At 34.8% G+C, this 258,683-nt stretch overlaps 6 protein-coding genes across 8 annotated transcripts; 2 read left to right on the plus strand and 4 right to left on the minus strand.

Annotated features, from left to right (window-relative positions):
• Positions 1-15,412: 15,412 nt before the first annotated feature.
• LOC128679843 (alpha-crystallin B chain-like) lies at positions 15,413-16,448 on the minus strand. Its single transcript, XM_053762311.2, has one exon. The coding sequence runs from the start codon at positions 16,372-16,374 to the stop codon at positions 15,544-15,546; it is 831 nt and encodes a 276-aa protein (XP_053618286.1). The 5' UTR covers positions 16,375-16,448; the 3' UTR covers positions 15,413-15,543.
• A 17,381-nt stretch (positions 16,449-33,829) lies between these two features.
• Positions 33,830-36,191, minus strand: LOC128680676 (uncharacterized). Its single transcript, XM_053763975.1, has one exon. The coding sequence runs from the start codon at positions 35,851-35,853 to the stop codon at positions 34,771-34,773; it is 1,083 nt and encodes a 360-aa protein (XP_053619950.1). The 5' UTR covers positions 35,854-36,191; the 3' UTR covers positions 33,830-34,770.
• Positions 36,192-57,802: 21,611 nt separating this feature from the next.
• On the plus strand, positions 57,803-66,057 carry LOC128679501 (uncharacterized). 3 transcript variants are annotated; one of them, XM_053761794.1, is made up of 6 exons: positions 57,803-57,955; positions 60,256-60,377; positions 60,638-60,727; positions 64,216-64,288; positions 64,627-64,737; positions 65,848-66,057. In XM_053761794.1, the coding sequence occupies exons 1-6, from the start codon at positions 57,934-57,936 to the stop codon at positions 66,012-66,014; spliced, it is 585 nt and encodes a 194-aa protein (XP_053617769.1). In that variant the 5' UTR covers positions 57,803-57,933; the 3' UTR covers positions 66,015-66,057. The 3 variants fall into 3 exon arrangements, with proteins under 3 accessions (XP_053617769.1, XP_053617776.1, XP_064292837.1); XM_064436767.1 differs by having other exon boundaries at positions 57,808-57,965; XM_053761801.1 differs by lacking the exon at positions 64,216-64,288 and having other exon boundaries at positions 65,848-65,986.
• Positions 66,058-115,386: 49,329 nt separating this feature from the next.
• On the minus strand, positions 115,387-225,327 carry LOC128675963 (uncharacterized protein). Its single transcript, XM_053755823.1, has 12 exons — positions 225,104-225,327; positions 179,611-180,408; positions 171,367-171,550; positions 162,363-162,486; positions 149,425-149,568; positions 147,769-147,969; positions 146,444-146,622; positions 141,190-141,404; positions 137,193-137,331; positions 128,650-128,755; positions 123,062-123,205; positions 115,387-122,897 (listed from the first exon to the last, which is right to left on the minus strand). Exons 1-12 carry the CDS (start codon positions 225,294-225,296, stop codon positions 122,280-122,282), a joined length of 3,045 nt encoding a protein of 1,014 aa, XP_053611798.1. The 5' UTR covers positions 225,297-225,327; the 3' UTR covers positions 115,387-122,279.
• A 15,803-nt stretch (positions 225,328-241,130) lies between these two features.
• LOC128680700 (cytochrome c oxidase subunit 5A, mitochondrial-like) lies at positions 241,131-242,244 on the minus strand. The gene is made up of 2 exons (XM_053764024.2): positions 242,046-242,244; positions 241,131-241,549 (listed from the first exon to the last, which is right to left on the minus strand). Exons 1-2 carry the CDS (start codon positions 242,180-242,182, stop codon positions 241,228-241,230), a joined length of 459 nt encoding a protein of 152 aa, XP_053619999.1. The 5' UTR covers positions 242,183-242,244; the 3' UTR covers positions 241,131-241,227.
• A 3,218-nt stretch (positions 242,245-245,462) lies between these two features.
• On the plus strand, positions 245,463-246,258 carry LOC128679836 (alpha-crystallin A chain-like). Its single transcript, XM_053762297.2, has one exon. It carries the CDS (start codon positions 245,515-245,517, stop codon positions 246,190-246,192), a length of 678 nt encoding a protein of 225 aa, XP_053618272.1. The 5' UTR covers positions 245,463-245,514; the 3' UTR covers positions 246,193-246,258.
• The last annotated feature ends 12,425 nt before the right edge of the window (positions 246,259-258,683 follow it).

Here is a 258,683-nt window from a genome sequence, read left to right on the forward strand (position 1 = left end):
ACTGGATGGAATTGGTGTGGTTTTCAGAGAGCGGTGGTGGTAATGGTCTAGCTCAAAATCTGGTATGGGCGGTATACGTTTCATCGCGATACGTTGCTCAGAAGCCCAGATATTGACAATAATAATATGCAACAAAATGAGAGGGATTTAACTTAGGTTTTTTTTTTGTTTATAAGGAAAATTAATGACGGCGAAGCAGGGTGCTAAACACAGTAACATAATAAAAACACAATTTTGATTATATAAATAATGCATTATCGCACCTCTGGCTAACGACGGAGGATTCATCCTCATACCTTGGAGCCCGAAGTGTCGCCTTTAAAGACCTTTAAAGCCACTTTGGCTTTAAAGGTTCTCCCAGGTTCTCTGAGATCGTGGACTGAGCCCTGCTAAGTATGGTTTTTCTTAGAGACATGGGAGTTCAAAAGGTCTTCAGAAGATTCATTCAGAGCCGGCAACCTATGTGTGACACCTCTGGTGCACTGCAATAGTGCACAGTCTGCGATGACCCTTACCAGTATGTCTGTTTCATTGCTTAGTAGTATATAATGCTTATAGTAAATGTAGTAGAATCCTAATTATAAATGCGAAAGCTTGTGAGGATACTTATGTGTGAATGTTTGTTACTCTTTTACGTAAAATCTACAGGATGGATTGCTGTGAAATTTGGTACACGGGTGGAATATATCCTGGAATAACACATAGGGTATTTTTTATCCGAAATTCCTAGGGAACCGTAGACCCGGGGAGCCTAGTAATTTGTATTTAGAAGTTAATTTGAGTTAATTTAATATGATGACTCGGTTAAAATTTTGACTTTACTTTTTGGATAAATTTAAGTAGTTAAAATATACATACATAGGCAGATATCCAGGCACACATCAAAATAGATTTTGATCCTTTTCAAGTACACAGATTGGAATTTGAAATTAAAACCGTTGGCTTCATAAGAGAAGATGGTCCTGTTCTATTTATCAAAATATCGACGCATTCCCGTCACTAATAAAACCATACCGTGCCTCGTAAATGCGATCTGCTCATTATTTCCGAATTTAACGATGATTGCTCATATGTACACCAAACTATTATCGTTATTAGTTGGAGAAATTAATAGCTGTAGCGGAATTATAAGGACATTTTGTTCAGGTTGCCTAGGTTTACAGACAGGTTTACTAGGACAAAACATTTTGTCGCAACAATAAAATATTATCCATATTCTTATGTAGAAGTAGAACTAAATTGTAACCAGAATTAACTTTTAACTACATATACGAACCTTATATATTCCTGTTGAGTAAGTCCCTTTAAATAAATGAATAATATTATATTATTCAGACTTGATTATGGTGACACGTGATTTGTCATATCCCGAATGTGTTAAGTATGACATTATAATAATAATATAATAATACTAGTTATTTCTTTTAGGTAAAAACCCATACATTTGTACATTTACATATGTAAAATAAATACAATGAATTATCTAAATGAAATAAAGTAAAAATAAAGCCACAAAGCGTATTTTCAGTCTTACAATGATCATTTTTTGTTAGGTTCCCGATGTGCTGTGATCCAATACCGCATCATCGGGCATGTCAAGTCTTTACAAATTACTTTAAGAATGCTATTACTAGCGTCACGCAATCTGTCCCAGAAGGAAGATATACGTGACCTTATAATAGCAAAGAAATTATAGGTATTTCAGATTTTCGTACTGCAAGCAATAACATTTATTAGCGAATTTGCGTTTTTTAAACAAATATTATCATTCTAACTTAAGCCTGTCGATTTTCTATACAAACACGCTCTCTAATAACAAATAAAAACTGCTTTAAGATCAGTCAAAGTCATAAACAAGTTGAACACTTTCGCGCCACTTATCACTTCATTATCACTTCAGGATGTCACCGTATTACCGACAACTACAACCCATTTCTTATTTAGCCGTTGACGTGAGCTGTCAAAATATATTTAAATTCTTCCATATTTGAACATTCGATAAAATATTTAAAAACCGAAAATTATCGACAATACTTCACAAAAACAGCACAACATTACTTGAATATCATTTGTGTTTGAAAATGAATTTTCGATGTTTGTTTTATTTTTTTGTGACGCTATTTTTGGTGGAAGCCGCTGATAGTAATGTGATGAAAACGGAGGAGTCTCGTGGCAAAGGAAAATATGCTCTATTGAGTAAGTGTTTGACTTTTTAAATTCATGTTTCAACTAACTTATCCTGCGGATATATCCACGGTAAAATCATGTAAACAAATATGTATATTTTTTCCAAATATAGGTAGAATTTTAAATACCTCTCTCCAAATGTCCTAGAAGTATCATGGGAGAATGCTGAAATATGGGATTTTTTAAGTAAACCCTAGCTTTAGTGAAATAAAATAGGTAGTAGATCCCTAGAGAACCCTGGTCTGGTGAAGAAGACTATAGACAACGCTCAGATGAGAGAGTATCCTTTAGAGACAAAGACAAAGATTATTTATTAGCAATTAATTAGAATTTTTAACTTTTGTTGCATGTTAACGCCTGCGGAAAACAACAGGCAAAGGCAAATGTAAAACATGAACTGTAAAATCTGATAAGGCGTTGATAGGAAAATCGTACTCCAAGCATTTTCCATATCCAACTCCATACTAATAATAAATGCAAAAGTGATTTGTCCTTTTACGTTATATCTGAGCACTGAATTAAGGTGATTTTTGATGTGGAGATTGTTTGAAAGCCTGGAGACTGACTTCAGTTACTTTTTGTCGCGAGTGGAGCCGCAGGCAACAGTATTAAAAACTTTCGTATGCTGTATAAATTAATAACTATCTCATGACAAAACTTAATGACTTACTTCAGCTACTTTTTGTCGCGAGTGGAGCCGCAGGCAACAGTATTAAAAACTTTCGTATGCTGTATAAATTAATTACTATCTCATGACTAAACTTAATGACTGACTTCAGCTACTTTTTGTCGCGAGTGGAGCCGCAGGCAACAGTATTAAAAACTTTCGTATGCTGTGTAAATTAATTACTATCTCATGACAAAACTTAATGACTGACTTCAGTTACTTTTTGTCGCGAGTGGAGCCGCAGGCAACTGTATTAAAACCTTTCGTATGCTGTGTAAATTAATTACTATCTCATGACAAAACTTAATGACTGACTTCAGCTACTTTTTGTCGCGAGTGGAGCCGCAGGCAACAGTATTAAAAACTTTCGTACGCTGTGTAAATTAATTACTATCTCATGACAAAACTTAATGACTGACTTCAGCTACTTTTTGTCGCGAGTGGAGCCGCAGGCAACTGTATTAAAACCTTTCGTATGCTGTGTAAATTAATTACTATCTCATGACAAAACTTAATGACTGACTTCAGCTACTTTTTGTCGCGAGTGGAACTGCAGGCAACTGTATTAAAACCTTTCGTATGCTGTGTAAATTAATTACTATCTCATGACAAAACTTAATGACTGACTTCAGCTACTTTTTGTCGCGAGTGGAGCCGCAGGCAACTGTATTAAAACCTTTCGTATGCTGTGTAAATTAATTACTATCTCATGACAAAACTTAATCTACACGCTAAACACTTTTAGAGACGTAAACTAGAAATATGAAGAGTATAATGACGTACATTTCTTTTAAAAGATGCTATATTAAAAAGTGGGATTTTTCAAAACTGCACTAAGCTAACATGGGCTGCTGTAGCTGTATTAAATAAATTCCGTAGCGGTCGTAGAATCTCAAATTAAAATTCTAACTGTGAAAAGTTATTATTCTCTATTTGCATAGCTAAAGTCCGGGGGATGAGAAAAATATTAAGACTAGGAATCGTAACATAGACGTCAATTCTTGTCCTGAAGATCCTGGACTAACATGGCTAGTTTGCATCCAGCAGGATTTCAATCAAAGTCATTCAGTTTCAGGAGTTAGAACTAAGAGCCGTGACCCATTATGAGTAATGACTCAGTCGTGCTACGTTACGATGACGGAGCACGTTGTGTTCCGTTGTTTTTGGCTCTGATGTGCGTTGACGTACGTCGAAACTTCGTACAATTTCTACGTTGTTCTGCGTTGATTCGTCGACGGACGTCAACGTCAAGCGCAATGGAGCAATGGGCATGTGTCTGTTTGCCAACTGGGTATTGAGTGCGCATACTTCGTTCTTCTCTATTTTGTGAACCAAATTCAATATTTTGTACTTTAAGTATTGAGTAGTGGTTTGGAGTTCAGAGAAATGGATTCTCTGAACTCCAAACCACTACTCAATAGGATAAAAAACTCTAATAATTGATTGATTTCAAGCTTCAACTGTTATTATGACACTCGACAATATTAAATGTTTTCGCTTATATTCGGCCATTTGTGTGCGATCAATCTATTTGCAAATAATAAATGTCTATGAGCGAACATTGAACCAGATTTCCGTCTAAGGTTTCCATTGAAAGAAATTGATCGTAAAAGATAAGAAATTCCCAGATTATCAGGCACCTTATCAGGTTTTCATTCGAGAGATGTACTTTAGCATTGCACTTTTTTGCAGCTTTTTCCATCGTAATATGAGACCGTATATCGACTAGGATAATAATCTTTATATTAAATATATTTCTTTTATCTATAACTAGATGTCGCCCGGGACATCGCTCCCGTGGGAATTTTGAGATAAATATAGCCTATAGCAATCTTGGGTAATGTACCTTTATAATGGTGAAAGAATTTTTGAAATCTGTTCGGTAGTTTCAGAGATTACCCGCCTCAAACATACAGACTCAAAAACTCTTACCTCTTTACAATAATAGTGTACCTATATAATAAGTAATTAACTCAGTAAATACTTAATTACATCAGACTTCGCGATGATTTTGATATACATTTATATTATACAGGCATTGTATTGATTGTCCGTATATTTTATAGTAATAAAATATTACATATTTGAATTTGTCAATTGATAATATTTGTGCATAAAATATGAACTTTGTTGCAGCAAATCTAGCAATAGTGCTGACAACGAAAGTGGGCCTTCTCAAGCTTGTCCTAGGCATAGCTCTCGTGATAGCCAGTGTAAAAGTTATAGTGGTATTGGCATGGGCCCTGGCTATCGCTAAACACGTCCCACACGCATGGCCCACTTGGCCCGTATACAAAAATGATTTCGGCCATCACTATCATGAGAAAATTCCGCCGCCGTTCCCTAGTACAAGTTTTGTGGATTGGATGTCCGGTTTTCTTAAGTTCTGATGTAAGTAGGTTCTTTGTCATCTATATATATATATATGTATTACTATCTAGTAAAAGTAGGCTTCGCTCCCGTGGGAATTTTGAGATAAAATATAAAGCCTAAAGCAATCTTGGACAATGTACCTTTCTAATGATGAAAGATTTTTTGAAATCGGTTCAGTAGTTTCGGAGATTACCCGCATCAAACATACAAAATCATAAACGCTTACCTCTTTATAATAATAGTATGGATACGTAATATATATGTATGTAATATTATGTATTGTAATAGAAAATACGGGCCATTCACGTGTAATTATCGATGAAGATATCGATTCACGTACGTAGAATCGACATTTCGACGTCTTTGTCAGATAACTTTCGGGACGTGTGTGACATAATCTCCAGATTGTGACCATTGGCAGTCATATAGTAGAGACTACTACGCATGCTTAATTTTCAAAAGAGTATTCATTAGTTATAGAGATAAATAATGAGTACGCTTTCGAAAATTAAGCAAGTTATCCTTTTTAAAACTTTGTCATACTTCCTTTAGTTTTTCGTCAGTTTTTCCTCGAAGGATATGGTAGCAGTGGTGATACTTTTGTATGTTGAAAAACTGATTGTTATAATATTATTGTGTGGATTTTCTTACAAAGCTTGAAATGTCACTAGATAAGAAAATTAGTCGTTACTGGCGGCGGGTGAATTGATTTTAGATAGGCGTTGGTGTGATAGAGGCACGATATCGGATATTTATAATTTATAATAGATGTTTTGTAAGTTGTTTTAGTTTGTAGAATAGTTATCAGCCCCGGATCTACATTTTTTTCGAACTTGAACAAAAACTTAACAATTAGAGGGGGAACAGTTTTTCTCAAACACTCAGAGTGTTTGAGAAAAACTGTTTAAACTGCCAAATGTGTATTCAGAATGTGTTTAAAAATTAACTGGGCGTATGAAAATACAAAAGTTTGCATTTCAAACATAATATTTCGATTACATGATAAAAACCTACGAGATTGTAGGAAAATTAGTTTGACATTTCGAATTGCAGTCTCAAGGATTTGGCGCCCCCACGAAAGTGCCCCAGGTGGCTGAGAGTTCTAGGACAGTTATAGTAATTTTTTAATCAGTTAATAATTTAGTTATTAAAATCGTTTTTCCTAATGTAAAATCACAAAAAAATATTTGGAGAACTGCTTGTTTCACCGACGTATGAGAAAACCAATGGGAGAGACCTATATTCAGTAATGATTATCTTACTAATATCGGACTAATAAGATTTTTAACCACATTTTTCCATTGTCCACAGTACACTTCTTCTACGTAGTGGCAACGAAAGTGTTCATCTTGAAGATAATCTATGGCATCCTCTTCTATATATTGCTCACAAAAGGCTGGCATCTTGTTCTTTGGTTCGTCCACTACTTAAAGGAGAAAAAACACGAAGAATTTATTGAAGAACCTGATTATTATCATGGTCATGAACACGAATACCACGGACACTATGGATCGGACAATTTTGAACAACCTTACGGGTATAGTAAATCGGGATACGGGTCGGAATATGGACCTTACAGGAAAAAGTTTTACGACTCCGACGGATCTTATTCTGTGAAAAATTAGAAATTGTAGTTTTTGTAAGAAGGTATTTGTTTATATTTATTTTAAAATTAAAATTTGTACAATGATAATCTCCTCTGTCTAGGATTTATTGGAATAAAACCGCGTGTTTCTGTGAAAAATCAAGAAACAACATTAAAAGATCCTATTCCAAAGATTGTTTAACTAATTTGTAACAATAATATATAATCTAACAAAAATAAATTCAGATTCTCCTTCATGACATGTATACTCGTATCTGACAGTGTCAGTACAATTTTTAAATTAAAGAAAATCTTATAACCATAAAGGTTTTCTTTACATATGTAAATTAAGAAATTACTTAAAACTTATTTGCAATGTTTTATAATTATTTGTTTAATTTAAATTGAATTTAATTCACAATTTGTGTGCAATAATGCACACAAATTGTGAACTTCAAGGGACGGCACACGTTGGATCTCGTTTTCAATTTTACTCGCTAAGAAGGAAAAAAATATACAAATAAGAACGACTATGTTTAGATTTCAGCGATTTGTAAAAGTAAGTATATATTTACTGCTCATTCGAAAGCGAAGCGACAGGGAATTCTTCATATAGACCGTGGTAAATTCACGTGAATCTGCAGGCAGAAGCTAGTTAGTATGTTCATTAATAATTTTATCGCCACCATAACTTACTGGTGCAATATGATACCGATATAATTATGTCTTGAACAGACTCGTATATGGCAAATTAAATCAGTCGTAGCAGTATGTTATGAGCATGACAAATAGTATTGTAATGTTTGATAGAAGTTATTGGTTCGTATGAGTCGTAACTTATATGTCATATCGGGAATCGTGTAATATTATGTCATTTATGATATTGAGGCTCATAATATATTACAATGTACCTAAAATAAAATTATGTGTAGTATTGTTTCGCATACTTTTTGAACATGAAATTCTCTGTCTGACCTTCGATGGTTTGTCCCAAAGGCAGACTAATAAATAATGATATGTAGTTGTATGTTGTATGTACAATAAAGGTACAATTTTTTTTGTCCCACTGCTGGACAAAGGTCTCCCCCATCCCTGGCCATTTCTCTTTATCTTGCGCAACGTCCGATCAGTTCTTTCTGAATACCCTCAGATCGTCGATCCATCTTGTTCGTGGTCTTCCTCTGTTTCTGTAGCCGCCATGTGGATGCCATTTGGTAGCTACGAACGCCCAGCGGTCAAGCGGTGGTGCATTCGGCAAAAATTAAAGGTATAGAGGTAAAAAAAATACAGGCTGCTTTCCAAATAACTACATCTCTTGACTACATAAGTAGGTATTATAAAACATAGCCGCTCTCCGCCTCCGTCTGTCTGTTTTGAAGTTTTTTTTTCTTTTAAACCACGCAACGCAATGATTTGTACTTTGTTTTGTGCTGCAATTTTCACTGTTATTCAGACAATCTATCCCCGAAGGTTTATATTATACTAGCTTTTGCCTACAACTTCGTATGTTACTAAAAATCCGTTTCCCGTGGGAATTTCAGGTAATCCCTTCTTAGTGCTCCCCTAAAATGACCTAGGAACCTACAAACCAAATTTCAGCTTTCTACGCTCAGTAGTTTCGGCTGTACGTTGTCTGTCAGTCAGTAACGAGTTTTATATATATAGATAAAACGTTCAACATAACGTTTTGAAACGGTGATAGTCCAGTGGTTAATATCGTCCGCCTGTGATTGAAAGGTCTCAGTTTCGAATCCTACTGGTACCACATGAGTTTGTATACCAATCTAACTCATGTTTAGTAATTCTCATATACCACTGCTTCCGGTGAAGGAAAAATATCGTGAGGAAGCCTGCACTCTAGTTGATAATTCATCACCTAGTGTGTGAAATGGAGAAGGCAATGGCAAACCACTGCATTAATATTGTCAAGAGAATCGTGTGTGTTTCATTCCACTTATTGACCAAGACCCTCAGCCATGAGGAATACGACTGTAAGTTAATACAGTAATATTAAATCTAAAGAATTTTTGTTCATAAGTATGACTAATTTAACCTTCAGAAAGTCGATTCTATTTCTATTTGAACAAAGAATTTGTTTAAACAACTGCCTGATAAGTTTTTGTAATGCAAATTGAATAAAATTTCTGCGTATTGCAATAACATCATAAGTATTATATTTCCAATATTGTTGATAACATATTTCTTTCAAAATTAAAAAGTTAGTTTGTTTCATTATTATAACAGGTACCCACGGTATTTATAAATGTTTTTATGTAATAATAATAATAATAAAATAAAAATGTTTATTGGGTAAACATTAACTTTATATATGAATAAGTTGTGGGAACCTTTTAAGCAAAGTGTGCTTGTGGCAGGAAGCTCTGCTCTTTCATAGCTAGTTATAAGAATATTTACCTAACAAACTATAACTTTCTAATCAAATGTGTGTCTTCTAAAATAAGGAAAAAAACTGATTTCCCAGACTGGGAATTGAGGTTGGATCGATTTTTTTCTTCTTTGGCACTTGTATTTCAAAATTTTCATTCGAGTCATTTACGAAAATACGAATTCTACTAATTTGCGATAGTTTTTGAGGATGTATGTATGTTTGTTACACTTTCACACAAAATCTACTGGACAGATTGTTATGAAACTTTAAAATTTGGTACACGGGTAGAATATAACCTGGAATAACACATAGGGTACTTTTTATCCCGAAATTCCAACGGGAGCGAAGCCCCCGGGGCGCACCTAGTAATAAAATATGTGATGGCTAAACTCCTAAACGCTTAGATTAGGATAGGTCTCAGTCCCGGTCTCGATTGATTACTGTTGAGGACCGTAGATAAACTATCATAAAATATGCACAGGGTATGGAGATAAAACATCACTTGTTTATTTCTAATATAATAAATACATTAAATCATTACAACAATTGTACCATCTCAGAAATAACAACCAACTGTCATGACAACATTTTTCTCTTTTTAGTTGTCATGTTCTAGAGATTAAAACTGTTTACTATAATAATTACATCTAGATGTAACCTGCTTATGTTCGGCTGGGTTTAGTCTATCATTTCGGCTAGACCTAATTCTCTGGCAGCCGGTAACATTATTTTTATTTTATTTATTCGGAACAACAAACAGCTACAAAACAAACTGTAGACATAAACAATATTACATTAAAAGTTTAAACAGTAATGTAGCCCACAACGCTATTCACATAGTATTATAATTAAGTTAACGACATCTTAAAACAAACTCAAAACAGAAACATGTAATATAACTAGTATTCTCATGGTAGACAGGCATAAACAACAATAAGAACAAAGAAAATGAAACTACATTCAGTCTTGGAAACAAAGAAATTATATAAATCTGGATATTACGAATTTAAGCTGGCCAGTAACATTTTTTAAATTTTACTAAAATGCATGCAAAAATATCAATATTACTATTACTTCTCATTATAAGTATTCGTTGGTTACACCTGACGACCTCGGTGGCGCTGTGGTAAAGCGCTTGCCTCTGAACTGAGAGGTCTGAACTCGACCCCCGGTCGGGTCATGATGGAAAATGATCTTTTTCTGATTGGCCCGGGTCTTAGATGTTTATCTAAACATGTATTTGTTATAAAATAGTGTATCGTTGAGTTAGTATCCCATAGGTAACACAAGTCTCGAACTTACTTTGGGGCTAGCGATCAATCTGTGTGATTTGTCCTAATACTTATTTATTTATTTATCTAGGTATATCTTGCTTATCTTTGGTTAGACCTACGTTTACCTTTTATCACGCGATAAAAGGTAAATGGTAATGTATGTGTAATGGTAATATAATGTAAAAGGTAAATGGTAAACGCGATAAAACGCCTAGGCTGGCAACCGGGAAAACTTAAATGAGAGAACAATATAGGGTTTGAGAAAGATAATATATCAGAATTATAGATTCAAAATTTACTTGACAGATTCTTGTAGTTAACCATCTAGCTATTATAGCCTGCTAATGTTCGGCTAGACTTAAGTTTAGCCTTTATCATACCGACTGGGCCTAGGCAGGCAACCGGGAAAACTTACATGAGAGACTCACTTCAGAGATTTTTCTAGTTATCAAAAAGAAACATTTGAAATATAATTGTCCACAATAATATAACAAAAGATGGTATTATCATTTAGAATCACGTCTCGTCTATAAACAACATTGTTATCCCGGTGTTGCTTACTTTTATTGCGGTGGGCGTGTCTTGAGAGGATAGGCAAGATCAGTCTATTGGCCCCTCGAGGGGTTTCCTCGATAGGATTGACGGCTTATTCTTCATAGTCGTATACCTCATGGCTGAGGGTTGTGGTCGTTATGTGGAATTAAATACACACAACGACTTTCTTGGCGCTATTAATGGAGTGACTTTGCCTTCTCCATTTCACACACAAGCGGATACCAACCAGGGTGCTTACTTTCCTTGACAACGTCTAGTCGACATTAATTAAAATAAGTTATTTTTATTTCTTTAAGCCTTCCTCAGGAAGAGGAAAACAAAGTCCTCTGTTGCGTCTGTCTGTATGTTCGCGATGAACTCAAAAACGACTGCATGGATTTTCATGTGGTTTTCACCAATAAATAGTGTGATTCCTGAGGAAGGTTTAGGCGTATGATTTATTATATTTTACCCGAGCGAAGCCGGGACGGGCCGCTAGTAAACTACATAACTAATTAATCAAATTCTATTTGCAAAATAAATGTGTACGAAAGTTATACGAAAATGTTATGTTAACTTGATTTATAGAAATTTCTTGCTTTGTATTATATATAGGTATGGTGAACAAATTCAAATTCAAAATTCTTTATTCAATTTAGGATGATATACATCACTTATTGACGTCAAAAAATTATTTAAACTAAGTCTACTGCCGGCTTCCAAAGCGCAGGTGAAGAAGAAGCGGCGCAACAAACTTCACCGCAGCCTTTTTCTCCAATGATGTCAAAAACAAAATTAGGAGGACGAATTTACATCAGTATTAAAAATGACAAAATTTTAATGAATAAATAAAAAATAAAAAAGTTGTATTTCCAATAAAATTATTGAAAATTGTCACACACAATATATATATATATATATATATATAAATAAAAAGCTAAATGTACAAAACGTACGCAATAATGTCATAAATCAATTACATATGCTATGAGGATACTGCACCATGCTTGGGCCAAACATTATTGTCGTTCACCTTCTGTTTCATGATATCTGTTTATTTAATCTGTGCTTTTATTGCGGGAAGCTGGCACACCAAATGATGACTGCTTGTTCACAATTTGCTTTACGACTCAATCCAGTATTTCTTTTTATGTCTCCTTTTATTACCCTTAATAAGTTGCATCTTAACAGTTTGCGTTTCATTAAAATCTACATTACATTGTCTCGTAATTGATTGCCATTTGCCATTTAAAGACAATATTGATATTTTTGTAATGGCAATATTATTGCGTATGCGTTCTACTTAATAATATTATAAATGCGAAAGTCTGTTAGTTTACCTGTCTGTTTGTTTGCTTTAACGGCTAACTGCTGTACCGATTTTGATGAAATTTGGTATGCACGTAGTTAAAGAACTCCGTTCAAACATAGGCTTCTTTGGGGTGAAACTTTGTATGAAATTCATGTCTGTTCCGCTTTCGTAGGTAAATTAACGCGGGGGAAGTCGCAGGTAAATCGACAATTTAAAAAAAAAGTCATTCATTTTCATCAACTCGGAAAAAGATCGGTTTTATTTCGAATCCTCTTCTAAGAAAGAAAAGAATTATAAATCGTGAAAATAACATTTTAGGTCGTTATATAAGGTACAGGGTTACTGGTATCAAACGCAAAACCTCCTAAAGACCATTTGGGTACATCAAAACAAGCAACTTTTATTCTACGACTTGTCGTGATTCGTAGCTGTTTTCTTCATATAACAAAAATCAATCTGATTTGCGACATGTTAACTCTATGTAATAGCCAAGAAACACGAGACAGTAGCATTATACTTTACTATATTACTTTAAAAAGATTTTTATTTTGTAATTATTACGTTTAGACAAAAGTCGTAGAACAAAAGATGTTAGTCTCTATGTACCTTATTCGCCTTAGGAAGGTTATGCATTAGATAACAGTAAACTTGTAAATAGTACGTAATCGTGTACAGATTCTTTTTTCATATACCCATGTCTAATGGATCTCCACTTGCTTCTGTTGAAGGGAAACATCGTGAGGAAACATGCTCTCTAGTAGATTAGTGTTTGAAATAAATAATGCATTCGCAAACCACACTACACATTGCTGAGAAAGATTTTGTGTGCGTTTTATTTCACACTGAAGTGTGGTAGGCCATGAAAAATCCTTTTACAGACCGTACAGCCTTTTTTTTAGGGTCCGTACTCGTTACGTAAAAAGGAACCCTAGTAACATGCTTCAGCTGTTCGTCGTTCTGTCAGAAAGCTGGAGTGAGCGACTATAATAAAGAATCCCCTGTTGCGTTAGTCTGTCTCTACCCGACAAACTCAAAAACTATACCCGATTAATTATCTGTTTTCACCAATAGATAGTGGTGATCCTTAGGAAGATTTAAGTATTTAATTTATTATGGTTTTATTCGAGCGAAGCCGCTGGTATTGCATATTTAGCAAGTTCACAAGGGAATCAAAACCAATACTTCAAAACCAATTGATCTATAATCATGAAATTTGGCAAGAAGTAAGAGCTTATGAATACAATGGAAAGGGTACACTAGTCCAACTCGCACTTGACCATTTCTTGCTTTAACTACCTAGTGAATATATATGCCGTGCGAATACAATGCGTGTCCAGTTGGGAAATAAGATAAACTTGAATTACGATTCAAGTTTATCTTGTTAACAAAATCAAAATCGATATCAATTCATTTTCTGTTTTTATCTTTCATATTCACATAAAGTTAACTAATTTCGAGTTGTAGACATGAAAATCAATCGGACAAACACTGTTATTCGACACTGGAATTCTGTGAACACAAGGTATCGAGAACTACGTTCATTGTTTACTGTCTTCCATGAACTGAAATGTTTGGTCTGTCATTCGAAACTCTGATAGGTACATATATTTCAAGTTTCCAAGAATCTTTTTAAGCCCCAGACAAAAACACCCTGTCCAGGTTTTATGTTTAGTACACTGGCCACTGATAAAAGAATAAATTACAATGTGTTCTTAGTTTAAATATTTATTCTGCCGATTGTGTTTAACATGTAAAAATACAGTTTATATTTTTCGAAGTATATACAGTTATTCTAATTAGCACTATTTACGCTAGTTTTAAATTTATTTTAAATTTATTATTTCTAGTTGATCACCATAAAATACAATGAAGAACAAACAAATTTTAGTTACTACTGAACATTGTTTTCCCTATTTTAACTAAAAGTCCGATCAGGTGATCCAAAAATTTTATGGGAGACCAATAAAATGTTATCATTTTTATAGTTTTGTCATGTCTGTCCGTATGTCATCGGCTATGTTGAGTAGTGATGGTCCCTTCCTGCTATTTGTAAAAATCTACACTGGAGGTCCCGGGTTCGAGCTCCGGTCAGATCGAGATGGAAAATGATATTTTCCAGATTAACTCGGGTTTTGGATGTTTATTTCTATATGTATATGTTATAAATATAGGATCGTTGAGTCAGCATGGATCTATCATTCTTGTACATTGTTCTGTTCAGGTTTTAAGGGTGAAAGAGGCATTGTAATTACAGGGTTCTGTGGTAAAAAATCCTAGACTATAAAGTAGGCAAAACGCGTGTGACACCTCTAGTGTTGCAGCCGTTGATAGGCTGTGGTGACCACTTTCAATCAGTTGAAAGAAATATTCCAATAACCCAAGTCACGAACTTGCTATGGGGCCAACTCAATTTGTGTAATTTTATTTACCGAAATCGGAATTCCTTAATTTACCTGTATCATTAGTGATAACACTCATTACGAGTATGTCTGTTCATTGTGCCTTTGTTACCAACATTTAGTTATTCAGTCACTTATCTATATACAATACAATAGCTTAGTATGAAAATGTTGTTTGTACTTTTGCGGACAATGGTTAGCACAGGAATTTATGATCAAGGAAATATTTTACTTCAATAGTTAATCCATACTTCCATACCAATATTATAAATGCGAAAGTCTGTCTGTTCCGCTTTCACGGCTAAACCACTGGACCGATTTTCATAAAATTTGGTACACATATAGTTCCAATATAGCCTAATTTTTTCAAAGGTCAACCCAAATGGGGGTTGAAACTTTGTATGAAATTATGTCTGTACCGCTTTCGCAGAAATATATACACGGTCAAAGCTAGTATTTTTATTTATTGTATCCGGTGAAGGAAAACATCGTGAGGAAACCTGCACACTGGTTGATTATTATTAACTTGAAGAAGAAGAAGGGAATGGCAAACCACTCCATTAATAATGCCAAGATAGTTGTTGTGTGTGTTTCATTCCACGTAATGACCACGAGGACGACGATATGACTACGAAGAAAACGGCTCTAAATAATAAATTAAAATTTCAATATTCGAAATTAAACAAAAAAAAAATACTAATAAATAATAAATTTATTCATAAAAACATCTTAAACTATTGGCACACTAGTCGACAAAGTCGTTCGTATCACTTATAGCTTAAAGCTTCGAATCAGTCTTTCGCACACTCAAAACAAATTTCCCTTATTCAACAGCCTCTGTGTCAATCACATCATCCAGGTCATTGCCCTCTCCGTTTTTCGTGACTTCGTTTTCTCTGACAACTTTCGTTGTTGACTTTAGCTCTTTCTTCCTTATTTTGCCAACATGAGTCGTCGATTCAATCAACTGCCAAAGTGGCGATTCAGTTTTCACCGCATCTTTTTTGTCCACTTGTTTCACTTTCTTCGTAATATTGTCTTTTTTATCTTTTTGTACGTTTTCTGTGGATTCTTCACTAGATTCCGAGGTGTTTATGAAAGAAACCTTGTCTGTTGTATTGTCCTCTGCAGCTTCCGTGGGCTTTTCAGTTGTTATAGGAAGTCGTACTTCAATAGGGACATCTCTTTCTGGTGGCGGGGGTGGTAGCTTATGTTTTGGCGCAAACACTGATAGGATGCCCCTCTCGTTCAGAACAGCAGTCACTTCCTCAGGCTTGCTCCCGGCAGGTAACGCAAACCGTTGCATGAAATGATTGGTAAGTATTGGCCTCTGAGCGTAAATCTCCTTGTGTTTACCTTCGACCAAAATATACTGGTTTTTCACTTTTACTTTCAGTTCGTCCGGTTTGAATTTCCTCACGTTCAGATTGACTTCGTATTTTTTGTCGTCTGATTGGATTTGGAGGAGTTCCAAGCCTTCGTCAGCTTCCGCTGCTGCTCTTACTAGTTGACTGAACGGCCACAGATAATGGTAGGCTAGAGTATGAGTCAAACCTCGATCTAATGCACTCAGCAATTGTTCTTCAAATCTCTGTCCTGTATCTTTGCTGTAAACGGTGCTTGCTATCACTAGAAGTATCGCGTATTTGAGCATTTTTGCGTTTTGTTTTGTCTCGTTCACTTTCGTGTTTCGCGTTTGGTTTCTGGTATCTTATGCTGGTGGCGACGGTCCGCTGCCAGTTTTATAGGCTTGCAAAGCGCGGGGTACCGGTTCGAGAATGTACGCCAGTTTCATTGATGATTACTGCGTCAGAAGTGCTCAACTATTTGTTAGTCTGGTCTTCATAATCATTAACAATTAAATCGTAGATTTTGCAGGTATTTGTATATTTAACATTGGATGTATGCATAATATTTATAAAATCCTCAATAAAGGAAATTACTTCTTTAACGTAAAACTGGTCATATAATACGTGATAACTGACACCGTCGCGAGAAAGTGAGAGTATTTACAATAATTATGTTTTTACTCAATATCAGAATGCTCAGGCAAAGCTTGGTAAGGTATATTGGAGCACGGGCGTTTAACCATGTGCTTCAACATTAATTAAATAGAAATCGTGTTATCAATTCATAACAAGTTGTAAAAACTTCCGGACAATTTTGCAAGTGTTTAATATGGCGGCTTTCTGTAACGTTAGGTATGTGTACTTTGGCAAATCTAATTGAGTGAATTGTTTAAAAATATCTTTTGAAATTAAAATCAAATCAGAATTTAGGCCTTCACAGGCACTTTTACACGTCATATTCTAAATTAAATGATAATTACCAAAGCTACAAACTACTAGCATTTGTTGTTATTATTATGTTATTATTTTGAATTTTGGAAAAGATTTAAGAAATATGAGAAATCGGATTAATAAATCAACTAGAAATTCTAATTCTAATGACGATTGTTTTTGTAATTTATGCGTTCGAATTAAAATCAAACGCTATGAATACCTTTACGACTTCATTCATAATTAAAAAGAGCAACAAAATCAGTGAATTTCAATATAATTCCAATATTAATATGTGAAAAAAAAGTAAATGATTGAAACTGAATAATCATAATAATATTGTAGAAAATGTTCCTTTCTCCTGCACACGGTGTCGATGTGTGAGTGTGTCTGTGTGTACCGTTAGCATCGGCAGTGTGGGTCAACGGACACGTTTCATTTCACTTGAGTGTTTTACAACATAATACGACTCATTTTAAAAGAAATTTCATATCTTAAGTGTAATTTTATGTTTGTATTGGGTTATTTTTAGAAAATGTCAAAGGTGTTTAGCTTTTCATTAGTAAAAGTAATTTTAGAACGACTTAACGACTGGATTTTGCATTGATTAAATAATAAATAAATATATTAGGACAAATCACACAGATTGAGCTAGCCTCAAAGTAAGTTCCAGTCTTATCTTATGGGATACTAACTCAACGATACTATATTTATAACAAATACATATATAGATAAACATCCAAGACCCGGGCCATCAGAAAAAGATCATTTTCCATCATGCCCCGACAGGAGATCAAACCCGGGACCTCTCGGTGCACTGGCAAACACTTTACCACTGCGTCACCGAGGTCGTCAAATTCTGGATCGATTTCTGGATATTATGTTATTTACGGTTTAAATGTTTAGCATGTTTAATTAACTATTATTATTTATCAATCGAGTTTCTGATAGAAATTCTATTCTGAAGAATGTATTGCCAGTTCGTATTTTAGTATCTTTACTTTTATTCCTACGTGAAATGAAATACATTTCTTGAAATTAAAATATAATCATGTGTTTTCTCTAAAAACCGAAAACTTACTTTTGTTATTTAGCAGTTTTGTTTTGTGGCAGTTCAATAACATTAATTTTATAGTTAGCAATAAATTTTGCTTTCCTGCTACTACGTATAATACATTTTAAAAAGTGACTTGGTACATTAGAATTTTCCGGCAAAGGAAAATATATCGACGATACACACATCATTTGTAATTTGTACAAATCTATCCCTGTGATGTTTTATATCATCTATCTAAAGTAATATTTAATAAATGTGAAAGTGTTTTTATATGTTTTTCTTTTGTATATCAAAATGGAATAGCGGTGATTTTTCGTTTGGGGATAGTTGTCTGCTTTTTGCCGCGATCGGAACCGCCGGCAACTGATAATTATAGGTAGGTTTAATAGGAAAAAATATAAAAGAAATTAGTCTTAATTCCATTAAATATTGAGACACGGAATGACAAAGACGTAAAAATAAAATTATGCGAACGCTACCAGCGTTGCATATTACCCAATGGCGTTATACTATAACGGCATATGTACATAATATTTAATATACAAAATTGTACCTTGACACAAGCTATTACATCACATAATCAATTGTCACGAGCGCTTCTAGGAGATTTATGTTCCATTACTACGATTAGTCTTTTGTAGTAAGAGGATGTCAACGGAATTTCAGCTTTATAATGACGTACATATGTTGTATATTTGCTTGAAAGGTTATATGTAGATAAAGTCGTTTTCTAGAAAGTTCTATACGTTTCTAAGGCCGTAAAACAGTAAACAAACCGTACGCAACAGGTAGCCGGGCTAGCAGGGGACTTTAATTTATAGGGAGATGTGGGGTAAAATGGAAATATTGCAGAGTAGATACAAAGCGCTCAGTTTTATAGATACTAGCTTACCTCTCATTGAAGTTTTGGGATGAAATATATTTATTATATATTGTCTATGATATGTGGCAAGGCACGTAGATATCTTGATTAGAATAAACGTCAGTCTGTTTCAAGCCACGATTCGTTTCACTTGTCCTGTGTCACGATATGCAATAATATTCGCCGTGTATATTAACTTTATTATTACCAGTCTAATAGGAATTCCTGAAATGTTCGCATTTATATATCTAGTAATACAATGTATGTAAAAGTACAACACGGCAGCTGGATGGGTCGACGATGTAAAGGAAATTGCTGGCAATAACTGAATAAGGATGGCCCAGGACAGAGATGGTTGGTGTAGACGGAAGGAGGCCTGTGCTCAGCAGTGGGTCACGGAGGGCTGCAGAAGATGATGTATACACATGCCTAGAGATAAATATTTATGTTTTGTTGTTTGTTTACAAAAGATTATCTATTATACTAGTTGTTGTTGCTCGCCGCGAATTTGGACCTCGCGAACACAATAGATTTTTACTAAATTGTGAATATTTCAAATACGGCTTAACTGATTTTATTGCCCCACGAACTTAATAATTCTATTGACAGTGATTCAGATCAATGGTTCGAAAGTTATCGCGTTATAAATATACATATATATATATATATACAAAAAATGGATTTTTGCCCCAAGTCGCAAACACCAAAATTTGCATATTTGTGTGTTCCAAGTCACGTCATGAGCACCGTAAGGATTTTAATGAATCAATAAAACAATTGACTAATAAATGGATCAATGAAGTGTCACCTTTACCCGTCACTCCCCAGTGGGTTTAGAAGGGGAAAAAATTGGATGATTGCCGATTTAATCATACTGGTACTTATTGGAGCATGTGGTACAGAAATAGACACACACCTATTGAAACCATGAGAAAAAAGTCTTGAAAGGTCGAATGTTCTATTATTAATTTGGGGAAAAAAAATACTTGTTTCGATTGGATGATCTAATAGATTTTTCAAAATTTCTCGAAACTTCAACGCACCATATCGGAAAATAGGGTAACACAGTCAAGCAAGCAAAGCCGCGGCCATAATCTAGTAGCAGTTAATTAAGCAGTTAATTCCAAGATTTTTTCCACGGTTAGCACTCCGCTTAGTTAACTTGATTTTTAGTTTTAATAGTCGTTACCCGGGCTTCACAGCGTAGCAGTCTCGAATGAAACTGGAGACATGTGAAGATCTTTCTTTTTGAATATGTTATTGCTAGCATTAGTGTCAGATGTTATTTAAGGAATCTGACATTTGAAGATGAAAAAAAGAGAGAGAATCAATGGCTTCTACCTGACATTTATCACCCTCACAGTTAACTTTACTTTTCTAGCTGTTGCCCGCGCTTTCATCCGCGGCAAAAATAGCCAAAGTCAGCTATGTCACTCTCCAAATATCTAAACACCAAAAATTACCTCAATCTATTCTAGCAAATCATTTAGCTGAAAGTCTTCGTCTTTCAGCTAAATGATTTGCATATGTCAGGAATAAAAAGGGCTTATTACAAGCTTCTATAACTTGCAATGATTATACAGAGTACATGTTACGACTCATTTTGAAGCAGATATCTTGACCCGATTGTGCAGAAATTTTGTATGTACTGTACACGTTAAGTTTGAATTACAATGTATAATTGTAATATGCATGACCTGTTTGTTGGCGCATCCAGTATCGGCTCCCATCGAGGGAAATCACAAGTTGCATTTGTCACGTGTTGAATGGAACAAGATTTCTCTAACGACAATAAAAGCTTGTGCAATAATGAAATTTTTTGTAAAAAATCTTGTTTATAGATTTCTTTGGAATCGAACTTTGCAGTGCATTCATTTTTATAAATGCACATTTATTTCAAGTGACTTTAGACTTCCACTGTACTTTCTATCGGATTTTAAACGTTTTCACGAGACGGGAATGAAGAAAAATATTGAGGTCCGTACAGTCGTGGCCAAAAGTTTAAAAGATTTGAGTTATATTTACGTCCGTGCGATATATTTTGAACTAGGTATCAACAAGAGCGAATTTCAATGTATACAGATATATAAATATAAATAAAATAAATTTGTCTCATAATGCAGATAAGAACAATATTTTATCGAACGCTGATTAAAACATTTTCATACCAATTTCTCATACAGAATTTATCTTATTATACATCTCGTATGTATGATGTATGTATGATCATGAAGACGAAAAATTCTTCCTGTGTCACATTGGTGTAAACTATTATATGAAGTGTCTGTAAAGCTTTATAATGCATACAGACATGCAAAAACATTCTTACACATCAAAATTATATTAATTTAAACTAAAAACCGCCCTAAACCATAATGCCATAATTAAAAACTAAAAGGTGCCCTTTAGGCAAAGTGTCAATCTCACAGGCAGCATTCCCGCGCTGATCAATATCACATTTAATTTATTGAATAAATGTAAAAACTTTTGCTCTCGCCTGTACACTTGTAGTGTGAATCACAGGAGAAAGTAAATATTGCTCGAGCAATCGTCTGCAGCCGATGTTCGAGATATTATAAGGAAAATACCGAGAAAAAAGGTCTTATTAACAGGTGAGATTTATGTAGGGTTTTTTTTTTAAAAGAAGAAGCTGTATCAAAAGGTTGTTGACAGTGCGCAACTGGATCATCCTAATTCTAATTAAGTAAGTTTGTTTCAACCAATCTTCTTGAAATTTTGCAGTTTGGTGTATGGAGGTTTCATCCCGGAAAATTAACGCGGACGAAGGCGCTGGCAACATCTAGTAACAAATAAAAGGAAATTGATTATTTGGTAATGCCATCGTATGGCGTTGGAAATAATTGAGGCGGCAATTCTTGTTCCGCATACAATAATAATATTGGTCAGTAATTTCAATATATGCACGTAAGCAAAATAATTATTTGGTCAACAATATTTGTTAAGCAGAGTTAAGCAGCATAATGAAATCACATGACATGGGTACCTTTCATGCCGGAAAATAACTGTTCCCGTGGGAAATTTATGCCGTCGAAACCGCGGGTAACAATCTAGTAAAATATTATATCGGCGGATATGTTAACAAGCAATAAGGGAATCGATTATAAAATAGTGAATCTGTGTACAATCCACAACATGCTATGTCAAACTATATTTGAATTAATCCAAAAAGCCACTCAAAAATCAATATTTCGGAAATTTTATTATGTTTTATGTTATGTAAATATTAAGAAATAATTATCTAATATTTATATTGTTTACGCATGCGTACGCGCACCGCTACCCATTCGATCTACACTCACTTGTATCCTAAATGCATAAAAAATACTTTTTCCGTCAATAAATAATGTTTTTGACCTAAAAATATTTTTATTAAAATAAGCAAAGACTTCGAAAACAGCTAAAGGTTGTCTGTATTTTGTGAATAAATTTCAAAAAAATCACCTTGAGAAAAATCCAATGACCTTGAATATATTTACTAGACTGAACAAACATCTACGCGTCGAACATCGCTGAGTTAGGGTTAAAAATACATAAACAACGATTACGATTCCTGACCCGCTTGAACCATATCCTGGAATTTATCACGTTTGCCCGCGGCCCTGACCGCCAATATATCATCCTTTGTTTCCGAAATTGACGGTTTTCGCTTTTTCCGCGGAAAATTTTAACAACGACCATTTTGACCTGCACTAAACAGATTGAAAATGAAAAAAGAATATTTTTTGTTATGATATTTTTATTCATTTAGTTTTATCTATCTGTCAAGAACCTCATAGTCATAGTTTTCCTTCATAGTCGTATTCCTCATGGCTGAGGGTCGTGGTTATTACGTGGAATGAAACACACACAATAAGTTTCTTGGCATTATTAATGGAGTGGTTTGCCATTGCCTTCTCCATTTCACACACAAGTTAAGAAGAATCAACCAGTGTGTAGGTTTCCTCACGATGTTTTCCTTCACCGGAAGCAAGTGGTGGCCGATGAAAACTACTATACATGAGTCAGATTGGTATACAAACTCATGTGGCACGAGTGGGATTCGAACCTGGGACCTTTCGATCCACAGACGGGCGTCTTAACCATTACACCACCACCGCTTCGAACCTAACCTGTCAAGAACCTAAAAAGTATTAGTATATAAATGTTAGAAAATTATAAACAAAAATTCTATTGATATTGCAAAGAAAATTTCGTTTATTTAGTGCCATATAAAGCTGTGTATTGCTGTGTAAGCGAAGGAATAGGAACAGCTTTGTAAGCTATGAGCTAACAAAGCTGTTTCTATCCTTTAGTCGTCTTGTACGAAATACAACCCACCCGCCAGATGCTAACCCTTCTTGGGAATGCTGTTGTTGCCTATCAGCCGCTTAGGCTGTGTGTCCTTTAGTCGCCTCGTACAATATCCACGGTAGGATATGGGGTGGGTCGGATCCACACGCCACGTGTCATGTTCATTACCTACGTTTTAATAAACTAGTATACCTATTAATACATTTGTTTTGCCCCGGGAGTCAAAATCGTGTCATTTAGCTATATATATATGTACTAGTGGTTTCGCTCCCGTGGGAATCTTGAAATAAAATATAGCCTCAATCTTTGATAATGTAGCTTTCTAACGATAAAATAATTTTTGACATCGGTTCGGTAGTTTTAGAGATTACCCGCCTAATACAAACAAACTCACAAACCATCATCATATTATAATAACAGTACAGATAACAAACAATACAATCAATTTAACCAAATCAATAATTGTAATACGGCTATTTAATTATTCTAATATCGATCTAATAGAATGGTCTAGTAATTTGAAACAATATTAGTCGTTTCTGACCACATGTGGTTAGTGGATTGAGAAAGGTCTATAATAACGTGTTTGTGGTGAGATTTAGCTCAAGGTTTTTAGAAATATGTGTTGAAAAGAGAACTCGTTGGGTTACCTACGTGTCTAAATTATTCAAGATCATTGAACTTCTTTTGATTTTGTATGTGTATAGTCTTCCTTCTTTTTTTTTCCTTCATAGCGAGTGTACGTATGAGTATCTACAAGCTTAAAAATGTAAGACATAATATAAGACAACATACTTTACTATGGCATAATGATTTTTAAGCATAACGTATAATTGGTTTACGCATAATAATTTGAACCATAACTAACCTAACCCAACCTTATGGCACAATTACGCCACATTGACGACCTCGATGGCGAAGTGGTAAAATGCTTGCCTCTGAACCGAGAGGTCCCGGGTTCGATCCCCGGTCGGGTCATGATGGAAAATGATCTTTTTCTGATTGGCCCGGGTCTTGGATGTTTATCTATATATGTATTTGTTATAAAATATAATATTGTTGAGTTAGTATCCCATAACACAAGTCTCGAACTTACTTTGGGGCCAGCTCAATCTGTGTGATTCGTTCATACATTATACATACATTTACCGGTATACCAATAATCAATTATGCCATAGATCTATTATGCCAAAATCGTTATGCCAAAGAACAATAGGACAAAATAGGTTATGCGATAATAAGTGGCCTCTGTACGTATTTATAAGAGTAGCCGACCAATTATTCAGAATAGTTCTGGATAAAATAAAATTTAAGGAACTGATATTGCCAACATTTAGTAATGAGTAGACATCTAAAGGAGAAGAATTAGTGGCCGCAATGCATCATGATATTTAGGTTTGCCGCTATATGGTGGCAAAAGTGATAATAGTTTTGATGTCCTCCACGACGTGTCCGTCGAAGTTGACTCCTTGTCAACTCCTGGCATGAGCACGGATTTGACTCGGAAATAAATAAATGAATTAGGACAAATCACACAGATTGAGCTAGCCCCAAAGTAAGTTCGTGATTTGTGTTATGGGATACTAACTCAACGATACTGTATTTTATAACAAATACATATATAGATAAACATCCAAGACCCGGACCAATCAGAAAATAGGTCATTTTCCATCATGACCCGACCGAGGATCGAACCCAGGACTTCTCGGTTCAGAGGAAAGCACTTTTACCACTGAGCCAAAAAGAGAAACTTGATCTAGAACTGCGCTGTGTAACGTATTAAATTTTCTAAGTGTTCTCTTATTTAAAAAAATGTTGTTAACTTATTTTTTAAAATTATCTGACTCGCATTTGACATGTTTGTTCTTTCGCCTTTCTTGCTCAGCCTTTAAATTGATCGTATTGTTGATATTAAGTAAAACACTCGCTAGTTTTTACGTTCCATGCAATTTGCCTTAATTATTTCAGAAACTATCAGATAAATTTACGTGTTTCCTCACGATGTTTTCCTCTCAATTTCCGTATGTAAAATGGTAGTCACTTTAAAGTTTTATATACAAATTTAGATATGTATTTTGTTCACACGATAACTGGAGTTCAAAGAATATTCATACATATTTTAGAAATGAATCGAATATATGTATATTTCTCGGAAAATCTCTAGGCAAGTGGTTTTTCTCAAACATTTAATTTCCGGCAACCGTACGGAATGTAAAAATAAACCTTTTAATTCTGAGACAGAATTTGGAATGGATTTTCATTCAATGGGACTTTTTTTTTTTCAATTTGGAGCATTTGCGATCCAAAATTAAATGTAAGAATTAATTAAAATGGGAGTACCTACTCGAAATAGAAGTGTAATATTTTCAGGTTCAATGAATGACTTTGTACACTTAATATATCCGTTAATCAATTTTATTCAGGCGGTCGATAAACACACTTATATATATATTGTTAGCGATGTATTTTCCGCTGGCTTTGCAAAATTAAAGTTTTTTTTCGTAATTAAATCGGCTAATACTGTTCTGTGGCAAAAGACTACAAATTGGTCTACAAAATGTCTACAAAATGGTGTTGAAAACACCGGTTACGGTGATCGCTTTACATCAGGTTTGAGCCGAAAATGAAGCTGAAAAAATTCATTTAATTTTAACAGCTGCTGGGTCGGTTCCACAAGTCGTAGATCGCGTTGAATAGGGACTTTTAGATTTTTTATTTATACGTACGTACTTAACTATCATCTTTCTCAAGTCATATTGCTTGTTGACAATAAATAAAATTTTAAAATGAACTTTATTGCATGCAATTAGCGGATATTGTACCGTATACTTGACTTTAAGAATAAGGTTCATTTTAGCAGTATAGTGACTAGATTCATAGACCATTATTACAGTATTATATTAATTTGTTTGAAATAACTATTAAAAAGAAAACTTAAAGACGACGGCGAATTTATCCCATGAAAATGTCTTGGTAATAGAAAGAAGAAACACGTAAAACAGAGGGTAGAGTGGGCTGTGCAGACAGTATATTTCCGTATACTACATAAGTCACTAAACAGCTTGGACCTCAACCATATTTCTTATATAACGGAGCACCTTGTCGCACGAGTCAAGGCCAGACAAGCTGCCCCTCGGATCGTATGTCTTAGCAATTGAGAGCAGTTTGTAAAGGTCGCGGCCAGAGATTTATTTTTGACTAGATACTGCACTCGGACATGTCTACTTTTATAAAATCGCTAATTACTACATCGACGATGGACAGTAATAAATGTATTCAAGTTCTACAATTCGCCAAGCCACGTAATCAATTCGTTTATCGAATGTGTGGAAGTTCCAATTTGTCGGAAGAGAGGCAGTAGAAAAGTAAGGGGGACTTATAGGTTAAATAAAAAAGGTGAGACATTTAGTTTTCGACTATATTGTGTAGGTAAATGCGTAATCTATCCTAATGGTCGCAGCTATATTGTGGCTCCAAATGACCCTTGATTAAATATGATCCGCGCCGTGAAATATAATTAAAGGTTTGACCTATAAAATATATTGGAGATCCATTGTTTTGATGCAGCTAATCAGCTAAGGGTACCTAGGATTGATATTTTAGAGTTGAACTTCTTTTTCGTTAAGAAACACAGTTCTGTGCTTTGTTTCTACATATTTAACTCGCCAAATATGTTTATATAAGTTGAAAAAATTGGGTCAATTACAAAATAAGTACTTATGTTTCATTCTATATATGGCCATGATTCCCCACCACATTGTGGATTGGCGGGTTCATAAAACTCATACAACTTCAAAAAACATGTTTTATCTGAGTGTATTATTAAAGAACAATTTATCCGTTAACAACATTTATCAATAAATAAAATCTTGAGGTAAGTATAATATCCATTAATAAAATCTTGATGTGCCTTTTAAATAAATTAAAACTTAAAATTTTCACATTGATTTTAAATTTCTATTTTGTACTGCGAGCAAAGCCACGGGCAACCATTGGAACTATGGGACATTCCCACTTCTAATTGGCAAAATATGCTTTATACTTTGTTATTTTACGTTTTAAGGAATCAACCATCTATCTGTCAAGAAATTCTCACAACTAGATGCGGTCCATACTAGACCGTCGCGCTAATATCTCGAATGTTCTGAGCATGTCTCCAAATAGAGGTCATAAAAAATAACATCCTGCAATTTGTACGAGTGTCTATGCATTTAGAGCTATCGATACATGTATATTACTTTCTATTGTAATACTTAATAGTATAATAGTTTGTGAATATTAATATTTCGATATGAATGCATGATATACGTATAACAATACACAGATTACCGTCTGTCTCCGACTGTATATAGAAGATTTTAAAGTCTGTATTACCCAGTCATATGTTCTACGAAGTACGGATCCCTAAAAATTTACTGTGTATCCTAAGAGTAATTACTCCGCTATCCGTCCATCTGTCTGTCACCAGACTGTATCCTATGAAACGTAGTATTTAGACAGTTTAAAAATGTTAACAAATAATGCATTTCTGTTGCTGCTGCTATAGCAAATAAATACTAAAATACATGGTAAAGTATTTACTTTTGAACGTGATTGTCTTGCCGTACGGAACTCTTAGTGCGCGAGTCGGACTTGCACTTGGCCGATATGTCATTTGGGAGATTATTTGTGTTCAATTTCAATTTATTCGTACCAAAGCTACATGATATTGTAATGGGGCCGTAAAAATTAAAAATACATCGGTAATTTTTTGGAAAATAAATATCAACAATTTTTTTGTCGGCTTCAAGTGCAGATATGAGAGAAAAATGAATTTATTTTTTGCGTTTCGTCATGTTTTTGTCCCAATCAGTCGTTTGTATCGTTAGGGTGCTCGTGCCGGGAACAGTGGACGTATGTTTTTTGTTATTGACGTGCGACATGCATTGATGTGCTCGTTTCAATTGATTTTTGTTTGTTTTATTTCAAACTAGCGGCCCGACCCGGATCCTCACGTGCTCTATAAACCTTTGGAAATAAATTGTCTGAATAACAATGAAAACTGGATTCAAATTCGATGCGTAGTTTAAAAGAAAAAATCTTGGAAACCGACAGATGCGCAGGACCTTTCTTTTGACGTGACAACGTCTTAAATTAGGTTGCGGCTGGGAGTCACTTATGAAAAAGTGTAACGCCCGGTAACGTTACGATGAGTCACCGAACGAGAGAGAGGCCCGCCGAATGCCTTGCGTCTCTCTCCCACTCAACTATGATCGGTCTGCCGCGCGCGTAAAAAGACGTTGTCACGTAAAATCTTCGCCCGTAAAACCGACTTTACAGGCAACCATTTTTTTACTATGTAATGATGATACCCACAGTACATTTACACATAACACAAATTAGTACAATAAATATACAATGCCAATAATAAAAGATAAAAGACATACACAAACAGATATTATATATCGATTAAATATATATTTAAAAATCAGGAAACATAAATAAATTTTCTTTGTCAAATTATTTTTTTTTCTCAAACCAATAAACTCATTAGTGAAATACTAAAATAGTAATTACTTAACTTAATTCGGGTAGCAGCTACCTGCATGCGGGGACCAGTAATATGCCTCTACCGCTCGTCTTGGCTCGGCTCCAAATTGAACCAATTTCTAAGCCGCCATTTTGTTTTTATTTTTGATCCACGTGCATTCATAAATTTTGGCGGCAATTTTAACATTCGCAAGATTTTGCTTGCATTTAAAATAGAAAGTAACAATTCACCTCTTCATCTCTTCCCGAGTGTTATTACAAAAACGGATGTGAGATTTTATTTGATGTCGCCTAAAGGCACCTGACATGACTTTTACGAACACCACCTTATACCAAGTAGTTGCATATTAAAGTTTATGGTGGAAGTGCAGACACAACATCTCTAGTCTATCATGAATGAGGATTTCTGTCTCGTGCACTGGAACTTCCAAGGACGGTTACCTGCTGAAGACCTGCGCCTCACGTCGCTGACACAAACTGGGATTTAGTATTAAGTTATATTTTATTATATGTATAAAGAAATAAATATAACTACATTTATTCGTATACTTTGTCGTGATTTCAGTGTTGCTCTCATACAAAAAGTTGTTCAGTATCATGGGCGACCTATATTTTGTTAATTGACGTCCTTGGGGAAAAGGCTGCGGCGAAATTTGTTGCGCCGCTTCTTCACCTGCGCTTTGGAAGCCGGCAGTAGACTTAGTTTAAGTAATTTTTTTGACGTCAATATCAAGTGATGTATATAATCCTAAATTGAATAAATAATTTTAAATTTGAATTCGAATTTGAAATTTGAATTTGAACTGAGTATATATAAACAAAATAATGCCATTGTAATTCTATAAAAAATCAAACTGTGTGACCACTCGTGCTTCGCTTTTACAACACATTGTAGTGGCACTTTACAACAGTTTACAACACACTGATCTACTTAATTTGGGATGGCGAACCATAGCGCAAAACAGAGGTCTCGCGCGCTCTCTCATTACTTAGTCGAAAATACTGCCATAGACAAAATAATGGCAATGTACTTATATAATGGATGACTTTTTCAACTTTGTATAATTTGAGACTATCTAACAAGCGTGTAAATCAAGGATTGCGAATCAGTGGCGTGTGACTGTGGTCATTCCCGACAGATGGGGGGCCTGAGATTCTCGTAACTGATCTTAATTGCTTCCTGCAACGTTACCGGCGTTCGCCCATATCCGATCGACTGTTGGACATCGGCTGGAAAGTGGATTCTGCTTAAAATATCGACTAAAACAGGGTATACACATTTTGAAAGCAGATACGGATAATGAAACCAAGTGAATATTAAATGAATTCGATGTTAAAAAAATATTGGTCAAAATTGTTGGTCTCTCTTTCAAAACTCTAACCATCTCATCAGCTAGAAAATAGCCGAGAATTTCCAAACAGCTGAACGCACATTTTTCAAACATTGTCTGAAAAAACTATAAAAATCTCGGTTCAAATGTTGGGCTGCATGCCACGGATAAACTTGTAGTCCTCCGTGTCGGTCTGTTTGTAAGCTTTCTTCTTTTAACTACGCCACGGATTTTGGTATGTTATTTTTACCATTTATTCACGAAGGTTTAAACATACATCAATGAGCACGTGCGAAGCCTGGCCAGGCTAGTGTACAATTAAAAATAAATACGCTTTATTTGTTCCACTTTCGAATTAAACACTCACTGGTTTTAAAACCAAATAAAGGAAAATAAAACCATTTGAATTTGGAATTAAAGTAGGTAATTTTGGTATTCGTAAAAACGCGCGATCAGCAGCGCGGACAACCTTTTGAAATGGATGGGGGTGGGTCGCGGCGGTCTTTCTGTGAAAAATGTTATCAAGTTGGGACTCGCCCGCAAATATCAATCAAACCCTCATCGAATCTAGCGCATGGCGCAAGTCACAAAATGATGGCTTTTAAAAAACGCTGCGCGATGTTAAAGGTAACTTTTGTGTCAATCGGACGTAGTAGTCATATCTAAAAAAATTAGAAGGAAAACCAAATCATTTAAAAATCAAATAATTTATTCAGAAATGAAGCCTTCACACTTTTTCACGTCAGATTCTAAACTAGCTATTGCCCGCGGCTTCGCCCGTGTCAATTTTCATAGCAAAATCTCAGTTTGTATAATGATAATAATAAATAATAAAAACTTTATTTATCTCAGCACAATTTTACAATTTGTTCTTAAAATTAGGAAATTGGTAAACATCAGAATATGTGAGAGAAAGGTGTCTGAAGTAGGTTTCTTGTGAAACCTGTAATACGGATCACTACGAATCACACAATAGCAAGTATGTGCCAAGTCATATGAATCATAATAAAAAGATAAGAAAAGATTTACATGACAAACTCAGTATTGGAAGAATGTGTGTGTGTGTGTAGAAAAATCTGTGGCATAAGTTTCATGTTGTGAGTAATTAAAAATATATATTTCAAAGTTTACAGTTCGATTAATAAATAAATCGAAATTGAGGAAGAAAACATCTAGTAATAATATTTAGTAAAAATTGTATAAACAGAGAGAGAGAGCGTAAGAGAAGTAAGAGCATGGGAGGTGAGAAAAACTAGTAGGTCATTTAGACATGGGGTTCATTCTAAAGGCGGAAGGAGCTTTTCAGTGTTATAATTTAGTGTTTTTAAATGTTTGGTTACAATACGCTTACAGCTATATTTTAATAATGGATAAATAGTAAAAGTTCTGTTAAGTTGGTTGTATAAGAAGGGTCCAAGATAAGGACTGTATTCTACGTTAAAATTTCGAATAACTGGTGGCATGGTACAGTCAACAGCACTTCAAGCTATCCAAAATCATTGTGAATTAGCCACTAAATCTATTGCATGTAGGGTAACTTGAAATGCAGTTGGCTGTACGAAACCTCTCGGTCAGTGGATCCGACTCGCACTTGTTTGGTTGTTGTAATAAACTACGGAACCCTACACAGTGCGTGTCCCGACACGCACTTGGCCGGTTATTCTGTTTGATATGGTATATACTTGATGATATGATTGTTATTTGTCTTTTACCCTTTCGACCGCTACAGCCCTTAACTCGGCGACATAAAAAATTTCTCTCGCAGGGCGCTCAATTGCCAAATCATTCCAATTATCACGACGCCCACGTTTTTTTTATTAAAGCTTGCATTTCAATTCGTATTCATATATTTAAATACTTTGTGGGCCCAAGTGTGTGCTATTTACTTTTCAGAATTCATATAAGAGATATATGGAAATAAAGGCAAGAATTTTGTATTATATGCAAAATTTCGTCCTCCTAATTTTTAATATATATATAAGACCTATATTTGTTAATTGACGTCCTTGGAGAAAAGGCTGCGGTGAAGTTTGTTGCGCCGCTTCTTCTTCACTTGCGCTTTGGAAGCCGGCAGTAGACTTAGTTTAAGTAATTTTTTTGACGTCAATAAGTGATGTATATCATCCTAAATTGAATAAAGAATTTTGAATTTGAATTTGAATTTGATACATGTATATTCCCGCGGCTGCAGCTGAGACAAGATGTGGTGCGTTTGTCATACAAACGTTTCATCTTGATTTATGGTTTCTAATTTTCTATCTAAAATTAGTATTTGAAATATCATTCCCGCGCGTAATGTAATAAAGATCATTAATTTCCACTTAACAAGTCCTACTTTCAATTTGACCCTCAGTAAGTGAGGCTAACTCGCAATATGCGACAGAAAATTTCCATTTTTACTTCGAGCAAACCCTACCCGAGATGTTGGAAATAGCAACATTTTAGTATAGTCTATGACGTCTGTCTTTGCTTGTGTTTCCCGCGTGCTCTCTCTCTCCCCCTCTTTTTCTGGACGAACACACGCATTTCATCACCTCTGGAGCTTTTATTACATCAGCCCTATTAAATACAGTCCTAATAATATTTTCATAACACTAGGTTTACAAACTAGCACTGTAAAGGAAAAAAAAAACATAATTATCCTTCATATTTTACTGCGTATCATATAGTATAATACAACAATTATATATATTCTTTAATTTTATATTGCATTTCAGTTTTAATGATGCAAAATTTTACTCAGTTTTAATTCATCAGTTTCTGCCATCATAGAATTACATTTTATAAGTAACTCTTGACGTAAAACATGAACTTAACTCTTCTGACCTGATTCTGGGCATTACAGCCGAGAACATGCAAGGACGACGATTTAATTTGAAAATAAACTTGATTTTGAAAATGAAGAGGATCATTCGTTAATTGGAAAATATCGGGTGGATTCTTACCTGTTGCCAATAAGGGTCTGTTTCCACTAATCCTGGTATCTCTGAACTTGTCTACTAATGTACGGGCATCGGCCACCGCCTGCTTCTGATGAAGGAAAACGTTGTGAGGAAAACTGCACATTAACTGATTAATTTATTAGAGTGTATACGACAGTCACTAATTGCCAGTAAAAATGATATACCTTTAGGCGTTTCTAGCGAATTTATTATTTATTAATCGATAAGTACAGTGGATGGTAATGACAATATGAGGAAAGAGAGGCCTAAAAAGGGACGGATGGATTGCGTCAGAGAAGAAATGAAGATGTCGGGTGTGGTTGCAAGTACAATTATTGTAGTAGTGTCTGTTATAAAGATTAGGAATTATGAAAAGGATAAGCATTATGACCATAGAAAAAGGGTTGAGGTAAGGCATGTTTACCTCATCCTATTTTCATGTGTTATGGAAAAAAAATATTAAACCAAGTAAGAGATGCGACTGTCAAGAATGAGATCCCGTAACAAATGAATGTGTTATTTATTTTTATCTCTAGTGCACACTAGGCCTTACGGATTGTGGGACGGCGCGCACCTTTCAAGCTGACGTTTCCAATTACCGCGGTGGGCCTGTTCGATTAGCGAACACTTTCAGATTACAGCTCTTTCATGCAGAATAAAGAAATCATGGATGTGGCACTTCTTGACGTCCTCTGTTGCGTTGTGCTCACCGCAACTGTCCATTTTTATGGAGATCCTGTATTTGGGAGGAATCTAAGAAGAGGCATTGGCGCAGTTAATAAAATAAAAAAATGTACACATTTAAGTAAACATGTAATCACAGATATTTGTCTTTAGTTCTATTGTTCAAATTTAAAAGCTATGCAATTGCATATACATACACACACAGTGCCCTTTAAGAGCTGTGCTCTTGTCGGTGGAGTATACGCCACGCCTCTCTATCCTCGGCTTTGCTTTTAAGGTCTCGATACGACACGACGCCTGCCTTCTCTTTCAGTTGGCTTGCGTGTTCTTCCTCGGTCTCCCAGGAAATGTATTTCCTTTCACCTTTTCTTCAAAAATAGTTTTAAATAAGTCGTGTCGTGTCGTTTCAATCATTCTTCTCCTTCTATTTTTTTATTTCTGTCAGCAGTCTACTTTTTTCATTTACATTTTGTACTTCCGTCGTTGCTTTTTCTCTCTGTTAAACTCAACGAGAATTTAAATAAAAAAACGAAAAAAAAAAACGTTTCGCTAAATATATCTTATAACGTAACTATTGAAAGGGTACTGCCTCGAGGCTCTCAGATTATAAACAGTCTGGTTCATAGATTATTAAATTTCAAATTCGTTGAGTAGTTTCAGAGTAAAGTTGCTATGTAGGTGGGATAGACAGATGCACAAGTGATTTTTTAAGGGTTCCGTTATTTCCTCTTTAGATATTAAATCATAAAAATTGTAATAGAAACCTCGCGATTTGAGAAAAAGTTTGTTAATAAAAACGAAAAGAACATAACTATCCGTTATCTTCTGCATTTAGAAACACGTTATCAATATTTACAATGTAATAAATAAAAATGATTACATTATATGACAAAATAAAGACAACGAAACATGTGAAAATGATACCAAGTTGACAAAACGTCTAACTAGTATAAAATGTTATGTTCATAGTGTTAACGGGAGATCTATCTTATCCAAGGCACAATACAGGTAGAATTATGGAAAGAATATCGTCAATAGAAGTATGAGTTGTGTTTTCATACTATAGTATCGCTATTTAAATCTTCAGTTTTCAACTCTTCCCCCATCGCAGCCCAATAAGAGGGAGGAGGATTATGACTTGAAGGTCCTTGACTTGCCTGATTGGCATTTAGACCTATTTCTTGTACAGTATCTATACCTACCTCAGTTTCTTGAATGACATCACATATTTCTACAGGTATTTCAAGTACAACATTCGTATGGGGAAAAGGTAATTCAGCAATTATTTGGACTAAGTAATTCCTGGTCACAATATTTGAATGACCCAGTGAAAATTTGTCTATAGGCACATTGATATTGAGATCAAAATGTTTCTCTTCTTCGCTTTTTATTGAGCCAGTCTTCGTCTCCGTACTGTCCACAGCGCGATGTATCTTAATTTCCCTTCCACACGAAGTTGTAAATGTGTAAATTTCTGTTAATTTTGTTTCAACTCCTTTTACAGTAACATTTGTAGTATCATTGCGCACGTCATATTCAAGGTCGATAGTTCCACCTGGTGATACTACAGATTTCTTAATATTAGCTTTAATATTGACAATGCTGTTTTTGCTTGGAATTAATTGGAAAATTTTCTTTTGCTCCCCGTATATAACTGGCTGAGTTAACAGGGTCGGTTTTATTTGGGATTTCACCGTCAACTCTCTTTTGAATCGCTTGGCAAACTGTAAAAACCCTGGTTTTTCAAACTTGATTCTTACGTAGTATATAATATTGCATCTCACTCTGAATCTTGTGTTAGTGCCATAATAACACAAAGAAGAAGGTAATTTATCAGGAAGTTTAAAATGAAATTTCTTTTCATGTGTGCCAATTTCATGTGGAGTTTTCTTTTCGTTTTTAGTAACAATATCTTCATCAATGTAAGTTTCCCTGCGTGTGAATGAGTAGTTATCGTAACTAGCGTTATCTCTCTGATCGTGCACAATTAAAGTTCCGTGTCCTTTTAGAGAGACGGTTATCTTATCAAAAACGGTTACTTCATCGACTGTATACTGGATGATCCCAGATACAGTACCGCTAGCTGAATATATACCATCTGATAGTTTGGACAAATTTATTTGGCACTTTATTCCCATGTCGATTCTAATATGAATCTCTGATTTTTTTTATATGTACCTACTTTTAGCTCTTATTGTCGTCACAACGAATTTTCAATTGTCCTTGTTAAACTTTTGCTCGGATTCTTACAAAGACATCACTTCAAAATACAAAGCAAGTGTCTCTGAAGAAGCGAACTGGTTTGATCTGATTTTCATATTGTATATTAACGAATACAATTGATGCGTTATGGCGTCCACATTAATACAGTATCTGCACCTTCATTTTCTTTTGCACTTTTATTTTGAATTAAGTAGAAATAAATTATTTTAAAAGAAAATTAACAACAACTAAAAGCTTTCGAAATGTCACAACAACTTTGACATTTTTCGATGTAAATATTTTTTTTGTTCAGAAATATTAAAACTATTTTTGATGAAAAGCAATTTCTTTTATCGTCGTTTTGACAAAACCGAAAAATAAACCAAATGAAAATATTTATTTATTTTAATAATTTTTTTATTGAAAAGTATTGTAACAAAATATTTATTGATAATATTCCTTTTAAGGTACGTTTACCGAAACGATTTCAAAAATTCTTTCACCATTAGAAAAGTACATTATCCAAGATTGCTATAGGCTATATTTTATCTCAAAATTCCCACGAGAGCGAAGCCCCAGAGAATATCTAGTCTCATATATAGCTGTAGATTAAGCCTGGTAAACCACACATAACCACACGGTGAGGGACAAAAAAGGTATAAGGATTCTACGCCCTTTCTTCTCGTGTAATTCTTACCTGCCTTCATACAAACACACATACAAGAAAGAAAAACCTCTTTTTATGTATGAGATAAACGAACGACTTGACAAAGTCTATGCTTTCCTTTGTCCACAGAAATCAAGGACAGAAATTAAATAAAACATCTCTTCAACGATTTTTCTTACATAATGATATTTCTCTTATTTTGTATAGTAAACATATACGCTGTTATATCTCAAGCAATGGTATGGCTTTGTGGCTAAGTATTGCGGTTAGTCGCAGCTGCTACCGTCGATGCAGTCGTGTCAGTCTATTGCGGTCGTCAGAAGACGGCACTTGTTAGGATAGCGGTCTAATATTGATTAGAATCTCCGAGCGAAGCTGTTTATGTATTAAATGTTTACTGGAAATGTCGGAATTGAAGATAATTGTTTATACAATTATTAGTTTATAGTGGTTATTGTATGTAAATAAAGCTGGATATTTGATAGATTCATTGGGTTCTTGTATCAGGACCAAAGATAAAAGAAATATGATCAGACTATAAGTAAATTTTTTTATATGTCAACTGGTTGATAATTGCATGGACTTAGTAGGATAGCGGTCTAATATTGATTAGAATCTCCGAGCGAAGCTGTTTATGTATTAAATGTTTACTGGAAATGTCGGAATTGAAGATAATTGTTTATACAATTATTAGTTTATAGTGGTTATTGTATGTAAATAAAGCTGGATATTTGATAGATTCATTGGGTTCTTGTATCAGGACCAAAGATAAAAGAAATATGATCAGACTATAAGTAAATTTTTTTATATGTCAACTGGTTGATAATTGCATGGACTTAGTAGGTACGTTGTACGTAGTACTTACTAATTCCATGGGTAATTGTTTGTCAACGTCTCGCGCGCGTCTTAATTCGAATGCGGACCGTAAAAATATCGTGATCTTTATTGGGGGCTCATTCCTTTGATTCGATACCATAATAAGTAACATTTTAGTTATAGAAACCGATACGTGTTTTTCTTTCTGCACATATTTACTGCGAGTTAACATAATGAAAAATATATACATAGTTGAAAAAATAATTAGGAAGTTGACATAGAGCTGATACGATTTATTCTTTTTTTTGCTACGCTTTATTTTTCTTGGGGCTTCAAATACGTGACATCATTCATCCACGGATTTTCATGCGGTTTTCACCAATAGATAGAGTGATTCCTGAGGAAGGTTTAGGGATATAATTTATTATAGTTTACCCTAGTGAAGCCGGGACGGGCCGCTAGTAAATTCATAAAAAGACAGGCTAACTTGAGTGAGAAGCGAAAACTATATATATTCAACATTAACTTATTATTAGGTTTATCTGAGTAGACGGATCTACTTTATGCGAAGTCGGTACAGCATCTAAACTTCGTAGGAACTCATCGCTGCTTTTGTAGTCTTATACTTAATAAATAGGTCGTATTCGATGATCAAGCGCATCGTACGTTCTCACTATCATACATAAATTATAGTTTATCATGTTTTTTGAACAATATCATTTCTTGTTTCCTATCAAAACTGTTTGTCATTTCTATCACGGGATAGAGTACTTATCCCATTTCTTGACAGGTATAAAGCGCAAACGATACACTCGTAAAACGAGGAATTCGTTACAGTGTACGCTGGCTTCTTGACTTGGTGCAAATTTGTACGGTCGTAACCGGTCCTAGCCGGTAGTAACCGGTTATTGTCGAATTTTACGGCATAGGTGAGCTGCACTGCGAACTGTTACAATGTAATTAATATAAATTATTGGTCTACTTGTATGTTTCGGGCTGTTTGTTTGATCTGTTAGTAACTAACTAGTTTGTAATAATAAATATATAAGGACAAATCACACAGATTGATCTAGCCCCAAAGTAAGTTCGAGACTTGTGTTATGGGATACTAATTCAACGATACTATATTTTATAACAAATACATATAGATCAACATCCAAGACCTGGGCCAATTAAAATTAAAAATAGTTATTTAAAAGTTAAGTGTATATATACATAACACATATACAGGATTACTGGTATCAAAGGCAAGCTCCAATTGGGGCTAGCTCCAAAGTAAGTTCGAGACTTGTGTTATGGGATACTAACTCAACGTTACTATATTCTGTATAATATACATATATAGATAAACATCCAATGCCCAGGCCAATCAGAAAAATATCATTTTCCATCCATGACCCAACCGGGGATCGAACCCGGGACCTCTCGGTTCAGAGGCAAGCATTTTACCACTGGGGTCGTCAAAAGTTAAAGTAAGTAAAGTTAGTTGTGCTGTTTGATCCAACCATCGGATCTTTGAAGCGGTGAATCTAGACCAATGGTTAAGACGACGTTTGTTAACTGAAGGATCCAGATTCAAATCCTATTCGTGTTAAATGAGTTTCTATACCATTTCATGATGGTATACAAACTCACGTGGCCATTATGTAGACTGTTATACACACAATGAATTCCTGAGCATTAATAATAATAAATTTTATTTCAAGTAATCATATAACTCAGATTCATATAATTAAGTTAGTAAAATACTTAGTTAATTAACATTAGTAAAATAAATCGATTGTTATGTCATAACCGCGTCAATCCGTTAGATAACCCGTCACAGCAACGATTTACATAAGCGCTGTCCAGTCTGCTCGTGAATATGCTCAGGATGCTTAATAATGGAGTGGTTTGGCGTTGCCTTCTAGATTTTACTTTAGTTGGTAAATCATCATCTATATAATACATGCTTTCCTACACCGATAGCTATAGGTGGTCCATTAGATTAATTTACAAATTCACGAATAGGATTCGAATTTGGGAACTTTCGGTTCACAGGCGGACATTTTTACCATTTCAACTGGTAATAGAAGCACAAATAGAAATACATATAAAATTTCTTAAACTAGAAATATTAAAAAGAGGTGGAAGTATAAACACTTCCAATTTAGAACCCAGGAACCACTAACACTGCCAATAAAACTTAGAAACTAGCTGGTGAAATAAACCGGCTGCTGTTGCCGGTTTTGGCCGATCCATACCGGTTTTATCCCGATTAATCCGGTCACAGGGACTTTAGCACCAAAAATATGGAATGCACAAATATTCCGCCGGTTGCTTACCATGTTATTTTTGGTTCCCTATTTTTATGCATACAATTTTATGTCATAATTTAACATGGCATACTTTTATTTATCATAATAATAGTCACGCACAGTATTAATTTGCCATAATGTTTTAGGCACTATTTTTTACGCATACCTACCATAAGCATAACAATTTTTGAGCATAATATTCTAAAGAATATTGGCGGCTTATGGGTGGCCCAAGGACCACCCCGCACCCTAGTCTACTGCTACACTATAGCTTTATGCAAATCAAAATTATGGTAAAATACATTAGCCTAAATTATGCTTATTGAAACAAGTATGTCAAAATATTATTCTGTTGAAAAATATAAGCCTAACTGGTTACGCTAAATTAAATTTAAGCGAAAAAAAGGGATCCCTTATAAAACCGTGTGCCTAACGTCACGATTTCGACCCTCTACAACGGAATGATATTGTTGCCTATCAGCTGACAAGGCTATATGTGTATCCCTTTATCGCCTCGTAAAATATCCAGGGAAGCATATAGATTGGTCCTATCCTAGGGCACAGCCTTACGACAAATTCAACTCTCTCATTTATTTAAATTTGTCAGTTTATTGTGCAAAATAAATTTGATAAATACAACATCTCATAATCACGTTATCTTGTTTTATTTAGTGTCCCCACTTCCAATAGCAGGTGAGAGTATCAAAACAGTTATGTTATGATGTGAACATAAATAAATAAACAGCGAGGGAGACCGAACCCGGTTGGTAAACCACCACTGCGTTGGCTTGGTGGCATTGTATAGGTTGGAATGCGATGGATGAGACTGTCACAGTAGCGTAGGAAGGGATGCGTAAAAGAGAGTCTACAACTAGCAGTTTGGTGTAAGCTGAAGACGACTACGAATTATGAGTAAAGTGTCCATTCTATCTTCTTACATGAATTATCCCATTATTTGGGATCCCTCATAAGTCAAAGCCAGGACGTCTCTGTCCTGGATTGTCTTAGTTCCAGTAAAGCCCGTTCAAATTTTTTGGTGCCGGTTGTCAATCACGTAACTGGTGGTCATCCTCTGCCCATTCCGCTTCAGAAATGCCCGCGCGTTCTATAATATTTTTATTTTGACTATTGGCACGTCTGGCTGGCACTTCGCTAATCTTGTGGCTTTAAACTCGGCACTTTTTCACTTCATTGTTAAAGACTTTTACAGAAGTAGTAGCTCCGGGACAGAAGTCTCGAAGCTTTCCAATTTGAGCTTTGAATTTTGGAAGCCGGTCGCAGTTGATTAAAGGGATGTCCTCAACATGTTTTTGGGATGCAACTTTTGTTCGTTTAATGAAATGTGGAATCGTAGATGATTTTAATTAAAGTTGGAATTTTGTAATTACTGCGAGACTGTTGAACCGGACCTCTCTCATTTTCGCATTTGAAGGTCGCAGCCAGCGCAAAAACGAAACCTTACAACGTTGACTATTCAGCTCTGACTTTACGACTGGCCTCCGGCCTGACGTCAACCTTCTCTAGGAATGTCTACATGTAATAAATTTTGAAATTTTTCCAAAATGTCTTTCCGCGCTTTTATTTTGTGGGAATTTTTGGAAATGAACTGGGACAACATTGGTCATAAACCTGTCTACATAGACAGATAACATTATTTATTTGCATCACAAAAGACACACACACACACACACACTATACCAAAAATAAAAGACAGAAATTAGGATATCTTCGTTTCTCTCACCTGAGCGTATTCTCGGTTGCTTGGTTTCTTCCTCAGTCGTTGAGCGTCAGATCCCAGGGTCTGCTTTCTTACTTTTTCGTCTACACTTCGTACGGATCTTAGTATTATTTTCTGTGATGTAAATAGTGTACCGATTTTGTGTGCTCATGCTAAATAGGAAATATTATAATCCTATCCAAAATCATTAGCCAATTCAAGCGGAACCGTTGCAGTCGAGCTAAGTACTGCCAGGGGAGTCCTCTGGACATTAAAAGTTTGTAATGATCCTCTGGCGATCGCGTATTGGCCCCAAGAGGCTAGGAGATTAATTAGGTACAATAATTTGCTCGTGTGTTTTTATTATCGTTCAATTAACACGTTAATATTCTTCATAATTTATGTTCGGAATTTTAGCGCGATTGATTAATTTTATTTTCGCGTTTTGATGAAAATGTAATGAAAATTATTTTATATCCATACTAATATAATAAAGATGTAAGCGTTTGTGAGTTTGTATGTTTGAGACGGGTAATCTCCTAAGCTGCCAAACCGATTTCAAAAATTATTTCACCATTAGAAAGCTACATTATCCAAGATTGGTATGTACGCTATATTTTATCTCAAAATTCCGACGGGAGCGAAGACATGGCCAACATCTAGTTATAAGAATATACGATGAAAGTTACATTAAACTGAGAACCAAGAACCGTTACTCAAACTGGTGAGAGTTTACTATTTTAATGCCGACAACAAATGTTTCACACCAATAAAAACTTAGAAAGAATAATAGCTATCTTTCCCGTTTTATGTCGCAAGCGGCTGGCTCGAAATGTATGCATTCGGCGGCTACAGCTCCTCCCAAGGGATGAAATGGCCTCTTCCGACCACAAGGCCGACGGTGGGGCCATGAAATTGGCATCACGATTCGCAAAATATACCCTTTTCATTTGCTCTTAAACATCTGGGTCACCTGTGATTTATAGGCGAAGGTGTCGAAATGTAAGATGATTTAATATTTTGTTTTTTACTCGAACGTGTTTGGATTTCATAAAAACTCTCTTGCTCATCTGAGCGTTCTTCAGATTCCTATTGAGCACCGGAGCCCAGGGTATACCTGTTACCAAATTATTTGGCTGTAGTTTTACAAACGGCTTCCTTTCTGACAACCACTTTCGGGAATGCTAGCGTTACATATCAGCTGTTCCTTAGTGGTCCCGTACGACATCCATAGGAAGATAAGTTTGTTTGTTTATTACCTCTTCACGATTTGTATGCAAAACTGATTTTCATACACGTAGTTGAAGTAAGGAAAAGGACATAGGGTAATTTTAATGAATATAAAAGATCGCAACAAATTAAGAGTGGCCTCCTTTCTTTTTAATCGATTAAAACTGTACCAAATTTCTTTTAAAATGACATACAAAATTCTATACATACATTCCCTGTATTTTTTTGCATTTGTTATTTTGTGTGTTTCGCCTTTTTCATAGCCTAACACTTTAACGTCTGAATCCGGCAAAGATGCTCGGGTTTATTTAGTGTGAAAACATATATTAGTGTCGAAAGCAGAAGGTCAGCCGGCGATTGTCCGTAATGACCGGCAAATCTTCAAACGACGCACTTATGACCGGGGAAAGCCGCTTAGCTCCGTGAAAAAAAGGAAGGAAGGAAAGGAGGTGAATCTTCAGCCAAGAAGGTATTATGATCTTAGTTTTTATAGGATAGCATGGACATAATATTTACAATTTCAGGAGATAAATGAAAGCTACAACGAAAGAGCTACAGATTGTGTTTTATAAACTTAATTGGTCATGATTTGTGACCGGGCACCTGCCTGATCAACCTTTATAGGGAACACTGTCGTTGCCTATTATAGCTGTCGTTATCTTTAGTTGCTCCTACAACATACCTGGACTTATTCTAAGGCGGAAGCCATACGCCTCAATGCCTTTTTTCATCTAAATATCATATTATATATATATGATAATTCGATGAAAAAAGGCATTGATACCCAACACAGCAAATGAGATTTTACGGGTCAATGATTATTTTATTTTTGCCTAAAACGATTGACGTTCACTTTGAATGGCAGAAAATTATCAGATTAAATTGATGTTGCCCGGGGCTTCGCTCCCGTGGGAATTTTGAGATAATATAATAGCCTATAGCAATCTTGGATAATGTACTTTTCTTATGGTGAAAAAATGTTTGAAATTGGTTCGGTAGTTTCGGTGATTACCCGCCTCAAAAATACAAACTCACAAACACTTACCTCTTTATAATAATATAGTATAGATTGTGCATCATTGTTATAAATAAATTGTATTTAAATTTATGGCACAGTTTATTTGTTTGTCCGTCTTTCACGTCAAAACTTTGCAACGGATTGAGGTGATTTCTGTCGTGGGATTACTCTCAATTCGAGAGTTAGTGAGTGTCACAGGCTACTTTAACAGCAACAAATCCTACAAATATTATAAATGCGAAAGTTTATCTATATGCCTACGTATTTGATATAAAACATAGTACGGTTGTTAAAACACAGTGTTTTTGTCGAGTTAGTATCCCATAACACAAGTCTCGAACTTACTTTGGGGCTAGCTCAATCTGTGTGATTTGTCTATTCATATATATTTATTATTATTTATTATCTGTAAACAAACAACCGAATGGCTAAGCTAAACTGCATAAAATTCCATGGCTCCATTGAATGGCAGTAATTAAATTGCTGTTTACCCGTTCATTCGTGAAATTAAATTTATTTATTTTCAGACAACAAAGATTAAAATAAATCAAATCATAATTAAGTCAAAACAAATAAAATTTATTATTTTATTTAACTGTAACTGTAACGAGGCTATGTCTGCACATAGGAGATATTAAAGAGAAAAATAATTATAGTTTGTTTTGTTTTTAAGGGACTAATAGGAGGCAAAACAAATTGTTTTTAAAATTTTTGCTTGTCTATCTGTATATTTGTTCGCATATCACGCATAAACTACTGGATATAATTTGATATTTTGAATTTTCACAGCTGTACGTATAGCTGTATGAAAATAGCACCAATTTTCATCGCACCACCGCATCCCTAGAATATCCCCTATCCCCTAGGATAGCCTAACTTAAAACGGGTATAAGGTTTAATCGCGATACCTAGCTTTGAACACGAGATATCGACAAATAGAAGTTATGAGCGCGCGCTGCGTGAAATTATATTCGAATCTTGTGTTCTTTTTATATCTCACGCCCTGATTTCTTTGGACGAAGGGAAAATTATTTTAAATGTAAAAAAACAAGCCATGTAGCTTGCACACTTGCTTGAATATAGTGTCACTGTATCTATGTGTGAGAGAAGTTATCATATCGATGTCATAGAACGTTGTACATGCCAGATATTTGCATATTTTTATCTCCACTTTTGCATATTTTTTTTGTAATTCGCACAAATATTCTGGTTATTATACGGTCTGATTAATTTAACTTAAATTACGCTTTTATTCCAATAAAAAAAAAATCAGCCAGCCAGTAGTATGTGAACAAATATAACATTTAAAAAAACGTTTCTTTGTTTTTTTTTTGTTTTTTTTTAAAGACTGTGGTAACCTTTTCAAAAGGAGATGGGCTAAGTTCATTCGAGTGATTTTAAAATTTCAGTTTAATTAACAGTAATATTCTGCTAATGGTTTAATTTGGTAAGTGATATATACGAATGCATTTAGTAAATTAATCCATTTGGTAATGACGCATGAATCAGAATAGTTAAAAGCCGGTATTGCCCGTTAGTACTAAATAAATGCAAAATCAAAAAATTTTTTTTTTCAATTTCTGAAATCTTGTTTGACCGAAATAAAAACAAACAATCGTCTATGAAAAAGTTTGAAAAGTAATAAACATTTTTATTCGAAATTGAAATACAAATCGCGCCAAAGCGAAAGCTGAAAGTTATTTACACAAAAATGAGACGGACATTAGAAATAAACGCGGCATATTATGTGAGTAACTTCTTCCAAATATTGTTTTGTAAACTTGGCGCATTCGCACCAGGAAACTTCATTATGGAAGTTCTGGGGCCCGATACTCACGCAATAGAACTTTTTCAGTGTGTTCGTTCGTTAAGTTGTCCCTTCTACTGAAAAGTTAGAACGTTCTATAGAACTCGTATTCTGGTGCACCATATAGAACATTCACCAATCGCACTATCAGTCGGGCACGGCATAGACAATATATTAAGTTTCGTATTCGGCGTTTTTAAAAACGCCCTGGCAAAAAGTTTACTTGTGTCTAATTATATTTTTTCGAGGTAAAATTTTAAACAAAGAACACCTCTTTTAATTTATTTTTCATTAAAATACAACGGATCATTGTCATTCTTGTTATCACCTTATAGAATAGCAGTATAGATCAAATGGTTTTCACTGAGTTTTTGCACTTGTAAATTATCTTGTTTATTTATTTTTTTTATTTTTTGTCATGTTTGGTAATACTCGTAGTTATGGATCAATACAGCAAAAAATATGCAAGTGCGGAACAGAAGCTCCGTCTTATACATCTTGTGGAAGGTCCTTATTTAAGTGAAAATGCTTCATGAACTCCGCGTTGCTTAATTCGAAAGGATTGGTATTGGTAAGCAATGGTATTCACTACCCTTCGTCGGGGCGGTTCTGCACTCTCTGCTTCTAACTCATCCACCAAATTGACGAAGAAGTCTACAATGAATTCTTCCTCAGTCATTTTCACACAGTACAAATTAAGAAAACAGTCTCAAACTTTGTTTACAATACAATTTATGTATACGAAGACTCCACTTCGACTGGTCCGTATCACTCGTTGCGTTCGAGTGAATTACGATCAGTTTGATCGATCAGATCAGTTTGATGAATCACTTTGATTGTGAAGTTCTGAGAAAGCACAAACTGTGTCAAACGTTCGAAATAATTTCGATCTTCGAACTTTTCTACGAATGTGTGAAATTTATTCTATTGCTCGAGAATCAGGCCCCTGGAAGGTTCGATGTGACTGCCCAGTTGTGAGGTGAATTGCTAAGACCGTTAAGAATTGACATTTTGATAATAAAAGGTTTTGTTGTTGCTTTCGGCGTGTGGTTTCCGCCCTAGAATAGGACCACCCGATGTCCCGTGGAATTCCACATAAAATGTTGAAAGAATCTTCGATTTTTACACATCTACAGTAGATGCTCGTCGTCGTGCATATATTGTGTAGCTGGACTCTGTGTCGCACATCCCACATCAGATGTTCCTTGATTTTCAATTTTTATACCTCAATTGAAATTGCTTTTCAATCTGAATCACTTTTCCTGAGGCGTTGTGCTATAAGTGAAAATAAGTTTGTTTGTTTGTTACCTCTTCACGCTCTATCTACTCAAGAAATCTTAATTTTGAAATTTTGCATACATGTGATACAAATAAAACACAGATAACCTCACAAAAGGATTTGAAGTTTGTCGCACACTTTGACTTAAACATCGATGAAACTCACTAAGAATCCCCGGAGGGAGTCTATAGGACACGCGTCATACACAAATTGCTTCAGTATAACTTCGACCACGTGACATACATCAAAGTTACGACTTTCTTATCAAAATACTTGTAAAACAATGGTTATAGGAATTGCGAGCGTTCAGAATTCCAGAACGTTCTCCCTTTAGACGGCGCCGTTTTAGGCCGGTAGACAGCGGTACATATATATTACGCATTGACCGAATGCAATGCGACGCGTTTGCATGCATGGAGCATTTAGCATGGAGTTCTGGCTAGCTATGTTACTGGGACGTATGTGTTTCATTCCTATACACACTCTATCCCCTTTATTATTAAAAACGTTATTCTCTGATTACCCTCGGAATAGTTATTCTATGTTTTGTCTCGTTCTTTCAATGTCAAATGCTGAAAAAAGAGAGAAGGACAAAACAAAGATATACTACTCCAAGCCTAATCAGAGAATTAAATGTTTAAATAAGGCAGTATGAGAGCTTAGGTGAATAACGTGATATTATTATTTATGCGATAAAAGATTTTCTTATAAAGTATTTGTAAGTGTTATGAGTAGGTACTTAGGGTCATCTAGCAAGTGATAGATGATCATTCAACAGATATATCGAATTTCCATACACAGAAGGACATAGGGCGAATTCACGATCACTAGCATACGCCACTAAGCGGTACGGATCCACGTACAAAACTTCACCTCATCATAGTATTCTTCGAATGCAATTAGCTTTGGCCGATTTAAAAAACTCATGGAAGTTACCTAGATCTTTCTTTATTAGAAAAAGAAATATGAAAGATAAATACGTTACATTTACGACTGAAGCTATATACATAAATACAATTTAGTTCGAGGATTTTGTTTCGTATATTTTGTTTGGTAAATGTGTCCAATAGAAAACAATAATACATAATAATGTAATAAATAATAAAATTTAAACTTTAACTTTAACTTTTGTATTAATTTTATTTGTTATGTATGTTGTGGTTACCTTTAATAGGTTTGCATGCTAGGTTTGGTTCCTCAGAATGTTTAATATAATGTTTACATGTAACCTGTTCAAGAACGAAATTGAGCTTCACCGTTCGATACCTAGTTTAAATTGATGATTATTATATAAAAAAAAACACTTCACAGTGTTTTTTTTAATTACTTACCGCCCTAGGGTTTTACTAGCTACATTATTAAACTAGAGCGCCAATTGGTCACCTACAAGCCCCATTTGGGGGTAATAACGACCTACTTACCGAATATGTGAGATGTGAAAATAATTTTAAACTTTTTATACCAATACATAAAAGCATAGAAAGCCATGAGACCAGTCAATCAAGAAAAAAATAAAGTATAATCTGGTGGCAATTAAATCTCAAACAAACTCAGATGGAAAATGACTACAGTAATAAACATAACAGTTAAATATGAGGCGGTTTAACACGTCTTCTTAACAAGTTTTGAAGTTGAATAAAATTTAACGACCACCCGACAAGCTCAGCCAACACTCACTGATGTGGAGTTCAACAAATACAGCATACGATTTGTTGGATAAACGCATTATAATAGATCATAATAATTTCAGTCTATTTGCGTGTCATTCTTTAACATTGTATGTATTATATATTTCGGTTTTAATTATCTGGTTTTAGAGATTCGGCTATGATTTTGGCTATTGAAGCGGTGGTGGTGTAATGGTTATTAAGCCTGTGGATTGAAAGGTCAGGTTCGAATCTTACTCGTGCCACGTGAGTTTGTATACCAATCTGATTCATGTATAGTAAGTTTTACCTGTGAAGGAAAACATCGTGAGGAAACCTGCACACTGATTGGTTATTAACTTGTGTGTGAAATAGAGAAGGCAATGGTAAGTGCCAAGAAATGTGGGTGTTTTATTCCACGTAATGATCACGATCCTCAGCCATGAGGAAATACGACTATGAAGAGATGATTTTCAAACCAAATGCCTGTTCAACGTCAACCCTTGAGAATGCTAAAGTTTAGGCCCTTAGTCGCCTCGTATATGGAGAAACTACATTCCTCCGTATGGGAGTATGGCATATGTTAAAAAATCTTTTTTATTTGACTGTCAATCGCGCTACCCGTGTGTCCCAATGATACTTTCTTATATCACAATCTAATGGCTGCAATATTGTAGATTTTGGCTCGTGGCATCTCAACTTGAACTTTTATTTAGAGAGATTATTGGCTCCAAGTTTCAAACATCAGACTTATGGCAATATGTGATCATTTCTGTAATTGGATAACTTCGAATCCCATTAAACGTTATGATTGACAATGATTACTATTACGGTACATTAAAATTTTGGCCCGAGTCGGTTCTGGATCTACCCTTTTTAAAATATGTTTTATGCTTTGCAAAATGTATGAAAAATATATGGTAATAATTACGAAAAAGGAGTTTTGTGTTATTTTTGGCAAACTATTTAAAAAACTCTATGATATATGTATGTTAAAAATAAAACATTGTTTTGATTCTATTGTTCCTAGTTTTGATTTGTTATTTTGTTATACAAGTTTTGATTGGCTTACGATTGGGCCAATGGGAGGACAGGGTCCCCCTCCATTTGAAATGCGTAATAATATAAAACGGAGTACCTCGAGAGAGTGAAGTTCAAACATTTAAAAAGGGTAACGCCTGAGTTTTAGTCGAATTTTCTCAGTCAAAATCTACGTTTCAATCCGTATTAAAATAAATATTTTAAATACAAGGTTCACACCGGCGTTATTGCGATTATCTATCATTTGTAATTGAATCGTGACAAATCGAAAATAGTGAATATTCAAAACAAAATATATGACTATTTATGCATTAAATATAAATTTATTTCATGTCGTTCGCTAACCTCAGCTCTGTTGGCTTCGTCCTTTGTCATATTATATGCAAAAGGTTGACGGATCACGGACAATGGGTTATGATAAGGGCTATCACACGGTGCTGTGAGCAAAGGGACGGGGTTTTATTTTATGTACGTTGATTCAGAGTTCCTTGGTGAAGGGTCTTTATAATATTAGATAACAAAAGATTCCGTACGTTTCACTCATTTTATTTTATTTATAGAAGATTATCGGCTAAACAGATAATGTAACAATAAAAATAGCAACTATTAGACAAATATTCACTTATAGAAACTACTCAAACAATAATAAAACCGTTAAAGAAATACTAGACTAAGACAGACACTAAAACAAATTTAAAGAAGAACAACCAACGAATTTATATCTCTACGACCATGTCTGAGAAAAACTTATCTGTAATTAATGTCTTTGAAGCCGTCAACTTTTTGCCTAAAATATCCATGTAGACTTCACGTGATAGCTAATTATAATAATTATAATTAGTGCGGAGCAGCACCAACATTCTGGTGAACACGGTGGCGGCTAGATTGGACGTGGACAGTGCTATTATGAAACACTGGACTCGCGTTCATCTAGCCAAAGACACTACACCGACAAAAAACTTTAATGTAGATTTACTAATATAGTTATAAGTTTCTCTGTTACTAACACTTTATGGGCTATGCCTGCAATAAATGATTTTATTTTTTATTTCATTTATTTTTATTTATAAATACTACATGTCCATATAAATTAAAGAATTTTGTCAAACTCATTCGTCACGTCTCAATCTTGCCGACAAACTGCATAACATTTTGGTTAAGTATATTCAAATTCAAATTCAAATCATTTATTCAGAAATTAGACCTTCACAGGCACTTTTTCTCGTCAATATTTATAGTTATTTCTCATAAGCTACAAACTACTGGCATTTCGGAACGACCACTGCTGAGAAGAAATGCCGAAAGAAACTCATTTGAACAGTGTTGGTCCCTATCATGCCAGATCGGCTTACCATTATTGTTTCTTACAATGTTTTTTTTTTCTTTCTAATAATATATAAAAGTACATAATGTATATAATATATAATAATCTTTAGGTATTGAGAAATAAATGCATTCATGTATCGAGTTTGCTTTTTATCGATTAGTTTAACTTCCTATTGTACCTTCCTCGTAACGTTAGGGTCATGAAACAAATAGGTAATCTCTTTGCGTCAATCGTGGCAATATTAAATGGAAATTATAGTGAGGGTTTCCTCGTGAAGTTTTCACTGGAAGCAAGTGGTGGGATGATAGACGAAAACTAATATGAACGAGTCAGATTGTTACACATACTCTTGTGGTGCGAGTTGGAATCGAACCTGGGACCTCTCCAACACTTACCAGTTGTCCTGTTTGATTCTTGCAGTTCAATCCATATAATAAATGCGAAAGTCTGTTTGTTCTGCTTTCACGGCTAAACCGCTGAATCGATTTTGATGAAATTTGTTAAAGAGCCCTATTCAAACATACAACTTTTTTAAATCAATGCCCAAAATTACTATAATGGGGTGAAAGTTTGTACGAAAATCATGTTTGTTTTCGCTTTCGCAAAGAAAATCACGCGAGCGAGGCCGCGGGAAAAAGCTAGTTCTATATAAAATATCTTGCTATTAGCTTCCGATCTATTACAAAAGACCTCAAAACTAAGAAAAGCTATTAAAACTGTGAGTGCAAAAAAATGTTACATAAATGGATACAAACAAACTCACACAGGCTTTTAGATGTGGATTACTTATAATATTTATTATTACAGTTAAAATTGAACTTTGTGTGGAAAGTCACAGAGTTGAAAGTCCAGTGTTGTGTATCGGTAGTTCTTAGTAATGACCTATTTCGGTAAATGTCTACAATCGCTATATAGGCGGTTAGGGAGAACTGGGTAATATGCTATATTAACTAATTTTATTTAGTGAATTTAGAGTGGTAAAGTTAGTACCATTTTATTAAGAGTTGACGTGACGTATATTAGTGCAATTTATTTTTTCGCTCATCTTTGGTTACATATGTTGCTGTGACGCCCAAATCCCAGGGTTCGCGTACGAAATAAACATTGCATTTTGAAGATGTGGCTATAAGTTTACAACCGGCCGCCTGCCTGACGTCAAGCTTCATTGGGAATACGCAGTTTTTTTTTTTTTTTTCTTTATCCGTTACGGAGTATACAGAGCTCGAAGCCCACGCTTAGCTGTATGGTGGAATTGAGATTAGTTAACAATAGTTTGCCAGTCCATAGACTATGAGAAGAACCTCAAGTTTCTAGCCCTTGATCGACTTTTACAGTCTGCGCGGGAGGAGAAGCAACTAGTGCATTCTATATTTTCTTCTGCATGGGAGAACTTCGTGGCGTAGTGGTCACTACGCTCGCCTGCTAACTGGATGGTCTGGTTTCGATTCCTTTGGGTTATATATTCTATAATCTGTACCTGTGATCACAAATATTTGTCTGCGGTTCTGGGTATGTTGTACTCTTTACTGTGTTTGTGTCCATCGGACCCGCAGCCAAACGGACAATATTCACCACACGCAGCGTGTGTCTTAGTGCGGTGAGCATTGTCCGTTTAGGGATTTAAGGTTAATGCTTATATTATTTTAATAATGCCTATAGTGTTACGCAAAAGGAAGGACCTAGTATCTGAGATACAGGCTCGGCCTAGTTTAGGTACTAGTATGTTGGACTATGATAACGTACTGGATCTATTTATATCGTACGTAAAGTTCAGCTACTTATCGTAAAATTGTTCCTATATGGCACGTGAAAACCAGATTGTAATGTGAATTGCACGCAGCAATATTATACATTAGTCTGATTTGTAACATTTGGATATGTAAATAAAATAAATAAATAAAATACAATTATGAACCTTGTCTCATATTTATTATGGTATTTGCAAATCATGATCGCATAGTGCAGCGTTCCACCGCTCAGCTATGACGCCAGGTTAGTACGGATACCTACCATAGGTCAATTACAAAAGCGATCACGAAGCTTTCAGCATCTGCGTTACTGTTCCATATATTGCATTAGTGCGCAGGCGAGGATACGATTAATTTAATTTCCTGGACACAGTGCTGCAGCCATGTTGGAAATAACTTTAGTGCTAATATACAACAGAATGTCAGACGCCATTTATTACAACTGCAGGGAGCGAAGTGCGGGTCAGCATCTCACTTCACACCATCGAATCGATTCGTAACGAGTCACAGCGAACCAATCACATTACGCCATTGTGACGCAACGACAACCACACGGCAATGTCATTGGTTCGCTGCGTATCACTTCGAATCGATTCGATGGTGTGAAGTGAAATGTTAACCCGCACTAATTCCTCTGTTTTATTCATGTTTTACCATAATTTGATGTGTAAAATCCATTTAGCAGTGTTGGTTACGTTTTTAAATGTATTTTGTTATTATTTTTTCATAATAGTTTCTTTAACCCTAGAAGCCTAATAAAAAGTAGGCGTAACAAAATTCAATTCAATTCGATTCGATTCGATTCGATTCGATTCGATTCGATTCGATTTGATTCGATTCGACTCGATTCGATTCGGTTCGTTTATTTCGTTATTAAAATATACTTATCTATTGATGTCGTCAGTAATCTATACTATTAATATAAAGAGGTAATCGTCTGTGAGTTGGGGCGGGTAATCTCCGAAACTACCGAACCGATTTCAAAAATTATTTCAACATGAGAATGGTACATCATCCAAGATTGCTATAGGCTATATTTTATCTCGAAATTCCCACGGGAGCGAAGCGCCGGGAAGCATCTAGTAATATAATTTAAAAAATTGAACTAAGGCGTGGAGATACGAGTACTAAGGCCGGATGGACGTACAAAGATATTCCATGTTCCGTAATGAACCTTCTTCTTCATAGTCATATTCCTAATGGCTGAGGATCGTGGTCATTACGAGGAATGAACACACACACAACAACTTTCTTGGCATTATTAATGGAGTGGTTAATAATAATAATCAACCAGTGTGCAGGATTCCTCACGATGTTTTCCTTCACCGGAAGCTAGTTGAACAATCGGCTGATTGTCAAAAATACACGTGAGGTCCAACAGAAATATAAACTTCAGAATTGTGACAACCGTGTAATGATCAAAAAGTTAAGCCAAAAAAACTTCACATATTTCAAAACACTATATAATTTCTTGAGCGACACACGATAGCGCGTTCTAAAACTAAATATCGCCATCTAGTGACATAAATATTCAATTTTAATATTGGAGATTAAACACAAGTGGTGATCTATGAAAACGACATGAGTCAGATTGGTATACAAACTCATGTGACACTAGTAGGATTCGAACTTCGGACCTTTCAATCCACAGGGCGTCTTAACCTTTACACCACCACCGCTTCAGTATAAACCGTATTCCGTATGTACCGTAATGAACCTAATGGGCTATAAATAATCCATCAGGTTTTCCTGAAGGTTGACTGGTAGAGAATGCTTTTAAGCAATACGTCCGCCCTTTGTACCATAGTGTGAAATAAACCAAAATAAGATTAGACGACCTCGCTGGCGCAGTGGTAAAGTGCTTGCCTCTGAACCGAGAGGTCCCGGGTTCGATCCCCGGTCGTGTCATGATGGAAAATGATCTTTTTCTGATTGGCCCGGGTCTTGGATGTTTGTCTATATATGTATTTGTTATTAAATATAGTATCGTTGCGTTAGTATCCTATAACACAAATCTCGAACTTACTTTGGTGCTAGCTCAATCTGTGCGATTTAATTACGTACTAATATATTTATTTCATCTTATAGCAAACTAGCTGCGCCCAGAGGCTTCGCTGGCGAGGCTTCATGGTTATTCCAGGTTATATTCTACCCGTCTGGCAAATTTCATAACGATCCGTCGGGTAGATTTCGCGTGAAAGAGTAACAAACATCCATATACTCATACATCACCACAAAACTTTCGCATTGATAATATTAGTAAGATACTCTGTAGGTGCACGGTAATACAAATGCGTATCGAACTTGCGCTACGGTAATAACGGCGAATTAGCAATGAATGTGGTTAGTTTTGTGTGTCGTCGACTGTACCTCGTGATATTGCTGTGTGCTATATCGTTACGACCCGGGTTTTCTTCATACCCGCATTTGACGAGAGTTAAATTTCTCATTTTAAATTTAATTTCATGATAACGTAATGGAGAGTCCGTGCGGGTTTTTTTTATGTTTGACTCAATTTTATGTACTATTAGCTCAAGCCCGCAGTTCCGCTCGCGGTAGACTATGTTATCTGTTCCAAATTTCATCAAAGTTGGCCCAATGGTTTAGCCGTGAAAGTGAGATAGACAGATAGATTGACTTTCACTCAATTTCTTATATTAGTATGGATATTTTGCTCGCTGCTCGCGATTTTGTCAGTGGGGTTTTATGACTTCAAAACGAACTGTAAAATTTTATTCATAACAAGCTGCCCGTCCCGGCTTCGCTCGGTAAAAACATAGTAAATTATACACCTAAAGCATCTTTACGAATCACTCTATGTATTGCTGAAAACCACATAAAAACCCGTGCGGTAATTTTTGAGTTTATCACGATCAGACAGACAGACGCGGCAGAGGAATTAGTTTTATAATACGTGAGGAAGGAAATGTGTAAGAATAGCCTACTCTTTAAAAATTTAAGGTGATTTTAAAATTGTCCTGTTATTATTCTCTTTGTTTTGTCACGAAAAAGATATGGTACATTTACGGTGCCAACATATAGACAGACATACATATATTAAGCTTGACTTCTGTCTGCTATACTTAATTTACTGGCTTGAAATAAAAAACTCCTTTTAAATAATATCCCATTGAGTGCCATAAAGTTAACAAGCAAAACAGAATGTCGGCGCTAGTCCAAATGGTAATATAAGGCCACAACGGATGTCGTGAGCATACTAAGCTTTAATTTATCACCACTATGGTGTGGGGTGACCACGCTTAACTGAATTGTTTAGGATATTTTTTTGTTACCTACTCCTGAAAATGTTACTATGTAGGTTCCATGCGATATTGAATAGTGGCGAAATGTTTTTTTTTCTTAATTTAAAATTTACATTATTTAGTTTAAGTACATATTTTCATAACTTAGTTGATATATAATTGTTTACCCACCTACGTACGATTAGTACGAATACTTGCCAAGCGTTGAGGTGAATTATTGTTGTAGTAGCTTTTATATCAAACATAACTTGCAATAAAATCAGGCAATGAACGTCGAGGTTTCTATTACTGTATGAATCTGCAAAAATAGTTAAGTACCGTTAGTAGTCAGTTTTATTTTGAAACAAATGAATAGCAAAATCTATCTAGATTTATATCCTATTCATCTTGGACTGAGACAAAAGGTAAACAAAAAAGAAACGAGAAATTAACAAGCCAAACATTTAAGTAATCGACGTGACTCCATAAAACAACAACAACAAAAAAATTAACATTAACAGAAAGTAAGAACAAAATTAAAAAAGGAATAACGAGAAATAATAATTTTTTGTTCAAGGTTTGTTTACCTTTTGTCTCAGTCGAAGATGAATAGGGTATAGTTGTTTTACCTCTGTAACTATGAAGTTAGCCAGTAGCGCGCACTTATTAGCGGTTACTAACTTCCGTGCATATAAAATTACTCCCATATATATCGCTGAAAATGAGTTAAAAGCACAGATGTTTATCACTAAATTCTATCCGAGTCTATCATTAAAGAAATCATTTAAAGTATAATAATATTTATCAGTTAATAAAGACTTGAGGTGCTTTTTAAATAGATTTAAATTTAAGCTTTTATATTGATTTGGAATTTTGTTGTAAATTTTCGGTGCCATACATACTATGCTTTTACCGAGTAAAGCAGTTTTTGATGGGTGCATGCATAATCGATAGATATCTCGATGATTCCTCAATACAACATCAGCTAGACGAGGGACAATACATATCAATTATTTTTAATAGGACAAGGTTTAATAATATGGAGCACCCATAAACCACATGCATGAACAGAGTGATAAGTATAGAGCAAGCGAGTGAGATTCGGCAAGTGGAAATCCCAAATATCTACCTACTCCCGTGAGAAACTGACTTGATATTTTGTATGTTTATGATTAATGAGGCCTTAATTACGAATATTAATCAAGAATTATTGGCTGTAATTGTCATATTGCTCATATCGGGCGCAGTAGCGTGTGCCAATTTCGTGAATTTATTAGGCAATCAACGTTTTTATTGCCGAGATTTTAATGAGCGCATATATTTTGCTCAGCATACTCTTTATTATACTATGGGTGTGATATCTCTCTCTCGCGTGTATCAGGTTGTATTCTGGACTATGATGCCGCAAAGCCAAAAGCGTAAAAATAAACTTTATGTACCTATATTTTTTTTTACAGACAATATGTTTATCGATTCAACAAAATTCCCAATATTTTCCTAAATCATGGCCACCCGTGTCCACATTACGGCTCAGCGCGGACATGATAAAATTTAGTGTAGCTTTATTCATATTTATGTTGTAGACAGATTTCGCATTTCTGTTAGCACAAACTGTGAGAGATTACGTGTTGAGGCGGTTAATGTAAATTGCACTTTCAATATACATTTATTTCAACTTCGAGAACACACAAATAACACAACGTTTTAATACTGTAAACTCATGTTTGTGTCAAGTTATCGTTGTCTTCTCAAATAAATAAAGCTCGTACATAGGTTTAGCTTTTTCTTTTCCATTTTATATACTACTAATAATTTCTATATTATAGGACTCCCAGAATAAAGATATTACAGCAAAATTGGAATACAAAAGAAAAAGGATTTGTATAAAAATATAACAGCTAACAATGTTAACTAAAGGTCAGAACACGCAGTTTATATAAGATATGAGCACAACAAAACATACGCGGCAAGATGAAAAGTTTATAAATAACTCTAATACTTTTTGTACATGTGACCACAAAACTCTTTGGTAACATTTAAAAAAAAAGAAAACAGTTGACAAGAAAATCCAGCTGACTTAGCTGTCGATCAGATAAAAATAGGAAAAAACAGTTTTATTTTCTATGTTTTAAGTTTTGTTTTTGTGTTCAAAAATGGACGGTTCGAGGAGAAGCATAAGAAATGCCTCTTGTATTACGGCATAGTAAGTGATAGTATGTAATTATGTTATAGTTTATTTTTTGTTAATGTTAGAACACGATGCCTTCTTTATATATATCATATAAGGAAAGGTAGAAGGAAGAAGGGGCCTAACAAGACTCAGAGTTAGAGCAGGCAAATGAACGAACGAAGTCTCTCGACGACCCCCCTGTCCTCTGCGGCCGAAGGGTGGCTGCCTCTGTATCGGGCGCAATGTGTGGGTGTCACCTGCCTATCACCTCTTGCGCCCGTACAGAGGCAGACTTGGGTGCCCTGTGGCACCCAGGATTTTGTTGTGTGTGTCCTATGTGTGTTGTGACCGCTGGTCACTTCAGGACCAGGGGGGGCGTCGCGGTGAAATGCCTAGCGAACCCGTGACGTCCCCCATAACGGCAGCGTGAAAACGCCCCAGGGGTTTAGTGGGCAGGCTAGGCCGACTAGCGGCCCAGGAGTCCCACACTCAGTGCGTAACAAGCATTCCCCTGGGTAAACAAAAAAAAAAAAGCAAATAAACGAAAAAGTGGGCGTTGTGTCTTATCAAGACGTGTAGCAATCGGCTATGGAGACAGCATTGGAAGAAACTCCGTCGACAAGACGATTTACATGATGGTGAATATTTGGTCGTATTCTGGTTATATATGGTTTGGTCGTATGCTGACCACCAAACTTCAATTCGAAGAACCCGATGATGATGGTCATATGTTTTTTATTTCATTAATTGACGTTACATTCCTGTATTCTAAAGAAGCTGGTCGTTATAACATGGTATGAAACAAATTTCTTGCATTATGAGGTTTGATATTCTCGTCCATTCTCAAGCATATTTAGTGGATAGTTTTAATCGTTATGTCCTCATTTATCTCATGGCAAAGTGTTGTAGCTATTTTTATTTTTCCCCTTTTCACACACTAAGCGACAAATTATTAACTAAGTATCCGCAGTTTCCGCACGATGTTTTCCTTTACAAGAAGCAATGTGTCTCTGTTTATCAGACCATGGCACGCGCATATCATCCTGACGAAAATAACAAAATGGAACCGGTATTTTCAAGCATTTCAAAAATGTTCTTTTGACGGTGTAAAAGCTTCCATTTACCTTTACCCTCTGCCACTGACCTGGCCTCACTATACTACGTGACCCTTGCCATATTTTTGTATAAAGAAATAGTGTTCTTTCTTGTTACATATAAATTTTCTAGTGTAATAAACTAGTGACTTGACTTCTTGGCAAATGAAATACTGATTTGGGTAGTTGCAAAAATGTAACAAAAAATGAATTTATTACCCAACACGTGTTCAAGACATAAACAAAATGGCGCGAGACCTGTTTTCTGTTGGCCCCTTACCGCTTTTACGAGGGACAGTTATAACTTTATATTCTAGATAAGAGAGAAAACTATATTTCGCGAAATATGATAGCGCATTATTTTAGATTACTAAAGAATGTACATATTTTTTGTACTGGAAGAAAGAAGATTTCACGTGTGATTTTTGTTGGCGTTTTTGTCGATCCTAAAAGCGAATCCTTCAAGTTTTGAAATAATTATATATATATATATATATATATATATATATATATATATATATATATATATATATATATATATATATATATATATATATATAATTATTTTAAGAGGATTATTAAGGAGGATCCTATTCAAATATGTTTTTTTTCTAATATAACATTTCATTTCTAAAATCTTTCTAAACAAAGCCTAAAGCTGAGCTGAAATTTTGTAATACGTTTAGCTTGGATGACAATGCATTTCGATGTTCATCACTGGTACATCCAGGATCGACTGCTAATGAGGGACTGCATGTGGTACAGTGTGGACATGATTTTTTTTTGTCACTACTTAAATTCAATAAGATCTCTTTACGGACAATAAAAACTTGTGTCAAAAATAAATAAATAAATAAATAAATATATTAGGACAAATCACACAGATTGAGCTAGCCCCAAAGTAAGTTCGAGACTTGTGTTATGGCATACTAACTCAACGATACCATACTTTATAAATAGATACATATATAAATAAACATCCAAGACCCAGGCCAAACAGAAAAATATCATTTTCATCATGACCCGACCGGATCGAACCCGGGACCTCTCGGTTCAGTGGTAAGAACTTTACCACTGCGCCACCGAGGTCGTCAAATTTATTTTATTTTATTTCAAATCACTTTAAAACCATGGATTTAATAAGTACTTGGTCGGAGTACCTACTCATTCCATGTTTCAAACAAAAATGACTTTTGTTTTGATTTGAACAAAATGCATTTTTGTTTAATTTTTGTCCAGGGCGTCGCAGACGTGGCAGTCTTATGAGTGCGCTCATGTGCTCCACACAGATGGTTAATGACGTCACCAGCAACATGTACTCCGACCATTACCATTGGCAGAAGAACATACTAGGTCACAACGTAAGTACATATTTCTTTTGAAATTGACATCAAACTGTCCTTTGCCAGCTTTTGCCCGCGGCTTCGCCTGCGTGAATTTCCCCATGGGACCATTAATTATTCCGAGATGAAACATACCGAACAAAATTTCAAGAAGATTGGTTGAGTAGATCGAGCGTGGAATAAGGTAACAAACAAACAAATAAACAAATTTACTTTCGCATTTATAATATTAGTAAGGATTTTCAGGTTACGAATGATTTAATTATTATCATTTTCAGTACAATGTGTCACACGATCTTCCGAGCACGGAGACTGCCAGTCTTGCACAATTATTCCGGTCATGGTTGGGAACGCATGAAGAAGCACAAGTAAGTGGATCTTCACCATCGGCCACTTTAAGGACCTAATGCTGGGGTACCGGCCTCCCTTTTGGTAGATAAGGCACCAGGCATGTATAAGACCTGTATTTGTTAATTGACATCCTTGGAGAAAAGGCTGCGGTGAAGTTTGTTGCGCCGCTTCTTCTTCACCTGCGATTTGGAAGCCGGCAGTAGACTTAGTTTAAGTAATTTTTTTACGTCAATAAGTGATGTATATCATCCTAAATTGAATATAGAATTTTGAATTTGAATTTGAGGCGGGATCATTAATAAAAATTGGCCCAGGCGTTTGAGCGTGAAGAACTGTTACTGTAAACTTTTGGGATATATAGCGGGAAGTGGGATGTATTTTTATAAGAAAAGCTAAAGTTAAATTCCGATATAGATTGCGAAACCGCGAATAACGGCTAAAGTAATAAAAATTGTATCAAAAAAATAATACAGAAATGTCTTTTCAATTTGCGGCAAGCTGGACTATTGTCGGTTAGACGCAAGCAATTCCCTACATCTATTGAAAGTGAGTTTGAAACACATGCTTCATATATTTTCTTGACGAATTGACAGTTATGGTAAATCCCATTATTTGCCATCAATACGCAATCAAAAAAAATTGGACATATTGATTATGACAGCTTTCATAAAATAAAAATAAAATCAATTTTTCGGTGTCTTTAAAAAGTCGAGATATAGGTTATTATTCTTATTAAAAAAATGGCGAGAATTTATGATTATAATTTTCCAGGCAAAGGAAATCTTCAAGTAAATCCGATGGTATTTTCCTGACAGCCCAGGCGAGGGACATGTCCGAAATTATTAAATTTCCCCAAACAAATAAGTACTTTCACGTAGAAAAATTGTAAACGCATTTGGAATATTTTATGAGGCCCCCGCGGTACGAATTTACGGTTATAATTTGTTGTTTTGTTATTTCAGTTAGTTGGTATATAATATAAACACACAGTATACAATTAATTCACATAATCAGAAGGGAAAATCAAGAAATAGCATGCGTATTACCATTTTAAATAGTTGTAAAATTTAGTGATATTATATTTAACCAGCTTAATTTAATAGTTAACTATCTGGACATGCCTCTTACGCCTAATCTTAGGAGGAAGGAGTATACCAAAGAATTTAATATGGTAGCTTGATTACGTCATGTTGATATGCGCCCTAATCTATCCGACAAATACGGATGCCAAAAACCGTACAAAGCGGAGAAGAAAAAGCGGAAAAACCGATCCAAGTGCCCCGACGCTCTACCGCAAATGAGAGTAAATTATATATATATATATATATATAAGGAATTGTAAATATGAGTATATTTATTAAGAAATGCCTTCATAACTACTGGCCGTTTTATACAATACTAGCTTTTGCCCGCGGCTTCGCCCGCGTGAATTTCTTAGTAAAATCTCGGTCATTCTTTCAGAAAAATTATGAATAGTATGTTTACCAATTTTCAGCTTCTTATCTTGAATTTTTTAATTAAATTCCTTACAATCTTTCACCATTTTGAAGGGGTTGAGGGTTAATTTTCAGAAAAATCTGAAACATGTATTCATTAATTTGTTATAAACAACCAAAATCCAAATTTTCAAGTCACTAACTTCAACGGAGTAGAAATTTCATATAAAAGTTTTTCACCCCATTCAGTGTAGAATTACCAAAAATCCTCTCTTAGCGCTCACCTACACTCTCCAGGGAATCTACATGCCAAATTTCAGCTTCCTTACGCTCAGTAGTTTCGGCTGTATGTTGCCTGTCAGTCAGAGAGTCACTCAGTAAGGGAAGAGTTTTATGTATATTGATAAATTCAATTTCTTCTCCACAATCTAAACATAATACAGACTTAAGGTAGTTACAAGGTATAACATTATTTTAAGATTGTGATTGGTGATTGAACTAGCTGAGCATGTATATCAGAACACCAGGCTCTCCACACGAGGTGTACACAGTATTAACATATACTAATTTGATATTCTAACATTGGAATTATTTTCCCATTACAAAACAGTAATTTACAAAGAGGAAAAAGAATTATTTAGTAGCTATATCGGGGAACCTCTTTATTAGGAGAATTATTCAAGAAAATCTACCTTTATAAAATGTGCTCGATATAAAATCAGAATTAAGACTGCACGTGCGTTTACGGAGTTTTCTAATATGAAAATCTTTGAATATATTTTACGTTGATTATTTCCACTGCTTCAGGATTTAGCCACTGGTACAATGTCCCTTGACTAATGACATAGGTGTGACAATACTTCCAACAACAAAAGGTTATCTATTGTACTCCTATGGGTGAAGAAAGGCGATATTTTCCTTATTATATCATTATTTCGTAACAATATGGCTATATTTTCCATGTTTTCTTACGACACAAAAATATATTCTTATAACCAGGTTAAGAAGATGTGTTTTTTATTGTACCAAAAATATATATTTTTTGTTTTTAAATATCTCTCTGGTCTTCATACTATAAATCGTATTAAAAAATAATAATTTATATCCTGAATGTGAAAATGTATTTATTTTTCTTTTTGCCTTTTCTTATTTCACGTCAAAACGAAGATATAAATTAATGTGTTTTTTTTTTTTGTGTGAAGACAGTTTGAAGGGTGAAAAGTGACATGGTGTATTTTTTGCCGCGGATGGAGCCGAGAACAACAGTTATCATAATGCAACAAATAAATTTGTCTACGAGGGCTACAAAACTCGTAGCACTGTCTACGGCGTAGCAGTATCGCTACGAGTCTGCATTATTGGCGAATCAATAACTTTAAGAGGTTTCTGTTGTAGTCCCAATTAACTTTTAGATGGAGTGATGAATACTTCTTGCAGGTTAATGAGCCCATATAATGTGCTGAAAAATTATATAATATTTTATGTTTTAAATATTATTTTAAATTACGCTCATGACACCACGTGTGTGTCAAGATATATCTTGACGTTGACGTCATGTCAATACGTCAACAACACGACTATGAAGAAGCATTACACGTGTACGTATACGTACACGTGTAATGCTTCTTCATAGTCGTATTCCTTTGATGCATGTCGTGTTTACCTATAAGTATTTGTTACATTTAGTAAACTGCTTTGTGTAAAAATCTAAAATTAAGTATAGATGTAAACAAATGTTGGTAAACCTTAATAAATAAATAAAATAAAAATTCCTCATGGCTGAGGGTCGTGGTCATTACGTGGATTTAAACACACACAACAACTCTCTTGGCATTAGTAATGGAGTGGTTTGCCATTGCCTTCTCCATTTCACACACAAGTTAATAATCAACCAGTGTGCAGGTTTCCTCACGATATTTCCTTCAGCGGAAGCAAGTGGTGGTCGATGAAAACTACAATATATGTCAGTCAGATTGGTATACAAACTCATGTGGCACGAGTATGATTCGAACCTGGGACCTTTCGATCCACAGGCGTGTAATACAGCTGCACATTATTTAAATTTTTAGGCAAAAGAAAAAGATGGCGTCGTTTCGTATCAAGAAGTGAAGGAATTAGATATGGAGAGAGAGCAAATCGAAGGTACTCCAACGACAAGAGCCTCGCTCTCAAAAGACATGATAAATAAATAAATATAAATAAATATATTAGGACAAATCACACAGACTGAGCTAGCCCCAAAGTAATATCGAGACTTGTGTTATGGGATACTAACTCACCGATAGTATATTTGATAACAAATACATATATAGATAAACATCCAAGACCCGGGTCAATTAGAAAAAGATCATTTTCCATCATGACCCGACCGGGGATCGAACCTGGGACGTCTCGGTTCAGTGGCAAGAACTTTGCCACTGCGCCACCGAGGTCGTCGAATGATGATGATGATTTAAATTTAAATTTGAATTTAATTTCAGGTGATGCTTGGAAGCGTGTTGGTCGTGATCGCTTTGTGGTGGCTGGTGCGAGCGGTGCTGTCTTTGGTTATCCATCTTGTTTGCCCGTTGCTGGTCGTATTGCTCGCTGTGGTACGTACAATGACACTCCCGTGGGGCTAGTGCGGGTTTGCATTTCAAGCGAACCAATCACATTGAGCTATTGTGACGCAACGACAACCACACTGCAACTGCTGATTGGTTCGCTGCGTCTCACTTGGAATCGATTCGATGGTAAGAAGTGAAATGCAAACCCGTACTTCGCACACTGTTTATATATAGATATATTTAGCACAGCCAACCGATCTATTTACTTAGTTGCTACAGTCGAATTTCGTCTCGTCGAAGGGAGATCATATATATGTATATATATATATATATATATATATATATATATATATATATATATTATAGGTTATAGATACACAGTCAACATTAGAAAATTAAAATACAAAATCATCCAACACGTTTGCAATAAATTACCATAAAGTTTAAATTATAATGGCATGATGTCAAATTAATAAATTGTTATATCGATAGTATAATTTAATTGCTGTCGATCAGTAAATAGTAATTTGTCATCAAGCTACAAACTACTGGCACTTCGGAACGATCATTGCTGAGAAGAAATACCGAAAGAAACTAATTTGAACAGTGTTGGTCCCTATCATGCAAGAAGGGCTTACCGTTATTGCTATTATTATTATTACCAATATTGTTTACTATTATTGTTTCTTTCAATTATTTTTTTTAATAATGTATCAAAGTACATCATGTATATAGTCAAAAAGTATATCAAAACAGGTTATTAATGTAAATATTATGTGGGATTGGGGAATTGTCAAACAATTGAATTCTTGAAATCATGCATTTTCACCACAGAAATCGATTAGGTACAGCTTGTTTTTCGCAAATCTTAATTGCAACATATTAGCTTAAAATCTCCTCGTCGCCATACGTCTTCTCTCTCGCTCTAACATTCGTCCTCTCACTCTCAGCGTTCGAATACACATATTAAACTCTTTTTTTCTTTCATCATACATTCGGATACATACCATTCCCACAATTATATGTACATAGGTATATGGATAATGTTAGAAAAAGAGATGATTTACTGAAAAAGGCATCCATAAATTTTCTATTTTTTATTTACATTTACAATGATCTCATTTCAAATGATCCTCATAATTTCTTTTACACCAGGTCTGTGTGCCCCAACTCCGTGGCCCACTGCTGGGGCAAAATTACCCAGTGTTGGCCAACCTTCTCCACAACATTCTTATCAAGCTTGCGGAGAACATCAAGTCGTAAATTGGAATCGTGAATATATATTTTTTTATTTTGTATGTTTATTATTTATATCATACTAGCGGCCTCTCGCGGCTTTGCTCAGTAAAATGTTTAAAAAATTAAGTCTGAAGGTTTTGTCTGTCTCTGTGCCAAATTTCATAAAAATCGGCCCAGAGTTTATTTATTACAAACAAAAATACAAATATTTTTTCTTCATAATATTATTATGGAAGAAAGAAAAGAAAAAAAATCAAATTAAACAGATATACGAATATGTGAACCTCTCCTAGTGAATTTTAGTTTTTATAATACAAAATTTGGCGCGCGCGAATTTGCCACGTGTAAATTTATATTCTATTTTTTTCTAAAACGTTACTATGTCCTTCCCAGTACTTCGAACTCGTGTAACGTATATAAAGAATAAGTCGGTCGTGCCTTATTTCCTATTTTAGTGTAATAGAGGAAAACATTATCCGTTTTAAGTATGCAGCTGAGCGACTGTAGTATTTCTTGTTTATGTAACTCGAGCACAGCTTAAAGTGTCAGATTTTTTGGTCTTCCGCCAATAAATTTGTTACTGTCCCCAATTACTTGTACTATACTCATACTATATGGCTGGTAAGTGGCTATTCCGCTTTCACGGCTAAACCGCTGGACCGATTTGGATGAAATTTTGTATGCATGTAGTTAAAGACCCCCGTTCAAACATAGGCTACTTATATTTTTAAAAATCAATACTCAAATGACTATAATGTGGGGTTGAAATACACGCCCGCGTATATATAACAAAATGTTTAGCTACGCTGTTTTTATTAATACTATAGTCACTCAGTATCTTTATAAAGTCAAAATTTAGTAATGAGTATTTCTAAAGTTCTGTGATTTCACGTCAAAATTTTAAACTGGAAGGTTGCCTTGTGCTGGACTGTTGCGACGACGTAAGAAACTTTTTCAAACAATATTGGTTCTGTGTAAATTTTTTTTTCAGTTGTATCAAAAGTTGCATAAAGTACGAGGTACATAAATGTACCTTTTCACGCTCGTAAACACAATGTAGGCCGAACAAATACTCGGATCGTAAACGTAACAGGAAAATGAAACTAGGAGTTTCGTGCACCTTTACAATCGACCGGTTATGGCCGCCAATCGTAAAATGGACAGGGTTGCCACAGATATAGTTTCTGAAATACATTTTCTGACGTTTTTATTGATGAAACAATGTAGTGCCATTGTTTTGTTATGTACATTACAAAATAATTTAGAGTAATGTAATTTAATGTAACATGTAATTATTGAATTGTTAGTATAAATTTGTAGAATAGAAGAATTGGGTTTTTTTTTAATTTATCTAACAAATAAACTTGTATAAAGTATGATATTACTTGTTGTATGATATTTGTTAGACAAATTAAAAAAAGAAACCCAACTTTCAGTATTCATATCGCTACAACTTTGAACGGTTTTACATGGTGAAACAAACCCTAATGATTTCTGAGTTTTAATTATATGTCAAGGTTAAAAAAATAACAAAGCCTTTATTCTCCCAAAAAACATTTTAAAACATACAACAATATTTTACTTTTTAATTTCTGGAAGTCGCCTCAGAGGTGTCTTCCTCCAGTTTCTATCCGCCATCCAGTCTGCGCCACACCTTTTCTAAAATACATCACTCGATCGTGTCCTTGCTTTGTCAAGGTCAAGCCGAGAAAAATTGTTAATATCACATATAAAATAGAAATGGGTTTGTAACACGTTTGATATTTTGTAGTTCGACGTTTCGTTGTAGGTAGGCACTTCGAAGATATTTTACAAAACGGTGCCAGAGCAGGATTGAATCTCGAAATTGCTCGGAAGCGACGTCCATCGAGTAATTAATCCCCTACAATTGGGCCGTGGCGTTTGTAATTTTCGACTCCTGTTATTAAGTCAGAATACCCCTTTTATTCCGCTAAATGACTCGGCCGTGTGCAAGGACTACTAAAGCCTGGACAGAGTAATAAAAATAAAAAATAATAAATAAATATGTTTATTGGGTATCTATGAATTACAATGGTTGTGCATGTTGCTGGAGCCTCCTTTTAAGCAAAAATATGCTTGTGCCAGGAGACTCCGCTCCTTCCTTCCTATGTTATTTAATTTAATTCTAGATACAAATCACAATAATTTCATTAAATTATACAATTATGTTAACACAATAGAAAATAATTTTAAATTTAAACGAGTCTTTTTGCGGACCCTGCTTCCTCGGTTGCTACTACCAGAGTGCTAGAATATAACGTGAAAAAGTGTCTGTGAAGACCTAATTTCTGAATAAACGATTTTGATTTTGAGTGCAATCCAGAACGCTTCGTATATGTAAAAAAAATGTTGCTTTTATTTTATTTTCGCTGCTTTTATTTATATTACATTATTAAAACATAAACAAGAATCATCGATCGACGATGATTCTAAATTATCTGATTTCCAATCATTTGTTAACAAATTGCCCGTGGCCATTTTGATGTAAGTTTGTAATAATGTCGCTGCTTGTACGCCGTAAATTTAGGAAATAGATTGAAATTAAATATTGTACTGGAATATTAATGAAATTATCTCGTTAGCAGTACTTTTATATGAAATATTTATTTTACCAAATTTCTATAACTCTCAGACACTGCTTATTTATTTCCAAATAAGCAACAAAATTACAGAGTATAGAATTTTGAGCAGAAAAAATACTGTCTAATCAATTTGCGATAGATGTCTACATCCCATTTATATTAATTTCGGGTGAAAATGTTGTTATGCCTTTCAAAAGATCTTTTTGTGGAGTTGAAACGCTGTTAAGAACTTTCAGTTAAAAATAGCGAGTTTTGATGGGAATAATACAGTTGTTTTAATTGATTCGGTCCGAATAATAGTCGATTTCTTTTTGGCGGTCCTAACCATAAAGAAAAAAGGAAATTGTTATAAAATCAATCGATACTTTTTCGACATCGACTTCAAACGGGAAGAGATTTAGAATTTAAAAGGAATTGTTATTCAAAAGGAAGAAAGAAATGAAATACGATTTTGAGGAATCTGGCCAAACACGAATCAATCCAAGTGCGTTATTCATATTCCATATTAACATATTCCATATTAACTAAATGATTGATATGGATGATAATATGTTGATTGGAGTATGTATGTTGGAGGTTGGTGCGACCAATAGGGATGCTGACGACCGAGCGAAGTGGAGACGAAAAAGTAGGCAACGAACCCTGGACTCCGACGCTCAATAACTGCGGAAGAAACGCACAGACGACAGATATATTGACGACCTCGGTGGCGCAGTGGTAAAGTTCTTGCCACTGAACCGAGAGGTCCCGGGTTCGGTGCCCGGTCGGGTCATGATGGAAAATGGTCTTTTTCTGATTGGCCTTGGATTGATATGTATTTATTATAAAATATAGTATCGTTGAGTTAGTATCCCATAACACAAGTCTCGAACTTTGGGGCTAGCTTAATCTGTGTGATTTGTCCTAATATATTTATATTTCTATCTCGATCTAGAATATGCTACCATTGAGCGCACTTTTCAATATACATATTTATTTTGATATATGAATTATCAAGGTTTCATCATCATTTAAAGCATCAAAATTCCTCGGCTGAACTTGATATTAAAATTATGTATTTTTTCGGAATATTATCAAAGCTTTTCTTGTGGCGCTGCTAGAATAATTATTCTTAATATACACAAAGTATCTTGCAATACCAAATAGGATTTTAGTAGAAAGAATACATAATAGTTTTCTATAATATAATGTGGGTAACCACTAGTAACCAGTTAACTAAATGGTTTTTGGTGGCCACCGTTTTCGATTTAGTCAATCGTGACTACCTGACTACATTATGTAAACTTTAAAACTTTTAAATAAAATTTTATATCTAAAGTGACTATTATAAAATAAAATAAAATTATTATTATTATTGAGTATATAAAAAAGAAATAAAAGAGATAAAAATATAATATATATAGTATATGTAATATATAATTTCGCTAGTATGCGGGTACACAGTGCCTTAAGTAGAAATACATTTTTCACAGAACAATTGTATTGGCCCTATCGAGTTTTGAATTCTCTTTCTGTAAGTTGTTTTCCCACGGTAAAGTATTGTTGGCAATGATTGAATAGTGTTTTGATAAAGTATTTTAGGCACTTTCTATGAATTTGTGGCAATTTTGGATCTTTTCATTTATTAGTAGCTTTTGTCCGCGGCTTCGCGCGCATTTATTTCGTGCGTCCGCTCATAACTTATTAATATTAATATCTCAGGATCTAAGAAAAATATCGATTAATCGTAATCATTGTAGACATTTGTAGATCTGTAATTTCATAATATATTTGATACTAGCAGCCCGTCCCGGCTTCGCTCGCATAAAATCATAATAAAAAATATACCTAAACCTTAGAAATCACACAATCTTAAAAAAAAACGCATTAAACTCAGTTGCATGGCTTTATATATCCAAGCATACATAGTGACAGACAGATAGCGGGAAGCGACTTTGTTTTACTATGTAGTGATTAAATATAAATACATACGATCGCTTTGATATTTAATTTATTTTTTGTTTCTAAATAACTTGCATGCGACAGCCCTACTATAATGTATCACGTAGTGATATGATGTTGACAGATGGCCCAAATGTGACATCGAATCTATTTCTGATGATATAAACTTATGTTTTCTAGCAAGCGCTCTTGACTAGGTATACCAGCCTTATTGGACTTAATTACCATGCTTGCAACTTTGTTTGTCGTGGGGCTTAGAGGGGAGAGGGACATCGTCCGCGTAATGACCAAATCAAATTAAAATTCAAAATTCTTTATTCAATTTAGGATGATATACATCACTTATTGACGTCAAAAAATTTCAAATTCAAATTCAAAATTCTTTATTCAATTTAGGATGATATACATCACTTATTGACGTCAAAAAATTTCAAATTCAAATTCAAAATTCTTTATTCAATTTAGGATGATATACATCACTTATTGACGTCAAAAAATTTCAAATTCAAATTCAAAATTCTTTATTCAATTTAGGATGATATACATCATTTATTGACGTCAAAAAATTTCAAATTCAAATTCAAAATTCTTTATTCAATTTAGGATGATATACATCACTTATTGACGTCAAAAAATTTCAAATTCAAATTCAAAATTCTTTATTCAATTTAGGATGATATACATCACTTATTGACGTCAAAAAATTTCAAATTCAAATTCAAAATTCTTTATTCAATTTAGGATGATATACATCACTTATTGACGTCAAAAAAATTACTTAAACTAAGTCTACTGCCGGCTTCCAAAGCGCAGGTGAAGAAGAAGCGGCGCAACAAACTTCACCGCAGCCTTTTCTCCAAGGACGTCAATTAACAAATATAGGTCTTATACATATATTAAAAATTAGGAGGACGAATTTACATCATTATTAAAAATGTCAAAATTTAAATGAATAAATAAAAAAGTGTATTTCCATTAAAAATATTGAAAATTGTCACACAAAAAATAAAAGCTAAATGTACAACGTACGTAATAATGCGATAAATCAGTTACATATGTTATGAGGATACTGCACCATGCTTGGGCCAGACATTATTGTCGTTCACATAATCATCAGACTTGTAATATGCCTTTTTACAAAGTACTTCTTTTATATAATTTCATTTTTTTTCTATCCGGCTAATATCTAATTATGGTATTAAATATAAATAGGACAGGACAATAAAAACTTTGAAATGGATGTACTTAAAGCACCAGCATAGTTAGCACCTAGGTGCCTTAACTTCACCACTCAAAAACTAGATGTTTATGCTTTTTTTTTATCTAGCAAGGTGTTTTGTAAGTGACCATTTATAGTGATCATGTACTCTCGGATTTGCTTTTATCTACAGTTTCCGACTCACAAAGTCTTGTTTAGTGTTTATAAGTCATTACGCTTACTTTGCAAACAGAAGTGCATCGCGTTTTCGGAGTATCGAAATATACCTACTTACACAAAATCGTCGTCTAAAATTGTATAGATTTTATTAAGTAAAAAGCTAGCTCTTTAAAACACACCTTATTTTTACCTTTTAATTACGTTAAAGTCAGTAAATAGACATTCTCATAAAATTTTATATTTGTGAATTAATTTAGTAATATAAACTCAGACTGGAAGGAAACAAATACTTACATAAAAGTAACGACATTGTAATTGGTATGATGTTATCGAATGAAACGGAATATTCCTAATCAAAGACGTGTATTCATTCAGTCGTAAACTGGCCATAACCATTTTTTGAGCGGGTGAAAACCATCGAATTCACAATTGATATCCAATTTGACAATTGCTAGAATATTCTGTTAAAAAGAGAGAATTGTAGCAGTGTGTAGCATCCTTTGTAACAAATGCATCCATAATTGAATCGTGACGCTTGCTAGGTACTTCAGAATAGAACCGAGCTATTGTGCGAAAAGGACATTTAGCCTGTAGCGGCTTTTAGAAACTGAAGTTATAACAAAATGGATAATCAGCGGGTCCAATAAAGAACTTGTGTCATGGGGTATTAAAGGCTTCGGGGTTTAAAGTAGCTATAAGCAGTGATAGCTCTGTTTTGGATAAGTCGTAGTAAAATAAAATGGCGTCACTTGGTTTCTTTTTAAACATATGCCAACTTGTTCAATTTTCGCATTTACATAATGGCTATGAGTTTATGTCTGTCGAAATATGAAATGTAATTTCGTTACAAATTAAATCATACAATCCATAGGCATTAATATTGGGAAAGCGGAAATCTGTCTTTCTGTATATCACAATTTTAAGGCTTAACCGTTAAGCTGATTTTAATGAAATTTTGGAGACATATAGAGTTAATAACATAATCGATCGCGGATTGAGCGACGAGCAATAGCTAAGAATAAATAAAAATTATTTTATAAAACTAATGAATATAAAAAAAACAATATACTTACCTATATACATTTCTGCCATTGTGTAATGTAACAAAAAATTCACGAAACGATCCAACCCACATTTTCGAGCAAAAAATCGAGTTCTATGCAAAAAGTATGATGTTTAGGGCAAAAGGCACATAATAAAGTATGAGTGAACTCTGTGTTGATGGAGGGCCCTTGAGTAAGTGCCCTTGTCCTTCTGGAACGTGAAAAAGTCCGTGGCGTGTGACGTGTCCATAATATTGTTTGCGGAAAACATACGGACCGCGTTATGCAGAACAACGAATCAAAATAAAATCATTTATTCAGAAATTAGAGATTCACAGGCATTTTTTCACATCAAATTTTATATTTAATACTTATATAATTTGATATTAAAAAAAAAATTAAAGCTACAAATTACTGGCATTTCGGAACGACCAGGTACTCTCTTTCTTCTTCGCGTGTTCCCAGTTTCATTCGGGGCTGTGATGTCACGTTGACTGAGGTCGGCTAGGTGGAGCGTAAAAACAAAAGTTTTTGTGCCAATATAGCTATCAGCTATCAAGGTTTTTTTATCCTTTAGACGTTTCCATTTAATAGCTACTAGATGCGTTTTGACGAAATTGAGCGCAGGAGCTAAATATACCTCAAATGCACTAAGTATTCTTATCCCAAGTAGAAATTATGTAATTAAAATAGAAGTTGACTGGTAGAGAATGCCATAGTTTTCGGAAGTTTGTACAAATAAATAAAATTTGAAAGACTTAAATAAATAAATAAAATTTGAAAGACTTAAAAGGAAAGAGTTAAAACCGAGAGCTCCGGTACCGTTCTTATGGCATCATCGAATATTTTATTTAAAATTTGCAAAAAATTTCGTTTTTTTTAAAATGTTCTTTACTTTTGACTAGTACTAAATAATTGTTTTTTTTTTTTACACTACCAAACTTATTATAATAGTTTTATTACAATAATGCCTGTTTGGTAGTTTTTTTTTAATCTATATAATGAGGCATTCCTCCATTCCCGGACATTTGAAAAATTTGTCATAAAAATAAATTGTTTAGCTTTTGCATTTTTATATACTAAATGTACTAAATGTCAGTCGTAAATAGTGATTTCGTGCTCTGTTTTACAAACTTTTATCATAATATTTTATGACCACACATATCGCAACATAGTCCATAATTTATGAGCGAAAAAATATATAATGGCCGGTGGCTATATAAAAGATTTTGTGGTTCTTAAAACAAATTAGTATTTATGTTTGTGCAGTGTTGCGTAATACCATCCACTAAGGAATTTTGTCGACTAAACAAATATAAGCAATCGTGTTTGTTATCCAGTGTTTTATATTATAGCATGATAAAACATCTCTACATAGTATAAAACAAAGTCGCTTCCCGCTGTGTCCGTCCATCCTTATGTGTACTTAGATCTTTGAATCTGCGCAACGGTTTTTGATGCGGGATTTTTTGGTAGATAGAGTGATTTAAGAGGAAGGTTTAAGTGTATAAGATGGTTTATCCGAGCTAAGCTGAGACGAGCCGTTTGTTTTTAACCCCCGACGCAAAAAGAGGGGTGTTATTGTATTAACGTGTCTGTCTGTGTATCTGTGTATCTGTCTGTGGCATCGTAGCTCCCAAACGGATGAACTGATTTTCGTTTAGTTTCTTTTGTGCCACAGATAATTTTATCCCGGGTGTTCTTAGCCATGTTTCATGAAAATCGGTTCAGCCGTTGAAAAGTTGTAGCGAAATGAATATTGAAAGTCGGGGGGTTTTTTTAATTTGTCTAACAAACTTGTTTGTTTATTTACACGTTTTTAGCATATTTATGAAAATCTGGCTGGTAATACAAAATACATTCGAATATTTTACATCTCATAGTGGACACGAGCTTAACTCAGAAATATAAATATTAACACGTCCCATAAGATGCTCAGGAAGGACGTTATATTTACGACTGTATAAGATAGCGTTTTTTAATATTCCCAAGCGTTATTGTTTTATTTACCGCTTAATATACTTCGTGATTTGACATTTTCTACCTTCTTGTTTCTGACTTCGCCCACATGTTTTTATAGGAAACGAACCATTTGTTTCATTACTTATTTAAGGGTATTTCCCTTATTTCATACACACAACATATTATACAATAAAAAATGAAATAAAAAAATTAATTTAAAAAAATATTACATCTTTGTAAATAAAAGTTGGATTTTTTTTAAAAGATATGGGTCGCTTTTTTTATTCCTCTGTACGTAAAAAAAAATTAAAGACGCTCGTTTTTTTTGTCATATTGTTCATTAAATATACAGAACAAACTATAAACAAAAAGTCAACGTGCCCAGGTGGAACCACGAACGCAATGCTAGTGGGAATATTAGACCGGTGGGGTATTATTGGTGGGAACACGAGTCAAAAATCCCCAAAACACTGGCAGCGTTACCTCGCTGTATTGCGAGATTTACACACTGAGCAAAAAAGCTGACAGCTCTCGAATCCCCATGAGAATTTTTTCACTATTTTATACGCTGTCCTGGTCAACTGTGCCATGTAAAAAAATATTTTTATCTTAACTGTACCACGGGCGAAAATAGAACGAGCGACGTGCGCGCACATCGTTCGATATCATGAAATAATGCAAGTATTCACTTGCTAATGATAAACATGAAATCTTATTATCAGCACCGCACAGTCGCCGAACAGTTTGCCAAACTTTGGCGGATTCGATACATTGCCGACTTTTCATTGCAGTAAAAGCATACTAATACTATACTAATAACTACGCATCGTCATGTCTGAGTTCGGAGACAGAGTGGAGCTGGTATGTAGTTACAGTGCGAATTTGCAGCCACATATTCAGGACAAAATATTCACAAACATCCTGGCAGGATATAAAAAAAAAAACATTTATAAAAAAAAATAAATTAAATTACTCGACCGGAGAAAATCTTAAGAGTTCATTCAAGTTCATCCATTTCTAAAATCAACATTCACATCAACGCGTAAAAACTCTTTCACATAACCCAAACGTAGAATGTTTTCAATTTTTCGCTTTGTAAAAGTTATATCGAGTTTAATCCGGTTTCTGATAGAGCTCTTATTTGTAAAGAGGTGGCAATGTTTTTAAATTTACAAAACAACATAAAATTTAAATGAATCAGAATTTAAATTATTTTAACTGTTTTAAAGATAAGCGTCGTAAAAATATTAGGTGTTTCAATAGTTGTCAATTTTTAAAATCGTTTACATTTTGTCTTGTGATCTAATAAATTCAAGATTTAATTATTTCAAAGTTATTCAATAGTTATTAACTATATACTATTTTAATTACGTACAGACCTTTTATAATTTAACTAGCTGCATCCCTCGATGTTAACCGCGGTTTATTATTCGTTGTAATTATTAAAAAATATACGTTTAAATTTTATACACTGTAGCGCTGATTAAAAAGTGCCATTAACTATCAGACTTTTTACCGAATCATACGGGAATCGCGTATTTTTGGTATAAAAACCCTATGTGTTTATCATCCAATTGTAAAATTTGTTATTGAAAAAAAAAATTAAATTGGCCCAGCCGTTTGAGCGTGACAAAATAATAAGCATACTCACAAACTCTCCGGTATATAAGTAGCCGAATAACATATCCTGCTTGCTATGTCCATAATATACTTTACCTCAATCTGTCAAAAAAATAAAATGAAGACACTTCTGTGCAATTGATTTCAATGTTGAAAAACTTTGTAGCGTTGTTTCGGAGGAGAAAATTAAAACGCTTATCGGGTCATTATGAAAATTTCTGTTACTTGAAGTCAATTTTTATTCTCAGCACTCGGCATTTGGCTCTGAACTTTATATATCGAGATCTTGCACGTTTTAAAAATGGCAATTGCAAATGGCAATTTTTTTGCTAAGATATTACACAATCGTGACGTCACTTTAGAGTACTTAATATGGAGCGTTTGGACGAGTTCAAAAATGTGTGATTTTATTTTGCTCACATCTTTCAAAGCAATTGTCATTATCACAGTATTTTTTCAGTGGTGTTTTTTCCAATAATATAAGGGCATTCGAACAGTAAAGTGAGCGAAATTTAAATGTCTAGTTAAATGTAAACTACCTTAAAATGTACTGTAAACATTCTAAAACGTAGAATTTGTTCGATAAAAAACTTTGCCTCGACAACCGCACTTATTTCGGTAAACTAAACTGTGTCTCGTATTCAAAACACAACTGTATGACTTAAACTTTAAGGTTGACTTTTGGTGATCGTGATTTAAACAGGCTATTAACACCTTTATGCCTTATTGCTTAAAGGCTCTTTTAGCACGAAACCGCCCAGTGGTTTCATAGTTAGCTTTAATGTGGTCAACGATATTTTTTATTGAATTTTTGAAACGCAACGATGAAAGCTTTGAAAGTGAAAGGATTTCTTCAGAGACTGTTATCACTGGACCATTAGAGTCGAATAGTAAAAGTTAAAAACCTATCTTGTAATTTCAGTTTGTAACGGTACTTACATAGTTAGTTTTACGCAATAATTTTATTACCACCAAATCCTTTTCGATTGTTTTAATTGCTAACACTGCGGTCAAGTTCTCGTCGTCGCAATATCTGATATGACTTAAGACTACCGCGTTTATTAGCAAGTAATCGCATATATACTAGTGAACTTAAACTGTCAACCAGTGTACAGATTTCCTCACGAAATTTTCCATCACTGAAAGCAAGTGTTGGTCTATGAAAACTACTATCTAACATGAGACTGGTTTACAAACTCATGTGGCACGAGTATAATTCGAACCTGAAACCTTCCGATCATAGGTGGACAGTTTTAACCACTTGACCATTACGCCCGCACCAAATTGCTTGCAGAATGGTAAACCTCGTATACATCATCATCATCTGCAGCCCTCTGTGACCCACTGCTGGGCACAGGCCTCCTTCCGTCTACGCCAACCATCTCTGTCCTGGGCCATCCTTATTCAGTTGTTGCCAGCAATTTCCTTTACATCGTCGACCGATCTAATTTTTATGTAAGCAAACACCGCAGCCCATGACACCGGCAACCCGATACAGGTCACCGGGTGCGTTGCCGAATTTTGTGAAAATTTATCGTCCTTAACCCTCGAAAGTCCTTCTGTAAATCCTTAAACATCTTCATTTCAAAGCAACATTAACGCTTTATGACTTGAGAATGTCATTTGAGCCCCAAAAGATGTCCTCATTGTGCGTTTTTATTTATGGCCACCGAGATTACAACCGAAGTTGTGTGTTTGCAGGGATTTTCGTCTAAATTTGCTCCCCTTTTTACGCATATTAAATCTGTTTCAGCTTTTTGCGTTGTGCGCTGTTAGATCCTTTTGTAACTTACACTTTGATATTAATGCTTCAGACTGTTTCAGTCAAGTGAAAGTTCATAGACGTGTGTAAAATACAAAATAAAAAATCAACTTTGCAGTAGGACCATAGATAGAATAATAATATATAAAAAGTATGACCAATATAATAGGTCACATTTGGACATCCTATACTTATCTAGAACTGTAAAAAAAAATATTCTTATGTCTATTTCTTTATTATTAATCATTTTAATGGTATAAAGCTTTTGTAGTTCTGATTGTGGAACAAAAAATATTGTGTGCCCTCCTCCGTGTTACAAGGTTACATTGATGAATTATTACGGATTAATTCAGTCCAGAGTCCAGGGACCGCTTTCCTACTTTTTCTTCCCCATTTCGTCTTTCGTCTTTACCATCCTTAGCAGTGAGATCATTAGTGCGACGAAGTTTTAACTTTACTTATTAGCTTATCGACGTGTCCCGCTTTTGGAGACCATCCTTTTAAAGACTAAAACTATAATAAAATTATATAATAGAAAATTATTATAAAATAGAATAGAATCTTTATTGTGAAACTTATATACACATGCACGAACATACACAAAACATACGAAAACCTTAGGTACTAGGTGTGTGCGCGCATCACAATAGGCAACGGCTCAGTGTTACGCTAAGGAAAAATGACCAGCACTGATTTTCAGCCATTATCCAGTGCGGGTGGCGCCACGCCATTCATTTAATAACGACGTGTCGTAAAACATTGTCAAATAGTTAAAATGAGATTTCCTTCTTAATTTGTCAGTCCCATTGAAAATTTAGGTCCTCATTTCGTAAGTTCAGCGGCACGCAGTATCTGACGGGCCGTGTTGTGTGCCAAACTCAATTTAACTTGCAAGGAGACGCCGAAATAATCGGATTGTTCATCTTTGATCTCGCGAGACGGTTTCACGGCGTAATTTGCCCTATTTTTTTTTTGTTTTCTATTGTGATATTTTTGAAATGTTGCGCGAAAATTATCTTTATGTTTTATGAAGCAAAGGCTGTTAAAGTTCAAATTCAAAGTGAGGATGATATACATCACTTATTGACGTCAAAAATTTACATAAAGTCTACTGCTAACTTCCAAAGCGCGGGTGAAGCACCGACGCAACAGACTTTCCTGCAACCTTTTTTCCAATCGCACAATTTCGAATCCTATGTGGCACATGAGTTTATGTACTAATCTGACTCATGTATAGTAGTTTTCGTAAACCATCATTTACTCCCAGTGAAGGAAAACATTGCGAGAAAATATTCGCCTGATCAAATACAGGGTGGCTTTCTTCACGCGCGACTCAGCTTCTAACTTTACTATCTTAATCAAAACCCAAAAGCATTAATGGTTGATGGTTTATAATAAGCCCAACATTGGGTCTTAATGGCATACATTGTTGTTTTTTATTGCTGTTAATTTTCATGGGCAATAAAAATTGTATTGTATTTATGGGAAACACATTATTACCGCGGAGGAGTCACACGCAACAGTTAGAATGGGTTGCACCAGTCAACATAGACGTTAACTTTAACCTGTGCAGAAACGTACGCCATTTTGTTTATACAACGTTAATGACAAAGATGACTGGTGCAACTCAACCTTTAATGTAATTAAACTAATGTATATTGATCAAACAGCTTTGGTTGCCGATCATAGTTAGCTACTGTTTGATTAATCGCGGTTTGTGCTGCCAGCGTTCTTGTTAATAAAGTGTTAATTAGTAACAAGATATATGTATTTGGTATAATATGGAAGCCAAGTCGATTAATTAACCTTATGTGTAACTGAGCTATTATTTTAAGCTTTTTGCTGGTTTAGCATTGAAAGGAGACATGGAACGTGCCAGTGGCTTCTTCTACCAGCACACATTGTTAAATTCAATTACAAGAATAGGATAAATATATATTTAAATATATTAGGTCCAATCACACAGATTGAGCTATCCCCAAAATAAGTTCGAGACTTGTGTTATGGGATACTAACTCAACGATACTATATTTTATAACAAATACATATATAGATAAAAATTCAAGACCCGGGCCAATCAGAAAAATATCATTTTCCATCATGACCCGATAGGGGATCGAACCCGGGACCTCTCGGTTCAGTGGCAAGAACTTTAGGAAGTCGTCAATATATAAATAATAAATAAATAAAATAAAATAAATTTGTTTCAGGCATTGGTCATATAATGTTAGTAATAATACTACAATATATTTAATACTATGTTAGTAACAGACAGACGAAAGAATATAGATTATCCGGAACCAAGGTGGGTCGATGGCAAAAAAAATGTTGCGGGTTGAAACCGGTTTCGTAAGGCACAAGATAGAGAGTTGAACTTCATTAGAGAAGCCCATTCTCAACAGTGGGACAGAGAAGGCGGACAATGACGATACAATATTTGCTTCTCTGGCAAGCAGAAACCGTGTTTATCGCCGCCAACTTATGCAGCAGGCTGTTGGAGCTGCTTCTCGCTCAATCAATCAAAGATGGTTCCTGTTAATGGCTTAAAAGCTGATAAACTGGAGTTTCTTCACATCATAATATTATCTAAATACTACCATGCTACATCTGATCTTTGAGATTCGCTACTAGAGGCTCTGTCTACCCCGCCATGTGCTTCAAACGTTTAAGTATCATATATCATAAGTGTAAAGGTTGGCCTATATTTCTGTTTTAGACAAATATCTTCTCAAAACATTATCTATTCATAAACAAATCTATTTTAGTCCCATAATCGTCCACGCAGCCGTTTTGGATTTTCCCTTAGAACATTAGTCGTGTTAACATTATTCATTAAGATTTATCCACCTCTTATTCTAGTAAATGATAGCAGTAATTTTGGATACAGAGCGACGGTTCTTTTTCTCAGAGGTCAACCCACCGACGGCTCAAATATAAATCCTTGCTCGATTGATAAAGAAAACAGCTTTTATTGTGCCCGAGCACTTATTTCGAGAATTTCAGGAGAGCTAGATATAAAAATATTATTTATTCGTTAGATTAAAAAATATTACACATTTATTCCCTCCCAATCCGTGGTTCAACTATTATGTCCTACTGGTAGTACCACGGGAGCATTTTACCTATGGTGCAATTCCCAAAATACAGTGGCCGTTATTCCGTATTAAAGTAATAATTTTCTTGAAATCTTGTAACTCAATTTTGAAGTAGATGTCTTTAACCGATTGACTTGAAATTTCTTAAGTACGTTTAGCGCTCAACCTCAACGGTGATTGATTTTTTTTTTAGTGGTTTTGTTTTTATTTTTGTCACGTGTTTAATGCAATTCGTGTCTGACGACAATAAAGCTTGTGTCAAAAATTATATTTCTGTGAAAACTTTTAAGATCCATGCTCTTGTTAAAAACTAGTTTTGCGATATCTAAGAAGCCTTATCTCCTCATCTTCTGTGTTCTGTGCTTTATGCGTCAAGCCAAATTGATCAAATTAAGGGAGAATGAAGAAAAAAAAAGTGGTCTACGGCCCCAGTAATAAGTTTCATTAGTCAGTATTTCTATTCACTGTGGGATTCGGTTCGTGGGATATAAATTATGCCATCAGAAATAACACGATGATTTCTAGAAATCATATAATTGCATTTGTTGTCAATAATGTCCAATCTATGTTTTGACGCGATGCATTTGGTCACGCTAATCTACCACGTGTATATTTTGTGTCGATTCCAATTTAATATGAATTTTCAACAAATTACCATGTACAAATTTTATGTTTTCAACTCAAAATCAAATCATTTATTCAGAAATTAGGCCTTCACAGGCACTTTTTCACGTCATATTCTAAATTAAATGATGTTTACCAAAGCTAACTACTAGCATTTCGGAACAACCACTGCTGGGAAGAAATGCCGAAAGAAACTCATTCAAACACTGTTGGCTATTATACCAGAAGGGCTTACCATTTTTTAAATATAAATGTATGTATAATTTTTTATCAGTAATATAACAATGTAAGTACACAATAAAGTACATGGTCAAAAGGTATACTGAAACATATTATGATTGTGATCAAGTTCTGATGAAAAGGAAAATATGTTTCTTTTCATCAGAACTTGCCAATCTAAAATATGCTTTATCACTATCGCACTTTATAATAAATAATAGATAAATTTACGTCTAAAGCTAAAGGACTAATGCAGAAGAGGTGGCGTAATGTTTACTGAAATATATTATGGATAATTTTCATGTTAGTTTTCATGTTAGATTTTAGAAAGTTTGTCAAATATCGTACTAGCAAATGTGAGCCTAAACTAATATTGGCTGCCTTTATTAAGCCAAGGCTCTGGTATCATACTTAGCGAGTTCTCAGCCCCTCAGGCCAAATGTATGTTTGAACCCGGCTGTCCTTTTGAAGTTGTAATGAAGCCTATAAGAACAGAGTTTGGAATATTAAAAACAATATAGAAGTGACAATGGTGCGATGTTTCGTGGCCTGACATAACTAGCATAGTTTAAAATTCAATATTCATTCCCCGTCAAAATGTGTTATCACTACGACACACATAGGTATATGTTATATGTTTTTTTTTATTCTTCTTTTGTTTTGTTTTTCTTTTATATCAGTCATAATGTAATTAAACGTGTGTATTTTTTTGATAGCAATATATAAATAATATACCAAAAACACACGATCGAATTAAATTTGCGTTCGAATTTTACACCACATCTTTATCGAAAAACATGAAGACCAGGGAAGGAAATTATTATAATTACGGAAATGAAAACAACTTGTTATTCTTTCACCTGAAAATGAGAATAATCTCTAGTTTATAGCCCTCTCCCTTGATTCACTTTTATCATCTGAGCAGCTTCGTTTTATTTTATTTTTTTCGCTTCCAGATCAGCCATGTGGGGATTTGAATTTGATTTCAAACATATATTACTGTAATGTATGTTTGTATAAATGCTATGCCAGTCTAGAAATGTTCACTTAAAACTGTATTGTATAAAATATTGTATAACACTGTTATACAGTTCTATTGACTTTATAATTCCAAATTCTTTGCTTACAAGTTAATATTTAAGTTACCGAGTCAATCATAAGTTTTGATATTGTGTACCATCATTAGAATATTTATCTGAACGGTTTAGGCATGCGCCTCATTATATACGTATAGTGATTGTGGGCTCAAATTTCACGGGAATTTTTTTTCCACAATGTTTTCATGTATATTTATACTTTATTGCAGTACTTAAACAGTTAAGAATAGGTGGACTTAATACCATAAGACATTCTCTCAATTTCTGTATACAATTTCTTTTATTTTCGCTTAATATGAGCATTATTAAAATTTGAATTTCACTAATTGATCCTGTATACTTAGTTAGATTTAGTAGCACGGTGTGTACTAATTGGCCTTCGTCCAGTTTGAAATAATTTTTGTAATGTAATCCGTGGCACCACTTTTTGGAACCTTCGAACATAAAATCGCACTAGACCTACTTTTTTTTTAATTTTTATCTCACTTATATCGCGTTTGTGTAAAATAGAATCAAACTAATTCTGAAAATAATATGCGGAATTTATGATGTGTGGGAGTTGTGAGGATATTTGTTACTTACGCAAAAGACACTGAATCTTCTTGGCGTGTCGATGTTGTTCCAAAAATATATTTAAATTGTCCCTTCTTCTGCGTCGAGTCGACCGTTCTAATTGCAACTTTCAACATGTGTAATTTTTTTCAGAATAAAATTATCCCAGAAATTTATTATGCCCTTCTAAAGGTGGATTCCCGTTGCCCCAATCGTTTGAAATTAATAATTCAAATTACTTCCCGTTGTCCCCATACGAAATCCCGTTAAAGGGGAAACTACTTTTTGAAGTAGACGGATCCGCGTGCAACAGCTAGTAAATAATAATTATAACGTCTTATCTCAGTTTGGTTATGTAAATAGATCTATATTAGGCTAGAAACCGCATGTTGTTTAGTTCAAATTTAATTAAAGAGAAAAAGTAGTACGGGAAAACCGAATAAAACGAAAAAAATATCTTTTATAATAAATAAATGAAAGTTCGGAAGAATATAATTCGTTCGACACAACTTTATTAAGATAAAGGTAAAAGAAAAGCTGACATCACGCTGAGAACATTTAAATTCGCCATTCCCTTGATTGATCTGCGTGTGAAATAGCTGGCGCATTCTATGTTTTTATATCTCTTCAAAGAAATAGGTATATTTTTGAAGTGAAAAATTCTTTAGCGGCGTTGTGCACTTTTTGTGATGGGTAAAAAATGACAAACTCGCGTCAGGACACGTGACCAAATTCGTAAGACGTCAAAAATGCACCACGTTAATATTCAAGGTTTCACTTCTGCCGGCACTCCCGGAGTGTAACTCGTTCTCTCAGCTGATTTTTTTTTATATTTTAGGAGAATTATATACTCATTCGTCAATATAATTGTATAATATTGCTGTTGCGGTATCTGGCCAGCTATTAATCTGCGGTTATCTCACCAAACAAACGGATTAATTGAAATTCGATACACAGCAAGCTCACAATAGGCACATGTACCTACATAACTACTAACTTCGGAATCTGTATTGAAACTATTAAATTTATGTTGTTGATAGTAACAACCCCACGTTTTGTTTCGATTTTGGGTTTATGTTCATTGATAATAGTTTAGTAACTTCGATTTGCACACAAACAGTAATATAATATTTTAGAATTACTTATTTGTATAATAGATATACCTACGCATTTGGGTGTACTTGTACACTATGGGTAGAACACGTTAGCATATTTTTTGTCTCAAGATTCTCAGGCAGCGGAGATTCGAGCCGCAAACATGTGGTTGTTATGTAAAGTTAATGTTACACTACAATAAAAATCAATAATAGAAATGTCATTATCATAAAAAGAGCTCGGATAATCTTGGCGGCGAATCTTGAATATTTCCCTTCTAATGCCTACAACTGTCAAAAGAATTATAAAAGCAGACTTATAAAATAAAATCTTTTTGAGATTTCCGCTCGATTCGCAGTGATCTAAAAATAAATGTTTCGCAAAAGAATCTTCAACGAAATTACTTTTGGCACATTAAAACGAAGTTCCGCTAATTATTTTTCTTGAGCGATCCCTAATTTTGGTTCCGTGGAATCTAGGGATTCAGTCGGTAACATAATATATGTTACCGAATAATAAATTAAAATTATTCATATATAGAAAAAACATCCAAGACCCGGGCCTATCAGAAAAATATCATTTTCCATCATGACCCGACCGGGGATCGAACCCGGGACCTCCAGTGCAGCAGATGGCATGATGATAATCATTAGGCCAAGGAGGTCGTCAAGATTGACCATTGCCATGGAAGTACAGATTAATAGATTAAGGACTAGGTATGTATTATACAGTAGGATATTTTGGATGAGTCTTCCGTTCTGACAGTAAGTTTAGAAACCTTTTATCTATCGCATTATAGCGTAATATCTGAGATCAAAGTGAACAATCCGATTATTGCGACGTCTGTGCAAGTTAAATTGAGTTGATCACACGAGTCTGTTTGTGACGCGAGTTAGCAAACTTGTGCAAAGCATTGTGCTTAAGGCGATTGTAAACATTGATGAAAAACAGGGTATCATCAAATAATTTTGGTCTGCCTATTTTTCCTTTGTTGTATTATCGGTGGTGACAGATTTTATTCAAGTTTTAACGCATGTTTTATTAATTTTGCGACTATATAACGCTTGTAGCAAACCAACTAAAAACACTCGATCAATATCAAATATATCAAATATATCTATTACACAAATTGTTCAATTTAAATGCGGGTGTCCTCACGATGTTATATAGATTTAAAATTATTTTTTAAATAACAATAATCTAAATATTAATTTTCGATATGTTGTTCACTGCACAAATAACCAATGGTGTGCGCAAATGGTAAACGTAAATTTAAATTTTGCGTGGTCAAATAATGAATAATCCACTCAAATTCAAATTCAAATTCAAAATTCTTTATTCAATTTAGGATGATACTCGTATACATCACTTATTGACGTCAAAAAAATTACTTAAACTAAGTCTACTGCCGGCTTCCAAAGCGCAGGTGAAGAAGAAGCGGCGCAACGAACTTCACCGCAGCCTTTTCTCCAAGGACGCAAGGACGTCAATTAACAAATATAGGTCTTATATAATATATATTAAAAATTAGGAGGACGAATTTACATTTATTTATTAAAAATGTCAAAATTTGAATAAAAAAATAAATAAAATATGTATTTCGTATAGTATAGTATATATATATATATATATATATAAGCTAAATGTACAAAACGTACGTAATAATGTCATAAATCAATTACATATCTTATGAGGATACTGCACCATGCTTGGGCCAGACGTTAGATGACACTTTCATGCCACATCATCTCGCAGCAAAAATCAACACCATTTTCGTTTAATCTATTTGGTTTTTCTGGACCTATCGAACGAGGAGCTTTTATCGCGTGTATCTAGTTTCTATCATACTATTTTTCTATTGAACAATGTCAATATGGCGGTATCATCAAAGTCCAATCCATCAAAACGTCGGTAGCGTTACATGGACGCGATAACTGATTGTCAAAGGATTTTGATAGTTATTCCCTAGGGATCCCTCGCATCCCATCTCCCAGCTTATTTGTGTCAAAGATCTCCTTTTACATATGAATAAGGTTACTTAGCGCTCAAATTTGGTGTCTTATATCGTCTAAAGTCTTTTCTGTTATTATGATTTCATTATCACCATTTATGATGTATTGAAATGCATTTTTTACATTTTTGTTTTTTATACAATATATAAATATATTAGGACAAATCACACAGATTGAGCTAGCCCCAAAGTAAGTTCGAGACTTGTGTTATGGGATACTAACACAACGATACTATATTTTATAACAAATACATATATAGATAAACATCCAAGACCCGGGCCAATCAGGAAAAGATCATTTTCCATCATGACCCGACCGGGGATCGAACCCGGGACCTCTCGGTTCAGTGGAAAGAACTTTACTGCACTTTACTGTACTTACACTGCGCCACCGAGGTCGTAATTCCCTACAATATACTTGAGATAAGATATACGAGAATTCAGAGCTGAAAAAATTAAAAATTAAAGAAGCACTATTACTTCCATGAATTACTATATACCAATCACTACATAGTATAAAACAAAGTCGCTTTCCGCTGTCTGTCCCTATGTATGCTTAGATCTTTAAAATTATGCAATGAATTTTGATGCGAATTTTTTAAATAGAGTGATTAGAGAGGAAGATTTTGGTGTGTCAATTAATATGTTTTAAATCGAGCGAAGTCGGGACGAGCCGCTACTATAGCATAAATTATGACTATATAAGTATACAGCTAACATCTACCAAAATAGCACAAGAAACTCCGTTCAAACCGGAGCGTCAATCTCAAATCAAATCTGTAGACCACTAATATTTTTTTCATTTCAGCATAAATTAAAGTAATAGATACACAAAGCATATTTGTTATTATAGATACATATAAGTATCAAGCCGATTTAGTATATTTTAAACAGTATATTATTATAAATTTTTGCTAACAATTGAGATAAAAGTAGGAGTTCCTCAAGGCTCTGCACTAAGCCCGTTATTCGTTATTATACACTTTTTATAAATTTATATACGAGTTCTAACACATAAATACCGTGCAAATTCAAGCAATTTGAAACTAAAATCCAGCCACGTAGCGCAATCGGCAGTGGCCATAAAAGTTGACTTCCGAAATAAATTGTACGACACGGACATAAAAATACTTTCATTGTCAACACTCCACATTGCATTTGACAATATGGCGGTATTTGGAACATGCTTTGATATACAATGGTAAATTATTAAAGCTAAATAATAAGCTAATAAAAATATTTTTTTACTATTTTATTTATTCTTCTGGAAGCGAGTGATGGTGGTCGAGTGGTTATAAGATAGATTTTAGCTCAAAAAAAGATTTAAATTTTCACCCTACTTTTGCGTTTTGAGTTTGTATATAATATCGCGCTTCCTTATCACTTTTGTTGTCGGATTCTGCATAATGATTGAATGATTCAAATTCAAATTCAAATTCAAATTCAATTCATTTATTCAGAAATTAGACCTTCACAGGCACTTTTTCTCGTCAATATTTATAGTTATTTCTCACAAGCTACAAACTACTAGCTGGATTCATTATGTGTATATAATAATAGCATCTTTACATGCCATCAGTGTTGTTATAATATTTAATGAGGGTGATAAAATAATAAAACAGTTGTTGTCTAGCACTCACGGCGTTTCATTCAACATAACATGGTGATAGCGGTAATCAATAAATACGCTTAATTACTGGAAGCAAACTGTAGGAAAGTTATTAAAAAACGTATTTGGTGCTTGTGCAAGTATAAACAATAATCATTACCTTGCGTACACACATGTAATTATCTGCGGCATGTCAGATGTTGCTTCGTGAAATAAGAATGTTTTTTTAACTAGGATATCGAGATCATTTATCAAAAAGGCAAAATGTTTATGACAGGATTCCACGATTGTTATTTTACACATGTGCTGGCGTAGCTTCCGTTTTGATCCATGTTTGCGGTGAGTAGTTACACACAAACACAACGCAAATATTAGCAAAAATGTTTGAACAGAAAGAATTTGAATGCCCGTGGTTATTGTTTTTTTGATGATTTGTTTATGTTGCACATGACAGCTGCTGTTATAACAGTTACCTGCATGTTTGCCCGCCCTGAGACATTTTTGTCAATTTTAAGTATCTAATCATGCGGACTATAGACACAACACTATTTCGGGTGTGATAGAGACTCGTGGGAAAAGCTATAAAGTTGGGCTAAATTTATTGATATATATATATATATATATATTACAAAAAAAGATTTTACTCAACAATACTATTTTATGTAATTATTATAGAATATTCGATACCCAGATTAATCTGAAAAAATATCATTTTCCATGTAGACCTGACCGGGATCGAACCTGAGACATCTCGGGTATCATTCCGGCGTGATGACTACAGAGCTCGTCCTCTTGATTCGTCTGTACGCCCCGGGCCGAAGCCAAATCATTTCTCTTGATTGTAGCTAAATTGTAATAAATTCTTCCAGCTAACTTTAACAATATGGACAATTGAAACTTCACAATTTGTAATCTAATATCAATTAAAATAAAGATAGAGTTATTCATATTCCGAGGGCAAGTTTAATAACTTTCCAATGAGTTTGAAATAGTCAAAGGCCTGTCGCAACTTATCAGGCCCTTCTTGGAAGTTTGGACAAATCATCTTGGAATATTAATGGGATTATCTATATAGCTCATTCTGTCTGTTGGGATTATCAAAAATGTGCTGTAATTTTTGTATCATTACGAATTTGTTTACGGAAAGTTATTAAATTGGCATATTTTTAATTTTGACTTCATAGCATTGATAGTCATGGATGCATCCGGGAATACTCGAGAATTTTAATGTCTGTCTCTCAGCTGACTCAGAGGAAGACAGTAGTAGGATAGTAGAAGATAATATTACTCGCTGGAGTACAGTGGTAGGTAATATATAATTATATGAACAAACAAATGCTCCTGAGTACCACTCAGATAAGGGAGAGTTCGAGATCGTAATCTAATAAGCTCGAATTACCTAAACAGTTATTTCAATAAATTGCGGATTAAAAAACTAAATTGAGAAACAATAATGGCAAAACCCTTCTGGCATGATAGGGACCAACACTGTTTAAATGAGTTTTTATCGGTATTTCTTCTCAGCAGTAGCTGTTCGAAAAATGATTATACAATATAAAAATTTTACGTGAAAATATGCCTGTAAAGGTTTAATTTCTGGATAAATGATTTGATTTGTTAACATAAAAAGGGAAATTAAAATGGTAGCCGTAATGGTAATCGTTACGACTTCATCACAATTTCGGTAAACGAGTATTGTATGTTTATTGTTCGTTTTTACGGGAATAGTTAATTTGGGGAAGCTGTTAAAAAGAATGCTGTTTCTAACGACCGAATTCGCCTGTTTTTACAAGTTTTTTTACTAGATTTGCTATTAAAAATAATTGAACAAATTTATTTTTCATGTTAAGTGTCCAATTTCGATTATATTGAGAATCTTGATAATTTATCTATACTATGATTATAAAGAGGTAGTAAGCGTTTATGATGTTTGTATGTTTGAGGCGGGTAATCTCCGAAACTACAGAACCGATTTCAAAAATTATTTCACCTTTAGAAAGGTACATTATCCAAGATTGCTATGGACTAAAATTTATCTCAAAATTCCCACGGGAGCGAAGCCCCGGGCAACATCTATAATCTAATATTTTGAGAAACTGATGCAAATAAAGGTTCCATTTCTGTGATTACCAGTGCGTTCGTTATGTCAAAAGTTATGCGCTTATTAATTCTGTTATACTATATTTCATGCAAATCGATCCAGTGTAGGTATTTTACGTGGTATGTTCGGATAGATCTAGACGACAAAAATTTTCAAAACTGTGAATTCATCATTTGTAAAAAACTAACAATATTCCTTTCAGTGGGATGGCATAAATAAGATATTTTTTAATCATTTTCAAAAATATATTATATACAGAGTAGATCTTTTTAGCCTTAGTTAGCCATTTTATTGTATTTATAACATGACTAGCGACCCATTCCGGCTTTGCTCTGGTTAAAACAAAATAAATTGAACACTTGAACTTTCCTCAGTAATCACACCATCTTTTGGTGAAAACCGTATGAAAATCCGTGCTGTAGTTTTTGAGTTTATCGCGAATAGACAAATATGATTTTTTTTTCATAAAATCTAAGGACAAGGATAAAAGTTATTTCTGCGGTTACTTCACTCTTAATCTGTCTAGTCCAACGAATTTGCTCAATATATAAAAAAAAATCTATAAAGATCGGCCCTTCAATCTATCATAACCCTTTGAGTATAGTGACTGGCAGATCGCCCAGAACGGTGGGTATATTAAATTTGCAAAAATGTCACGTCCGGAAGAAGAGGCGGTGACGCAGCCACTCTGTGCATGAAAGGATCGGGCCTTACTGGCAAGATACTTACTTGATCCTAAATATCTGATTTTCATCTTGAAACTGCAGTCTCATATTGTGAATTTCAAAATGCCAAAGACAAGACACAAAGACACACACACAAGACACAAAGACATTGTATATAGTGTTAACGGTATAACACATAACTTTCCAAAGGCGCATAAGGTACATAAACACCAACATCTGTTGTTCTACGACTTTTGTCTAAACGTAATAAATACAAAAAATTTCCTTTTTTTTAGTTTTAATGTCATTTCTATAAAACGTTAACTCTATGTTCGATTCCGATACATGACGCTACTGTACTGTCTCATATTGCTCGGCTATTATATAAAGTTAATATGTGTAGAATCGCAAATTAAATGATTTTTTTTTATAAAAAAAAAAAAACTACGAATCACGAAAATTCGTAGTATAAAAGTTGCTTGTTTTGATGTACCCGAGTAGTCTTTAGGAGGTTATGCGTTTGATACCAATAACCCTATGTATAGTAAGAAATATTTTGTTTAATGTGTACGTACTCTTGCCGCTAAATAGTGCTTGCCTTGTCTTCTGTTTGAAGGGTGAAAGAGACAGTGTGATTACAGGGTACCGTGGCAAAAGGTTATAGACTAAGTAGGCAACGCGCGTGTGTCACTTGGTACATGATGCAGGCGTCCACAGGCTGGTGGAAGATTGTATCCCTATTTGGCTGCTTCACTACATAGTATAAAACGAATTAGCTTCCTATATATCTGTCCCTTTGTATGTTTAGATTCTTGAAAGTACGCAACGGAGTTTATTGCGGAATTGTTTTAATAGTGTGATTTATTATGGTTAACCCCAACGTATTAGGTCTGTACCAGTCTTGTGTTAAATCAAAACCAAAATTTGGCATTCGTTATAGAAAACATCACATCCTCGTGTCAACCAAGTTGAAGCAATTAATTTAATCAATTAGATTGCCGCGACACATGCCAATTCAACAAGTGGCTAAATTCAACGAGCTTTGATCATGGTACATAGTTGAGGAATTGAGGGTCAACACAATTTGGTCACTTCTCCTTTATTGGTTTAAAAAGTTTTGGTCGAATTTGGCGTGTGATTGACTGGTGTCGAAAGAGATAGCTATAGATCACAAATGTAGTGATAAACGGTATTTCGTGTTCATATAGATGTTTTCTATAAAATGCTGTGGAATTTTAGACCTCCGAATACCTGATCAAGCGCTCAGTAAAGTATAAAAATTATTATTTCTCTCTCATATTATTAACAACGCGGTTGTTACGCTCTGAAGCCCTCATCAACCTAAAATATAAACCTCGAATGAACATTCCATTGTGATTATACGAGTGGCAGTTTGCCTGAGAACTCTCTTTGGGTATGCTCTTGTATCAGCTGTCAAGGCTTTTTATCTTTTAGTAGTCTTGCGTGGAATCCACGGGTGTATATTTATGGAGTGGTAAGGCAAGCGCGGCTGGAGAGCGAATTTAAAACAACATTAAATATTTTAAAGCGCTTGTAGCTAGATATATATTTATGTAGTTCTGTAGTCAGGTATATATAGTTTTATAAGTAGGTTGATGAACATGAAACTAGGAAAGAAATGCTATTATTGTTTTGGTTATCGCTTTATGAATACCTAATAATTTATAAAATTTATGAAGGATTTTAACTAATATTTTTTCTACAAAATGACTCAACGAGAGTGTTTTTCTTAAAAACAGTCAAGCAACACGAAACTTTACATAAAATTAAGCTTAATCATTTCAAAGATTATGTTAACTTAAGCCATTTGGGACACAATTTATAAATTCATAATTAAAATTCGAACGAGTTTTCGATAAAAGGCTTTTGAACTTCCGAAAGCTACATCGATTTCTCAGTTTGTTATTTATTTTAGTATCGGGAAATCATAAATTATGCATGTTTTAATAATGAAATCAAGTTCTATAAGGATTATATTTTAGTCCCAAGTTGAAAAACTTATTAAAGTGTGTGAAGAATTATGGTTAAAAGGAATTACGATATTTCTCTCTCTCTCTCTCTATCTCTCTCTCTTTCTTTCTTTAATAAATATTAATTTTATTTAGGGTGAGTTGCACAAGTCGACTTTTGAACCTACGCGTACCTACGCGTCGCCGACGTATTGATAAAATGGCGTACTTTGTGTTTTTATGCGCACGTTAAAGTTAACCGTAGTTTTGTACCGTAAAACCCATCCCTAATGATCAACTCATTTATTGATCATCAAATCGGTATTTAAGGTGGAATCGCATCCACGCGTACGTTCGATTTCCACTCGAGTCTCAAGATTTTTCATCTCATTTTGAAAATTTTCAAATTATTGTCAGTTTAGTTCTAGTAAGTTGAAAAATAATATGAAAGACTTTGAATATTGTCTTAGTATAATTAGCTCGTTTAGTTAGAGATTGCTTGAACAGTACCTACTTTGAGAGCGACTTACCAACCTTTAGTGCAAATGAAGTCAAAGTGAAGGGAAAGTAGCAAGAAATTACATAAAACTAAGAACTGACTTTAGCACTTAGTTAAGGTTTTATAGAAAAAGTTTGAAAGATTCGCAACTATTTTCAATGTTTTAGAATTTATTAAGTTCCCGGTTCAAGCGGTGGTGGTGTAATGGTTAAGACCTGTAAACCGAAAGGTACTTTACCTACTCTATATGAGTTTGTATTCCAATCTGATTCATATAGAGTAGTTTTCATCGATCCGGCGAAGGAAAACATCGCGCAAATCAATGATTGAAAATCAACCAGATTGCATTCTGGTTCATTTTCAACTTGTGTGTGAAACGAAGAAAGTGTGTTTCATTCCACGTAATGGCAAGCAATGAGGAATACGACTATGAAGAAGAAAGAAGTTAAAAAAAAATAAGTATTAACTTTTAACCTAAAATTTATTGATTCAAGATTTATTTTTGCTTTATTACCATTTCTCATATCCATGCAAAGAGCATGAAAAATTTTTCTCCCCGTTTTCCATATCCGTGTAAAACTGACCAAAAAAAGTTGCAAAAGGCCATAAAATATAACTCATAATATTTCTCATCCCATTATATTCCACGCCGCTGGTCGTTGCGAGTCTAATTTATCAAAACTTTTTTCATTGTCTGTTTATAAAATAATATACAATTGATTTCGGGATCGCATCGGATTTTATAAACAAAACTCATAAGTACCACACTTTTTTCACATACCTTATTATGTTATCTCAGTATAGTCATAGTCATTTATGACATCATAAAAAGCCGAGATTATTATCTTTATTATGATAAAGATAATAATCTCGGCTTTTTAAGACTTTCGTTAATTTTCTAGATAAAATGAGATCCCATCACTAAAAGACATTAAAATCCCTATATACCAGAGCCATCTCAGTCCTCTGCCGCGTCTGTCTGTTCGCTATAAACTCAAAACTGCTGGGCAGATGTTTGTATGGTTTTTACCAATACGTAGTGTGATTTCTAAGGAAGGGTTGGGTATTCAAAATTCTTTATTCAATTTAGGATGATATACATTGATATACTTCAAAAAAATTACTTAAACTAAGTCTACTGCCGGCTTTTAAAGACATATAATATATCCCAAAATGTCGGTTGTATCTAGGCCTAGGTTGTATTTACTTTAACAAAAATCTAATAGACTCACGGCACAAACAATAATTATAATGAAACGAAGGGTTTCTTTCAGGGATGATGTGTTTGATGGTCACACAATAGAAATTATATTTTTTTTTCGTCACAACATGCATCGTTGCGATTTCATTCGACTTTGTGTGTCGGTTCAATAAGTTTTCGCACCAATGCACCACGCTGAAATGTTGTCGTTTCAAGTGCTTGCTTTAGCGTCTTTCGACATCCCGGACTGTCTCCTGGACTATGCCATTACAGGTATTCAAGTATAAATTGTGGCTAGTCACACGAGACAGTGTATGTAGGTTCACACATACAACACAAATAAAAAGCTGATTGGATTTATATCCGTTAGTGAGCTAAAAAGCGTTAGAATTCTGGCCGATAGAACAATGCATCAAAACTATACCATTGTGTGTACACAATCATAACTTAGTGTACAAGGACAGTCGAATCGGTACACGTGTGAAACACATGTTTGCAGAGTCTAAGTGGCTCTTTGTGCCTAATTCGGAGCTACTCATATTATTGTGTATGCCCTGAGATAGTTGTTCTGTAAAAAACTTTCACGCGTTCCTGACGTTGTAAAAATGAATATGTCTCTGATGGTATGATGTTAATGTTATATTATAGTATTAGCGGCTGGTCTGGGCTTCGCTCGGGTAAAACTATAATTAAAAAATATATATTTAAATTTTCATCTAATAAAATCGGTCAAGTAGTTTTCGAGTTAATTAATTGCAAACAAAAATATAAATCTTTTCTCTTTAAAATATTAGTATGGATTACAATGAGAGTATTATGGCCGCGTCCGCAGAATAGATACTCTGAATTCAGTGTCAAGAATGATAGTACTAAAGTAGGTATGGATAGCAAAACATATTAATCCAGCGTCTTAGGTGAGTGAAAAATGCTTCCAGGCAGTGCGATTCAGTGGCGCAGTGTGTTAGTATTTTTTGTGTTTATTTATGGCATATTATATCGATATCGGTACTAATTCTGCCGTATTCGATTGGAATATTCCTTATGACCTGTCCTTATGGCACCTGTGTCACAAGTAAATGGCATTCAGGTGTTTCACAAACGAAACCTATTAATATTTTCTTCATCTTCACTATCACTATTAATATAAAACAAAGTAGGTAACTTCCCACTGTCTATCCTTATATTATATGCATAGATATTTAAAACTATGCAACGGATTTTGATGTTAGTTTTTTTTTATATATAGTTTAATTCCATAAGTTTTAGGTGTATAAAAGCAAGAGAAGTCGGGTCGGGTGGCCAATTAACCATGGTGACTAATTGTGACCATCTTTTCACTATGTTTTTTATTTTATGTATTTTCTGAAAATTCTTTAACAACTACTACAAACCAATACTAAAAAGTATTAGTTAAATACTTACTGTTCCTAGCAGCTACACTCGCGGAAGCTATATCTATTCCAAATTTCATAAAAATCGGCCCAGTAGTTTAGCTTTGAAAGCGTCTGTCTCTCTGTTATACTAACAGAATTTCGCATTTAAAATATTAGTTTGAATATCAACAAATTCATGCTGGTTAAATGCAATACGCACAACACGTTGCACCGCGTCGTGCTGCATCTCTCTTACCTAGGACGATGGGTAGTACCACAATCTAAACTACACGTGCAACTACCTAACAGAATTACGTTTACTTACTACTTGTATGTCGTTAAGCTATTGCGGGTAGTTGCTAACTATCTCCAAGTTTGGGAGCCTCTGGCTTGCGGTATCTCTGACTTTAGGGCTTGTGCCATTTATAATATCTTAATCCATTCATGTTGTAGTTAGATAAGCGATGCGGTTTCATATGTCAAGTAACCAGGGCCTGGAATATCTCGGATTGGTCGAGCCACGCATTTGTTACATATTGAATTTGCTTCTGAACATTATGTGCCGTTTCGTTATTAGTACTAGCTGCCCACCGCCGCTTCGATCGGGTAAAATTATCATAAAAAAGTACCCTGTGTGACTCCTTAAGGTTTTGTCTGTCTCTGTGTCAAATATTATCGAAATCGGTCTAGTGGTTTTTGAATATATTTAATACAAACAAAAAACAAAAATATAAATCTTTTCTCTTTGTAATATTAGTATCCAAGTTCATGCATATGGATATGTATCACACCAGATCGTAGTTAATCTGAAATATTTCACTGCTTTATTTAACAATGCTAAAAGTTGCAGCTTAACAGCTAATATGTTACAACATCATTCCCAAAGAGGCTTTATATCAAGCAAAAAACAAAATCAAAATCAAATCATTTATTCAGAAATTAGGCCTTCACAGGCACTTTTTCACGTCATATTCTAAATTGAATAATGTTTACCAAAGCTACAAACTACTAGCATTTCGGAACGACCACTGCTGAGAAGAAATGCCGAAAGAAACTCATTCAAACAGTGTTGGTCCATTTTAAATATAAATTTATGTATAATTTTTTATCAGTAATATGACAATGTAAGTACATAATAAAGTACATGGTCAAAAGGTATACTGAAACATATTATGATTGTGATATATATATATATATATATATATATATATATATATATATATATATATATATATATATAATATAACTGGTCAGCTACCGCAGTTCCCCCCGGCAGCACCCGTTCACGAGTTGACGCGTGAGTCAGCCATCGCGAAGCTCAACCACAATAGAGGGAACCTCCCGACCCGATCCACGACGCCGCCACCGGTTTGACCATTTGAGTGCGCATGACATACTCGATCTCCATAATCTAACATAATAGATACCTATGTTACTTTCAGACACTTGAAGATCACAAATCACGTATATGTTTTACAAGTAAATGTCAAAATATATGTAATAAACATGTCAAGAAAATATATAAATAATAATAAAAAGTAAGATCAAGTGTGACAGGTAGAAGTTTTAGGAAGGGTCCAAGTTTTTTTTATCATTTAAATAGTCGCTAATTGTGTAATAAGCATTAGACATCAAAGCATTTTTAATATATGATTTAAGTTTTGGCATTGGCGAATTAATAGCCTCTACAGGGAGTTTATTGAACAATTTTACACTTTGACCCACATAAGTCGGAATCTGTTCATACAAAGTTTATGCCTATTACGAGTGTTTACAGTGTTAACACCGGTCGCCTAAACCTGCAATGTTTTAAATTTGGTTTATCAAGTGAAAAGGCTGTGGGGCATCGCATAGAATAAACTCGGGAACACGTTAAGATGAAAGATAATCTATATTTAATATGCAGTGGCAAAATTCCCACGAGCTCCAAGCCACCATTTTGGATTTATAACCAACTTGTGCACATTCGGAGCTCATATCTAGTCGTTTGGATGGTAATAAAGATGCATCGGCCATCAAAAGCGCAATAAACGCAAATTACCCAGACGAGACCCGTAAATCGGCTAATGTTCTATTTCATATATAGATTCCGTTGATAGATGTTAGACATTAATACTGTTAATGTAACATATCTCTATCTCTTTCTAATGCTCCCGATTCTAGTATCTAAGTACTTCACGGAGTACCTAATTTAAATTCACGATATAAAATCAAATAATTTAATGTCCCGATTATAGTCTAATCTGTAACGCCGAAACCTCCAAGTTCGCTTAAAAATACAATTGTACTATGATACGACTAGCCGTCTGCGAGACGTCAACCCTCATTGAGAATGCTGTTGCTACCTATCTTACCTTCAAGGCTTTAGAAACGTTTGGCAACAACCGCAGATCGAAATGTCCTTACACAAACATATATTAGGACAAATCACACAGATTGAGTTAGCCCCAAGGTAAGTTCGAGACTTGTGTTACGGGATACTAACTCAACGATACAATATTTTATAATCAATACATATAGATAAACATCCAAGACCCGGGCCAATCAGAAAAAGATCATTTTTCATCATGACCCGACCGGGGATCGAACCCGGGACCTCTTGGTTCAGTGGCAAGAACTTTACCACTGCGCCACCGAGGTCGTCAATCGCAAGAAAGCAACAGAAAAAACTAATAACTTTGCTGTTACTTGCATTACAAAAAGGATGAGCCGTCCCAAGTCATACACTTATGGAGTTATTATTTACTTATTCAGCGACTAGCGTGTCCCAGTACATAATAAATTATAGTATATAATATACATAACTTTAAACCTTCCTCCGAAATGACGCCATCTATAAAAAATACCGCATCAAAATCAGTTGCGTGCATACATAGGGATAGTCAGAAAGCGGGAAGCGACTGTGTTTTCTACTGTGTTCAGGTGAAATTAGGTGAAATTTAGAGGCGGTGGTGGTGTAATGGTTAAGACGCCCCCGCCTGTGGAACGAAAGGTCTCAGGTTCGTATCCTACTCGTGCCATATGAGTTTGTATACCAATCTGACTCATTTATAGTAGTTTTCATAGACCACCACTTGCTTCCGGTGAAGGAAAACATCGCGAGGAAACCTGCACACTGGTGGACAGTTTAGTTCACTAGTGTACCTGCTAGACAGCTGACTAAACTCCTTTCGGCGACTCGGCGTTGCCTTTAGGCGACTTGAATCAGATCTGACACCAGTGTTAGCAATAACACACTCGATGTGATGATAACTACTCAATTTATAAAGTGCAGGTAAAGAAGAAGATTGGAAATTATGAAACACTTAATTTTATTAACCGGGGCCCTTAATTCCATGGGAATTGAGAGATGTGCCCTTGGAATGATAACTTTGTTAATCATATTTCAAGGCCCGTTTTCTCAAGAATACTTAGAGATATCAAGTTGAAATTTTCTACGTATTATAAAGTAGAAAGTCCTGTATTTTTCTACGTATTATAAAGTAAACCACCATGCTTTTCTTTTTATTTTTTTTTTACCGTACTTGAGACCTTCTGTTCATGAGCTTTGTCGCTTATAAATTGGACCACACAAAAAAGTCTTCCTTTCATTATACCTACTATAAGAGCAATGCATAATTTACCAATCTGTTTTCGCTGTATGGAACCTTCAAAAAGATCTTGACGTCTATCTCCTGTTCTTTGTTGTCTATCCAAGCCTAGTCACTAGTTGGGCTATTGTAAACTATTTTATCTCTAAGTCGAAGGAAAATCGAAGCGCTTTAAATTTGTAAGTATTCTCTTAATACATTCTACTAAGTTTAAAATCTGTAATAATTACTGGAGTTCAAATTTTTTATCACCATATAAATGTCTCCATAACTGGAATATTGGTATACAAACGATTTGGCATGGGTAAGATACGAACCTGGGACCTTTCGATCGCAGCCGTCTAAAACACAACTCCAAAAGCACTTAAAAAAGGATTAACAATATATAAAAATAAACTGGAACAACAAAATTGAGGTTTCATGCATCTTACTCGTTAAATAAAATGCATAATTACTGCAAAACCACTTATAAAGGTAAGTTACTCTAAGTGGAGTACTGTGTAACCAAATGAGGCCGTGTCGCTATGCGAATAAAACACGAATGCCTGCATGTGTTTTTAATATCGCAATCATTCTTCACAATTTTAATTCCAACTTTATAATTAACCGTCGTTTAGCAATTAGTGCGATAAATTTAGTAGCAGCTGGCATGCTTTTCTATTAGGGATTTCTTGTATTAATTACATATAATGTTTACGAAGTAAATCTGGTGTGTTACTGCAAAGTCGAAACAGGAATGTCGAAATTCGTATGAGAACGAATAGGTATCACCGTCATTGGCTGTATGATATAATGCCAACGGCGACATTCCATTATCGCACCTCTTGCCACCGACAGGAGATTCATCCTCACGCTCTGTGTAGCACAACTCCACACTGGCTCCGAACACAGACACATGCCGACGGGAATGCGTGAACATTGCGTAGTTAGTACGAGTGCTTTTATTTACCGCAATGAAAAACTAGCAACGTATACCGCTAGAGTTTGACAAACTGTTCGACGACAGTTCTGCGTACACTGAGGTAGTGACTAAGGGCAACAGCCGCGAATGAAAGCTGGAACCATGGAATTAGTAGGTACTGATGTACGAAGTACTTACTAAATCCATGACTGGAACACGCTCAGATGAGAGAAAGAGAGACTAGATTTTATTTCGATGTAGGTTCTAATTTTAAAAATGATTTGAAGAATAACATAGATCCACATAAAAGCAACAGAAAACAGAAACTTCAAATCAATCCATATTTTACAAACATAAAAACTGTTTTAGAAGGTCGCTCCTTCCTAACCTAATTCGATAAACCGAAGAAACCCAAAATCAATCACAAGGGTCCAAATGCTCACTGGTGAAAACCTAAGAAAAAGCCTTCGAGCAAAAAGGATGTATGTACAGTCAACCACAAAAATCAAATTACACTTCATGTATCGCTATGCAACAGGTAATATGTAGCGGTAATTTTGAAAAGGTTTATGTGCGGTTAACTGTACCTATTACTTAAAAATAACACACGATCCGAGCTTATTATTAGAGAAAGGATACCTATACTGCGCCATGTTTTATTCAAGGCATCTGATTGGACTTTTACTAATAACGCCTTTTAATGGCAATAGACAGATACTAATCAAAATTTGTAGTTTAAATGATCTTACCATATCCGTAGGCATATAAAAAATATAGAAGCAACATAGAAAACACGGAAACAAAATAGAACTGGCAGAATTATCCCATGAACATTTCTTCCAATGAAACAGTTCCATGCCTTGGAACAGAATTGTACTATCATATTTTCATATTCTTCTCCATTACTGGGGGTAGGTCGTCTGCTTCGCAAGCCCTTCTCTGTCAATCGCCAAGAGAAACAGCTCTTTAAGACTATATTATTTTTATTTCCTTACCTTTCATCAGCACTCGATCACAATCATAATGTGTTTCAGTATACCTTTTGACCATGTACTTTATTGTGTACTTACATTGTTATATTACTGATAAAAAAAATATATAAATTTATATTTGAAAAATGGTAAGCCATAGCATAATAGGGACCAACACTGTTTGAATGAGTTTCTTTCGGCATTTCTTCTCAGCAGTGGTCGTTCCGAAACGCTAGTAGTTTGTAGCTTTGATAAATATCATTTAATTTAGAATATGACCTGAAAAAGGCCTAATTTCTGAATAAATGATTTGATTTTGAACCGAGAGTTCCTGGGTTGGATCCCCGGTCGGATCACGATGGAAAATTATATTTTTCTGATTGATCCGGGTCTTGGATGTTTATCTATATATGTGTTTGTTATAAAATATAGTATCGTTGAGTTAGTATCCCATAACACAAGTCTCGAACATACTTTGGGGCTAGCTCAATCTGTGTGATTAGTCCTAATAATGTAATATATATTTCCCAATACTGAGACATCAAGAATGAGTTCGCCCCGTGTATCTTCATTACTTCATACTAAGATTTTTGATACATATGTAAAGTACATATCGTATTCCGATACGATAGAATATCAGAATATTTTTATAGTAAAATGCTTTGTGCTAACGAAGCTTTGTCAACGTGATTCGTGATCGAAAATCGAATTATTTTAGTGGTCCGGTGAATTACTAGTTCTATGGTATGTCAGTTAAATGCTTTTATTAATGGCTGTTTAATAGAATATTGAGATTTGGAAGACTTAACATAAGACCGGACTAAATGGGACATTTGACGGCTCGTAATGATATTAAAAAAATAATTGACTGAAAATCTATGAGCCGATTACAGTTTCAACACTTACATACATGATTTTCGTCCCATTGGGTAATGAAAGCTTACAAACAAACGTATATTCACAAAGACAGTAAATTATTTGGTAGGAATGGGTACAAATAATAAATCAAAGGAGAATCTCCCTAGTGGGTGATTCTTTGATCTCGAAAAATTTCCAAACGCTGTTTGCATTGTTCACGTTCAGCTCCAATTCGCTTTGCTGGATTATTTTTAAAATGCCTGTGTGTGTATACGTCATTTTTGGCAGCCATGTTTGATTTTATAACGTTAGAAATATGTAAATAATTTAACATAGCTTTTTTAACCTTTGGAGGTAAAGTTTAGTCATTCATTGACCAAACTTTACCTTGGACCGTCATCCCGTACGCGTCGCATGCGACAGACGTGTCCCATAATTTGGAAATAATTAGTTTTTTTTTGCGCTTTCGAAGTGCTTTGGAAATATCACAATGATATTTTTTCGCGTTTGTGATATAGGTGATATAGGCACACTGTATATTATTCTCTAACTCTCATCACAGCGTTTTCCCGACTTCTTCCTCAGTCGTTGAGCGTCGGAGCCCAAGTCCGCTTTCTTATTTTTTCTTTACTATTTAACACGCATATCATCCTTGACGACATCAAGCCATACTTCCTGGGTTAGCCTATTCTACCAGGACTAGGCGGGGGAACGATATAGCCAGACATTTTTTTGTTATATTAAGTCACGTGCTTTGGCTCTATCTTTATTATTCGCAGATACATTTATTAATAAATAAATAAATATATTACGACAAATCACACAGATTGAGCTACCTCCAAATTAAGTTCGAGACTTGTGTTATGGGATACTAACTCAACGATACAATATTCTATAACAAATACATATTATATATAGATAAACATCCAAGACCCGGGCCAATCAGAAAAATATTATTTTCCATCAGGAAGGGCAAGCACTTTACCACTGCGCCACCGAGGTGTCAGAATTATATTATTATAACATTATTTGTGAACAGAAATTTACAGCCCCGCCTACTTTTGCCAACCGTATATTATATACCAGGCTGACACGCGTAAACAAGAGCACAAACTCGACTAAAATTTTTTAAGTTTAAAAAATTCTAATAAAGTTAAGTTTAAACAAAGACCTTTTCTCCTCAACTTCACTTCCGCCTCTAATATAAAAAAATCACTTAGGGTGAGTTGCACTAGTCGAGTTTGACGATAATTTAAACCTACGCGACGCCGTAGTTTAGATAACATTCCATTTTTTCTGCTGACGCTTCCCACTCTCAGGGTGAGTTGCATCAGTCAACTACGGGCCGTCACCGCCGTCGTTTAGGCAAAATGACGTACTTTACGTTTTGCCCAGGTTAAAGTTAACGTAAAAGTTGAATGGTGCAACCCACTCTTAATCAAATAACACAATAACTTTATTAATAATATACCTTTCCATTATTTCCAATTCCGTTTGACATCTGACATCGTTGTTTCAGAGAATTAGAACCGAAGTCGCCACTCGCTGAGATTTTAATTTCCGATCTTCAATGAGTTCCGACAAAAGGTGACTGATAGATGGAAATTAGTTGCTCTCATTGCTTGTAGCACCAGCTCGGCTCAGCTTTCTATCTCAATTTCTCGTAATTTCGACGTCGGTGTACATAAACATGGTAAACTTAATAGTAAAGAATTAGTAAACCTACCAAATATTGATATTGAATGTGAAAGTTTGTTGTTACCTCTTCACGCTATATCTACTCAACCAATCTGTTTGAAATTTTGCATATTATTTAGTTTAACATTATATAGTTTAAAGTAAGGAGAAGTAAATTTTTAAAAAAATCCCGTGTGAAAATCTCGCGGGCGAAGCCGCGGGCAAAAGCTAGTCATTAAAATTACGTAATTTATTAAATCACTTATAGTTTTAGATACTATTACTTTTCGTTTATACAACAAGTTCCTTCCGAGCTATGGTTAAATAAAGTTTTAGTTTTACTTTTTTACGGACTAGTTTTTGCCCGGGTCTTCGCCCAGTTCGCGCAATTAGTATTATATAATATTCACTCGTTAGATTGTAAATCTATGACAGGTATATTATCAACAAAACTCCAAGGAAAAATGAAGAAACAACAAAGTATTTTGACCCGCAAAGTGTCCTACAAAAATGACCCGCGCAATCTTTATTTGTTGTTATTTGTGGGACAAGAGTGTATTGTTTATTTTCTAAGGACAGTAAGCATTATTTTCAACATGAGCCGCTGTGGTTCCCTTGAGACTCATTATAAAGGGCTTATTGGGCATCGCCTGTGGTTTAATTTAGAAGTTGAAGCGATAATTTGCTTCAGGCCGAAGCGGCGAATCTTGTTTAATTTTTATTAACCGTTTTGGGTGAACTCGGGTGAGTGATTACCAGCGTTGGCTACGGCCGCCCATCATTGACTGTATAATAAATTTTATTACTATTATAAATTTTATTATTTAACGAAGATACACGAATTTTTAAGTAATGCGTAGATAGAGTAGTGTTAAATTTTATATTGTTTTGGTGTAAAAACGATTCCTTCCTCGAAGGAATTTAAGAAACTATAGTCATACGGCAGCAGTCGATGGTAAAAACGCTGATTTGACATAAGCAGAGTCAAATTCAAATTCAATTTTAAAACTCTTTATCCAATATAAAAAATTACTTAAACTGAGTCTACTGCCGACTTCCAAAGCGCAGGTGAAGAAGAAGCGGCGTAACAAACTTCGTCAATTAACGAATTTAGGTCTTATACATATAGATATTAAAAATTAAGAGAACGAATTCACATCATTATTAAAAAAATCAAAATCTAAATAAAAAATACAAAATTGATAATATTTTCAATAAAATTATTAAAAAATTGTCAAAATGAAATTATATATTATAATAATATATATAAAAGTAAATGTATAAAACATACGTAATCATGTCTTAAATCAATTACATATGTTATGAGGATAGTGCACCATGCTTGGGCCAAACATTCTTGTCATTTAGTGTCATATTCGTGTCAGTAAAGTTTAATGCTCTTTATTAAAAACTAGAAGCTTGTCCTTGCTTCGTTCGGGTAAAATATAATTACATTTAAAGGAAGGGTTACTGGTATCTAACGCATAACCTTCCAAAGGCGCATAAAGTACATAGAGACTAACATCTTTTGTTCTACGACTTTTGTCTAAACGTAATAAATACAAAAACAAAATTTTTTTTCAAGTTTAATATATTCGTTTCTATAAAATGTTAACTCTATGTTCGATTCCGCTACATAACACTTTATGTAGCGGAATCGAATATAGAATATAGAATAAACACGAGACAGTACAGTAGTGACTGTACACTGTCTCGTGTTGCTCGGCTATTACATAAGAATTAAAATGTGTAGAATCGCAAATTAGATTGTATTTTTTTATGAAAAAAAAAAACTACGAATCACGAAAAGTCGTAGAATAAAAGTGGCTTGTTTTGATGAACCCTAGTCTTTAGGTACAGTAACCCTGTATATACATATATTATATAGGGAATGTGTGTCTTATAAGTATTCTATACCAGTCCATGTATCGCCTATGCCTTGGCCCTATAAAGCTGAAATATCACGATCGATACACGGGGCCTGAGACCCTTATCGTGGTCTGTAAACGTCTGCTTGTGCCAATCGACGTAAATCTATGTCTTTACCCAACATATATATATAATATCTATATCTGTCTAAGATAGTGGCTGATCTGTTGTACGTATTGCAAGATGAACCGAAGCTTGAATATTTTTTGTATTATAAAATTTTGAAAAAATATTTGCATGTGTTTGTAAGTAGTGTTATGTTTACGATATTAAAACATATTACAATTTCTTTAAATATATTGTAACTTCGTTAAAAAATATTACAACAATTTATTTTAATAATAATCAATATTTATTTATTTTATTTCATTTCATTTCATTTCAGGGTGGGTTTGTATGGTTGTTTGCTCAGTAGTATACAAAATAATAAAATCTCGATTTCCCATACTAAGAATATACAAAACGCACGAAAGCTGAGTAGAATTCGCAAACCCATACAGATAATTTATTCAAACTAAAAGTTTATTCTTTTATTTAATCACATTTACACCGGTTTATAGTCTGTAAATGTGAATAAATCAATATTTGTTTTCCTACCAGCTGTTTCATCCATCACACAAGGATAAAAAGCCATGGAATTAGTGGGTCGAAGTACTTAATAAATCCATGTAAAAAGCGCAATAATAAGGAAAACTGCCAGCTTAAACGTCAGATTTCAAACAATCCCACATCTTTTCTTGGTTATCCAAAATACACATTAACCTCCATAAATATTTAATGTAACAGTCACAAATCGGGGACTCTGCCTCCATAAATTACTTCCAAGCTACGGGCAACAGTCCTACTGAAAATTAGGTTTTTTTGAAATGGCCCACGGTCAATTAATGTAAGATATACGGCATTTTTTTATATTTTGTGTCATCGGGATTGAGGTCAAATGTATTCAAATTTTTATTTAAAAAAAATCCATCTCTCTCTCATCTTCGCGTAGGTATTCTCATCTCGGAATTTGATGACCCAAATCCTAGGCTCCACGTAAAAAAAAAACCTTTAAATTTGAATATTTGACTATATTTTTTCAGCCAGCCACCTGTGTTCAACCATTTCTGGGAATTCTTTTGTTGCCATTTCACTCCAGCTAGTGCCATTTCACTCCAATTGAAATTAGAAAATACTCTTCTTTTCTCATCTATCTCCTTCCCTCATCTGAGCGTATGTCTCCCTATTTCCTTAGCCATATTTTCCTCGTGAAGCACAAGTAATATTCCAAAGTATCCAAACATATGATTAGCGAAAAAGAAATACCGCAACAATTGTTGGTCAATTTTATAGGCTCTGAAACTGAAGAAGTTCTTAATAAAAAGGCGAATTTCGGACATTTTAGTGGTCCAATTTGTGGTCACAATGGTTTCAAAAGCAGGCCGTTCAGTAAATGATATGGATAATGGGTTTACTTGACGGATGTCGGGAATGAAGTCCAACAGGTAAACCTTACCCGACGCTGAATGATGAGGGTAATGTTCACATCGGAAAATCTACATTAATGTGTCCGAGTGTGATAATCTATATTAATTCAATTAATGTGAATTCCAATTTCAATCATTTTGTGTTAATAATTTATTAACATGTGAATGTGCAAATATTGGAATAACGACCTGTTCAACCTATCAATATAGGCATTAATAATTTTTTTATCCAAACTTTTTTTTTTTTTTACAAATGGATAACATATAAATTTGACAACCTCGGTGGCGCAGTGGTTAGGTTCTTGCCACTGAACCGAGAGGTCCCGGGTTCGATCCCCGGTCGGGTCATGATGGAAAATGATCTTTTTCTGATTGGCCCGGGTCTTGGATGTTTATTTATATATGTATTTATTATAAAATATAGTATCGTTGAGTTAGTATCCCATAACACAAGTCTCGAACTTACTTTGGGACTAGCTCAATCTGTGTGATTTGTCCCAATATATTTATTTATTTATTTATTTATTTAAATGCATTTTCTCTCATTATTATTCTTCTCTCATTATCTCATATCAATACACTCATCAAAATACCAACGTTTCTTTTCAATTTTCAGCAAAAAAATATTGTTTGAATGTCTTTGTTATCTTGCACGATTCCATAAAAAATGGCCGCGTACAGCTGTGTACGATGTTTGTTCGCGCAGTTCGACAAAAGTTTGCCTGACGGATCACCGGCTTTTTTCCGGATAACGGATCCGGATAGACGGACGCATAAACAAGCAGCGTAAGTTAATAACAAAGCAAAACGTCAGAATATGTCCGCCACAGCTTAGTTGCTGAATAAGGCGATAAATTGTAACTGCAAAATAATGTCTACTTTATGTAAATGTTTCCTGTTCCCTACGAGATTGTTTATCAACTAAATCTTTGTTTTTTGTCATCAATATTCATTCTGCTAATTGCCTATTAACTTTGTAGACTTTTGGAACTCCGTTTTGTTGTTTACGTCATAAGCGGTAGCGGGTTAAATAATGTTATTTTTGCGAGAGGGGCCGCAAACAGGTGACCTGTCTTGGGCTTCCTGGAGGATGGTTCAACAGACTGCAAATTCAGGTGGGCCAGTGCAAGAATAGTCTAAACCGATAGAGTCTAATTCACAATTCATTAAACTCACGCGAATGTGGCGCTTCGCCTCAATCAACTATATATTCTGTTTTACCCGCTGTGTTCTAGTTCTTGCACTCGGAATAATTTATTGTTAGCGACGTGCTCGTCTTTATGCAAATAAGTCTTATCACTTGGACCACAAAGTCTTCATGATCCCCAGCGCCTGACAATGACCCAGTCATCCCTCACAAAGTTTTATGATAAAAAAGGCTCTTTCTTCGTTTAATTGTTTTTGTTCCTTTTAATTGCAAACAACGCTACAGAGATACATTTTGGAAATTATTTTGTTACATTTCTGTAGAGACCAGAGTTAGACCTTGATACAGAGGTGGTCTGTATGAGTACCTACCTCACTTTCATATTTGCCGCGAAATAGCAATGATGGAATTGTTGTGTTTCGGTTTGAAGTGTGAGAGATCCCTCTCTCACACTTCAAACCGAAACACAACAACACCAAAACCACAGTGGCCTGAAATTACACTGTGGCAAAACATTCAAAAGTTCCTAGGATGCAAAGTAAGCAACGCGCGTGTGACAGGCCTGGTATTTAAGGCTGTGGTGCCCATTTATCTACTGGTATGCCTATTTGTCTATGTAGTTGATAGTAAAAATAAAAAAATAAGAAAATAAAATGGGTTAATTAGAAGACATCAATTCGCCTGCATGGAAAAACTTCGAGATTGCGTCATTTTTGACGAAACTACACGCCTAACAACGCGAACAAAAATAATATATCAGAAAATTCATGAGCCACATCTTATCGAGTATTTTATTGTTATCTCTCTCTCATCTGCGCGTTTTCCGGTTATTTCCACAGCCGTTGAGCGTCGGTGCCCAGAGTCCTCGAGACGAGTATTTGTCGTTGTTAAAATTGTACCAAAACCGCTGGTGAAGAAGATATATTTTAAGGTCCGACATATAAAGTGGCGACAATTTTATACCACTATTGATAATATTAAATAATTACGCGGACTAAGTAGCGAGGTAAGAACTGTTATCGAGAATTTGCAAGACTTCGTGCTAATTCGTCATGTACATCGCAAAAACCAGTCGCGACAACACTTCATGACAAGTGTGGGATAAGCATGGCTAATATTATAAATGCGAAAGATAGATTGTTACCTCGTTATGTTTTCTTTAAATTTTTCATACAAATAGTTGAGTAGTTTGGTATACTATGTCTACTTTTAATCTGGAAAAACATTGTTTGGAATCCATGGGAATTAGATACAAGCGAGCAGCATACAAGTTTAAAATAAAAAAAAACTAAGTAAACTAATTTTTGAATAGAAAAGAATGCTGAAAGCATATTTCAGGAACATTTCAGCTCTCGTAGTGTTTCTCGTGTTTTTGTTCAAACAAATATAATAAGCTCAAGTTCAAAGCGAGAGAAAGCTTATTGATTTAGATTTTTATTCGGTTTTTAACCTTTTTAATTTTCCTGTGTCGCTTTAAAACGCCTAACGTAAAGCTTTAAAACGGTCTTATGTGTCATAATTAGTACAAATCATGGAAATATGAATAATATTGTTTGGTTTCATAAATTTTATATATTTTCTTATAACATTCATAAGACAGCAGCGACTCCGTCACGGGGTCAAATGTATACATAACACACACACTTTTAAATATTTTTAAAATCAATGATTTTTTTGAAAAATCTGTATAAATTATGCGGAAATCGACAAACTATTCTCTGATCTACAAAACTTTCGAAAAACACAGGTAATATTCCTATATCTACAGATTACAGGGAAACCTATAAGATGTCTACAGAAATTGCGATATTTGTGCTAGATACAATTGTTATGGTTTGTTGTGTTGGGTGGTGTTGAAGCGGTGGTAGTGTAATGGTTAAGACGCCTGCCTGTGTATCAAAAAATCCCAGGTTCAAATCCTACTCGTGCCACATGAGTTTGTATACCAATCTGACTCATGTATAGGAGTTTTGCTTCCGGTGAAGGAAAACATTGTGAGGAAACCTGCACACTGGTTAATTATTATTAACTTGTGTGTGAAATGGAGAAGGCAATGGCAAACCACTCCGTTAATAATGCCAAGAAAGTTGTTGTGTGTGTTTCATTCCACGTAATGACCACGACCCTCAGCCATGAGGAATACGACTATGAAGAGAAGACAGTTGTTACCATAGATAAAATAAATATATTGTTACGGTAATGGATTTTGGTAACAAATTTGCCGTCCTGTTTTTATTAATCTATTTATTTTGAAATTCTAAAAAAAATTATTTGGGATCTTCTTAATATGCCCTTTTGATTAATATGCCACACCTTTGCGAATCTTTATAAAAACAAACAAGTTGAAAAAAAAACCAAAACATTTTTTAAGAGTTATTTTTGTTATCTTTTGGTTTAAATATGTGTTTAACATAAACCAAAAGACGAACAAAATCTCAATTTTAACTCGGTTGAGTAGTAAGTAGTAACGTGCGGAACCCTAAAAATATTATATCCATCGATGGTACATAAACTATTAATAGGAAAGTAAAATATCCGAAGAAATATTCCTCAGAAACTATATTATTATTAATACTTTGCAAGAACGATACAAATATTCTATGAATAATTCCCCCATTCGTTTACCTTTCAAACTGGCTCACACTGGCACAGTATTATAAGAAGTAATACGTATATTGGTCATGTATTTTATAGATATACTAGATGTTGCCCGGGGCTTTGCTAACGTGGAAATTTTGATATAAAATAGCAACCTATAGCAATCTTAGATAATGTACCTTTCTAATAGTGAAAGAATTTTGGAAATCGGTTCGGTAGTTTCGGATATTACCCGCCTCAAACATACAAACTCACAAAGTCAAAAACTCACAAACGCTTACCTCTTTATAATAATAGTATAGATATACTCGTAGAATGGCTTCGTTCAGCAAAACCGTAATCCCACTAATATTATAAAGGTGAAAGTTTATGAGTGTGTTTGGTCAGTTCACGGTCAAACGGCTGGACAAATTTTTATGAAATTTGGTGTAGCTGATATCTTATCCCGAAAGTACGCGATTCTCATAGGACTTTTAGATTAAAAGTCTAAAGTATTTTTGTAGATGGCGCAACTTTGCCTAAAGACGTATGTATTTTTTTTAAACAATTACGCGTGTAGCCTTTTCTCTTGTCTCTATATCTATTTAAAAAACTCGCATCACAATTGCGTTGCGCAGTTTTGGATAATAGTAGTACCTACTTATTATCGAATAATGATCTATATGTATACATATACAAATACAAATACATATTTGTCGTATATGTTTTTGACGACCTCGGTGGCGCAGTGGCAAAGTTCTTGCCACTGAACCGAGAGGTCCCGGGTTCGATCCCCGGTCGGGTAATGATGGAAAATGATATTTTTCTGATTGGCCCCGGGTCTTGGATGTTTATCTATATATGTATGTATATAAATATATCTATTTTACCAAGATATATATATATATATATATATATATATATATATATATATTTTATTACAATTTTCTGATCTTGTCAACTACCACCCTATTTAACCTATTGGAGAAAAAGTTTTCATAAATACCTAAAAAGTCTCTTACGACAGTGAAAATATAATTCAATTCTGCTTGCCACTCTCCTCGACCAACGTGAACTTACAATATCCCATTTACCTGAAATAGTGTATCATATCGCGGTGAGTTTTTTGTTTATTGTGAACTCTAGTGGCAAAATGATAAAACTCAATTCGGAATAACTAAAGAAATATATGAGATAAGATTTTGTACATCAGTACGCAGAATTTCATAAGGATATTGTCGACAAACTCCGATTTTTTTCAATAATATCAGGATGTATATAATGTCGATGTATATAAATTACTTTACCAAAGCCAACTGAATGAGAAGGCAGGCATTGTGTCGTATCGAGACCTTAAAAGCAAAGCCGAGGATAGAGAGGCGTGACAAGAGCATAGCTCTTAAATAATAAGAATGATAACTAATTAGTATTTAGAAACTGAAACTTGAAAATGTAATCAAAAGTAAATTTCCTTAAGAAAATAAGGTGAAAATAATAAATTTCGACATTCGTGTCTCTATAGAAGACCACTTACGCTGTGTTGCGCTGCTCTGTTCCCTTAATGTCTCACGTGTTTCGTCCCATATTCAAAATAGATCGAGCACGTAATTCCAATACCTAAGTTAGAGACACATCTCGGCCACGTAAGTAATATAAGCAAGAGTCTGTTTTGCAAACAGCTCAAAATACTAACAAAAAAGTGTATAATATTACCTATAACAACAAGTTTTTTCAAATTCATATTTAATCATAACTTTAATTGGTTCTTTATGAAGATTACAAATAGGGTTTAGATCTTAAATTTATTTAAGCTATAATAAGTTTTAAAAAGAATCCTGTTTACAGTAAAGTACAAAATTCTTAAATACTGTTTAAAGTATTTAAGAATTTAGTTTCTATGACAACAACGATACTATATTTTATAAGAAATACATATATAGATAAACATCCAAGACCCGGGCCAATCAGAAAAAGATAATTTTCCATCATGACCCGCCCGGGAATGCTTATTTACATGGGCTAAAAAAACACGATGGATTTTGAAAATAATCGATTTTGTTTTTAGTCCACTTTTTATAGGTATATTTTATCGCAAATTTTTATAGATTCACAAATGTATAGGATCAATTTAATGCATATATTTTTATTCGAATTAAATATTCAGGCTGGATGGAATCAAAAGACCAATGTGGCACAAAACACGAACATAAACACTGCGTTGTCTACCTCTCTTAATTTACGCATTTTAATTTCCATTCCCTTATAAAAGCATCTACAGACTACCTCCTCAAATTATTCACCAACAACCCAACCTAATATGAGCTTTATCTACTGTACGTAAAGTTCAAATTTAATTACATTTGAGTATGTATATGTTAAGACACGAATTTTATTCTGTTTGATGTTATGCTTGAGACCTCTCAAATACAACGTACGAATTTTGTGAAATAGCTAGATTAGTGATAAAAATTTAAGATAATAGATAAAAATTTGTGACTATGATGTTAGCAACAAAACAAATAAGAAAGAGAGGTAGATAATGCTTACTACTCGTTCGTATTAAATCTACAAGGTTCGTATTAAAAAATAGGATTTGAGCGCTCAGCTACGAGTATGTTACATGTAGCTGAGCGCTCAAATCCTATTTTTCTATATCATAATATCAGTCAAGCTAGTGCTTCTCCGAGAGAAACAGAGAGAATGGATTTTTATGTTCAAATCCACATTTTTACGTTGGTATTTCAAGTGAAACGTGAGTCGAAAGGTCCCAAGTTCAAATCCCACTCATGATATGATTTTACATATCAATCTGACTCATGTATGTGATATCTCATCGACCACCGCTTGCTTCCGGTGATAGAAAACATCGTTAGGAAACTTAGCTCACTTGTTGACATTTTATCATCTATTGTATGAAATAGACAAGGTAATTAATAGTGCCAAAAAGGTTGTTGTGTGTTTCATTCCACGTTTCATGCCATTGCCACGAGGAATACGACTATGAAAAGAAGATTTGTGCTAGACTTGACAATATCATTGTTTTGACATTAATATAATTTTGAGTCCTTTTTGGGAAACATATTGCCTTGATGTGACAGCAAAATAAACGCATCGCTGGTCTTCATAATTTACGCGGAAGTCCATATTTTCGCTCATTAAACTTGGTGTTTGATATAACTACGAGAGGTAAAATATTATTTTATAATTTAATATTAAATTAAATGTAAATTCTGTATCCTATCCCGCTTTACCGGGTAGACAGAGCCAAGAATTGAGAAAATCGAAGGCCTAACCTTAAGTATTGTAAAATCATTGACGCGTGTCTTACGTAGTTGTAAACTTCGGCAATCTTCGTGATTACAACCCACCTGCCCTCACCACCAAACCATTGCAAATTGAATCTGCCAATCAACATGTAACACTGTGTGGTAATATTTAATTCTAGCAACACCAATTAAACTAATTTACAAACTAGAATAATTGCTAAATCAAAATCAAATCATTTATTCAGAAATCAGGCCTTCACAGGCACTTTTTCACGTCATATTCTAAATTAAATGATGTTTACCAAAGCTACAAACTACTAGCTAGCAAGCTATTATTGGCATATATCTTTTATAATTATACGTTCGGATGACTAACATTAACTTTTTAAAGTCAATTACTAATCTTGAATGTACGATTTCATACATTGAAAGTTAACGTACTCCATTAAATTTTTTGTTAAAAATATGTATAGTCCTTCACCTATAGACAGATGCGCTGGATAACTTTATTTATTATATATAACATGCCCAGCCTGTTTGCCTGTTCGACTAAAATACATTCCTCTTAGGCTTGTAGGATAACAAGAAAAAATCCAATATGCTTTTATGTTATCTACAAAGGAGATAAAAGGAAAAACGGTGCTTTATTTAACTTGTTTATTAGATAGTCAACATCAGCGTCGAGGACATACATACACAAGCACGCAGTAGAAACCAGGTAATAGCTTAATATCTATATTATTGCAACTTATATGTGGAAATACAAGAAATGACGGATTGTGGACCCGCTAAGGGCGGAGCAATATGAACACTTGTCCTATTCGTTGAGTTTCTTTATGAAGCTGTTTAAGAACCAGCCGTATTTTCACAATATGCTCAGTGCAGGATAATAATAAAAATATTGAGAAATAGGTTATTACAAAAAGACATATTGTATAGCTTGTATTGTTGTCAGTTAGTACATTATATTATGTTAGAACAATATGTTCTTATATCTGTGGTTGGATCTTATATTGTATTCAATGCGTGAAAAAGAATTAATTCCATATAACGAAACTGTTGAGGTGTTCCCTCGGGATTTTTCCCTTTTGTGGATGCACCATCAGATCAAGCTTATTATAATAATGCATTGTCATCCAAACTAAATGAGAGTACAAATTTTTAGCTCAGTCGGTTGGATATAGCAGCTTCAAAACCGAATTATAAGATTCTACCCAAACATATTTTTTTCAATAAGTTTTTTTTTTTTTTTAATCACACAGATTGAGCTAGCCCCAAAGTAAGTTCGAGACTTGTGTTATGGGATACTGACTCAACGATACTATATTTTATAATAAATACATATATAGATAAACATCCAAGACCCGGGCCAATCAGAAAAAGATCACTTTCCATCATGACCCGACCGGGACCGGTATCGAACCCGGGACCTCTCGGTTCAGTGGCAAGAATCTTACCACTGCGCCACCGAGGTCGTCAAATGGTATTGCAAGTTAAATGAAAGCTTGTAAAAGGCAGTGAGTCTTATGGCTTTGGTTTCGGCACTATAATTTAGTTTCGGTCATAATAATTCAGCTGAAACAGCCCATAATAAATAATTTAATTTATGCATTAATAGTTGTTTGAGGTGAAATTAAAAAAATGTATTTTTTATTTGAAAAAAAAAGGAAAATATCCGAGAGCCAAAAATTCGGCTTCGGTTTCAGCCGAAACTCACGTTTTCATAGTTTCGGTCGGCTATAGGTATGACAAAAACGACAATTTTTTTCCGGCACAAATAGAGCAAGTTCTATTTCGTCACGAAAACCTGCTGTTAAAAATTGGTACATATATTAAAGCCATCATATATATAGTGAGACTAACTAATTGAGAAACCTTTTGTACGGCAGCTCAGAAGGGAAGTCTGAGCTGCCACACGCTATGCTGTGCAGAGCGAACTACGGCTAGATCTCAAACAATAATATTTTAAACAATGATGTTAACATTTTATTAATTATTTTATTAATAATATTGTATAAAATGATTATCTTTTTGTTTGTCAAAAAATTGTACAACACAATTTTGGTGGAGTCTCAACCAAAGAGTTCTTTTGCGTTTCATCCATCATTTATCGTACTTCCATGATAAATTTCAAGCATTACGAGTATATCTCATTATAATATACAAAATACGTTATATTACAATGTTTATGTATATCAACAATATTTTTAAAGAGTAGATATTTACAAATTATTATAAATAACTACATTTTTATTTAGTTAAAAATTATTTTACATGTATTTTATACTGGATTTTAACATTAATATTATGTAATGACATTTCAGTATATCATTTTGATATAAAGCGTTATGTTTTATTTAGGAAGACTGAAGAATTCACAGGAAATATGTACAAAAATTGCGGAAGCTATAAAAAAAATTATTATTTGATAACAATTGTGATGGAGATCAAAAAAGTGAGTATAATTATACAAATGTTGGTATATTAATTGCATGTCGCGGTATTTGGGGCGAAATTGCATCGAATTTGTGTAAACAGATTTGTGTGGTTGACTGTACCTACTGCTGAATTGTTGCCGTCCTCTTGTAAAGTGATTGAATCATATTATCAAAGAATTTCCCCATAGATATTACATTCTTCAAGAATGCAATTTTTATAAAAGAAAACTATATAGCTAGTTAATCAGGTTCACTCAATCTGTGAACAATTCGCCAAACTTTAACGAATTCGGTATACATTGCTGACTTTCCATTGCGGTAAATAAGAGCACTTGTATCCGCGTAGGTATCAGAGTTTAACAATAGTGTGAATCAGGCATAAGATAGTTTACGCGGGCCGAGGGAAACAGTATTCCTTAATCAGTAAATGATTCAGTTTCATACCGTTTTGAGGGTCTCATATCTCCGTTGCGCTATGTTGCGTCGAGGCAGAGTGTTGCCGCTCCATCAGTTTGACAAGTTCGCCCCGGGTGTTCTTATTTCACATTTTACTATAGGAACATAAATAAATACATATATTTATTGCTACATAAGATAAAGCAAAATATTTAATTACTTAATATTTTACAATTTGATACTAATTTTTATTTACAAAAATATATTCACTAAATGTCTTTCATTATTGCTAAATATATTACAATATAGATATACTTACTCTTAAATTATGTATTACCTATATATGTATTCAATTTCTTAATTTATTTTGTATGTAATATAATATATTAAAAAAATTATAAAAAGTAAAATCATTTACATGAACAACTTTTTTTATAACCTATAAGTTCTTGTAATAAACAAAAGCCCGTCCCGTTCATATTTTTTTTGCTAAAGGAAACAATTTATTTCTACAAAAATTAATAATATACCTAGTGAATAATAAATAGTTATATACATAAATCTGAATTAGTTTCAAAATTACTATATATAATATTAGCAAATAATTTATTAAAATGCCACGCATTAGACAGATTTTCAAAAAATCGGACTAATCACAATCATAATTTTTCGAGGACGGCAAGTTTAGGAAATGTCAAGAAATATAAATTATTTTTTAATAATCCTCATTTGTCTCAACTTTGTCCCAATTTTTGAGTCGTATATACAGAATATTGGGTAGAATTACGTAGTGTTTCAGTGCTTTTATTCATCTAAGTATTGTTTATTTACGCTTTTTTAACGAAAAAAGTAATTTCGCGATTGATCGACGCCATATTTTCTCAAGTACATGAGCTGTCATTTTTATTTTGACGTTTCGCTTGTCGCATTCCACCATTGATCAAAAAAAAAAAAGAAAAGAAAATCAATCGGTTAAATTAAAAAATCGTCACATCAATGAACTTCACAAAGATTATTTACGCATAAAGGAATGAAGTTTTAAAATTTCATTGGCAACATATCATTAATCAGGTCTATTTTTTCTGAGAAGTTTACTTAATGCAGCGAAATTAATAACACCAAGTTCAATATTGTATCAGAGTATAAATTTTCGAAACTATCCCCAGCAAGATGAAAAGATGAAAGAAATTTAACGGAGTACTGTCTGGCATTCCTGATAACTCAACTTTATACATGTCAAAGGAATTCTTTACAAGTTCGAAGATATTACTGCTTCGTAAAGTGGAATTATGGATTTATACTCATTATATAGGAGAGTCAAGGATGAAAACTTAGCATATTGTTTATATCAAAGGATATAATATTAAAATATGCTTAAATGCATTTGAATAAGTTTCAAGAAGTTACAATTTGACTTTTATTTACAGCTAGTGCCACGCCCCGGCTTTGTACTCGTACAAACCATAATAGACTTCAATCTTCCTAAGAAATCAGACTATCTGTTGGTGAAAACCGTAGAAAAATCCGTTCGGTAGTTTTTGTGTTTATCGCATTCACACAGACAGATGCGACACGGGTGCTATTTTATTCTATTATAATATTATAAATACGAAAGTTGGTGATGATGTGTGTATTTGTATAATTATGTGTAAGTTTTTTACTCTTTCACGTAAAATCTACTGAAGGGATTATTATGAAAAGTATATGGGTAGAATATATAATAGACGACCTCGGTGGCGAAGTGGTAAAGTGCTTCCCTCTGAACCGAGAGGTCCCGGGTTCGATCCCCGGTCGGGTCATGATGGAAAATGATCTTTTTCTGATTGGCCCGGGTCTTGGATGTTTATCTATATATGTATTTGTTATAAAATATAGTATCGTTGAGTTAGTATCCCGTAACACAAGTCTCGAACTTACTTTGGGGCTAGCTCAATCTGTGTGATTTGTCCTAATATATTTATTTATTTATTATTTATTATTAATATAACCTGGAAAAACACAAAGGGTACTTTTTATCCCGGAGGGATAAAACAGTTTTCAGGACTTTCGGGATTGGGGAAATTATTGAAATGTTATCACTTTAGACTAGAAAAAGAAATAAGACCATCTATAAAATACCGGCAAACAGTTTGGCTTTGCGTTTTCGACGTAAGTACATTGCAGGTTTTCCCTTGCGACAAACAAAAGAAGTTAAACGAACTACGCAATCGGATTTTCGAGCGATCCAATGATAGACGCTCTATATTGTTCCTGGCTCTCCTTAGCAATTCAACGCGGTAATGCATGCTAGCATTATGGGGACCTTCGGGCCGGGTTCGGCTCGGAGGGGTCTCATTGATTAATTAACTTTTTGACGAAGCATGTTGCAGATTTCTTCATGTTAACATTTTGACGAAGCTTCTTGCTGTTTTAACTGTTATATATTTTGACGAAGCTTGTGCCAGATACTTTTCTGTATAGGTACGTTTTGACGAAGCATGTAGCAACTAATTATGTAATTATTTATACAAATAAAGGGTTGAGTACGCAATACACGTTGACTCGTTACGCAATAGTGTGTAATGTAAATTTGCCTATAATTTTAGATAACCCAGATACACGAGTACTTAAAGTATGAAGAATGTGGCACCAAATATTGGGACAAATGAGGAATTAATTGTGTTTAACTCAAGTCTTCCAAGACATTAAGAGTGAGTTGTATCAGTCAACTTTGACGCTAACTTTATCCTGCACACCACCGTCGTTTAGATAAAATGGCATATTTTACGTTTTATCGCGCAAGTTAACGTCAAAGTTGACTGGTTCAACGTACCCAAATCTTCATAATATAAAATATTATATTACATGAAGCTACAACTAGCTAAAGCACAAAAAATTAAACTAAAATAATTGTAAGTAATTTTAGTCCATAAGCCTGCCGTATTGTCACACACCACACACAAAGGAAATGCGAAACAGCACTAAAACATAAATGAAATTCTGGCACAAACTCATTAAAAGTAAAGCAGTGCCACAGTACGTACCAATCTACGTCGTCTCACAAGTTGTAACAATAGACATGGCACGCTCCTTCCTCAGTATAACCAACGTAACTTGTTAAACTGTGATGCTATTCACACTGGCACTAGCGACCTATATTTAGTCTCAGTATCATTGTCATAGCCAACAAGAAGGAAGTAATCTGATATGCATTTTCAAAACTATGACCGTATTCAGGTGGAAAGTCAACGCATACATCAACTCACATGTTTGAAAACTAGATATTGCTGAAAGTTCTGTCTTGAGAAATATGAAATATCTAGTCAAAATGTAATTTTCTATAGCAATATACGAGTAGTTCTGGATGTGATAATTGGGATTCTGATGGAGTGCCACTTTCAGAATACAACACAATTATGATTGATTTGATCATTATTGTGCATTAGAGAGGGCGTTTTCGAGTCGCGGGAATTCCGGAGAACGACGATTTTTCCCCAGTGTTTTTACTATCTCATTTTGACGTGTTCTCGGTTGTATTGGTGGCTGTGATGCTGCAAATCCAAAAAGGTCCACACAAACAATGAATTTTAAAGATTTGGCCGTGGTTTTACAACCGGCCGTATGACTGACGTGAATCCTCTTTGGGAATGCTATCGTGGCCTATCAGCAGCCAAGACTATGCGTGTCTCAGTTACCGCATATGAAGTTAAAATTTCTTTCTTAGTGATACCCGACAAGGAACTACAAAATAACTATGACAATTGAAAATGTGATGACTAAAGTTTATCAAGCAATTTATGAAAAGTATTAAGACTGACAGACCAACCAGCTTTCCACCTAAATCCGTCCTATTTACACTTACCTAATATTTTAATCTATGCATCACAGTAAAGACTAGCATATTAATATACAATATGAACTTAATTTGGCTTCCCACGATACACAATATCGCGGACGGACGCGGCCAACCAACCAACGATGTACCGAAGGATCTCGTCTGTCAGCAGAGAAACGTTTTTAGCAGTGCACCACATCCATAGCAAGTCGGCAACTTCTTTCTTACACTTTCACTTTTAACATTTTAATGATGATAGATACACGCATCATCTCGGATCATAGGAAGAGCTATGTCTGCGCCGTGTGGTCGTAGGTCATCGGCCATGCGCGGAATTACGCACCGTGAGTAGCCACCTAGAGGTATCTTATGAGAAAAGATTTTAACTTGACTTGTCTGTCGTCACGATTAGAAGGTCAAGTAGTAGTATGTACATTATGCGCGCGTATTCTACTTATAATAATGATTTTTTTATAGAATTCGTATTGCATTTAGAGTATAATACTTCATGATTTAACATTGAAATTGTTATATACATTTTGTTCCGGACGAACGAAATCGCTTATATTTTTAAATAGGTGGATAAAAACTTTGAATAATATATTTGAATAAAAACTATGGATATCGCTTAATTTGAATAACAAGATATTCATATATTACGATTTTATTCATATATTCGAATGATGTGCGCACAGACACTCCTGGAACTAAAAGTTTATAGCTTTCGTAAATATTATTTAATTTAGAATATGACGTGGAAAAGCCTCTGTAGGCCTAATTTCTAAATATCTAAAGTCATAAATCTAGTTTCAAATAAAAATGAAACCAAGCTATCCTTACATTACAATATACATATTCTACAGGGAACATAAGTACAGTCTTTGAAATAAACAGAGTATTAAACAGTGACTTCTTCAGTGAAACGACTTTTATCATCTAAGTTAATTATAATAGCATGTGTTCTCGCGTGTCCTGATCTGACCCCTCTAACAGTCTCCGTACTACCCGTACTAGATTTAGATTCACTGGTCTTTTCACTTTTATTATTAAAACCGTTTTGACTAGCAACGTCTGGTGGCCTAATATCACTACAATTAGCTTCACCTGATATTTTAAAAACACCGTTTTGTTTTTCTTCAGTGTCTTCTCCATCAGTTCTACGTTTTGGAGAATCGGTTGTGACAGTAACATCAGTTTGACTCTGTTCTGCGTTGCTGACTTCAACGCTTTTACTTGGACTGAATGTTTTATGTCTGTACGCTGGTGGAGCTTCGAAAGGTAGGTCTCTTCCACTACTGCTTGATTCCTCGGCTGGTGTTACCGTGCACATGAGGCGGTCAGCAACAGCACTGAATACAGTATTCAGTTTGAGTGGAGCCGAGTCTGACACTGCTGGTTTGCGGTCGTGGATAGCAGCCGCGTCCTGCATTGACGTGATGCGCCGTGCTACTATTGTGTACGTACCGCATCTTTCGCGTAACTTCTCCAATTGGTTGCAGATTTTTCTGAACTCCTCCTGTAAAAAGAATAATTGTTAAAGATGACACTGGAAGTAATTAAGACAATTAGAGCAGCAAATCTGTTGATTGTTGGAGCACGTAAGAACAAATTTAGATCACCAACATCAACTTATCACGGCAAGAATAATGAAAAATTGTAATGATATACGTAAGTACATACCTCTAATTCTCTCTCGCTCATATTATCACAGAATCTAGCGCTTCTGTTCGTGGTCATGGTGTAGGTGGACTCTGCAGGCCTGGATCTGAACTTGCCAGTCTTCTCACGGTCATCCTTGCCATGCCCTTTGTACACCATATATGCCTGATAGACAAAACTAGATTAATAAATATGTCTTATTTACGAGACGTGTAATTAGGAGCAAAGTGATTCTAAGGAATAAAAACCATTTCGTGTTTGGATGAGCGCGTACGTGTAATTATTATGTTGCGTCAGAATTTCGCGTTGGTAAATAACAACTTTGCCCTCATATACAAAGCTTTTGGGAAATTGTAATGCTAGTGAATAATGGTGAAAAAGTTGCTTAACAATATTTGAATACAAAGCTGAAATTCGCCTACGCGGAATTTCAACTCGACGTAAATATTACACCTTTGCGAACGACCACTGCGGTATTGTATTGATAAATATTAATTTAGAATGGCAAAACGGTTAGCTACGTAAATAGACAATACGCGCTTGACATCCATGGCGTTCCAAGCATATTCAGTGATTGCCTTTCAATAGGCTTTATTTCTAGTTTTAATGTGTTTCGATCTTGAAGAAATGTTAAAATACAGGTACCAGTTCAGTTACCTAAATGATCGCAATAGAAATAAATTTTGACGAATGGTACAAGAATTCTTATTCCTTCATTTTAATATCTAAAAATAGCGTTTTCCAATATTTCCGTTAAAAATAAATCCTTTATGAATAAAACAAATCAGGCGTATACATATTATTAGAGTATTCTGAAATCGACGATGCTCATAAAAATACTGCCCTGTTTGTGATTATGGAAGTTGAAAGTAACAGAGTCTTTGATCACAGGACACAAAAACGTGAGGCTATAAATAATATGAACATATGTAATATAAAAATTATATAATATAAATTTTTACTTACGTTTTGGACTAGTTACAGTATTTTGTACAATAGCTTATACGCTTTATTTAAAATTACGAAATACATGCTACTTTAATGTATATAGCGTGTACATGACTTATTTTTATTTGTTTAATGTGGAATTTTTCTCAATCTTTTCAATGATGTATCTACAATTTGTGATTGGGACAATGTTTTCAATCCTTTAATATGATAAAAAGAATGCCATAATCCTTTAATATGATAAAAAGAAGTCTATTCTGTCATGTCTACTCTGTATGAGCAGGATAAACTCAAAAATAACAGGACGGATTTTCGTATGGCTTTCGCCAATAGACAAGGTCCTGAATAAGGTTTAGGTTTGTATAATTTATTATGGTTTTCCCCGAACGTAGCCGGAACGGGCTGCTATTTATGAAATTTTAACTGACACATAATTATTATGAATTAATTATTAATAAACTTAATCCGCAGACTCTCAGACAGATCCCTAAGCGGATCTTGGCCTCCAAAATTTGGCGCCTGAGTAAATAAATAATTACAAATAAAATAATTGCGGTAGCATTTAAAATCAAGTCGCCCCTTAATTCCGAACGATATGAAACTATTCAAATATTGATTTGTATATTTAATTCATGCTAAACTACTCTTGAAACGGTATAATATTTAATAATTCAAAAGCAGCGGCTTTGAATCTCTAAACCGCAACGGCTGGCAGTTATTTCTGTTCACGATGTCTGACGGTGAAGTGGCTTTATTTATTCACTTGATGTTGCCCGGAGTTTCGCTCCCTTGGGAATTTTGAGATAAAATATAGCCTATAGCAATCTTGGATAAAGTAGCTTACTAATGGTGAAAGAATTTTTGAAATCGGATCGGTAATTTCGGAGATTACCCTCAAACATGAAAACTCACAAACGCTTATCTCTTTATAATAATAATACAGATTTAATGCACAAAACTAACTACAATCAAATAATGAGTAAATAATATGCATAATATAATACCGTTCTCAATTATAATCCATAAGATGTGTGTATAAAGCTTCTTAACCATAAGATATTAATATACTAGGTAGCGCTAATCATGAAAATATTATAGCTAATGGTAACTAGGTTCTTATTATTAGAGATATAAAGTTAATAACAAAGGTATATAAATTGGATTCTCTCACTATCGATTCGATTCGCAGTGAGACACCGCTTCTTTCGTTTTGAGTGTACTAACACACTAACACTTTAAATCTATCACCAACTTTAGCAATAACACACTCGATATGAATGAATAAATTACTAACAGATAAGTGTCCGACTTTTTTTTTTCTTGTTAGGACAAATCACACAGATTGAGCTAGCCCCAAAGTAAGTTCTAGACTTGTGATAGGGAAACTAACTCAACTAAAATATATTTTATAACATATACATATATAGATAAACATCCAAGACCCCAGGCCAATCAGAAAAAGATCATTTTCCATCATGACCCGACCTCTCGGTTCAGAGGCAAGCACTTTACCACTGCTCATCTGTCAAATAATCAAATCGCCTTAAGGCATTTGAAAATAAAAGCCATGTCAGACACAGCTAACCGAACACATAGCGGTGTGGTTGTCGTCACGTCAGTGTCATGCAAAATCACACTTCACTCTCTGACCAAACATTTACAATCAACTTAGATACAGATTGCGACCTAGTAGCTCAAGTTTCCACAATAATATACAGGGTTACTGGTATCTAACGCATAACCTTCCAAGGACACATAGAGACTAACATCTTTTGTTCTACGACTTTTGTATAAACGTAATAAATACATGTTCCTTTTTTAGTTTTAATTTCGTTTCTATAACGTTAACTCTATGTTCGATTCCGATACATGACACTAGTGTACTGTCTCGTATTGCTTGGCTATTACATAGAGTTAAAATGTGTAGAATCGCAAATTAGATTGTATTAACCTGTTTTGATATACCTTTTGACTAATGTACATTATGTACTTTTATATATTATTAGGGAAAAAAAACATTGTAAGAAACAATAATGGTAAGCCGATCTGGCATGATAGGTTATATATACCAACACTGTTCAAATGAGTTCGAATGAGCTCTTTCGGCATTTCTTCTCAGCAGTGGTCATTCCGAAATGCCAGTAGTTTGTAGCTTGTGAGAAATAACTATAAATATAAAAATTGACGAGAAAAAGTGCCTGTGAAGGTCTAATTTCTGAATAAATGATTTGAATTTGAATATGAAAAAATAAATCTACGAATTACGAAAAGTCGTAGAATAAAATGTTGATTATTTTCATATATTCAAGTACTCTTTAGGAGGTTTTGCCTTTGATACCAGTAATCCTGTATATGTGTTATGTATATATACACTTAACTTTTAAATAACCTTTTTTTAATTTTAATTGGCCCAGGTCTTGGATGTTGATCTATATGTATTTGTTATAAAATATAGTAACGTTAAGTTAGTATCCCATAACACAAGTCTCGAACTTACTTTGGGGCTAGCTCAGTCTGTGTGATTTGTCCTAATATATTTATTATATAAATATTTATTTATCTTAAAAAAATATATAGTTTATTTCTAACGCTGATAACGAGTTTCAAGGCGTCACAGCTCCAAATGCAACAGAAAACACGCGGACTAGATAAAGAAACCTTCTTTATTTATGTTCTACTTAGCCTCTTATACTCGAATACTGGTACTCGAAACAAGATTTGGGCCATGTCAGCTCTCCACAGCCAACATTCTTAGATAGCTGCCCATTTCCTATGTGCTGCGCGCTTGCCATATTAGCTTCATCCCATTAGGCTCAGTTCCAACGATCTGTCGTACTCGTAAAAGGTTATTCATATACTTCTTCTTCATAGTCGTATTCCTCATGGCTGAGGGTCGCGGTCATTACGTGAAATGAAACACACACAACAACTTTCTTGTGCATTATTAATGGAGTGGTTTGCCATTGCCTTCTCCACTTCACACACAAGTTGATAATCAGCAAGTGTGCAGGTTTCCTCACGATGATCACCGGAAGCAAATGGTGGGCGATGAAATCTACTATACATGAGTTAACTGGTATACAAACTCATGTGACACGAGTAGGATTCGAACCTGGGACCTTTCGATCCACAAGCGGGCGTCTGTGCACGTTAACCATTACACCACCATCGCTTCATATACTTAGATATATAGGTACAATTTGATATAATCTGCATGCATATTTTGCCACTTTAGAAGGGTCCTATATTAAGAGACTTTGATAGAAAGATAATTCTCCTCTAATAAAATACTTTCAACCGATTAAGTTGGAATGTTGGAAGTTGCAATGATATAATTTATGCATGATCTGATGGTGCATCTAAGATCGGCTCCAGATGAGGGAACTCCTCGGCACTGCACGTACATTTTTTGTCATGCAACACAAGACATCCTACGATAATAAAAGCTTCTGTGAAACATGACAAGTTCGCTTTTGTAACTTGAAAATAAATTTTGATTTACGTCAAAATTTTAAACTTCACCTCTATAGGGCTATAAGGATCACATTTTTTAGTACGCTATAACGTTGGGTTTAATACGCCCGTTGTTTGCCCAGTTTCTGCCCAAACAGTCACGCGAACCCATCCTTCAGATGGGTTTTCGCCTGACCTTTCGGGCATAAACTGGACGTAATCCCATCTGTGCTCTGGTAAATTTTATCGCGGAGTCAGCTAAGTAACATCTATGTGCGAGTAAAATTTTTCAGTGCTAACACAAATTGTGATGTTTCTAATATCAAATTGTGAGGTTATAACTATTAATTTATCGTCTTGTACGTAAACACTAAACTATAATGTGTTGCTTTCAGGGCCGTGATGCCGCGACGCCCAGGATCAGCGTAAGTCTTAAATTTTTAAGACTTGGACAGCCTGCGCCCTGCCTGACGTCAAACCTCGTTTGGAATGCAATTGTTGTCTATGAGATGCTAATGATACAGTGTCCCTTAATCGCCTTATACGACATCCAGGGGAGGATATGGAGTGGTCCTATTCTAAAACCATAAGCCACAAATTACGCGTCATTATTTGCCACGTTGCAACAATGACTCGCATTTTCGAATAAATATGGCTAAATTCAATCGCTGATTAAAAGCTGACGTTGTAATGATTGTACATACAATGTTAAAATTAATCGCAATAATATTGTAAATGTGAAAGTTTGTGAGTGTGTATGTTACGGTTATGGTTGAGTATGAAGGACTTTGACCAATTTTTATGAAATTTGAGTGAGGTTGTTGATACTTGGATTAACACACGGGGCACTTTTTATCGCGAATGTACGCGATTCCCGCAGGATTCGGTTAAAAAGTCTGATAGACAATGGTGCTTGTAGATGGCGCTATTGTGCATAGAAACGTAATTATTTTTTTCATAATTAAAACGGGTAACACTGCATTGTATTTAGTAACATATGTGTCTTCAAGGAAAGACAGGAATTCACAAAAGTAAAGTGAAACGTTTTACCCTGCCGTAAATCTTTTACATTTAAATGGATTTGTTCCCACAAGTTCTATTGAGCAAATTAATATAAAAAGTAGAACAACTGGGAACAGATAAATAATAGCAATATTTCGAAAAATAACCGCATATATAAGCATATAATTTAGGAAGAATATTCTTACCTTACTTCCAAAAATAAAACAGAGTAGCAACGTGACTGTTAGCTGCGTGTGACAGAAGAATATTATATACAGCAGGTCAGGATTTGCTGGGGACTGGAGGAACAACCTGCAACAAACATTGTTTTTAACAGAGTGCCCTTTTTATACTACTGAGCAAGCAAACAGGCATACGGCCCACTGGGGAAAACCATGGCAGGTGTGCTCATTCTACAATCTCACAGTACGCGGTCGGAAGTTCTGTTCTGTAAGCTACTCAAAATAGCCATTTTCTGACCACAGTTAAAAAGTTTTTTCCTATTGTACCAAGTACCAAGGAAAAGTGAGTATTATATACTCACTTTTCCTCTTTTTTTGCTTTGTATCTTTATTTGTTTGATTGATATTAAGTTATTTATATATTATAGTCCGTAGCTCCAACCACACTAAGTAAGGGCTGATAATCAACGGACATTTTTGCTTAGCTTAAAACTGAGTTAAGTATAGTAGTTTTCACAGACCACCACTTGATTCCGGTGAAGGGAAAACATCGTCGCCTCGTACGACGACGTGGTCCTATTCTAAGGCGGGACCACACGCTTATACCATATACTTATTCTATGATTTTTCTTTAGTTCCCTGACCAGCTTGAAAGTGGTAAATAAAGAGTCAAAAATAAAGAAGCCTATCTCACAAAATGAACACAAGTAACAAAGCAAAACAAACAAATGGAAGCCGTGGCCTGCTCGTAAACATCGTACTGAATAAACATGTAAGTATCGCAATCTGCGGCGATGTGCCGCCGCCATTTTGCTTGCTCGGGACGAGATTCGGAATTGGACACATAGATGTATGGTGTCAGTGCCCAGATTCATAGTAAACTAGCGGCCCATCCCAGCTTTGATGGGGTAAAAGTACATAATAACTGTAACCTTCCTCAGGAATCACTATTGGAAACCGCATGAAAATCCGTGCAGTTGTCTTTGAATTTATCGCGAACAGCGGACGCGGCAGAGGAGTTCCTAAGGATTCGTCAATATTCAGCATAGTTGCCAATTTTTTGTTTTGATAACTATTAGAAGGCTCTTATATCATTAGAAACACCAGTGAAAAAAATACTGTGACAATGACAATACTTTTAAAGATATGACAAAAATAAAATCACACATTTTTGGACTCGTCCAAACGCTCCATACCAAATGACACGAACAAGTGACGTCACAACGTGCGAAAATGTTCGCGAAGAAAGATATGTTTGTTCGACAGCTAAATTAAATATTACGTTTAAGGTGATGATTTCTTAATAAAAGTTGTTAAAAAATTTTTGTTATTTATGATGGTTAAATTTATTTTTATAATTTCATACTTTTTGAAAATGGCCTATAAAACCAACTTTAAATCTTCGTATTTAGATCCAGCTGCGTTGTTACAGTCTATGAATTATAATAATGATCCTAAATATATCTATTTTATCTAAATTATACATATTTTTTACAATTATCTGATCTTGGCAACTACCCTATTATTACATAACGCTGCTTAGAGTTGTTATACGTTTGACTATAAAGAAGGCAATGTGCAATAGACCGAAGCTAAAATTGTAATTGTCACACGAAACACGAAAATATGATTAGTAGTGCTCGGAGGAGCTAATGTCGAAGTGGTTATCGCGCTCGACCTGTGATTAGTAGCGGTTAAGACAGTTATCAGATATCACAATGGCCGTTCATTGGATAAGTGACTAAAAATATATTATATCGAGCGTCTCTGTGCTTTGGAAGGCCGGTTAAGCCGTTGGTTCTTGTTAAAACCCTCCAAAAGGTACTCAATGGGCCTGCGTGGTGATTCCATGGTCCACACTTTAACCTTGTGACCCAGAAGGCTTGTTTCAATAGCTGTTGATGAAGATTGATGAGGGTTTTAACAGGCCAAAGGCACGCAACGATTAACACATTTCTAATATCGTGAATAATTTTCATATTAAAATAAATCTTTTTCTTATAAATATTTATCAGCTTACAAATATATAAATTTTCGTATTTTTAACACCGTTGAAGTAAAACTTCACGGCGTACTGTGAAGTGAAACTTCATGATGTTTTACTTCACCGTAAGCACTTGGTGGTCTATGAAAACTATAGCCGGTTGACTGTAAGAGAACCCTACATGGGAAAATCCAGCGTTGTACAAGAATCATTCTCTTATTCACATATTTGCAATAAAGTTATTAGAAATATATATATATATATATATATATTATAATCAGCACTCTGATCACAATCATAACCTCTTTTGATATACCTTTTGACTATGTACATTATGTACTTTTATATATTATTAGAAAGAAAAAAAAAAAACATTGTAAGAAACAATAATGGTAAGCCGATCTGGCATGATAGGGACCAACACTGTTCAAATGAGTTTCTTTCGGCATTTCTTCTCAGCAGTGGTCGTTCCGAAATGCCAGTAGTTTCTAGCTTGTGAGAAATAACTATAAATTTAAAGATTGACGAGAAAAAGTGCCTGTGAAGGTCTAATTTCTGAATAAATGATTTGAATTTGAATTTGAATTTGAAACTATATTGAGTTAGATTGGTATACAAACTCATGTAGCACAAGTGTATTTTTGGAAGGTTGATTACAGTTGGAAAGTTGAGTTAAACAACTGAACCGACTATTTGTAAGCCGAGTTTAGTCGGTATGTCCAAATTGAAATGTTTTAGTTCGGCAAAGCTCAGTCACTTGTATGAATTAGCGGGTTCCGAGTGTTTGCGGTTTCCATTCTGTTACTGTTCAGTGTTACGCTGTATTTAACTGTAAGTAGAATTATTGAAGTGAAAACTTCTTTAGCGTCGTTGTGCACTTTTGTGATCGGTAAAAAATGTTAAATTCGCGTCAGGACACGTGACCTGATCGAAAATTCCTAAGACATCAAAAATGCACATCCATACTAATATTATAAGGAAAAAAAGATTTGTATTTTTGTTTGTAATGAATAAAACATAGATAAAATATTTATCTATGTAATAAACTGAACAACTACTATCGGACGACCTCGGTGGCGCAGTGGTAAGGTTCTTGTCACTGAACCGAGAGGTCCTGGGTTCGATCCCCGGTCGGGTCATGATAGAAAATGATCTTTTTCTGATTGGCCCGAGTCTTGGATGTTTATCTATATATGTATTTGTTATAAAATATAGTATCGTTGAGTTTGTATCCCATAACACAAGTCTCGAACTTACTTTGGGTCTAGCTCAATCTGTGTGATTTGTCCTGATATATTTATTTATTTATATTTATTTATTTACTATGCCAATTTTGATGAAATTTGGCACAGAGATAGAAGAAACCTTCAGGAGTAACATAGGCTATTATTGTGCTTTTACCCGAGGTTGATATTGAAGTTTTCACTTCTGCCATGCAACCCGTGCAACGCGTGCAACCCATGCAACCCGTGCAACCCGTGCAACCCGTGCAACCCGTGCAACCCGTGCAACCCGTGCAACCCGTTTTTTTAAACGGCTATTTACATTAAGTTTTCTGATTAAACGGCTATTTTATTTTCTTTGATTTTTTATTGCAAACTGTTCTGTTTTCGACAAAGGAATACCGAAGACTATGTTAATCTTGATCTCATATTAACGCTCTTTGTGAAAACAAAGGGGTTTCGTCCCCACTCACCAAAAATAATGAAACGTAGGTCAATTGAAGGGGGGGTTGCACCGTCAACTTTAACGTGCGCAAAAAAAGCAGAGAACGCAATTTTGCCTAAACGTCAGCGGCACGCAGGTTACAATCAACGTCAAATTTGACGGTGCAACTCACCCTTATACATCTTGGCAATCATATGATTTTCAGTTGATAATACATATATTATGAACTGATTATGACAATGCCATCTCATTTATTTGTTCATTTTTTGACGACCTCGGTGGCACAGTGGTAAAGTGCTTGCCTCTGAACCGATAGGTCCCGGGTTCGATCCCCGGTCAGGTCATGATGGAAAATGATCTTTTTCTGATTGACCCGGGTCTTGGATGTTTATCTATAAAAAAAATATGTATTTGTTATATAATATAGTAACGTTGAGTTAGTATCCCATAACACAAGTCTCGAACTTACTCAATCTGTGTGATTTGTCCTAATATATATTTATTTATTTATTTATTAGTGTTTACTGGACTAATAGCGTTTCCAATTATTTTGCGTGCGCACAAATTTTTTATCACACTGGACGGCACCAAAATTTCTGGCAATTACTGGCTAGGTTGTCTCAAAATCTGTATACAACATTTTTTTCTCTATTCTCTGTGGAAAGAACGCTCTTGATTCTTAATTTTCATAATTTTTTCAACATTACCGCCGTCGTACATTTGAGCTATATGGAGCGCAATATGCTAGGTTGTAACTCATTTAGACCCAATTAGAAACAACCGAACTGCGTTCCAAAACTCGAACTGTAGACGTAGGCGCCAAGTCGGCCAAGCTAAAGTGGGATTGGGCTGGATATTTTGCCGTATGCTGCTAGAGAGATGGCCCTTATTGGCTATCATATATGTACCAGAAGGGCGTATGCGCAGAGGGAAACCGCGAAAGAGATGGCGGGACGATATTGATTGGTTCCTGCGGAAGGCAACAGGCTGGCGTCGACAGAGATTTGTGGAAAATGGAAGGCGAAGCCTTTGCCCAGCCGTGGAACTCATCAATGGGCTAATAACACAAAGTTGTGGTAAGAGTGAATAGAGGAAATGCCAATATATTGAGAGTGCACGTTTCAGCAAGTAAGTACTTTCACACACGGATAAAAGAATGTAGGAGATATAATATATGATAAAAATTGGACTTTGTTAACATTAAGTAGTTTCTGAATTAGTCAATGTCTTAATATAACTTAGCCGCAATAGCCGTTTCCAATCGATTCTCATTTCTTATGTAAAGATACCGGTGTTTTCATATTACACAAAAATTATTTACCAGTAAATTTAAAAGAAAAAGTATTTTTGAAAAAGAAAAAAATCCATACAATCCATTTGGATCAAGTCAGTAGGTCTAAGGGTGGGTTGCACCAGTCAAAATTGACGGTAACTATAAACTGTGCAAAATAATATCAAGCACGATGGTAATATTTTTATACCTTTATCAATCTATCTTTCTTATGGAGTCTGTTATAGCTAACGTGTAATTAAAATTATTCTAATTGCCTAAATAAAAATACCTACTGACATTCATCAGTCGTATATATTTTAGTTGAATAGTCTATCAGATAGTTTCTTTACAATGTTGTCCTTCCCGTAAACTCAATAGTGTTTATATATATATATATATATATATTTAGTGATATATATAGTGTTAGTATTAGTAATTACAATTTAATTACAAATTCGACGAGAGGTCCCGGGTTCGATCCCCGGTCGGGTCATGATGGAAAATGATCTTTTTCTGATTGGCCCGGGTCTTGGATGTTTATCTATATAAGTATTTATTATAAAAAATAGTATCATCGAGTTAGTATCCCATAACACAAGTCTCGAACTTACTTTGGGGCTAACTCAATCTGTGTGATTTGTGCTAATATATTTATTATTTATTAATTACAATCATCTCGAGCATTTGCCACAACTCCTATTTTCTTTGCTCCGTAGGTCGTGCAGTGTTAATATGCAGATGTATGCAAAATGGATTAATTTATAAGGCAGTGAGGAACGCAGTTAGCTAGCGTTTGAACTTATCTCACTGGAACTAACTCCCATTTTGTTCATACGAGCTGTCAAATGGTTTCACTTGAGCTTTTACTGGGCATTCTATTGGCTATTTTACAAGTGAAAATCTACAAATTGTACGTTTTAAACGTTTCAATTTCTGGTGATTTTATCACATGACTTTTGATAAAGAGTTTGTACTTTTGTTTTTAGGATTCGTGCGCGTTATCGATTAATATCTTTTCGACCTCCGACCGTGGTATAATGACGTACTGCTCCACTGGAGGTCTCCGATTCGATCCCCGGTCAGGTTAAGATGGCAAATTATCTTTTTCAGATTGATCTGGGCCTTGGATGTTTATCTATATATGTATATGTTATAAGAATATAGTATCGTTGAGTTTGTATCCCATAACACAAGTCTCGAACTGTTATACGGCGTTGAGGAAATAGGTTTTTAAAAAAAAGAATTAATTGATTTGAGGCAACCGTCTAGCATGGAAAGGAGCTCGATTTCGACTAACTGAAAGGAATGGACTAGCGACTAACGTCGCAACCGAATCTGCTGATGCAGCAGTCTGTGAGTGATGTAAGCACTAAAGGGTGCATATGTATAGTATAACAGAACTTACTTTGGGGCTAAGTCAATCTGTGTGACTTGTCCCTATATATTTATATCTAGAACGTCGTCGTGATATGAAATTACTAAGGACACATAAGCAAAGATAGGTTTACGCCCAGTGTTTGTCAAGTTTAAATTCAAATTCAAAATTCAAATCCTAATTCAAATAATTTATTCAGAAATTAGACCTTCACAGGCACTTTTTCTCGTCAATCTTCATATTTATAGTTATTTCTCACAAGCTACAAACTACTGGCATTTCGGAACGACCACTGCTGAGAAGAAATGCCGAAAGAAACTCATTTGAACAGTGTTGGTCCCTATCATGCCAGATCGGCTTACCATAATTGTTTCTTACAATGTTTTTTTTTTTCTTTCTAATAATATATAAAGCAAATAATTCTTTCTAATAATTTATTCCCAAGGGTCTTTTCAAATCTTTGTCAAAAGTCTAATCTCTGGAACGATAATAAGTAGACACTTGATTTTTGAAAAGAATTTTCTAATACCTTAAATAAAAATATTGATATTATTTTTAAAATTTTAGATCATACAATTATCCTTTTAATCTATCTATGCAATTCAGACATGAAATACGAGCCGCAGATAACCAACTCCTTAACAGAATTGAGGGTAAATAATTAAAATTTGTTGTGTCCCATCCAAAAACAGGACGAGATAATCTCCGTGGCAAGCAAGATTCTCGAGAGAAGTTTGGACCCACAGGACCGATTTCAATTTGCGTAATAGGATAAACGGGATTGGGAGATCGACATAATAAGAGAAAGTATTTCTAACGCAGATTAACTGAGTGGCAACAGTTTTCACTTTTTTTTTACAACTTAAAAAAATATTCAACCTTTGAAAATTATTCAAATATTTATTATATGACACCTGATCTGAAAGAATGTAATTTCATGTTTGAAATTTTAAGTGAAAGTACGTAATTGAAGTTGGAACAAAAAGCGGCCTTAAAAATTGTATGAAAATCCATTGTTCCTCTTGGGAATTATAACTCGGTCGAAATAAATATCCACACAGATCCAAACACTACTCCGTCGTGTTACATCAATATAGTAACGATTGTTTTTTTTAAATAATTATTTATAGTGCAGACTGGCAATAAATATGATTCTATTTTTGAAAATACGAACTACATACTGCGAATGTGAATAATTATTGAACGTTATTTTTTTTAATGGATTTATTATAGTCGTAGGCAGGTGTCGTATAAAGCACTATATATAACAAGAAAAAAGTACGATTCACATCACAACTCGTGTGTCCGCGACCCTCGACTAATGTTTCGGGTCTCAACATATACCCTTAAGTCTCAACATATTTCCACCCGGCCTCGGATTCATACAGGGTATGTACCTATAAACCTTCGGAAACACATTATCTAATATAATAGTGAAAACTGCATCAAAATCCGCTGCGTTGGTTGCTTTGAAACAGGCTGAAGCGGGAGGGCAACTTTTTTATATTCAATACAAAATTGAAAACATACATAAATAGTGCAGTTACTAGTAATATTGCTAATTTTTAACGTACTTTTTTATTCATTAGATTCTATTGATGTTGATAAAGCGAACATTTTATGCTAGTTGGATAGTGCTGAATATTTTATGAGATGAAACGGTTTTTGAAAGTTTATGTATCCGTAGTACTATTAAAAATTATTTCCAATCTCAATTCGCTCGAATATTCGCTAAAAATTTAAATAAATAAAAATTATAATGCCTCGAATGTCAAAATATAACTCATTATAAAAGAAATAGCAGAGTTCTGGGGTTTGGTTCATGTTCCTGTTCTGTTTGGGATTTCTTGACAAAAAAAAAAACAACAAATTTATCTATTGTAATCACTAAGGGTGTGTTGCACCAGTCGACTTCGACGTTGACTTTAACCTGTGCACAGAAAAACGCAAAGTGCGCCATTTTGTCTGAACATCAGCGGCGCGCAGATTGGTGCAAATCACCCTACGGGGAAATGCTGAATTTCAGAACGACAAAAGCGGTATGTCATAGGGTAAACGCAGGGAGTATCCTCAGAAATTTCCCGAGTTTGATTCCCAATCTTTGTATATAATTTGACAATTTATACAATAAACCTATCCATAAATGGTAGAAAATCGACATTATTGCTCAGCTTATCACCTTTAATTGGGGGCAGATTAATTTAAACCCAGTTTAACTATCATAGTTAAACCTGACCAAAATATATTTATAGCTTGACAATACTTACATAGAAATATTGAGGAAGACAGATAAAAGGAACTCGTTATAGATGGCCATGGATATGAATCGGCTCTCGTTGAACTCCGAAGGTGCCTTCCTCACCACTATGCACAGACGGATGCCCCACACCAGGAATATCACTTCCACTGGGGACAAACAAATGGACAAACCGTATTTTTTATAATACATTAAACGACAGGTATTGAACGCGCACATACCTTTTTATTACCCAGGCGTTTCGGGCTTTGTTACAAAGGTCCGTGGTCGCTGGGCGACTGACTGACTGACTGACTGACTCAGTAAATAAAAAAGATACGTGCGGCTTTAATACCTGCCGTTTAATACATGTAATAATTATGCAACGCGAAAGTTTAAATGTATTTTTGTATTTCGCACATCGCATATGCAAAATTCTTGACGAGGTTTAGCGCACATCCAAATTATACACTCACTATACGGCTATAAAAAGTGGATTTTACAAAGAGTAATAATGTAAAGTAACGCGCGCAGCGCAACGCAACGCAACGCAGCGCAACGTAATGTAATGTGTATTTTATTAAGATTTGGAAAATCTCGACAGACAAGACATGAAAAACCTTATACTTAGTACCCGTATAGAATTCTTGACGTGGTAATAAGTATTATTATTTTTTGCGTTTTGGTATCGTTACAATTTTCTGATGATTTATCTATCCGTGTTAATAGTAATAAATACGAAAGTCTGTCTGCCTGTTCCGCTTTCACGGCTAAACCGTTGGACCGATTTTGATAAAATTTGGTACGCATGTAGTTAAAGATTCCCCTTCAAATATAGGCTAAATATTTTTTTTCAAAATCTACCCAAAAATGACTATGTTGGGGGTTAAAGCTAGTCATTTAATATTTTCACTATTGTTACTACATAATTATTATAAGAAATAAAGATATATAAAAATATTTAAATAAAAATAAACTTAACATTCTACCAGTGTGTGGCTGACCATGAGTAAGATTCGAACGATATTCGATGATTCAGTTACTCCATTAATCCAAACAATGGAAATGGTAAATCTTTCCCTTGTCTCAGTTCAGGAACGCTATTCTCTGCGGTAAACACGAGTCGGGTTTACCCCGAACTGCGGCAATCAGTGCCCCACATGATACACTGGGGTATTACGACATCTGGACTCGAAGGCCGTAAAATAACCCCACATAAATTCAAATTGAAATTTAAAATTCTTTATTCAATTTAGGATGATATACATCACTTATTGACGTCAAAATTTTTCTTAAACTGCCGACTTCCAAAGCGCAGGTGAAGAAGAAGCGGCACAACAAACTTCACCGCAGCCTTTTCTCCAAGGACGTCAATTAACAAATATAGGACGAATTTACATCATTATTAAAAATAACAAAATATAAATGAACAAATAAAAATAAAAAAGTTGTATTTCCAATAAAAATAAAAGCTAAATGTACAACGTACGTAATAATGTCATAAATCATTTGTTATGAGGATACTGCACCATGCTTGGGCCAAACATTATTGTCGTTCACATAATCATCACTTTTAATATGCCTTTTTACTTATTTTATATAATTTCTAAATTTATTGTTTTTGTCCACTAGTTTTGAGACTGCGAATGCGAACCCGATACGTACATCTGAAACATTGATTCTTCTTTTTGATAACTCGAGTATAATGGCACGCTAACACTAGTTTCAGATTTTATTCAAGTCGCCTAGATATGACTTTTACGACTACCTAGCGACATCTAGTAAGTAGTCGCATAAACACACTAGTGAACTAAACAGTCAACCAGTGCACGGGTTTCCTCATCATTTTTCTTCACCGGAAGCAAGTCATGATCTCTGAAAACTACTATAGTAGTGAGATCTTTCGATTAATACAAACACTCAATTAATAGTGGCAAAAAAGTTGTTGTGTGTGTTTCTTTTCACGTAATGACCACGACCCTTCAGCCATGAGGAAATATTACTATAAACAAGTTTAGTTATATTTGTACAAAATATTAGTACCTACGGAATGAATTATTACTGGAATTAACCATTATAAAGTACAATCAGCAACAACAATCTCCGACCGCGCTAATCTGCGCCAAACTTCCAAAATTGGCTATGAATAATAAAAGAAAATTATTTATCACAAACACACTTCGCACGTCGCAATCATTACAAACTTTCATCCATCTCTTTCATCCCTCGAGAATCGGGACCAATCTAAATACAAATTAATGGTAATATCCGGGTCTAACTCAGAAGTTTAGGTACAATGACTACATGACTACACGACTCCACAAGAAGTCTTCTCTGTACAATTCTGGCTGAAGATATAGCCCAATGGAACGGCAATATATTGCTGAATTACAATGACATTTATCATGCAATCAGTTACGTAGGAAACAAATACCTGCCTGGCATTCCCGTCCGAGCCTGGCAGAAGGGGCAAACCAAAAAACGCTGTATGTCAAGAAGAATATGCGTTACAATAGTCTAATTAGGATACAGAATATCTGTGAAGTAGAGAAGAAAATGTGTTGGTGTAATGGTTAAGACCCGCCTGTGGATCGAAAGGTCCCGCTACATGAGTTTGTAAACCAATCTGACTCATGTATAGTAGTTTTCATCGGCCACCACTTGCATCCCGTGAAGGAAAACATCGTGAGGAAACCTGCACACTGGTTGATTCTTATTAACTTGTGTGTGAACTTGAGAAGGCATTGGCAAAACCACTCCATTATTAATGCCAAGAAAGTTGTTGTGTGTGTTTCAATCTACGTAATAACCACGAGCCTCAGTCATGAGGAATACGACTATGAAGAAGAAGAGAAGAAATTGTGGGAAAAGCAGACCGCAGAGGCAGAGGAAGAATTAAAGAAAAATGGTACCATGGTATACACCATGGTATTAATAAATCAATAAATATATATAAACTCTCCGACTGACTGACAGACAACGGACAGCCGAAACTACTGAGTTTAGGAAGTTGAAATTTGGCATGTAGATTCCCTGAACAGTGTAGGTGACCAATAAGAGACTATTTTTGGAAATTCTACCCCAAAGCGGGTGAAAGGGGTGGAAAACTTTTATACAAAAGTACTACTCTGTTGAAGTTAGTGACTTGAAAATTTGGATCACACATCACATTGCGATACGTTGCTACCCGAGATATTGACAAAAATAAGTTACGAGCAGACACAATATAACAGACGCGGACGAAGCCGCTGGCAAAAGCTAGTTAATCATATAATTAATTATTGAACACAATCCTCCAGAAACAATTACCGAGATTTAACTCATATTAATCCAATTTAGGGTTAATTAAAACACTTTCCGCCTTATTAATAAACATTTAATTCTCTGATTAGGCTTGGAGTAGTCGTAAATCTTTGTTTTGTCCCTCTCTCTCTCTCTCTTTTCAGCATTTGACATTGAAAGAACGAGACAATTCAAAGAATAACTATTCCGAGACTAAACAGAGAATAAGATTTTTATTAATAAGGGGGTTAGCGTTTAAAAATTTACTCCGAATGTATAAACAACGAAGTAGGAAAAATGCTGAATGCGTTAATTCAATTTGTTACGTCACGTGCATAATGACAAAAAGAAGAATTTATTACTGCCTTTTTAGCAATTTTTTTTACACATTATTACTGTCTCTGGCCATCCACGATGGACTGGATAAGTGTCGCCGCTCGATATTTAACTATCCATTGTGTTACAATAGTAACGATAGTATTGCCCTAAAATATTAGATATGCTATCGAGAGTCTTTTGGTCATACCAGTTCGATACTATATCTCTCTTTATCAATAGTAAAATAGTTATCGATACTATCGATAGGCCTATCGATAGTATGGCCTTTATCGATTGAAACTATCGATTGTCAAACTATCTATAGTTCGGTAACACCTAATTCGGTACCTACTAATTCTATGGTAACACTACACTGAATTGACTAATACATACATGGAAGTTAAATAAAAGCCAATAAAAATACTCACAAGTAGTAAAAGAGTGATCCCACCAATCAGTATTACACAAATACGCCTTTAAATCCTCCTTAGTTCTCCCGACTATGACGGCAGGCGGCGCCACTAGCGTCCTGATCGAGAGCAGGACGCACGCCACGCCAACGATTACGCCGATGCGCCTGAGCAGGTACATGTCTGATATCTTGACCGCTTTAGCTGACCGCACTTGGAAGATTACTGATATCCTGGCCAAAAAAGATGATTTATTAATTACCTGGTTATGTTACACACAATCAGAACAAACCTTGGCTCACATAAACCGCTAGCTAGAATATGCGCTACGTATGACGAAACAAACAACAAAATTCCTGAAATTTACATTGTTCATGACAAATATCACAGCTACAACAGTAATCTCCTACAAATTGTATAAGTACACTTCATTTACTTTCAGATAAATATTCTTAGATTTGATTTTTATTACTTATAATCATTGAAAATGTTCCTTTCAATTAATTATTCTAATTCACAACTTTTAATTTTGTATAACTTCTCGTATACATAATTTTGTGATCATCTATATCTTTAACTGTTTTATCTACTACTTTTTTTCTACGACAGCGAATTGTATTGTTGGCAAATGTTGTGCTCGCTGTTAACTGGTGTTTATGTATCGAATTCAACTGCAAGTAGGTACAATTTACTTACCATAATATTATATATGTATATGTAAATACTGTCAGCGTTCCTTATATTAAACAAAATAAATAAAAATAAAATATTATAATAACGATTAACTGCGACATCTATTCATAGGCTATAAGGATAGAATCTTTTCGCAATTAGATGCAGCCAATAAATGATCATCTGTATTTTTCTCATCTCACTGCATGTTGCGGTTGCGTTCGGGCTTGAGACGCCGAAAAGCCCCCGGGCTTCTCGGCGTCTGACCTCGATCAATGTAAAAAAAATACCTTAAAATGTTGAACATTTGGTTGTAATTTTACAATCTGCTTGATGTCAACGCTCGTTGGCAACTATAGTTGATTAGGCTATGTGTCCTTTAGTCGCCTTGTACGATATCGACGGCAGGATATATAGTCTATTCTAGGGCGGAACCACATGCCAGAAATGACAAAGAATCATTGTATCACAACTCTAACGCAATGTGATTGATTGGCTGCGTGTTAAAGTCAACGAATCATATTGTAGAGTTATAAAAACATATTCGATATTTAAACGTGAATTCGATATTTAAAGTGAAAAACAACATACTGTTTTCGTACAAAATACAGGTTTAAATGTAGTTTCAATTCGCCTAATAAAATAATGACATACTTTTGGTATAACTATTCGAAAACTCACTGAACTAAAAAGAGAAACATTGCACTCCCGTTAGGAAAGAGAGACATCAAAAAATCATTTGACTCAAACCGTAAATTTTAATACTAGCATTTCAAATGGGAAATGAAAAGGTATCACAGTAATAAGACTCCTATGAATATTTCGACATAACTAGAGACTCGACTCAACGAATGAAGACATAAATTTTTAAACTGTCACTTTAGATAGAACGAACAAATCAATTTTATGTTCTATCTCTTAAATATTTATTTTTCTCAATTAAATTATAATGTTTTCCGGCTTTTTCCGCAGCCGCCAAGCGTCGGAGCCCAGGTTTCGGTAAATCTTAATTAATTATGGCCGTCCAAATAAAAAGGGACCTTATGGCAGCTGGCAGTTAGGTCTTTGTTGCCGTTGTTCGAATACAAAACAACGGAAATAATGCCGTAAGTGCCGGGCGCCATAAGGTCCCTTTTGATTTGGACGGCCACAATTTTGTTTTATTTGCGGAAATAAACGAATTTCTGTAACCGTTGTTTGTATCGCGTCGCATACTTCATCTCAAAGACGCATTAATTTGGTACCGAAGTTCTATTGTATTAAATAACACGAAATTTAAATTAAATAATCTTTATTTAACTTAAGATGATAATACAATAATAATTTGTGGTATAATAAAGTATTTTATACCTATAATATTATAGGTACATAATTTATTAACGTCAAAATTTATTTAAAACTAAGCCTACCGCCGACTTCCGAAGCGCAGGTGAAAAAGACAAACTTCACCGCAACTTTCTCATGGATGTCAATTTTCATTTACAAATGTCCGTATTTTAAATGCTTAAATTTACAGTTACTATATTTTTTCTTATACAAATTCTCTGAATTGAGTCCCGAATTCGTCTTAAACTCGATGTGTTGATTTAGGTTTATTAGTTATTACTCAATCGCTTACTTAGGCCTGATAGTAATGTAAATTGAAGGTTCAACACGACCCGAACGTTTAAAAGTAATTACAATATTTATATAGAGAAATAGTACTACTGAGAAACACATGGCAAAAGGTTTCGAATCAATAGCGAATTTAAAAGTTAATTTAAATAGAAGATTAAAATATAACGTCTGTTTCTCTCTTCTATCGTAGTGTCTCACTCTCATCTGAGCGTTTTCCCGTTTCTTCCTCAGCACTTTATATCCTCAATTAGATGCGAGGCGACTGAGGAACACATAGCATTGATATCTGATAGTCAACAAAAGCATTGTCAAAGAGGTTGACGTTAGCAGGTGACTGGTTAAACAACCATCTCACGACAGAATCTTTAAAATTTAATAGTATATTTTAGACTGACTGTGAGTTGGCTTCACCGCGTCACAGTCCGAATGCAACTACGAACATATGTAGATAGGAAAAAGATCATCAAAAAGTCTTCCCATTCCTCATTAAAACTGACTATAAGATAAAACGATAAAGTTAAAACGATAGGTATTGATGAGGTATTAATCTGACAGCTAATAAAACGATAATCGTTGCAGTAATTTGTATCAAGTAATTTATTGGAGTTAAAACTTTTTAATAAATCTTATTTTATTAAAAAAGTCACGACAATAGACAGTTGAAGTGGTGCGGTGGTCCAATGGTTAAGGCACCCGTCTGTGATCGAAGGGTCCTAGGTTCGATTGTTTGAATTGATTTCGCACCAGTATTACCAATAACACACTTCATAAGAAATAATGTGAGATTCCGTTTTATATCATAAAAATACCTGAGCGTTACCTTTCACCATATAGGCTACCCCTTCATAATAAGGTAAATCATACTTTATGCTAACATTATCTCGTTCTATCAATGCCAAATTTTGCAAAGTGCGATAGTGACAGTACAAGATTTTATCATTTTTATGAAATACAGGGATAGAAGATAGACTAAATATTAGTCCAGACATTACTAGAGAAACATTATCAAGAAAATGATTACACTCAACGGAGCCCACCTTTTTTACATTTCTCGCCTCCCTTGGGCAAATATTGGTAAACGAAAATGTAGGGATTCTCATAATTTTTCCATCAGAATCAACCATGGCACAGATATTGGGTCCCTCTCGAGGGATCCCAGTTAAAAAGATAACATCTTTCATCTGTCCGTCAATAAGTCTATTGGAAATTTCTTTTTTATTCGAAATCGTTTGTTAGTTGGTAAGAAATAGAACTTGGCTGAATATAACTGAATAGAACTTGGAAGAAATTGAACTATGTTGGCTTGCTTGTTGTTTGACATAAAGTCATATTTTTCTACTTTTATCTATATATATATATATATATATATATAATAATACTGAAAATATATATATACATATTATGATTGTGATTTTTTCCTTTCATCAGCACTCGATCACAATCATAATATGTTTCAGTATACCTTTTGACCATGTACTTCATTGTGTACTTACATTGTTATATTACTGATAAAAAATTATACATCAATTTATATTTATGAATAATTTTCCTCCCCTTCTTCTTTCCTCTCCTTTTATTATGCAATAGGGACCAACACTGTTTGAATGAGTTTCTTTCGGCATTTCTTCTCAGCAGTGGTCCGAAATGCTAGTAGTTTGTAGCTTTGGTAAATATCATTTAAATTAGTGTATGACGTGAAAGAGTGCATGTGAAGGCCTAATTTCTGAGTAAATGATTTGATTTTGATTTTGGATTTTAAACTATACATGTAGATTCTACAAAGGATTTTTACTTTTCTAAAAAGTCTGTATTTTCAAGCCGTATAATCTTGAGCACAAATACAGAAATCTTATTAACGCTAAGAAATGAGGAACCGTCTAATATTTGTCCAACGGAATGAGGCTCGGAATAAAATCCGGAAGATATACACTGACAGACAGTTATACTAACTTGTAATTGTTTGTAGATTGTAAAAAAAAAACGTAAATATCATTAAAGCTGAAGCAAAATCAAATAACTTTCTATTAATAACGACTACTATTGTTAAATCTATGGTTAAATTCAAACTCAAATTCAAAATTATTTATTCAATTTGGAAGGAGGATGATATACATCACTTATTAACGTCAAAAACATTACTTAAACTAAGTCTACTGCCGGCTTCCAAAGCGCAGGTGAAAAAGAAGCGGCGCAACAAACTTCACCGCAGCCTTTTCTCCAAGGACGTCAATTAACAAATATAGGTCTTATACATATATTAAAAATTAGGAGGACGAATTTACATCATTATTAAAAATGTCAAAATTTGAATGAAAAAATAAAATAAAAGTTGTATTTCCAATAAAATTATTGAAAATTGTCACACAAAAAATAAAAGCTAAATGTACAACGTACGTAATAATGTCATAAATCAATTACATATGTTATGAGGATACTGCACCATGCTTGGGCCAAACATTATTGTCGTAGACATAATCGTCAGACTTGTAATATGCCTTTTTACAAATAGATTTGTCTTCAAACATACACCTCTACCACGATATAAAATGGAATCTTTCATAACTACCTTCGTGGCCATCATGCCGGACTGCAACACTGGAGGTCTCGGGTTCGAACTCCGGCCAGGTCAACATGGAAAATGATCTTTTTCATATCGACTTGTGTCTTGGATGTTTATCTATATATTTATATATTAAATATAGTATCGTTGAGCATGTATCCCATAATACAAGTTTCGAACTTACTTTGGGGCTAACTCAATCTGTGTGATTCGTCCCTATATATTTATTGAACTCTTAACATTTTCGAGCCGTTGTTGGTCTGATTTTGATGAAATTTAAAAGGTATATAGGATCTGTCAATAGAATTTTTAAGAATTTTTAATTTCATAATCGGTTAAATGGTTTTTGAAATATTCATATTTTGTATTCGCGAGGTTTACTTTTAACTAGTTAATTATCAATCCAAAAAAATAGGGTCTCACCGCCAAGTCTTCAGCATGAGCGCTCCGTATGTGAGGCAGAAGCCGACCTCCCTCAGCCAGACTCTGGCTGTGCAAGTGAACACTGTCGGTCTGCCGTACATCACGAGGGTCGTGCAGTAGATCAGTAATGCTCCGAGGACAATGACCCTCAGCAGCGCCGGGCTGGCTGCTCGCACCACCTTGAAAAAGAAACGGCTTGCACTCCGGGTGTGCCGGTAGAAGTAGAAACTTGAATATCAACGTTGTGTATATTATGATACGATACATTATTGATGTATAACAAATTTTCGATCAGGTCACGAGTTTAAAATTGTTTACCCATCACAAAAAGTGCACAAAGACGCTTAAGAAGATTCACTTCAAAAAAATTAATGTAAAACTATACTAATTTATATCCTTACATATTATAAAAGAAAGTGTCTGTCGCATTTGACTGTATGAGCTCGAGAAACTCAAAATGTACTAGATACAATTTTATATGGTTTTCATTAATAGATAATGTGATTCCTGTCCCGAGGAAGGTTTATATGCGTAATTTATATTGGGCGAAGCCGGGACGGGCCGCTGATATACAGTAACAGACTTGACTGATTTTGGTGAAATATGGCACGAGAATAGACTAACATAGGCGGTGAAAGTAGCTAATGATAGTTAATATTTTTAAATATCAAAATAATGATTTAGTTAGTGAAACGTTAAAATAAAATAAGAAAAATGTACCATATGTATATTTATAAAATGATTAATCGACCTGAAATCCGTTTTATACAAACTTTCATTCATTAAAGTCCGACTATTAATGAAAAGCTTTATATTTTGTTAAAATAAGTGTTTAAATTTATTTCAGCGTAATCCTCTTACAGATATACATATTCATTATACATTTATCAATAAAAACTTTCATTTTTATGTTTTCAATAAAATACGCGTCGAAAAATATCCTGGCAATATATGGCGTCGCATTGCAACGATTGGCCACGTTGTCGTTGTAATCGACTATAGCACCGATGATGGTACATCAGAATCTTTCACAATGCAGACTGTAGAGATATATCTCTCTCTCATCTCCGCATGTTTCCGGTTGCGTTCGGGTTTGTGACGCCTAGAAGCCAGCGTAAAAAAACGACCATAAAATTATGATGATTCAGCTGTGATTATACTACCGAACGTCGACCCTCCTTGGGAATGCTGTTGTTGCTTCTCAGTTGCCTAGGCTGTGTCCCTCAGTCGCCTCGTACGACATCCACGGGAGGATATTGAGTGGTCCTAGGGCGGAACCACACGAAAGATACATAAAGGAGAATAATTATAAAATCAATACTAACCCTCACATGTCCATATTTAATGGTAAAGTAGATAATAAAAGGTAGGCAGGAGATGACCAAACAAGCTAACGCGAAGATGGTCGTCCGCACAACCCAATTCAGTGCAGCAACACATGGCGACCCGTCCACACACGCCTCGCAGCCTTCTGCGCAGGGCAGGCATTCGTACACGTTGGTGTTGGAGTACAGGCTTTTTTGTTGCTGTAGTAGTAATTATTCATGTTTTAGTAAATATGTTTACTGGAGCTATTTATTTGGAACTAGCTGCGCCCCGGGGCTTCGCTCCCGTGGGAATTTCGGGATAAAGAGTATCCTAAATGTTATTCCAGGTTATTTTCTACCCGTGTACCAGATTTCATAATAATCGCTCCAGTAGATAATGCGTGAAGAGCTAACAAACAAAGTTGAATTTCACATGAACAATATTAAGTTGGGATTTATCGAGTAGGTATTCTATAACGTTGGAGTGGGTAGTTTGTCTCATCATTTTCATTCCATTGAAGAATAACTTATTATGATGTACTATTAAAATAATTTATATTTGAATAGTACATCATAATATCATTTTGAAGCACACGTAATGATCGAAAAAAGGAGGTACTATTTTAAAATGGCCAAACTCATTTCGGCATCGCGTGCCTCATGCTTCGGTATAACAAGCGGTAAAAGTTGATTTCGGATAAACTTTTACTATTAGACTGTCTTTCCTGTGGAATAAGGTAATAGCAGAATAATACAGATTTTTATTTATTGCGAACATAAAGTCTAGCTAGACTGCCTGAACCGCAGGAATAATCGAACAGATGTATACAACAAAAATTCTTAAACCAGCATTGTAAAGGATGAAGGCGTTTGATATAAATAAATAAAATTATATACGAACAAATTACACAGATTGAGCTAACCATATTAAGTAAGTTCGAAACTTGTGTTATGGGATACTAACTCAACGATACTATATTTTATGTATAGTGTCGTTTTAATTTATAATTTTTTTATTTCTTGTCATGCTACGCGCCTTGGGTCTGTTCACACTTGTCCTACATCCTTACTTTATACTACTACTGCTCAGTAGAACTAATAGGAACAGACCTGTAAGAGGCAATGAAAGTGCTAAGTGGGTACTTTACACTTTCGCGGACGTTCGACAAGACACAAAGAAGTTTAAAGTAACTGGTATAGCAGTAGTGCATCCGCGATAGTAGCCAAGACACCTTGGATCCACTGCATAATTTTTAATTTGTTGTATGTTCATATTCATATTTATGTAACAGCTATGTATATATATTAATGTTCTGCCACAATGGAGGTCCCGGGTTCGATCAGTTAATATGAAAAATGGTCTTTTTAAGATTAACCTGGATCTTGGATGTTTATCTAATGGCGAGTTACTAAGTATCCCATAACACATGTCTCGAACTTACTTTGGGGCTAGCTCAATCTGTATGATTTGTCCCTTTATATATATATATATATATATATATATATAATTAATGAGATGTAATATATATATATATATCGAAAAAAATTACATTTCCTAATGGATAGCTGCAAGAATATGATTTTAGCATTAAAATAAAATATTTTCTATAAATATGTTTTAACTTGCAACATTAAAATTTAAACAAGTAAATAAAAAAATAAAAAAATCAGTACCAGTAGATGTTTCTCATATTCCTCTTCAATATCACTTCCGTTGTAATATCGCAGCTCGGCTGTGGTGTTTGGAAAGAAGAAACCTCGCCGGCAGACGCATCTGTAGGACCCGCGGCGAAACCCCAGACCGGGGATTGGGACACACTGAAACAAAAATCAATACATATAATAAAACCGTAAAAAAAATCCTGTGCATTGAATAAAATCACATAAAAATAAAATTAGGCGATGGAGTCATAGCAACAGAGTAAGAATTTGAAAAAAAAGTCTGTCTCTATGTCTGTCTGTTTGTACACGCTAATCTTCGGAACTACTGGACGGATTTGAATGAAACTTTTCTTGTTATATAGCTATTAAGCCTGGGAAAAATATAGGGTATAAATGATTTTGAAAACTCCTGATGGAGAACAATTATAGTACAGCTAAACTATAGGAAATAATGAATTGACGCCTTAACAATAGTTATTCAGCCTTATGAGCATTTTCTGTTGAGATATAAAATTCTAAGATCTGAAACACCTGATGTAGACCCATGATGGTATAACTGAACTATAGGAAATATTGAAGTCACGCCCTAACAAAAGTTGCTCAGTCTGATGAGCATTTTCTGTTGAGGTATAAAAATTGAAGATCTTAAACACCTGATGTAGACTCATGAAGGTACAGCTAAACTAAAGGAAACACCTGAAGAAGAGTCATTATAGTTCAGCTAAACTATAGAAAATATACTTTTTCATTCTGATCAGCATCGTTATATTGTTACATTTGTATATACAATTAAATTTCTCTAATGATTTTGACTCCTTACCAAAAATTATTCGGCCACTCGAACGAAGTTGCGGGCAACAGCTAGTCTATAATATAGTTCGTGCAACACAATACTTGTACGTTCTTACTTAGTTTTTTTTTTTCTTTGAACTTGTCTGTGTGCACTGCCGCGTGTCTAGACACTAACACTATTGCAGTCGCTCTAAAAGAGCTGCAACGCTACAAACTACTGGGGGAACTTTTAAAAAATCGCCTAACTTTCAACACTCCTGTGGTTTACTAATGTTGCGCTTTTTTAAAGGGAATAAAAATCGCACGCTGCATTTGAAAAGTTAGACGGTTTGTTATGTTTTTCTTTTTGCTTACCAACTTTTTACTTGTTAGCTTGTATTCAATACTTTTTTAAGGCAAATAAAAGTTGTATTCCTTAAAGGTTTCGACGAAATTTGGTATATGAGCAGACAATTTTTAAGTTTGGTGACGATTTAAACTCTGATTTTTTGTTTTTCCGTAAAAGAAATTTTAAATTCTATTCGGAACAACATAATATTAGTCATCTACCAAGACGCGCAATGATTAAAAAGTTAAGAATATTGCTTTGCTAATAAAAGTTGCTGCCATTAACGCTCTCTTACTCCGCCATTTGTCGAGTGTGCACTTTGTGGATACTACTTTGATTTGAGTAATACAAATATAGTGTTGATTGAAATCGAATCACTTATTTTATTAGTACTGGCAGCTTACCAGCCCCCAACCTATATCAACAGTCCACTTGGGAAAATAAATCAATTACTAGACGTGCGTCCTACAAACTCCACGCTAACTGGATTATAAATAAGCACCTTTAGTGACATTTGAAATTCACGTTTACTCACCCAATGAAATCTACAAATCAATAAACAATATAACAAATACGTGGCGAGACTAAAAATGTGTTTATTTTTCCGATGAAAAATGTGAAGATTATGAGGTTATGTGGTTGTGTATGAATCGGAAAATTCTCCGATCTCAGGGTTTCCTCCGATGCTTGATCCGGACTTATTTATTATTGAACAGGACACAAAGAAACTGCCAATAATCCTCTGACGGCCATTTGCAAGTACAAACAGGAATAGGCGTAGCGTAGCTAGGTAACTATAGGCACTGGTGAAAAAAAACATTTGGGCCCCCACCTGAATTAAGCTATTATTTTTATGTAGCCTGTAATTGTTGCACCTCACTGCTAGGGTATAGATCACCGTTTTTCTTTCAGTAGTCTCTCTCTTTCTAATCTGAACATTTTCCCGATGTCTTTTCATCATGAAGGATTTATCGAGTTGTTCATGTCGGTGAAGTCAAGGATGATATACATGGCTATGGTCTGACAACTGGAGATGCCGACGACCGTACGAAATGGAAACGCCAAAAAGCGCCAGAAAGCGGTCCCTGGGCCGACACTCAACGGCTGAAGAAGATACCAGAAAAATACTCACATGAGAATGAGTACTTGTAGGTGGAGCACCTGTCGTTATAACTATCTTCTACCATCGTATTTACTTCCACATGACACGAGACTTTCCTTTTCTTTCACCTAAACCATTATTGCAGTGGTTTTCCATTCTCTCTCGAAGCTTCGACGTTTCCTTCAAAAAATTATCGTGTCGAAAAAAGGTTACATTGTAATGGCCCCCGAGTTCGTGTACCGCGGAGCATGGCACTATCCTATCCCTAGATAGTTACACCCTTGAACAGGAATAACGGATCCAATATTGGGACTGGCGATAAAATTTGATTTCTGTATATGCGATTTGGGATGTTTTGCGGAATTGATTTAGTTATTTACTTCTTTGTGTTATGTAACCTTTTACTTAAATAAGTTGTGGTCATGTTAAGCTCTATATTAATTAGGTAAATGTCTTGACGAAAAAGAGGTCGCCCCCAGATCGTCGGGTCGATCATGATGCGGTTGATTGGAAATGACGATGTTGACTGTCAAAATTAAATAATTAAGTGAAAAAATACATATTCTAATAGATTACAAGAATAGTGTACCTGGTTAATTTAAATCTAAATTAAAGTCGGTTAACACACATAGGAGTTTTCTTGTACAATTTATGATCCCTAAGAATTTGCTCCATATCTATACATACATATAATAAAACTATAAGTACACGTTGTCCGTATATGTACATAGGAGATTTACTACATATATTGAATACGATTTTTACTAATGTAAAGCGCTTGGTATAGATTTCATCGCGATGCATTGCTTAGAATCCGAGTTGTTGACTACTAGCTTTTGCCCGCGGCTTCGTCCGCGTGAATTTCATAGCAAAATCTCAATAATTTTTTTATCGCGTACTCTGTAAGACTGGTAAACATATATGATTCAAATTCGCATTTTTTACAAAGTACATGGTCAAAAGGTATACTGAAACATATTATGATTGTGATCAAGTGCTGATGAAAGGAAAATATATATACCTACTTATATATTTGTAATTAACTAATAGAGAAATATAAATATACCTAATATAATAATAATAATAAAAGAAAATATATATACCTACTTATATATCTTATATATGTATAATTAACCAAACAAAAAAAAAAACTTTTAATAAAAGATCGAGCTGGCCAGTTCCCCCCGGCAGCACCCGTTCACGAGTTGACGCGTGAGTCAGCTATCGCGAAGCTCAACCACAATAGAGGGAACCTTCCTACCCGATCCACGACGGCGCCACCGGTTTGACCATTTGAGTGTGCATGACATACTCGATCTCCATAATCTAACATAATAGATACCTATGTTACTTTCAGACACTTGAAGATCACAAATCACGTATATGTTTTACAAGTAAATGTCAAAATATATGTAATAAACATGTCAAGAAAATATATAAATAATAATAAAAAAGTAAGATCAAGTGTGAGAGGTGGAAGTTTTAGAAATGATAAAAAACCTTGGTTTTTTATCATTTAAAATTTATAACAAAATTCCACAAGTTCAGAAAACAAAACAAGATCAGAATTTAAATTTATTTAAAAAGCACCTTAGGTCCTTGCTGATTGATAAATGTTAATATAATTTGAACGATTTTTTTAATAATAGATTTAGATAAAAATTTAGGTAATTTAGTTACTTTTATTTATTCGATTTTGTTTTGTGGGATGATAGCATGCTCTCCATTTAAATTTGCATACCCGTGGACGGTGAAACGTGTAGAATTAAGTTTTTCTTTTAACACTGTAAAAATGTAAATTCTTGTTTTTGCAAATAAATAATCTTTGTCTTTATCTTTTGTCTTTGCCTTTCCCAACACTTTCAGGTGTTCCCAGTTGGAGGACTCCCGAGTTCCCGGTAAATCCCATCGATTTGCGAATAAAGTGCCCGAAATATTCCGCCCGGATCATCCTTCTATTTAACGGCCCTTTAACCATAATAGGTGGGGGTTGTGGAATTAGAACAATGTGATGGAACAATCTAGTTTTCTCTTAGAAGTTCAATAGCGATAAAACCCTGTAAAGTTTTACCCGTGTAAAGTAAAATTATAAAATCCATGTGTTCAGTAATCTACAATATTTCATAATTGACGTAGCCGTGACTTTGACATGGGAAAAAGAAACACAAAGTACGTCAAATCGACAATCGGCGCGCGGGATAAAGTTTACGTGAAAATTGGCTGATGTAACCGAACCTAAGTATAAGTAATTTATTTCAACCATCGATGTCTTAAAAACGAAGCGCAATAATCTAGTAATGTTTAGTATTGCAAGATTTTTTCTTTCTATCCTTGACTTTTCTACAAAAACCTAATGTGCTATTTACAACAAAATCCAATCACATTTTGTACAGAACTATGTTGAAGGCTGAATATTAACCACGATTGTCTGATTTTATTGTCCGGGCGCGGAGCTCAATAAATAGTTTATAATAGGGGCGACAGGATATCGTTGTTTACGTTTGGGGAATTTCCCTATCACCATTTTTTTTATTTCGTTGGCTGTAAGTATTGGCAAGGAAAGGGTTGTTGTCACACGAGCATAAACCCTTTATGCTCGTGTAACAAATGACAACTGATTGTAAAGTTATGAAGTAAATATTTAAGTGTACTAGGGCAAATAAGTTTGGAGTTGACGATTAACAGATTAATCTCTGTGGCGTAAAGAGATTGATGTTTATAGTATGGCGTGTGGAATAGAACCACTCCATATTAGCCCATATCCTTCCCTCCATGGATATTATACATGGCGACTGAGGGACACGTAGCAATAGCAGATGACACCTATCAGCTGCCTATAACGGCATTCCTAAAGAGGGTTCACGTTACTTCGCCTGTGCGTTTATTGTTAGATGCATTCTTTATTCAATTATCTCAATAATCTTTCAGATTTTCCCGAAAATTTGACTGGTAGATAATGGTTTTAGCACAGATTGAGCTAGCCCCAAAGTAAGTTCGAGACTTGTGTTATGGGATACTATATTTTATAACGAATACATATAGTAGATAAACATCCAAGACACGGGACAATCAGAAAAAGATCATTTTCCATCATGACCCGACCGGGGATCGAACCCGGGACCTCTCGATCCCGGGACCTCTCGCTGGCTGGAGGCAACATTGTCAAAAATTGGGTAAATAAAGCCGGAATAAATTAATACCTACTATAATTTATACTAAATTTCAGCGCAAGAGGAAAACTTAATCCAATGAAATCCTGCAAGACAACGTGTCACAAATCCCCATGAAGAATACCAATTCATCTCGGCTAATCCTCGAGAGCGGTGACACAGCCGTATGTTACCGAGACAATGCCGTCTCAAGACTGTGTAGTCTTATTATAGCTGTATAGTAGTCATATAAGAAGTTCGAAGTCGAAACGTGAGAGTGTTTATATACTACTTTACGGTTTTATAAGAATTTAAATTAAAATCATTTGACCTTCACAGGCGCATTTTCACGTCAATTTTTATATTGCATTTTACAATTTAAGTAATTTCTCACAAGCTACAAACTACTGGCATTTCGGAAGGACCACTGCTGAGAAGAAATGCCGAAAGAAACTCATTTGAACAGTGTCGGTCCCTATCATGCCAGAAGGGCTTACCATGATTATTTCTTATAATATATCAAAGTACATACACGTACGTACGTACATCATTGTGATCCGAATACTAATAATAAATATGTATGTATATTATTATTTATCCGTACGCCTACGATGACCTTAAGCCTAATGTTCATCACGCCAGACTTCTTGTTGTCGAGTCGGAATGACTATCCAATCGGTGTTCGAAGGAAGTGGCCACGTTGATCTGTCTCTTCGTCTGTTTAAATTCTCCATAGTATCCTCTGTTGGGACGGACTGGTATATTGGAGTTCTCGGGTTAAATTCCCAGTCAAGTCAAGAGTGAAAATTTATAACTAGCCGCGCCCCGGGGCTTCGCACCCGTTTGAATTTCGGTATAAAAAGCGTGTGCCAAATTTCATAACAATCCGTCCAATAGATTTTGCGTGATAAAGTGACACACATACATATATACATACTCACAAACTTTCTCATTTATAATATTAGTAAGAACAAGGCAATGATAGCGCGATATCTCCTGTGTTTATTAATGCGCATTCATTTTTTAAGCTTCAAATGAAACAATTAATCCAGTCTTTGTCCCGAGGGATCTTATTATTGCAATATTTCCTTATTAGGGTTGTTTAAAAATAAGTAAAAACGAGAATTACGGTTCCCTCATCCTCCCAGGCTCATCCTAATTTAATTTCACAAAGACCATTATAAGGATCTTGAAAAATATATTTTATTGTCACAGCTACTTTAAAATTAATTACGCCTTACGCCTTACTAATTAAATTGCCTAGAAACAATAAATAGGTATGTATATCGTGTGTTTTAGTTTATTTCATAGTTATTATCGCATGGTATAATGCGCTGAATTACTTGTAAAAAATTGGTTAATAAATTTTCTGTAGAAAAGTGAAAATTGCTTCAAAATTAATTACGTAGTTTATAAGGACAAAACTTAGAAAAAGATAGACTGGCGCCTTTTTTAATGATAGGTATATTGTCGTGGAACACTTGATATGAACATTTTTTATCTCACTCACACCTTTATCCAAGAAACATCTTATTACACAGTTGTTTTTGTAAGCATTATATCTAGCATTTAATTTATGATATTGTGAAACGATTTATCGACTTATTAAGATTATTCCACGACTTCATACTAGAGTAGTAATAAGGTTAATAAAAATTAAGGGACTACTTTTTGCCGCATAAATTATTCTGTCCTATTGTTCTTTGGCATAATAGGTCTAAGACATAATTGATTTTTGGCATACGGGTAAATGTGGCATAATTCATTTTTAGGTTGGTTAGGTTAGATAAGTTATAGTTCAAATTTTTATGTGTAAACCATTACATGTAAGAACGTCATGCTTAAAAATCATTATGCCATAGATACCATGTTAAAGAACCTACGACATAAAATTGTATGCCTAAAAATAGGCAATCAAAAATTAACGGTATGACTCTCTCTGTTTCTCAACTTTCTGGGTATCTGTAAAGATCTCTATTACTTTGTAAATAAAGCGTTTCCACTTGTGACAGTAGTTCATTTAATAGCGAAGAAATGAAACTAAACTAAAAGCTAATAATATATATATTTCTTCACATCCCTTTAAATATTCCTTGTCTAACAACAATTGGCAACAGTAAATGTTACAACATAGCAACATAATACACTATCGCATGATAAATGAGAGTAGATACAAGCTATATGACATATATAAGTCGTTAATATGTGAACTTATTCCATGTGACTACTATATTATACTATTATTGTATACTTTTTATGACGACCTCGGTGGCGCAGTGGTAAAGTGCTTGCCTCTGAACCGAGAGGTCCCGGGGTCGAACCCCGGTCGGGCCATGATGGAAAATGATATTTTTCTGATTGGCCCGGGTCTTGGTAGTATCCCATAACACAAGTCTCGAACTTACTTTGGGGCTAGCTCAATCTGTGTGATTTGTTATATTTATTTATTTATTTATGTGGTACACAAAGAGAAACTTTGTTGGTATCTCGATATCTGTTTCTTAAGTGCATCTGTCACTTAAGTGACTTTTTGCGGGGCAAGTACAGCATGTATGTCCCCCACTTCTTCCTGTTTGATATCAATTCCTTTTAGACGTATCCTGCCTAGCATTATCCATCTCTTTTCGGCGTTCTCCTACTTTTTGCCGTTAAATTAAAAATTTACAATATAATATTAACAAAACAAAGCTTACTCCAATGCAATAATGCAAAATAAAATTATTTAAATAGGATCATTTCACATATATCTAGTTAAATAAAATAACAAACCCAGGCCGGCATATCTATAAACCTTCGGGAATAAACTGTCTAAACAAATGAGAAAACTGCATCAAAATCCAATGCGTGGTTTAAAAGAAACTGTCAGACGTTTCGAACGACTTTGTTTTATACTTTATAGTGATTAATATCTCACAGTAATATCTGTACTCCAGAATAAATCCGTCAACAACATATATTATCCTATAGGAATCTATCTTCTTCATAGTCATATTCCTCATGGCTGAGGGTCGTGGATATTACGTGGAATGAAACCACAACAACTTTCTTGGCATTATTAAAGTAGTTTGCCATTACATTCTCCATTTCACACACAAGTTAACAAGAATCAATCAGCAGGTTTCCTCACAATGTTTTCCTTCACCGGAAGCAAGTGGTGGTCGATGAAAACTAACTATACATGAGTCAGATTGGTATAAAAACTCATGTGGCACGAGTAGGATTCGAACCTGGGACCTTTCGATCCACAGGCGGGCGTCTTAACCATTACACCACCACCGCTTCTATATAATGAACAAATATTATCTCACAACAAAACCACACATCCTATTCCTTATTTCTCGTGTAACATTGAATTGAGCATACTATATTAGACATATAGCGTAACGTCTACAAAAACAAGCCTACGAATAACAGAGACAACATTTTGGTAATTTTACGAGGACCAATAATAAGACGCATTTCGCAATAAATACGTTTCACTTTGAGACCATATTTGAGTATATTGACGCTTAGTGCGATTTGTTTCTAGGTATATGAACCAAGTATGTTAGCTGTGATATAAATCATATCATAATAATTCTAATAAAACTCAAAACATTTATAATTTACTATAGTTTTCCTCGACTAACCTCTGCATAATAGAGAAACTTCTCAATAACTATTACACACCAACAGACACGTTACAATTCAGTTGACGTGTTCAATAATTACTAAACGTTTGAGCGGAAATATCAATATCACTATATCAATATAACTTATATCGCAAGTTGCGTCACGATCACATCTAAATTGTAATAAAGTGCGTACGATAAGAGCCAGCTCCATTACATAAATACCCATTGAATATGTTATATAAAAGAGTGAAAAAGGAAACTGCAGCGTGTGATTGTGCCCTAGAATCTATATAGTCGTATTGTCATTACATGGAATGAAACACACAACTTCCTTGGCATTATTAACGGAGTGGTTTGTTAACCCTATGATTTGGGGCGTCTCAGCTTCGAATGTAAAAAAGAACACGCTAAGATGAGACATAGAGACTGAGATTGGGAATATTTTAAGCTCGGAGCCAAGAAATTCTTAAAGAAAAATAAATATTTTAATAATTTGTTAATGTGCTCAGTGATAAAATAATATATTTTACCTAAATTCAAACTGACTTACAAACCTAATGGTAAATGGTCTACGTACGTGGTTCCTATATTACTGTTAAGTGATTAATACAAAATATTTTATACTACTGCTGACGTTGATGCTCACTGTGGACAAACCTCTGTGGTTTTTGTCAGTGTTTTAATATTATGTACTATATATATTTGTTCTTTATCTTTTTACTATATATATGTGAAATAAAATAAAAATAAAATAAATAAAAACCTAGCCGTCTTTGGCAATCTTAATAAACTAATCTTTTGGCGCCGACTTTAACTCAAACAAATACACGATACATTTTTGTCTTTAGTTTTAACCTGCTTATTGACTACATTTCACGATTTTGAGCGTATAAAATATTCAAGTAGGTTTATGTTTCTTGGAAACTGTAGTTATTTTGAGTTTTGCTCCTTGTCATTCAGATTTAGATTTCCATAGTAGGTAGTACTTGCTTTCGAAACGTGTGCCAGGTTTCTAAATCCTTACTGCGTTTGTCTGTATGTTCGCGTTAAACTCAAAAAGTAAAAGCCTTCAGATTCAATAACATCAAACACGTAGATATAAGTATATGTATTAACGACCTCGGTGGCGCAGTGGTAAAGTGCTTGCCTCTGAACCGAGAAGTCCCGGGTTCGATCCCCGGTCGGGTCATGATGGAAAATGATCTTTTTCTGATTAGCCCGGGTCTTGGATGTTTATCTATATATGTATATGTTATAAAATATGGTATCGTTGAGTTAGTATCCCATAACTCAAGTCTCGAACTTAGTTTGGGGTTAGCTCGGTCTGTGTGATTTGTCCTAATATATAGTATATTTTCCCCCCATTCTACCCGCGTTGCTCAATATATCATCGAAACACAAGTTAGGAAACTAACAAAGAATATCGCGAAGTGTTCTTTTACTATCGAATTTCTGAGGTACACTTTATTGATAGCGAAACTGTTTGGTACTTTTTACTTTAGTATAAAAATAAGGTCATGTGATATAAGATGTTACACAACTCGTAGATATAGAACATTATAGACATTGATTATAGACATCCATACTAATATTATAAATTCGAAAGTCTGTCCATCTGTCTAAACCGCTGGACTGATTTTGATGAAATTTGGTATGTATATAGTAAAAGGCACCTGTTTACACATAGGGTAATTTTTTTTCAAAAATCAACCCCTAATTGAATGTAATGGGGGGGTGAAAGTTTGTGTTCCCATAAAGTAACAAACACACATACTGCATGCTACACACATGCTATACACTACTAGCGTGTTGTGGTGGATGGTGGTTACTCTAAGGCGGGGGACCACAAGACTTAAATTATATATTAACATCTGCTAATGAGTAAATCACGCTGCATGTCGTGAGTCATGCAAATATCCTTCCTACTAAATTATGTATGCTTACAATGTTTTAGTTTGTGGAAATACCACTGTTTTTGCTAGAACATTATTACAAGTAACCCTTTATGATATGACGGCTGGCTTTGTTTCACTACACTTTAGTGTTGATAGGATAGGAATGTTTATTTAAAGAGTATAAGTTAATCAATTTAACGTTTCCTAAATCGTTATTTGTGAATCTTTAGATTCGCGCAAACGTCACAACGCACGGGCCTCCACGCTGTCGCCGAACTCAGACACATGCCGACGCGAATGCGTGACCATTGCGTAGTCTGTACTGTGACTGATTTTATCTGATAAGCCACTTTTATGTTTATGTAACTTTAGAATAATTATACTACTATAAAACCGAGGATAGCACCTACAATATTTTGAAGTGTACATATAGTGATTCCGTTAAGATATGATTGATGATGATTTAGTCTAAATTCATTTTCATTCTTTTACTGAACCGCGGTCGAATTTACATAACGATATTATTCTAGTAAGAGTAAAAGTGTATCCCAGAGAGGTAAAAAATAAGATCCTGTAGCCGACGCAATGAAAAAACTAGGTAGACTTGAATTACGCGTTTATTGTAGACACAATTAGAAAGAATATTAAAGTTTTAGGACAGACACGTAGCAGAACAATGTTGTAGAATCGTCTCGAAGTATCGGACTACCGACTTACAAAATAAAAAAAAAAATATTCTACCGTGTTTAAGACGGTTCCACTGTTGCGCAACAGATGGCGCTACTAGTTGCAAAGACAAATATTAATTTGAGAAAACATAATTTTTTTGAACACAAAATAATATAAAAAAAAACAAAATCCTAAGTGCGTCGCCTACAGATCCAAATATTAATAATTTAGAAAACATATGCTTCCGCTGACTATAAATAAACATTAGGACAAATCACACAGAATAAGCTAGACCCAAAGTAAGTTCGAGCCTTGTGTTATGGGATACTAACTCAACGATATTATATTTTATAACAAATACATATATAGATAAACATCCAAGACCCGGGCCAATCAGAAAATGATCATTTTCCATTATGACCCGACCGGGGATCGAACCCGGGACCTCTCGGTTCAGGAGCACTCACTTTACCACTGCGCCACCGAGGTCGTCAACTATACCGACCCTTTATCATTTTCCTCAATAAATTTATGATAATTGAAGTGTGCCCTATATACAAGAAATATATTTTTCCTGACATATTGCTTATAGTTGCAACTTTTCGCGTTGTTTGCTCTTGCCGATTTGCAAAAGTGAAAGACAAATGCTGCTAAAAAAAATTTCAAGACTTACTTTACTACTAAATTTCAAGACTTACTTTAGACTTACCCTTTAATAACAAGAAGACTGTAAGTATATACTTAATTGTTCTTTTATATATATATATATATATATATATAGATTTGTGACGACTTCGGTGGCGCAGTGGTAAGTTCTTGCCACTGAAAACCGAGAGGTCCCGGGTTCTATCCCCGATCGGGTCATGATGGAAAATTATCTTTTTCTGATTGGTCCGGGTCTTGGATGTTTATATATATATATATATATATATATATATATATATATACATATATATATATATATATATATATATATATATATATATATATATATCATAAAATATAGTATCGTTGAGTTAGTATCCCATAACACAAGTCTCGAACTTACTTTGGAGCTAGCTCAATCTGTGCGATTCGTCCTAATATATTTATTTATATATTTATTTATTTATGTTCAATTCTATTTTGTACATTACATCTACCATTATATCGAGTAAATATTAACCTGGTCATATTATTTAGTATTATTAACTGCTGGTTCACTGGAAGAGATCCCTTCATGGGATAATCCAATCCTTTATCTTGTTATGTATGTATGTACAGTCAACAGCTTATCAAGCTACCCAAATTCATTGCAAACACGTCGTTATTACCGCACCATAGAGTTTCGTGCAGGGTAACGTTATGGTGCTTTAACATGTGTTATAATATGTTACGAACATTGTGAAGATTTAAACTTACTTCTGTTGTTTTCTTCTTGCACTTGTCGGTGCCGGCAAAGATGTTGAGCTGCGTGGAGCCAGGTCTCAGTGGACACTGGTCGATGTCCACCCTGCGCAGGTCTATATCAATTCCGCTTGTACCTCTGTCCACAAATAAATCATATATTAATACATATGATTACGTATCCACATTTCTTATTTATTCAAAACCGATGATATCAAATCAAATCAAATCATTTATTCAGAAATTAGGCCTTCACGGGCACTTTTTCACGTCATATTCTAAATTAAATGATGTTTACCAAAGCTACAAACTACTAGCATTTCGGAACGAACACTGCTGAGAAGAAATGCCGAAAGAAACTCATTCAAACAGTGTTGGTCCCTATTATGCCAAAAGGGCTTACCATTTTTTAAATATAAATTGATGTATAATTTTTTATCAGTAATATAACATTGTAAGTACACAATAAAGTACATGGTCAAAAGGTATACTGAAACATATCATGATTGTGATCAAGTGCTGATGAAAGGAAAATATATATACTTATATATATATATATATATATGTATAATTAACCAAACAAAAAAAACTTTTAATAAATACATACTCGATCTCCATAATCTAACATAATAGATACCTAAATCTAATATTATGATAATATTGTATTAGTTTTGATTAGGCAATGCACCTATTTTCGTGCAACAAAGCTATTACAAACAAACAATATATTCACAACAAATCATAAAAAAAAAATAAAAAAAAAAAAAAAAACTAAAAACTAAAATTATATGAAAAATGCCGCCCCGAATAGTGCCCCGGATCAAAAGTGCCCATTATGCTCGCAGCATTCCCTCTCTAAATAGCTATGGACAACCTTTGATTACGTATTCATATGTTGTATCGATATAGTTTGTTGTATCTTCATAGTCGTATTCCTCATGACTGAGCGTCGTGATAATTACATGGAATGAAACACACGTAACAACTTTCTTGGCATTAGTAATGGAGTGGTTTGCCACTGCGTTCTCCATTCCACACACAAGTTAATAATCAACAAGTGTGCAGGTTTCCTCACGATGTTTTTCCTTCACCGGAAGCAAGTGGTGGTCGATGAAAACTACTATAAATGAGTCAGATTAGTGTACAAACTAATGTGGCACGAGTAAGATTCGAACCTGGGATCTTTCGTTCCACAGGCGGACGTCTTAACCATAACACCACCACCGCTTCACCGCTGCTAGCTGCCGCACCAATTTGTTGTATGTACCTCATTTAATTATTATGTTAAGAAAATTGTCGTGTGTTTCATTCCACGTAATGACCACGACCCTCAGCCATGAGGAAATACATGAATAGAAAAATCTGTATATATCAGACATTATACAAATCATTTCGTTATATGAATTTAACGGTTCGCTATTTTTATGCATACAATTTTATGTCATAATTTAACATGGCATAATTTTACTATGGCATAATTATTTTTAAGCATAACGTTCTTATGCATAATAGTTTACGCGTAACAATTTGAACCATAACTAACCTAACCGAACCTAAAAGTGAATTATGCCACATTTACCCGTATGCCAAAAATCAATTATGTCTTAGACCTATTATGCCAAATTATTGTATGCCAACATCGTTATGCCAAAGAACTATAGGGCTAAATAGTTTATACGATAAAAAGTGGTCCGGAATCTGACTGGTTTATTCTCTTCTCTATCTATCTCTAGATCCGGGATTATTCAAATGGAGACCGCGGTCAGACATTCAAATCTGAGAGCAACCCAATTTTCGGGTTACCTACAGTCGAATTGCAAGTACAAGAAGCGGTGGTGGTGTAATGGTTAAGACGCCCGCCTGTGGATCGAAAGGTCCCAGGTTCGAATTCTACTCGTGCCACATGAGTTTGTATACCAATCTTACTCGTGTATAGTAGTTTTTATCGTCCACCACTTGCTTCCGGTGAAGGAAAAACATCGTGAGGAAACCTGCACACTGGTTGATTATTATTAACTTGTGTGTGAAATGGAGAAGGCAATGGCAAACCACTCCATTAATAATGCCAAGAAAGTTGTTGTGTTTCATTCCACGTAATAACCACGACCCTCAGCCACGAGGAATACGACTATGAAGAAAAACAGCCGAGATACAGTTTTGTGTAAATAATCGTTGACTGTATTATAAATCATAGAAAATAATCGATTACTTATGTAAAGTTGGTTTGGTGGTTCGATTCCCGGCGAGGGAAAATATTTGTGCCCGTGATCACAAATATTCACAATATATTTGGGGCACGCGATACAAGCTTAATGGTTAATAATAAAGAGATGAATCGCTTTCTTATTTCTTAACAACACTCAACAGCCCACCGTTGTTCAACCTTATTTTGAGTCTTATCCATTTACTAGATGTTGCCAGGGGCTTCGCTTCCGTGGGAATTTTGAGATAGAATCTAGCCTATAATAATATTGGATAATGTACCTTTCTAATAGTGAAAGAATTTTTGAAATCGATTCGGCGGTTTCGGAGATTACCCGCCTCAAACATACAACTCACAAACGCTTACCTCTTAATAATAATTAAATTTATTAAGTTTGCTAGTAAATTACTTAATATTATAAATGCGAAAGTCGTCTGTATGTATGTTCCTCTTTATAAGTGGGGGTGAGAGTTTGTATGAAAATCATATTGCAGTAATTAGCTATCACCCAAAATTTTTGTTCCTAAATTTAATAAAAAAATTTTTAATTATGCTGTCAGAAATAATTATTCTACGCTGACGAAGTCGCGGGTAAACAGTCAGCTCTGTACAAATACTGTTGAGAAACTAATCGATAATTTCGTTTACTAGATCGTAGCGCGTCCTAGCGGTTAAATTCAATTAAATTACCACGAGAATCAAATATGTTCTATGAATTTTGTTGACTAGATCGTAGCGCGTCTTAGCGGTCGTAGCATATCTACGGTGGATCGTAGACTTCAAACTGTGGCTTCAAAATAAAACTACTTACTTTTTTTTTGTTTCGTTTCACTTTTTTATGCTTGATTGCACATTAATGCAATTGGTAAATGTATAAAGATTGATTTAATGTTGGAAGTTTTCTCTACTTATTTTATTCTTGACTAGCTTTCGCCCGTAGCTACGCCCGCGTACATTTCGTCCGCTCATTACTTATTATAATCGATATTCCAAGCAACGTATCGCGATGTAACCTATATCAGATTTTAAGTTACACAATCTGCTATACGACTGTAAAACCGCAAATCAAATTTCTTCTGGTAGCTTCTCGTAGATGAACAAAAAAATATTTTATTATTATATTGAAATCATATTTTGTTTATACTTTTTATTTTAAACAATGATCGATATTTGAGTTTGTTTTTAACTCCTTGTGGGTTTAATTAGTTGTGTTGAAAATTTGTTCTAAATAAATCCACATTAATAACACATACAAATAGAAAAGTTAGTTGCATGGATTTAATAAGTACTTCGTACACGGAGGCCCTACTAATTCCATGGTTAGTTGTTCTGTAATTGGATATTTTTGAAGTGAAGTCTTCTTTAGCGGCGTTGTGCCCTTTTTTGATGAGTAAAAAATGTTTAACTCGCGTCAGGACACGCGACCTGATCGAAAATTCGTAAGACGTCAAAAATGCACAACGTTAATTATATTCAAGTTTTCACTTCTGCCGTCAATCCCCAAGTGCAACCCGTTATTTTTTAAACAATTTAAATGTTTACATTAATTTTTTAAATTAACATTTTTCCCCCTTTGAAACTAGACAAATCGATACAAACTTAAACGAAATTCTATTGAACAAACCGCTATCAATATCAAGCCGATGTCGATGGCCAACAATGGACTATAATTTGTATTGAAATGAGCGAATTACAATACTCCTTCTTTTTGCTGTAAAAAAAAAGATATTGGAAAACCGCTGTGACTCACACTTCACATTAACTGATTATCCAGAATGGAAATAAATACTCTTTCTTCATAGTCGTATTCCTCATGGCTGAGGGTCGTGGTCGTGGCATTACGTGGAATGAAACACACACAACAACTTTCTTGGCATTATTAATGGGGTGGTTTACCATTGCCTTCTCCATTTCACATACAAGTTGATAATAATCAACCAGTGTGCAGGTTTCCTCACGATGTTTTCCTTCATCGGAAGCAAGTGGTGGTCGGTGAAAACTATACATGAGACAGATTGGTTTACAAACTAATGTGGCACGAGTAGGATTCGAACCTGGGGCCTTTCGATCACAGTCGGATGGACCTAACCACTAGACCACTAACGCTTCCTATTTATTTATTTAATTTTATCACAAAAACATGTAAAAGTAAAAGGCAGAAAAGCCTGAGGACTTATTAATTTTATTGCTAAAAATTTGGTTGTAAAAAAAATATTCTGTAAAGCGATTAAAGGAACATGTCCACCTTGTGTATATGACAGGTATACGTTTTTTTTTAAATATATATTTTATTTTATCTCGACATTTCAGTACAAAAGTAAAAAAAAGGCTTTAAAATGATGCGCTTGCAAATTATCGATAGATTGATTTTTATTTGCTAATGCGTTAAAAAATCCGTTCATTCTTAAGACATTTATAAAAAAAATGCGAACCGCCGGCTTCGCTCGGGTGTAAAATTGTGCATGTTACATATATATATATATATATAATCTAATCCAAACCCGTACAAGTATGTACAGACAGTGGAAAGCGACTTTATTTTATACATATAAATAAATGAACGATGAATCATGCCATGCGCACTCTGCAATAACCACTCATCTTTTTAATTTTCCCTCGGCAATATTTTAATTTAGATTTATGAGTTACAACAATGCCCGAGTTGGCACGCCAACTCGAAACGCGATGCGATTTGTAAGTAATTTGTGTTTTTTTTTTAAAGAAGGCGTTATATGGGTTACTGGTATCTAACGCATAACCTTCCAAAGGCGCATAAAGTACATAGAGACTAATCTTTTGTTCTACGACTTTTGTCTAAACGTAATAAATACAAACATTTTCTTTTTTTTTATAGTTTTAATGCCGTTTCTATAAAACGTTAACTCTATGTTCGATTCCGCTTCATAACGCTACTGTACTGTCTCGTGTTGTTCGGCTATTACATGGGGTTAAAAAGTGTAGAATCGCAAATTTATTTTACGATTGCTTTTTTTATATAAAAAAACAACTAATCACGAAAAGTCGTAGAATAAAAGTTGCTTGTTTTGATGTACACAATAGTGTCTTTAGGAGGTTGTGTGTTTGATACCAGTAAACCTGTATACCATACTATTAAAAACATTATTTTCTTCTTGTCGTATCGGAATACTATTAAGATCAGTATGTGACCACGTTTAATTAATGCTAGTATTATATATGTGAATGTTTGTGAGGATGTATGTGTGAGAATGTTTATTACTTCACCCAAAATCGACTGCACGGATTGTCATGAAATTTGGTGCATGATTAGAATATATTCTGTTATAATACATTGTCTTGTTATCGATAACTGATATTTCAATTATTGATATTATTAATTGTATTTACTGTTACTTAATAATATCGACTTCCTAATTTCGATACCGATAATTTACACTATCGATACAAACCATCGACGTCGCTACAACACTAGTATAGACAACAAAGAACCGCGCCGCATGTTAGTGGGCTATCTCTGCATATATTCACTTATCACAGCCGTATTTGTCACGACACCCGGTATTCTATTCTTACACGTGTAAAGAATAGTACTTTTAACTAATATGTGGTGGATTGCACCGTTAACTTTGACGTTAACTTTAACGTCTGCAGAAAAATGCAAAGTACGGTGCGCTGGTTAAAATCAACGTCAAATTGGACGGTGCAACTCTGCCTATATGAAGGGGTATTGATGGCTAAAATGTTCGCATATCTTGCTGTTTGTCTATCTCGTCTCGGTATTCGAATCGAAAAATATCTTAACTGCAATAATTATATTTTTGATATTTCCGCTGAGTTCGTTTAAAAAATTTTAAGAATATAATTTTTTTATTACAGTTATTCCTACTAATATTATAAATGCGAAAGTTTGTGAGGACGTATGTGTGTATGTATGTTACTCTTTCACACAAAATCTACTGGACGGATTGTTATGAAACTTGGTACATATATATATATATATATATATATATATATATATATATATATATATATATATATATATATATATATATATATATATATACATATACATATATATATATATATATATATATATATATATATATATATATATATTATGAATATATATATATATATATATTATGAAATATATTTCCGGAAACCAAAAATCTTGTAAAAGCCTTTGGTTATTTTTAGAAAATATCTCGCACAGAATAAGCACTTAACTGATCAAATATAACACACCCCAGCACTTTGCACGATGCGGGAGGGGGTAAAAAATTACGAATTGTCCGTTTGAGTTTACTCTCAAAAATTATAGGGACATTCCTTTTTCATCAAAGCATTGTAATGTTTCTCATCATCATCATATCGAGTGTGTTATCGCTAACACAGGTGTCTATTCGATTTTATTCTAGTCGCCTAAAGGCATCTGTCATGACTGTTACGACTACTTACGTCCATCTAGCGGTAGGTAGTCGCATACACACTCGTGAACTAAACTGTCCACCAGTGTGCAGGTTTCCTCACGATGTTTTCCTTCACCGGAAACAAGTGGTGGTCTATGAAAACTACTATATATGAGTCAGATTGGTACACAAACTCTTATGGCACGAGTAGCATATGAACGTGGGACATTTCGATCCACAGGCGGGCGTCTTAACTATTACACCACCAACGATTCAGGAGTTTCTTACGCGGCTATAGACCGCCGGAGCCCAGAGACCGTTTTGTTACGGTTGTTAGCATCTTTAACAGTTTCGAGTAAGGGTTAGCTTATTCACATGCTTTAAGTATACTAAAATACTAACTAAAGTAACAAAACCAACACATACAATAGACCCTCAGCGGTTTATTGATTAAGGCGAGGTAACTCTCAGCGGTATTAACTTGTGAGGCAAACTTGGCTTCGACACATGTTCGGTAATCCTAGGCATGTTGCTTACGTATCAAAAGATTATAAGATACTAGTTGCGCCCCGGGGCTTCGCTCCCGTGGGAATTTCGGAATTAAAAGTACCCTATGTGTTATTCCAGGTTATTTTCTACCCGTGTACCAAATTTCATAACAATTACTCCAGTAGCTAATGCGTGAAGAGATAACAAACAAACTTACTTTCGCATTTATATTATTAGTTGGGATATTGCTTATATCTAACCATATTATAAAAAGATGCGCCTCTGTCGCGTCTGGCTGTTACGCGATAAACTCTAAGACGGATTCGGGTACGGTTCTGACTTGACGTATATTGCGACGAGAGCTTTTATTTATCGCAACGGAAAAACAAACATTGTGTATAGTCAACACCACATCAACCTTAAATTTATTGCAAATTCGCCGCTATTACCGCGCCACAGAGTTACGTTCAGGGTAACTTGATGTGTTGTTGTCAATAGCACATTTTTGTTTTTCATTTACATGCCACATGTACAGACATATCTGTAGACATCTGACATGACTTTTACGACATTTACATGCCACATGTACAGACATATCTGTAGACATCTGACATGACTTTTACGACATTTACATGCCATATGTACAGACATATCTGTAGATATCTGACATGACTTTTACATGCCATATGTACAGACATATCTGTAGACATCTGACATGACTTTTACGACATTTACATGCCATATGTACAGACATGTCTGTACATATGGCATTTAAATGAAAAAAAATCCATATTGACTTTTTTAACACAATTCAACAACTGGTTGACTTCATAGTACTATACACACAAGTAGCCTGTCTATGTTTAACATTACAGAATAATGAGTTCCGTAGTTCAGTAAGGATAAATCAAATAAAAATAATATTTTTTATCATTTAATTTATCTTCATTATTTCACTTTGACGACCTCGGTGGTGGACTCGCAGTGGTCGAGTTTCTATCCCCGGTCGGGTCATGATGGAAAATGATCTTTTTCCATCATGACCCGGGTCTTGGATGTTTTGTTTATCTATATAATTTGTTATAAAATATTGTATCGTTTAGTTAGTATCGCATAACACAAGTCTCGAACTTACTTTGGGGCTAGCTCAATCTGTGTGATTTGATCTTAATATATTTACTTTCCACTTAGTGCCAATTTGCATGGAATTAAACTGGGCAGGACTAAGTGTGTTTGTCTGTCTTTGTATGTGTACGTGGCACCGTAGCTCGTCAACGGGTGAACCGAATTTGCGATGAATGGATTAATGCGGTAGTTCATAGATATGTTTGATCAAAATCGGTTCAGCCGTTCAAAAGTTGTAGCAAAATGAATATTGAATGTCGGGGGTTTTATAATGTTTATTCAACAAATAAACTTATTTTTTAATTAGGTTAAAATTTACCACATAGTTGACCCCCTTAGATAGAAGAAATTGACCCCCTTCGTAATATTAATTGATAATAATACAAAAAGAGAGAAAGAAAGATGATATCTATTTATCTACATTTATATATATATATATATATATATAATACAACTGTAAGTGGGCTATGTCTGTACATAAAAAAATATATATATATATACATATACATATATATATATATATATATATATATATATATATATATATATATATATATATATATATATATAATACAACTGTAAGTGGGCTATGTCTGTTAAATTATGGGCGGTTTTTATGCATGTAAATACTTTGTAGGTACATTGTGTATCACCTGTCTAAAAAATGTATTTTAGTTTTAGTAGAATGTAGATATGTCTATTTTTAATAAAGTTTTTAGTATTACAATTGTTTTATTAATTTAGTCACGCAAGGGTTTCTTTCCATTTTCTCGTCCGCACCGCCATAAAAAGTTATTCCAAACCAAACACTTACTTGAAGAAGTATGTTCCGTTACTGTACCCAAAGAAAGGTACAGTGTATGTCAGCATCCAGATGTTGCCACCTCCGCAGTCATAGTATGGTTTAGACCACTTGCCGTCTTCGTAGACCACTGATAAAATCTCGTCAGGTTCCCGCTCCGTATGGGCTGTGTCGTTGTATGTGTATGTGTTGTACCCTGGAGGATGAACAGGATCGTTAATATCAGCTATTTCGGCTATTATAGGCCTTTTGGATCGATAAAGAGTCTGGACCATGATATATCACCACTTTGGATTGGCCATGTCCAACCGTAACGTGCATAAATATTTCTAACATTTTGACGATCAATTCATCAATCAATCAATTCATCAATCAATCAATTCATCAATCAATCAATTCATCAATCAATCAATTCATCTTTATCTTACATATTAACGTTTTAATTATTTTATTCTTCCTATTATTTTAATTAATTTTATATCTTAAATGTCATTGTAAATTGTGACATAGTGTTAAGACATAGCGGAACTCATTAATTTGACGACCTCCTTGCCCTAATGGTCATCACGCCGGACTGCTACACTGGAGGTCCCGGGTTCGATCCCCGGTCAGGTCAACATGGAAAATGAACTTTTCATATTGACCTGGATCTTGGATGTTTATCTATATATGTATAATGTATATGTTATTAAACATAGTATCGTTGAGTTAGTATCCCATAACTCTTTTCTCGAACTTACTTTGGGGCCAACTCAATCTGTGTGATATATCCATACATATTAATACTTACTAATACTATCTAATGTACCTATATTTCACGATTAATAAATGATTTATGAAGTTAAGATAACCCTAATTATTATTTTTATCGTTCAATCAGTCTATCGCGATAAAGCTCAGCGTACAACGTCCAGTCGATCGCCCCAAATATCGCTGGAAGTACACTGTAGAGGCTGGTCTGCGCGAATTGAGAGCTGCCAACTAGCGAACCACAATGCAGCAGAACAGAAGATTTTGTCGCTCTCTCGAAATCATCTTATTAAGTTTTTGAGCTGAGCATAGGCCTCTAATCCATCTATGACCTGCGACTTTGATTGTAACATCCACCCATATCATTACAGGCTGTCCGAAAATTATTTTTACTACATTACATGCATTATCCATATAAATGTTTGTGTGTGTGTATGTTTGAAGCGGTGGTGGTGTAATGGTTAGGACGCCCGTCTTACACCACCACCGCCTATGGATCGAAAGGTCCCAGGTACGAATCCTACTCGTGCCACATGAGTTTGTATACCAACCTGACTCATGTATATAGTAGTTTTCATCGTCCACCACTTGCTTCCGGTGAAGGTTTTCCTTCATCGTGAGAAAACCTGCACACTGATTGATTATTAACTTGTGTGTGAAATGGAGAAGGCAATGGCAAAGCACTCCATTTTCTAATGCCAAGAAAGTTGTCGTGTGTGTTGACGACCTCGGTGGCGCAGTGGTAAAGTGCTTGCCTCTGAACCGAGAGGTCCCGGGTTCGATCCCCGGTCGGATCATGATGGAAAATGATCTTTTTCTGATTGGCCCGGGTCTTGGATGTTTATCTATATATGTATATGTTATAAAATATATAGTATAGTTGAGTTAGTATCCCATGACACATATCTCGAACTTACTTTGAGGCTAGCTCAATCTGTGTGATTTGTCCTAATATATTTTTATTTATTTATTTATTATTGTTATTGTTTAATTCCCCGTAATGAGCACGACCCTCAGCCACGAGGAATACGACCATGATGATGATGTGTTTGTAAATTTTTCACGTCAAAGCAGAGTAACGGATAAAGATGGTTTTTGATGTGGAGATAGTTGGAGAACTGAAGAGTGTTATAGGTTACTTTTTGACGGAGCCCCGGGTAACAGCGTTTATATAGTAGTTTTAAAAATCCATTTTTTTTTCGGTTCAGTAACTAAAACTCAATTTAGCAAAGCCAACTTCATACGGATTATGCAAGTGCAAGACCTCTAAAGTGGAATCTGAAACTCTTAGACGATTGGTGTTTATCCCCACACCAAACATTCCTGGGCCTAAGCCAAGGTACAGATGGCAACATAAGTTTGGTTTTGTGCGACTCACTTACATATAGTTGTATAAATACACATAATTAATGTGAAATATCTTGGACTAAAACCTGTGTCTTTGAACCAGTCTATATCTTCCCCTGGATGTCCTACGAGGCTAAACAGCTGGTAGGAAACAATCAAAATTTTAAGAATTTTTACGTTGACCTCAGGCGTCGTGGCTTCACAGACAGAGATATCTTAGACAGGCCTACTTGCGAATACACGTGTTTATATATACACTCGAGCTAAATATAACCATATATTTATATATGTCCTACAATTTGAATGTGTGTGTGGCGCACGCCCGATTGGTGGTTATCAAAGAGTTTCGAACGCTGCAGTACGATGTCACTTTCTTAAGAAAGGAATTATTTCCAAAATCAATCATAATACCTACATAAAATTGACATTACCGCAGTACAGATTAATCATTTTAAAGTCAGATATTAAAACTAATTGTTGTCTTTGTTAAAATTTGAAACAAATTAATGACAGCGCGGCCGCATCGTTCGAAACGCTCTGGGAAACACCCGATTACTGAGCATAAGCAATCTGTGGGTAATACCCATCGATCAAAATTTTCAAAAGTTTGAATTTCCCGGCGTGACTCTGTCAACCTCGTAAAAGATAATAAAACACGCGGACTAATGCGTGTAATTGAATAAATATTTGTATGCTACATAGCAAGACATGACGCACTATATATCATAAATATTACATCTATATTAATTGTACTTAAGTTTGACAAATAAATTGATTGATTGATAGGTATATTGTCAACATTCAGATCGTTATTGTATGAATATAGAGAAGATTGTTAAGTGATACAAGATACCTTTCCTTATACATATAATAAAACAATGTCCTCTGCTACGTCTGACTGTCTGTTCATGATAAACTCAAATATAACTGCTCGGATTTTCATATGGTTTCCACCAATAGATAGTGTGTTCCTGAAGAAGGTTTAATTGTAAAATGTATAATGTATTACGTACTCGAGCGAAGCCGAGTCGGGCCTCTAGTGTAATACAATTTTGTATAAGTATTTAGACATAATAAAATTATAATATATGTAATATTCCAAGTTTTATGTGTGGCAGACTATACATACTGCAGGAATGAGCTAATAAAATTTATGTGTGAGTCCTTAGCTATCATCCATAATTTATACTCCTGCGTGAGTAGGTCTTTGTATGTAAATACTTTTACGAGCGAGAAATATTGTGATATAGAGAGTTTTATTCTAGACATCGCGTATTCCCGGTTTCATTATGGACTATGAGGCCTCGGAGCCCGGCTAAAGGACGGCTTAAGAAATAAATTTTAAAATTATGTTTCGGCTTTGTTTCTATAAGCTGCCTGAGGTCATTCTCTTTAGATTGTTCATTTTAATCGGGAGTCACGAGCTGGAGACACAATATCTGATATCCTGTATTTTAACTTTCCTTTGATTGAGTTTGACACGCGCGAGAGAAGAAGCAGCTTTTTCTTTTATCGCTCTCAGACCAGTCCGTAATCATACAAAACGATATATGAAAACACCAGCAACTTCGTTCGGGTTAGCTTGTGTTGGACCTTGGATAATTAACTATTATATAACCGTTCCAAATTTCATCAATGTCGGCGTAGTGGTTTATCTGCGATAGCGTTACGGACAGACTGAGAGATTTTCGCATTTAGTCACGTGAGTGACGTTAAATTTTAAATAGTATGGATCTACCATCACTTTACGCATCCATACTAATACGAGTATTATAAATTCGAAAGTCTGTCTGTCTGTTCCGCTTTCACGGCCAAACCGCTGGACCGATTTTGATGAAATTAGGTATACATATAATTAAAGGCACAATTTAACCCCCAATTTACTATAATGGGTGAAAATTTTAGTTCCGCTTTCGTAGAACAACCATAGAGATAGCTCACGCGGGCGAAGCCGTGACCAAAAGCTAATTCCATATAAACTAAAATGGCCCAAAAATCTATAGTATAAAAATGACCGATCTGAAAAATAAATGTTGTTGCAGATAATAAAGTAAGATTAAGGGAAAAGGTCCATCTCGGAAGCTAGTAGTATCAGATGTATAAATGTCCATCACTCAGTAAACCCTACCACTACGAACCACACCGTTAACTATACTGACTTTACAAATACAATTAAATAAATTTAACGACCTCGGTGGCGCAGTGGTAAAGTTCTTGCCACTGAACCGAGAGGACCCGGGTTCGATCCCCGGTCGGGTCATGATGGAAAATGATCTTTTTCTAATTGGCCCGGGTCTTGGATGTTTATCTATATATGTATTTGTTATAAAATATAGTATCGTTGAGTTAGTATCCCATAACACAAGTCTCGAACTTACTTTGGGGCTAGCTCAATCTGTGTGATTTGTCCTAATATATTTATTTATTTATTTACATCAAATCTCAAATACACGTACATGAGGCAGGATTTGTACCACAAGCAGTGATATTAGTATAAAAATAAAACTAGATTGCCGTTAAACTTTTGGAAATAGGTACTTGTTTTTTTTTATTTTTAAATAATCGGGAGGTGAAATGAAGCGGTCCTGGTGTAATGGTTAAGACGCCCGCCTGTGGATCAAAAGGTCTTAGGTTCGAATCCTACTCGTGCCATATGAGTATGTACTCGTATAGCAGTAATCTGACTCATGTATAGTAGTTTTCATAGACCACCACTTTCTTCCGGCGAAGGAAAACATCGCGAGGAAACCTGCACACTGGTGGACAGTTTAATTCACTAGTGTGTATACGACTACCTGCCACTAGATGGCGGTAAGTAGTCATAAAAGTCATATCAGATGCCTTTAGGCGACTTGAATAAAATCTAATACCAGTGTTAGAAATAACACACTCGATAACAGTGATAATGGTTTTTAAATATTGCTATACGTTTATCTATTTAAAGTCCAAAGTATATAAATATTGCTAAAATGGTTATGTATTCTTGGTTACATAATTTCATACAATGAAATAACAAATGTGAAAAATTTTTATAATTAAAAATCTTCTATCATCCGAGTGGTTTCCCTGTTTTATGTGACCATCTGTTCGATAAATTACAACGTATGTGACTATTATTTTATTTATTATTCAGGAAAAAGTTTTAGAAATAATAACGAAATGAATTCTGGAAAAATTTCGTGGGCTCAGTTCCCGCTCGATTCCAGAACTTAAGTCAAAAGCATAATGTGACATGCATAACAAATCCATTTAAATTAGGTAATTAAAACATTAATTAAAATGTTGGCTTGCGTTAAATATTATATTTTTAAAAACACATCTTTTCAAATGTATTAGAATCAAAGTCGAAAACAAAAATTCATATTAAGTGACCTACCATTTCTCGGAATCACAAGGCGTTATAGATACTAAAATGCTAAATTTATGAATTTTGTTTGCTAAAGTAAAATTGTAATGTTTTGTTATATATTGATGACATTTTACTATTACCCCAAGCAACTATACTTATGTCTAAATGAAACGATAGCTACAAATCAAGGAGAATGGAAAAGAATGCTCCATTAATACAGGTTAGAGAAACTCAACGGAAGTGGTCCAGTAGATAATTGGTGCGAAATCAGCGTGAAATGGCCCTTAATTTATGAGCAATAAAGCTTATTTATGTGGGAAATGTCCCGGTGGAAAAATATCGCGTGGTTACCCTAAGCTAGAATGATTGTAGGTTTAGTGTGGTTATTTTATAGTTCGGTAAGAATTTTTTATTTGTAATAGGTTTTCTTTTGTTTATTATATACCTTTTCTAGAAAAGCGGAAATTTTACGAAAATATATATTTTTACACAAGCTCTTGTTCGTAGGGGAGGTCTTGTTATATTCAATGGTTGACAAAAAATATATATCCGTTTATATACAGTGAACTGTCCAGGAGTTCCCTCGTTAGGAGTCAATTCTGGGTACAGCACGACCGTACCGACGTTCGTGCTTATTATGAGACGACGTGGAAAATTCAATTTAAGTGTAACATGGAGCGACGACTCTGTGGGTAAATTTAACTTGCACGATTTGAGTAGGTACAGACAGATGAACAAAGCTTGTAATCAGAAGTAGAGGAAAATAAAAGAAGAGGTGTATGGTGGGTAAATGGTAGTCTTCTTCATAGTCGTATTCCTCATGACTGAGGGTCGTGGTCATTTATATTGGAAAATGATCTTATTCTGATTGGCCCAGGTCTTGGATGTTTATCTAGATGTGTATTTATTATAAAATATAGTATCGTTGAGTTAGTATCCCATAACACAAGTCTCGAACTTACTTTGGAGCTAGCTCAATCTGTGTGATTTGTCCTAAGATTATATTTATTTATTTATTTATATATATTTACTTAAATTTGGAAAACCCGGAGGGTGAAACATGTAGGATTAAGTTTTCATTTAACACAACATTGTAAATAATTTAAAGTCATGTTATTGCACATAAATTTGCCTTTGCAAATTTGACATAACCAATGATTATGTCAATATTGTAGATATTATCGGAGTCAATATTGAAGCATATGATACACTGGATAACAATATATTAACCCTGCTAGACAACGTTTGGAATATGTAATTTTCGATTATTATCAATATAATATCAACATTATAATTTTGTTGGTGAACTGTTAGTCGAATCCTGTCTACTCCAGTTGGTTTTCCTGGGTAACCAAAAAAGGGACCAAGAGAACGTAATAAATTAAAATAAATATTATTATACTTAATTTGAACGATTTTTTAATGACAGACTCAAATAAAAATTTAGTTAATTTAGTTACTTTTATTTATTCGATTTAGTTTTGTGGGATGATAGCATGCTCTGCATTTAAATTTGCATACCCGTGGACGGTGAAACGTGTAGAATTAAGTTTTCCTTTTAACATCACTTTGTAATCATGTCATTGGAAATAAATAATCTTTGTATTTGTAAGTTTTGATTATTAAAATGAAATTTTGTAATCCACTCGCGACTTATATCCATGAGATATAATATACTTATAATAATCATAATATAAATATCTTTTGATCAAGAAATTTTATATAAATAGATGTATATCGTTGATAAAAGACTACTCATGATGTCCGCAATGATTACAAAAATCACGTCAGATGCCTTTTTAGGCGATGAATAAAACCTGACATCAGTGCTAGCAATAACCCACTCGATAATAATGTAGTTTATATATTATAACATTGCTTTAATGTAACCCTGTATAATGAAATAAATACCTACCTACTTGTAAAAGTCAATTTAAACGAACGAAACCATGGGAAGTAAGTGATATAATAAAAGTTTCATAAGTCTTTCGACAATATTGATATTTCCGAACTAAAATAGAATGACAAAGACTTCGGGTTTCAGATATAATCTAATGCCATCGCACCTTCATCCAACTTTCATGAAATGTAAGATTTTCATTGGTTGGCGTAATACAATATAATATAACGTCGATTTGTAAACAGATCCCTAAGTTGGACTTAATTTTGTGATGTTGTAGATCGAATTATACACAGAAATAAGCTGTTTTTAGTTAGAAAGAGGCATTGCTGCTGGAAATTTTCGTCGTAACATGTGGATAATTAGAACCAATATGCCATTGAAATGTTATGGACTGAAATGGGTTTATAAGTACGATGTTCTTGTCGTTGAAGCAGCCTTCATTCCATCTATCCCTTGCCATCGATTTTACCTCCTTTTTACGCCCAAGTGCAAAGAATTTTAGTGGGTTTGGCTTGTTAACGCCTGGGCGTAAACTTTAATGCCAGTTTGTGTCCAGGAGGGAACCTATCTATGTTTCCGAAAACATTCAAATATAATTTATATTTTCAAAGATATTCATAAATTAGTATTTTTTTATTGTTTTTAGTAAGTATTTATTTTAGAATTATTATGAAAGTTTTATAAATATATAGTACAAGCAAAAGCAAGACTTTGTTTTGTTATAGCAGAATAATAACTTAGGAATATACTATAATTTAATTGTGTTATTTTCTTCCAACTATTACATACATAATACTTCACAAATAATATTTTTAAAAAGATACCTAAACTACCTATAACATACCAATACAGAAAACTTCTACAGAAAATAGATTCAACAAACTTATCTAAATAAAGTTCCACTCACCTTTCTTGAACTGATTGTGGTTACGAATCACGCGCTCAGCATTTTTCCTCGCTATGTAGAACCATTCTGATGTGTTACTCAAATATTTGTATTCCACCGCCAGATCTTTCGCCAATATCGGCCCCTCTGGCAAACGGTACGCAAACGGACAGAACAGCTGGTAGTTTTTATACTGATATTGATCGTAACAATTTCCTGCTGCGAAAATATCATCGTCGAACTCAACCATAGAAAATAAACTAGCGTGTAACAAATACTCATTATACATCACTGATGGACCCGCGTATTTCCAAAGTCTTGTCAACATATTCGCTCTATTTACAGCGACGTCAGCTTCTATTCTAAACCTTTCTTGAGCATACCTATCTACAACTCCTACACCTAAATTTAAATGAGTACCAGCTGTACAATTCTCTCCTAATAAGTGTTGGGTCTCAATCAATCTAAGGAATTTTGTCACAACATCTTCATGCACTGGTTTAGCTACTGTCACGTTTTCTGCTTCACTAAATGTTTCATTGGCTACATCTTTAACTGGTTCTTCAGCCAGTGTGTAGTCTATTGATCTTTGTGTTTCGTTATCATAGCTATGTTCTACGTTAATAAAATGGTCGACGAGTGACGAGTCTTCTTCAGTAGTCACGTCCGTTTGGGCTTTTGTATTAGTTGTGATGTTTCCGAACAATTTTTGGAATACATCGGCAGTGGTTTCTCTTGATGGGCCATCTTCATCGTCTGGAGCACCGTAAGGCCTCAAGACTGATACTACTGGATCTTCTCCGGATTTATCGATACTTTCTGAAACAAAATAATGTTTACCTTAATCTTTTTGTTTGTTGGAACATTTTAGGACAGAAGGATTTGGTAAATCTGTTTAACTTGTCAATAAATATAAATATTGCTTTCTCCGTTTTAAATGTGAATTATATTCCATTAACTTGATTAAGATCATATTTGGGCAATTTACGTACAATTTGGCACCAGTGTTATCAATAACAAAATCGATAAGAAAGAAAAAGAAAGATTTATTATCTATACCTACAAAAAAATTTTTTTTTGCATAATCAGATTAGAAAATACGATCTCTTTATAAACTCTCTCGTCTGTTTTCTTGGTTTTTTCTTCTGACATAAAGCAACGAAGCAAAATTAAAAAAATCAAAATTCAAAATTCTTTATTCAATTTAGGATGATATACATCACTTATTGACGTCAAAAAAATTACTTAAACTAAGTCTACTGCCGACTTCCAAAGCGCAGGTGAAGAAGAAGCGGCGCAACAAACTTCACCGCAGCCTTTTCTCCAAGGACGTCAATTAACAAATATAGGTCTTATATATATATTAAAAATTAGGAGGACGAATTTACATCATTATTAAAAATGTCAAAATTTGAATAAATAAATAAAATAAAATAAAATATGTATTTCCAATGAAATTATTGAAAATTGTCACACAAAATATATATATATATATATAAATAAAAAGCTAAATGTACAAAACGTTCGTAAAAATGTCATAAATCAATTACATATCTTATGAGGATACTGCACCATGCTTGGGCCAAGCGTATAGTAATTGTCGCAGAAATAAACCTCGGCGTAAAATTTATTGGACAATTATTAACGTGGTGATGATTTAATGCATCTCTGTAACTTGGTATAAAATTAAACAGTTTGCGGTAATCCAACACTCTCGACCCACAAATAATAAATTGGGCCATCGTTGTTTTTGATACCGTAAACAACGTCATTCTATGAAATTAATTGAACTAAACCCGAGACAAAATTTAATCGCTACTGACTAAAATGTATTCCCTAAATAACCATTTCAATTTGACGATCTCGGTGGTGCAGTGGTAAAATGCTTGCATCTGAACCGAGGTCCCGGGTTCGAACCCCGGTCGGGCCATGATGGAAAATCAATCTGAGTCGGGAGTTTCTTAAATTTTTAATTTAGTTTTATATCACCTTGATTAAGTCTTATAGGACGTTTGAACTTTAGTTTTCTATAATGAGAATAATACTTAGAGTATTCTTGTTTTTTTGTTGATATAAAAAATGCACGGCATATCCCAACTCCTAACTAATATTATAAATGCTGTAGTGTATATTTATATTCAAAGTCATAGTACTGCGAGCAAGAGCTGAGTTGGTTAAGAGACAGCGAGGCGCACAGACGTTGGAGCATCAGTCATGTGGCTGTGATGTGCATTTCGTGCGAGGATGGGGCACGTAACCTCGCAAGTATACTAAGTACAAATGCGAAAATATGTTAGCTCTTCAAGCTCTGTGTACTCAACCAATCTTCTTGAAACATTGCATACATACAGTTTGAAGTACGGAGAATGACAAACGGTACCTTACATCTCTGAAAATAACTGCTCCCGTGGGAATAAACGCGCGGTGAAGCCGCGGCTAAAAACCAGTTTGAAAACTAGCTTTTGCCCCACTTATTAGACTATTGAGCAAGCAAATAGGCATACGGCCTACTTACTAGGAAGTGGTCACCGCGGCCTATGGAAGACTTTCCTGACCTTGACCTTGACCTTCATCACCAAGGCCATCACACGCGCGTCCCCGCTATTTCCTTTCACAAATTTTGCAATGAAAATGAAAGAGAAAACTCTATTAATATTCTTATTTTTTTTGCAGATCTAACAGCTGTATATAGAGGATTTCATATCTGCGAATTCATTGTGACACAACCAATTCACACAGATTTTCTCTGATCTCAGCAATCTCAGCGAGTCTTGAAATATCATCGCAATATAGTCAAAACAATGAGGGGTTTCCATCACCACCTGCTAATCCTCGCACGATAAGACGGAAAATTCAGCTTTATTAAAACACAGAGCCGTAGGTTCTACGATACAGATTGGGATACATGCAAAGACGACTTTCGCGTAAAGGGATTTACTCGGCGTCCTAGCTGAGTGACTGAATGCTACATGATGTAAGGCGACGCTGTGTATACGAAAAATTTGTGGTATGTAAAACCTATTCTAATATAAATGCTAAAGTGTGTATGTTTAATACTGAATCAGGCAATATATTCAGTAGGTTATTATCTGTTTATCTGTTATCTGTATATCTGATATATTATCTGTTTTTATAACCCTAAATTAATAAAGCGAAATGGCACGCCGCCGCCAGCATCATTATAAATTCTAATGTCAATTAACATATTATTACAGAATTAACAGCAAATTGCGAATTATATTCTATTCAGACGGGTTCCAAGCCAAGGGGCGGCGCATACTAACATTTTACATTGACACTGTGCGCCGCGCTGCCTTGCCGCGTTTGTCGCTTACCTAGAACACCGCTAGCCTTGGTGGAACAAGCTTGTAAAATCTGTGCAATCACCCCCCTATAAAGGAGGATTTTGTTTATGAGAAACACAAATCGCAAGTTTCATTACGGAGAGCTGAGAATTGATGGCCGACATTATTACTGGGAGCCGTTTTACTGAACTCCTAGTATTTGTTATTTTATTGATAGCGGAGATGAGATTTCCGCCATTCTCCCTTTGTTTTTTGATCTGCAACATATTCAGTCACACTTTCTAATAGGACGGATGTTTTCAACAGAACGTTTTGAGCGGTTATGAATTGACCAATATACGTAGAATAAGTATTCTACGCAGCTAGCTTTTAGCTAGCCAAATTTGCAATTAATTTGGCTAGCTAAAAGTGGAGTGCGCACTCCACTTTTAGCTAGCCAAATTAATTGCAAATTTGTCCGTATTACTGTTACATAGAAAATCGTGTGGGATAATTAAACCGTACTCTCAAAAGCGTAATTTTTTTTATAATATGTCTTTATTTTTTCTAGACAAAAGATAAGTATTTTTTTAATTCAATTTTTTAACCCAGGTAATAATAGAAATGGATTTCTATGACAAAATACATAAACACGAAGAATATAACATAGAAAAGCTCTATGCGGCACTTTTATCCCAAAATTCCTACGGGAACTGAGCCCTTTGGTATATATATAGTAAATCAAACAAAGGGATAGCGTCAGACAGACGACGCGACGGTCTTATCTTGAAAATTATCTAAAATGATGGATTTTGCGAAGAAATCAGTCTGCCAATACATATAGTCTATAGTTGAAATGGAAGAGGAACTCAATTTTATTATGTTTTTATTATTAGTAGTATAAAAAAAGAGGTGGGGTTAGTAATTAATATCATGTCAGATCCCTATAGGCGACTTGAATAAATCTGATAAATGGACTAGCCCTAAATCTTATGAGTAACTGATCTAATAATAAATTAAAGTTAAGCAGATGTCAATCGGCCACAGGCGAGCCATGAAATTAGTTTCAGGGCAAGCGAGCCTAGGGCATCGTCACAATGGATTGAAAAATGTATGGCGTAATGAAACAAGAACTCAGTCACGTCACGCGTCTAACGGATAATTCTTCATTGCCTGAAGCGATTATTGTTAAAAATTTTCACCAAATTGGACATAATTTTCCTATCACTATATATAATTTGTTAACCGATTTTTTTATTCCAACTTATTTTTGCATCGTATTTTTTAAATCATCATTCAGTTAATACAAATAAAATATAGATAAAAAGACTTTTTATTTTTGTTTGTAACGAATACCGCTACTCAAAAACCGCTGAGGCGATTTTGATTAAATTCGGTTGTTAGTAGATCTTCAAGAGTAATTCACATATGCCAGTTACGTGGGCGGCTGTTACCACTAGATATTTAGGATATATCGTGTGGTACCCACATAAACCAAATAAATAAATATTGTAACACAACAAGCCCGCCTCAATGACGTCAGCGAGCCGGTTGACCAGCAGCGCGCCGCCCCAGTGAGACACCACCGCCCCGCCGCACACGTCGCCGAGTAGCCACGCGCATATAAATAGAAATTCTGCGCGTAGCTCGCCAGTCTGCGTTGGCGTGCAATCGGGACGGTTCTCGCATCGACTTAGGTCGGTCACTTACTTGCCCGTTCGTGCGCTCAACATAGGCTGCCCGCGTATGATCGACTGATGTGTTGGTTCGCTAGCGAACTGCATAGCGGGCGATTGTATGCGAAAACTCTAAGACTCCCTATCTTGATAAATTGTTGTATCCCCTTTTCGTAACTTACATTCATATTACACATTGTTAAATAATTTCTTTGTCCTAATAAATGTCTGTTGTTTTATCGTGGGTTTAAGTTAAATATCTCCCCTATTTAGTTTACCCCTCTTACATCTGGCGTCCCAACTGGGGCTTGACTTTGTTGTCACTTTTTCCTCTACCCTATTGTAATTTTTTTTTTTTCTCTTTTCTATTCCTCCGATATAAGTACTTTCTTTTAGTCTTATTTACTTTCTTTCTTTTATTACTTTGTGTAAATATATTTTGCACACATTATTTATTTAACTACCCACATAGATACTTTTGTTTCCAAAATTGATAAAAACTTTTATAATATTTTACCAAGACGAAGTCCTCGTCTTATTTCTAATATGGCTAACGTAAGCTTTTCCGACGGACAGTTCCGTGAACTCCTTGGGGTTTTAGCTACTAGAAATGATCTTACAAGTAGCCCTAAGGGTGGTAGCTTCGCATCGTCCACTGCCCGTTATGATGGTACTCGTGATGCTGCTACAGTCGAAGCTTTTCTTTCTACGATAAGCACCTACAAGAAAATCGAGTCCATATCTGACCAAAGCGCCATTGAAGGACTTACACTCCTATTAGTAGGAGAGGCCGCTGTATGGTGGCTTGGAGTTAAAGACGATATTACCTCTTGGACAGAGGCTATAGCATTGATTCGCACAACGTTTGCACCGAAACGGCCAGCGTATAAGGTGTATGAGGAAATCGTCAGCGTGAAGCAGGAGAACCCAAGAGGCATAGAGTTCTTCGTTGCCAAGAAGAGAGCCCTTATGTCCGAATTGCCGAAGCCAAGCCTTACTTCATCGCAATGCCTAGACCTTCTATATACATCCCTGCACATTGTCATAAGAGACCGTATTCCTAGGGATTCGGTCAACTCATTTGACGAGTTTTTGGTGAAAGCTCGGCAAGTCGAAGAAACTCTCTCTGAACGGTCAAGAGGCAAGCCAAATTTTACTGCACCGCAAACAGGGAAGAGGCCTAGATGCACATATTGCCGATCATATGGTCACTTGGAGAATGTCTGCCGTAAGAAGGAAGCAACCAAAGAAACTTCATCAGAAACGACGACGTCTAAGCAAGAACCGACAGCTAGTTCTTCTAATAAGCCGCTCAATAAAATAACGTGTTACGGATGTGGTGCACCAGGAGTCGTGAGAAGTCGTTGCCAGACCTGTAACAAGAACAAGGTTGGAGCCGTCGATGTCGGATTTTATGCAGTAAATCCCAGCCTGGTTGCAATATCGAGACTGCGACCTACAGTCAATATCAGCATTTGTGGTATTCAAGGACGAGCACATCTAGACTCCGGAGCTAAATTAAGTGTTGCATCGACAACTCTGCATCGAGTGCTAGAGAAGAACGGCGTCAAGTTCATGCTCGAAACAGCCAACATCACACTAGCAGATGGGTTGCGAAGGCGACAAAAGATACGGCGGGCAACGGTTCCGGTAACTTTGGAAGGGCGCACCATTGACACCACCTTTATTGTACTTCCCGAGTCAGCAGACAATAGAACACTCTTAGGAGTTGATTTTATCCAAGATGCAAACATTGTGCTAAACCTGCCACAGTTACTATTTCACTTTTTAGAAAACCCTGGAAAGAAATATAACCTCCTAAATGAGGATGAGGATGTTGCAGCAGTATCTACCGTAGAAGCAGATGTGAACTCAACTGAATCCGTGTTGTCAAAACTCGCTGAGATGACATCATTAGAAAAGATGGTGAGCCCCATGATAATGACTCCATCCCCGACGAAAATCCCGGAAGAGGAAACCGCCATGGCTGACTCATATGGACCTCTTTTCCTAATCAACTCTACTCCTCCGAGTACACCACCAAGATCGTCTGCTACACTCAATGGGTACTCGCCAAGATTCGTCGGATCGCTATTTCGAGATGCACAGATGAATATTAATAACGCCGAAGTAGAATTACCACCACCAAAGAACGTGCGACAAGTGCAGTCGTTTCTACAAACTTGTTCATGGTATCGCCGATTTGTAGCAAACTTCGCGAAAATTGCTTATCCTCTCACTCAACTGACGAAAAAGGATGCAGCCTGGGTATGGAACGCTGAACAAGAGAACGCTTTTACTGAATTAAAGGAACGTCTAACAAGTGCGCCTATTCTACAACAAGCAGATATCACTAAACCTTTTGTAGTGAAAACAGATGCCAGCGCTTATGCCATTGGGGCTGTTCTGGTCCAGGGGGAGGGACCAGAAGAACACCCGGTAGAATACGCCAGTAGACTGCTGACCAAGGCGGAGAGAAACTATTCTACTACTGAACGAGAAGCATTGGCAGTAGTATGGGCGATATCAAAATTTAGAGGCTACATAGAAGGATCTTCGCTGGTGGTAGCGACTGACCATCAAGCTCTGAGATGGTTAATGTCCATCAAGTCTCCTACAGGGCGACTGGCACGATGGGCCTTACAACTTCAGCCTTATAACCTGAAAATAGAATATGTGCCAGGAAAAACCAATGTTGTCGCCGATAGCCTGTCCAGACCTCCGTGCTCTGAAGAAGTTGAAAATGTGCAGGTCTGCGTGGTCTCTGTTGACTTACCTCGGCGATCGGGAGCAGATATAAGGCTGGAACAACGGAAAGATCCCGAGCTAAAGAAAATCCTGGACGCGCTTGAAAAACCCAAACAAGATGAAGATGGAATATATTGGTCTAACAAGGGATATTTTGTGAATAGCGGCATGTTACATCGCTATCTACAAGACAATGATAAAGACACCGCCCAGTTAGTCATACCTCAGCATGAAACATCGGCTATATTAAAACATTACCACGACCATCCGACAGCTGGTCATTATGGAGCGGAGAAAACTTTTCAACGTATATCTGCAAGATATTACTGGAAAGGAATGAGAAAGGAAATAGAGAAACATGTTAAAAACTGCATCAAATGTTTACGGTATAAACCAAGCAATCTGAAACCTGCCGGTTTATTACAAACCACTCCTATGAACCAAAGATTTGAGACACTATCTTTCGACCTATTTGGACCACTCCCACCTACTACAGACAATATGACTTGGATTTTCATTGTTGAAGATTTTGCTACTCGATGGGTGGAACTATTTGCCTTAGAACAGGCAACGGCCGACGCTTGTGCCACGGTGCTGCTAAATGAAATATTCCTGCGTTACGGAATACCACGACGACTAATTAGTGATAATGGAACACAATTCGTTAGCTCTGTAATGCAAAAACTAACCTTTTGTCTCGATATCAACCATGCATTCATACCAGTTTACCATCCAGAGACAAACCCAGTCGAGAGACGGAATCGAGATTTAAAGACACAGCTTGCAATTCTTGTTGAAGATGATCATCGCTCATGGGCAGAGAAACTTCCTAACATACGTTTTGCCATGAACACGGCAAACTGTCTTAGTACCGGACATACACCCGCATACCTTACCTTCGGTAGGGAATTAAGAACAACAGATGATATCACTCACGATGTCCGCCAAATAGCTTTAAATGAAAACTTCGTTCCCGAAATAACACCTAAACTAATTCTGTTAATAGATGTGTTAAGAAAAGCCAGAGAAGTACAAGAAAACCAGGAAGAACGAAGAAAGAAGTTCACCGATGAACATCGGCGACCAGCCCCTGCGTACCAGCCTGGTGACTTGGTGATGGTGGCTACCAACTTCCTGAGCAACGCAGCGCGCTACCAATCTGCAAAGTTCGCACCGCGAAGGGATGGTCCATACGTCATTCTGCGTCAAAATGGGCCCTGTTCTTATGAAGTCGCTCAACCAACAGAACGTAAACCTCTGGGTATTTATCATGCTTCTGCGCTGAGCCCCTATCAAGGCTCAGCCTCTCCTTTACCTAATCCTGAAAGACCTTTGCGCAGACGGGGCCGCCCGAGAAAGCAAGCCACTACAGCCGAAACAGCAACTGGTCCTCGTGTCGGGCCGCCTACAGGACCAGAGGGGGAGACTGTAACACAACAAGCCCGCCTCAATGACGTCAGCGAGCCGGTTGACCAGCAGCGCGCCGCCAGTGAGACACCACCGCCCCGCCGCACACGTCGCCGAGTAGCCACGCGCATATAAATAGAAATTCTGCGCGTAGCTCGCCAGTCTGCGTTGGCGTGCAATCGGGACGGTTCTCGCATCGACTTAGGTCGGTCACTTACTTGCCCGTTCGTGCGCTCAACATAGGCTGCCCGCGTATGATCGACTGATGTGTTGGTTCGCTAGCGAACTGCATAGCGGGCGATTGTATGCGAAAACTCTAAGACTCCCTATCTTGATAAATTGTTGTATCCCCTTTTCGTAACTTACATTCATATTACACATTGTTAAATAATTTCTTTGTCCTAATAAATGTCTGTTGTTTTATCGTGGGTTTAAGTTAAATATCTCCCCTATTTAGTTTACCCCTCTTACAATATATTAGGACAAATCACACAGATTGAGTTAGCCCCAAAGTAAGTTCGAGACTTGTGTTATGGGATACTAACGATACTATATTTTATAATAAATACATACATAGATAAACATCCAAGACCCGGGCCAATCAGAAAAAGATCATTTTCCTCATCATATCATGACCCGACCGGGGATCGAACCCAGGACCTCTCGGTTCAGAGGCAAGCACCGAGGTCGTCAATTTTATAATATTTAATATAAACTACTTGTTGTATTATTTATACTTTTCTATTTAGTCTATATAGAAAATTGTAAAATAAAATATTATATTATATTAAAATTGTGTACATAAATAAAATTTCATTTCAATTCATATTAAGATAGAAAGTAAACAGTTTAATATATTTTGTGAATACTTTTGTATGAAACAGCCCTTAGCCAGGGCTGTACCGTTACCGATTCCTTTCCCTAGTTACTCGACCGATTCAAATTCAAATTCGCATTTAATTTATCTGGAACATAATTTGTAATTTGATTGCCAGTAATTTTGTCTGAATAATAGAACATCATTTGGGAAATAATACATAATGAACTGGCTGAAAAGAATTCGTTAATTCATTTCTTTCTTTCTTTTTTTTTTTTTGAATAAATACGTAATTTTGGTAATGGAAATAAAGCTTAAAGAGACGACAAATATGAAAGAAAAAAGGCATAAGACAACTATTCATTTCGATGACATTTGAAATCCAACTACAATGTTTAAAAAAAATCGAAAAATATTAAACAGGTACATCTATATGTTGGCCATTCACTGCCATCACAATATATTACTAAGCTGTGGCTTGATCAATATAAACACGAAATACCTACTATATACAAATAAACATGACAGACGCAAAAAGAACTTGACATTACGATGGAAAATTGTGATATTTTTCTTATAGCTTTGATATTATAAATCTGTGAAATGTCAACAGACGTTGTAAACATTTGGCATTTATTTAATGTGGAATATTTTTTTTTACCGTGCAGGAAAATCGTATTTTTGTATTTACGTTAAAACTATCATTCTAGAATACGAAGCGGTAGTAGGTCAATGGTTAAGACGGCTCAGAACCGAATGGTCCCAGGATCGAATTCTACTTATGCCACGTGAATTTGTATTACAATCTGACTCATATGTATACATTAATCACCACTTGCTTTCGGTTCATATTTTTATAATATTCTTCAAAATATAAAGCAGCTTTCACATGCGCATCACATATGTATGTCATTATCGACAACACAAGTATACACTCGCTGTCAAGGCAATAAACAATTGATTTTTTCTTTGTTTACTGCTTGTTTTCGTAACTTTGTCTAATCTCAATAGTCTTGTGGAATTGTTTTAGCTCGTTATGTTACATTCGGGCAGAGTCCGCGAAGCCCGGGTTTAGCGAAAAAAAAAACCTTAAAAAAATTATGTATTTCTAGAAGTGCACCCGTTTAAATGCCGAAGCGCACGTTTTACTTGCTGAAAGTTGCGCTTCGAGGAATACCTAAAAACTTTTAAAACCTTCTTCGTAGACGTATGACTTCATGGCTGAGAGTCGTGGTCATAACGTGGAATGAAACACACAAAAACTTTCATGCCACTATCAATGGAGTTGTTTGCAATTGCCTTCTCCATTTCACACACAAGTTAATAATCAAGCAAGCAAATGTGAGTTTTCTTTAACCGGAAATAGAACCGAGAAATATGGCATAATTAAAACAATAGTGAAACAAAAAAAATTAAAATAGACTGTGAGTCTATTTTGGATGAAATCAAAATCAAATCATTTATTCAGAAATTAGGCCTTCACAGGCACTTTTTCACGTCAAATTCACGTCTAAATTAAATGATGTTTACCAAATTTACTAGCATTTCGGAACGACCACTGTGGGGAAGAAATGCCGAAAGAAACTCATTCAAACAGTTTACCAATCGGGTAGTTGACAAGGTCAGAAAATTGTAAAAAGTATGTATAATGTAATGAAGTAGATGTATTTAGGATCTTAATGATAATTCATATAGTGTAACAATGCAGCTGGAATCTAAATACGAAGATTTAAAGATGGTTGGAAAATCCATTTCAAAAGTGTGAAATTATAAAAATAAATTTAACCATCATAAAAAACAAAGATGTTATAACAACTTTTATTAAGAAATCATCACCATACAAATAATATTTAATGTAGCTGTCGAACAAACATAGCTTTCTCAGCGAACATTTTAGCACGTTGTGACGTCACTCCTACATATAATTTAGTATGAAGCGTTTGGACGAGTTTAAAAATGTGTGTGATTTTATTTTTGTCATATCTTTGAAAGCATAGTCATTATCACAGTATTTTTTTGCACAGGTGTTTATATTAATATGCCAACTAGCCTATTTAACATGTGTACAAAATCTATTCCCATCTAGCTGAGAGCTTCAGCAGACTAGTATATTATAAACTATCTTTGTATGGCTTCTTGAATTATTGAATTTACTGAAGGTGCTTTGTGGGTTGCATTAATTAGTATAGGTTTGATTGGACCATTGACGGGAACTATTCCAATCTAAGCCGGCCGAACTTAGAGGCATGCAAAGCGGTGATTGACAATAGGTGTGTTAGTTATGTAATTACCTGCGACCCGACACTATGCGCCTGTGGAATTCTGAGAATAGGAATTCAAATTCGAATCTATTCCATTTAAGATGATATACATCACTTAAACGTAAAAAATTGAATTAAAACTAAGTCTACCGCCGTCTTTCAAAGCGCAGGTGACGTAGAAGCGGCGCAACAAACTTCACCGCATCCTTTTCTCCAAGGATGTCAATTAACAAATGTGGGTCTTATAAAGTATATTAGGAACGAAATTACAGTAGATTATTAAGACAGGCACAGCTTATTAAGATTATTAGAAAGAGTTTTTTTTTTTTTATATTTAAATTACGACTAGTTTAAATATTTAAAAAATGCTCTTTCAATAAATGTTTGAAAATTGTAAATAAAAAAATCTGAATGTAAATGTCTAAAAGACGATCTTATTATGGTTAATGGTCTGACAACTAAGGATGCTGAAGACCATGTGAAATGGAGGAGAAACAGGTACGGAGACGAACCTTGGGATCCACCGCTTAACGGCCGATGAACCTGGGACTATCAGGGTAAGAGTGAGAGAGAGTTTAATAAATGTATCTCTATCTACAGATCATAAAAAAATAAGTCATGTAATATAGTATAATATAATGATGAGTTTGATGAACATCTTCTAAGGTATCGTTACACTTTGTCTGTACAAATGTCTCTAATAATTTTGACACCTTACCAAAAATTGTTCGGCCACGCGAACGAAGTCGCGGGCATCAGCTAGTTAGTATAAATATACGATACTTTGATTTTTATTTTATTGTATTTGATTTTATCTTTTTGTTTGAATATAGGTCCTATAACCTGAAATAAACATATATATTTTTTATGGCATAATGATTTTTCAGCATAAAGTTCTTACGCATACGTTTTACTCATAATTATTTGAAGCATAATATTATCTAATCTAACTAGACCTAAAAATTAATTATGCCACATTTACCCGTATGCCAAAAATCAATATTATGCCTTACACCTATTATGACAAAGGAAAATAGGACAAAATAAATTATGCGAAAAATGTGACACCTAAATAAATAATTATATCATCGACATATTACTTACTTCGTACAATATTGATTAGAATAATAAAAGATTTGAAGCAAGGATTCTCGATAACTTTAGAAACTTAAGCTATCTGAATCGGCCAAAGAAAGATTTAGAACCAAGAGCAGATTTTTAAAAGTTGCGAACTTAGTTCCAAAGACACAGCACTTCAAAAGGAAACTCTCTGAGCTACTATTTGTGAAGAACGCTCAGTTCCGCCAGTTTGGCGATAAAATTTTGAATTATTTGATTTTCAAGGCCACAATTGGGGGATATTTTTAGAACAGTATTTGTTTTTTTTTTAATTGTAATCCGCAGTTTCGTTATTTTTTAAAGCTTTTTTTTCACTACTTAATCATCAACATTTGGCTAGGATTATTTTAATTCAAAAATAGAACTAAATATTATACTAGCATATCTTCATAGTCGTATTCCTCAAGCCTCACCCCTGAGTCGTTGTCATTACGTGGAATGAAACTCACACAACAACTTTCTTGGGATTATTCATGGAGTGGTCTGCCATTGCCTTCTCCATTTCACACACAAGTTAATAATAATCAACCAGTGTGCAGGTTTCCTCACGATGTTTTCCTTCAGCGGAAGCAAGTGGTGGTCGATGAAAACTACTGTACATGAGTCAGATTGCTATACAAACTCATGTGGTACGAGTAGGATTCGAACCTGGGACCTTTCGGTCCAAAGGCGGGCGTCTTAACCATTACACCACCAACGCTTCTAGCAAATAAGTAGCTTAAATCAAATGTTAAAATTTTATCCATTTTGAGAATTCGACAGTGATTTTACGACCGCTGGCCTGAAATCAACCCTCTTGGGGAATGCTAATGTTGTCTAGCAGCTATCACAGCTATGTATGCTTTTACCTTGGTACTCACACCATGGACACACGTGGTACTACACAACCTATACCTAAAAGAAATATCTTGGTTACAACTGTGGGAGTATATTGAGTGGTTCTATTCTAGGAATATATGTCACAAGCCATGTCACAATATATTCAAACATAAAAATATTATTCACACTTTGTAGTTGGTGTCTGTCAAATGGAATGTCAATTTTATTTGTAAACGTTTCGTAAATGTCGGCAGAATTGACGAGCTGACTACAAACGAACATTGAAATGAATATTTGACATTGTTTTCATAGAAAGAAATATTTAATCGAAATGTAATGTTCACGGAACAAAAAAAAAACAATAATGTTATTTTAACAATAATTATTATTAATGTTTTACTTGATGTGTGCGATTGGGGACACCTATATTATAATTTGATTTGTTATAACACACTTCCATTTTTTACTGTTAATTTTTTTTTATTATGTCCTAAACAATACTGGCCGTAATGCATGTTGTGTCTTTGTGCTTTGTTTTTTTTTTAAATTGTTAATACATGCATTCGTCTTTCTTTTTTGTCATTTCTTTAGTCTCTGTCGTCGACAAATCGAGGCATATTCATCAAAAACAGAGACCCTAGAATAAGGAGTATAATTTAGAACTTTGGGAAATAATTTGTCTTTAAGTATGCGATTAATAATCTGTGTCACCTGGTATCAGGAAGCGAGACGACGATATTTTCGGTTTATTGCGGACCATGGGGACTAATGGAGGAGTTTCAGGAAACACGCCTAGAGCGGGGAGATTTATTCATACAGTGTTACGTATTTATCCCTTGGCCGTGGACAGAGCCTAGAGTTGAGAAACTCGACGGCCAGATCAAAAAGAAATTGTGAAATTGAGATTCAATAGTAACAGATTGCTGGCGTAACGTCTGAGAAGGGGTATCCAGTTTATATAGCCCCTTGATAGACTTTTACAATCTGCACGGGAAGAGAAGAGAAGCTGGTACATTCTATGCTATTCCTTCGCTTTCAGATCAGACCAACCCATGGTATAAATTTGTATTTAAAGTAAAATAGGGCATATTACGCAAAGCTCAGCGCAGATGGCGCTACTGGTACAATTAAGTTACACAAACATTGCCAATAGAGGCAAAAAGCGCCAATTTTCAATATTGTTGCAGATTTACGACCAAAAATAACTTCTACGCAATCGTGGTGCAAGTTTAAAGGAAAAAAGAGGGATTTAGTGGATTATCCTGAATTATTAACACTATTTTAGGTTACGTTCTGCATTATTTGGTCAACCTGCGGTCATAAACTGATTTTGACTGAAGATCTTACCTGTATGCAGTCCATATTTTAATAAGTCTACACGTGTGAAGTGTTCCGAGCTTCTTTTCGACCGTTTTGTAGAAGATTGCTTGAGTAGATAGAGCGTGAAGAGGTAACAAACAAACTTACTTTCGCATTTTATAATTTTAGTTAGGATTCAGATTGCCGTCTTCATGTCTATATACATATATTTACGTGGTAAAAGGGCTAAAGGAAATTGAGTTCCAAAGTATCCCCATTAAGACGATCGATGATAGGCAGTTGATTCGAGTCGGCAATCAATTTAGAGTGTTACAGATATGGATATATCGAGATGGTAAGCCGAGATCAGCTCGATTTAATAAGAAATGTATGTCACGAATATGCGAGAAGAAAATTCAGTATTTGTCAAGCTACATGAGAATGAAGAATTATATAGAGATACATAAAACTATCAACTTCTTTTCTTCAGTGTTGTGTAAGGGGCGAACCCATGAAGTGTTGGTTTGATTACGCCAACGACAATGTGCAAGAGTATCTAATAATCTGACAACGAAGAAAGCAGAACGCAGTGCTCTCCCTCTTATTTTCGCGTGTTCCCGGTTACATTCGGAGCTATGACACCTCGAAGCCCAGGTCGTAAAAATAATTATTAATTTCGATGGTTTTGCTATGATTTTACGTATTTTTGGGAGTTCTGTGCCTTTCAGTTGTAAAGTCTATTCTGTTCTTTAGCCGCCTCGTAGGACATTCACGGAATATTTTATCGCGGACTTTTTTATCTATTTTAGGGAGGGACCACACGCCGCAGTGAACACAGTTTCCAACTTCGGTTTCCAAGCTGAAAAAGCAACCGAGAAAATACTCAAATGGGAGTTAATGTGTAAGTTCATAAAAGTTCCTGACAAAAATAAAGCCCCTCACCTTTTGTTTGACAACATAAAGCAGTGAAGGGTCAGGCGCGGGACAGCCACGAAAAGATAATTCAATTACAAATTAACATTAATTTAAACGAAGGAACCCAACAACACGAAGGGACGGGGGTAATAACAAAATTAATTCAAAGTATTTTTAGAATGGAACGCTCCTATAAGAGTTTTCCAAAAATTTACATTTTTAAACCCCTAATAATGAGGTGTTATCAATTTGACCAGTCTGTGTATCTGTTTGTTTATGGAATAGTTATAGCTTTTAAATGGTTGAACTGATTTTGATATACTTTTTATTTGTTTGAAATGTGGACAAATCGACTACTTGGATTAAAAAAAAATAATATATGACAAAAGTTATTGCACAAATAATTACGTTCACAAATTAGTCTCAATCATGTATTTACTAAGTACTTCGTACGGAGTACGTACGAAATCCATGGTCTCAATATTCATGACAAATTGACAATCACATGAAGAAATTTGACAACCTCGGTGGCGCAGTGGTAAAGTGCTTGCCTCTGAACCGAGAGGTCCCGGGTTCGGTCCCCAGTCGGGTCATGATGGAAAATAATCTTTTTCTGACTGGCCCGGGTCTTTGATGTTTATCTATATATGTATTTGTTATAAAATATAGTAACGTTGAGTTAGTATCCGACACAAGTCTCGAACTTACTTTGGGGCTAGCTCTATCTGTGTGATTTGTCCTAATATATTATTTAAAAAATGGTAAGCCCTTCTGGCATAATAGGGACCAACACTGTTTGAATGAGTTTCTTTCGGCATTTCTTCTCAGCAGTGGTCGTTCCGAAATGCCAATAGTTTGTAGCTTGTGAGAAATAACTATAAATATTGACGAGAAAAAGTGCCTGTGAAGGTCTAATTTCTGAATAAATGATTTGAATTTGATTTTGATTTTGATAATATATTTATTTAATTATTGATATAATTGGTCCAATCAAACTCTTGTATCCGATGAAAGAAAGATCGTAAGGTAAACTGCATGCGCAAATATAAAACATCAGTGTTTAACACCCTCGATAAGAAAAAAGCGAAAATAAAAATAAATAAAGCTGGTAAAAAAAAAACAACTTGACTTCTCAACTCTTTAATTGTAAACGAAACGATGACCTTATACAGTACACGTATAAACCTACCTAATCCAATTGGTTATAATCCACAGATTTATAGTTACCTAGATAGAGCTCGGCGGCTCACGCGCATTACTGAAGTAACTGCCACGAGCGGCTGCGTGTAATGAAATAGGTATGACCGTAGCCAATTATTTATTTTGACTGTTGCTTTCTCAATAATATCAAAAATAGTATTTGAATAACAAATTGTATATAAAACTATTCTATTTCATTTACTATCCCATTCTATATTATTATTAAAGGACACTCACACAAATAATGATAAGCATAGTTGATGCGGTTTTTTTTAAATATAGATGTGTTACACTGTTGAATAAATACCATTATCCTCAACTAGATGTTGCCTGCGGCTTCGCCGGCGTTAATTTTCCACGGAGAAAGTTATTTTTCCGGAATGAAAATCCTCTTATGACGTCAGAAAAATATTTAAGTCTACTGCCGACTTCCAAATCGCAATTGAATAAGTTTGGTCATTCTCTAAAAGGCGAGAACCAAACGCCGCATAGCGTGCAATATTCATTTTGACGCTTGTAAATGCTAAGCAAACTCACCAATGCAATGGTTACATATCCGAATATTCGACCTGCCTTACCTCTATCATACATATTTGATACCGTTGTGGTTCCGTACCTACTCCCATTCCACTAGTAATATTGCGATATTTCGAAAGTGTATTTGCAAATATACTTACATTCAATAGTATTTACCTTGCCCGCGGTTTCTCCCGCGTTAATTTTCTGGGATGAAATGTACCCTATGTCCTTCTCCATACTTAAAAGTACATTTGCTAAATTTCAAGAAGATGGGTTGAGCAGATAGACCGTGAAGAGGTAACAAACTTACATTCGCATTTATGATATTAGTTAGGATAAATATCTCTGTATACAACAAATAGCTAAGTATAACCTTAAAAACTATCTAGATTGTCCTGTCAATTTTCAGATTATCTCTGAGTCCTGAAAATCCCAGTAGCGCTATCTAGACTAATTTACTTCTAAGCTAACAAACAACCATAATACGGTAGTGGGCAGTCGTAGGGCAACACAATTACTTAGCGGATCAATCAAATTATTCTATTGAGCCGTTTGTACTCCAACCAGCTTTATATCGTCGACACGGTTGTAAGAAACGTTAAAAAAACGTTTTAAATGAACGACCAATTTGGTAAAATGAACGATAACCGAAAGGAAATGAAAGTTTGTGAGGACTCATTCACGAAAAATTGGTACATGGGTAGAATATAACCTGGAATAACATATAGGGTACTTTTTATCCCGAAATTCCCACGGGAGCGGAGCCCTAGACCGCTGCTAGTAGAATTATAAGCATATATTTAGTAAATAAGAACAATTTGCCTGTATGGATTTTTCCATTGATATATTTGATTCTTCATAATCGTATTCCTCATGGCTGAGGGTCGTGGTCATTACCTGGAATGAAACACACACAACATCTTTCTTGGCATTATTAATGGAGTGGTTTGCCATTACCTTCTCAATTTCACACACAAGTTAATAATAATCAACCAGTGTGCAGGTTTCCTTACGATGTTTTCCTTCACCGGAAGCAAGAGGTGGTCTATGAAAACTACATGAGTCAGATTGGCATACAAACTCATGATGTGACACTATTAGGATTCGAACCTGGGACCTTCCGATCCACAGGCGGGCGTCTTAACCACCACCGCTTCGCCGATATATTTGTTAGTCAACGTGAATATGTATACAACAAGTTTGAAGTTTGAAGTTACCGTACGAAGTGGAGGAATATACATATAGGAAAGCGAACTCTAGGCTCCAAAATATTTCGGGTGCGAAAGAAACCGGATAGTCCCGCATATAAGAGAGACAATTGAATTGAAAATAGTATTTAGCATTGTTCGAGAGTATGAAATCCTGAATATTAGTTAAGTTGTAATGTTTATATACAGCATGGCTTCAATATGTATATATAATATACATAGCATGGATTCAAATTTTTCCCTTTAGTTACCAAAGATAAAGGGAATATTTCTGTAATATTAATTTCTATAAAGAGGACAAACTTGTTGTTACTAGGATACGTGAGATATTGTTTTGTTTGTTTCATATTCAGGCGAAACAAACACATGTACTTACTTATCTACAAACAAATATTTTTGTGTAAAATTATATGGTCACAATAAAAATCTTTTTTTTTTTTTTAACAGCAAAAAAAAATCATCCCTGTTTTATTTGTGGCCTTCTACTCGGTTTTTGTAGTGCTGAAAATTGTTTAATCTCTCTTTGATCATTTCCGGGTTCTATTCTTAACCAAGAAGAGACGAGAGCATACTTCTATGCTCTTTCTTTTAGATTTTCAATTTGATTTAAATGAGGAATCAATATATTTAAAATTGTTCTGTAGCTGCCTGATAAACACGGACTTGTACGAAGCTGAAATTAAATTAAATTTGATGTGTAGGTTCCGTGGGATTCTTCTTCACCTGCGCTTTGGAAGTAGATTGAAGTAAATTTTGTTATGTATATAAGTAATTATCATCCTAATATCATCCTAATATTATCCTAATATCATCCTATTATCATCCTAATATCATCCTAATATTATCCTAATATCATCCTATTATCATCCTAAAATCATCCTAATATCATCCTGATATCATCCTAATATCATCCTAATATCATCCTGATATCATCCTAATATCATCCTAATATCATCCTAATATCATCCTAATATCATCTTAATATCATCCTAATATCATTCTAATATCATCCTAATATCATCCTAATATCATCCTAATACCATCCTAATATCATCCTAATATCATTCTAATATCATCCTAATATCATCCTAATATCATCCTAATACCATCCTAATATCATCCTAATATCATCCTAATATCATCCTAATATCATCCTAATATCATCCTAATATCATCCTAATATCAACCTAATATCATCCTAAGTTGAATAGGAAATAATTCTGAATTTGATTTTTTTAAATCTAGCTTGTAGGTGTTGTGTCCCACTGCTGGGCAAAGGCTGGCTCCCCCTTATTTTTACACTCATCTCTCTCCATAGTAAGTTCTGGCCATCCAGGTAGAAATTCGTCGATGTCTTCTGCGTCTACCTCTTGATTTGATTGAATTTAAATTTAGGGGATTAAAAACCTTAGAAAGAGTTTTTATCAATTACCACAGCAACGAAAAAAATACAGCATTTTTTCATGCGTACGAAGTCGCGATAAAACGCGCGCTTATATAAAATTGTTCACCACTAACTCCCCAAAGCGTGCTTAGCAATATAACCGACAAAATTAAGTGAAAAACTAGGACTTTGCGCTTGTACGCGTTAATTTTCAGCCCGGCAATTACATAAATTTGAGTCGTCGTCTGAACCATTGGGCTATGGCCCGTTTGAACAGACAAGTTGCTGACGCAAGTACAATGGTTAAGTCGGGAACTGACATGCGTGATATATAGACGGTTCGATTGGTATTAACTCAGTCGGGGGTCGCAGTGGTCGGGTTTATTGTACTTATTTATTTCCGCATTTTATCTATAACAGTATGTTAAAAGTTGAAAATATTTGCCATGACAAACCATAATCGTAACGCCATAGACAAAATTAAAAAAAAAACTGCCTTTATTGTACGTAAAAAGAACTATTAAATTCTATATACTAATTAATGGATTCAGTAATTTTGATGTCGTCGAGCTGATTCTTCTAGATTCTTCACATTAAATCAAAAGTAGTATTTTATTTAATATGAATGTGTATTTTCCCGAAGTAATTAAAATAAAACAAATCCTGAATCGAATGTATAAAAATAATCTCAGCGTGCTTAAATCTGAATAGTACAATAATTCCCATTTTAGACGAATAAAATTGAAAATACCTGTTATTGCTAAAGTTGCGACATTTCAGAGAACAATATAAATGTTTTATCAAGTTCAAAAGAGAATATTTTCTATATAATAGACATATTTAGAAAGTTAATGTGCACTGGCGACATGACATCAAGTAGTCAGTACTTGTCATCATCTAAATTACAGTTTAAAGCGTTTCAAACGAGGCTTAGCGCTCAAATTGATGTGACGTCATTAAATCAGCTTCACACATTAACGTATAACGTAAGAAGTGTGCTCTCGACGATCATTAACCAAATCTCGAATGTAGTGTCGCTAACGCCTTGATCTAAGGGTTGTGTAATATTTAAATACACTACCTAATGTCTACGGCTATGCTTGCAGGTCAAAGGAATATTATTAGAAGTTTGCAAAATAGACCTGATCAGCTGTACTGCTAATTAATTCATAAAATTGGCATTATTTACCTATTATTAGCTTTGCAGAGAAACAAATTAGCTACTAATACTAAATTATGTTTATCCTGTAAAAATAGATTAAATTTCGGGTCTAAATAGAATAAATGTAGCATAATTAACTGGTTAGTTTAGTTAAGGTTCAAATTGTTATGCATAAGAACGTTATGCTTAAAAATCATTACGCCATAATTCAGTATGCTTATGGCTTAAATTTTTATGCTTATAGATAGAGACCCGTAAGTTTCATATATAAATAAATATTTTTTCAGCAATGTTTGAAAGAGATGGACCCGACTGGCTACCCTATATGTGCCAGAAGGACGTAGGCGCAGAGGGAGACCGCGAAAGGGATGGCGGGACAATTTGGAGATGGGTTACTGCGAGGTGGTGGCTGCTCTCGACAGAGATTTGTCCTTTTGCCACAATTCTCTGTATTTGCATTTGCTGCATTTCCGTCAATATATTTGCGCAGCAGTGGGATACATCAATAGGCTAATAAAAAAAGGAAATAAATTAAACATACTTTTATAATTACGCATTTTTCTTTGTATATAGATTCGGATAAATTTGTTAATTATACAATAGACTAAATAGGTATGTGGACATACTTTATCTGCCTTCATAACAGTATTTAAAAGCCCTGAATTCGAATAGGTAGGGTAAGTAAATGGAGGGAAAAGACAGAATGTTTTTCCCAACCGTGTTGCCACTATATTGTTGAGGTCGACGCTTCAAGTTTGACTTGCCTGGCTTAGTGGAAAACTGTTTGCTCTTTGTATAAAGGGTTGCGAACTTTAGAGGAGAAATTAGCAATTGTTTCGTTTATATTTTGTTTGTTTGTCATATACTAGCTGCACCCCGGATCTTCGCTCCTGTAGGAATTTCGGGATTAAATGTACTATATTTGTTATTCCAAGTTGTTCTAACAAAGGTAGAATATAACCTCAAATAATAAATAGGGTAAATTTTCACTATGTAATCCAGTAATCCAGTAGATTTTGCGTGTGAAAGAGTGACATAAACAAATACCTACATCCTAATGAACTTTCGCATCAATTATATTAGTAGGATTATATATATATATATTATTGAGGTATTATTGAGGTATCAATACACCAATCGATGAAGAAGATGAGATGAGAACAATATGATGAAGCAAAAATATCGTGAGGAAACCTGCACACGCGTTGACAGTTCACTGATCTGAATTCACTTGCCACTAGACGCACTTAGCCATCAGACTTATAGCACCCCTCTTTTTGGGGTTAAAAATAATCTGGATGTTAGGAACTGGGCCAGCAACCTGTCAGTAAAGCTTAACGTGGTTTCCGAGTTTCACAACTCTTGGCTCTACCCTATTAGTTATAAAGATGTAGTACTGTATTTTACTGTCTGTCTTTGATCCTCGCGTGTGCTCGATTACATTAGGAGTTCGTAAAAAATCAACCGTTCAATTTTTAAGATTTCTCTATGCTTTTGCAACCGGCTGCTTGCCTGACGTCAACCTTTTTTGGCGATGCTAATTTTGCCTATCAGTTGTTAAGGCATGTGTCCCTTACACGCCTCCTATGACTGTATTTGGAATACATGTAAAATAATTTGATGCATAATATGTTACAATAATAATAGTAGTTAAACAAAAACAAAACTTAAAAAAAAACTAAACTAAAACTTTGGCTATAAAGAAAAATCGAAGGTTTTCTATCAACGTGTGTTTGTTATCTTTACGTCGAAACTCAGGTGAAATAACATACAAAACACATGACTGTTATCTGAAGATAAGAGCATTAACATTGCCCATAATTCCAGAACGCTGCGAGCCTTTACAAACTTAATTCGGGCTCATTAATGATTTAAGGCCTTTGAGATTAGTCCCTTTTTAAGGTTTTAATTCGCGTAATACTATATGTCATCAAAAACATGCTGTACAAAACCCAAGTCTCGCAGCTCAGTTTTTCTACCGTAAAAGTTGTGAGATCCATGTTACCAAATCTATTAATTTATTTAGTCCCTACTTAAGGGACCATCTGTCTTAAGTTACTTACGTAAGTTATTATCATATCAATATTAAAAAACTTTTGGGTTTTAAATAAATAGATCGATTTGGCCATCGCGTGATTAGATTGTTTGGTGTGTATCTCACCATACAACACTACGGGCCATCAACCTGATTTCTCAACGAAGTCCTTCCGATGTGGGATGATTTAGGTGAGTGTCTATAACAAATTAATGGCCCTGAAATTCAAATGGCGAACAAGAGTATCAGTGAATTGGTTGCACTAGATCCCGTCTCCACTTCTCGGTTTATTGACAAGTTTAAATGCCACCAGAGCCATGTTGTAATTCATTATGTCATTTGATGAGCCGCTTGGAATTAATTACACATCCTTTTTGAGGTTTTTATTCGCATAATTAATTAATTAATAATACTTTTAAGATAACGTCGCGTAATTAATTAATTAATAATACTTTTAAGATAAATCGTTGAAGACCTCGGTGGCGGAGTTGTAAAATGCATGCCTCTGAACTGAGAGCTCCTGGGTTCGATCCCCGGTCGGGTCATGATGGAAAATGATCTTTTTCTGATTAGCCCGGGTCTTGGATGTTTATCTATATATGTATTTGTTATAAAATATAGTATCGTTGAGTTAGTATCCCATAAGACAAGTCTCGAACTTACTTTGGGGCTAACCCAATCTGTGTGATTTGTCTAATATTTATGTTTATTTATAAAAGGTGAATTTTAAGTCATGTGATTACTCAACTTAATATTGTATTGGTTGATTGGTTTACGTACTGCGTCTACGAAACGGTGCGATAAGCCAAGTTGCTCTTACCTCTCTATCTTTAATTATTATATCCGCAGCTGTGGTTACAACCAGTTATGACCTACTAAAATAAGTAATATTTCCATCAGCTGTTATATTTTCTCGTAATAAAATACTAAAATAGACTATTCGGGTGAGGTAACTCCTTAATGATCAACTTGGACGAGAATAAACTTAATTTTCTTGAGTAATTTAAGGGTGAGTTGCACCGTTAAATTTAACGTTGATTATACAGATGACAATTAGACAAAATGGCGCGCTCTGAATTTTTCTGCGCACGTTAAAGTTATCGTCAAAGTTAACGGTGCAATCCACCACATATTAGTTAAAAGTACTATTCTTTACACGTGTAAGAATAGAATACCGGGTGTCGTGACAATTACGGCTGTGATAAGTGAATATGTGCAGATAGCCTACTAACATGCGGCGCACGTTAAAGATGATGTAAAAGTTGACGGTGCAACCCACCCTTAATCTATTTCATGTTTACTGTCAGTTTAGGTCAAGACAGAGTCTTTTTAAGGAAAAAGGAATTTGGGCTTTTACTTATATTTTCCTGTTTCTAAAACCGTTCTAAAAATGTTAAACTTTCAATTTTAACTTTGTTGATACTTGTATGTGTGTAGTAAGCTTTATGGTGCGTGGTTCCACACACGAGAGAACGAGTTCCATTCTGTACAACCTGATGGTTAGAGTAAAAATATAATATGTACCTACGTTAATTGGCACAAAATTATACACTTGGAGTCGGACTCGATCGGAGCTATGTTGCTATGCTGTATTAAGGATATAAGGCTTATTATTCGAACAACCAATAACTATAATTATTTTTATACGTTTAGGTCGCCCCAAATGGGCGGGGCACTGCGCGCGTTACGAGTATTTTTGACAAACAAAATTCTATTAGCTTCAGTTCACACAGCAGAGTACTAATCGAGTCTGGCCCTTATTTAATTGACAGCGTCAAAATTGAAAGTTTAAATTGTTAATTTTCATTAAATCTCTTTGATCTATGAAATATTAAATGCCTACCTTTTTTATGCAATATAAAATTTTCATCTTTTTCCGATCTAGAAAATTCGTCGACCTTATTAACCGGTAATTTTTATCGTGAATTTTTAACGCGTAATTTTGCTCATAAAAAATATTGCGTAGCCATGTGTGGAGTCGAACATCTTTGTTGTTCAAACATAAGTCGACGAGGCATTGTAATGTTCGCTCGGTGTGAAATATTCAAGGTGGATTACCCAACCAGTTTGAAAAGGGTACTTTTGGAATCAGTGAGGTGTGCTGGCTTGCCAATATCATGATAGAAGCTAGGATAAATTGGTTGTGAGGATTTATGTATGTATATGTTAGAAGCGGAAAACTACCAAAGCTATGCGTGAAATATATGAGCCTGTTTGATCAGACCAGTGAACTAAATAGACAACCGGTGTATAGAAGGCCTACCACGAGACTTACAAACACGTGTGTTAATATACTTCGCCCTTCGCCCGCGTGATTTTCCCACCTACCCTAGATCTTTCATTGTACACCAAACTATATTGAATGTGTAAATAAAGCGATAAATTTACTTTCACATTTATCCCAATTTCTCTGACCTTTATCCTAATCGTAACTAATATATTATTAGTGACACACGACCTTTGATGAATCGTAATAGAGACGAATTTAAAATGAATTTGGGAAGCATAATATTCTGTTCCATTGTACAGTAAAGGCTTGTAATAACAGAATTCTACTTAAAATAGAATTAATACACATGTTTGGATAAATGTTAGTTTCAAATTTCAATTGCCCCTTTATGTAAAATGTTCTGAGTATTGTTTTAATGTTACTAACTCGGAACAACTAATACATAATTATTTCCATGGAACTGATTAGAAATTTGTAGCAATTCAATTGCTATTCCATTTGTTCACGGGGCGTCCAATTCGCCGGTAAAAAACCGGACCGAAGAAGTTAGATGTAACACGAAGCAAAAACAGAAAAGTGGCAATAAGGCGTCTCCGCTTTAACAAAATATAAAATACTAAAATATGTATTGACATATTTTAGTCAATAACGTTTCTCTCCGTTTTTTTATCGGATGATAGATTCGGTGATTCTGACACCAAAAATAAAGGGTCTAAGGTTGGAATACTTAACATATTTAACAATATATTGTTATCTATATTGAAATCTTTTTTGCGTCAAAATAAATCTAATAAGGACCTTAAGAAAGTGTGTTTATCCAAAATAGTTGGAATACGAACTGTTTATTGTATCTTAATCACATATTCAAATTGTTTCCTAAAGTACTAGTTGAATGTTAGATGTTTAAATACAATACATGATCATATTTGATCATATATTGTAATTATAAAGCTTGAAGGGTTGGTGCGACGCCTGCTTGTGGATTGAAAAGGTTCGAATCCTACTCGTGCCATATGATTTTGTATACTAATCTGATTCATGTACCTATAGCAGTGTTAATAGACCAATACCTGTTTTCGCTGAAGGAAAATATCGTGAGGAAATCTGCACACTGGTTGATTGTTAACTTGTTTGTGAAATGGAGAAGGCAATGGCAATTATTAGTGCCACTAGATTAAAGCGTAGAAAAAACTCGATTTGCATTAGTGGCATTTTGATTAAATCAAACGTACAAATACAACACACAGCAATAAAAAGTGTTGAGCTATCGAAATCACGAGATTTTTATTTTGACGCGCGTTGAAAAACCACCCGTGCGAAAGTGGGCTAAATTTATGATAAAACCTTCATTACAAGGGGTAAACGAAACGACCCTTTTCATTACAGAAGTAGACATAACGTCGTCGGCGTACTTTCCCACACGTAGAGCATACAGTCAGATTACAATTTCATTATTTATCAGATTCTAAAACCTAAAAAGGGTTGTTTTACAACTCCATTCAAATTAGTCCCAACAAACTGCCGCCATTGCATGTATATTTGACATAAAAAATTAAATTTTGCTTAACAATTTGAATGTATATATGTATAAACCTACTGGTCTATTTCATGATTTATGAGTTTCTGTACCTCAAACGTGACGCCACTTGAGTACTTTGTGGCTTTTTGAGAAATTACTGTATGTTATAAAATTTGACTTGAAAAGTGACTGTGGGGTGGTTCGCAGAGCATTTCGACTGCTGCGGTCGCTCTGTCATTACAATTTTTCAAATTTTAACACAGACAACAATGAGTTTTACCTTATGACTGTGCTATAGAAATCAGAATCATTCAAAAAGTGCAAAATTAAGCGAAATACTCTTAAAGAATATATTGTTTACATTTCATTATATAACTACATAAAAGTACAAAACATGTGTAACTTTGTTAATTTAACGGATTAAGTTCAAAAGTATGTATAAACAAAATAAAATCACTAAAAGCACTTTCAGATAATCAAATTCTGGCAATGTTACTGCCGGTAGCCGTCTATTAAGGAATAAAATTTACGATCAAAAATGTGATCACAGGGCCATAGAATATGTAATACCGACGTACAGAAGATTCACTGTTGAATAAATGTGTGAACATTGCGTAGTTAGTATGAGTGCTTTAGTTTACCGCCAAGAAAATCCAGCAATGTATATAGAATACGCCAAAGTTTGGCCAACTACGACGACAATGTGGTATTCGAATTCCTCGTCGACAAATGTCAGCTTTGTCCCTTGTCCATTCATATAAAGCTCAAAATCAGAAATGTTTGCTACCAATATAAACTAGATCCTTTCAGTAACTTGGTCCGCAGCTTCATAAATTTGTCTGGTGTCGGAGGTAGAAATTTAAAATAAGCCTATGTTTGAACTCTGTACTATATGCATACGAAATTTCATCAAAATCGACTCGGCGATTTATCTGTGAAACATTACAGACGGGCAAACTTTCACATTAAATAAATAAATTTCATAGCAGGCACCGTGCGCTGGCGTAAGTCGATTTAGTTACGAAATGTACTATTTTAATATTGATCATTCAAAATGAATCTTATTACGATAGACGACCGTTCACAATCCGTTGACAACCAAGTTGTATAGAAAGTGCCACATATGGGGGTCTGGCAGCCATCGTACCTTAACGTCGAGTAAATGGCCCTGTCATAGGCCTCGGTCGATACCCATCTCATATTAAGGCAATTACTACGTTTTATGATTTCAATGGCGACGAAAGAGGATTATTTCGCTGTATGATCATTGAGTTTCCAGAGCGACAGATTTTTTAGGGTTCCATATTAAACGTAAACATTTTAACAACATTGGAACGTTTTATTCTGTTATTTATTAATAAAGTTTAAACATACTTTAAGCTAGAGTATGTGTTGTCACTGTCACATTTAAAATTTAGCATTTACAGATGCATGCTTTATCATTATTATGATTAGTCCTTAACAATTATTTATCAATTCCACGGCCACAATTAAACATTTCGATAAATTTGCTTTTAAAAACTACTTTCTTCTACCTTCTATGTTTAGTTCGATCGATATATATATTACAGATATCGAGTTCTATACCCAATTAGACTTGCGCAGATATCAAAACTATTAGCATTAATAATATTTCTGTCAATTGTATTCATTACGAGACGACATAAAATTTCATTTCTATTAGTTTCCTCAGCTTATTAGTTACGAAGTTCTCATGAATGTTTTGCTCAACTAATATGGACTGATTGCCTGGCAAAGTTTTCGTATAACGTTAAATGTTTGAGTAATAGTAATATTTGCTGTGATATCGTTTTCTGTGAGTGCTGATAGCGCATGCGCATTGTGTCATTGTGATATGTATATACTTGAGTATTATTGAAATAATTCGAACATATTTATTAACCACCGAATAACTCTGATTTATTCGCTTGACTGACTGACTTTTTCTAGTTTTGATATTATTTAATGATGTTATGCGTATATATAAAAGCTTGTAATATTTTATCCTAATAATAAAAGTTATACGTACTTTCCAAACTGTTTTTCAATTAACTGTATTTATCCGTAATAAAAGGAAGTGGATCGGATCGGAATGGCAAAGTTTACAATGGATCAAACCGAAATTTAAAAAATATAAATAATTATGAGTGAATTGGTTTGTGGATCAGACTGGAATAACTCATACGTATTTTGTGATAAATAATGTTTAATCGTCCAATTAACCTTCATAATCTATATAATAAAATAGCTTTCATTTCAATAATGAATAATATTGACAATATATACGGCAAAATATTATAAACATATGTCTTCTTCAATAATAGTGTTAAAATATTTTTCATCTTGCAGTTTATAGAATATAATCATTTTGATTTTGCCACGCCACGTTAGTCTGTGTAATGTAGAAACCAATACATTTTCCGATGTTTAAGAACGGAGATAAAGAAACTCGTATATTCTTGTACAGAGTTATTTGAAACACGAGCAAACACGCATTAGTTCACAGGTAAGTCGTATAAAATGTACATTAATCAATAATATAACTGCACGGAACATAATTAAATAATTCGCAGTTTCCCCGTTTTAATTACGTAATTGAAGGAATTTTAGAGAGGAAATCCCGACGATCTTTTAAGAACTTGCACAGATAAATTATATATCATAACTTATTAAAAATAATTACAAATACATAGATTTTGAAAAAAAAATGTTTTTGTTCATTTATTTAAAAATGTTCTATCTTTATATTATAAAATTAATTATGTTCTTCAATGTTCTTCTTTAATATTCATTATGTATTGGTAGGAACCAATCCTAATATAAATTCGAAAGTTTGTGAGGATGTGGGTATGTAAGAATGTATGTATGTATGTTTGTTAATCAAAATCTACAATCTAATGCAAAATCTACTGGACCGATTATTTGATACACGGGTAGAATATAACTTGGAATAACACTTTTTATCCCGCAATTACCACGGCAGCGTAGCCTCGGGACGCAGCTAGTCATCAATCGATTTAAAATCGATTTTCTTATCGATGGAGTATTTTATTTTCGCCACGAACTTTGCTTTGTATTTTATACATCTATAAAGTTCGGGGTCCTTTTTTTAGCATAATTTATTTTGTCCTATTATTTTTGCCATACCATAAATATAATATATTTTGCATAAAATATTTTGGCATAATAGATGTATGGCATAATTGATTTTTGGCATACGGGTAAATTTGGCATACTTAACTTTTAGGTTAGGTTAGTTATGCTTGAAATAGTTATGCGTAAAACGTTACGCATTGTCATAAATTGTAAAAAAAAACACTCTGTAGTACTAACGGAAGTATGTGAAATATAACTTGCGAGATTTCATTACAGACAGACTAGACAGGTGAAACTTATGAGTATTAATATGGCAATAGTGAGACCCAAGGAAGCGGTGGTAGTGTAATGGTTCAGACGCCCGTCTGTAGATCGAAAGGTCCCAGATTCGAATCCTACTCATGCCACATGAGTTTTTATACCAATCTGACTCATATATAGTAGTTTCATCGACCACCACTTGCTTCCGATGAAGGAAAACATTGTGAGGAAACCTGCACACTGATTGATTATTAACTTTTGTGTGAAATGGAGAAGGCAATGACAAACCACTCCATTACTAATACCAAGAAAGTTGTTATGTGTATTTAAGTCCACGTAATGACCACGACCCTCAGCCATGAGGAATACGACTATGAAGAAGAAGTGAGACCCAATATAATAATTGACACAAACAATTCCACAAACAAACAGACTGGAGAATAGATCACTTTGATTCTTAAATGAAAACCAAACACAATTCTGTTTGCTTTTGTAACTCTAAAGTTTGTTGCCTTTTAGTTTATATACGGAATTAGAATTATTGTAATTTACACCTTATTATTGATATAGGAAAGTCTCGAGTCGATCGATATGAAAATGACGATAATGTTTGTTGCTTTTTTAATTTTTTTTGGACGACATTGGAAATATTTAATGGTTGACAGAGCGTGAAAAGATTAAACAAACAAACTTACTTTCACATTTATAATATTAGGATCGCACGTGCACATTATACATAATTTAAATCTGTAGTATAGTGTAGTATAGTTCTTTAACAGGTAAACGTTGAAATCAACATTTCACATTTACAAAACATTTACAAAAACTTTTTTGTAACTTTTTAAAGCTTATATTTGAATACTTTGGCAGCATTTTAAAGCTGGTGAATTTTCCCTGGTTTAATTGCGAATATGGCAAAAAATAAAACGCATAATTAGAAAGAAAAAATATTATATTTGTATGCAAAACATTCAAGCGGCCCAATTTTTATTCGGTTGAAATATTTATAACGGTACCCAACTGGGTATGAAAGGGGAATAAAAATAACATTGTATATTTTTTCGGTTAGGTACTGATTGCGTGTACGTTAAAATCACAGAGGAGGTAAATATATAGATACTTTTGTTTATTGTTTTGTTTAATCGGTCACCGGTACACTAAGAGGAGAAGAAAAACAGTAATAGAAATAAAGGATAAAATTCTAGCAGCGACCAGCGTACCGTGACTTTGCTGCATGACTTTTCTATTTACATATCACCATAAAGTTGATTGACTTGAAGTTGATTGAACAGTGAGACTCGGCTAACCAATCACAGTGCGTCAATGTGATACAACGATAACCATACGGCAATGTGATTGGTTTTGCTGTGTCTCACTTCGAATTGATTCGACAGTGGGAACTGCAATGCAAATCCGCATTTTGCGCTCTGTATGGAATATGTTTCAAAACTTAGATGACACGATTTGATCGCTGTGAAATAATAATGTTAACTCAATATACGTTCACACTTATAAAATGTACTTTTATACAGAGAAATAATTTTAATAATAAAAATTATTTAAGTGATAACACTAAAAACTAAATACATATTCTGATTCAAATCATGAACATCAGAACGTGTATATAATTTCAACGTTATACATAGATTCGAAATGATTCATGGAACAACACAGGATATCCCATATTTTGAAGAACTTATATTTTAAACTTTAATTCAAACTTATCCAGCACAATAGAACTAAAATCATAAACTTTGACTATTTAACTTTGACTCCAACATTGTTACTCTGCACCCAGCCTACTCATGTGATTGTGGCCTGTGACCCGTCAACCGGATAATCGGAAATACGGATAATTGAATGAGTTGCACAGTGTTTGACCTTAAAGAAAGTAATTACAAGCTTTGCCTGATTAGAGCAAATTTTTCTGGCGAATTCACTAAATCAAGTGTAAGTAATTCGACACACTAAGAAAAAAATTGCACTTAGCTTCCCTCCGGAACAATCGGTCTGCATTCCCGATCGGTCTATTTTCAGAAACGCTCTACTTTCCCGATTGGTCTCATTTCCCGATTGGTCTAATTTCCCGATCGGTCTAATTTGCGAATTGGTCTAGTTTCCCGATCGGTTTAATCTCTCTCAATTAGTTTAACTTCTCGATTGGTCTAATTTCCCGATTGGTCTACTTCCCGATAGGTCTATTTTATATTTGTATTGCGGGTTCTTGAACACAAACACAGAAATTGACAAATCACACACGTCTCACACGAATTGAACCCAAAACCTCTACGTTAAAAATACGTCGTCGAAATATTGAAGGTTTCGTTAAGTCTTCCATTAAAGTTAATTGTTGTATGCCTCTTGAAAATCTCTCGAAAGGGAGCTCAACTAAAGAAGAAATCCTACTTACTGAGATTGTTCTCGAAGGAATTAAGATGAAGAATTTGATATAAAGTGGATCATTAGGAAGTTTCGGATTGAATGATCGACGCGAGTTCAAAAAATAAATATTTCAGAATATCTTGACTTGTATAAAATGTGTAAATTAAAAACAAAACGAAAATCTGAATAGTTTGCACTATTGTGTGTAGATATTACTGTGTAGATTTCAACATTACACATTAACATGTTTATTTTTATAGTCATCATAATTATATCGAGTGTGTTATTGCTAAAACTGGTGTCAGATTTTATTCAAGTCGCCTAAAGGCATCTAGCATGACTTTACGACTACTTACCACCATCTAGTATCAGGTAGTCGCATACACACTAGTGAACTAAACTGCCCCACCAGTGTGCAGGTTTCCTCACGATGTTTTCCTTCACCGGAAGCAAGACCACCAGTCTATGAAAACTACTATATAGGTATATATGAGTCAGATTGGTATACAAACTCATGTGGCACGAGTAGGATTCGAACCTGAGACCTTTCGATCCACAGGCGGGTGTCTTAACCATTACACCACCACCGCTACATTCTATTTATTTTTATAGTTTAGTGGGCAAACGATAATCTGTGTCGCCTGATAGTAACAAGCACTACGACCTTGGACACCAGTAACCCGATACGGGTCACCGATGGGTTGGCGACTTTTTCAAAAAAACATACTCTTTTCCTGAAAGCGCCAACATCGAAACTATAAGGGAACACCCTGGAGGGAAGTTTATTCCATAACAAGCATTTGCACGCAACTTCGCCCGCATTTATCTCGCGTCCGTTCATAACTTATTATTGAGAATATCTCGGGTTCAAAGCGTAATTAAACCTAAATCTAATTTTAAGTTGGATCATTCGCCACATCAATTCCATCCGCAATAGTTTTAACGATTTGCGCGAAAAAACATAGCTCACTGTATATATTTTTTTTATATGACGCGGCAAGTGAGAAAAATCAATTGTGAATTGTTTACAATACAAATGTTAAGCCTATCCTAAGGCTTTAGCATCTTTCCACAATCTTTTCAAAGGTCACAATATCGTATAAAGTGAACTCGTAAGCTTATTTGCATAAGGTGAATGAAGTTCGCCGAGTGATACCAAAGTTCTCAGCAACACACTGAAGCTACTTAAAAGTTTCCTTTTTAAGTAATAAGACCTCAATGTTTTCACAGACTCGAGGTGCTGTTATTAAGGCGATTCGTGTTGTATTCAATTTCGTTGAGTTTCATTCTGATCCTACATAATCGATAACCACATGGCTTTATTTAGTTGTTCATTCTTATTTGTTTGTCTCATTAGTTCATGTGATAGGTAACGCGGAAAAGTAGAAAGGTAGGAATTTGTACTTAATTCTTTTTAATCCATCCATACTTATATTAATCTATATCTATAGTCATATCTTAAATGCAAAAGTCTGTCTGTCTATCTGTCTGTAGGTTCCGCTTTTAAGGCTAAACCCCTGAACCGATTTTGATGAAATTCGGTATGCATATATATAAAGAACCCCAAACAAAGAATGGCTACTCTTTATTTTTCGAAAATAAATTAATATAATGGCGTGACTATAATGACTGGACATACATGCGAGCGTAGCCGCGGGGAAAAGCTAGTAACAAAATTGCAGATATATATTTTTTGTCAGTTTGTTATTTTTTTTTATTAAATAAATACATTTTACCTGTAATTGCAGAAGAACTTTTGTAATAGAAAAAACAAATATTAAATGTAAATTTAATATAAAATTAAAGAAAATTCCCACTCCGAAGTTGCTGGCATCCTTCATCAGCTAGAAAAGATCAGATTTTCCAAACAGCCAAGGGCACTCTCGATTAAATTCTCTTTCTAAAAAAACTAGATCAAAATTGGTTCAGCCGTTTGACTGCTACGATATGACACGGACAGACACAGACACATAGAAACTTGAACTTATAACTTCTGTTGTCGGTGGTCAAAAATTCCAAGTTCTTTCTTCTAAAACGATTCACATGTTATAGAAAAATTAGATGGATTGTAACCTCTAAATTTTCTCGCCTCTTTTTCTAAGACTGATGTGTTCCCACTGATGAAAAATGGTATGTATTCATGTATCATATCGCCTTGGACCCGTGATCTATAAGCACTCTGGCACATAAAACCGACCATCAGTCACTGTCCAAATCTATCAATATAGTTGGGGGATGTTGACTATCTCCAAAATATTTTTATAGGCCAAGACACGTTCGACTTACGAAAATCAAGTAAATTGTATTTATTTGGCGGTAATGACGGTTTAAACAATGTTTTTGTACCAGTTTACGTCGGCCACGGGAGCGCCAGATGAAATGTCAAAGATTAAAATGTAAGTCTTCGAAAATGTTTGATAATAAAATCTAAGAAAGATATCGCCTGTCGAGTATTGGACTAGCCTATACTAATATGTAATTACTTCGCCACAACGTGCGTCGCAGCGGTGTTATTCGACACAATGTACCTATATACCCTTCGTTATAAAATTAATTTCCATTTTCATGTCGAACTATAGTTGCAACTATAAATACTCTCTGCCCTTTGTCCAGTTTCAAATTTTACAGTGAATAAACATTAAGTCTATTTCCAATATAAATAATACTCAACAAGCGTTTACGAGTTGTGAAAATTTTAACGAGGTTTTGTGGAGATTTTGTCAAAGCGAAATATTCATATTACTCTTGCGCTGAAAAGATTTTTACAATATTTATGTACGGTCAAAAGCAAAGCGCCCTACACCGTAAAGAGGTTCATATAAGGGTAGATACTTGAAATGCAGCTATAATTGTTATGACATTATAATAACAACATATAAACTGAAACTTATTTCAAAAATAAACCAATTTTTACTGACTTCATGGTAAAGTTTGATAGTTCTATAAAATACTAACTACACAATAATTTTATAATATTTTCCTAATTTTATCCTTTAATGAAAAATTGTGTCGTATCGAAAATTTTGGAAATACATCTAAATACACTTTGAAAGTGTGAATATTCTAACACAAGATAAAAAATATACTAGCGACCTATTCCCGGCTTCGCTCGCGTAAAACCATAATAAAAAATATGTTAGTTCTGAACATTTCGTATCTCTGTGCCAAAGTTCACAGTTTGAGTTCATTAATTTTCATAGCCTATATAATTGTCCCACTGCTGGACAAAGTGGGCAAAGACCTTTCCTTCTGTCCCCCACAGATTTCTATCTTGGGCGGTCTGTTACCAACCACGCTAATATTCTAAGTCGTCTCGCCATTATTACAAAAATACAAAAATAGAAATATAATATCATATTTTCAATTTATAAGTGTGGATAGTATGGTTAATGCGTCAGAACAGAAGGTTGTAATGGTAAATGGGCACAGAAAAATGTAAAACTAAATAAAATAGGTGAAATCAAGTATCTCAGCCTAACGTTTTAGCTCACTTATTTTTCTGAAACGTGCTATTACCGCGGGTTTACCCAGTATATCGGATTTGACCCAGTTTCTAGAATGTCCGGAACCACGAGAGTTTTATGCGCATTCTAAGATTTTATCTCTAAAATTCATATGCTCGGTAAAATTTGCTATCTTTTAAAATGATGAATTATAGAAGTTACTTTTTACATGCTTGCACAGCTGTATTGTAAAATACTTGATTGTATCATTCAAATTTTAGTAGTAAAACTCGACAGCCCACTACAGCCGATAATACAAATTAAAAAAAAAAAATCACGTTTCATTACCAACTACCAGCTTCGCACGATATATAAACCTTCCTATTGAATGACTCTATCGATTACAACAACCCGCATTCAAATCCGTTGCGTAGTTATAGAGATTTAAGCATAAATAGGAACAGAGAGACAGCGGGAAGCGACTTTGTTTTATGCTTACATTTGTCTTCACAGACAGACACCTATGAAACACTAGAAGACCTTTGCCCAGCATTAGGACAAAAGACTTTGATAAAATATACATATATAAACAACACAGCACTAATCGCTCACTGCCATGGGCAGACGACACGATGTGAAAGTTCGCCAAAGTTTTTCTGTTACCGCACCCAATCAAAACTCACGCCAAATAGCACAGAGAAAAATTTAGGACAGCCTTGTAAGTAGCTAATTGATTAGTTTTATATCAAAATTCCAGAGAAGGTGTGCAGGTTTCCTCACGATGTTTGATTATGGTTGATTATTAACTTGTGTGTGAAATGGAGAAGGTATTTGGCATTAGGCCAAGAAAGTTGTTGTGTGTGTTTAATTCCACGTAATGACCACGACACTCAGCCATGAGGAATACGACTATGAAGAATATCAAAATTGTAAATACTTGCTACACTTACTAACATAGAAGCCTAGTCTCAATGTGTCCAACAACTGTTATTCTAACCCTGAAATTATTTCCTTACAAATACTCGGTTGATTGGAGGATATCCCTTTATGTGATAAGTTCGCCTTTGTACGCGTCTCTTTTCTACTTTTTTCTTAGTAAAGTGTTTGTTTTGTGCAAATGGTTTACAAACAAATATGTATGCACGATGTCAATGCACTCTCAAACTACGACATTTTTAAATATTCCAAAAAAAAAGTTTGTTCACCCGTCTGGGAGGCTAAATCGAATTACTTTTACAGTTCATGATTCTTTATTCCCTTCGAAATAATGTAGGTTTTCAACGCAGCTCGCTATTAGTTTAGAGAAGACCTTTTAAGACTGGCAAAGGTCCCTGGTGATTGAAATGAGAATGTCCAATTTTATTCTTCGTTCAGAGATTTTAAAAAATTTGCAGTATATCAGTTAATATGGGCGCATTTAGAGATTCGTATAAACTTGTCAATACGTAAATATTAATTACATATGTAGATACTAATAATACAAATGTGAAAGCCTATCTGTCTAGCTAATTCTAATAAATCAGTACAAAACTGCTCTGCTTATTTTGATGAAATTTACGAAATGGTGATTCGAGATGAAACAAAGGGTATGTACCGTGAGCGGAGCTGCGGGTACTAGCTAGCTTTGCATAAACTAAACTCTTGATTGAGGTTCTCGAAACACCGACTAAGGTTTTATGAAAAAAAATCTTATCAGACAGATGATTATTTTGTTGTCTTACGAGTATATTTCGAACTGTCATTCTTGGACATTCTTATTTCACGACTCGAAGTCGATAGTCCGCGCAGAAATATTCTTTCGTACCAAAAATAATGATTATTAATTTATCACAAAAATTAGTAATGCCACATTTCCGTAGGTCGCATGACGGCCGGACGATCACGGAATATGAAAATTAAAAAAAAATCTAGCAAAAATACTTGAAAATTTATCGTTTCTCATGACGATAAGGATAGTACTCTGTTTGTTTTATTAAATATTATGTCGTTATAATGAAATTATGCTTGGTTGATAAGGCACGAAAAAGTGTCTCATAAATTACTGGCAGTTAAATTTTACTGTATTAATGAGAACTGCGCGTTATAGTTTTTTATCGATACAATATCGATAATCTCGCATGTTTCCTTTGTTCAGGTCGATGTCTCCGCGAAACCTGCATCGTCGGCGTAAAAAATAATATTTAAATTTTGATTTTACAACCTGCCTGAGGTTAACCTTCGTTGAGAATGTTATTATTGCCAATAAATAAACAATCAATTTATTAACACAAATCACACAGATTGAGCTAGCCCCAAAGTAAGTTTTAGACTTGTGTTATGGGATACTAACTCAACAATATTATATTTTATAACAAATACATATATAGATAAACATCCAAGACCCGGGCCAATCAGAAATATATCATTTTCCATCATGACCCGACCGGGGATTGAATCTGGGACCTCTCGGTTCAGAGGCAGCACTTTATCATTGCGCCTCCGAGGTTGCCCAAGCTATATGTCCCTTAGTCATCTCATTCAATATCCACAGGAAAAATTGGAGTGGTTCTATTCTAGGGTGGAACCACACGCTACATCATCACTTCCATAACTTGAATGTCAGTTGTTATTAGACATTAAACAAATTTTAGTTTAGAAATTCGATAGCTTTCCATAAGAGTTCCATCTTTAAAAATATTTATGGACCGCAGGTTTATCTATATGACAAAATTATTTTTGATATTTTAAAACTAGAGCAGTTAAAGTATTTATGTTCGAGCAACACTAATTTATTTATTTTTTACAAGCTGCTAATTTTGCCCAATCACTTTTGCATGTCTAAAAGCTTTTCAGTACCTGAACATTTCGTGTTTCTGTTTCAAGATTTTACTGAAATTAGTTTTTGAATCACTGATCGTTTACTGATTACGACATGACACATTAAAAGGTCCTATGATATTTATAAATCTCTACTATTTAAGTACTATATTTTACTAATGGAATATCTATTATATTTTGATTAATGATTACAATGATTAATGATTAATACTGGCCCACTGGCCCAGTATCTATATTGTCACATTCAGAAATACTGGCTCTCTGTACACCGTGACAGCAACAGGATATAACCCTATATTTATTATATAATAGGTCATATTTTATTCTAGGTCTACGTTCTAGTCATTGACCTGGAATAAATATTATTATTATTATATTCATGTATATTTTTCTCCTCTTCAGAGAGGGTAATGTAAGCAACTAACGCGGGCCTTAGCCAAGCTATAGGAGCAAGAATCTAAATAGAAAATCGTGAGCAAACGCTGAAAGAAGATAGACATTTTCTGGTGATCCGACAAGTATTAAGAATGGTGGCTATCTGTAAAAGGTAAACTATATACATCGGGATATTGAAAGTCTTCAGGCTTTGTGAAAGTGATTTCAGTATTACCCCTGTTGATGATAAAACTATTGGTACTATATGGACCGTATGTGTGAATTATTATTATTAATACAATAATAATCTATAATAAGTGGACAAAGAAAAACCTCGCTTAAGATTTTCCCGTATTTCTTCATACATTTGCGTTAGAGGACTCAAAGTAAACTCAAAAATATTTTTTTTCTTATAATACTAAACTAGCGGCCCGTCCCGGCTACGCTCGGGTAAAATCATAATAAATTGTACACCTAAACCTTCCTTAGGAACCAAACTATCTATTGATGAAAACCGCATGAAAATCCATGCAGTATTTTTTGAGTTTATTGCGAACAGATGGACAGACTCGGCACAGAGGACTTTGTTTTATAAATGTAAAGATATACAAACATTTGGACTATAATATATGGTAATATAGGTCAGGATATTTAGCAAAATGATCATTGTATTGTGACCTGTGGTAAATTTGGTCATGACTCATTTATACTTTCTAATCTAATCTAATTCTAATTAGGACAAATCACACAGATTGAGCTAGCCCCAAAGAAAGTTCGAGACTTTTGTTATGGGATACTGACTCAACGATACTATATTTTATATCAAATACATATAAAGACAAACATCCAAGACCCGGACCAATCAGAAAAATATCATTTTTCTATCATGACCCGACCGGGGATCGAACCCGGGACCTCTCGGTTCAGAGGCAAGCACTTTACCACTGCGCCACCCGAGGTGGTCACATTACGTCACTTTACATAAAAGGTTATTTTTACAAGTTTTAATTTAATTTGCAATGTTTATTTAGGTCAATCTTGAAAATTAATCAGACATAATAATATTATTGTGTGGAGTTTTATAATGCTTGTTAGGTGTGTCCTGAAAACGTTATTATATATTACATTATTAGCTGATTTTTTCCTAATAAAATGTTTTTTTTTTCACTAAGCAAAGAATAAGCAAAGAATCCTAACTAATCCTAATATTACAAATGCGAAAATAAGTATGATTGTTACCTCTTCACGCTTTATCTATAAATATAGATAATATGACAAGTCACACAGATTGAGCCAGCCCCAAAGTAAGTTCGAGACTTGGGTTATGAGATACTAACTCAACGATACTAAATTTTATAGATAAACATCCAAGACCTGGGCCAATAAGAAAAAGATCATTTTCCTTCATGACCCGACCGGGGATCGAACCCGGAATCTCTCGGTTCAATGGCAACAACTTTACCACTGTACCACCGAGGTCGTCAATAAGGTCGACTATTCAAACTGGCGCTGTCATTTCAAGGATTTTCAATTTAGTTAAACAAAACTCATTATATCAAATTTGAATTAAGTTAGTGTATAAATAACAGAAAGTTGTATGTAACTAATAAGAATGCACGTAAATAATAAGAATGTAATGTAGCAAATTCTTATCATTATATGGTTTCAAATAAAGTTCTCTTGTTTGTTTCTATGTTTTTATGCAGACACACGTCTGTCTGTTCGTGATAAACTAAAAAATTACAGCACTGATTTTCATGAGGTTTTCACCAATAGTGTAATTCCTTATATTACGTGTATACTTTGTTACGGTTCTATCCGAGCGAAGCCAGGACGGGCCGGTAGTTTAGTATTATAAGAAAAAAAATATTTTTGAGTTTACTTTGAGTCCTCTAACCCAAATGTATGAAGTAATACGGGAAAAACTTAAGCGAGGTTCTTCTTTGTCCACTTATTATAGATTATTATTGTATTAATAATAATAATTCACACATACGGTCCATATAGTACCAATAGTTTTATCATCAACAGGGGTAATACTGAAATCACTTTCACAAAGCCTGAAGACATTCAATATCCCGATGTATATAGTTTACCTTTTACAGAAAGCCACAATTCTTAATACTTGTCGGATCACCAGAAAATGTCTATCTTCTTTCAGCGTTTGCTCACGATTTTCTATTTAGATTCTTGCTCCTATAGCTTGGCTAAGGCCCGCGTTAGTTGCTTACATTACCCTCACTGAAGAGGAGAAAAATATACATAAATATAATAATAATAATAATATTTATTTCAGGTCAATAACTAGAACGTAGACCTAGAATAAAATAGGACCTATTACATAATTAGTGTAACCAATAGTGTAATTCCTTAGATTACGTGTATACTTTGTTACGGTTCTATCCGAGCGAAGCCAGGACGGGCCGGTAGTTTATATAATAATTTTTGAAGCTAAAATCTAGGTACTATACGCCACAGATGCATATATCAACAAAAAAAAATGCACAGAATTATTCAAACGAAATAATCTTTTTTTATTTTTCAATAGCTAACTAAAGCTCAAATGTCAAAGGATATTCGAAATGAAAATTATTGATACAAAATGAAAGTATTCATTAAGCATAAAACTCAATTGGCTCACGTTAAAAAAAAACATGAAGAATATAATTCGCAGGTTCGCTCAATTTATTGGATGTTCTTGGACCGAGTGTCAATTAGTGTGGAAACAAAAAAAAATTATGCATCAGCGAACAATGCCAATTAAAATGACACAACAGGAGAAAAATCGACGAAATTCGATGAAAGGAATTATTAATTATTGATGGCTTTCGTATGCGGCTTTTTATGTCTTTTTTGAATTAATTTTTCATTTTTTTCTATTAAAATATTATATAGCTAATATTACTAGATAACTCTGGCTTATATTATGGCTTTTGGCATAACATTACATTAGCGTATTTTTATTTTCGCATAACTCGGCTTCGGCATATTTTTTTATACAGAATTAATATAATACATTTGGAACTTTACTTGTGACAGAAGTTGTGAGTAATTCCCAAAAAAAACATACAAATTCAAAATTATCAATTCAATTTCATATAGATCACTTATTTTCTATACATAAATCTAAGTCAACTGCCGACTACCGACAAACTTCATAGGATTAGTAAAACTAATTGTCGTCGCGAAAGGGAAGATTTATATTTGAAAAAAGCACTGAGAATAATATATGATATGATCACAATAAGAATTGAATAGATATGTACATATGTAGGTTACAAAACGCCATTTCTCGAAAACTGCTCAATGGAGCAGGAAATACATTGGAAACAGACATGAGTTTAGGCCCAGCATTTATCCAGATCCATCCGAAACAGTCTGACAGAAACCCTGAAGAAGTTGGGTTTGTGACAGACTTTTTGAGAGGAAACTTGGAGTAAACCCATATATGATCGGAAACCGAATTCCTTTCAGATTGCTTACCGCTCAGTATTCTCCTGTTGAGGCGAAACTATCGGTAACTTTTGCGAATGTATTTTTTATACGAACTAGTATTTATCTGTGAGCTGAGCATACAAACTTTTATGTAAGCAAAAATCTATTCTATATCCTAGTAACATCATAAATAATAAATAATAAATTAATATATCAGGACAAATCACACAGATTGAGCTAGCCCCAAAGTAAGTTCGAGACTTGTGTTATGGGATACTAACTCAACGATACTAATATTTTATAACAAATACATATATAGATAAACATCCAAGACCCGGGCCAATCAGAAAAAGATCATTTTCCATCATGACCCGACCGGGGATCGAACCCGGGACCTCTCGATTCAGAGGCAAGCACTTTACCACTGCGCCACCGAGGTCGTCAAAACATCATAGACACGAAAGATTGTGAAAATACAATTTTTTTCGGCGGTGGAAATACAAATAGATTTTTTATTTATATACTTTTGTTAGTAAATTGATGATAATGAAATAAGAGCTTAAATGGCTTAATTTTTTTTTGTTTGTTCTTCATTATTCATAGAAATGGCAGATAAACTGTTCGTATTTTGTATGGAAAATCGAAATTTTATCATCTTTCATTGTAAATTTCATTTGCAAGTTCTTGTTTGTATATGAGCTTTTTGACCTTATGGAATAACCAACGATAAAACTATTTCAAGTAGTTTTGCACTGGCAACCAACAAAAAAAAGTTTTTATTTTTTTGCATTCCTTAATTTGAAATATTTTTTCACAATGACAAATTCAAATATTCCCGCGGATTGATTTTAACATGAAAATTGATAAATTTGTTATTTTTGTCGTAAAATCAAAAAAGGCAATATAATTTCATTGAATTACTGCTTTTCTTGGTTTTATTTTTTGCTGACCAAAGATTTTGGCCAGATCCATTTTTGAGATAATTTTAAGTAGTGCATTTTATTTAAAATTCAGTGTTCAAAATGCGAAAGTTTAAAAATTAACATTGAGTGGTCAGTAAAATCGCGCATGAATCAAATAATTATTATAGTAATACAATAAAGTTTAAATAAATAAAACATAATTAAACAATACGGGTCGTTAGTATAAACATTTTAACTATTAATTATCTCGCGTAGACCCCAAAATTCCCTTAGGAATTCATCTCATTCTTACATCTAAACTGAGCGCCCTTATCCAGAGTGGAGGTCGCGACGCATACTGATGGCCTATTACAATAATTATGCTAATTATTCGTTAACGAAGCCAATTCATTGATATTACATTGATTTTGTGACCTAAAATTATCGTAAAAGGAATTTATCTTCATATTTTTGAGATACCTATAATAGTCTATGACAAAATTGTTGTAAAAAAATGTCTATTTTTTTTTTTGTGCGTTAGATTATTTTTCATTTGTAACCTCAACTTATTTAGTGGGCATTATTTGATAACAAGCTAAAATAAACAAACAGTTTTTTAATAATTCAGTTCAATTTAATAGTTTTTTAATAAGTCAATTTGTATGTTCTTATAAGTTGTCTATGGATATAGATAAAGTTATATGTGCTTTTGGTAACTTAGTATAGTTAAATGTCGAAAAAAACTTCCAATCATCTGATCATTTTAACCGAAATTCTGTAATAAAATGATATTTTTCAAATCTTAATAAATTATTATTAAATTAAATATTAAGGTGATATTTTTCTTTAAATTTTATTTTAACTATTAAAGAAAATCCTGAAATAAGTTTTTTTATTTTTTTATTAATAACCATTATAAATTTTTAAGATTATAAGTTGAACATACAAGTTTATGTTGTAATTTAAATTAGTTTTCAATTTCATAATGATACATTTGTTTAATAAAGAAATATGAAAAATTTAAAAGTAAAACTAAATACCTAATTGTTTTCTAAATAATAATTCCCGTGAGGGATATGAAAGTTTCACCAAACTTTTGATAAAGTTTTTACAAAACCAATCCAATATAGGTGCTTTAAATCAGCAAAAATTGTACAAAAAAATTATCGTGCTTAGCTCTTTACAAGCTGCTCAAACTTACCTAATTCACTACTTTTCTCAGCCTCGATAACTTGCGCGACAAAACCGCGCGTTCGCGCGTGCATCCGCGTGAAATGCACGCGCGACCTGCCATGCCTTATCAGGGTCCTGCCACTATGCCGCACATGTTTAAAATCACTTTTGTGTTCACAGTACACTAAAGACGCGATGTATAGTAATAAAATCGTCCGCATTTTCACGGCATCGCGCCGCGTCCGCCCGCCGCGTGCCGTCAGCTAATACTGACGTGCCGCCAAATCCTGGAACGGGATTATTTTTTTATTTCTTCAAATTTGGAACTTTTGTTTTCGAATTTGATGCCAGTATTCAATTGTTGCTATATTAAGTTAATAGTTAAAATGGCTTTTTTCTGTTTTTGATGATCTTGTAGCAAGAGAATTGATAACGCGCGTATCATGAAAATACCGCGAACTTGTATTTTTTATAAAATGTTGATTTCCTTTTAATTGCTAATAGTAATGCATACGAAATAGCTAATAGGTACTATTTATTTATTGTTTCATCCCTTCTCATATATTCAGCAAAAAGGTAAAGTGATTAATAAACTTTGATACGTTTTCAAATTAGTTTGTGCAAGTTATAATTGACTTTATATAAATTAATTTTCGAAATAAGTGAGTACGTATTGCGCGCAACTACACACAAATATCCGAGGATTTAATGAACTGAATTATTAATATGATTATAGATTGTGTAAATTATCGGAATCTGATTTTGGTGTGCAATTAACATAGTAAATATTACATTACGTTTGTCAGATATTTTTTGTTGATCTATGGATATTTCTTCATAGACGTATTCCTCATGGCTGAGGGTCGTGGTCATTACGTGGAATAAAACACACACAATAATTTTCTTGCCACTGTTAATGAAGTGGTTTGCCATTGCCGTCTCCATTTCACACACAAGTTAATAATCAACCAGTGTGCAGGTTTCGTCACGACGTTTTCATTCACCGGAAGCAAGTGGTGGTCGATGAAAACTACTATACATGAGTCAGATTGGTATACAAACTCATATGGCACGAGTAGGATTCGAACCTGGGCCTTTTCGATCAACAGGCGGGCGTCTTAACCATTACACCACCACCGCACCTATTATATTAGGAAGGCAGTTTACTCTAAATATTGAGACGTCATAGAACATCACTACAAGTTCTATTTTTTTTTTTTGTTTTTCAAAAAGAATCATATTTGATCAGTTGGAGAATAACCAATTCAAAGTGAAACGACGTACAAGTTGGTAGACCTCATAATAAATATTAAAAAAATACCTATACACAAGTCAGATTTGATATATGAAATCATGTGGCACGAGTAGGATTCGAACCTGGGACCTTTAGACCCACAGGCTGTCTTAACTGTTACATCACCACCGCTTCCACATTTACAGCTACGAGCTACGAAAAAGACCGTAGACCACCGTCTACGAAGTTGCTACGGAGCTACGGCGGCGTAGATGTCATGTATATAGATACAATATGGTAGCTTCGTAGCGTGTATATGCCAGTATATAGATACAATATGGTAGCTTCGTAGCGTGTGGTTCCGCCCTAGAATAAGACCACTCCATTAGAAATTAAAATAAGTAAAACACCATGGATAGGATATCGTAACATAAAAAACACAGTATTTCGTTTAAAAAACAAAAGGGATATTGCATTCACCAGTATAAATATAAATATATATTAGGACAAATCGCACAGATTGAGCTAGCCCCAAAGTAAGTTCGAGACTCGTGTTATGGGATACTAACTCAACGATACCACAGTTTAAATAATACCCCAGACGATACTATATTTTATAACAAACATCCAAGACCCTGGCCAATCAGAAAAAGATCATTTTCCATCGTGACCCCACCGGGGTTCGAACCCGGGACCTCTCGGTTCAGTGGCAAGAACTTGACCATTGCGCCACCGAGGTAATATAAACCTAGTAGTACTGTGAAAAATTGTTGTCAAAAAATTTTGTTCGTATTCATACAATTTATGCTAATTTAGCCTAACTAGATTAAATGCAAAACGTATTTTTGGTTAAATCATCCAATGGGATGAGATCGGGTGAGCCGTTAATGGAATGTGGCCGTTGGCATCATGTCAAACAGCTCATTCGAAATCAAAATCAAAATCAGATCATTTATTTAGAAATTAGGCCTTCACATGCACTTTTTCACGTCATATTCTAAATTAAATGATGTTTACCAAAGCTACAAACTACTTTACTACTACTACTTTACTAAGCATTTCGGAACGACCACTGCTGAAAGAAGAAGAAATGCCGGAAGAAACTCATTCAAACAGTGTTGGTCCCTATTATGCCAGAAGGGCTTACCATTTTTTAAATATAAATTTATAATTTTTTATCAGTAATATAACATGTAAGTACACAATAAAATCGAACACAATCTATTATACAGACGATCATGAAATTAGTAGGTACTCCGTACGAAGTACTTAAAACACATACAAGACATACAAGTAGGCAAAGATCTAAAATGTTGCATCCAAGTGTATTTGCTTATAAATAATTCACAGGGGTATTTCAAAGAGTTGATGGTTAAGAGGTCAAGATCGTATCTGCCTATGATCGAAAGGTCCCAGATTCGAATCCTACTTCTGCCATATGAGTTTGTGTACCAATCTGACTCTTATAGCTTTCATAGACCACTGCTAGCTTCCGGTGATGGAAAATATAGTGAGGAAAACTGCACACTGGTTGTTTTAGTTGTTTTAATTACTTATCATTACATGCGATAGGTAGTCTTTAAATATGTCAGAAGCTTTTAAAGGTGGTTCTCAAAGCGTTTCGACCGCTGCGACCGCGCTGTCATTTCAATTTTTAAAATTTTAACAAAAACAATAATAAGTTTTACTATCAAACTTTTAAACAGGCACTGTGTGTGTAGGCACTGTGGTAATGTGAATTTTAGGAAATGATACGTACCTCAAGAAAATTAACGGATCGAAACTTCAGTCGAAACGCTCTGCGAACCACACTTAGAACTTAAAATCTGAAACCAGTTTTAGCAATTAACACACTCGAAAATAAAGACAATAGACAGGTGTAGATATTTCAAAAATACTTATTTTTAATTTATATACTATAATAAAGCAAATGTAACATTATTCTAGACTAGTAAGAAAAGGTTAATAATAATAATATAATAAATCTTTATTGTCTCTCCATAACCACTAAAAAGTTTACAAAACAACTCAACCGAAGACGGATAATGGTGGGTTGATACCTAAACTAGGAATATTGCTGTATCTCAGGTCATCAACCCTCCACCCCAGTAAATGTATTAACAAAAAAAAAGGGACGAAATCATAAAAATGAGCAAAACAATGCAATTTACCTATTTTTTTTTTAAACTACCCTAACACCAAACTAACAAAGGATAACAAAAATTACTTCGTTACAAAAAGGACAGACATTAATTTTAGAAAATGTAACAAAAAGGAAATGGAAGAATACCATTAAATATGTGGGTAACAAAATATTAACACATCCCGATTGATAAAAAGGTCTTTAAGCAAAAATACAACTTCCTTTAATCCTCCAAATCAGCCAGACATCAAGAAAACTTAGGGAAAGGGAATAGCTTCAAAGTGCGGCCGTAAAATGAAGGGGAATCCGGTGCCGGAGCGTAAATCCCTATGGAAAGAAAGTAATTGCATGATATTAATTAGCTACATGCTATTTAAAATAAAGGGATGGTAAATAGATAAGATATATATAGGTGATTTACTTACATACAATATTTATCCATGACGAGGTTTTTCACATAGAACTAAATTTTAACAAAATTTATGTAGCTATATAAATAATAAAAATAATACTAATTTATATACCGATTGTCATTATAGCATACACTATTTACTAAACTATATTGCCCAGCGAAGGGCTAACTGAATGAATAAAAATTATATACCTACAAAAAATCTGCGAAAATTGTGACATAAATAATTATATTAGGACAAATCACACAGATTGAGCTAGCCCCAAGTATGTTCGAGACTTGTGTTATGGGATACTAACTCAACGATACTATATTTTATAACAAATACATATATAGATAAACATCCAAGACCCGGCCCAATCAGAAAAAGGTCATTCTCCATCTTGACCCGACCGGGGTTCGAACTCGGGACCTCTTGGTTCAGAGGCAAGCACTTTACCACTCACTGCGCCACCGAAGTCGTCAAGACGTGACAAGCATATTTAATTTTTCCATTTTTTGTTTTTTTTTTTTAATGTTGATAGTACTTATAATTATTTCAAAATATGATTGAAATAAATAAAACAATCTGAAAATGTTTAATCACTTAACATCATGTGCTACAGTAAATTTTGCGAGAATCAATACTACAAAGCTGAATGTAAAGCAATCGTGCATATAGATTACCTATCAAATATTTTATATGGTCGGCAAAAAAACATCTATCGACATAGTAAATGTAAAAAATACAGTTATGAAATAGTAAAAAAAGCCTCTCTCTCTCTCTCTCTCTCTCTCTCTCTAACTTCTGAACATAATAGGTATTTTTTGATATTAATTATTATAAGGTCTATCTACTTGTGCTTCGTTTCACTTTGAGAATTGGTTATTCTCCAACTGGTCAAATATGATTCTTTTTGAAAAACAAAAAAAAAATATAGAACTTGTAGTGATGTTCTATGACGTCTCAAAGTTTAGAGTAAACTGCCTTCCTAATATAATAGGTGCGGTGGTGGTGTAATGGTTAAGACGCCCGCCTGTTGATCGAAAAGGCCCAGGTTCGAATCCTACTCTTGCCACATGAGTTTGTATACCGATCTGACTCATGTATAGTAGTTTTCATCGACCACCTGCTTCCGGTGAAGGAAAACATCGTAAGGAAACCTGCACAATGGTTGATTCTTATTAACTTGTGTGTGAAATGGAGAAGGCAATGGCAAACCACTTCATTAATAATGCCAAGGAAGTTGTTATGTGTGTTTAATTCCACGTAATGACCACGACCCTCAGCCGTGAGGAATACGACTATGAAGAAGAATGTACTTTAATTAGGTAGAACACAAAATAGTAAACTATTTAATCAATAAAGTGAAATTTGGTGATTACAATACCTATATATGCATTTTATTTAATACCCAGTTTAAGTAGGCAATTATTTATCTATGCGGGATATAGGCAATAGCAGAAAATATGAAGACAATACCGATTCAAATTAAATAAATTTAACCAGTTCAATAATTTTAAATCGTACAGTTTAGAACACAATTATTCTTGAAGTAAGCGAAGCATGAGCATAAGGTTATTAATAATTATGTAAAAGATTCAACATGGAAGTTATTTCACTGATAAGAACAATGTTCTTAAATTCTTTTTGTTTCGAGAGTTATTGTGTGAGATATTCTGGTTTGTGGTTCTCAAATTAAAATAATTAAAAGTAGTGTAGTTAACGTAGAAAACAAAAAGTTGCCAGTGAAATACCTATAATTTCTAAAAAAAATATTGATTTTGTCATAATACTATATACCTATATATAGATAATATATTATATAAGATGAATTTAACTTGTTTTGCCGACAGTATCCAACCTAGTTTAGATATCCTGAACTGTTTGATCGTAGAATATGAATAGTTTAATAGGTTATTTGATCAATCATTCAAACAGAGTCTAACTGCAATGGTGCAGCCGGACCATTGCAGTTGACTCTGAAATAGTTTTACATGTACCCCAAATTCATTTGAAATCGAATCCGAAAGCCGGTCTGCAAAATTCTTGTATGTATCCATAGCCTTCCGTTTTGTTCCCTGTTGTTGTTGTTGTGTGGCTGTGACGCCACGAAGCCCGGGCCCGCATAAACATAAACCTTTAAATTTTTTACATTCTATAATGATTAATTCAACGTTAAAAAGGAGCCTATGTAATCCAGCTTTTTAACTATTTCCATATAATAGTAAATATGCGATGAACGTGAAAGAAGGAAATACAAAAATCCTATTTTCATACCCTATAATGTTATAAATGAGAAAGTAACTTTGTTGGTTGTTACCTCTTCACGCTCTATCTACTCAGCCAATATTCTTGAAATTTTGCATACATGTAGTTTGAAATATGAATTAGGACATAGGGAACCTTTCATCCCAGAAAATTAACGCGGCAGAAACCGCGGGCAAGTTAAATACTATTGAATGTAAGTATATTTGCAAATACACTTTTGAAATACCGCAATATTACTAGTGGAATGGGAGTACGGAACCACACCGGTATCAAATATTAACTTGTATGATAGAGGTAAGGCAGGTCGAATATTCGGATATGTAACCATTGCATTGGTGAGTTTGCTTAGCATTTACAAGCGTCAAAATGAATATTGCACGCTATGCGGCGTTTGGTTCTCGCCTTTTAGAGAAGGACCAAACTTATTCAATTGCGCTTTGGAAGTCATTTTTCTGATGTCAATAAGTGATATTTATATATTATATTTGTTGATATTTATATAAAAGTAGTTTTTTTTTTATTTGAATCCCTTGATATGTTAAGATGCGACTAATTTATATAGGTAGGTACCTATAGCCTTGGCAGCTGGGAGTTAGCAGCAGCATTTCCAAAGATGTTTGACAAACAAGCAGCCGGTCATAAATTTCGTATTTTGTATCGTACCTAGCGTTTAGAAAATTTACGAAATTGGATTTCGAAGTAACCACACCCGATTATATTACCACGAAAAACGAAAGAGTTTGTAGAAAACTATATGTGTTGTGAATGAAGCTAATTATTGTGGCTTTCAGTTTGTGAAAAACAATCGATATTTGTTACTATTTCTAAAACCATTAGATGGTAATCAAATTTTGATACATGGATAGAAATACAATCTTGAATAACACCTCAACTTTTGACCTAGAAATTCATACGAGCGGTACACCAGGCAACAACGCAGTAAGTAGGAAAGTTTGCTTTGGCACTCATTGCTATTAAATAATGACAGGCGTTAACAAATCTGAGCGTTCAACATTCAGCGTCATTGTTAACTCACGCACGAGGGTTTTGTAGTCCCTGTATGTAATATGTACTTACAAAATTTGTCCAGAATTGTCAAAATATTAATATTTATGTTCTGCGCGATATTACGGACCCATAGTCGTGAGTTTAACTTAAACACACGAAGATGACGACCTCGGTGGCGCAATGATAAAGTGCTGCCTCTGAACCGAGAGGTCCCAGATTCAATCCCCGGTCGGGTCATGATGGAAAATGATCTTTTTCTGATTGACCCGGGTCTTGGATGTTTATCTATATATGTATTTATTATAAAATATAGTATCGTTGAGTTAGTATCCCATAACACAAGTCTCGAACTTATTTTGGGGCTAGCTCAATCTGTGGGATTTGTCGTATTTATTATTTATTTATTTTATTTATGTGAGAGAAAACAATAATTTTATATTTTCTATCCCTGAGTCTGATAACTTACATTACTTTTACTAATTAATAATCTCTTAATTACCTTTTAACATTATAAATCTAGATAAACATTCCAGTCTTATCTTACCCGCACAGTAGAAATTATATTAGACTAAATATTACCAAGGGGTTCCGCAAATTGACCCTTTGAGCTTATTAAATAAAGTTTAATTACATATTTCTTTGCCTTGAGAGGTTTTCAGACCCAGACCGTGTCTTACTCGACTAATAATATTAAGATTGAAATTCAATAATCACGTGTAATCAAATTAAAATTAATGAGAATTTACGATATATTAATAAGTATAGTTTTTCGCTTGTTGAATAACTGTTACAAGTTGATGAAAATTGAGAAATCAATTTCTTTTGAAAGCATTCATCTAATACAAAATAAAAAGATTTTTTTTAAACCGCCAACTCTGTATATGACATTTTCGGTCAAAGAAATTTAATTACCTACATTTCTTAGAATTATTAGCGGAAATTAAACAATATATATAATAAATAAACATATATATACGAACAAATCACACAGATTGAGCTAGCCCCAAAGTAAAGTAAAGTTGTGTTATGGGATACCAACTCAACGATACTATATTTTATAACAAATACATATATAGATAAATATTCAAGACCCGGGCCAATCAGAAAAATACCATTTTCCATCATGACCCGACCGGGGATCGAACCCGAGACCTCTCGGTCCAGAGGCAAGCACTTTACCACTGCGCCGCCGAGGTCGTCAAATGTTTTTAAATAATAAATGGAGAAAATGCACCATGAATTATATGAGGCAATAAATAACCGATTGGCTACGTTGTTGTAGTCAGAAACTGTAGCGATGCTACCATATTATTGTGTTGAAGGCCTACGCCCAGCTGGCTTTTTAAGTTCATTGCAAATAATCATATATTCAGAGTGGCATCGATTTTATGAACATTAAAGCAATATCTCCGGTCAATTTCATACTTTCTACGTTCTAACCACAAACTGTTACTGACAAACATACAATATTGTGACTTGTGACTCATTGTGTGAAAACATCCGTCGTTTATAACCATCTGTATTGTCTATACCCGCGTTTCATAATATTCAACAGTTTACCTTAACTACGGTCGCTATACGAACGTAAAACAATACATTAATTGTGATGCCATGTGTTAAAACTATTTGTTTATATGAAACAGTGGGCCCGGCACGATTACCTTGACGTCTGTCAACAACGAAAGAAATTATATGGGTTCAATACTCAATACTTTATTTTTATTATTTACGTTCGTTGGTTAATAACTTCTTTTTAATACTATCAAACATACATACGACCCACAAGATAGCAAATGGTGTTCGCAGCAATCAACGTCTGCACCAATACTAGCTCTAAAATTGTCTGATATCGATTTTATAACCAAAATTAACCATAAAAATCGTTACAAACATTAATTGTGAAGGAAAATACGTTATTTTATATTAACTGTTGTCTTTTAATCTTAAAATAACAGTTTATTTTGTCTAAATTAATGCTCTGAGATAAGCTGGTGTAAATTCAAACTAATCTCGACATTGCAAGCTAGCACAAGCTAATGAAAGTGGATTTTAGGCAATTTAATATGAAGTGAATTAAAATGTTTTTAAAGTAAATGGTTTTAAAAACGTGTAGATAATTTCAATTTCAAATGATAATAAATTTTTCAATTTTAATAGTGCCAAGAAAGTCTTTGTTTATGTTTCATTCCACGTAAAGATCACGACCCTCAGCCATGAGGTATTATTATTAAGAGATTTATCTTTTTCGTTTAAATAAGATCATCTTAAGCACCTTTTTTATTAAACAATATTGATCTTAGGCTCGATCTTTGAGAGTTTAATGATTTTATTACTATTTAAAATTTAAATATTCAAGTGGAAACCCCTAGTCTGAAACATGCGAGATAATATTTACATGTTCTGTTTGCGTTTCAGTTAAAAATAATTTCCCCATTCCCCGTAGTTCTACCGAATAGTCTTAAATTCAAATTCAAATTCAAAATTCGAATTCAAATCATTCATTCAGAAATTAGACCTTCACAGGCACTTTTTCTCGTCAACTTTTATATTTATAGTTATTTCTCGCAAGCTACAAACTACTGGCATTTCGGAACGACCACTGCTGAGAAGAAATGCCGAAAGAAACTCATTTGAACAGTGTTGGTCTCTATCATGCCAGATCGGCTTACCATTATTGTTTCTCACAATGTTTTTTTTTTTCTAATAATATATAAAAGTACATAATTGTACATAGTCAAAAGGTATATCAAAACAGGTTATGATTGTGATCCGAGTGCTGAGTACTTACTAGTTCTTGCCAAAAAAAAAACTATGAAATTTTCTTCTAGAATCGAATGCGGTTGATCAACGTGTTTCGCAGTGTGGTCGTGAATGGACAGTGGTCAGTAATTGGCACGAATCCAGAATACGATCCCATCACCAATTTGGTTAGGTCGCGGAAAATGCTCTTGTGAAATTTAATTTTACCAGCGCACCGCGGCTAAGCCTCTGTAGGTGTGTAACTTACACCTCTAAAGCACTCATTTCGAAAATCCGTTTTCTATCATATTCCTCCACTACTCATCCAACTAATATTATCCAGGCAAAAGTTTGTAAATATGTTTATTACTTTTTCACGCTCAAACGGCTGAGTCTGTGATCAAAATACTTTTTGCCCACCCAGGACGTGTCATCATTTATGTAATGCCACGAATCCCAATGTCCGTGTAGTACCTATGTAACTTGGAACATACCGATAAGAGAGAGAGAGAGAGGAGATAGAGAGACAGTAAATGTGATTTAGTGAAAATTAACGTCCATTGCTAATACCTACTCAAAGAATTAAAACTATTTGGTTATTAAAATAGCTAGCAAGTGATACACACGAGATACAAAAAATTGTGCCTACCTATTTATACATTACACGTTAAGTATGTATTTAATAAATATATAGAATAAATATTATTAAAATATGACATAATTATTGACACGAAGCATTCGTTCAGATTAACTCCTTGAAACCATCACGATAAAAACGAAAATCGCCTGTGATATAAATGGAAAATATGATTTAATATCGGAAAACCTAGGTCAAGAGAGTACATGTTTACGTATATTATTACCACCGTGGTTTTGTGATGCCACCGGTTTGACAAGTGCTATTAACCAAATGGAAATTATTATGTTTATTTTTAACTGAAATCATGAAAAATCTGCCCGATGCGTGTATTTTTCGTGTGTATTACACTGTCAATATAACAATGTCGACCTATAAGGCTAATATTTAAGCTGTAAGATATTTAAATGAATATATTTTTGGCATATTTAGTGTCGCGCGTCGAGTGGGATGCAAAATAAGCTAAAATAATAATATATTGGGTAATATTATAGATATTACGGCCCATCCTCTTCTTCATAGTCGTATTCCTCATGGCTGAGGGTCGTGGTCATTACGTGGAATGAAACACACACAACAACTTTCTTGGCATTATTAATGGAGTGGTTTGCCATTACCTTCTCAATTTCACACACAAGTTACTAATAATCAACCAGTGTGCAGGTTTCCTCACGATGTTTTCCTACAACGGAAGCAAGTGGTGGTCGATGAAAATTATATATGAGTCAGATTTGTATACAAACTCATGTGGCACGAGTAGGATTCGAACCTGGGACCTTTCGATCCACAGGCGAGCGTCTTAACCATTACACCACCACCGCTTCCACGGCCCGTCCACTTGGGTATAAACTCATTATTTTAATATTTCTATGATTTCATGAGAATCTCTTCTCATACTTACTTTCTACCACTCATGCCGTTTGCTCAGATTACGTCAACATAACTCGAAACTCCCTCGTAGTCGGATAAACAAATTAATAAGTTAAACACATTAAAGTATAATCTAAATAAGAAGCCATTAGTGGACTAGACTAGGGTATAACCGCCAAGTTTGCCAAATGGCAGTCGTTGGGAATCTAGTACTGCTAATGAAGCCAAGGCTCGTTATTAGCTCGTTTAGACGATATTCTGGACTCGCTTTTAAGGGGACGTCGACGACGAATTTCGCATTAACAAATTTCAACTTTGTTAAAATGAACGACAGCATAACGGCCCACATAAAGTTAAGCTTGTGTCATATATCCGGACACAAACTGAGAAACAGATACAACATACCCAGAACCGCAAACATCTGTGGTAGGAATATGATATCTTCATCCCATAGACTAATCAAAGTAAACAAAGATTATTAGGTAGGTATAATATATCATTAAAATTTTCCTCACGCTTCGGCCTTCACTGTGACATCTGCTCCTAAAATTGATTTGTCTGATGAGATCTTTAATGCCTTCATGGCTTCAATATACTTTTTGGATGATGATAATTTTTCGAAAGTATACCAAGTTTTATTTTTGACAAGTGGTCCATTTACATTAAGAACTGAGAGAGTGGGAAAAGAAGAGGTATTTATCTGACAAAAATATGTGCTGGCATCTAGCTAAATGTACAATGCAATACAAAAATTCTTTATTGCACAAATTTGTTACATAGTAATATTTCGATCTTCAAGTCAAAATTGACCTTTGATCTTTTTCAGATTGACCTGGGTCTTGTACGTTCATCTATATATTACCACTGAGTTAGTAACCCATAATACAAGTCTCGAACTTCGAAGCTAACTCAATCTGTTGTCCTTAAAAAAAAGCCAATTTTGACGTTAACGTTTACCTGCGCAAAAAACGCCAAGTACGCCGTTTTTCCATTCATTCATTCATTCATTCATTCATTCATTCATTCATTCATTCATTCATCAATTAAAGTTTAAGATATTAAATTTAATTGTATATACATATTGAGAACATCTGTCCCAAATCATCGACCCCTAGTTATTTGCTCTGCCATCCAGCTCCTATTGGTCCTCCCCATTGGTCAAAACTTTATAATTATTACCTAAACCATAATAATATCTGACTGGAAACTCATTACAAGTTTGTTGACTAAATAAACATTATTATTGATCTATTTTAAACACTACAGGAAATGAAAGTAAATATGTGAAATTTCAATCCGGAATATTATGAATATACTGAGCAAACATCAGACCATGGCCGCCTCTCTCTCTCTCTCTCTCTCTCTGGTTCGTTTCCTTCTTAACCGTTTAGCGTCGGAGCTCAGGGACCGCTTTCCTACTTTTTCGTCCCGTTGTCACACTAATGGCACGCGTAATCATCCTTAAGTAGCAATTCTTTGGTTTGCCCCCTCTACCATAGCCAGGGGAGCAGTCAGAGACTTTGTTTCCTAGCTTCATGGAGTTAAGACAGTGGACTCTGAGCACCGAAGGTTTATGGCTGCGAAAGAACTAAGAAAAATAAGAATGAAGTACATCAGATTTACCTTGCCAGTTTGTATTGATCCGAATATAATATAACCCCCCCACAAATAGAAACAGAAGAGATCAAAACGAATTGAGAACCTTCTCTCTTTTTTAAGTCGGTTAAAAAAAGGTTATAAAATGAGATGGCTAGTTAAATATTGAAACTACTTAAAATACTTTGTGCTTGAATAAAAAAATTCAGTTTTTAATACTAAATACTTTTCCCAAGAGCATCTTGTTTGATCTAATAATTTATTTTCGCAGAATAAAACAGAATTTGTTTTATTACGCGTATTGACGCAACTATTTTAAAACACCACTGCATTATTATCAGGGTAATATCAAATTTTGTTGTAAATATAATCCTTCAAATTTAATCCACTATTTTACAATTGAATGGGCTTTTGCGTTAAATGAAAAACATTATTATTTTTTATTATATTAATAAATTAGTGTTTTTTGTTCTTTATTCACGTCGAAATACAGCAATTGTTTTTTTTTTTTTTTTGATATGGATATGCTTGGAGAGCTGGAGAGTGACATTACCGCGGGCGAAGCCGCGGGCAACTGCTAATAGAGAGCTGTGGCTACCATGAAACATAAGACACGTAGCACGTCATTGCGTCCACACGTTTCGTTTTACACGATGCGTACACGATAGAAAAAAGACACGGCATGTGGACGTTAGCAACGTGCTAACGTGTTTATGTTTCGTGGCAGGCATTCAGTTCCGCTGATCAAGCCATACGTGATGACAGATCAATGATATGACAATAATTCTTACAAATAATTGATCACGTATAATCACTGGCATGCATAAATTATTGTCAATAATATTGTGTATTCAGTTGGCAAAGAGAAAAAAATTCTAGAACTGTTCTAAATGTACCAATAATGTCCGTATTGTACGACGTGCGTATACTGAATAGATCCTTAACCAATCTTGCAAATTATAATTTTTATAGGCGCTTACACAACCGACAACGTGATGAGCATAGCGTAATAAAATCTTAGTTTTAATTATTCTTATAAATTATGTATGTGATTGCCAGCAATTACATACTTAATAGTAACAATCTGTTTTAGTATAGAAAAAAGCTAGGCATGGTAATCTCGCGAACAGGACAAATCATTAATCTATGGGATCATTAGTAAATTCGTTTATTTTCTCAAATGTGAGTATACCTACAGTGCATGTGTGTGATGTAATGTATGTTCTGTTTTTATACAAACATTTTTAAAACGATAAGTATGGAATTAATAGAAACAGTATTTTGACGACCTCAGTGGCGCAGTGGTAAAGTTCTTGCCACTGAACCGAGAGGTCCCGGGTTCGATCCCCGGTCGGCTCATGATGGAAAATGATCCATTTCTGATTGGCCCGGGTCTTGGATGTTTATCTATATATGTATTTGTTATAAAATATAGTATCGTTGAGTTAGTATCCCATAACACAAGTCTCGAACATACTTTGGGGCTAGCTCAATCTGTGTGATTTGTCCTAATATAAAAAAAAAAGTATATTTAAGGTTATATAAACTAATAATATGTAGTAAAGTACATATATCCTTCATATTTACGTATATGTACTTCATATTTATGTCCATAATGTACTCGTATATTAATAACATAAATGTGTATGGGTAAATGTTTGTTTGTTCCTCATTAAAATCTAACAAAGCATTGGATTTGAGTTTTGGTGATAAATTAGTGAACACTGGAACTTATAGAGGAAGATTTTGCCGAATTCGGCAAATATTTGGCAAAATCTTCGCCGATTCTTCTTCATAGTAGTATTCCTCATGGCTGAGGGTCGTGGCCATTACGTGGAATTAAACATACACAACAACTTTCTTGACATTATTAATAATATCCATTGTTCTCCATTTCACACACAAGTTAATAATCAACCAGTGTGCAGGTTTCCTCACGATGTTTTCCTTCACCGGAAGCAAGTGGTGGTCGATGAAAACTACAGTACATGAGTCAGATTGGTATACAAACTCATGTGGTACGAGTAGGATTCGAACCTGGGACCTTTCGATTCACAGGCGGACGTCTTAACCATTACACCACCACCGCTGCACCACCTTCGCCGATATGTAGAGCCACATCACCATCCGATCACCTAATACCTATGTAAATGGTACCGTTTAAATATCCTAATTTTCCCATCGCCTTGGGCAGCGCGGCAAACTGTAATTTGAGATTGAAGTTAATTGCTATGCATAAAATTACATTGCAGTTTCTAAAATTACGCTGCACTATTATGTTAAACAAGAGCATTGTGTGAAACATGGGTTTGTTACGGATTCATGTTCAATTTATGTTCTAAACTCTTTTCAGTATTTACCTAGAATTCATCGAAATTTCTCGAATATTCATCTATTCGAAAAAAGGAAATTATTTACGGTTACCTACCTTTTAACAATACAAGAAAAATGCAAAATGCACATAAAAACAGGCTTGTTAACAATTAATGTACAATGTTTTTAAAATAATTTTATTGCTAAATATTCTTTGTTTCTTTTGCGCAGTTACATTTGCGATTCTATTCAGTTTACTGTGTAAATGAAGACTAATTGTTAAAGCACGTACCAACGTTTGTACCTACAACAAAGGGGTTTTGATAAAATTGCACTCATTTTCATTGAAATTTTGCAGTTATTCTACCTAACATTTTGTTTTGCATTGATTATTTTGAAAACATCTAGTTCGCAACCTGGAGATACCCCGTCGAACGTGCAAGACGTGGTCTCCATCACGAGTCGAGCATCATAATGGAAAATGGAGCCACAGGACATCCGCCAGCTAGATATGTCAATTTCCTTTACATCTGTAATGTTGCTGGCCACAAATGCATAAGGATGCGCCAGGACAAAGATCGTTGGAGTAGACGGAAGGATCCTATATCAAGCAGTGAGTCAAGAAAAGCTGCAGATGATGATCATAATATGGACACAAAACCAATTTTAGTTAGCCTCAAAATTATGGAATACTAACTCGACATCCTATCCAAAAGATCAATTTTAATTGACCGGGACTCGAACCCGTGAACTTCCAGTGTAGTAGTCCGGCAAGCTACAAATATTGTCGAAGTTACTACCTTCGAAACACGATTGTCATCTTAGTCTTTTTTACAAATTAAATAACGCATCATTTACCTTTATAATTTATGTCAAATCCAAACAATCTTTGGCTTTCAGCATAATTAAAAGCCAATATCAAACAAAACTACATGTTCCATTCACCACCTCACATCTCATACACATTAGTCAACGCAAGCTCCGGTTTATCATAGCCCAATTCCTCTGGAGTTTCGATTCCAAGCTCCGTCAATGTTGGCTTAAGTTCTTGGATGATGTATGGATATATTTCGTTTACTTTTGGCCCGCATTGGTCCTTCGTCGCCTCTAGGATTCTGACGGCCAACGCGTAATCGTTGACCCTTCTGCAAGCGTGGAGGGCAGCCTTCAGAATCTTAGGGTCAGGAACCAAGTCCATCCCGTGGATGTCAGTCATGCCTTTACGAATTTCCCACCCGTCAATTTCGCATCTGTTGAAGAACGCTTCGTATCTGAAAATAATCAGGTTGTGATTTAACGCCACACGTAATATTTTTTTTACTTATAATTAAATGGGGAACATAATGACAAAATCATTCTCTCTCAGCTAACTATTACGAAAATCAAAAATTGAAGAAATTGATAGCACACAATGATTTCCATTGTGGAGATATATTTAGACCTGCCTATAAATATCACTTCAGGAAGCTGTGGCGGTGTAATGATTAAGACGCCCTACGCCCTATGGATCGAAAGGTCCCAGGTTCGAATCCTACTCGTGCCACATGAGTTTGTATACCAATCTTACTCATGTATAGTAGTTTTCATATAGCACAACTTGCTTCCGGTGAAGGAAAACACCGTCAGGAAACCTGCACACTGGTTGATTCTTATTAACTTGTGTATGAAATAAAGAAGGCAAAATAAAATTACTATATTAAGTACAAAATCTAATTTGTATAAGTGATTCTAAGCTAAAATGCTATCTAGATATTTTAAATGCCTTGCCTGCAATCGAATTCTTCATCAGACTCAACAGGCTGACCATGGGCCATACGTATAGGGGTCACAGAAATAGCCCTCGCAGCGGGAACCAATGTATTCTTTAAAGCATTCACCATTCTCCCTATTAATGAGAGCAACATTGTAATTTGGTTCGCACTTCAGAAAAACTGGAAAGATCTGAGCGTTGAGTCAAAAATTGACGCGTAGAACGAATTAAAAAATAAATATTTTGTCTTGCTGGCCAGTTTTATTTAAGACACTACTGACAAAAAGGTCGAAAATGTCTTTTTTCTATAGTTTTCTTATGCGCTCTGTATTTCCCACATATATAAAACATTGTAAATTTCATACCTACATCTGTGGTTTTTCCAAGCTTTTAATTAACTTGCAATGCAAAATAAAATGCAGGTGGAATCTTGTAACTCAATTTTGAAGCAGATATCTTCAACTGGTTGAGCTGAAATTTTGTGCACACGTTTAGTTTGGATGACAATGCATTATTATATTAAGTATAACCTAATGGTGCACCCACGAATGGCTCCCGACTAGGGAACTCCTTAACGGTATATTGCACTGGCATGATTATTTCATTGAATGCAATAAGGTTTCTCAGGCAACAAACAAGGCTTATGCCAAAATGCCATTTTTGTAAAAACTTATTCCATAATAATACGTATGTTATTTTGTAACTTTGTTATATAGTATATAATAATTATGCCTCTGACGTGTGTAGGTGTGGCTCTATTTTTGAAGTTACTAGAATTTTTCACATTTTTTTACAATTTATTGGTTAGTTAGAGTACTCAGTTGAGCACAGACCTTTGATATAAGGACCATATTATTTGTTTTTGGTCTAGCATCCGTTGTGGGTCAAAAGTTACAAGTATACCCGCCATGGCATCAGTTAAAACAAATGAAAATATTACATAAGTATAATATACGTAGTATTTTTTACTAACTATAGTTCGTCAATCAGTGTTATTCATTGTAATGCCAGTTCCACACTGTCGTCGAACAGCTTGCGGATTTTGTATAATTTGCTGGGTTTTCATTGCGGTAAATAAAATCAGTCATACTAACTGCGCAATGTTCACGCATTCGCGTCGGCATGTGTCCGAGTTCGGCGACAGCGTGGAGCGGGCATAATGTTATGTCCAAAGTGGCAAACAACTTGTCACTGGCGGACTAACACCATTGCCGACATTAGGCAATAAAAAAATTGCCCTTCTTATCGAAGGGTATGTGCTCCATTCCCCTCCAAGGCGCTCTAAAACGAATTGTCATGTCGTAACTATTAAGAACATTTTAAATTTGCCGCCCCCTAAAATCTGCCGCCCTCAGCCTACTGGTAAATCCGCCACTGCTTGTAGGAACGTGTATTGTACATACATAACAGAACATTCTACAAGTTACCAGCGCCAAAATACATACTTTATCATCATGTGACTTGTGTGACTTGTAAGCTATGTAGTCACTTGTCGAAGTATATATATATATATATATATATATATATATATATATATATATATATATATATATATATATATATATATATATATATATTTTTTTTTTTTTTTCCAAAAATAGCTAAGAACACTCGAAGAAATTCTCTTTCAATTAAAAATACTATTTCTAAATAGTTTGAGCCGTTTGGTTGTTACAATGCCACGGAAAGACATACAGATTCACAGACACTAATAAGATAGATATATAAAATATTATTCACAGCAACAGAATACATACAAAAAAAAACATAACAGTATACATATAAGTAATTAATGTTTATGTGTGCTGCGGAAATACAAAATGGCCATGGCTCAACGATAACATTGCTTCTCGGGGAGCAACGCGTTGATTTTCAGCCATAGCCACTGTAGGGGCAGTGCAATCAAGTCACGTTAATAGAAAACATTTACACCATTATTCTAGTGAATTAATAATTTTTAGGCTGTCAGTCTGCAAAAACACATCACACGCAAATGTATTACAGTTGTATTGTGTAAGGTCTAACTTGGAGAAAAAGAAGAAAAAAAAAAAAAACAACGTACGTAAACTCCACTCCTGTCATTTGTGGTTAATTATATAAGGTGAAATCGTGGCTATCTCGACTTTGGTCAGAGAACTAGGGATGCCGACCACCGTGCTAAGTGGAGACGAAAAATTAGGAAAGCGTACCCTGGGCTCCGACGCTCAACGGCTGAGGAAGGAACCGGGAAAACGCTCTGAGAGGCAGGTGGTGTCTATACTTTTCTAGCTAGTAGCTCTTCATGGGTCTGTGTGTGGCGTAACGTATGATGTGTATGTCTATTATCGGTAGTCAAGTATTCGTTGGTGACAAATTGAGACAAGTTACTTTCTAGAACTTTGTGTATAGCTACACAAAGTTCTAGAAACTTTGTTTCGCAAATCATTTACGAGTATGATAATAGAAATGTCAGTTGCGCCATAATAGTAACATACATCTTATTACGAAAGCGTACATCCTACTAAAAATATATGTATGTATGTTTGTTTGTTACTCTTTCACGCAAAATCTACTGAACGGATTGTTATAAAATTTGGTACACGGGTAGAATATAAACTGGAATAACACATAGGGTGCTTTTTATCCAGAAATTTCCACGGGAGCGAAGCCCCAGGGCGCAGCTATAGCACATCATCATCAAGACAAAGCAAACTCAAACTGTTGTTGTATACAAAAAAAAAAAAACGCTGAAGCGCAGAAACAATTTACGGAAAAATAGAAAATAAGGTATTTTACAAATGCACAGACGTTTTGTTATGCAAAATCAATCAGCTGATTGGCTCAGCGACCATCACGTACTTCATAATGGCTGATTCACAAAGAAAATGAGCTAATTTTGCTATTTGAGAGAACTCTAGAAGCCGGCCTTTGAAGGTCAGAGCCGGCGTCATAGACTAACATGTTTATATTCTAATCGGGCAGAATGGACACATTTTTGTTTATGTGCTTCAGGAAAACGTAAATTGAAATCTTAACAGATGTCATGTGTGAAATATATTGTCAGGTATTTATAGTTTAGAGATCAAAGGTAAATAAAAAATAATTCATAGTTATATCGCATATGGAAAGCTTGAATATACTGTTAATAATAATAAAAAAATCGTAGAAATTTAAGTCATGTAACACATATACTGTGGATTTCACCAACGGTTATTTTTGAAGTATCTGAAATTAAATTACTAGCATATTCTTTCGATTCTTTATTCAAATCATATCGAAGGTAAAATAACCAGTTTATTTTTAGAATTTATTTTGTAATGTTGTTTTTGTGTTGTATACGTGCTTTACCTATTGTCTCGTCTGTTTTATTAATCATTGCCGTAACTTGTCGCGATCCTCGCGATGCGCGTACGCACCCCGCTGCCCCCCTCTTCTTCTATATAGCCTTCGCCCGCCCCCGCCGCCATCAGTTCGTATAGGATTGCCTAAGAGTGCGGACGTCACAAAATGTTATCAACGCGAGTTTTTTTCGCCTGCGCGCTATTGGCCGCAGTGGCGGCTCTTCCGACAGACAAACCTTCTTCAACTGACCTTCCGAGACCTGTCACAACTATCACAGAAGACGACTTCGACAGCGGCGAGGGAGGATGGTTCAGTTTCCCACTTTTCGGGAACCTGTTTGCTCCACTATGGCGATTGTTCCCGAGCTTCGCCGATTTCGGACCGAAAATCACGACAGACGACGATAAATTCCAAGTTGTTGTAAACGTTAAGGATTACAAGAAGCCAGACTTAAAGGTCAAGGTTAAAGGAGACTTCATCTTCGTTCAAGGATCGCACGAAGCTAAGCAAGACGCCCATGACATATTTGCAAGCCAGTTCTTCCACACGTATACTCTGCCTTTCAACTCTAGTGGGTCAGACGTCACTGCTGACCTGACCAGCGATGGATATTTGATCGTAGCAGCTCCATTGAAAGGAACCGAAAATAGAGCGAAAGAATCCGACCGAGAAGTGCCTATAAACGAAACTGGAGTTCCATTCCTGAAGGAGTCTAAGCCTGCTGATGTGACGACTCAAGCGGTCCCCGAAGACGACAGGAAAGAACCAACCACACCTTCTGAACGGGAAGAAGTAACGGAAAAGGACAATGTTATCCCCCATGGTAACGAAATCTCCCCTTAAGTGATATAGTCATAAGTATTTAACGTTAAAGCAGTATTTTAATAAATATTTTTTTATTTAAAGCCAGTGTTTTGTTTTTATTTAATATTCAAATTGCGGTTTGGTTTAATGGCACGAGCTCTCAGGTGAATACTGATGTGGGCTGGCGTTGGACAACTGCAATAAACAATAGACTCTTACAATTGGTATGTATGAATGCGCTTACACTGTGACATAAAAGGCTCATGTAATTGAGGAAAACATGGACGCATGATTGTTTAAAGAGTTCTCGTTTAAAACCTGTTTCGGTGCTAATCGGTTGAGTATTTATAGAAGTGTTTATTTTTCTTCTATTTTTTGTCCTTATTTCGGTCGTTTTCTGTCTATATCAAGATTTTGGACTCCGGGTGGAGTATGGTTGCAAAGCTGAAACTTAAAGGAATTGACGGAAGGGCACCACCAGGAGTGGAGCCTGCGGCTTAATTTGACTCAACACGGGAAATCTCACCAGGCCCGGACACCGGAAGGATTGACAGATTAACAGCTCTTTCTTGATTCTTGGTGGGTGGTGGTGCATGGCATGATACTAATACGCACTATCCTAACCACAGATATAAGTACATTGCATTGTAATTTTCTTATATCGGTGATCCTAATTAACATTATAAATGCGAAAGTTTTGTTTGATTCTCTTACTCTTTATCTACTCAACCAATCTTTTTGAAATTTTCCATACATGTATCTGAGAGTATAGATATGGTAATAGGGTGGGTACCATTCATCTCGTAAAAATAACTGTTCTGGAAATTTACGCGGGCGAAGTCGCTCGTAAAAGCTAGTGATGGTCAAAGTTTAGTTTCGAAAATAAATAAAACTGGCAGCAAGAATAACAACTTCTTTTTTTTTTGTAAAAATTTGAAACAAACAATTTTTTTAATAATTTAAAACAAAAATAAATTAAAGGCATAGAATTTTCTATAGATATTTCTGAGAATTTTATTAATAAAACACTTTATTATTCAAATTCCTTGAGAGTGAATGCCAAAGGCTTATGATAATTTGTACTAAAATTAAAACATCGATCCATCAATCTTCTCGACAATTTTTCGCAAAGTTAAATGAATATTAATTAAGCTTACAAATATTTTAGAACTATTAGCATACTAAATTTTCTTCTGTTAAAACCACAATTATGATTTTGACGAAATTTAAACTAATTTTCCTGCATATTCATAAGTCCCATTCATAGTCATGTCATATCTCCCAGCACAGAACCCAGGTCACAAAAAATAAAATTATAGAATTAGATTTTTTAACATTTGCTAAAATAGTCCAGCGGTGGTGGTGTAATGGTTAAGACGCCCGCTTGTGGATCGAAAGGTCCCAGGTTCGAATCCTACTCGTGCCACATGAGTTTGTATACCAATCTGACACATGTATAGTAGTTTTCATCGACCACCACTTGCTTCCGGTGAAGGAGAACATCGTGAGGAAACCGTGCACACTGGTTGATTGTTGATTAACTTGTGTGTAAAATGGAGAAGGCAATGGCAAACCACTCCATTAATAATGCCAAGAACGTTGTTGTGTGTGTTTCATTCCACGTAACAACCACGACGCTCATGAGAAATACGACTATGAAGAGAAAATAGTCCAAATTATTGTTAAACGTCGAGCGTTGAGTGTTGTCCATTTATTATTTATGCGATAAAACAGAAATAAACAATACAAAATACAATCATGGAAGATCTTATTGCATTAAATGTGTGACATTATAAATTATGTCCGTGTAAACCATTCCCTTGTTGAGGGCCGATCCTGGATTCATCATAGGGTCATGTTTATCATAATGATGCTTTGGAAACTGGGAGTGACTTGGAAAATTTCAATTCTGTAGGATAAATGGAAGTACTTAGGTGGAATTTAACTTGCAAACTTTTAGTTCCCTAGTGTATATGCGACTACTTGCCACTAGATGGCGGTAAAAAATCGTAAATGTCGTGTCAGTACTATGTATTGATATATTATGCATTAGCGTTTTAAATATATCGTAATTCGTAAAGATTTACTGTTACGATGGATAATGTGTTTCCATAAGAGGACGAAGTGTAGGTTTGCGCTCTTTGATTGGTTAGTTGCGTCTCATTGCGAAGTAATTCGATGGTTGGAACTGAAAAACTATCCTTAAATTAATTGATTTTCATTTCCAATGGTTCGGATTTCAGTGATTACCAGACCGCTAATATAATATAAATGATAAAACCAAGAAGTTAATTCAAAGCTGAATTTAGGTGTATTGTAAGATAAGAATTTTATGTTTGCATACGATTTAATTAAAGTTTCGATGTTGACTTCGAAGCGAAAACATTTTAAAGTACCATATCAAAACATTGTAAGATTGGTTGTGATCTAGGATATAACTGCTTATCATCACATATCGAAGCATTAGTTGAGCGGTTAAGGTTCTCTGTGGTCGAAAGATCCCAGGTTCAAAACTTGGAACACTTGTCGAGCCACAATCCTGACTCTTCTTCTACGGCTCATTACGTTTACAAATTGTTTTAAATCAAACTGACTCAAATTGGGTAAATTTTATGAACCTCCATTCCGGTAAAGAAAAATATTGTGAAGGTACCTCACAACCAGCAATTGTATCCTGGACTAATTATTTACTTGTTATGTTTAAGATTACTAGATTTTTATCTCGTCCGTCTAGTCCGTGCATAAAATATTATTGTCAATATCTCAAGTTCTAAGCATCGTTTGGCGATGGTACCTACACCAGATTTTAATTTAGACCATCTGCTATACGACTGAGAAAACCACATCAAATACCATCCAGTGGTTTTTTCTTGATGCGCGAACAAACATAAAGACAGATTAGAATTCTAAAAAAAATAAATAAATAACGTGTTGCACTCCGCGAGTGCCGGCAGAAGTGAAAACTTGAATATTGACGTTGTGCACTTTTGACGTCTTACGAATTTTCGATCAGGGTCACGCGTGTCCTGACGCGAGTTAAACATTTTTTACCCATCACAATAAGTGCACAATAAAGAAGTTTTCACTTCAAAAATTGTTTTAGCTTCTTATCAATTGTTAGATAGCTATATTCCTAATTAAATTAGCATTAAATTATCCAAGTCCTAATTGAACGTAGCCGCGTGCATGTGTGCAAGAAGGCATAACGGATGTTGCACTGTTGCGCTATGCCACCCAGTGTTGTTGAGTGCAATCGTTTTCTAGACGCATTCACAGCAGGGAGTCCGCACACTGCTCACTAATTCACTTCTATTTATATTAGATTGAAATAAATTTATTGAGTGTAAATTCTTCCTTACCGAGAATAAACAAATAAATAAATATATAAGGACAAATCACACAGATTGAGCTAGCCCCAAAGTAAGTTCGAGACTTGTGTTATGGGATACTAACTCAACGATACTATATTCTATAACATTAGTTAAATGAACATCCAAAACCCAGGTTAATCTGAAAAATATCATTTTCCATGTTGACCTGACCGAGGATCCAGACCCACAGGGAACCCAGGATCTCCAGTGTAGCAGTCCGGCGTGATGACTATTAGGCCACTTCTTCTTCATAGTCGTATTCCTCATGGCTGAGGCTCGTGGTCATACGTGGAATGAGACACACACAATAACTTTCTTGGCATTATTAATGGAGTGGTTTGCCATTGCCTTCTCCATTTCACACACAAGTTAATAATAATCAACCAGTGTGCAGGTTTCCTCACGATGTTTTCCTTCACCGGAAGTTGGTAAACAAACTCATGTGGCACTAGTAGGATTCGAACCTGGGACCTTTCGATCTACAGGCGGGCGTCTTAACTTTTACACCACCACCGCTGCCGCATTAGGCCACAGAGATCGTCAAATCAGAGGTCGAGAAATTACCATAGAAACATTTAACATATTTACAGTTTCATAAAAGTTTTCATAAAATCTCTCAAGCTTGTAATACGCTACGAAGTCCGGATGAACCTAAAATATATCCTTAAAATTTTGCAAATACGGCTGCTATTTCACATCCAGCTGGCTGCTTGACGTCAACGCTCCTTGGGAATGCTATGGATTCCTATAAGAATGTGTCCCATAGTCACCTTGTACGACATCCCCGTGAGGATATCCGTGAGGGGTCCTATTCTAGAGTATAACCACACGCCACTAAGGAGTAGTTGAAAATATCGTGATCATGACGTAGTGTAAAACAAAGTCGCTTCCCGCTTTCTATCTGTCCCTATGTAACATTAGATCTTTAAAACTACGCAACGGATTTTGATGCGAGTTTGTAATATAGTGATTCAAGAGAAGGGGTTATTATACAGGGTTACTGGTATCTAACGCATAACCTTCCAAAGGCGCATAAGGTACATAGAGACTAACATCTTTTGTTCTACGACTTTTGTCTAAACGTAATAAATACAAAAAAAACATTTTTCATGTAGTTTCCATAAGACGTTAATTCTATGTTCAATTCTGCTACATAACGCTACTGTACGTACAGTCTCGTGTTGCTTGGCTATTCCATAGAGTTAAGATGTGTAGAATCGCAAAGTAGATTGTATTTTTGTTTATATGAAAAACTACGAATCACGAAACGTCGTAGAATAAAAGTTGCTTGTTTTAATCTACCCAATTAGGAGGTTTTGCGTTTGATACCAGTAACCCTGTATATATAACATGCCTAATATTACACCCGTGCGAAGCCGGGTCGAGTCGCTAGTTCTCAGAGTGATTCTCAATTAAAGAATATATTCAATAGAAATTACAGTAAATATACATATATGTACATACATTGGATTTTTATAGATACGTAAATAATATTAGGTAATGTATCACAGTAATTTAAGGTTTTCATGTTTTCACGCCCTGTCAATCATACAAGGTGACCTTTGTAATAATATTATTGTTGTCAGAATATTGTAAATATTGTTATATTTCAAATTCACTCAAGTGGAAATGGGCGGGGCACATTAGAAAAAATTACTTATCTGATTCGACTAGTTGTAAAGTAGCCAATTATATACAAAAGTGTCTGTTAGCACATTTATTTTGTGAAATCAAACCTGTTAAGTGTGCACTCCCTTTAAGTGCATCGATTGCAATGCATTTTAATCGGTGCAGGTGGTCGCGTGTCGTATGCTGCAGCGGCAGTAGTGTACTGCAATGTTATGGGTTTTTGCTCTTTTCGCCTAAGTTTATTTAGAGCGCGGCCTCATTGCTCCGTCGTGCTCCATCGATAGACGTCAACGCAATGGAGGATGACGGACATGGTAGGGTTTAGTCACGTAGGGTTTAACTTGACGTGCAGTTGTCTATTACAATCAACAGCAAAATTCTCTGTCACCGGAGCGTTTTCCGGATTCTTCCACGGTCTCCACTTCGTTTCTTCCATATCCTTGTTTGTCTCGAATGGGAATCAAATCCACGACCCTGCCTAATCAGGACGATCCTCTTCATTTTAAACATAATAAAGATATGAAAAAATTCTGGAATCGAGTGAGAATTTGAACCCTGTCTATCCGGGACAGTGCTCACGGTGCTTCAATTTCCACTCTATTCTTTCATCCATATATTATTTTCTAAATCAATACTTCAATACTAATATTATAAAGAAAAAAAGATTTGTATTTTTGTTATTTTATTTGTAATGGATAAACACCAAAACTACTTGGGCCAATTTTGTTCATATTTGGCACAGAGATAGACGAAGCCTTCAGGAGTGACATAGGCAACTTTTTTATTATAGTGTTACCCGAGCGAAGCCGGGACAAACCTCCAATTAGTTATAAACACGTGTGATATGTATATCAAATCAATAAACACGGGAATCGTCACCACGATGGTGACGATTCCCGTTCGAATTCACATTTTTGTCATCTCTCAAAACATGTGTAATATGTATTTATTTATTTATTAAGATCAACCAAGAGTATTTACATTCAACATTCGACACTAAGCACATAAAATTAAGTTCTAATGTAAACACCAATGACAGGTTATAGACAAAACACACAATGTTAACCATAGATTTCAAATTAACTAATAAAATTTTATTCAAACATATAATTATGATTATTAATCCTTGATGAGATTGAGCAACTTATGTTTAAATAAATAAATATATTAGGACAAATCACACAGATTGAGCTAGCCCCAAAGTAAGTTCGAGACTTGTGTTATGGGATACTAACTCAACGATACTATATTTTATAACATATACATATATAGACAAACATCCAAGACCCGGGCCAGTCAGAAAAAGATCATTTTCCATCATGACCCGACCGGGGATCGAACCCGGGACCTCTCGGTTCAGTGGAAAGAATCTTACCACTGCGCCACCGAGGTCGTCAAACATAAGTTGCTACATTAAGGCTATCGTCAAATATGTCCAAAACACCCGAGATGAGATTTACCGAATTGTATGTATTGCACATACGGTTAACAGAAGCATGGCTACCCAGACCGTTTAATAAATATACAAACATAATATAGAAGCGGTGGTGGTATAATGGTTAAGACGCCCGCCTGTGGATCGAAAGATCCCAGATTCGAATCCTACTCGTGCCACATGAGTTTGTATACCAATCTGACATATGTATAGTTGTTTTCATCGACCACCACTTGCTTCTGGTGAAGGAAAACATCGTGGGGAAACCTGCACACTGGTTGATTATTATTAACTTGTGTACGAAATGGAGAAGGCAATGGTTAACCACTCCCACTCCATTAATAATACCAAGAAAGTTACTGTGTGCGTTTCATTCCACGTAATGACCACGGCCCTCAGCCATGAGGAATACGACTATCAAGATGAAGAGAATGTAGATTTACAAATCGTTTAATAAATTACAGCCTGTAATACATTAGAAACAGAATAGCCGACCTTCGTCGATAGTGATGTAACAGTTATTGTAATATACACTTTTATGTTCAATCGGTACTATTCGATTAGCCATGCACATTGTTCTTGATTATATCAGACATGCAGCACGGTCAGAAATATGTTAGCGCATAGGGTCAAGAATTGGTTATATGAACAAATTGTATCGGCTTTTTTACTGTTACAAACACAAAATATTATTAAAATATTAATTAAGTCTTTTACAAAGATGTCATAAAGAAAGAAAGAAAGAAAAATAGTTTATTTGGTACACAATGACAATTAAAACTAAGTTGACAATACAATCCGGAATTAAAACATGCACCAAAATGCCCCCGCTCAGCATGTGCCGTGGCTGGGTCATGACGCTGGTGTTCTGCGGGTACCATACCTAAATTAAAAACTAAATTTAAAACTTATAACTACGTAACCAGATTGTGGCACTACGCAACAGTTATGTTAAACTAAAATTACACATAAGAAAAACACAACAACATTCCAATGCTGCAAAACTATGATATCTGTGAACTACATAAATATTTTTTGAATTTAGTCTTAATAGTAATAACAGTAAAGTCATTTTGGCAACTCAACTAGATTATATTGATAGCGGTGATGATATCTAATTGCATTCAACTCGTGACAAAAACATTATATAGCCTGTGTAGTAAACCATAGAGTTCCTACGTCGAGACAGATCCTGGGTGCGTCGTGCGTATCATAATATAGAATATATGTCCTTATAGGTCAAGATGATCGTACAGTTGAAGATCGGTTTGAAAGTGATACTTCAAAATTCAGTTGCGAAAATATCTCAAAAATAAAACAATTAAAATTTTAGTTACGTTCACACATTACACACATTGCAAGTTAAATATATATTAAGGGGATACCATCAACTGGGACTGCTATAAAATAGAACCGCGGTCCTGCGGTCCTAATCGCCTATTTAATATCCATATAGGCTTGTAAAAAATCCTGTACATGTCCTTGTACTACTTGTTTGAAAATTTACGCGGACGAAGCGGCTGGCAACAGCTAGTAAAAATTTATAGATATATTATGAATATATATTTTTTTTACATACTATGCATAATACTATTGCAAATATTATAAAATGTATTTATTCGTTTGTCCTTCTTTCACGTCAAAACGGAGCATTGGATTGAGAGGGTTTTTTGGTCTGCAGACAATTGGAGTGCTAAAGATTCACATTTTGCTATGGATCCGCGGGGAACAGTTAGTATCAGAATAAATTATGAACACGTACATTATATACCTAGGTACATACGGCGTTATATAAGATCAGAAAAACATACTGACATTATACATACAAGGTCATGTTATGTTTGCACAATCAATAAAGGTAGCTCGGTGTCATAACTATTTGTAATGGTTGTATTGATTAATTTATAAAATTCCGTAAAATTATTATTTTGCCCAAAGATAATGACACGTTTGTATCTGCCCGAAGCTTCGCCCGTGTAATTTTCCCATGGGAACAGTTATTTTTCCGGTATTAAAGTTACCCTATGTCCTTCTCCACACTTCAAACTGCATGTATGCAAAATTTCAAGAAGATTGGTTGGGTAGATTAAGCGTCAAGATATAACAAACAAACTTACTTTCGCATTTATAATATAAGTTAGGATGTCCTAGGTGAGCGACAAATGTGGCAACGTAGACGCGAAGCAATGCATCAAGATGACAGAAGAAGAATTATAAGTTTATAGTGTCTGTATTTTTGTATGTTCGTGGCATCGTGGAATCCAAATGATGATAAATGATGAATGATGCCAGCAACATCGGAGGTTGAGGTTTCCTAAAATTTTCTTCAAATTCAAATTCAAATCATTTATTCAGAAATTAGACCTTCACAGGCACTTTTTCTCGTCAATATTTATAGTTATTTCTCACAAGCTACAAACTACTGGCATTTCGGAACGACCACTGCTGAGAAGAAATGCCGAAAGAAACTCATTTGAACAGTGTTGGTCCCTATCATGCCAGATCGGCTTACCATTATTGTTTATTACAATGTTTTTTTTTCTAATAATATATAAAAGTACATAATGTACTGTGTGTCTTCTTTTCTTCTTTCTATTTTCTTTTATATTCTAAATGAGGCCACTCACCTGAGCCTGAAGCAACGAAAGCCCATTAATATTGCAATAGCAACTTATCTGCATCAACATTCACCAAAATTATTATACAGTCAGCGTATGCTTTGAGCAACTGAATACATTGCGCCAGAGTGCAATAACCCCACGATTTTTTAACCAACTTCCAATAATCCACGTCACTTCTTTTGCCATGAATATTATCTTTATATGGGCATATTTAAATCGACCCTCTTAGGCCCACGTTCTGTCGCTGGACGAAGAACGAAGAACGTGGATCGTGGCCGTGAACGTGGTCGAAGGTTCGAGGTTTGTAGATGTAAGCCTGCTGAGGCTTACAAGTAAAAACCACGAACCTTCGATTATTATTTTATTGAAGTCGCCTAAAGGGATCTGCATGACTTTTATGACTACCACCATTGATATAGTTGCAAGTAACACACTAAACGTCAACCAGGGGTAGGTTTCACCACGATGTTTTCTTTCACCGTGTTTCAGCCTTCACATTAGTCAAATTGGTATACAAACATGATGAGCACAGCACGACACGAATAGGATTCGAACCTGGTACCTTTCGGTTCACAAATGGGTGCTGAATCACCGAGGCTTTAGTAAAGTAGATAACTTTGCGGTTACACCTTCCGTCTCGTGGCTTAGCTCATCAGACAGGTCATTGGCGACAAGCCAGATTTTCACTTAGCGTTTGTAGTAGTATAGTAGTTAATTAAGCTGTCAGGTCTCGTTATCACAGGTTAACTTGAGCATTTAACTAATGAATTCGTGAAGACGTTTAATATTATGTTGAAGTTAAGTTATTAATTTTTATAGCATACTGTTATGGGATTACAAAAATACCATAAATAAATACTTGAGGACCTCGATGGCGCAGTGGTAAAGTGTTTGCCTGTGAACCGAGACGTTCCGGGTTCGATCCCCGGTCGGGTCAAGATGGAAAATGAACTTTTTCTGATTGGCCCCGGTCTTGGATGTTTATTTATATATGTATATGTTATAAAATATAGTATCGTTGAGTTAGTATCCCATAACACAAGTCTAGAACTTACTTCGGGGCTAGCTCAATCTGTGTAATTTGTCCTTATATATTTATTAATTATTATTTATACACCTAGTTCGACTATTCATATCATATTTTACCTTTTCTTATTTTTTTAAGAAAAGGTGAAGACGAGCATTTTTTTCAACCTTTTTTTAACTTGTAATGTATGTAAGTATGTATGTTCGGGCGGATTCTTGCAACTAAATTTTGAAGCACATCTTCAACCGATTGAACTGAAATTTTATACATACGTTTAATTTGGATTACAATTCATTATTATGATATCATCATGACCAGATGGTGCACCCAGGAACGGTTGACAATCTCATGATTATCCAGATGGATACAGGAACGGTACGGAATTCCACAACTGTTTACTACAAGGACGTGTTTTTATAAGTAAAAACAATAAAAGCTTTTGTCAAAAATTTAATTTTTGTGAAAAATTTCAAGAAACTTTTTTCTTCTTGTGTTATGGCTCCATTTTTCGCCAAAAAAAAACGATAATTTTGCCAACGTCAAGGTTGGAATAGCACAATATAGTGAACAGGTTGTAGCACAACGACGGATCGTTTCGAGAAAAGGTAAGTAGTGCCCTTGCGCTTCGCTTGGCTCGTCTTGGCGGGGGCACTCCCGTGCCCCCAGATAATCGTTATAATAACAATACTAATATATATTACTAGGTTTTTAGGCATATGTTCAGTGTGTAACCTAAAATACCAAATTATAATATTATACGTATATTCGTAACGATTTAATGTTAGTCAGGTGTTCGGTATCTGTTCGAATATAATAATTGACCGAGCGAACAAAGCGAGCGATATCTATTGTAAACAACTTGAGGCAAAAATACATTGTTTGAATGTATGTATGTTTGTGACGCGATAGCTTTCGATCTGATTTTGATGGAATTTTAAAGTTATGTACGATCTGGCAATAGAATTTTTACGACCGTGGGACATAAAAATCGGTTAACTTGTTTTTTTTTTAATATTCACAATTTATTAAAAAAAACTCATCAAAATTTTATTCTGTTCGCGAGGTACTAGTAATAATAAGCATCATCACAGATAATAAGAACATTACATATGTCCTTACATATGTGTTAGCAATTACTGTCAATCTGGTATTAATAATTCTCAATCTCGTATTGACCCAGTGTTAACATTAACACAGATAATAAACGACGGGATATAGTAAATATTATGAGAACAAATGCTAGATGGAACATCAATTGAAATTATTAACCGCTTGTATGTGCGTTTGTCATTCAAAACATGCAACTTGCTTGGTATTATGTGATTCATATAGTTTTGTGACAGTAGGAAATGACGCACAGATACACGACTACATACATTTAGGTATAAGTACCTGAATTATCACTTATGTCAAAATAAAAATCAAATCATTTATTCAGAAATTAGGCCTTCGCAGGCACTTTTTCACGTCATATTCTAAATTAAATGATATTACCAAAGCTACAAACTACTAGCATTTCAGAACGACCACTGCTGAGAAATGCCGAAAGAAACTCATTCAAACAGTGTTGGTCCCTATTATGCCAGAAGGGATTACCATTTTTTAAATATAAATTTATGTATAATTTTTTATCAGTAATATAACAATGTAAGTACACAATAAAGTACATGGTCAAAAGGTATACTGAAACATATTATGATTGTGATCAAGTGCTGATGAAAGGAAAATATATATACCTATATATATATGTATAATTAACCAAACAAAAAAAAACTTTTAATTAAAGATCGAGCTGACCAGTTCCCTCCGGCAGCACCCGTTCACGAGTTGACGCGTGAGTCAGCCATCGCGAAGCTCAACCACAATAGAGGGAACCTCCCGACCCGATCCACGACGCCGCCACCGGTTTGACCATTTGAAATATGGAATATATTTGAAATGTGTCCAATAATATGTAATAATCATTGTGTCATAATTATTTTAATAATGACTAAAATATTTTTTTAAGTTTTTTATCTACCAACACATTATGGACGAATTTGTCTGAAATATAAACATTTGTTATTCTTACATTTATAAAACAAAGTCCATTGCCGCGTCTGTCTGTCTGTTCGCGATAAACTCAAAACCAGATGGCTGAATTTTCATGCGATTTTCACCAATGGATACTGTGATTCCAGAGGACGGTTTAGATGTACATTTTATTATGTTTTGGGCCGCTGGTATATTTTATATTATAATGTCAAATGGAATACATAAAATATTTATTTATTTATATAAGTGTTTATGTCAAGAAGTGCCTTGGTATAGTCAAGGATGATTTGCGTGCCAATGATCCGACAACTAGGGATGAGCTCGACCCAAAATTATTTATCTAGTGATAATTTGTTACTGTTGTTAGTGTTTATTAATCTGTTAATATATTTTAATTCATCGCTCAGATATTG

The sequence above is a fragment of the Plodia interpunctella genome, chromosome 2, assembly GCF_027563975.2.
Source record: "Plodia interpunctella isolate USDA-ARS_2022_Savannah chromosome 2, ilPloInte3.2, whole genome shotgun sequence".
Classification (NCBI taxonomy): Eukaryota; Metazoa; Arthropoda; class Insecta; order Lepidoptera; family Pyralidae; genus Plodia; species Plodia interpunctella.

Coding starts and splice junctions, on each gene's coding strand:
- LOC128679843 (XM_053762311.2), bottom strand. CDS start 16,374: ATGCTCAAATACGCGATACTTCTAGTGATAGCAAGCACCGTTTACAGC.
- LOC128680676 (XM_053763975.1), bottom strand. CDS start 35,853: ATGGGAATAAAGTGCCAAATAAATTTGTCCAAACTATCAGATGGTATA.
- LOC128679501 (XM_053761794.1), top strand. CDS start 57,934: ATGCCTCTTGTATTACGGCATA. Junction 57,956..60,255: donor GCCTCTTGTATTACGGCATA/GTAAGTGATAGT, acceptor ATTTTTGTCCAG/GGCGTCGCAGACGTGGCAGT. Junction 60,728..64,215: donor GAACGCATGAAGAAGCACAA/GTAAGTGGATCT, acceptor TTAAATTTTTAG/GCAAAAGAAAAAGATGGCGT.
- LOC128675963 (XM_053755823.1), bottom strand. CDS start 225,296: ATGCGGACGATTTTATTACTATACATCGCGTCTTTAGTGTACTGTGAA. Junction 141,405..146,443: donor CTCATGCTGAAGACTTGGCG/GTGAGACCCTAT, acceptor TTTTTTGGCCAG/GATATCAGTAATCTTCCAAG. Junction 123,206..128,649: donor GTTTTATTTTTGGAAGTAAG/GTAAGAATATTC, acceptor TTTGTCTATCAG/GCATATATGGTGTACAAAGG.
- LOC128680700 (XM_053764024.2), bottom strand. CDS start 242,182: ATGTTGCTCTCATTAATAGGGAGAATGGTGAATGCTTTAAAGAATACA. Junction 241,550..242,045: donor GATGAAGAATTCGATTGCAG/GCAAGGCATTTA, acceptor GATTATTTTCAG/ATACGAAGCGTTCTTCAACA.
- LOC128679836 (XM_053762297.2), top strand. CDS start 245,515: ATGTTATCAACGCGAGTTTTTTTCGCCTGCGCGCTATTGGCCGCAGTG.